At 46.7% G+C, this 253,347-nt stretch overlaps 3 protein-coding genes, 1 long non-coding RNA gene and 2 pseudogenes across 10 annotated transcripts; 4 read left to right on the forward strand and 2 right to left on the reverse strand.

The window, feature by feature from the left end:
• Positions 1-17,806: 17,806 nt before the first annotated feature.
• LOC126520929 (uncharacterized) lies at positions 17,807-69,843 on the reverse strand. 2 transcript variants are annotated; one of them, XM_050169760.3, is made up of 9 exons: positions 69,654-69,843; positions 68,713-68,776; positions 68,618-68,651; positions 68,428-68,517; positions 65,614-65,754; positions 56,393-56,566; positions 37,404-37,577; positions 19,694-19,972; positions 17,807-19,352 (listed from the first exon to the last, which is right to left on the reverse strand). In XM_050169760.3, the coding sequence occupies exons 1-9, from the start codon at positions 69,712-69,714 to the stop codon at positions 19,245-19,247; spliced, it is 1,125 nt and encodes a 374-aa protein (XP_050025717.1). In that variant the 5' UTR covers positions 69,715-69,843; the 3' UTR covers positions 17,807-19,244. The 2 variants fall into 2 exon arrangements, with proteins under 2 accessions (XP_050025717.1, XP_050025718.1); XM_050169761.3 differs by lacking the exon at positions 37,404-37,577 and having other exon boundaries at positions 69,654-69,842.
• On the forward strand, positions 44,458-46,349 carry LOC140216328 (piggyBac transposable element-derived protein 4-like; annotated as a pseudogene).
• Positions 69,844-70,130: 287 nt separating the features above from the next.
• Positions 70,131-109,817, forward strand: eEF5 (eukaryotic translation elongation factor 5). Its single transcript, XM_050169775.3, has 5 exons — positions 70,131-70,229; positions 71,966-72,148; positions 85,644-85,748; positions 105,925-106,062; positions 108,810-109,817. The coding sequence occupies exons 2-5, from the start codon at positions 71,984-71,986 to the stop codon at positions 108,867-108,869; spliced, it is 468 nt and encodes a 155-aa protein (XP_050025732.1). The 5' UTR covers positions 70,131-70,229; positions 71,966-71,983; the 3' UTR covers positions 108,870-109,817.
• On the reverse strand, positions 109,550-191,370 carry homer (protein). Of its 5 annotated transcripts, XM_055065639.2 has the most exons (6): positions 190,793-191,368; positions 180,501-180,564; positions 177,399-177,687; positions 170,687-171,205; positions 169,020-169,085; positions 146,788-148,073 (listed from the first exon to the last, which is right to left on the reverse strand). In XM_055065639.2, the coding sequence occupies exons 2-6, from the start codon at positions 180,518-180,520 to the stop codon at positions 147,849-147,851; spliced, it is 1,119 nt and encodes a 372-aa protein (XP_054921614.1). In that variant the 5' UTR covers positions 180,521-180,564; positions 190,793-191,368; the 3' UTR covers positions 146,788-147,848. The 5 variants fall into 5 exon arrangements, with proteins under 5 accessions (XP_054921616.1, XP_054921614.1, XP_054921613.1 ...); XM_055065641.2 differs by lacking the exons at positions 146,788-148,073; positions 180,501-180,564 and adding an exon at positions 109,550-110,265 and having other exon boundaries at positions 190,793-191,365; XM_055065638.2 differs by lacking the exon at positions 180,501-180,564 and having other exon boundaries at positions 190,793-191,365.
• LOC126520951 (uncharacterized) lies at positions 121,038-127,091 on the forward strand. Of its 2 annotated transcripts, XR_007597154.3 has the most exons (4): positions 121,038-122,387; positions 123,028-123,090; positions 126,735-126,933; positions 127,073-127,091. It is a non-coding gene; the product is annotated as an uncharacterized lncRNA (long non-coding RNA). The 2 variants fall into 2 exon arrangements; XR_008610233.2 differs by lacking the exon at positions 127,073-127,091 and having other exon boundaries at positions 121,039-122,387; positions 126,735-127,066.
• A 37,393-nt stretch (positions 191,371-228,763) lies between the features above and the next one.
• LOC129380270 (uncharacterized) lies at positions 228,764-229,406 on the forward strand (annotated as a pseudogene).
• Positions 229,407-253,347: the final 23,941 nt, after the last annotated feature.

The raw sequence follows: 253,347 nt of genomic DNA on the forward strand, positions 1-253,347 counted from the left end.
AACGCAGCACAACAAAACACGGAGACCAACGCAAACCTGCCCGAACGGCGCCTTTGCCACGGAACGAAACCTACGGAGCAACACGTGTGAGCGCACAGAACAATAACAAAGCTGCCATTGTGGCCCGAAAGGCAGGGCCACTACAACAAAGAAATAAAAAAACAGCAAAAAAGAGGAGAGCCTACTACGTCATTTCCACCACACTTTTCTCCTAGCGCGCGGAGGGGGTAGGGCCTCTCCTCAGTTTCCTTCCTCCATGCTAGGCACCTAGCATGGACACCTAGCATGCACCTAGCGGGCACCTAGCATGGAGGAAGGAAACTGAGGAGAGGCCCTACCCCCTCCGCGCGCTAGGAGAAAAGTGTGGAGGAAATGACGTAGTAGGTTCTCCTTTGTTTTCCTGTTTTTTTATTTCCTTGCTATAGTGGCCCTGCCTTTCGGGCCACAATGGCGGCTTTGTTATTGTTATGTGCGCCCTCACGTGTTGCTCCGTAGGTTTCGTACCGTGGCAAAGGCGCCGTTCGGGCAGGTTTGCGTAGTCTCCGTGTTTTGTTGTGCTGCGTTATCTGGACCGTGCTCTACCGCATGTTGCTGTGGCCAGGTGGGACAGGAGGAACTAAAGTCCGTGAAATGAACGCGCATGCAACGCTGTAGGCAATGTACCGCGCTACGGAAATGGCAACGGACGAAGGAATATCCGCGGGACATTTTGCCCTCTTTGGCGGAATCATGCTAACGTGCTAACGATTGTTTGGTATTGCTTGGTATGTCGTTCCGTCAGCTGTAATGCGCATTTGCAAAACCAATACATGTTTGATAAGACGCAGTGGTAATCATAATTTCAATACACATTTATTAAGCTGGCACATATGGTTCAGATACAGATACCTGTATGCGGACTTGCACGACGTTGATGCGGAGATTAGGATAATTATGACAACCGTAAAGAAGAGGCAGCTGACGGCCGTAAGCTGTTGCGTTCTTTCCGCCAAACTACCCGGCCTGGTAGTGCTGTAAAGATGCTGTATAAAAGTGACACGCGGTGACAGGGAAATTATTATACTTAGCAGCCGACCGTACGTTTTGTAGCTTAGGTCTTCTTTCTTGTGCATTTGTGCTACCCTTATTAATGAGCCATTTCTTGACTTTGTTCTTGACTATGTAACCGCGTTTGTGTGGATGCGTAGACGTGTGCTTTTTGTTGTACTTGTAAAATGCAAATAAAATATTTTCAGGCTTACTCAATCTTTGGTGTTGTGTGCGTTTATTCCAGTCGAGGCCATCGTGCCACCTGGAAACCGCATTCTGTCAGTAGCCCTACACGAAATGCAACAGCTGGAGCGCGGCGGCACAACTCGGGGTAACGGCGGTGTAATAAACGAAAAACCGCTCGGGATGCCCTTAAAAGTCAGATCAGAGTGTGCCTTAACTCGATATGACTCAGCGCTACATATATTTATATATGTAGGCGCTACGTTTGCCACTGTTGTGCCATTACCACAAGCCCAGATTCCGAATCTACAAGATGCCGAATCGATCCTGCGAACGCCCTTTGGACAAACCCGGGGCTGCGCCGAAAGGCACAGCGCCCTAATTCTCCCTTGACAAGTCAAGATGCTGAGCCATCAGGCATCGGTGTGCTGCGGAGAAGTTTCGGCGAGCAACATGTCCAAACGTGCCACCAAGTGCCAGACAGCCCGGCGCCGCACCTCCCTTTTCCTGGAGGTCACCGCGCGCGCGAACTTTGAACCGGGTGGCCAGAGCGGTCGGTGGTTGTACCTCTCGGACGACCGTCGAGTGCTGGCTTTGTATTGGGCCGTTTGAGTGACAATGGTTTCTCGGGGCTTATAAGCCGCGACGCGCCGCCTGGAAAACCGGATCCGCCGACCCACCGGGAGCCAGTGCCGCTCTCGACTGGAGTGAGATGTGTCACGCGTTTTCGCCGGACGTCGCCGTGCGGGAACAGTCGCGTTTGCTGTGAGCTCTCGGCCCCAGTGCCGATCCGATCATGTCCTGTATAATGACCTGTATATAGTGTATAAAGTCCCTTTTGTTATTCTCACCGACGCCTGACTCCCTTCCAAATACCTCTCAGTACCTCATTATCCTCATACCTGTTGTACCCCCACCAGGCACGTACCCAGGGGGGGGCCCGGGGGGGCCCGGGCCCCCCCCCGAAATCAAGTGGCATACCCCCCCCCCCCCCCCCTCCCCACCCACGCCACCACTCCTCACACATTCCTAAAGCGCCGCCAGATCAATGTTGATACTTGGCAGCTGTTCATCGGTCCGCATTATGCTGCCTTTTTCACTCCTTTTAGATGGCGGTAGTTACCGGCATCTCTTGTAATGTGAAGGACAGTTTTCTCAGATTCCGCACCCGTGCGATTAACTCGAGATGCGTTCAGTTGTCACCATCTATTCAACCGTCACGCGCATAGCTGTTGCTTTTGTTAGTTCAACCTTCTCTGTTTAGGCTGATCCTGGGACGAGGAGAGGGATACGGCTGTTACTTAGCTGGTCTGTACTCTCATGGAACGAGTTGCGGCCGGAGAAAACGCCAATAGCGTCTAACTTTTCCATTTGCTTCATTATTTCCTCGAATTACGGCTCGCCGCGACGCTGGCAGATGCCCGGAACCATATAGACGCGATATGGGTTAGATAAGGTGGGAAATAAAATAATGTGCAAGAGCGTCCATCATGAAACCCTGCAATAACCCTTAAACCCATAAGCAAGATGACTGTCGCCCGTTACCTCGTCTGTTTTCCCTAATTGTATAGCACTTTTCGTGCAAAATTGGCAACTGGAAAAAAAAAATCGCAAGGAGTTGAGAAATTAAGCGATCTACTAAGGGAGAGAGCCAAGGCAACAACCAAACTGCAAGCAAAAGCGAATAATAAAAAAAGTTAACCGTTGTTTATGAGAATATTTATCCATCAACATCTTTTTATTTAAAAAGGAAGTAGAGAAAAGGCCGCCAGAAGTGGAAAACAATTACTTGTTTTCAATGACGCTTCCACAGTTATTGGTCGAACCACCTCACGTAGCCACTTCACTGCTGTGCTTATGTGGGTGTTTTTCTAACCTATCGCGGTGAGTGCAGTACGTCTAGAATCGCAGAGTCCTGCGCTCTACGCGGTTCTATGGGACTGGCGGCCGCACAGCGTTACGCAATTCGCGGAACTGTCAAAACTGATCAACAAGGCGAACATAACTGATATTCGAAACTATAACATGAGAAAGACTGAAGAAGCCGTAAAAAATGAACGCAGCCTGAAATCAGTAAAAAAGAAACCTGGCATAGGACAAACCATGATGTATGCACTAAAAGATAAGAAGGATAATATCATCAGCAATCTCGAAGATATAGTAAAAGCAGCGGAAATATTCTAAGCTGACCTGTATACAGTACCCAGAGGAGTCACGATACCTCACTTAGAAACAGTAATGACCAGGATAGAGAAACTCTCCTATAACTAGCCATGAGGTCAGAAGGGCCCTGCAAGACATGAAACGATGAAGAGCAGAAGGAAAAGGTGGAATAACAGTCGATTTAATCAAAGATGGAGGAGACATAATGCTTGGAAAACTGGCGGCTCTTTATACGAAGTGTCTATCGACTGCAAGGGTCCGAGAAAACTGGAAGAATGCAGACATACTAATCCACAAAAAAGGAGAGGTTAAAGAATTGAAAAATTATAGGACCATTAGCTTGCTCCTAGTATTATATAAAATATTTACCAAAATAATATCCAATAAAATAAGGGCAACACTGGATATTATCAACCAAGGGAACAGGGTGGCTTCAGGAAGAGATACTTTACAATGGATCACATCCATGTCATCAATCAGGTTATCGCGAAATCTGCAGAGTACAATCAGCCTCTCTATGTGGCTTATATAGATTACGAAAATGAATTTGATTCAGTAGAAATACCAGCAGTCATAGAGGCACTACGTAATCAAGGAGTACAGAACGCTTACGTAAAAAGCTTGGAAAGTATTGCTACATGCGTGTGGTATTTGTTTGTTTGAACGATGCGCGTGGGCGCCATCACTCCAGAAAAGAGGAGGAAGAACGAACTGGGCTCGCGCTGTGAATCTAACCGGTCAGCGCTGCAACCGTTGTCGTAAATATAATCTGTAAATAGTTTCTCGTCTTACTGACTCGTCCTTCGCGGAAGAATATCTACAGAGGTTCTACAGCTACCCTAATTATATACAAGAAAAGCAGGGGAGATACCTATAGAGAAAGGGGTCGGACAGGGAGACACAATTTCTCCAAAGCTGTTCACTGCGTGCTTAGAAGAATTCAAGCTATTAAACTGGGAAGGCTTAGGAATAAAGATCGACGGCAAATATCTCAGCAACCTTCGGTTTGCCGATGACATTGTTCTATTCAACAACAATGCAGACGAGTTACAACAAATGATTGGAGACCTTAACAGAGAGAGTGTAAGAGTGGGGTTGAATATCAATATGCAGAAGATGAATATAATGATAAATAGCCGGACAAAGGAACAAGAGATCAGGATCGCCAGTTGGCCACTAGAGACTGGGAAGGAGTACGTTTACCTAGGTCAATCAATCACAGGGAACCCTGATCATGAGAAGGAAATTCACAGAAGAATAAAAATAGGTTGGATCGCATACGGCAGACATTGCCAGCTCCTGACTGGAAACTTACCATTATTATTAAAAAGTAAGGTGTAGAATCAGTGCATTTTGCCAGTGCTGACATATGGGGCAGAGACTTGAGAGCAAGTTAAGGACAGCGCAAAGAGCGATCGAACGAAGATTGCTAGGCACAACGTTAAGAGAGAGAAAGATAGCGGTTTGGATCAGAGAGCCAACGGGTATAGACGATATTCAAATTGAAATCAAGAGGAAAAAATGTAGCTGGGCAGGTCATGTAATGCGCCGGTTAGATAACCGTTGGACAATTAGGGTTACAGAATGGGTTCCAAGAGAAGGGAAACGCAATCGAGGACGACAGAACACTAGGTTGAGCGATGAAATTAGGAAATTCGCGGGCGCTAGTTGGAATCAGTTGGCGCAGTACAGGGGTAATTGGAGATCGCAGGGGGAGGCCTTCGTCCTGCAGTGCACATAAAACAGGCTGATGATGACGATGATGATGATGATGATGATGATGATGATGATGATGGAGGTGGTGCGCCCCCCCCCGAAAAAAAATCCTGGGTACGTGCCTGACCCCCACAATGCCTTATGTTTCATTATCCCGGCTTCTCTTCGCCCTTTTGCTATGAGAGACTGTTCGTGCTTTTCCGTGTACATCTGCCCTTTGTTTATCCATACCCCGAGATATTTGTATTCGGCCACTCGAGGTATTTCATGGCCTTGTATTGTAAGCTCCTGATCAGTTGTATCGTTGAAAAACATCCCATCGGACTTAGCTGCACTAAAACTGAAACCTAAACTGTCTCCTTCGTCCCCACAGTAATTAACCAGAGTTTGCAAATCTTCCTGGCTATCTGCTAACAGTACAATATCGTCCGCATACATTAAACCCGGTAGTCGTTGCTCAACAACCTTTTCGCCTAATCTGTACGACAGATTATACCCTAGATTGCTTCGTTGTAACCTTCTTTCCATGCTTATCATATAAAGCATGAACAGCAGCGGTGATAGAGGACAACCTTGCCTTAATCCTTTGTGAACCTCGACAGTTGTCGGACTCTTAATTCCTTCCCATGTTATTTCAACATTATTTTCTCGATATAGTTCCTGTAGAAAATCAATTACCTCATGACCGATACCTTCAGCTTTTAATATGTTCCACAGGAGTTCACTGTTCACGTTGTCGTATGCATCACTTATGTCCAGGAAGGCTAAATACAGAGGTCTATTTTCCGCCTTAGCTATTTCTATGCACTGGGTAAGCACGAACAGGCTATCATCTAAGCGCCTACCACTTCTGAACCCGTTCTGAAGTTCTCCGAGTATTCTGTTACTTTCTACCCATGACTGCATTTTTAATTTCACCGCCTGCATCGCCAGCCTAGCTATATATAACTGATGTTATCGTAATTGGTCGGAAGGATTTTATGTTCTTCTTATCACCTTTCCCTATATAAATCAAATTCATTTTACTCTGTTTCCAGCTGTGCGGAATTTGCTTATTTGTTGTGACTGCCTCCAATGCTTTTATCAGCGTTTCCTTGCTTCTTGGGCCAAGTTCATTAATTAACTTGATTGGAATTTCGTCTATCCCCGCGGACGTGCATTTTGGAACATTTGCTTCCGCCTTTTTCCAGTTAAGATTGGTCAGTTCTAAGCTGTTTTCTATTATGCTATTCTGTGTTGCTCCCTCACTTGGGGCAATTACTCTGTCGTCTTTCCTAAATGACTCTGCTATAACTGAACCAATGTAGTTCACAGCGTCCTCCCCCTCTAAACAATTTCCTTCGGCATCGTGAATCTGTTCCTGTTTGCTGTGATTAGCTTTACCCAGCCAGCTTATATGGTTCCAGAATTTTCTTGACCCCCCTTTAGTTGTATGGCGAACTTCAGCCAGCCAGAGATCAGAGGACTGCTTTATTTCAGCCTGGACGAGGACCTCCCATTTTCCATTTCCCATTTTTGGCCTATTTCCTCTTCAGATAAATGCACCCTCTTTGCTTCTCTGTGTTCCCGAGATGCCCCCCGTCGTTGTTCGATGGCCTCTCTAATTTCCTTATTCCACCAACTTCGTGGCTTCCTCTTTCCTCTCCAGCGGTTTACTCCTTTTACTTCTTTTATTTTTGTACTAATGAGTAGTTCTAACTGATTATAATCCCACCTTTCCATGGGATGTTTCTCTATTGCTTCCTCTATACCAGCCGCTATTTGCGCGTCATTTAATTTTGCGTACTCTTTTTGACTTCCCTGCATTTCTCTTTTGAGTAGGGCTCCCAACTGTAGACTAATACGCTCATGATCACTTCCGAGGCTGTACTTCCCCTCTTCGTCTATTTCCATTATTGCGAGCTTGCTATACAACCCCTGCGACATTAAGCAGTAGTCAGTGGTCGTTTGTCTGTTACGGGACTCCCACGTGATTTGTCCCTCACACTTAGGATGGATGGATGGGTGGATGGATATTATGAGCGTCTCCTTTGGAACGGGGCGGTGGGTTGTGCCACCAAGCTCTTGCTACTATACTGCCTAATATCCTACCTAGGTTAAACAATGAAAAAAGGAAAAAAGAACACTCTGAACTACCACGCCCAAATTTTCTGATCCCCTATTGCGAACTGTGCTTATGTACGTCTCCGTCTTTTGTCGTTTCCCTACTTTTCTTCCACCAATCCTCCAGTCGCCTGTTACTAATGTCTATTGCGGACATGTTTGCTTTACCACTGCTCCCTCTGAACCCACGGGCTTCAAGGAGGCCAGTGGTGCCTAAATCGACCGCTGGGTAGACGTCTTCACATTCTAATAAAACATGCTCCATAGTTTCCCTAGCTTTACCGCAGCAAGCACGTGCTTCTTCTTCCTTCTTATATCTCGCTTTATAGGTGCGTGTTCTAAGGCATCCCGATCTCGCTTCCAAAAGTAATGAGCTTCCCTTTGAGTTATCATAAATTGTTTCTTTCCTGATTTCGTTTTTTCCTCTTAAGTAGTTACTCACTGCAGGTTTCTTTTCCATTGCCGCCACCCATGAGATTAATTCAGCCTCTTTGACTTTCCGCTTGACCGTCTTTGTTGCTGTGTTGTCCACCCTACAGGCCGCATACTTGCTGGTAAGCTTCCTAGTTCTTTTCCTCCACTGTGAATCAATGTTTTTTCTGTACAGATACCTGAACACTCTCCCAGCCCATTTACTTTCTTCCATATTCCTCAGCCGTTCTTCATACTCAATTTTACTGCGAGCTTCCCTCACTTCAAAACTAGTCCAGCCCATATCATCCTGCACAGCTTCATTTGTAGTCTCCCCTCGAGCGCCCAATGCGAGGCGACCCACTGACCTTTGGTTCCCGTCGAGTCCTGCTTGTACCCCTGATTTATAGCAAACAACCGCATTTCCAAAAGTAAGTCCTGGAACCATTACACCTTTCCACATACCTCGGAGGACCTCGGTACCAGTGGCTTAGCCAGAAATTTCGTTCGTGGGGAGCCTCACGTTGCAGCTCGGCCTCCTCCTTAAGAGGAACCTTTAGCTCGGGTGCTCCTATTTAAATACATGTAGAAGGGGAATTCGTTTTTCCCTGCAACTACTGCACCAAATTTGACAAGGTCTGTCGCATTTCAAAGAAATAGTTTCATTCTAGTGACTACTGGTTTCGAATTTTTTATTTAGGAGGTCAATGCTTTATTGAAAATTGGCCAAAATCGCAAATTTTCAGAAAAAGAAACTATCAAGTTTAAGACTCTGTGACTCAACAATGAAAAATGATATCACAATTCTGTGATTTGCATCTAATAGTACATCCACAGCGGAAGAAATTGATATGGTACAGGTGAATCTCAAAAATTTTGTATTATGGAAATACGGCTTTTGCAGTATCCTTGCTCACAACGTAACCAATTCACGTAAGAGACAAATTGACACACCAAATTTGCGCGCATTAACTGTTATAGTAGATGGCGTTTACAGAAGCGCGATATGTGTTCTTGATGCAGAGCTATTAGTTTGTAAACACTGTGGTTCCATTTTTCTCGAACTTTCGAATTTTTCAAAATATTTTAATCAAAATTCAGGCCCTAATTCAAAATTCCGCTTTCAACAGACACTACAATTCAACTTTCTCTCTCAAATGCAACAAATTCTATTAAAAGCGATCCAGAGGCTATCCCAGAAAAGCGTTTCTGCGTTTTACATGTATTTGAATAGGCCGCGTAGGAGTAGGGCCCGAGCTAAAGCTTCCTCTTAAACAATTTGTCGAGGGATCAAATACATTAATACCAACTACATTGCCATTGCTAAAGATTCTGCAAACGAATTCTTGAACGCTACGCACTGTCAAAACAAGTCAGTCAGTCAGTCAAGAACTTTGTTGAAGTCCTGAGGAGTTTCAAGCCGTTGGAGATTCCACGCGGGGAACTCCTCCGGCCGAAACCGTAGGCGACGCCCAAGTCGGGACGGGAACGTGGTGACGCTCCGCCAGTTCTTGGGCCCTCTGGACGACCTTGAGTTGGAGTTGGAGGTCCGGGCTTTTGAGGGCTTCTTCCCATTCGGGCTCACTGGAGAGAGGGCCCTTTGGTAACGCGGTACATTGCCATGGCATGCGCGAGAGTGAGCAGTAAAGTGCTGGGCAGTCTGGGCAATTTGCCGGGATTTCTGAGTTGTAGTCGCTTAGTAGGCCTCGTGACGGATACGAGTCCGTTTGTAGCATTCGAAACGCGGCCGCCTGCGCACGTTCGAGTTTGGCGTGCGGCAGCGGGAATGTGGTTCTGCCTTTTCGATAGTGTGAAGTGACTTCTTGGTATGTTAGCAGCGGGTCATTAAATTGTCAAAACAAGTAAAATATGTATTTTTTCATAAAAGAATATACTCGTATGTGCCAAAAATTGTGCCCAAAATAACTGATATCAATTCTTCCATACTTTTTGTCTATTTATTAAGTAAAGAAAATATCACACGAACTTTAGAACTATATCAGTTCGAAACCAGGAAAGCATTGCATGCCGCTGATATTAAAAATGAAAAGGCAATGAAATGAAGAAGTTGAGGACAAATATATTAATGAAACTTTGTCATTAAAGAACCGTGTTTACATTCTTGTATATATGCAATGGCCAGTGAAAAATCTCAATGACGCTGTCGTTTGATCCAATGTATTACGCAGGAGCAGCCTGTCCCCTGTCGTGTATCGTGAGTAATTGCACCGAAGTTACAGTCGCGACAGAGCGCACGTATAAAAAGCAGGAGTTCTGCAAGATATACGAGGGCAAGTCAAATGAATGTGAGTCAATGCGAATATATGACAAACGGGGTACTTTATTTAAAAGTAGTCGTCATGAGAATTTAGACATTTGTCCCATTGACTAACGGGTCGCGTGTTGCCCGTCTTATAAAACTCCTTGGGTTGCTGCTTCAAAAAGTCTGTAACTGACTCTTTCACGTCATCGTCCGTGACGAATCTGGTTCCCTTGAGCTGTTTTTTTGGTTGCCTCAAAATGTGGAAGTCGCAAGGTGACATGTCTGAGCTGTATGGCGGATGTTGCAGCGTTTCCCACTTGAACTTTGCCAGTTTTGTATTAACTACATCAGCGACGTGGGGACAGGCATTGTCGTGGAACAAGATGACCCCATTCGTCAATTTTCCACGTTGTTCGTTATTGATTGCGACACGCTGCCGTTCCGGCGATTCACAATATCGGAAACAATTGATAGTCTCTCAAGATTTAGCAAATTCTATCAGTAATGGCCCTTGACGACGAAAAAGAAGTCAACAACACTTTTCCGGCGGAAATGACGGCCTTTGCGCTCATTGGGCGTGGTAAATTCGAATGTTTCCACTGTAAGCTTTGCCGTCGTGTTTCAGGCTCGTAGTAGTGGCAACATGGTTCGTCCCCGATCACAATTGCAAACAAGAAGTCGTCATCCTCATCGTGATACCGGATCAGATGAGTCAAGGCAGCGCGAAACTTCTCCGTCTTCTCGCGGTGGATCAAAATCTTGGGGATCAATTGCGCACACAAGAGCTGATAACCGAGGTGCTCATGAATTATGGTGGGAGCAGAACCGTGACTGATGTTCAGACGGTCTGCCAGTTCATCGATGCTTATCCTCCGTTCTTGTCTCATCAGCTCATCGACCTTTGAAATTGTGTGGGGGGTGATTGCACGATGGTTTTGGCCCGGTCTTGGAATGTCTTTGCAACTTTCCCGTCCTTCTTTGAACTGTTAGCTCCAACGCTTCACAGTGGCCAATGAAATGCAACGTTCAACGTACACGGACCATACGGCGATTAATTTCTTTTTTGGAAACACCTTCAGCTGTCAAAAACTTCGCGACACCCAGCTGTTCAACTTTTGAAGTGTCCATTATGTCACGCAACCATATTCAACCCAGTGTATGAGAGCATTAAAGAACGTTTATCCTCACACCTGCGTGTCACTTTTGTAAATGAGGCATGCCGCTCTCCTACGCGCATGCCTCCCAGATAATGAACCGAACCATTATTGCGCAGTTAGGGTAGGCTCACTTTCATTTGACTCGCCCTGGTACATTAGAAATGCAAAGATACAATGTTACATACAAATGCGAAAATACGGCTTGATAAAAGACAAAAAAGTGTCACTGGAAACAAAGTTCACTGCATGTATACAGAAAACCTCACAACAAGATATTTAAGTATACGTATAAGTCTCCAATGAGTCTATGTATGTAAGAAAAAGTAACTGTATATAATGCGTCAAACAAGACAAATAAACATGTTGCGCAATCATAGATTCACAGAATCCTAGATTCCGCCCCCATTCCATCCACTCCCCCCGATGTATCGCGCGCGACGGAAGGCGCGGCGCGCAAGCTCCCCGCTTTTCTCCTTTGCGCACACAAGACTGAGTCACCATCGTCGGCTGACCCATTCCACCTCCCCCCCCCCCCCCCCTACGCTTTCACTCGCACATACAGCATGCAGCGCGCGGTCACGATGTTATCACCCTTGGACTTTATACGGAACATGAGGGCGACGGCAGGAATGCGCCTGGAGTGTCCATATAATTGTTATCGCAATAATATAATAATCGTATCTGGCAATTGAAGCGTCCCACGTCGCCTATTACTTTCCGCAAAAGAAGTAAGAAACTCGAACTTTCATCATGCGACAATTCGCCGCGCCGCAACAATGTATTTTTTTTCTTCTGTGGGGCGGGGGCACCGAAATGAAAAAAAAAACGCATAGGAAAGTATGTTGGCCAGAATCGAATGCCTACTTTGGGCACCTAATGGGGCTACGGAAGGAATACTGAAGAATACATGAGACGCTTGGTCCACTGAGAACCATACGCATACTGCTCAGTATCCTACACTGGCGAAACAAGACTTTCCGAAGAGGTTTCGCTCAAGCGAACGCAGTACAATCCTTCAGTGATGGCGGCGAGCGACCATTGCTTTTTTTTCTCGTCTGCTAGCCAGAAAGCGTCCAACACTCTGCCAGGCGAAAATCCACTCGGCCAGAGCAAACCGAACGCGCACTGAAGTGCGCAGCGTGGTGGTGGGGGCCATACGACAAAAACGTATGCGCTCTGGCTGGCTCTGGCAGCCCGCAGGTAGGGTAGCAAGAACAAAAAAAATTGAAGAGGCTCAATGTGTCCTCGCGAATAAAAGTCAAAGTAGAAAAAATAAATAAGAACGTAGTTACTTTGGCTGGCTTTAGTGTCTCGACATGGATTTTCTGGCGTAGGTTAAAAAAAAATGTCGATATTTTTTTATGTGAGATTTGTGCCGTCATATGACGGCACAAATGAATCACCACAACGCTTCGTCTCATTGGACCTTGCTGCGTGCTTTGTCAACTTGTCTGCTAGTGTGTTGATTTGGCTTGTCTCGTTGTATGTTCCGATGTAAGACTTTAGAAAAGTCAATGGACCTTTGGCGTCAGATGTTTATAACAACATTAAACCCACAAAATTCCGCAATTGAAAATCTGAAGCACAACTTTGGAAATGTCAATGCACCTTTCACATCAAGAGCTTATGAGATTTATACCCATAAAGTTTCTCAATTGATATCCATGCGCTCCATAGATACCGCGGCCTCAGCGAGATGCCACGGCGAGCCCGCTCGCCATCAAAACGCCCTTGAAACTTTGTGCTCGGATGGGACTGCTTGGCGTTATGTGACTCCGGGTGTATGGGCGTTGCCGCGAAATCCAGCCTGAGTTCGCAATCTTCGCGGTTAAATGTCTTTTCGAGCGTCAAAAAGACATTCTAGACAAAATCCAGAATGATTTGCGGCTCCGAGGGTCGCTTTGGTCAGCGGTGCATGGACAGCACGAAAAAATTTCGGGGTGGGGGGGGGCTGAAGCCACATAAGCCCCCCCTGCCTGCTGCTTGGCTACGCCCCTGCCTCGTACCTATTGTATCCCCATAGCGCTCTGTGCTTTATTATGGCTGAATTTCTGTTCCCCTTCACTGTTATTGTTTTTTCCTGTTTCCATATGTCTATTGCCTTCGTTTATCCGTATACGAATTGGTATTTATATTCTGTTACCCGAGGTATTTCCTGGCCCTGTATCTCCACTGTCTGTCCACTGTTTTGATTGAATACAATAACAGCTGATCTTCTAAAACTAAATTTAAAACCTAAATTGTTGCCTTCCTGTCCACAGATATCAGCCAGATGTTGCAAATCACTTTGTTTGTTAGCTAGCAACACAATGTCGTCTGCATAAAATAAACCTGGAAGCTGCTGCTCTACTACTGTACCCGCCTGTTTGTATGAGAGATTAAACCCGATATTACTTCCTTCTAGCGCCCTCTCCATCCTCACCATGTACATCATAAATACCAGCGGTGATAAAGGGCACCCCTGCCTCAGTCCCTTGTTGATATGAACTTTCTCCTCACTCCTCATCCCTTCCCATTCAACGCAAACGGTATTTTCTAGGTAAATCTCTCTCAAAAGCTGTAGACAATCATCACCTAAGCCTTCCCCTTCCAGAATATCCCACAAAATGTTGCGGTCTACGTTGTCATAGGCTCCTGTAATGTCTAAAAAGGGCCCTGTAATGTCTACAAAGGGCACATACAACGGTCTGCTTTCTACTTTTGATATTTCAATACACCGAGTAAGAACAAACAAGTTATCATCCAAACGCCTACCTATTCTGAAGCCATTCTGAAGCTCTCCAAAAATGTCATTATTCTCTGCCCATGCTTGAAGCTTTTAATTTGATTGCCTGCATTGCTAGCCTGTACATTACCGATGTTATGGTCAACAGTCTATACGAGTGAATTCTATGTTCCTCCCCCTTAACTTTATAAATTAAATTCATTCCACTTTGTCAACTGTCTGGTATTCGTCTACCTTTTAAAATATTTTTCACTGCTTTCACCAGAGCTTCCTTACTTTTTGGTCCTAGTTCATTAATCAGCCTAACGGGAACCTCGTCTAGCCACGTGGCTGTGCGCTTAGGAATTTTCTCTTCCGCTTTCTTCCAGTTGAAATTTGTCAGCACCAGCTCCTTTTCCACTTCGGTCTCTTTTATGCTCTTTTTTTCTTCAAATACAACCTCGTCATTGTCTTGGAAATATTCAGCTGTTACTTTTCGAATGTAATTTATTGCCACTTCTTCCAGTCTGTTTTCATCTTCGTCTAGAATATGCACATGTTTGTATTGTTGTCGACTTCCTGCCGAATAATTTTGTGCTTCCAAAATATTCTTGGTGCGGCCTTCTTTTTCTCACGTATTTCTGACAACCAACGTTCACTTTCACCTTTTTATTTTGCTTGCACCAATATTCGAACCATAGACTTTTTCTCCCGGTACATTTCCAATTTACTGGTTACTTCATTCTGCGGCAAATGCGCCTTCTTTGCCTGGCTGTGCTCTCGAGATGCTTTCTGCCGTTCGGCGATCGCTTCTCGTACCTCCCTGTTCCACCAGCTTATTGGTTTCTTTTTTCCTTTCCAATGAACATGTTGTTTCTCTTTCCGTATTTCTGACGTTATTAGGCTTAGAAGCTCACCGTATTCCCACTCATTACTTGGCCATTTGCCAAGTTCTTCCTCGACTCTAGTGATTATATTCGCTATTTGTTCAGCGTTCAAATTTAGACTGGCCATTTTGTGCTCCTTGCTCTCTTTCCCAACTACATATCCCATTTTCAAAATGATGCGTTTATGGTCACTCCCTATGCTGCTAAACCCTTCCTCATCGATGACCATTTCTCTCAATTTATCATTAATTCCTTCTGTCATCAGACAGCAATCAATGGTCGATTGCCGGTTTCCCACTTCCCACGTGATCTGTCCTTCACACTTAGGCCCTGTATTCACAATCACGAGGTTATGTTGCTCGCAAAGGTCTAGCATTGACTTCCCGTTATTGTCGGTATGGGCGTCTTGCGCTGGAGTTTGAGGTATAGTAGCGGCGCCTGGTGGCGGCGCGGGAAACGACATCTGGGTCGTACCAGCTTGGGTCGTATTGAGCCCTGGCTGTGGCGAAGCATGTATCTAGGCTGAGTTTTGCGTCGATTCGCACTTTTTTCTTCCCTGTTGCAAGTGCGAAATGGCTCGTCACTTCTCACAGACCACGCTGCGAGCTCGCCGCAGCCTATACTTTAACGAAAACTGACTCTCCGTGTGCCGTGGGACGTAATGCTGGGAGCAGAAGGAATCGGTGACGCCGATCCGGAGAGACCTAGCGCAGCCTCGAAAAGGCGCGTCACCCTCATTACTTCTGCGTCGTGGGCTGCCATGAACAAGAAGGGCTCATTCACACCGGCGACTGACCGTGGTCGCGCGACCAAGTTGGTCGCAAAGCGACCAGTCGCAAATGGTCGCAAACGGTCGCCTTTCTTGAAAAGCGACCATTTTGGGCCAGTCGCTCTCTGCGCGATTTTTCAGTCGCGCGACCGTGGTCGCAAAACTGATAAACCAATCAGCGGCGCACCGGAAGTGATCTTTCGTGTGTCTACATCCGGCCTCCTCCGGCGTCGCGTTCAAATTCCGCGTAGATTCCGAGAGTTCTCGCTGAGAACGATAATCTCCGGGATTGCGACTTGCGGGTCGCGCTCAGCCGGGCTTGCCGGTGTGAGCATCAGTCGCCTTCGGTCGCTTTTTGATCGTGAGTCGCAAATGGTAGCGCGACCTTCTCAAGTCGCCGGTGTGACTGAGCCAGAAGGCCTGAATCCCAACATCAGATTCTACCGTTTTCCTTCAAGGCCTCACGAAGTGGAGCGTCGGGCGCGCTGCATAGCTGCAGTTCGTCGCGCTGAGTAAGCGAAACTTCGCGCCATGCTGACTGCTTCGCCTGTCTTGAAGCTTGCTTGATTATCTGCGTTCTAAATTTCGGTCTTCTGCACCTACAGTCCCGACAGCAGACCGACATAGCAGCAGGCATGGCTGGTAATGCACGATTCGAGACCCGGCCACAGTGACAATTAACAATTCGACCGATGCGAAGTGGTGAAGTGACAGGTGTGTGCAAATGACCACAAATGGCCGGGCTGATTCGGTGACAATTCACTGCCCCACTACGAGCAGCACAGGTTAGAGAGTTAAATGTGCTCATACTTGACCTCAAGCCAGCATGTTGAGGCAGCGCAACAAGGTAGTATTGATTACAGCAGATCGATGTTCGCGCGCTGTCATTAAAAGCTACATCAAGCGAGCAGCGCACGAGCTCGCGCTGCAGCGCGATTCGCACGTACGTGCGAGCTCATATGCATTGCATCAGTTATTACCAGTTACCAAAAGGGACAGATGGTAGCTGCTACAACGCAGGCATAACTACTTGTTTAGCGGCATGCAGTCAACAAAGATTGCAGGAGGCCCGCCGTTTATAGCGGCATGTCGAAAGACCGCTGCCGTCGCGGCGCGTACGATCGTGCGCTCGAGCAGTTCGTACATCGCGGCGCGTACCGTCGTGTGCTCGAGCAGTTCCGTACACATGATGTCTGCTTATCGCTGCTGTGGATTCATTTATAGCAAGCATTTCCTCGCGTTTGTGCGCCTGAATCTAGCAGCGTGCAAACCTTACCTGAAGTTCCACTTCGTACGCAACTCGCTTCACTTGTGATTGGCACTGCGCTAAAACTTCGCCGCTTAATTCTTGAACGGCGTACACGTATTCGGCACTGCATCATTTCTTGCCTTTACGCAGCGTGCCACCCCTGAAAAAAATCTTCGGCGCCCGATATTCGCTGCAGGCCGTGATACAACACAACCGAAAGTGGCGGGTCCATATTGTAAACGTGCTTTCCGAAGCAGACGACCGAGCTTGGTACGACCCATTTTAGGACAGAGGGCGCTCTTTAGCACCTTTTTCGCAGCGCCCCCTGGGCAATGCAAGAGCCCCATACAAAAGGCTAGGGATGACGCTTCCCACGTCGCACGCTGCCCCGCAACAGGAATATTTACAGGGAAACGTACGAGACTACATGCTTCGCATTATCAGGAACACCTTATCAATGATGTGGTTGAGATGCTTACAAGCTTGTTCTTTATGAAACGTATGCTTTTATGTATGTTGTATGCGCAATTCCAAAGAACGTACGATGCAGTGTTCACTTGCCGAGTGCTTCTAGCCTCCGTATTACGGGGTTAAGAGCCATTACTCTGCCCTTACTGGCGCCGGTATCAGCCCATTATTGTTTTCTGTCGATGTTACGCCACGAATCCCCGGATCCTAGCCATTGACAGCTTCACCGTAGGAACAGCACCCTGTGCGTTGGAGCGTTGCGATATATGCGACGGCTTCAATTTCGCTGTCATTGTGAAGTTTTGTCATCTGATATAGAGTGCGCGTTCGTTGCGCGGACGCAGTTGCAGAAAGTTCGTACAGTAAATTTATGCCTATTTGCTCTCGTACGCCCATGACTCCTGTCGGCCGGTACTAATTGTAATTTTAGTCTGGTAAACTGCTGTCTTCAATAGTTATTTTCCAAGTAATTTTGTCACGGTAGCCACCAATGTGCAGAATGAAGCTATGCAAGAAAATAAAACTGGTATGTTTCACGCTCGCTTTTTTGTTGGTGCAATATTAAAAAAATGACCATATTCAATGACACAATTGCTGTAAGTACAAAACTTCCTGTACAAACTGCTCATAAATTTGAAGGCTGGTAAAATTTGAGTCAGCACTCAGATTTTCGCCAACGAAAAAAAAAAAAAAAAATCCACAAGTGTAGGGAAAATTTTTTATTGCAACTGCACATGTTTTTAGAAACTTTTTTTTTTGTACCTGTACAAAGTTAGTGCCACCTGCCAAAGTACCAACTGAAATCACAGTACAAAAGAAGGCAACCAGCCACAACTGATGCATGCCATCAAAAAGATGTTAACAAATGGTTTGCATGCAAACAGCTCCAATCAATAGATGTCATCAAATGCATGCAGACATGCCAAAAACTGAACATTGATGGTATCTGCCTACACTGCACAAACAATACAGTGGTAGGGGAGGAAAACAAGGCAGCACAAAGCTTTATGTAAAAGTGCCCTAGGTTCTTTTACCACCCTGTGAGAACAAAATGTTAACGAGAGAGCCGGTGAGGTGGCAAATCATGTTTGGCAAGTTTTTTTTTCTTCATCTCCTATGCCCTTGCGCTGCAACTTTGGCCTGACGCGTGGTGCTTCTGCTAGTTTTTCACAGCAGCAGAAAGGCTGCATTTTGGTCTTTTTTTTGCATCATTTTCAAGGAGGGGAGTGCTTTCAGTGTCACACTTCCTGCTGTTGTCTTTTTTCTCTACGAGATGGTTCTCATTGTTGCTTCCTTTTGCTTGTAGATGTTCACAAAACATGTGCATGTCGTCAGATGTTATCGTGACAAAGGACAACTCGTTGCGACGGCAAGAAATAAAATGCCGAAAAGGGGGGTGGAGGAAGTGGTGGTGGTGGTGACTGCCAGAACAGATGAAAAAATCAAGTCCCAGGCAGAAAAAGGGGTGGGGGAGGACAGCCAGCAAGGGGGACCCAGCCGCCTGGGGGCTGCTGCACGGGAAGAAACACGCTTGTCTGCTCCAACATGCACTCTTTCACAGGCATACAAAATACAAAAAAAAAAAAAAAAAAAAAGAAAAAGAAAAAAAAAAAAGCTTGTTATGAAACAAGCCACCGCTCCCTTGTCTTGGCTCCAGACATGCACTTAGTGAGAGCCTGGCGTGTCTTGACATTTTTACACTGATACACTAAGGAGTTTTACAAAAAACGCAGCCAAACAAACTGAAAGTGCTTTGGACAACTTTGTTCCAGCACCTTAAATAACCGATGACAAAAACAAGTGCAGCAAAACCAGAGCCAGCAGCCCTCTTCTCCTCCTGGCAGTTCTTCATGGGTAAAGTACACTTGGGTGTAAAAAGCAGAACCCTCTTCTCGCCAGCCCCCCTTGGCTATGACATCGTTAAAGCTTTGGTAGCCGACTAAGCACACACACGCACACACACTCAAACGTGAAAAGAGGTTTTCTGGTCGAAAGGCGTGTTTTTTTCCTTCTCTCTCCCATCTCCGTGCTGCCGACGCTCCGAGCGGTGGGGCATCCCCTCATCGCAGGTTGGTGGTGGTTAAGGAGGGGAACGTGCACCTCAAGAAAAACGGAGTTGCTGCTGCCCAGGTGTTTCAACCTTCAGGCTGACACCGTGCCTTCGACAACTGCTGAAGAGGATGACGACTCAAGGCTCCCTGAAGGGGCTGCTGCACCGTTGCTGGTGGCTTCACTCCCTCCACTGGCTGCCTGCAGGGTCCATGCCAAAAGAACTGTAAAGCTCACTGCCTGGCTTTCACAGCAAGCTCCAATAGTAATTAGGAGGGCTCAAATTAACACACACCCAGACAAAGGAGACAGGCTGAGCAGCTACCATGTGTGTGTGTGCTTATGTGTACCCTTCTAATAGCTATGCATTACCAATTTGCCGAACAAGTACTGCTCCGATAGTAACAGACCAAGTGGCTCCACCCGACCCAATAGTCACTCCTTTCACCACCACTACTGTCTGTAGTGACCAGCACTACTATAAGCACAACACACAAAACACATGATACACAACAAGGTGCATGAAGAAAAGGCATGCGCACCTTGCTTCCTTGCCGGCCATTTCCAGTCGATTCCCTCCGAGGTGACTTGTCCTTAGCCGGTCGCTCCTCCCGAGACTTGTCCCTTGGGGGCTTGTCTTCACGAGACTGCCCTCCGCCGCCACTGCCGGGAGACCCGGCACCATCATCATCCTGTGTCTGGGACCCTGGACGCTGTCCACGGCGGCGTGGTCGTGGGCGGAAGGGTGGTCTCCGACGTTGGCTTCCCGTTTGGCCACCACGCTCCCTCTCGGGGCCTGGCTGGGTCTCACCTTCACTTTCCTGCAGAAAAACACTGATTGTGCTCCACACACCACTGTACACATCATCACCAGCCTGTTTTATGTCCAGTGCAGGACGAAGGCCTCTCCCTGCAATGCTCAATTACCCGTGTCCTGCGCCAACCGATTCCAACTAGTGCCCGCCAATTTCCTAATTTCATAGCTCCACCTTGTCTTCTGCCGTTCTCAACTGAGTTTCCCTTCTCGCTGTACCCATTCTGTAACCCTAATGGTCCAACAGTAATCTAACCTGCGCGTTATATGACCTGCCCAGCTCCATTTTTTTCTCTTAATGTCAATTAGAATATCGGTTATACCAGTTTGCTCTCTGATCCAAACCACTCTCTTTCTGTTAGTCTTGAGGCTCATTCCCACCGGCGACTGACAGTGGTCGCGCGACCAAGTTGGTCGCAAATGGTCGCTTTTCTCGAAAAGCGACCATTTTGGGCCAGTTGCTAGCTGCTCGATTTTTCAGTTGTGCGACCATGGTCGCAAAACTGATAAACCAATCAGCGGCACACCGGAAGTGATCTTTCATGTGTCTACATCCGGCCTCCTCCCGCGTCGCGGCAAATTCCGCGTATATTCCGAGAGTTCTCGCTGAGAACGATAATCTCCGGGATTGCGACTTGTGGGTCGCGCTCAGCCGGGCTTGCCGGCATGAACATCAGTCGCCTTCGGTCGCTGTTTGGTCGCGCGACCTCCTCAAGCCGCCGGTGTGAATGAGCCATTAATGTCATGCCTGGCAATATACGTTCCATCGCTCTTTGCGAGGTCCTTAAATTGGTCTCAAGCTTTTTTTTGTCAGTCTCCAAGTCTCTGCCCCACATGTCAGTACCGGTAGAATGCAGTGATATAACACCTATCTTTTCAATCATAGTGGTAAGCTCCCAGTCAGGATCTGGCAGTGCCTGCCGTATGCACTCCAGCCAATTTTTATCCTTTTATGAATTTCCTTCTCATGATCAGGGTTCCCTGTGATTAATTGACCTAGGTAAACATACTCCTTCACAGACTAGAGGCTGACTGGCAATCCTGAACTCTTGTTCCCTTGCCCGGCTATTCATCATTATCTTTGTCTTCTGCATATTAATCTTCAACCCCACTCTCACACTCTCTCTGTTAAAGTCCTAAATCATTTGTTGCAACTCATCTGCATTGTTGCTGAACAGAACACTGTCATCGGCAAACCGAAGGTTGCTGAGATATTCGCTGTCGATCTTTACTCCTAAGCCTTCCCAGTTTAATAGCTTGAATACTTCTTCCAAGCATGCAGTGAATAGCACTGGAGAGATTGTCTCCCTGTCTGACCCCTTTCTTTATAGGTATCTTTCTACTTGTGTAGAATTAAGGTAGCTGTGGAAGCTCTGTAGATATTTTCCAAGATATTTACGTAAATCGTCTGTATTCCTTGATTACGTAATGCCTCTACGACTACTGCTATCTCTACTAAATCAAATGCCTTTTTGTAATCTATCAAAGCCATATAGAGAGGCTTACTGCACTCTGCGGATTTCTCAGCAACCCGATTAATGACATGGATGTGATCCACTGTAGAATATCCTTTCCTGAAGCCAGCCTGTTTCTTGGTTGACTAAAGTCCAGTGCTGACCTTATTCTATTGGAGATTATTTTGGCAAATATTTTATATAATACTGGGAGTAAGCTAATGGGCCTATAATCTAGTGCAAATAGCCAAGCACTGCCAATGGCACAAATACTGACTTCTTTTTTTCTATTATGTTCAGCTAAGAAGTGCACAAGGCTGTGAGCACAAATGCATTGCTGAGAACACAGCGACTAAACCTTCTTTGGTTTTCCCTTTCTTGCAAAACATGGAATTAAAGAGGAAGCAGAAAGTACTGCTCACTACACGCCTGAACAGTCTTGAATCATCACAGCTTTGCTTGCCCCCCAAAGTGACAGTGTCAGCGAATGCACAACAGTATGGCGCAATCGATTATTTGGAGTGCATACACAAAACAATTTTGAAAAAATGAGCCACAAAGTTTTGGATTCAGATAACCAATACTAAATTATCTCGGGATTAAAACATTTCGTGTTCTTGTCGGCAAGCAAGCTCTTCTGCCTCTTCATTTGGATTCGGCACAGTTTAGAAAGGAGCTTTTCTCATTCACTGCAGATGCCCTGGAGAGTGCAAGGGCACCAAACTGTATGCCAATGTAAAGCCCTCTGGAAGGGTGTGCCATTTTTGCAGGAGCAGAACTTATCAGGCAGCCTAAATATTTTCGTATTGGAGTGGCAGCTTCAAGCGAACTACGCTGCAGACAATGTTTCTTATCCACTTATGTAGGAGGAACAAGTGCACTGCTCTGCTAATGGTGATATTAAGACATGTAGGCTTAATGCACGAACATGAACCTGTGGCCGGATAAATAGGCAAGAACAAGCGTGGCAGATTATTTAAGTTTTTCAAGTTAAGATGGTAGCCGTGCATTGTAGATGACCTGATGTCCAAGGGCAATGAATTGCATTGCTGTTGCTTCGTTATCGATGCGGTTTGCGAGTGCATGACGCGTTGACGACTTGTTCGGTCTGGAGCAATCTGATCACCGGCTCCTGTGAACCTTGCGATAACTGCCTCCTCTTTGTTGCTGTAGGAAGCAGAGCAGGCTAGCACTGCGCTTTGCCTTCTGTAGGCATGTCCAGTTTCAAGCTTTAATTACCCCCCCCCACCCCCCACCCTAGTGAGTGTTGATTCAGTGCCTACGAACATGGTGTGATCTCGTGCGATAAGCACAGAAATGGCAGGTCAACAATGTTTTGAAGCATACCTAGCAGGCAAGCACTCCATAGGCAGCGTCTGTGCACCAGTTGCTATAGCAACAGCCAATCAGAAGGCGTCATATCTTAAATGCTGCATCAACAGGAGGGCTGCATGCACCACAAACTTCGTAAGGCTGGCTCCAGATTTTTTTTTTTATTATGTCTGCACTTTTCCAAAGCAAGGAACGAAACCACAGACCACCTAAGCAAAACTTTGGACTTTTGAATTATGCCAAGACAGCTTCGTCAACTCAGGTGTTTTTGCAAGATTTTGAGCCACATTCTCATGACATTGTCCACGCTAACAATGATTTTTTTAAAATTTACACATAGAGTGCGTTTTAAGCTAAATTGTTTTGATACAGTGTGGATTACGCATTGCAAATGCTAGAATAAGTAATCTCCCAATATATACATTAGTGATATGATTCCAATGTCCTTGCTTTAGATAAATAAATGATGGCTCTTGAAAATTTGCATGAATGTTGTGAACAGCAAACGTCTACTTCCCTACTTATTTTTGAACTAAGAAAGAGAAGCATGTAAGAGCAGATATCTGCATTTTTATCGAGTCAGCATGACTGTGCTAAACATTTTTCACAAGTCAGCAGCTGTTGAGGCAAGTTAAAGGGGCCCGAACTACCCCTCGGGCTTCGTGAAATAACATAGTTTGCGGGTAGCATACGTCGCTATGAACATCTCAGCCAAGTTTTGCTATCATACACGGTGCGTGGAGCTTGCAAGCAGATCGCGAAGCCACCTTTCTCTAAAAGGACTTCTTGGAGAAGTTGGTGCTTAGATTTCCTTTTCTCAGGCTGTCATTAAACAGTTGGTAGTTTGGCTGCTTCACCGTCTTCCTTTCTTCTGTACCTTTTCAAGAAATGTATTTTGCGCCACAAAGTATACCTAGGTCACCTTTCTCTCAAACGCTTTCTTTTCAACAGAAGGCTCTGTCCGCACTCTTCTATACACACTACAGTAGACTCTCGTTAATTCAAACTCGAAGGGACCCCAGGATTTTGTTTGAATTATCAGGAAGTTTGAATTATCGGAAGTTCTCGCATATATGACTCTGAGCAAGATTACAGCGCACATTACAATTAATTATCCACTTAATCATATTTTAAACATTTCACCCTTTAATTACACAGTAAAAACAGAGCAGAGGTGAAGGATCCAGAAAAAGTTTAATGGAAATCTATGGCTGACTAGACCGTTTGAAGAAATCATGAATTGTTGATTGTTTTTTCTTTACATGTGCATTAAGAACAAAGTTCTCTATTCCATTAAGAGCAGCCAGTTGTTCTTGAGAATTTTCTTCTACAGTCAGAAATTTGCGGATCTCGGCAAGGTAGTGGAAGGCCTGTGCTGCTGTCACAGAGGACTGCTCTTCTGATTCCTCTTCACTTTCGCTGCTGTACTGTGCTGGCAGCACCTCAGCCACCAAGTCGTCCAGGGTGTCTTCCCTGCACACGCAGAGATTATCATCGGCAGCCGCAAATTCACTGAGGTCAGCAGCTATGTTGTGTGCTTGGAGTGCAGAAAGCACTAGCCTTGCTTCATCGCTCTCCATTTGGAGGCAGTCTTCACCTTCATTTCGAGCGCAGTCAGGCAAGGTATCACTGGTGTGGCCTGGTATGCGGAAGGCATGCTGGAAGCAGTTCCGTATCGTTGCCGATGTTACTGCACTCCATGCGTCAGCTAGCATTCCCACAGACGACAGCAGTGTTACGCTGTACGACATGGAATTATCCATGCATATTAGCATCCTCTTAAGGAGTAGCTTTCTGTAGTTTATCTTCAGACATTTGATTACCCCCTGATCCAGAGGCTGGAGGACAGCTGTTGTTTGGAGGGAGGAATTCAAGACGAATTGCCTCCAGCCCCTCCACGTCACCGTGAGCGGGACAATTATCCACTATCATCAGCACTTTTCTTTTATCGCGCTTAAACCGCACGTCAAGTTTCCACAGCCAATCCTCAAACAAAGATTGCGTCATCCATGCACGTGTATTTGCTGCATAAGAAACGGGAAGAGTTCGGACGCCTTTAAAGCATCTCGGACGCTTCGATTTGCCAACAACGAAAAGTTCGGGCTTGTGACTACCATCCATATTGGCACAAACCATGACTGTGAGCCGCTCCTTGCTCAGCTTTCCGCCGGTGCAACGTTCCCCCTTGCGACACAATGTTTGCTGAGGAAGGCACTTGAAGAACAGTCCCATTTCGTCAGCATTATAAATGTCAGCCGGGGAGTATTCAAGCAGTAGGCTCTGAAGACGCGTCTGCTGCCAGTCGGTAGTAACCGCCTCATCGACCGCTGCCGCTTCTCCACTTACTGTTTTGAAAGTGAGGCCATGTCGCTCCTTGAATCGCGACACCCATCCATCGCTACACTTGAAGTCTTCAATTCCAAAGCGCAAAGACAGTTGTTCGGCCTTCTCGCGCAGGATTGGTCCACTTACCGGTACACTGCAGCTCCTAGCGCGCTTCAGCCAAAGAAAAACTGCCTTCTCAAGCTCCGGATGCGCCGCCTCCCTAAGCTTTTTTCTGTCAGGAGCGAAATGGCCTGCGTTGTTTCGCAGCTTGTCTTTCGCTTTCACAATCGTTGTCAGCGTACTTTTTGTGATTCCATACTTCAATGCCACAGAAGTCTTCGCTCCAGCCTCAACTTATTCTATGGCTGCCAATTTTTCTTTCACAGAAAGGGTTCGGTACTTCCCCCGCGGAGACATGATGCTACCAACGCGGGCGACCGACCAGGGAAAGAAAAGCGCGAGCGGTCACGTGATTCGGAATCGGCCGATGCTACTTGCGTCACTTTCGCACCTTTTTTTTTTCCTTTTCTTGTGCTCTTTGTTTATACGTCAGGTTTTACGTCAGTTTTGAACGTTTTGACAAACACAGGTGGACAGTCGTCATTTCCACAAGTTTTGAGGGTTATGTGTTTTAATTTCGAACTTCCTGCTTTGAACTGGCTAGCAAGCCACGAAAAGTTGAGCAACAATGTGCCCTTCGGGAGGCTTTTGTTTCGAACGTTTGTTTGTTAGGCTCTTGTTCGCTTTCTTTTATTTTTTTAGGCCATAGAGCGCTTATTTTAACATTTTCCGCTGTTGTGGTGATATAAGATGTCAGATTTTTCACCAGTGGTGGCAACGATAGCCGATAATTTTCCGGTATGGACAAGCAAAAAGTACTAATTAACCGAATTGCGGTGTTTGAATTAAGCGGCCTTAAAATACATTGAAAACATGGCGAACCAACCAAAAATTTGATTGTTGTTTGAATTAACCGAAAGTACGAATTATCAGAGTTTGAATTATCGCGAGTCTACTGTATTTCCATCTTTGTACACACTTTGTCATTCCTTTAGACGGCTGCTATTGGCCGACAGCCGTCATCAAGCTGCAGTTGGCTACATGGCATAGATACCATGGCTGCCGCGGAGTGCCGCCAGGAGTCCACTGGCTAAGCACACAGCGGCTTGCTGAGGACAACCACATTTGGCTTATGTTTAGCACATCGCATCATAAGCACCAAAGGCGGAAGTTGTGGTATCTACGTTAACATCCAAAATGCAATTTGAACTGCGTACCATGGTGACAATTGGAAGGCGGAGCGTTGTCGGCATGCCACACTGCGACATAGCCTTCATAGGGCATTGAAGAAAAAATGGGAGCACAGTGGAGGCAGTGTTTGATTGCCAATAACTCTGCTTCTGCTGAACGCATTGAAAGGCATTTAACATGCCTTGCGAATCACATTAGAAGTATTTGTTGAGGTAAAGTGTTTCTGAAATAGCCTATATTCACTTTAGATGGTTTTCTCCACTTCGATAAAAACTGGTTCAGTGCCCCTTTAAGGATAGTGTACTATGCAATGCAATCATACAATGTTCACGAGAGTAGGACAAGGTTTTTTTATACCAGGATAGAACTAGCAGCTTTTCTAAACAATGAATGTTAAGCATATTTCCTGTTTACATGTGGTGCTCCTGCAATGGTGAGACACTTTGCAAACTACTACATGATCACACAAAATTGTTCTAAATACTTTAGTATGAAGATATCAAGATGGCATACTCCATGCCTTTTGTTTACAGCTGCAGAACTATGCAACTGCAGTCATTAAATGTGAATAAAGCATATGACACTACATGCAAGCTCATTCTTCATTAACATGCCATGCAAAAGAAGAGACAACTTGGTAAATAATGGCAAGCATTCCATGCAAGTGCACATCCATCATGTATGCAAGTGATACCAATACTGAGAAATAATAGCTTGAAGTTCAAATATCTGGAAAACAATGGCCCCTTCCCAGAGCCCAAGAAGAAATACAAAAATGCACTACAAATGAACATTCAGTGAACAACCTACACACTATTGAAATGGAGCTCTTGTGCAGCTTTCAACAATGAAGTACATGCTCTGCAGTGTATGCCAAGCATGCACGGATAAGTCTGCATGCTCGGCCTATACTACAGGCATGTCTGTGGACATGCAATCAGCTTACACAATGTCAGAAGTTTGCCAACCAGCAAACCAACAATACGTACACTTCTAAAAAGTCAGAGCAAGCCAGACAGCCATCAAATACAAATGCTAACCATATAAAAAAGTAGAGGCACAATGAGTCTGGCGGATTGTTTTGATATTTGCTGCATACAGCAGGTAATGACTTTACCTTCCTACATGCCACAACTTAAAAAATGAAAGAAGCAACTGCAGCACTATGCTACAGTTGCACCAAGCTGTAGCACTATACGTGCTGACGTTTGAAAAGCAAGCTTTTGTTCAGCTACAACTATACTCAATTTTATACATTACATGCAATGTTGTGGAGGTTAGAAAGTCTCTTTGCAGTGGCTGCATTTGCACTAAGAAAAAGTTCAACGTTTTTTGAGCAAATATATGAAACTATTCTTTATTTAGGCTCAGTAACCACTGCAAAAGCTTTAACCCTTTGAGAGTCGTCGCAGGCGAAAACAAATGTCAAATGATCATGGCCATATATGTACAGCAACAACTGAAGGTTTAAAAATAATGCATGCTTTTGGTAATGAAGTGCAGCTGAACGCTGCTCCAGAGGTGCAGCAACCTTTTGAGACTTCTAGAAAAAAGAAAAAAATCAGCATCGCCTCACCGATTACCGCATGCACACACACAGTTGTGTTTGTACATTTAGTGGTGCCAATGAAGAACTGAGGTTTGGAGCAGCAAAGTTAATTTTGAGGCAGTTTGTAGCCCTAAAGTAGATTTCGGAGCACTCTGGAGCAAAGAATTGCTAACCACTGCACACATCTAAGGCACTTTTAAACACTTCAAATTGACAAGCGTCGTTCTAGAACATACTTGTTTGCTGTAAAACAAAGCTGCTCTGCCTCCAAGTACAAAAAGACAAATTGGAATACCACTTTGATGTAAATGGAGACAAAAAAACCTGTTAACACAGCCCACTGCAATTCACACTTCTGTTGAAAATAATTCAACTCAGAATCATTCAATATTATGGTTAATTTGACCTCCACCGGAGGTCCCAGCCAGCACGCATGCATTTCTATGGGCCGAAACTTTCCTTATTGCGATCCTAAAGTTGGCCTTTGACGGATAATTAGGACTTGACCATTCACCACGCACGCACCTGACCCCTATGGTGACCTAAATAGCGAGCCCTTTAGGCATCACTAGAAAATCACGGCCCTAATGTTGCCAGGGGTTGCAAGATTCGATGCATGCATTGACTGTACTTTCATCTACCTGTGGCGACAGCATGACAACAATATAGATGAAGACTGCATGACATGGCAGCTAGCCGAAGGTGCATGTAGCAACGCATCGTCATACATGGACCTTATTTTTGGACGGTCACTTTGTGGCTAGCACCGAACACGTCAATGGACGATACACGCGTTTCTGGTACAGGTAAGAATATCGTCACTCGCATCAAGCTGAGGTGTCCAACTCACTAGTCAGATGAAAGTACCAAGAATACAGCAGACTTGTTTAACCAAACTTGTTGCTGAGCTAGCTGGTCCACGAGTTAAGAAAAAAGGGTATGGCGCTAAGCAGACGAAGAGAGACAAAAACGATACATGTGTCTCACTTCGTCGTCTACTTGGCGCCGTACCCTTTCTTTAACCACTAGTGGAGTAAAGTCATTTGTTTGTGGCAAATCCGATTTGTTTGTCCTTTTTGCTACTGATATTTCACTTTTAGGTGGTCCCCATCGATCCCAAATTATTGTTTACAGACAAATACATAATGAGGAGTTCAATTTTTTAGACCATTTTAGTCATGCATGCTATGAAACTCTCTAGACCAATATGGCTGTACACATTTTGCTCAGTCGCTAGTTTTGGCGCACATAGGCATAAAATCACGATTCTTTTTTATCAGGATGGTGTAGGAAATGTTGTATGGCACAAATTGGTGCAAGAGGAGGAGCAATGCGCGCACACAATCACTATTTTTGCTTCTTTCAATTCCAGTGAACCCTTTGAGGGTACTGTTAGTCACTTGCATCTAACACACACATTTTTTTCAGAAAAATTGTGTCCGAAAACTGCCAGTGCGTTAAAATCTGATACGAAACCAAAACTGTGTCTGCAGTGTTGGCAACAGCCAGAGCCAGAGCTATCAGATGCAGCTTCATTTCCATCACAAAAGGACGACAGAGCATGTTTTTGTGAAGGTTGCTGTTGGTTCATATTGTGCTCGACTACAATCTAGAGCGGTATTTTCGGCTAATTACTTTCAGATATGCTATCACTTTTGCGAGATTTCGTGCGACTCAGCACCAGATGCGTAGCCGCAATCGGCCCCAACGTTGCTGGTACCATGCCAAGCTTGCTCTCTGCGCACAATACCAGGAACACGGTTGGATGCATATTTCGACAAGTTTGATGCAGAGTCTCTCGAAAGTGATAGCAATATTCCTAAAAGTTATCAGTGAAGAATAGCACTCATGTGTGCTTGGCATCTGTGGCCACTGAAGCACAAATAGCAGCAACGATGCACCACTTCATTATCACCTTCGGAGCAAATAACTGCCAACTGCTGGACGCTTTGTGAATTTCAATTCTGTGCATTTTGGTTTTTCTGACAGAGAACATGGAAGGCATGCTATATTTTTCTATTATGAATTAGCAGCATTCTATATTCAGGTGCACTTTATATATTTCCACGAAGTGCTAGAATCAGGTATCAAAATTAACAAGATTTTTATTTTTTGTAAGAAGCGACCTTCAGCACCAATTTTTTAAATTGCAGAATTAAAATCTTCAGAGAGACCTATTAAGAAAACATTTTGCTGTAATTGTTTGAGTGATCATAAAGCGACAAATATTTTTCGTAGTAAACATGCGTTGTTTATCCATGAATACAGCTGGGCTTGCATAAATACTTACAGTAAAAATTAAAAAAGCATACACTACAATAGACATATTCTGATCTAGCACACCACATCATAGGAATTGCCGCTTCACTCATTGAACAAGGGCAACTGGTGCACACGTCTAAAGTGCAATCGAACCGTGCATGCGAGTGCACGCAGGAAAACTATGATTACGCACATGTCAGAAAAACCAAACAAGTCGGCAACTTGCAGTAGTCGTACGTCCCATGGCACCTGAGGAGGCAGTTAGTTTGAAAACAAATGCAAGCATTGCAGCATCGTTCATACACGGTGGCACTGTTTGTAATATCAGCAAGATAAAGTAAACAAATTCTTGTATCCACACAGGATGGCAGCACTTGCTGGGCAATGAAGTTGAAAAATTGGTACACTTTTCAAACATACAGAGGGCATCTTGAACAATTTCAGACTTGATTGCAGCGCTGTAAATTGACGTCGTAGACCTCCAAAAGGTTAAGGACGACAGGAGAACTGATTTCCATCTTGTTCCTTACCAGTAAAGGCACCAGTGCGAGTTGCCTGCCCACATGGCTCACCCAGAGGTGCGCGCTCACAAACTGGCGATACTGCTACACATTTGGCGGTTTTCGCAAAGCACACAAGGGCTGAGAGAACCCAATAATCTGGAGATCTATCATTTTGATTACTGCAGGTTCCTCACTCGTTTCGTTTCTATAATGGGCGCCGCACTCTCGCTGCAGCTGGGCATCCATAGGACCGTATGCTATAACGATACACCTAATTTTCCATTCTTCCAACTCTGTTATCGGTTCAGGTGAGGATTAGAGGCTGCCACATTGCTGTTTTTGCAGGGGTGGCATCCTCAGAGTGACACATGATAAACACAGAACATATTAAAATGCAAGTCCTAGCTGCATTAAATATACCAGGTGTTCAGTGAACACTTTAGAAAATATTTTAACATTGCCTGTGGCCCGATAGCACAATTTTAATCCATGAGCTGGCCTACTCGAAGAGGCCGACATTACCTGCAGAAAAAATTGAAATGCATATTCAATTAATTAAAATTTCACTGATTAAGTTTTCAACTAATTACCTTACGGCACATATTGCAATTTACTAATTCTAGCCAGGGGGTTTCGCAAGGCGGATCCAACTGGAACGAATTCTCAGGATGACGCCAATTTCGAGACATTAATTCCTAAACATTGGGGAGAAATGCAGGGAGAGAGAGAGAGAGAGAGAACAACTTTAGTGAAAATGCCTGCAGAGTCGGTTAGGCTCCCTCCACGCAGGGAGGACAAGCTTTTACCGCGACGCGGCCACTACGTCAGTCTCTTGCATTGTGCTCCTCGAGGTTGGTGATTTAGTTACTTTTGTGCTTCAATGCATAAAGTGACGTTTTGTTAACGTAATGGAACAGTACTTCTTTACTGCAAGTTTGACACATATCTCGTAAACGATGTCATCCACACAGTTTCTTTTCAAGTGGATATGCCTTGCAGTCACACCCGCTAGAATTTGTAAATTGCAATATGTACCATAAAGTAATTAGTTAAAACTTAATTAGTTAATTTTTGTTCATTAGTTTACTATCCATTTTAATTTATTGTGCACGTAATTGTGCACGCCTCTTCGAGCAGGCTTCGAGCTCATGGACTAAAATTGTGCTATCTGCCAGTTTATTTCTAAATTTTTGAAAGCATTTGCTGAAACACCCTATATATATATTTGATGATATATTGAAATATTACCACATTTGTAAAAAAAATAAATATTTTTTATGTATCAATCTAACTTTAAACCAAATATAATATTGAAGAAAAAAATTTCTCAAAATTGGTCACTCTGAAGAATTTAATTCTGCAATAAAGGAAATGCGGCTCTCAATGGGTTAATACTTAAATATGAACTATGCTGTACAGCTAATAGGCTCATTAAGATCATTTTGCTTTAAATGTTTTGATGCAAAAATGTCCAATGGCTCATTGAATGAAAAAGCTGGTGTATGGTGTCTGCAGAAATTCCCACTGGCTATGACGCCACAGTATGAGCACACATCGATGGAGGAGAGTGGGCAAAAAGGAACATCTGCTGCCTCAGTATAGCGCAAGGGCATCACCCACTCACCCACGACGCATCACCCTCACTTTCGGAAGCCCCTGCTATCTGCCTAAGCTCTCGCCCGCATTCTAACTGCGGCTCGGTAATGCCAAATCAAATGTGCCAAGCACCTTAACGCGCTCGCTTGCCCACGAGGAGTTAGCTCAAAGGACCACTCAGCGGCACTCAATTGGACATTAATGCTTTCGCCTACACAACTCATAAGAACTGCTTAGGTGTCATCTGATTTTTTTTTTCCGTACCTCTAAGCGCATGAATAGCATCAATTCCTCGGTGTGTGGTTTAATAAAAATCTCTCTTGGTCTGTTCATGTCTCAAAACTTGCTTCTGAACTAAGCAAAATTGTTGGTCTGCTCTTTAGGATTTCTAAACTCTTACCTGTTTGGTTAAAGGTGTCCATGTATAACGCACTGTTTTTCTCAAAACTGTCATATTGTAATTGCGGCGTACCACATAAATTACGTACACAACCCTTGCTTGCTGAACATAGCATACTACAAGCTGAACAAGTGTATTATCTACGGCTGTTACAATACATTCATAGAAACAGTTTGTACTCTATTGCTGACAGTACTATAAATTACAACCTTCGTGAGGTAAAACTACGTGTACCGCGAACACGCACAAATTATGGTAAACAAAAGCTAAATTTTCAAGTACCCAACGCCCTCAACAAATTTCCCTTTAGAGATGATTTCTTTTTATCTAAAAATGTGTTCAAGAAAAACATGAAACGACGTTTGATTAAAGGCGAAATTCAAATGTAAGAAAATGCATCTACCGTCTCTTTATACATACGTTTCTATTTTTGTTGCGGACAAGCAACAATAGTTTGCTGCAGTTCCATGTTTTCGTGTCTTAATTCACCAGCCATGTACGCATTGTATTTGTACGTGTATAACTTTGTGTGCTTGCATATTACCTTGCACGTTTGTAATTTTGCCGAATTAAGTTTCACTGTGCGCATTGTAGCGTTGTTTTGACATATTTGTCGCGCCTTCTATGTATATACAGTAGAACCCCGCTGTTACGTTCCTCACTGCTGCGTTTTCCCGGCTGCTACGTCGTTTTCATCCGGTCCCGGCATAGCTTCCATAGGATCCAATGTATAAGGAACCCCGCTGTTACGTTGTAGCTGTGAAAACGTTCCCGCATGATACGTCGCAACTTAGCACCCCGAACCCACCTGGGCTAAAGTAGACAACGCGCTCCAACCGCCATTTTGGCTTTTGACGAGTTTTGGCTGGGCTTGGCCGGGCTTGGCTATGGAACTGGCTGCAAGAAGCCGCACGCCAGTTCGAGAGGCCGCATGAGGCCGCCACTAAGTGGCCATTCGTGAAAAATGATCTTACTATCATCACTGTGATTACGGTCACCGCTTGGTTGTTGGACGGGTCGACTCACGGAGGAAGGAAACTCGGGAGAGGCCCTGACGTCACTCTTTGTGAAGCTAAAGTGAAACCGGAAGTTGGCGTTGCTCGTGGCGTTGCTCCGCCTATCGAGCCTGCTCTCCTCTCTTGTTTACGTTTCTCCCACGCCGCGCTGCGCGCAACCGGGCTGCTCGGACGCGCGCGCTCCGCAGCAATACTAAACAATCGTTAGCACGTTAGCATGATTACGCCAAAGAGGGCAAAATTTCCCGCGTATATTCGTTCGTCCGTTGCCATTGCCGTGGCGCGGTGACGACAAGGAGCACGAGCCGCATGATGCCGGGGAGTTGCCAAATCCTAGCTTTGGAGAAGCCGTCGCGGCTCTGGACCTCCTCCGCAGGTACGTCGCACCTCACAGCGACGCTGACAGCAATGCGGCCTTCCAGGGTATTGAGAAACGTGTGGCGATTTATAGCGAGCGAACGAAACGGCAAGCCACCATTCTGGACTTTTTTAAGTCCTAAGCGCACTCTGCGGAAATAAATTGTCTATAGTTGAAGCTGCACTTTTTTCATTCATTTTCGGAGCTTTCCTCACTGTTGCGTTTTCCCGGCTGTTACGTTTTTTTCGCCCGGTCCGGTGAAAAACGTATGAACGGGGTTCCACTGTATATATATTTTTGCATTTATATTGTTACTGCCAACTGTATGGGTGCCGGGGCCTTGTCAGGCCTTACCGCCTTTTGTCCCGGTCCCCTCTTTTTCTTGAAAAGAAGAATAAACTTCACTTCACTAGTTAAAAAAGAGAAAGAAAGAAGAGAGAGAGAGAGAGTACTCATCAAGAATATGGGTAAGAATATGGCTAGGAGCAAGCATGGCCTACGCGCAATTATGAGCAACACACACACACAATTTCTTACTCATTTCAAACTCATAAAGTGCTTAAGTCAAACTTTTTGTGCAGCTTCCACAGTGCCACACTGTAAGTAATTAGCGCAGAATACAGTTGATCCAGGATATAACAAATTACTGTCTATATTGAAAACTTGTAACATCCCCTTCGAAATCCCATGCAAAAGTGTACAGCTCTGACCCCTCATAATGTAACCGCACATTGGTGGCGAGGACTTACGGAGTCGCCATCTGTTGGAAGCGCCTCGCTTGCGTAACATGATGTGCTCCTCATAGGTTTGACTGTTGGCGCTCAATAAAAACACCATGCGGAAGCCCTCCTGGCCATTTCTGTAAGTACTCTCGAAACAATGGAAGTTCTTTACTGTCTAAGCAATAATCTTGGGCAAACAGAAAGCATAGAATGGTACAGTAAAACCTCGTTAAACTGTACCCGCTTAAACAGTAGTTTCATTTTAAAAGTAGTAAAAGTCAAATCCCCGACTCAGCAGCCATTGAATATAATGTGTTTTGTATCCGCATAAACTGTACCAGCTTATCACGCACGCATCGGTTAAAACGTAGCGTTTCAACTTTTCGTTGCGCAAACACGGCGGTGTGCAATCTCCATCGGGCGGCCCGGCAGAACAACAAGCCTCAGAGAACGGAACAACGGCCTCCAAGCGCCTTGTGCGTTTGCGCGTGAAGCCACATCAACATCATTTCGACGCCATGCCAGAGAGCGTTGTAGCGTCGTGTAAGCGAGGACTCGCGTCGTTCTGAAGTTCGGATAAAAAAAGAGACGCCGGGTGCTCAGCATAGAAGAAAAATTAGACATCGTCCATGCTATCGAACGTGACATGAAGAAGTCGGCGTTGGCATGCAACAGGGATCTGCTGTTGACTACAGTGTGTGGCATTTCGAATGTGAAGAAGTTGCTCGGCAGCGCTGCTGCAACCGCGAAGACATGTCGGCTACGAGGTTAGACTTTTCGCCATCGTTGCCTGTGTTGTTGCCGAAGTGTCGACTGCAACATTGATGAGGACGACACGGAAAGCGACAGCATGGGTGATTCAGGCCCAACAGTGGCATAAGCTGCGTGTTACGTCAGCCTCGTGAATGCAATCGTCGCGACGAGAACAGGGGCGCAATAGCGTAACTCTATTCCAAATGAAAAGTATTCCAAACTCCGGCACCCGGCAATGAAAAAGGCGCCCCCGGGACTTCTGCAGCACTACTGCGCACGTGCACGGAGAATACGTAACGGCAATGAGGAATCTGCCATGCGAGTGTTTGCCGAGAAGATGGGGCTGGCTGAAGAGCTGGCACGCAGCTTTAGTAAGTTTGAGGCAGCTGTCGTCGTCGAGCTAGGCCGCCGCGGCATCAAACGAAAATAACATTTTTGCCGAGCGAAGTGAATAAATACTGCAAGTCTTTTCCCCCTTTCATCGCACTCTCTCTGAGTTCCGTTTTTGACAAGTAAGTGGGCGATCTCATGCTATTTCGGTTAAACAGTACTACCGTTTAGTACATACTTTTTCCGAGCTCCGGCGCACTACAGTTTAATGAGGTTTAACTGTTTACAGATGCTATCGCTTTACCAAATACATACAGTGAATGCTCACTGCGCTTGGTCACAGTGATAGATCCAGTCCCCCGAAGTGGTTTATTGCGTGAAAGGCAGGCAATTGCTGAGAGCAAACTACTTATAGCAGGCCGTCTGGATAACCAAATGGAGCATAACAGAATGAAGTCTCAATACAGCGATCGCACGGGTTTGCAGTAACTGACTGCACATCTACATGCATGTCTCCACACAATGTTTCGCTTTCAGTAAGAGTGCGTTTTCGCACCGTTCTGCGTGTTTTAGGCTGCAGCATATGAACTTTTCACAGTACACAAGCAACCATTGTTGTGTGGATGCTATCAGAGTTGCTTAAAAATAATTGTTATATCTAGAGACTTCAACGCCAACGGCGACTTGTGATGTGCTGTTGTGACAATTCAAATTTTTTTTTTTTTCAGTTTCTTCTACACTCTTGGACGTTCCAATATCATTATTTTGCAAGTTGCATCACACTGTATGATTATCGGTCTTCTCAGGGAGCAATTTCCCGCTGCTTCCTTTTCTTAATCCTGCATATTCTTTGCTGCCAACACAAACACGAGCATATGCCATGCCTTTTCTTAACGTGCTTCTTACAGTTCCCTTTCCATTCCAGTGAACTTGCCATTGTCTAGCAGCAACAAGTTCAGAGATCAAGGTTTCGTGACATTAGCCAGGCAGTGCGGGCGAGTGTCTCACTGCGCGCTTTCTGCTACTCACTAAACATCACAGCAGCGCGGCTTCAGCAGAAATTTTCCTCTTGGAGGTGCTTGCCTTGGAGACGAAATTCAGTAAATTCTCCCTTTTCATGATCTTTGAAAACTGTCCCGAGACATGCAGAGGTTTCAGATAAGCTTCGGATAGGCACATTTTGTATTTTGGATTGTTGATATATTCAACTATTACACAACCCCCTTCTAGTTCTATACATCTGGGATTGACTGTAGTATCTTGTGCCACCACAGCCTTCTCATCCTCCAAACACATGGCTGTAGTTACCAAGAATTGCAATCAAAATGGATTTAACATCATTTGTAAAGCTTGCTTTGGGACACAAGGAAACAAGGACACACACACAAAAAGGAAATCTTAGTCTCTAGCCACAAGATTTTTATAAACACAGCTTTGACTTCAAGATTGCATGGTCTCTGGACAAGTCCTGTATAGAACCCCCGGGAGAAAAATTGATAGCACAAGTACTACTCCACGAACAGACTCACAGGTGACAAAAGAAAGGCGAAAGAAAGAGGTTGGGGCGAAAGGTGCCCTCAGCCGCACCTTCGCTTCCCCGTCGAGGCCGCTCTGACTGCCTTCAGTGTCACTGCGTGGTCGCCGCGGCCGGCGCCTGAAGTAGCGGCCATAAAACTTGCGAGGCTGGGGGGGCCTCCGAGAGCCACCATCGGCTCGGCCGCCCGAGTAGTCCCCGTCCTCGTCATCACCGCGATCCAGGTCCTAGGAAGAAGCACCCACACTCGTGTGCCCTACTTCTTTTTCGGCTGTGGGCATTGACTGGCTGAAGTAACGCAAGTGGCCGCACTCTTTCAGAAAGCACATCAGTAGGTGCAGAAAACGTATATCTGAATAAAGAAGTGTTACCAGATAACAAAATGCTATAAGCTCCTCCTCACAAGCACACTATTGGCAAATTAAAGGTTTCACTTTCAGCCATAACTACTACAAATGCGCAGACATTAAATTGCAGTGGGATACCCAGTTGCTGAAGCACACCATTTGGGACCACAACATGGCAACTACATCTGCACCAAGTCCACTTGCATTGCTTCAACACACCCTCACAGGGGTCAATTGAAAACATAGGTCCAAAGCAAAGCATGAAAAGGCAACATGAGCAGCCACTGCACCATCCAATACACGATGCAAGAAGTAAAGTTCTGCACATGTATAATCGACTCAAGCTTGGCCTTTTACTGGAGCTAAAACAAAGTTGCAGTTTCACACAAAATGTAAAACACTGGTACCCCCAAGTGGCACATTAGGACTCCTATGGAACCTGTACGAAATATTTTCAGCAGTGTTGTAGAGAACTACAGCTTTGGTCCTTTTTACATTCCATTCTTCAGTACTTCTAGACAACTTATGCCTGTAGCTTCTACCTCACTGCTGGCTTATCATCCAGGGCACCATAGTACACCTGCTTGATAGTCTCTTATACCTGCTTGATTCTGCTTGATAGTCTCTTATATACCGCACAGACTCGTGTGAGAGCCGAACTGCAACCCGAACTTGGCAGCCCAAGATTTGAAAAGAAAAAAAAAAAAAAAAAACTTTCATTGGAGAAGCATTCTCGTTCGGTGCCCCAATGTGGCACATGCGTATTGGCGAATTTTCGAGTGTAGCTACTACATGGCAAGAGCCGGGGTGTGCACAATTCACCGGTTGTGCCAGCACTATCCTCACGAAAAGGTTCGGCCCCGCACCACACATCAAAATAATGGGGGGGGGGGGGGGGGGGACAGCAGCCCTTACACAAGTTTACAGGAGTTACACAAAACCGGCCTGTGTTTCCCTGGTAACTGGCATTTTTCTAAAATTTTATGAATCTAAGCACCAGTAACCCCTATGCTGAAAAAAAAAGAAAAAGGTCTGCCATGAACAATGTGTTTAGAAGAAACGAACAAGCTTCATTGCAGTTCTTTAACCCTTTATGGAGAGTGTTGCCTACAGGCAACACACCAGAAGAGTTCTCGGTATTGGGTACTAAGTTTCTGGCCAATTGTCTTCGGCCAACAATGAACAAGAAGAGAAACGGGCTCGATCTTCATTAATCTGAACCATATAAAGCCAAAAAGCAATGAAGCAAAGGAAAAGTTTGGGATAATTAGCCGTGATTGAAATTTTAATGTTGAAAATAATGAAGGGGAAATGAAACTGGACGAAAAGATAACTTGTTGCTGGTGGGGTCTTAACCCACAATTTTTGCATTACACATGTAATGCACTACTAGCTGTGCTACAGTGACAGTCATCAATCCGTTCACCAACTTGCATATTTATGTGCACTAGATCTAGCCCTGGAAGTGTTAGCCAGCGCAACTCAAGGCCACGGCCGGCAGATGCGGAACACAATTTTTTGCCCAAAAGGGCATATCTGAAGGTTGCGGGTTCAGTCTCCGATGGTCCACTTTTATTTACCCTTTCTTCATTATGTTCTACATTTCAATTTCTCCCACCGCTAATTATTCCAATGCTTTCCTTGGCTTCATTCCCTGATGACCTTATTTGGCTAACATTGAATGACAGGCAGCAAGCGTCATTTGTTGGTTTAAAACAGGAACGCAGGATGAGAAAGAAGCTTGGCAAGTAATTTGCTTGCTTTTGAAAAGCATGATCAGAGGAGACATACCAGTGCAAGGTCTCCAGATGCAGTGGTGTCACACATGTGATGTAAAACTAATGAAATGCACAACTATGGTTCACATGACAAAAACTGTCTGCACTAATTCCAAACGAAACCGTAAGCAGGGATTGAAATGGTCAAGGTAGTTTTGGAGCAGCAAATTTGGAACTTTGGAGCAGGTTTAGAGCATGAATTGTCCGTTCTGGAGCAGTAAACACACGCTTTGGAGCAGCTTGGTAAAGGTCAATACGAGTGAAATACAGGCATACGAGAAAAGGTGTTTCTTATTTGACTTTGCAGAACACTATCAGGTTATGACAGATCAGTTCTGCGGAAGCTAGCAAGACGAGCAGAATTCATGACAGGGAAAAATTATCATCCACACGACTTGGCAAGAAGTTGCAAAGGAAACCCACACAGGTTTCTCAGAAACCACCATTAAGTTACATACCGGATGTGCAAACTAAATGTGACTTAAAAAAAAAGAAATGTAACCAAGGGCTTTCTGTGAACAGTGCCCACTCTATGTTGATAGGCTTGCATAAATGATAGTCCAGTTTTCATTATTAACAAGAAACTAGCATTTAATTTTAATTAACTAACAATTATTACCTACTTATTAAATAAATAAAGTGCCAACGCAAAAGTTGTGGAATACCCTGAGAAATGACCGACAACTGCGCACACAGCAACCTAGGTCTTATGTGGTCATTTTCTTTTTCGTTAAAAAAAAAGGGGGGGGGAAGGAAAAAAGCACGAGGAGGAAAAGCCTGCGAATGAAAAAAAAAAATCCTGACAACGCGCCCCTGCACCAGAAATATAAATGTTCTCAGATGTAAACATCGCCATCTATAGTGCAATGTGTACATTACAAACGTGCAAATCTGGGGCACGATCTTGCAATGGTTCGGAAACGGTACCTTTACAAGATCGCGCTACTTCACTTTCGATAGTGACTGAAGATGGGCACCAAAAACTGCTAACGTGGTGAGAAAAAGCGCGGCAGCTCGTTCCCAGTGCCCCTTATTTGATGAGGTTTACATAAAGATTGAGGCAATCTTTTGTGCACAGAAGCGTTGCCACGGTCACAGCATTTTTTTCTTTAAAGCAAAGCATTCTTTGCCTCTTCCTTCGACTTTCCTACTGCTGCTGCTGCCTGGCATACTGCGTTGGGGGATGGTTCAGAGCGCGTGTATACATGACAGGAGCGCGGCAGAGAAGTGACAAGACAAACATGTTTAGACCTTTTTGCCGCATCAAATGTGCACAATGCCCTCTGGAGCTCCCTGGGTGTTGCCAAATAAGCTTCTTGACAGCTGTAATTATATGTGACGCCCCCACTATTTGCACAAACTGCAGCACTTACCTTTCTACCAATTTGAAAGTTCGGAGGGAATTCATAATTTTGGGAATTTGCGGCAAGCAAAGCACGAGACTTGAGGAAAGGGACAACATGCAGCCAAAATCATGAACCACAACTGGCCTACATCCACACTCCTTCAAGAAGGAAGCGCCAGTAGAATGGTAGAGAGGAGGGGGAAGAGAAGGCAGAGGATGAGTAGAACCAACGCAGTAGCGAAGCAACTCCACTCTTCACTCTGGCAGTTCCCATAAAAGGGAAGAGAGGGGAGGTGACGTGAAAAGGCAAGGAAATGCTACTTCTATAACATAAGTGGTCGCAGACAAATGGGGTATGGTACCTTTCTGATACTTATTAAAATTAACACCATCCAATTTTGTCAAGCAAAAAACTTACGCAGGGCATGTAGAAGCAGAGCCGCATTAAGGCCCACTGTTGGGTCTAGGCGACACTATGGAGATGGTAACACATCAAATCAGCACTTGTGTGGCCACTGCAGTAGTTTTGCGGCTGCGGCATTGCTCGAGGTCACGGATTTGATCCAGATCACGGGAGCCACATTTCGACGGGGGCGAAATAAAACATGCTCGCGCACTTACATTTAGGGACACGAAGAACATGACGGTGTCAAAATTAATTCGGAGTCCGCTACTACGTACCGCTATGTACAGCCCCAGAATTCAATTGAAGCTTTATACTTCTGCCACAATGTGATATGCCACATGAGGCAATTGCATTTGCTCCACTCTCACAGAGGTTATGAAGTGTGCGGAACAACACGCCTTAAGTCAACACCTCCCCCTGTGTGTTCTGTGTACTACGCAGACAAGCAGCAGTGGTGCACACAAGGCAATGTTTAACATCAACTCACCACTCTCAGGTTAGACTACTAAATGTTGAAGAAATGAAGTATTCACTGCCAACATCACTGCTAATTATCACCGATCAAAGCAAACAGCACAGAAAGCTTCGCTTACATTGATTCCCACTGTGCATGGGATCCGCATATTATTTTTTTTTAATTTCATGGGATTTCTTTCCCTAAAGGAAGTCTGCAAGAATCATAGCTTGTTTTAAGTGCCGTTTTCAGCCATTTGTCGACGTCATCCACAACTTGCTCATGGACATCCATCGATTAAGTAAATTTATAAATTTAGCTAATGAAACGTATTAAAGCAAAAATGAACGAGAGATATTCACTGTGACTACCATGAGCAAAAACCATCCAGGTACAGTGAATGCTGTTCGCATGTTGCCCTCTAGTAATTTTTTATTATTGGTGACCTTCAGTTAAGATAGCAGACTACAGCAGAATAAATGTGAAGTAATGTACTGCTCATTGCATGTTTGCCAGGATTTCTTATTGAGTGTCGAGAAAAAGCTGTAATATATTATTGAAAACAATAAAGGGATAAAATGTTCACTGGCTTTGTGGTCTGCATCGTCGACCAACATTTTGAATAAGCTTGCTTAATCGAACTTATTGGTGGTTCCACCACAGGGGCCATAAAGCCAATGTAAAACGGCAACCAATATTTCCTGCGCTGAATGATGATTTATTAAAATGTTTTGACTCAATCTGCATCAGTCGCGCCGTGAACATCATTGCGTAAACGCAATTTCGGAGGTTTGCGGTTTCACCTAATGTTTAAAAGGAAGTTTTAGCTCAGGCACAACTCAGACGTGGCCTATTCAAATACATGTAAAACAAAAACTTTCTCAGAGATGACCGTTTGACCGAATTTAATGAAATTTGTTGCTTCGGATACAAAGTTAAATTCTAGTGACCGTTCGAAGTGGAATTTCGATTTAGGGCATGAATTTTGGCAAAAGAATTTTCAAAAATACGAAAGTTTGAAAAAAATAGAAGCACAAAGTTTACAAATTGATAGCTCTGAATCAAGAACAAATATAGCGGTTCTGTAAACGGCATCCACTAGATGATTGAAAGCGGACAAATTTGATTTGTCGTTTTACATCTTACGTGAATTTCTTACGTTGTGTACAAGGGTGCTGCAAAAGCTGTATTACCATATTACTATATTTTTTTTATTCATGTCTACATCAATTTCGTCCGCTTTAAATGGAATATTAGATGCAATTCACATAATTGTGATACCATTCTTCATTGCAGAGTGACCAGAGTTGTAAACTTAATAGCTGTTTTCTGAAAATTTTAGATTTTTGCCACTTTTTAATAAAAGACTGACGACCTAAATCGAAAATTCTAAACCAGCAATCACTAGATTCAGGGTGTCTACCAAGTTGACATTTCCAAATTCCCTGAGTTTTCCAAGTTTTCCCTGAGGGGCTTCGTAAAATTCCCTGAGTGACAGAATTTTTATTTCAAGACAGGCTGACATCATGTCACCCGATGCTTTCACTCTCTAATAAGTATATTAAAAACAAAGAAAAACTACTTAATCCAGTTTTAATTTTAAGGAGTAGTGTAAAGAAAACAAAGGAGGGGTTAGTTAAATGCATAGCAAATAAAACCTCCGAAAAAAAAAAAAAAAAAAAAAAAAAAAACCGGTAGCATCCATTGCGACTTGAACATTCTAAAATAAAAAGGAGATGCATGTAGAAGCAAATATTTTCAATATGAGCTATTTCTATCAATTGATAGCAAGCTCATTCGTATGAGGCCAGAACTTTCTCACAAGTAATAACCTCCATCACAACAGATTTTAAGTAAACCTCAGCTGTTCTCACATACTCTCAGCCCGCGCACAATGCCTCAGTGTTGCGTTTCACTGCCTTAAAGAGTTTATTTTGTTTGCACGAGTGGAACCTGTATCTCGGCATCACTTAATTTTTTTTGTGTGAGCTCAAGCTCCTTCAAAGAAGCAGTGGCACGCTTCCTTTCCCGTTCATTCTTCAATGCTTAGGTCTTTTCTGTTCTTGTCTTCCTTCTGTCGCGCGTTCGCCCCACAGACCATTTGAAGCATCCTCTTGGTCAGTTGTACAGTCAACATCCGATTTCTCGAACTCCCTAGGGGCGGCAAAAACGTCCGAAAAATAGGGCAGTTGGAAAAAATGAATGAATGTATTTTACTGCCCTTAAAGGGCCCCTCACCAGGCCCTATAGCAAATTTTTGTTTGATATGCTGGAAGTTGTCACGTGTCCTCTAGGGAGCGTTCTGCCGCAAAAAAATTTTCAAATCGGCTCATTAACTCTTTCAGTACGGCGCCATAGGCCATCGGACACAGAGTTCCGATCACTTTGAATCTCCCGCAAAATTTTAAACCGCCGCGCTACAGAAAACTAGCTCCATCTGGCGGATTCATTTAGAACTCCTCTTTCAGTTCTGTTTTTGTTTTTTTGTTGTCTGCTTGCGGAGGCGCCGCCGCAAGTGAAATTTGAACCGAAGGTGGTTGAAGGTGGTTTCGAGTTCGGTGAGAATGGCATCCTGTTGGCGCGGGGCGCCAAGACAACTGACTCCTGTTCCAAGCACTTTCGCCGCTTCTGCTGCTGATTTTTGTGATCCAAGCAGCAGTGATAGCTCAAGCAACGATGCGGGATCGTCAGATTTCAGCTCTGATGAAGACGCTCCAGCTCAAGTGCCCTGAACGTCAACAGGTGCTCGCAGGTAGGTTTCGTTTTTGACTTCGCGTTGTAATTATAAAAAAAAAAAACACGGTTCAGATTTGACGAATGCAGTTTTATTTTTGTGTTTAGGGTCTCAACAACCTACGGCAGGGATATTTTGCCAAGTACACGGCGCCGTATCCAGTTTTCGCCCACGAGACAGCCCGGTGCCCATGTCGGAGCAGTATGGCGGAGCGATAGGCATACGCGTCCGTCGATTCTCAAGAGCGCTGGATTTTTTTCCTCTTGTTTTTTACTACAGAGGTGATCAAGACTTTGTGTGAGAACACAAATAAATATGCCTGGATGCATATTTTGGACCGACCGACATACTCTCGACGTGGCGGCTCTTGGGAGGAAGTCACTCTATGTAGCGTTTGTGCGCACAGAGCTCATGCCGGCAGCGGGAGACTCCACTGGAGATGCTCAGACTTATTGGGATAATCATCTACATGGGAGTTGTTGAAGTGCCACGCCTGCACTTATACTGGCGATCAACAGGAATATTCAGTAATCTTCTCCCGTGAAATATTATGCCAAGGGACCGTTTTTTCGCGTTGCTGTCATTCCCAAGTGTAGGGGACCCGGAGGACTTGGCAGCTGCAGCATCTGTTGGAAAGACTTGGAGGGTGTCCTGGCTTCTGGATCACATAAATCAAGAATCTGCAAATTTGTTTCAACCACAGCGCAACCTCGCCGTTGACGACCGTATGGTGAAATCGAAGGCTCGATCAGGTATAAGGCAATACATCCAAGACAAGGTGACGAAATTTGGATATAAACTCTGGGTGCTGGCAGATTCAAGAACTGGATACACCCTTCAATTTTCGGTATATACTGGCAAGCGTGAGGCACCAGGACCGCATGGCTTAGCCTTTGACGTCGTGAACAAGCTTTGTACAAAGTACCTTGATCAAGGCTACAGAGTTTATATGGACAACTTCTACACTTCAAAAAAACTTTTTGAACATCTCCTCGAGCACAAAACTCTTGCATGCGGAACAACACGCAAAGATCGTCGCTGTTTTCCAGTTGAATTGAAAGACTCATCATGGGAAAAAAAGCGCAGAGCGTGGAGATGTCAGATGGATTCGTGACGGCAACATCCTTTACATGCAGTGGAAAGACCGGCGTGCTGTAAACTTGATGAGCACGATGCACACAGCAAATGAGCATGTGCCTGCCAAGAGAAGAGAGAAAAGGGGGCGCCAATGGGCTCCGAGAGTCATCCGAAAGCCACTCCTTCTCCACGAATATAATGCCAGGATGTTGGGCGTGGACAAATCAGACCAAATAATTGCCACATACAACGTCCTCAGAAAATGCGTACGTTGGTGGAAGACGCTGTTTTTTCACTGTGTGGACATCGCGTGCGTGAACAGTTTCATACTGTTCCAGCAGCACCGAAAAGACAACCGAACAGTTGGAGAACTTTCTCGAAGCACCTACTTTGACCAGCTTGCATTTAGGGAAGAACTGATTCAGCAAATATTTGGCTATGATGAAGTCGCAGAAGGTCATGCTCCTTTCTCACCCCCCTTCTCGCCCTTGGACCCCATTCGGCACCAACCAAAAAGAATGAAGAGGAGGAGAAATTGCAAAATCTGCTATCAAAAAACAATGACACAGAACAGAACAAACGTCATGTGCGCCACTTGTGAAATATACCTTTGCTTCTTGCCCTCACGGGACTGCTTCGCCGAGTGGCACAGCCGTCAAGGCTGCTAGATTGATGGGCCCCGATAAATGCAATACGTGGTGTACAGGATTGACATATATTGGAAGCATAGCTAAGGGGCCTAGTAACAGTTTGTATATTTCAGAATTCTCAAAATAATTTTCTGGCTAAGCACAGTCACTGATTTCTCTGTTTATACTTTCATGTGCACATTCTTTAGTTTATTTGACAAATAAAATGTGAACAATTCTAAATCTCACAGCACAGTCCTTGTTTATATAAAAAGCCACACCAATAAGCTACGATTTGCTGCATAGCAATGTTAAATGCGTTTCGTTGTTCAAGAGAAATTTTTTTTTTCTGGAAGCACTCTAAATTAGCCACTTTTCTGCCGTAACGAAAGAGTTAATAGCCGAGATAGAAATATTTTATTGCCGCCAACCCATGATTACAGGAGGTGAGCTCCACTGCCAAGCAAGACACTCTCTCCACTCACTCCATCTAACCTTCGTAAGCGGAATTGCTTCCCTGCGTTCTCCCACACCGGACCTCGAGGATCGTGTGACGCATACAACAAGGGCTCCAGCTTCATTCTTTCTTTTTTGTGACGCTGCGCACTTGCGCTGACGGTGTCTGTCGGGCGCGAGCTGTTGCGGTTGCCTCGTTTTGCGCAGTGCACAATTTTGCGCACTGTGTACGAGGACACCTGACTAGCTGCGTAAGTCAGTTCTACACGAATACTGAGGCAGACACAAGCGGATCACAGAGCATGATCCCGCGCTTTCGCTGTCTGTGCGGGTGATTGCATGACGTGGGAACAAGCAGATGAAATGGAAGTGCATCTCTTTTCCTGCGGTGTGAAGCTTGTCAGCTCAATATGGCCAGACCTGGTGAGGGGTCCTTTCGGACTCAAATCTCCACAGGCATACCCGAAAAAGCTCTAAATGCCTGCCAGTATATATATTAAGCATATTGGTGCTCGTACTGTGACAGGAGATGGCGGGTGCACACGTGTATAATTGAGGAATAGTGTGCCCCTTAACAATTGCCCCTTTCCACTCTTGTTATGCTTCACCGCAAGGCACTGCTGTATTAAGGCGAAGCTGACTTTCGGGAACCAGCATTATGCAACGCGTCGTGCTTTAAGAGCTTCGAAGACAATTACGAGGATGACAAAGGTGGGGTCGATGACATTGCTGACAGCAGCCAATTGTTTTAATGAAAAACACGGTGTCGAACTGCAAAAAGCTTGGTAGCGAACGTCGAAGCAGCTAGGCCTAGCGTTGCCGCGGTAGTGGCTACTGCTGCTAGCCGATCTGCGTGCGAGAGCGCCAGTTTGAGGCGGCGAGTTAATCAAAATGGCGGCGGTGGTGGCTTTGATTAATGTGATTTCGAACTTGTAGTTACGGCAAAATGTCCGGAAAATCGGACGGCGAAGAGTTCTTGCATCCGGAATTTCAGATGTTCTTGTATACACAGACTCTATGGCGTAGGTGATGGTGCTGCGAAGCTGTCCGAATTATCGGGCATCCGGAAAGCCGGTCGTTGACTTTACACGGGCAACTCCTCCAGCTGACAACACGGTGTCGAAGTATATTCTTCACGATTCCTCTCTGTTACTCCAGCCAGTAATACCGCGATTCTCGTTCTCTTTCAAAAAATTACACCCCATTTTCCCTGATACAAGGATCAATTCCCCGAGTTTTCCCCGAGTATTTCCAGACTATACAAAATCCCTGAGAATTCCCGGTCGGTAGACACCCTGGAGTTTTTCTTTTAAATGCAACAAACCTCACCAACTTTGGTACATTGGTTGCCGAGAAAGACTAATTCTGCTTTTACATGTATTTAGATAGGAGCATCTGAGCTAAAGCTTCCTTTTAATTACGATCACAATTCGGCTGCTAAGGTTGACTATAAACGAAACTTTACATCCTTGGCTTGTGTTCTGCGGCAGGAAGAGCCGGATTTTGGGTGGTGTGGCTGGGCAGAAAATGGTGTAGCCCGAGTGCAAATTTGAGTGACCATTGCAGTTGCCATGGTATATTTGCGACCAAGAAGTTTAATAAAAAGCTAGCAGGTCATTTGTCGGAGTGCCGCACTATCATCCCGGTAAACAGATGTGGTGCACGTGCAAAATAGATTTAGAACATCACACGCACGGCGTTTGCCCATTAATCAACATAGATGCACTAATACGGTGCAAAATCGAGTGCTAAAATGTATAACGAAACTAATGAGCTACACGCGTAGCAGACTGTACAACCGTTTTTATTCAGTGCACCTTTGCTTCCCAACTGCCCCAATTAAATGAGTGCCAGTTCAAGTCATCTTTAGCCGGTCCACACACATATAAACATGTAACACTTTTTATAGAGCATTAGTAATGCATTTTCTTGTGGTCAAGTTACAATTATGCCATTAAGCACAGCCAGACTCCAAAGATGCCGAAGCTGGAACGGATTGCTTAGGCTTGGATGGCATCTGCCGCAGTAGCCCAGTGGCTATGGTGTTGCGCTGCTAAGCACGGGGTCGAAGAATCGAATCCTGGCCACGGCAGCCGCATTTTTATGGGGGCGAAATGCTAAAAACACCCGTGTCCCATGCATTGCAGGCATGTTAAGGAGGGACACGGCTCTTTCAGGAAAAAAGATCACGAAAGAAATATATTTTTTGAAAATGTCATCTTCCAATACCTACAGCTACTATTCCTTTAATTCAAGTTTCCCACGTCGCGAAAGAGTCTTTTGCCCGCAATCAGTGAATTCAGTGAAAAAACAACCCTTTCTATTGCAACGTGTAGCAGCCACCTTGGTCTCGTTGGAAAGAGGAGCCTTTCTTCAATTGCCCACCGAAAGCGAATCCCCCGGCTCGCTAGGGACGGTGCAATCCAGGAAGAAAATGAAGTCCAAACGCGTGATCCAATTTGTAGACTAGCGCACGTGACCAGACACATGCTGTGGTTGGCTGCGCAAGGTTCTTGCCGTCTGCTCCAATTTGCAGGCAATTTGCAGGTGATGTAGGTTTGTGACAAGTGCGCAACGATGTCCGATCCACCGGGGAAGTTCGCCACGAGGCACAAGTTCGGCAAAAAGAAGAAGCCATCAGCTTATCACTTTCAAAAGTGTTCCATTCTTTCGGAAATCAAAAATAGTCTGCCGTCAACCGCAAGCGGCGCCGAAGCCGCGGATGATGCCGAAGTAGGCCTAGTCACCAACGAGTGCGTGTTCCGGACAGCAGCCGTGTTCGGCGTGACACTGAAATGTTGCAGCGTGCAGATTTGCTGCAGAGGGAAATAAATGCCCCCCAAAAAGTTCTTGCTTTCACAGCAACAAAGCGGAAGTTGGATTTTCTCACTTGCGCCGACGACGTTACGGCCGCACCAGTCGACACCGAAGCAGGCGTCGCTATCGTCAGTTTGGACTCCGTGAACTCACTGATGCTGCTTACCAAGTGCAAGGTGTGCAGCAGTAGCGTCACAGTAAGCAAAAGCAAACGAGAATCTGGCCTCGCCACAAAGACTTATCACGTACACACGCTGTGTGATGTCATGTCGGCATGGAGCTCGCCCCGCGTGAACGGCAACCAGCAGAAGAGCAGCCTGTGCCTGTTCGTTGAACGTTTGTGCCGCGCACGCGATGCAATATGCGAACGGCGCTAAACGATGTTGTTGCCACATTTGGGTGGCCGTAGTCAGAACGACTACATTCCTGGTGGCTTCTAGCCACTTTCACTGCAATATATCGCAAAACTTTTTCTGCACTTTTGATTAAAAGTAAATGTAGCTCCTTTTTCTAATTTTCTCAAAACACCCGATTTTTCACTTCTTGCCGATTTGCGACAGCGATATCTCTGCCTTCAAGGCAAGTAGAGCCATAATTTTTGTTGTGGCTCCTAGCTGAGTGTACAAAGCACACAATGGTAGGAACAGATTTTGAAATTTATGCTTTAAAATTTTCAGTTCTGCTTTAGATCACACAGTTGGGAACCCATATTTGGAACAGTGAAGATTGAATTGCTATATAATTACTAATATTTGTTATATCAAAAAGCTATTCCTACCATTGTGTTCCTTATGTTTTTCAGTACCTAGGTATGTGCCAATATGAATTTTTGTAGTGCAGGTATTTTTCTGTAGTTTCTGCAAATGATGAACAATGAATCTCATTTATCTTCAGAACTGAATGGCCTATTGGAAAAAGAATTGCATATTTGAAATCAGCACAAAAATATTAGAGACTGGGAAGTTTTGTTAATATTGATGAAAAAATGGTGAAAACTTTTTAATAGCAGTGTCTCCACCTAAAGATCCCCTGGTTGTCAACGCAGCGCAGCTCATTGGTTTGGTGCATAAAGTGCAGCACTTCCAACCCTGCCTAAGTGGCTTGGGGTGAAGCTCACTTCGTTTTCTGCCTGGAGACAGACCAATGCAAGGTCTCCAGGTACAGTGGTGTCACACACATTATGTAAAGCAAATGAAATGCCCATCTATGGCTCACATGACAAAAGCTGTCCGTACAAAATTCCAAACAAAGCCATATGTGGCTTGGGGTGAAGCCCACTTCCAGTTTTCTGCCTGGTGAAGGAACCTCCCCAATTAATGAAAGAGCTTAAGCAAAGTATTGTTTTCTTTTCGTTGATTATGCTTAGTCTCGATCTGTTTTGTGCATTTAGATAGAAGATGAACATTTTGTTCAGGTACTTACTCAATTGTAACAGGAGCTTTTTTTCATAATTTTTGTTACACGAACATAACCCTCGTGTTGAATTTGATTATCAGAAAAATTGATGATGTTAAAACAAATATTCCAAAATCTGTGGTGTTTAGTGTTGTGTTGGAAATCTGTACCTTTATGTCTCAACCAATGCATTGGGAGGTCGAGTGAAGTGAAACCTTGTTTTCTTTTTTCAAATTGAAGCCATTTTCGCTGTGCTTGTGACTGGCGTTATGGCTACAGTGCTGTAAATACCCTGCAGACTTTTGCACTTTGACTTCATTTATTCGGACTGTCATGGCAAAGCAGCTTGTTCGGTAGTTGTTCAGCTTGTTCAGCGATTTTATGCTTCTAGCTTTTGTTATCATTTGAATGAGTGATAAGAAATACTTTTCTTCTTTCACAGTCTAAAAAATGTATACCTTCCCAAAGTAACATTCGCCACCCTTTTGCACTTGCTAAACATTTAGCTTTTAAGCAATACAAAAATGATCAAAGTTGAGTGTACCAAAAAGGCATAAAGTTGTCAGAAGATTGTAAGCTTATAAAAAAATGAAAATGAGAAAAAACAAAACTCTGTGGGTTAGAGTCCTTGTGCACAGTTGTGAGCGTCTGCATTTGGTGCTCGCTCACAGAAGTTGACGATAAGCTGTAGATCTCTGCTGTTATGCACGATCGGTGCTTGTCAAGAACGTTCTGTCGATCCTTCGTTCTGTCGATCATTGACATTGTCCGAGGTGGCTGTCGAAACATGTGAAGAGGTTGGCATTTCAACTGATGAATCGCGTTCTGCCACCACGCTGTCCTGCGCTGGGATCACCTGTGATGAACCTGAGCCGTGATCTTGCTTTCCGCTGGTTCTTTTGCTCTTCTTCCCGAATTTATGTATGCTGCAGAATTTTTGATAACGTTTCACTACGAACAAAGTTTTGAAACGGTACCAAGAGCGCAGACCTAATTCTCTCTCGACAGCTGCGATGCCCTTTAGCTAGCTTGGCACCGTGCCAATACGCTGCCGCCGTGCGCAGTGTTTGTTTTAGATGTTTGAAAACTGCTTCAGCTTTTTGCCGGATTTGTGCGGATTGGCGATCTTCCGAGAATAATCCAAAAGAAAAGGCTGAGTCGAAAGACAAACACGATGGCGACATCAACTCGCTGTTAAGTGTGCGTAGCAGACGTGGGAGGCTCGACGAATGGGCTCACGCCTATTCTTTTTTTTAGTGTGGATTTTCTATGTGAATTCTTAGGGGATAGAAATAGGCGAAGCAGGATATTGTAGCAAAAGCGTGGCTATTTTGATTGAGACCAAAATGGCTGCAGTGTCGAACGTAGAACAGCAGCAGCGCTGAGCTTGGAAAGCCCGCTTGTTGCGATACAACATGCTACTACAGCTAAAATACTGATCCAGGAGGAATAAAAATTGGCGCTCTGACGCATCAGCAGCGGCAGAATCCAAAAATAACATCTTTAGGAAATTGATTTTTTTTTTTGCATGATTTTCGGTATTAAAGAAGACCCACTTCCCCCCTTAAATGTAAGGCTGGCCAGAAGGGATCTGCGGACCTTGTAGTGCCCTGGTACTGCCCATGAATGAACTGCTTGTGCAGTCTTTTAAGAAGTGCTTAATCTCAAATGAGTTTGATGGCACGGAAGATTACTTGACTCTCGGGTGATCACTTGTGGAGATAGTTTCACTTTCACGAGACTTTTTCCAGAATGTATGAATGAGGTTCTACTATACATGGAAAACACAGTGGGCCAACCAAAAATGTGAAATTTGCTTGAATTAAGGGGAGACACTCCTCGAAAGAACATTTTTAAAATAATTGTTTTAGAGATTTGAAAATCCATCCACTTCTACATATAGAACATCACAGTCGCCGACCAATAAATTGGACACTGATAATCCAGACCGCTTCGTGGCACCGCCAATGGCCTCATAGACGTAATGTGTAAAGACAACCGATATTTCGGACAGCCGCCAGGTCTACATTTGATTATCCGGACTCATCCCGTGGCTGCAGCACACACAGACTCTGCTGTAATTATCTCCTCTGGCAACCTTAACGAGACATCAAGTATGGCCTCAGAGATTACATGCTAAATGATAATCCCCGAGGCTTTGCCCTGGTCGCAACATTGTGCCTCAAGAGATTTAACTGCAAATTCCTATCTTGGAGGCATTGCCTGAATTATGAGGTCGCATCAACATCGAGATTATCACATCCATTCCGGCACCACCGCTTGTTTGCTGAATTTGCTTTCTGAACAGTGTTCCGCCATTCTGTGCTTGTTTGTTTAGTATGCGTTCCAGACAGCATTCTGCTGGCTTCAAGAAGACTTTCTCGTCAAGTTATGGACCGTTCACGACAAATGGTACCAACAGTGCTCTCGCAGTCCACGACTCCAAATGAGTTGAGTCGTAGTCCAAATCAACCCGGCTCAGCAACTAAGGAGCCCGAACTGCTGCCCACTGCAACGGGCTCAAATGCAGACATCATTGGTAACCTGCTAGGATGCGGTGTTACAATTCTTGCCGCCATTACATTTCAAGACTTTGCAGATGTCGGCAGCGCGGTGTCGTGTGCCAGATGATGATGATGCGCCGTGTGCTCTGGGGCCTTCACATGCGGATCCGACTTGAGCCTTCTCAGTTTTCAGTGTAAGCGGAGGTGCGTCCAGCAATGAATTGACCACTTCTTTGCACAAGGGCCTTAAAACTTAAATAACCTTTTTTTGGATAAATTCGTTTTTTTCGGACATTCGATACTTCGGACTTATTTACGTTCCCCACAAAGTCCATATTATCACTCGTCGACTGTACAAGCAGATTTCAAATATGTCATTACTTTCTGTGCAACTGCTATACTTCTTAAGTTATTTCCTCAGGGTGTCTACCAAGTTGACATTGTCAAATTTCTCGAGTTTTCCAGGTTTTCCCCGAGCACCTTTGCAAAATTCCCTGAATGAGCCAGAACTTTGTTTTATGTCAAGAGAGGCTGACACCATGTTGCTCGATGCTGTCACTCTCTAGTAAGCATGTTGAAACAAAACAATGACTTAATCCAGTTTGAATAGTAAGGAGTAGTATCTATTTTACGTAAAAAGAAAACAGAGGGCACAGCGAAAAAAATAGTAAAACCCATTTCAAATTGAGTCGAACATGTTCAAATACAATTGAAAAGAAGATGCATGCACAAGTAAATATTTTTGAATATGAGCTACTATTTCTATAAACTGACAGCAACCTCATCGGTATGAGGCCTGAACTTTGTCACAATTAAGATTCTCTCTCAGCAGCTGAAAAGTCAACCTCAACTGTCCTGACATACTCTCAGCTCGTACACAACATCTCAGTGTTGGGTTTCACTGCTTTAAAGAGTTTATTTTTATTTGAATGAGGGACCCCTGCATCTCGGCGTCAGCCAACGCTGTTTTTTGAGCTCAAGCTCCTTCAAAGAGGCGGCGGCATGCTTCCTTTGCCGTTAATACCGTGGAACTGCAAAATGTGTGACGAGGACTACGGAGCTGAACAGACATTTTGCGGGAAAAGTGCGGAGGGCATCTACGCTTCACAATATCCAGGAACTGCTTCACTGCGTGGCATGAGCGATAAAATGGTCCTAATTTCTTTTTTGCATCTGAAGAACAGCTGTGTACTAAGCATTTATTTTTTCAGACACTATTCCAGGGTTATCTTGGAAATGCATATTCTGAATTTCCTTTGAGATTTATGTTTTTGTAGATACCATGTTTTTTTTTTTATTATTTTTATCAACAGGCAGCAAAAATGCTGCTTTCTAGAGTTTTTGTTCTACGTCATAATTGTTTTTGTTCGGTGACGTATACTTTTGGAAGGAGCATGTCATTATATAAAATATGCTAAGCTGCAATGTATGCTGGACCATTATTTGTAGTGGTAAATAACGCACGTGCGCGCGCGCGTATAATTTTTTTTCTGAGACCTATAAAGAAACTGCCATTTTCTCAAGGTAATGAAAGAGTTAAGCGAAAGTTTGAATTATCGCGACTCTACTGTTGCAAACTTTGCAGCTGAAGCGAGACAGCCACCTTTGCACCTCAAGTCAGTGCCATCTTCTACTAACTGGGCTGTACGCTGCTACCGCTATGGGACCATACTACTACTGCTTTCTGCTTCTGTGACACATGCTGAGAGAGATAGAGAGGGAGGAAGAGATCCTAACTGGACGGGCACCGCTTTGCTTTACTTTCTTTCCTTTGCTCTCTCTCTCTCTTTGGGCACGTGGAGCATGACCATGGGTGACACGGATACAAAGAAGCAGGTGTTATCTCGTGTCACGCTGTGCCAACTCTCGATGCTCTGTGTGGCTTTCACTACTGGCGTGCATCGTGGTGGAATCCAGGGAAAATAGCAATAGCACGAGCAGAGAGACAACAGTGATGCTTTTGTGCATAGCTCAATTGATGCATTGATGTATGCATTGGTGTATACAATACTGCAGCACACCAAACGGGAAAGGCTAGTCCAGGGGTCTGAAATGAAAAGAAACCAATGCTAGCAGATTTCAATCCTTTGAGAAAGGGGAGTTTCAGACTTCCTGCACAATGCTTGACAATTTCCGACGCGCGATTCCAGCAAAGAGAGTACTGTTTCCAAGCAGGTTCCAAGGAACCAGCTGCAAAAAAATTCAGGTGACGTATGGAGAGGGGTGCTGCCTTTTCAAGTTGCGGTCAAGATGGCTGTGAATGCGCCAAATCACTTTATGCTTTGTAGCAGCAGCATACACGAACATGTAAACAACTTTCTCCCAGTTCGACCTTCAATTAAGTTTCATTATTTTCAACATGCCCCGTTGTTCTTCGTGTTGCTGGAAGAGCCAGTCTAAACCTGCATTTAAATGCAGAAAGCTGTGCTCTTGACATTTCCATAGCAAACAGGCTACATGCATTTCTCAGAGAGGTAAAACACATCAAAACAGCTAACAGCATGTATGGAAATCGTCAGAAACAAGTTACATGAGAGTAACATGGGCATGTGGATAGTGCTGTCATGCCGCTGCGCAGTGGTAACAAAATTGCCTATCGGCTACTTGATGACTTCGCTGCTGCACTACAGACACAGCCATCAGCAGGCTGCAATGGCTGGCAACACTAGAGAGACTGCCATCACTGGCAGTAGGCAAACCAAGAAACCAAGATCAGCAGACAGCAATTTTAGTGTGACTATGCCTTAATCAACATACATAAAAGCATGGGCCATAACATTGTTGCAAACATTTTTTTAGACACAGAAAGGACTGCGGAAGTGGCAAATGCACACTCTGGAGAAGAACTTTTCACCACAAGAGCAGTGTTAAAAGACTCTTAGGTCGAGTACTGAAAGCCACATGTTCAGACCAGTTGCACTGAAGACTAGCAAAGCCACAAAAGAAAACCGGGGTGAGCAATGAAAAATGGTGCGAGTACTAGTGGTTACCATGGTGCTTTGGTGAGTGAACAAACCTCCGAAAGTCGAGAAGAGTGACTGTGCGAAAGAAGGGAGCATGCAAACTGGGAGCACAGACTGTGCCTGGCAAAAGTACTTGCCTCCCCTTGAAGGCTGGCACGGTCTCCTCCCGAGTTGCGGGGAATGCCTCGTGGCCGGCGGAAGTAGCGTCGGTAGAAAGGCCTCCGGGGTGGGGGTCCCCTTCGGGGCTGCCGGTTGGAACCACCATTGTCATCTTCACCCGCAAGCTCTGCCCCCTCGCTGTCCTCCTGGTCCTAAAAGAATGGGAGGCACATTTCATGCCATGGAGTTCTGTTCAAAATCATGCCCCCGTACTTCACATTATGCATGGGACTACTTTACTGTGCAAGCCGGTAAAAATCTATTATACTGTTAAGGGGAGATGTGGGTCTTAAAACCAATTTTGTTAATTTTAGTGTGAACGGGATGATATTTAACAGTATTGTTCAGTTCTTTCTGCTGATTGCAAATATATAATTAGATTTTGTATATCTTCATTAGAACAAATGATGCAAAGTTTTTAATACAGAAATTCAATCAATTTCTTACGGGACTTTTCAAAAACTTAATTTTGTCAAAAGGAAAAACAAAGTATATGGCCAGAACGCCAGAGAGTAGCTCTAGCCGGTGATGCTATTTTTATTGTTCTCAGTGCAATTATAATGAAAAAATAACAGATGTAAACATAATTCAAATATTTCTGCTAATTTTCGTTTGTATTTAGTGGCAATTAAAATTTAGCCGGCAGCTTTAGAAATAAATAAATAGCATCACCGGCTAGATCCATTCGACACAAATATATTGATACCAAACATTTTGCTGGTACTTCGAAAGAACATATGAAGATCCCCCGTAAGGCAGTGTGCGGTGTCCAAAAAAATGAAGCTGAGAAAAATGAGTTTGAACTTTCAGTTCACTGTAACTTTTAATGGGCTAACAATATGGCAATATTAATTGCACCACCATGTAGCCCTGTCTTTCAGCAACAAGTTCATGACATATATATGGCCATTTTGCAAAAATAATATTGAGATATTGGTTGCAAAATCATGCATAGTCATTGAAAGCAATGCCAGAAAGCTAGCACCATGAGCTTCACATTCCTATTTTAGTTCCTTGTTGAACAGAAGGCACACAAATGGCATCCCTATGCAAATAAAGTTGTGCAGAGTTCATGGCCACAACAAAATATGTCCTTTCCACAAAGTTTACGGCTACAACAAAAAATTGGGATCAAATCCCAGTGGTGGTCGCCACATTTCAATGGAGCTGAAATGCAAGAAACTTCATGTGCTTGTGTTGTAGCGCTTTCCAAGTGGTCAAAATTGGTCCACAATCAAATCACGGTTTTGGAACGTAAAATCCCAGAATTTAAATTGTAAAAAAAATTTATATCTCTTGCACACTCTCACAATTGTGCATTCAGCAAAAGGTCACACCTATACCTATAAATGCCCAAGACTGTAGGCAGAGTCTGTTGGTGGCTTGTGCCTCTTTGCAAGCTTGTTTATCAAAGCATTTCTGTTTTTGTGATCCTTGTTGGACATGTGAACCTCCGACGATCCTTTCGCGCATGCCACACGTGGATCACTCCAGCACAAGCTTGGCACAGAGCCCGTACTCCTTGGCGGGGTCCTTCGAAAGCATCAGCGTTTTCTTGGCGCACACGGGACACGGCATAAGTCCAAAAAAGTATTGCACCACGGATAAATCCACGATCGCAAGTTCCGTTCCGCTCTCGCTGACGTCCTCTTTCGTGTCAACACCCAGCAGCTCCAACTTTCGCTCCGTTGCAGACTGCGACGCCGGGCGCGTTTTCGCCTTATCGGCGATCGCTGCGCGCTTGCTTCTTTCTTCGGTCGTGAAGAAAACGGTATCTACACGGTCTGCGCCAACACGCGAGGCGTGGGTGGACGAAGTGTTGATGCTAGACGTACTGGATTGCAGCTCGGAACTCGATCCGGCAGAATCTTCAGGCAGACCAGCAGCCGGCAACTCCGGGTACACGACAAGCTTATCCGTCTTCTATCGCGCATTCCACGGCCGCCATCGCGCCTTGCCGAACGCTTGACGCGTAGTAGTCTTCAGACGCCGATCTCCTCCAGCCATTCAGGCAGCGAAAAAGACACTTCATCGAACGTTGTCGAGAAGCGAGCGTCGCGATGAAACCACAGAGACAAACAAGCAGCGCGCACGAGAGCGACCAGCCTGTCGGGAACGCGGGAATCGGCACTAAAAAGGCGCCGGACCAATAGGAGCGAGGCGCGCGGGGGGCGTGCGTGCTTTGGCCAATCAGCGGCACGGGCGCATCCTTCAGAAATGACGCGATAGCGTCGGTTCCTCCTCACCTACGCCATTTTGAACCGACGCAAAATACGCACAAAGAAAGCAGCTTCCAAACAAGCTCCAAATGGCGCCCGCCGGCCAACGCATTCGCAAATGACGACGGCGCGAAGTTCGAACATTTTTGGCGATTTTTTGCTAATTCCGCGGCCACCGTGGCCCGTATAAGTGTTTTTTTTATTATTTTCCGATTAAATTTAGGTTCTAGATTTCGCGGAGGGATTCTTGAATGTATAAACGTAGCGAAAACGCACTTTTCCGAAAATCGACTTTTTTGCGATTTTTTGTCATTTCAAGACCCGCGTCTCCCCTTAAGCCTCGATATAATATGTAGGTAAAATCACCAATCTGCTTCGTTATATCAAAATTTCGTTGTACTGAAATTCGACCTTGTATGCAAATAAGTAATCGCTGATAGATTTTTCTTACACTGAACGAGGCCGCAGAATTTTCGGAATTATCGGGCAATGAAGGAAAAGCACATTTGAATGAGAAAACAATTCATTTTATAAATTGTGGAGTCAGCAACAAATGATACGGTTTTGTGCCACATTGACGATACCTTTGCATCGGCGGTTTGAATTAGGCATTGGCGTTTGAATGGACACGGTCGTGTCCGTGTTGGTGTTGCGATAAGACGCCGCCGATCCCATAACCACTGGCATCGGTTCGGACCTCTGTAGGTGCGGACGGGTCAAAGTGGGCCAAGGCCAGTGGATTGGTGAGAATCGTGATAAGGCATGAAAATGTGGCAGCCTCAGGGGAACCTCACTTAAAAGGCACGTCTTTCTTCAGAAGTTCAGTGAGTGGTCGAGTGATGGCTGCGAAATCTTTCATGAACCGTCGGAAATAAGAACAGAGCTCCACAAAACTCCGGTTGTCTTTGACAGACTGAGGTACAGGAAAAGCCGTTACTGCTTGAATCTTCTCTGGGTCGGGTTGTACTCTGGAAGCATCGACGAGATGGCCTAGCACTGTAATCTGTCGGTGCCCAAAGTGGCACTTCGATGAGTGTAATTGGAGCCCAGCCTTGCGGAAGACGTCAAGGATAGATGCGACACGCTCAAGGTGCGTTTCAAATGTAGGAGAAAGCACAAGGACGTCGCCGAAGTAACAAAGTTGACCATTTGAAACCTTGAAGCAGAGAGTCCATCATCCGTTCGAATGTGGCGGGGACATTGCATAAACCGAATGGCATAATCTTGAATTGGTAGAGGCCATCTGGAGTGACAAAAGCAGTCTTTTCTTGGTCTTGCTCATCGACGGAAATCTGCCAATAACCGGATCGAAGGTCGATGGACGAAAAGTATTTGGCACTGTGAAGACAATCAAGAGCGTCGTCGATTCATGGCAAAGGGTAAACATCCTTTTTAGTGATTCGGTCTAGGTCGCGGTAATCAATGCACAAACGCCACGTGCCGTCTTTCTTTTCGACGAGCCTGACCGGCGATACCCAAGGACTCTACGAGAGCTCAACAATGCTTCTGGTGAGCATCTTGTTTACTTCCTGCTGAATAACTTGCTGATCTACAGTGGACACGCGATACGGTCGGCGGTGAATAGGAACAGCATCACCAGTGCTGATCCGATGCTTAACAAGGGACGTCTGACCAAGTGATTGATTGGCAGTGTCAAAGAAGTCGCGGTAGGAAAGCAAAAGGCGATATAGGGCGGCTGCTTGGTCAGGTGCGAGGTCTGGAGCGACCATGGGATGTAATGGGCCGTCGAAGTTCAAGGCATCCTGCGGGTGATGAGGAGGATCTAGAGACACGTTGGCTGCAAATGCAGTGACGTGGTCGTCTGTCACTGATCGGAGCGTGGCCACCGCTATGCCTCCAGGTAACACTTGCTTCGTCAAGCCAAAATTGATAATGGGGAGACACCCAATTCGCAGCAAGGGTTATGACAGAGTGTGGCACAGAGATGTCGCGCGCCAGGAAGACATTACGAATAGGTGCGACGACATAGTCGCCATCAGGCACGGTTGCCGTTGAGGCCAATTCGACGAAGGTTAGGGCTTTTGGAGGTAAGCGAACAAACATTGTAGCATAGAGAGTGTTCAGTTGTTCGGGGCGAACGTCTGAAAGAAGAGGAAGCTCGAGGCACAGTGTACCAGTGGAACAGTCGATGAGGGCAGAATGCGTCGTCAGAAAGTCGAGCCCGAAGATTATGTCTTGAGGGCAACTGGTCAGCACAGTGAACATGACTGGAACTTGACGGCCAGCCATTCCTATGCGAGCAGTGCACATACCCCTGACGGTAAGAGTGGCATTGGCGACGCGTACGGCTCGAGTGATGGCAGGCTTAAGAACTTTTTTGAGGCGACGACATAGGTTAGCGCTCATTATGGACACTTGGGCTCCGGTATCAATCAATGCCGTCAACGGAGTATTTGGACAGGACGAACGTGATGCAGCACTACCTCCAAAAGCTGCATGGCCTAGTTTAGGTGGTGGGTCTGTCAGTTTGGCGAGGAAAAGCGGAAAGGTTGGGGTGACGGGGAGCGACGGCGATCGCACGGAGTGGCTGTCAGGGGCATCTGAAGTAGGGTACAAACGGCGAGGTGAATAACGGCAAGCTATCTATTAACAATCTTCCTCCTTGCGTAACATCCCGGGTTCGTCTCTTTGCCGATGATGTTGTAATTTACCGCGCAATTTCCTCTGATATCGATAGCCAATGCTTGCAATCTCACCTTGATGCAGAATTGAGTCTTCCACTTCCTACAAATATCTTGGCCTTCATTTCCAGTCTGACCTAACGTGGCATCACCATATACAGTAGAACCCCGCTGTTACGTTCCTCACTGCTGCGTTTTCCCGGCTGCTACGTCGTTTTCATCCGGTCCCGGCATAGCTTCAATAGGATCCAATGTATAAGGAACCCCGCTGTTACGTAGTAGCTGTGAAAACGTTCCCGCATGATACGTCGCAACTTAGCACCCCGAATCCGCCTGGGCTAAAGTAGACAACGCGCTCCAACCGCCATTTTGGCTTTTGACGAGTTTTGGCTGGGCTTGGCTATGGAACTTGCTGCAAGAAGCCGCACGCCAGTTCGAGAGGCCGCCACTAAGTGGCCATTCGTGAAAAATGATCTTACTATCATCACTGTGATTACGGTCACCGCATGGTTGTTGAACGGGTCGACTCACAGAGGAAGGAAACTCAGGACAGGCCCCGGCGTCACTCTTTGTGAAGCTAAAGTGAAACCGGAAGTTGGCGTTGCTCGTAGCGTTGCTCCGCCTATCGGGCCTGCTCTCCTCTTTTGTTTACGTTTCTCCCACGCCGCGCTGCGCGCAACCGGGCTGCTCGGATGCGCGCGCTCCGCAGCAATACTAAACAATCGTTAGCACGTTAGCATGATTACGCCAAAGAGGGCAAAATTTCCCGCGGATATTCGTTCGTCCGTTGCCATTGCCGTGGCGCGGTGACGACAAGGAGCACGAGCCGCATGATGCCGGGGAGTTGCCAAATCCTAGCTTTGGAGAAGCCGTCGCGGCTCTGGACCTCCTCCGCAGGTACGTCGCACCTCACAACGATGCTGACAGCAATGCGGCCTTCCAGGGTATTGAGAAACGTGTGGAGATTTCTAGCGAGCGAAAGAAACGGCAAGCCACCATTCTAGACTTCTTTAAGTCCTAAGCGCACTTTGTGGAAATAAATTGTCTATAGTTGAAGCTGCACTTTTTTCATTCCTTTTCGGAGCTTTCCTCACTGTTGCGTTTTCCCGGCTGTTACGTTTTTTTTCCCCGGTCCGGTGAAAAACGTATGAACGGGGTTCCACTGTAAATTTAACCCTAGCAGCTGCTAACCGTACTCTTGGAATACTTAAAACGAACCCTCAAGCAAGCGCCACCACTCGTACAAAAACAGGCATATATCACAATCATTTGCCCGAAAATTGAATATGCTCCGGCAATTTGGGGTCCCCATCACGTATATCTAGCCTCTCACCTTGAAGCCCTGCAGAACCGTGCTGCTCGATTTATTTCTTCAGATTATTCAACATTCACCAGCGTTACATCTTTAAAGAAACGTGCCGGTTTGCAATGCTTGAGCCTTCGTTAAAAACATTCTCGCTTATCACTACAGTCGACTCCCGTTAATACGAAGTTCACGGGGACCGCAAAAAACTTCGAATTAAACGAACTTCCAATTAAGCACAAAAACAGCACTTCATTGGTAGCGAAATAGAGTATTTTCCCTAAGAAAAATAATTGGTCATCTTGCCGAATCGCGCAGCTGAAAGCAAATTCTGCAGGCTGTAGATGTGGCGGAATGCTTCTTCCGCGTTACCTTCAGCGGCAAGGAAGCGCTCCGCGAGAGCAAGGCCTGCAGCTGCATCGGCAGCCTTAGGTGGCGGCTCGTCTTCAACGTCATAGTCGCTTTCCTGGGGCCGAATAACCTCCACAATCTTTTTATCCTTTAGTGCACCGCACGTTTCGACCGCCTTGTCTACGGCGACGTAATCTTCAAAATTGACGTCCCCGGGAGCATCACCAAAATCAGTGCTGTCAAGCTCGCTTGTTGACGCTTCCTCCGATGAAATTGCAGAGGCATCCTGAAAAGAAGCTGTCACAAAACCGCAAGCCCTGAAGCAGTTTGCGATTGTTTCTTGCTTCACACGATCCCATGCTCGCGCTAACATGTGAATGGCACTGAGCAGGCTCACCTCATATTTTGCGGAATTATTCATGCACAAAGTCATGCGCTCGAGGAGGTGCCGCCTGTACAGGACCTTAACATTCTTGACGATGCCTTGGTCCATTGGCTGCAAAACAGCTGTTGTGTTTGCAAGCACAAATGCGAGGCGTATTGCACTTAAGGCTGGCACATTCACGTGAGCACTGCAGTGATCCACAAGGGAACAACACCTTGCGGTTCGAAGAAGCAAACTTGCGGTCCAATTTCATTATCCAGCTCTTGAAGATTTCGGCCGCCATCCACGCTTTCTTGTTCGACTCATAGTCCACAGGCAGCGTCTTTATGCCTTTAAAACACCCCGGCTTGGCAACTTTCCCAATCACAAGTAAGCGACATCGTTCTGTGCCAGTCATGTTTGCCGCGATCAGCACCGACACCCTCTCCTTGCTGCGTTTGCCCCCGGCACAGTCGTCGTCCTTGAATGTCAGGGTATTCTCTGGTAGAAGCCGATAGAAAAGTGCAGTCTCATCTGCATTGAAGATGTCTTCCGGTCTGTATTCGCCGAGATATTCACGCAGCTTTTCGTCCTTTCATGTGGCGCATGTTTTCTGGTTAACGGACGCTTTTTCACCACACACGCTCTTAAAGACCAGGTCATGGCGATCTTTAAAGCGCGTCAGCCATCCGACGAAACGAAGTCATCGATCCTCAACATTGTTGCAAGCGTTCGGGCTTTCATCGCAACGATGTCTCCACTGAGAGGAAGTTTGTTGCTCCGGGCCTCCCTAATCCAAACCTGCAGAGCCTTCTCCAACTCTGGGTAAGCGCCGGTGCGCATTTGCTTCCGAAATGTCTTGAACTTGTCGTTCTCAAATGCATCCATTATTGTGCGCTTGTTCTTGATGTAGTTTGAGAGCGTGTTCGGCTTGATCCCGTACTTCAGCGCTATGTCTTGTTTAGCGGCACCTCCCTTCTCAACTTCCTTCAAAACCTCGACTTTCGTTGCCAGGTTGAGCATGCGACAAGAGCCACGGTTTGCCTTGGCTATCAACTGTGCGACTATGTACAGTCAATTCCGAAGCGTAGGATCACCCGCGGAACAACGTAGCCAACGAGCTACACGCACAAAGGCCCTCAACCAACACACATCATAGCACACGCCTCGACATACGCTGCGCGCGCCGCACGCTGCAAGCATAATCTACCACAATCTCGCATCTGCCAGTATGCAGTGCTGCGTGCACCTATGGCATCCGCGATCAGCTCCGGCGACGCGCGGCAGCCGCTTAACCGCCGGAGCTGATCGCAGAGGCTACGGCAGCTGTAGCAATGAATAATCACACTGCTCCAAGAAGGGCGGCGTTGCAGACGGCTGCAGTGGCGAAGACACCAACGCAGAATACGGAGCTGTTGCAGCACTTGAAAAAATTGCACATTCTACCAAAGAATGACGGTCACCTCGAGGATCCTGGCTGAAAATTAACTTCCAATTAAACAATATTACTGGATGAGGACTTCGAATTATCGAGCGATTCCTTCCATAGGATTACATGCAAAACTGACGGGACCAGCACTTCACTTTTAATTAACCGAAAATTGCAATTAAGCGGCTTCGAATTATCGGGAGTCGACTGTATTTGATAAAATTGGTATGTCTTCAAGAGTCATCCGCGTAGCATTCGACAGATGGTAAGTGCGATAATCATTAGCTAGACTTGGCACATGACATTGCTGCAAGTTCACGGTGCGCTCATTACATGGGAAAGAAAACAAAATTGAAATTTGACGTCAAAGTTCAGGTGTGCGATCATTATGCGAATAAATACGGTATGCCAGTATCGTCTGCTGCAGCGCTGCAATGTCTGCTGTCAAAGATAGTTGCCAACCTTGAACACCTTTGCTCCGCCTAATGGTTGCCAGCTGTAAACAGACCGCATTGTCCAATAGGAATGCGCATGCCATCCGCCTGTGCAGATGAACGCTCGCCGTCTATGCGGCAAGCGTCGGCGGTGTAACCAAGTGAAAGAGCACAACAAAGAAAAACGATTAGACACGAGCTGCAAACAGAGGAGACTAATGAGAGCAGCCCCTTCAGTGACATGCGTGTGTGGAACTGGTTTCATTCGGACCCGCCCAACTGCTCGATGCGAACTCGTATTTGGTTTCAGCCAGACCACTCATTTTACACTATCCTCTGCTCGCTTCAGCTCTCGCTCGTGCTTGTTTGGTTTGCGACTGTTTTGTAATCTGATTGTTTATCCAAGTTTTTCTTGGATAAAAATGAGCAGGTACAGCAGCAGCAACAAACAACTCACCCCAGTGGACTGCCTTGGGGGTGGCCTTCTGCGCTGCGCCATCCAGCGACCCCTGAAGCGCCCCCTCCTGCGGTCGGCCGCATAGGGGCTGCCCTTAACAGGCACCCCTTCTGGGCCAGTCACATTGGCAGCCTCGTTGCCCTGCAAGGACACCAGAAATACCCGTCACACACTTCTACTAGAACAGGGGGTGCACTTAGTATCGCACATGCAGTTTGTAAAAGCAAAGTGTTTGCCACTATAAAAACAAGGTACCAGAGACAAAGCATGTTACTCGAAAGCTCTAGCCATGCCCACAGTACAAACAGAAAGGCATTTCACAGCAAGGACATGCTACCACCGACAAGACTTTGTGCCAGACTTGCTGACTTTAGCAAGTGGAGCCTAGACTACCCCGATTACAGAGCCTTGCTGGACTTTTTCTAATCTATGCCTAAGACAGCCCTCCTCGAAATAAAAAGAAAGCCTAATCAGAACCTACATACTCAATGCTAATAAGGCAAGTAGGGCTGCAATTTGGACCACTTGGTTATACATTATACTGGAAAAACGCACTGTTTTGCATGGGACAGAACACACGAAACACAGAGTGCAAATGAACAATTTGAGTTAATACATTTATACACGTGTGAACAAAATGATCAACAGAAAGATGAAGGTACAAGTATTACATTCACTTTGCATTCCCCAAAAGTAGGCAGTAGTATGATCAGCAGTTACCTTTACTATGTTCACTGCATAAGTAATTTCTTCAGACAAAAGAGCTATTGAAGGCATGCTTATGCATTCTCCTGCACATGCAAGTGCCATGGTATGTGCCTAACTTTTAGTTCAATTCAATCATGGTCATGACAGTAGTTTTATTAAACTGTGGTGTACACGTACATCGCGACACATGTGATGGTGCGTTACCTGGATGGCTTATCTGCAGGCAGTTATACGAATGCCCTTTTAGCCATGTGCTAACAGATTGGTCAGACCGAGAAGTTTTGACACTATTTGTAATTACTGGACAGTCCCTCTAGGCTAAGCAGAAGCAACCTTTTTCTGAGAGAACCTCAATGAAAAGTTTTAAATGCCAAAGTAGAACATTTTGCATATTTGCATTCGTCCATATTTGCAAGTGGTAAATACAAGCAACATATTCACAGTATAATATTCACAAGGTAAAAAAAGTTTGCATGATATGGAACCTTGAAAAACCTAGCATATACAAAGGGGACAAAAAACACACTGCCACCTTAACAGTGAATCCTGTGCCAGCACTTAAGATGGAGAGCAGAAGAGGCAGTAAGAAACAATGAACAATCGTTTCAAAGTGTGCATACACGGAACAACTTGACAGCATCATCTATCACAACAGTGCGATGCTTTTAACAAATGGTATTTTGCTGATGAGTGCTGCTTTACTAACAATTTCAGCCTGTTTCTTACACAGCAATACTTGTGGCTGCTGGTTATAACCACATCTATCCACACATGCATGCCTGATAACTCAAAGACTTTTTGTAGTTAGATTTGCACTAACGCTATTAGTTAAAGAATTCCAAAGTGATGAAATCACTGGATACTAAATACACAAGCAACTGTTTCCTTGTTCATCCAGAAAAACCTTAACACAATTCAGAAACAGTTCAACACCAGACATTAATGAAATCCATTTACTTATTCTGGTTTCCATCTACATTATGCAATGAAAGGCCAGGACTGAACAGACGGCAAGACATGAGCCACATATTTCACAACAGCTCAGGGAACACATCGAATGCAAAAAAGCCCTACATTATATGCAGTGCACCTAACGTTGTCCTCTACAGGATTTGCTTCTTGCCTTTCAATCAGTGTGATCGCTTAATTTTCCACAGCCAAGGCTCTAGTTGGCAGCAAGTGACCTGTTATTTTGAGAATAAGCTGGAAGTGACTACAGAAGTTATGTTTTACTACAGGCACAAAAAAAATGCTTGTTTCAAAATAACTGCAGTTCCAAGTTACTTCACTTTGATGACCACTAATGAAATATCTGCCTGTTACAAGATGGTTCACATATCTGTTAAGTGTTTACCATTTCAGACAGCAGCACCTGAGCTGGTGACTATTATTCTTCACCGTGCCTGCTTTGCTTATGAGCTATTACTCTCAAACAGATCCCGCAAAATACACCAACCACGCCTCCCCACATCCACTTACTCTGGACCCCTGGTCATACCTTGCTGCCGGGTAACGAACGCACACATGCGGTTGCCCAAGAAATTTCCCTCCGGGAGACTCGGCGTAGTGAGGCGACTAGTTCAGAGTGGGGGGATCCCTTGCTCCGTTACAAAGACATACTCCGTTATTATACACGCATTCGTCGCACCCACGCGGCACCACCGCCGTCCTTCTCGCGGGAGGAAGCAGTGGCATTACGCCAGTTACAAACCGCAACTTTTCCAAATCTTGTCTCTCTCAATAAATTCTACCCACACTGTTATGCAGATTGTTGCCCTGGCTGTGGCAGCTCGCCCACCATCTTCCACGTCATGATTGAGTGCACTGCAAATCTCTTTCCTCCCTTGCCAACTCCCCTTTAGCCCTTACGCAACAAAGAGCTGTTGGTCGATGCCCTCCGGGCTGTGATACAACGGGCTCGAAACATCGCCGGAATCATCTTAGGGACCCTGGACTGAGGGTTCCTCCCACACTGCTCTCGCCATTCAAATATTATTAATAAAGATCTTTTACTCTCTGCATAACAATAGAGTATGTGTGCATGTACTTCAGAAATTGTTGGTACCCACTACACACACACTAATGACACCCGTACAGAGGACTTGCCTTTTCACCGACGACGACGTCAAACTCAACGGTCTCTCCTTCGCCCACACTTCTGACAACTTTTAGAGGGTTGTTTTTCGTTATTGCAGTCTGCAAACAGAAACACGAGCATGCGTTACGTGCGCAGATTATTTTGATGGTTTTTGTTCACAAATTGCAACCACAAGCTTGAGTGGCTGCAGACGCATACCTGATGAACAAAGATGTCTTCTTTTGTATCATTTCTGCAAGAGAAACAAATTAGGTGCATGAAGTTGACCTCAGAATAACCGTTTTTTGTCTTACCTATTTATAAATCCGTATCCATTTTTCACGTTAAACCATTTCACTGTTCCCAAAACTCTTTCAGCTGAAAAGAAAGGCGAAACGTACGACCGATTAGTATACAACATGCAACGAACGCACAAGCGTCGCATACCACGATTTTTTTTTCTCTCCCTCATTAATCTCAATTGAATCCTGCTTCATTTTGTCCCTCAATTCTTCAGTGAAGCGAAGGCGCTGAGAAGTTTGTGGAAGCTGCCGCCATGTGATAGGGCGAGAAGTAGCCACGCCTTCCATAATATGAATTGAGTGCGCATGAGAAAGTGTTCACAGCTTTAACTATCAACATCGCCGGCACATTTGGAGCGAAGCTTAACATGCTTGCTGTGCAGAACAGCAAGTGCAAAACATACAGGCTGAAGGTATGCCACTAGCTGTTATACATGCTACACTTTTAGTCGGAACTCAAGCTGACATCAAAGAAAAAGCGTACGCACTCAAGAGTTGCAAAGCAATCACAGAAGTGTTCGGTTAATTTTAGTTAGATCTTTATTATGTCTTCGCCAGGTCCACTAACTCAAACCCCTACAACAAATCACCTCTTATAGTTCTGAAAGCACGTAAAAAAAAAATTAATCACATTACGTAGCATGAGGCGGGTTATTTATAAAGATTCTGCTCGTAGCGTGCATCAGCTAGGCCTAAAAACACACACCGCAGCTAGGCTTAAGCATTCCAAGTTTGTACGCGCGCGGACGTTCCCACTGGTGAAAATGCTTAGGTCGGTGCATGCGAGAACCACAAGCCATTCTCGTTACTGGCAATCCGTGCAGTCGCCAACGTGTCCGCAGCGTAGTGGCGCGTGTCAATCAAGAGCGTGCGACCGCTAATCATGCATTTGCGGTGTGCGAGAAGCCTTCTCAGCAAAACGCGCATCGGATTCGTTATGTACTGTACATTACCGAGCACTTCCTTTTTCTTTCTTGAAACTGGTTCCTCTGAACCGATCTCGGTCTCGGCCATGATTTTAAGCGTTCCCGTCCTACGATGTTATTCACACTATACCGGCCTCCTTCCGCCAGCGCCGATGGAACGACTCCCGTCCTTTACTTTGTTCTCCCTCCCCAGTTCTAACCGTGCATGCTGCACATAGAACGCCGGTAAGCTTCTGCATGATTGGCCCAAAGAAGCATGACGTAGGTGAAAAACAGAAGCAGAAAAGTATGCACGTTTTTCATTCGTTCGTCAGTCACTGGCCGCATTCCCGTATCTGACCGAGTAAAAGCAGAAACCGAAACCGACCATTCTGCATATGCCTTACGTTTTAAAATACTTGAAGCGAATAATAAAATTAATGTATACCAAAACTATTACTTAATAAACGCATGTTTTAGGATTTATTGTAAATTTTTAGCCTTTATTATTTTGAGAAGCTTGTGGCACTGCTTCGTGTCACCTTTTACATGGAGCAGTGCTTCCGAAAACGTGGAGCGAAAGCGCAGCTATCCCTTTTCCGCTAGCAGCCGGACGAGTCACATGTAAGTTTTCAATGGGGCGCTGCATATGCAGCTGATATTTCACGTATTGTTTAATAGCAGCCTGCTTTTGTTGTTTCTGGCCAGTTGCATTCGCTTGCTTCACTCGCACGTGCGTGTTGCACGCGGTTTGGGTGCGTTTTGAGGAATATACAGGTTATGTAAAATTAGGCCTAGGGGATGTCTCGCGCCATGACAATTTCTTGCGCCTATTTAGGAGATCCGGGTGTTCATTTAGTGCATGTGCACTTTAAAAAAGCTTGGCTGTTTATACCATATATGTGGTGAACAGCGCAAACGATTGTCGAACTGACGTTTCGGCGGTGGCCTGTTTCGATTCCCGCCGCCTTGCTCTGCGAAAAGTGGCCGTTCATTTCGCCGGCTGGCCGTGTATGTGACTGGCGCCGTCTTTTGTCAACGCTGCACCACAGACTTACCGACGTGTGGAGGACTAAGGTTAGGCCTAATGAGTTATGGTTTTACTGTCGGTTTCGTTTGCTTTCAATGTCGCCCCGGAGTCCGATATGACATCGTTCGGTCAACTTCTTTCATCCCATTGTTGCTAGTAGCCATGCGCGGATGAGCAGGCGCGTGGACGCCGTGTGACGGCCCTCTGTGCTGTCTCGCGCTCGAGCCGGCAGCATCTGGTATCGGCCTCGCGTTCGCTGCGCTGTGTCGCCGTCGTGTTCTAACGTGCTTGCGACTCTGGGAACGCATTGTTTATTGTATTTTTTTTTCCAGCGTGCACGAGGGCAGCTCTTTGTCTCAGCTTCCACCGAGACCTATTTCACCGCTGCCACCCGGCACTAGGGCAGCAGGGGCGCGTCCCGGGCCGCGGTTTGGCTTGGTCTCTGTCTTCCCTGTGCTTGTGTGTTGTGGTTAGCATTTACTTTGTTGCTACAGCCTGACGGTGCTATGCAGTGCTTCTTATGGCTTATGAGCCTTGCAAGCCTATGGCGACGACCCAGTTTGACCTCCATCAGCCCTATCTGCCAGAAGTGTTCGTTGTATTGGGGATGGGAATGAATGGTTTCTTCAAAGCCAGCGCCATGCTTCCGTGGTACAACGCTTATTGCCAGGCGTGTTCATTTGACATGTGCGTAGACCTGCCCGTCGACGCCGCCCTTCTTTTGGCTTGCGCCAAATTCTTGCGTTCATAGTATCGTGAGCATTTGTCTTGAAGTGCGTTTTATAGTTTCTTTTCGGTGTTATCGGCGATTGATAATACCCTCTTCTGCAGAACTAGTCGGCTCTGTGCATGCATACGATCTGAGCCGCGGTAAAGTTTCGTACAGTGCAAGCTGTTACTAGCACGTGGTGTGTTTTGGGCGCAGTCTGCGCATTCACGTTGATATGTACTTGCGTTGTGGTCGGTGCGTTCTACCGCGTTGACCGCGAGCGATCAAGGCTTGCTCGTCGGCCGAACGGTTCTCGCACGTGGCTGCATTATGTGGAAAACGCTGTTAAGTAGTTTTTTGTTCTCCCAATATGTTGCGTGCGTTTTTAACACTGCCAGAAATTTTGCAACCTTTTCACTATTTGGTATGTCATTTCATTATATTGCATGAATGACAGCTGTGTCAGTACCTAATTGGGTGCACAACTTAAATTCATCACTGGAAGTCTTATACATCCGTGTGGAGTTAGTGTGCATGACTGTTTGAACCTTGATGTGCTATTATTGTCATAATAATCTGCATCCTTGTGGCTTTGTTGTTGAAGTGTTGCTCTAACTGCAGTGGCACTGAGGGAGCATCATGGATGACACAGAGCAGTACCAGGCAGCAGGGTCTGGTGCCTCCCAGACGTACCCTGTGCAATGCTCTTCCCTTCGCAAGAACGGATTCGTCATGCTCAAGGGCAGGCCCTGCCGCATTGTAGAGATGACCACATCCAAGACTGGCAAGCATGGCCACGCCAAGGTATTTGACCATCTACTGTGAGCAGTACATTAAAATTACAGCAGTGCAGCTGTGGTTCTTGCCTGCCACAATTGTTACTGGTTAATATTCTTTGCATTTTGCCTTGATTTGCGTAATTGTCTAGTCATTCAGAGCTGAAGACTTCCACATTGTGTGCATGAATAGTAGGCACAAGTCTTGAAATGGCTTGCTTAAGTATATACACCAGTAAACAGACGTGCATGATTTATTCTTTTGCAAAATGGAGTGGAAACCTGGGCAGATTGTGGCTCATTAGGCTTTGAAGGCATTTTCTAAACAGCTTTCATAATACCCCTGACACACGGGCGCTCTGAAGTCCTTTAGGTAAGGGGACATCTACCGGAAAGGCGTCCAAGTGCAGTGACACACGACAAAGGAGTATCTCCTTTACGGCAATGTTCCTTTTCGGGAAAGGAGATCGCGCAACTACTTTTCGAGTGGAAAAGGAGTTACTCTCGCACACAGCGTGCACAACTCGTCAATAGAAGGAAACCTGCCACACAACTATGGTGCCCATGGGTATTTTTTTTACCTTGCGAGAATGTTTTAATTGTTAGCGGTAATATAATTTGTCGAATAGTGAATATTTCCTCTAGCTATACTCTCAAACGCTCGCATAATGTCGCTAGTGCCGCCATGTTGAATTCCGGCAGTGTCGTCGTCGTTTGCTGCGCGCATGTAGTGTGTTCACGTCGCGAGATGCAGACTACACAATCAGCGCCCGCAGGAAATACCCAGAAGAAACCACAGTTGTTGGAATAACATATTGATTAAAAAGCGTTACACCTGCGCGCTCAAAGGAAGGGACGACAAAGACGTGAAAAAGGACGACAGAAACGTGGGCATCACCAGAATAAACAGCACGCACAGCAAAACACCGGCTGCACATAGTTGCTGGACCAAGTTAAATGGCTGCTAACAACGCAAAAACGCGAATAAAATAAACGACTATAAGCATTATTAGCCATCAACAATGAAAAAAATATATTTTTAGGTTCTACAGTAGCTGAGTGTAATAAAATACGCAGCTTTTTAAGCATGTTTTCTCTCTTGTGGCTTTAACAGCCAGCGCTATTTTTCTTGAGGCGTTCATCTGAGGAACTACCTGAAGTTCAGTGCGGTGCCGTGTGTCATCGGCGCAATTCCTTTCTGCAAAGGGTCCTTCAGAGTAGCAAAAGGGGTATAAGAGTATTACATGAACACGGGACAAGACTGGCATTGAGACTTTTGGAGTTCCTCCACACTGGGTGCCTGTGGTATCATGTTTGGACAATGCCTGCTTGTGAATAAAATTTTCTCATTTGGTGGTTATTTTGCATCATACAGGAACCAAGCACTCAATTTACGGCATTGAACTCTGCATATAAATTGCACACTACAGTGCTTTTGGCCTAAGCTTTTTTTCACCTAGCTCGAGCAGTGGTTCAGGACCCCTTTAAGAGTACTGACACAAAAATTCTGTATCTCATTTTATGGTTTGTTCGAGTTGCACCAATTTTGTAATGCCAGTACGATGTCAGAATTCCTTTGTTCTGTAGGGTGCATTGTCAAGAGCACCTTGCGTGATGAAAATCAAAGGTAGTAATTGTATGTTATTGCAAACCATTGACTCGCGTGCCAGCCTGGTTAATGTGTAGTCGCAGAAACTGGCTAGCTTGCCATAAACTGTTGTGCTTTCTCTTACTGAACGAACCACATGCACTACATCTCAAATGGTGAAACTGTCATTGAGGTGCACCAGTGCGAAGCATGTTTTGCATGTGTAATGCTCTGCTGTGCACCATGTAGAATAAGAGCAGTCATGTTTTGCTCAAGTAAGGGTATGATCCTCGTGAAGATGTAGTGCTGTGTAGTCAAACCTTGTTACACTGAAATAATGTATATAACGAGACAAGTGAAATTCCCCTTGAGATCCTTATAATCATAGTGTAGTACATGAAGTAATGAACTTTGTCATAACGAGGTATTACTGATTAGCAAGTAATGTGTGCCTCCTAGCTGCCCCAAAATGTCTGCCGCAGCGGCATCAAATAAACTGTCAGAATTTTTGCAGTAAATCCCTTGGTTGTGGTGGCATACTTTGAAAATTTTGTGAGCTTTAAAGATGGTTAGTTGTTGAAATATTATTTTGGTTGCACTTCAGTATCTGCAGATTCTATGTGTGAAAGTGGTAGCAATATTTTAATATGGTTATCTTCATATTGCATGTGTGAAACTAGACATTGCTGTTTGCTGCCACTGCAGAAACCAAGCTCACAGTGATGAGCCCTTTTCAATCACGATGGTCTTCTGAAAATGGTATGAGGACACAGATTGAATCTGAGTGAGCTTGGGTTAAGTATGAAGGCAGGTCTTGTCATAGCAAACTTGCAATTGTTCTTTTAGTAGCTCAGAAGGCAAGACACCTGGTCTCAAGCTTGTCACTGTAACTGAAGGTACCATGCTGGTAGAGGTTCAACTTGGAGCTGGCAGTTGCTGGAGCAGCGTTAGCATTATTTTGGGTTTTCATTCTTGCCTGTCATTTTGATGGGTAAGTTCCAACTTCCTTGATTGGTTTGGCCCCTGGCACTATTCCGCAGCTGTAAGAAATTGAACACCAGGATACAGAAGATGGCATCACTTCAGCCACAGCTGAAATTCTCATGATACAGTGGCCACTCAGTTGTGCTGTCCTTAACCCCTTCAGGTGCTATGTGCACAATTGTGCTGTGAATATAGTACATCAAAATCAAAAGCACTGGCAAAGGCTATTTAAACCAGTTCAGTAGAGCAAACTGTCCTACCCTGTGCCCACGTGCTGCACGGTGCTATGAACATGCCTGGATGGCGCACGCGTAGACTTTGTCAGAAGGTGGAAGAAATTGGCTCCCTGGCTCATGAGACAGAAATCGGTCGGAGTGCAGGTCCTTAGTACCCGTTTCGCGTAGCCAGGGCCAGCGTGTATCTCTAGCTGCGCAAGCTCCTGGCACCATCTCTTGCGCACAGTGCGAGCCTTGCTCTCTTCGCTTCTCCAATGCCACCCACCCCTGTGTGGCAGCAATTAGAGCGTCAGCTCGGTAGCGGTTGGTGCACCTCTTTGGCGCCCGTTCATGCGTTTCGCGTCACCGTTGTGCCTCGCTGTAACCAGCTCTCTAGCCAAGGCCATTGCGTATCTCTAGCTGGGTGAGAGCCTTGCTTTCTTCGCTTCTCCAATAACCGCCCCTGTGCGGCAGCAATCAAAATGCCGGCTCGGTGGTGGTTGATGTGATGTGCTGCTGCCCAAGCCAAAACTCATAACTGCCACCATTCGTCATTGCGTGTGCCCCTGTCCCCCTCCTCCACGACAGAGAGCACGTGGCATTCTCTGGTTGCTAAAGCGCCGGCTCACTATCAGCAGGTCACGGCACCCGCTTCCCAAGCCGAAACGCAGCGCCACCTTCAGTTCACTTGCTAGCAGCGTCAACGGCGTCAGTCAGTCGCTTCCATCTTTTTGCCGCGCAACTTTCCTATGCACCTACACGCTGCCTCCAACAAACTCCTGATAAGCGAGGCAGTTGCGCCAAACTATGCTCCGTTTGCGGCGGCTGGTGCGAAATGTTCCGCACAAGGCTGATTGTCCCAGTTTCACAAACGGTTGCTACTATAATCCGTCTGCCTATATAGATAGTTTACCGTATTTACTCGCATAATGATCGCACTTTTTTGTCAGAAAAAATTGCACGAATTCAGGGGTGCGATCATTACGCGGGTTAAATTTCCGCGAAAAAAAAAATTTTTTTCGTCCCCCGTTTGCTGCGGGTGCGGGACACCAAAACAAAAATGGCGGCCGGCTGAGCAAGCCGAAAGCGCCGAACGCGATTTTTTTTTTCTTCTTGTGAGTACATTACATGCATTGAAACAGTTTTTTCCGTATCAGTAATGAATAATATCGTTAATATCGGCAAGTTTGCGGCAATAACGTAGCCATGTCCACTTTGAGGGGGCAGAAACAGATGGGCGCGCTTAGCTGCCAGTGACATAGAAACACATGGCAGGCATGCTGCAGAAACTGCGGCATCTGTCTTAACTACTATCCTAATACCGCACGTTTGCGCTAAGGGTGGGTGCATATCTTAGCTGTGTTACAAGCGTTGGCGTATGAATAAGGTACTTTTAACTATAGGGCTTCGGGCTAACGTGCCCAGACCCGGCTAGCTAAGGTCTAAGGAGACACGTAGCTCGTCCCCACTCCGCAGCGCACGCCAAGGGGCGCCGCGGTAGTGATCGAACTTGCGCAGAGCGAACACTATTGCTAGACACTCACGTTCGGTCACGGAATAGTTAAGCTCTGCGGGCGTCAACGACCGGCTGGCAAAGGCCACTGGCCGAAGAACGTCCTCATGTTCTTGGAGCAGCACCGCACCTATACCCAGGTCGCTCGCGTCAGCTTGGACTACGAACTCCATGTTCAGGTCGGGCAGCTTCAGCTCGGCTGTGTCCACAAGAGGTTTAGAGAGAGCCCTGAAGGCATCCTCTTGCTCCGGACCCCAGCTCCAGCTTGTAGACTTCCTCAACAACGAGGTCAAGGGAGCCTGTAGAACGGCGCAGTTGGGCACGAATTGGCGGTAGTAATTCACCATGCCCAAAAAGCGTCTGAGGGCCTGTATGTTAGCTGGCGTTGGGTACTCGAGGATAGCTCGGACCTTGTCCTCGCTCGGCAAAACACGGCCTCGCTCTATTGTAAAGCCCAGCGGTGAGACACGGGTCTCTGCGATCTGAGCTTTCTTCGGGTTCAGAGTAATACCGGCAGCGTGCAGCCTTCCGAGGATGTCCTCCAAGTGGCGGAGGTGTTCCTCAAAGGTGCGAGAGAAGAGGACAATATTGTCTAGGTAGGCTAGGGCGTATTGCCATTTTGCCCTTCCGAGAACTCTGTCCATCAATCTCTGGAAAGTCGTTGCAGCGCCCGAGCAGCCAAAGGGCATGCGAGTGAACTCGTACAAGCTTCTATGGGAGGTGAAAGCGGTTTTCTCCGCGTCCCTTGGCTCCATCTGCACTTGCAGGTAACCGCGGCTAGCATCTAGAGTGGTAAAATAATGTGCACCACCTAGGCTCGCCACGATTGAGTCAATGCTCGGCATAGGGTAAGCATCCTTCCGAGTGGCTTCATTGAGTCGGCGGTAGTCCACGCAAAGACGAGAGAAGCAGTCTTTTTTCGGGACCAGCACTACCAGAGAACCCCACGGACTATTAGATCGGCGGATTACGCCAGTCTCGATCATTTCGTCCATTGCGAGGTGGATAGCTTTCCTTTTGGCCATGCTCACGGGCTTGGGATTGCATTTCCACGGTAGCGCGTCGCCTGTGTCGATCTGGTGTCGCACAAGAGTGGTGCGTCCCGGCCGATCTGTCAACATCGCGTGAAATTGGTTCAGCAGCGATGACAGGTGCGCCTTCTCACGTTCCGACAAACTGCCAGGCAAAGGCGGCAGCGAGCGGTTCGTTTCGCCGCGCACACTTGCGATCGTAGGATTACATGAAATCCGCTTGCGCTCGGCTCGGGAGAATGAGTCTCGCAACGAGCTCTGCCCGCTTCGCTGGCCGACGAGGGGCCGCGTACAGCGGGTTTTGTGACAGCCGGAGTCTGGGGGGTCAATGGGACTCGCCCCTCCTCCTGCCGTGGTGCCGCGCCCGGGGCTCTAGGTGCCACCGAAGCGACAGGGAAATGCGCAAAAGGTTTCAGGGGCGCACCAGGGCCCTCCCTGTATCCTTTGTTCGCAATGTCTATCACGATCCCAGTGCGGGCCAGAAAGTCTCGGCCTACTATCACGGGTACGGACAGACCAGGGAGGTACACGAACCTGTGACGGCGTACACGCTCCTCCCAGTGCACAACCAATCTCGCCGAGCCACACGAGGTAGCCGCACCGCTCGCGAGATGGAAGGCGGTGTTGCAGGCTCGCAGCCGGACTGAGTGCCGGCGTAAGTGAGCCAAAACTTCCTCTTCGAACAGCGAGGCTGTGGCGCCACTGTCCAGTAGTGCTGCAAACGTTCGACCAGCGATCGTGAGCGCAAGGAAGGGGGCTGGCGACGGGTCATCAATTCCGACCCTACACGCCATCGGGGCTAAGGAACCCCTTGTTTCAGGCACCGCCGGCGAAGGCAGAGTCACCGGCAGCACACGCCGTTTCCCGTCGGGCGATTGTGCCCTTTGGTAGCGTGGCGGTTTGTGCACTCCCGGGCAATGTGGCCCGTCTCATTGCACTTGTAGCAGACGACGCTGTGTGCAGGTGGAGCTGCGCGCCGGCGGTGTTCTGTTGCGCCGCGTGGGCATTGGTATCAGTTTCCACCGCCGAGCCGCTTCGGCGGTCCCAGTTTCGTGCTCGGCCGGGCTGGGCGACTGTGTGCGCCCGCCTGGCATACGAGTACGGGTCAAGAGCTCGGTCAGAGAGCTCCCACGCGCCTCGCTCAGTTTCTCCAACGAGGGCTGTCGTTGCGTCGGTTAGCCGGAAAGGGGCGGACTAGGCGGTACCACCGCGCAGCTTGGGCGGTCAGCGAGACAGGCAGTATGGTGCCTATAATCACGCTGTCTTCCAGCCTCATCGCTTTCTGGTATTGGCATAGAGACTCCAGGTATTCCGTAGCGCTCATGCGGTCTGAGTAACCGCTGTACGTCGCAATATGTACCTTGAAGTTGCTCGGCAGGGCAGGCCTAGGGGGACTAGGGTCCACCACGGGAGGCCTGACGCTAGCCTGAGATTGCGCCATTTCCATCAGCGATGATAGCAACTGCGCGGCTGCGTTGTGCAGCGGCAATTGGTCCGGGTGAGGCTCACAGGGTGCCTGCCGGGATGTGCCCGCTCGTGGCCCTAAGGGACCGGCCGACGGTGCTGCGAAAAGGTTGCCCTCCAGGCCAACTGAGGCCGGATAGCGGATCGCAGTAGCCGGCGGAGCGGGATGGCTCCTGCTCGGCAGAACGCCGAAGCAGCTGAGCAGTTAAAGGGCTCACGCTGCTTGGACCGTAGGGTGCCGCTGGGCGGACGGGCTGACCAATGGGTGTCCCTATGGGGTCGCACTTGGCATCTGACAGCATGGGGTTGCCACGAAGAGCATCCCTGTAGCTTACAGCATTGTCCGCTGCCTCAAACGACAGAAGGTCCGCAAGCAAGAACTCGGGCTGCGACGGGGGCCGCAAAGGGGCCTGCTCCGACGCCATGCCGAAACCTAGTTGGGCGCCAGATATGTGGGGCTTCGGGCTAACATGCCCAGACCCAGCTAGCTAAGGTCTAAGGAGACACGTAGCCAGTCCCCACTCCCGGCAAGGCGTTGACTCACCGGCAAGGCGTAGAGACGACTCCAAGCCGTGGCACCAACGAATGGGGGTTTACTTCCTGCTATGTACAAAATGCGAGTACAATACAGGAATACGGCACTGGGGTGGCAGTTGCAGGCTACGGGTGAAAGCTCCCGGGAAGTCTGCTCCGCCACGCTGGCTCTTCCGAGCAGGATCGCCACACAAAAGGGGGCCGCCTTGCTCAGAGGGGCGCGGGACCAAGGGGGTCTGCACGTCCGACAGCCATGAGCACCGAAAGTCAATCTCTCCGGGCGAAAGCGCCCGCTCCTCAGGCACTGTTCTTACGCGCGGCGCACGGCGTAACGTGAGCCGCGCGCGCAAGCAGCAGGCTCCGCGTCGCGCCAGCGGCCGCGGGGACTGTCCGCTATCCAAAATAAGGCTTGGAACTGCGTGTCCCCAGCGATCGCGCGGCCGAATGGCCCAAGTCGCGCGTGAACAGGAGACAGGGGTCCCAAAAGGGGTCCCCGCATAACGTATTAGTGTAAACATGGCTACTATTGTTGCCGCTTGCGATTTGTTGCTTGCCCACGAGTGCAGATGAGAAGAATCGAAGGGCGCCTTTTTTGTTGTTGACCACAACCATTATAAAGCCTGCAAATAATAAAGGAAAGTTTGCTTGTACCTCTTTTTGTCATGGAAGTGCGGAGAGTGATGAAAGTAATGAAATGAGGCATCTACTTAAGAGTGTTTGGTGCGTGCAGACCGCCTGGTTCGTCTTGAATAGTCGTTTGCGTAGCATTCAACAGATGGTAAGCGCAGTCATTATTAGCTAGACTTGCCACACGACATATCGCTGTGGCAAGTTCGGGGTGCGGTCATTACGCGGGAAATAAAAAAAAATCGAATTTTGACGACAAAATTTAGGGGTGCGATCATTATGCGAGTAAATACGGTATTCTCAGCCATTTCTTTCTGAGCCATCAGCAAGCCAACCTGTGGAAGTCCTTCGTCTGCCGCTGCTGCTAAACGAGCTGCCCGAGCAGAGGCCCAGCGCCGTTGCTGCCAGAATCCAGAGGTGCGCTACACCGAACCAGGCATTTATCCAACCATAAAGCTTCCTTCATGACAATCAAGAATTGGTAGTGCAGTGTTTCTTGAAGAAGGAATGTGTGTGAAGAATAAAAAGTTGTCTGTAACTGTGCTGTCTTGCTCGAATCCTTTGCCTCGATATATTGAAAAGCCGAACCAGCTGAAGAGCTGCGCTCACATTTAGCATTGGGAAGTAACGTAGTTGTTCTAAATTATTTTTTAAATATGAATATCAACTTTCATCTACAGCTTGCGGTCTTCTCGCTATGCTCGCGGCGCGCACGCTCCGATATTGCGCGTGTTGGACAACCACTGAGTTTGAGCACTCCGAGCTACCATGGATACAGTAGAACCCCGCTGTTACGTTCCTCACTGCTGCGTTTTCCCGGCTGCTACGTCGTTTTCATCCGGTCCCGGCATAGCTTCCATAGGATCCAATGTATAAGGAACCCCGCTGTTACGTTGTAGCTGTAAAAACGTTCCCGCATGATACGTCGCAACTTAGCACCCCAAACTCGCCTGGGCTAAAGTAGACAACGCGCTCCAACCGCCATTTTGGCTTTTGACGAGTTTTGGCTGGGCTTGGCTATGGAACTGGCTGCAAGAAGCCGCACGCCAGTTCATGAGGCCGCCACTAAGTGGCCATTCGTGGAAAATGATCTTACTATCATCACTGTGATTACGGTCACCGCTTGGTTGTTGGACGGGTCGACTCACGGAGGAAGGAAACTCGGGAGAGGCCCTGACGTCACTCTTTGTGAAGCTAAAGTGAAACCGGAAGTTGGCGTTGCTCCGCCTATCGGGCCTACTCTCCTCTCTTGTTTACGTTTCTCCCACGCCGCGCTGCGCGCAACCGGGCTGCTCGGACGCGCGCGCTCCGCAGCAATACTAAACAATCGTTTGCACGTTAGCATGATTACGCCAAAGAGGGCAAAATTTCCAGCGGAAATTCGTTCGTCCATTGCCGTGGCGCGGTGACGACAAGGAGCACGAGCCGCATGATGCCGGGGAGTTGCCAAATCCTAGCTTTGGAGAAGCCGTCGCGGCTCTGGACCTCCTCCGCAGGTACGTCGCACCTCACAGCGACGCTGACAGCAATGCGGCCTTCCAGGGTATTGAGAAACGTGTGGAGATTTATAGCGAGCGAAAGAAACGGCAAGCCACCATTCTAGACTTTTTAAGTCCTAAGCGCACTCTGTGGAAATAAATTGTCTATAGTTGAAGCTGCACTTTTTTCATTCATTTTCGGAGCTTTCCTCACTGTTGCGTTTTCCCGGCTGTTACGTTTTTTCCCCCCGGTCCGGTGAAAAACGTATGAACGGGGTTCCACTGTATAGGGCGGCGTGCCTGCTCTGGCCCACTCCGTGTGCTGACGCATCGCTGCGCGCCTCGCCAATCCCAGCTAGGGGATGGCTAAACCATGCACGCAGCAAGGGAGACCCTGGGTGAAACTCTCTAGAAGCAACAGAACATTTATTAAGCTCTGGTGTTCGATACAAACAAGTTTGAACAAGACGTCTGAATCTAAATCTATTCGCGATACAGTACATGGCCAAATGGTCGCCGGTGGCCGCTGACGGTGCACTGTGATGGAGAGACCAAATAACCCAGCAGTAAGAGGCTGCCCATCCTTTGGCCAGTGCCTGCCATCATGTACCCACACAGCAGAGGAAGTAAAAACAAACGGAACAGATGGGGGCAAGATAGGAAGGCTGCCCGTTCCCGCCAGCGGCGGACAAAGGGGGCTGCCACCGGCAGAGAGGAACACGTACGCACCTTCAGACGCTCCAATGTGGTCTCCCTGGGCCCAGTCTTGCGCGCACATACCCAGAGCGCAGGCAGGGCCCAACTCCTGCCAAAATGTCGGCCAATGGTTGAAGCCCGTGGGCGGAATGACAGCAGAATGACAGTGTCTCAAAATGAAACGTTACTGTCAAAATTCTGTTAGCCTACTTAGGCACGCTTTGCGAGATATTGTGTAACTCTGCACTGGACGCAGAGCAACAGTGCTCCATGCATGCACCAGCATTTCTCCAGCACACGCTGTCACCTCTAGATGCCAACGCATCCAGTGCCGAGCATGAAAGTGATATTGTCTTGTATACCCAAAGGCAATAGATCGGGTTTCGCAAATCTGCGTCAGGCGCTGGATTTGTACACTGCCTGTTCGGTGACACCAAAACCAGTTTTCTTGACGCAAGAGGTGCGTATCCTCGGACAATCTCAATCGCGGCCCGATACATAGCACTCAATGCTGTGGCCGCCATCTCAAGTTGTTCTTGTAAACAAAAATGGTGGCGCCCACACAAGTGGAATGTGGTGACGTTTTGCACAATTTTAGTGCAAAGCTATAGCATTTGAGAAAATTTGGAGTCTGCTAGCCTTGGGCAACCAAGTACCGTATTTGCCAGGGATGCAAAAATATTTCGTTATCGCAGGCTTCTACTGTAGTCGTATTCAATGTTTCAGATATTCGCAAACACCGAGTAAGAGATGCTAGTTTTCTGTGTACGGATTTATAAACTCAAATTTTCACTGTCTCAACTGAATTATTGTAAGACTTTTCACTTCGTAAATTTCCATTACAATTTAGCGACTTTGCAAACTTTGACAAAAATTTGTTGTGAATATATTGAAGTGGAAAAAATTATCCTGTTTAATATACTAATATAGGGATTATATGTGACAGCCGTGAAGTAACATGATGTAAACAAGTCTGAAACAAAGGCGGATTTGGGTTAATGGGCAGTCAGTGTTCGAATGGGTAGGGCATCGAGCTGCTGTGCTGAGGGAGCAAGGTTCGAAACCAACCATGGGATCATCTTGCGTTAGAGTATGTGGTAATGTGTGCATACATGCCGCTCGTCAGTGAAACTCTTTCACACCGACATGGGTCACAGTAATGCAGGACTCTGTAGATGCTGCTGTTCAAAGCGCTTTCACACAGACTTCGATCACTCGGTGTGTGCCCTCTCCTACGATGGTTGATCCAGAAATAAGGTTCCCATCAATTTTAGAAATAGAAAACATTGTTTATTCTCATTAATATTTACATCATTGGAAAGATGAAACTTTGCTCTAGTTTTCTACATAACCGCCATCTCTTTTTATGCATTTCTGCGGACTGCTCCAATTTCTGTATCCCAATGTCGTGGAATTCCTACGCCAACTTATTGAGCAAGAGTTTCATTTCTTTGACTTCATCATTGCTTCGGAAGCGTTGGCCACTCAGATGTTCCTTTAACTTGGGGAACAAGTGATAATCAGTAGGTGCGAGGTCAGGACTGCATGGTGGGTGGGGCATGACAGTACACCCAAAGTTTGTCAAAAGTTCCTGTGTTTGACGGGAGACGCGAGGGCGGGCGTCTTGAAGCAGTTTCGTTCGACCCAACTGCTTACATTTCAGCTCAAGTCCGCCGGTAGCGGGTGCACGAACTCTGTGGTGCCAGGTTAACCTTCGCTGAACAGGATCGACATTTGCTCAAACTTCATGGGCACAGCTTGAGTGTTAAAGCTTGTGCATTTAAACTTGGTAGGCGTGTGCGACTCATCTTGAGCACGATTAATTACATGTACAAGCGAATACGCTATTGTGTTGTCTATTCGATGGCTGATCGCATGGGTGCGGTCGAACAATGGTCGGCACGTTGATTTTGCCGGCGCCGTCGATAAGCCCGTCCCAGTACAACTCGCGCTCGTCGGTTGCATCGTCGTTGACCTGGTATAATAAAAAGGTTTAAGGGATGCACAATAGTCGGTCACTCGGAGTGAGAATCTTGGTGGTCTCGTATCGACCCAGTGTTGCCGCACCTTACGAGTATGTGCAGTCAGGCATGCGCTACCACCACCAGCAAGTGAGGAACGATGCTGCAAGAAGAATGCGTCAGCAACGCGATGTACATAAGTGTCGCCCAAGTGTAACACACGAGTTTTTCGCTAAATTTGTTAGCCATCAATGAAAGGCAGGAACTGCCTGGTTTCCGGTGCAGTCCGGACAACTCGGACAGTGCCGTGGCCGCTTTCTCTTTTAAAATGAAGTTGCAGTCTTACGCTATGCATGTTTTCGGCACCGCACCGATTTCAAGCTACCAGTAGTTTCAACGCGGTACATGGCACAAATTTTCGCAGCAGCATGCGTCCGAGCGCTTTTTTTTTTTTTTTCTTTCTTTTTCCGGGGGAGACTTATCGGCGTGTGGCCCCTCTAAAACGTTTTGCGACTAATCCGCTAGGGCAGGGCACATGCGCTGTCGTGCCATAAAAGAGGCGGATTATTTCGAAAAATTGCCTATGCATTGAGCACCTGTTTGCATCCTGTATCCTTGAATCATTTCGTGATGAAACCAGTAACCCTCCATTTTCCAGTTCGGCATTGGGCGCTGCCTAAGAATTTTGGCTCAGGTTTAGTTCTAGCTGGAATTACAGTACGGCTTTCTGTTCAGGTCGAAACCCTAATTTGAACTGTCACAAACATTTGAAGTGTAATAAGTGTAAATTGTTCTAGTCAATTGAGTTGGTTGCACTTGGTGTCTTCATGTAGGGAGTTCATATCTTTCATTGTTTTTAGAATGTTTTACATTGGGCATATATTTCAATTGTCTGCATAGGTGGTTTCCGGATATGCTAGGCATGAAATTGTCATTATCTGCAAGTGACATTCCCATGAGCAGTTTTCGCACGTCCACATTCCGTAAACTTGAGAAAGCTTGTTGAAGAGTTCAAAAATGCTGATTCGTTCTCCAGCTGTGCAGTTTTCATAATTACGAATTTACAAGAGGTGTAATGAACGTAATTTTTTAATGGACAGCAGTAATTGGGGCCTCAAGGGGTTGAGCAGGAACTCTCTTGATGCACTGTGGTTGCTTAGTGGCTATGGTGTTGGGCTACTAAGCACGAGGTCACGGGATCGATTCCCAGCCACAGCAGCCGCATTTTGATGGGGGCGAAACGCGAAAACACCCATGTACTTAGATTTAGGTGTACATTAAGAACCTCAGGTGGTCCAAATTTCCAGTCCCCAACTACGACAGGCCTCGTAATTGGATTGTGGTGTTAGCACATAAAAACCCTGTAAGTTAATTTAAACGGGAACTCTCTTGCCAGTTCACGCAGTCATGTTGTGAATGTACAATTCTGCAGGTTCATCTAGTGGGCCTGGACATCTTTACCGCAAAGAAACATGAGGATCTGTGCCCTTCAACCCACAACATTGATGTGCCCAATGTCAACCGCTGCGATTTCCAGGTCAGTGCTGCTTTGTGAACCACTGGTCTCATGACTTACCGTGTTTGCTCACATTTGCTCAGTATAGGAAGTTACTGTTTCATGTCTTCCTAGTTAAGGGGGGACGTGGCAATGAAAATGTTTTTTTTTTTTATTTATGGGAATAAATTGGTGAAATTGGGCATACAGGTGCGATTTCTTATGCTGATATCATAACTGAAATTAGTTTTGTACCCAGCACCTCCACCAGATATGTTACGCAAGAAGACGCAGATGAAAAGCTATATACAAGTATATTTACAACGTAATACGCCGCACTTGGCCAAGAGGCAACAGCCCGCGCTAGCCTCCAATCGTCGTCGTTGTCTTCTTACTGCTCGCCTCTTCGTCATCGGTAATACCGTATTTACACGATTGTAAGTTGACCCCTTTTTTAAATTTGAGTCTGAAGTTGGGGGGTCGGCTTACAATCGAAACCGAAACATGGCCCCGCCAAAAAAAGCGATACCAACGGGAGCTACAACGTAGTTAGAATTTTATGTTTGCTCTATGGCCCTACCCGTATCTTTTCGCTATCCCGCGTGTTTGTTCGCTTTTCGGAAGAGTTTTTCAACATTTTTGAGTCTTATACCCCTGTCACACGGGCACCCGCGAACTCCGTTGAACTCCTTCGTCTTTACGCCAATGGAGTTGCGCTCCGTGTCACACGGTCTCCCTTGCGCCAAGGAAGTTAAATGGAGATTTTGGGCGAAGGGAGTTCGGCAATGACCATTACGGTTGGATGGAGTACTCTCGTTCACAGGCAGCTACAGTTCTGCAGAAAACTACGCTAGTAAAATCGTCGTAACTGGTTCATTTACAAATTTTAGCATTATTATTTTTTTGCTTTGGGATATATGCCACATAATGGAAGTTTTAATTTGTTTTTAAGGGCATCAGCACCTGTACTCTCTACACCAATACTTCGCCACGCTGCATTGGGAAACGTCGTTCCGCCATTTTGTTTGTTTTTATATGCACGGGAGCCGCACGTATCGTTCAAGCCGTACGGGTAAAATTCTCCGGGTGACACGCACCATGAGCGATCCCGGCGCACCGCGAACACACAGACACGCGCGATTACACAGAGGAATCACAACTCGAAGAGCACCAACCCAACAACGTGACCCGCTCTGCCACGCACGAAAGCAAGAGCGCAGTGTGGCCAGCATCGCTTGAAACTTCGCTATGCTTGGAAAACAAGTCTTGCGGTAACGTACCGCAAAGTTTCTCGCTGTGATTTTATATTATTACATACTGCGTTAAAAAAATGCACATAGATTACTTTAACGGCGACCGTATATGTGAACAGTTGCACGCGGAAGTAAGCGCAGCAGCGCCGTTTGTACCCCGTGCGGCGGCCGTCGAAAGCTCGCGCTGTGCCGTGTAGCACGGCCGCAACTCCATTACCGCCAATCTCCATTAGGGAGTTTCATGCTCAACGGAGTTCGCGGGTGCCCGTGTGACAGGGGTATTACAGTGCATGCAACACTGGGGGGGGGGGGGGGGGGGGGGGGGAGGAGTGTTAATAGTTGATAGAAGCGCCGCTGTTCCCATTTGCGGCGGCACCCTCAGAACGGCGGCGCTTGCGAGGAGTATCGGTAGTTCATGGAAGAGCAGACACCGCTCGCGGGGTTCTCTTTCTCTGTTTAAAGGCATTAATATTGGTTCGACGCGTTCCACTTGACTGCCTGCTACGTGCTACTTCTGTGCTTCCCCAGTCGTCATGAGTGCTCCAGGCCCACTAATCGTTCGGCACTCGTTCACAGCAGCGTTCAAGAAGGCTGCCATCCTTTACGCCGAAGAAACAAATCACTGCGCAGTGGGCCGCAATTTCGATGTTTCTAAACTGGTGGTGCGAGAGTGGCGACTGCAGCGAAGCGAAATGTGTGACGGCAAGTGAGAAATTTCCCACGTGCCGAAGTCTGGACGCTTTCCGGAGCTGTAGGCTAAGCTTGCGGTGTACGTCGCTGAAATGTGTGATCGGTCCCTGCCAGTGAAGTGCGACGTGGTCATGAAACAAGCCCAGACCTTCGCCTTAATTTTAAGGTTTTGCTCCGCCGTGAGTACGAGTGGCTGGCGGTTAGAAGACTGAAATTACGCCAACCGGACCTGTGAAAAGAGCCTCCCTGACGGCTGCGTGTGGCTGGGTGCATTTGGCGTGGGCTGCTGTTCTGCAAGATGTCCTGGTGCGGTCATTTGCCAAATTTGAAATTTCGCTGGACCACGACGCGCTGTGGGACCGCAGCAACGATGACGATGGCAGCACTAGTGAAGAAGAGTGAAGACCATGTCAGCTACTAATAAATTTTCATTATCGAATGCGCCCTCGGGTATGCTTTTTTTTTTTTTTTTTTCGGTCAAGCGATATGGGGGGGTCGACTTACATTCGAGTTGACTTAAAATCGTGTAAATACGGTACTATTCCGTAGCACTATTATAGTTTTTGAGTTACAACTGACAGCCTCTAATGGTCATGCCCAAATTAATTACACATAAATTTGCCAAGATTTTCATGTCTGCATGTTCACAAAGGCCCATTCTGTGCAGTAAAGCTATTGGTTTATGTTTTAAATGCCAAAATAAACACATATTTTCAGCTTTCCTTTGCATATTTTCTTACTAATTACCTTTGCAAAAAACCCATTATAAATATTTTGATGAGGTGCAGTTAAAAATGGACAGCTTTATTGCACTCATCAATGTTTCAGGGTCTAAGTGCAGAGGACAGAATGATTTTGTCTTCATTTGTTGTAAAATGGCTCTGGGATGACTGAAAGCAACTGCACAAAACATGCAAGCTGAGAAAACTGAGCTCAGTTTCATTTGTTGTAAACATTTAAATCTTTATTTTGAGCACCTAAAACCCGCCTGGAATTTAGTCCTTTGCCTGTGGGGACACATTTGCTTTACATTTTGATGTTTTTTCCGTTCTTGCAGCAGTTTCGTGCACCTTAGTTGCCTTTTTTGGAAGCCACGCGGAAGAAGCCGTGATAGCAATAGCTATCACAAATACCTCAGCCAAAATACTTTTCTGCGACTCCAAGTCGGCAGTGCGTAATTTTTCCAAAGGCAAAACCCACGAAATGGCGCTACAAATTCTACAGAAAGTACATTTCACGCCCCGCCAGATCAAAATAATCTGGATCCCTGCGCACTCGTCCCATCCCGGGAACGAAGCGGCTCACAATTTCGCCCGTGGACTCTTCAACCGGGCAGTGAGCCAACCAATCCTGCGAGGAGCAAAAGAGCGCATGATAACCTACCACGAAATTACGCAGTACTATAAGAACGTAAGACTCGAATACCCACCCCCTGACAATTCCTTAACCAAAAACCAGCAGGCGACGTGGAGGCAACTCCACACACCTTCCCCAACCCGTACAAACTATCCATAGTCTACCCAGGGATACACTCCCCCGAATGTACGCTATGCGAGGCCGACAAAGCCGATTTAGCACACATCTTGCACGGATGCCCTGAGCTCAAACCTAGAGCCGAATGGCAGCTATCCAACCGAGAGCAGTGGGAGGCTGCGGTGACCAGCTTGGAACCCGTGGTTCAATTGCGGGCAGTGACCTGGGCTTTAGAAGTCGCCGTAAGACACGGTCTGATGGCCACCTCATGAAGCCATCATGACTTCCCACATCTCATGAATAATTTTCTGTTGACGAAATAAAGTTTTTACCATCACCGCGGAATTCCTTTCTCGTCTGCATCGCGCTCATCCGCGCAGTCGGCTGTGCACTATACAGTTGAACCTCGCTACAACGAAACTGACGGGGCGCGCGAAAAATTTCGTTAAAGCGAAATTTCGTTGAGGCGAAAACAGCCCAAAAACACTGTCAGGTTGGACCACATAGTCCCAAAACATCATTTATTTCCAAAGAAGTCGGTCAGCTTCTTCTGCTTCTTTTTTTTTGCCACGAGTGCAGTGGCGCGGCTTTCGCACTCGGTGAACAGTTGCATCGCGACGTCGTCATCGTGAGCACCGAAAAATCTGCGGATCACATCAAAAGCATCCATCACTTTTATTGCAGGTGGTGGCGCTAAGTCCTCCGCGTCGCTGTCATCATCCGATGATGCGTCGTTGTGGCGAACGCCCTCAATTATAGCTTCGTCACTCAGCTCCTCGTGAGCTAGCACTTCACTGTCAACAGCGATGTAGTCGCCGATGTGAACATCGGCCGGCACATCTCCGGAGTCCTGAAGGGCTGCCCATGCCGCATTGGCCTCTGTGGAGGGTGGAGCAATTGTACTGCAGCCTTCCTCGTCCGTCGTGGAGTTCGCTGCCAGTTGAGCATCGGAGTGAAAGCCGGCGTGCACAAAACAGTTGTAGATGATACTGCGACTGGTTGCCGTCCACGCTGCTGAGACCATCTGTACAGCCATGTACAAATCCACTTCGATTGCCCGACCGGTGTCGATGTTTAACACCAGCCGCTGAATCAGTCGCTGTCGATAAGCGCTTTTAACGCTATTGATGATACCTTGATCCAGCGGCTGGATTAAAGCCGTGCAATTCGGCGGGAAGAATCTTACTTCCACGCTTTGAAGCTGAACGTCTTCAACGTTATGCGCTGAGCAATTGTCGATGAGCAAACAAACCTTACGTTTCTTTGCCGTCATGTCACGGTCGAAAGCGGTTAGCCACTCTTTGAAAACGGCCCGTGTCATCCAAGACTTCTTATTGGCAACATATTTGACGGGCAGGCTCTTGCCACCTTTGAAGCACCGCGGCTTCGCACTTTTGCCTATCACCAGTGGGCAGCGCTTGTCAGACCCGTCCATGTTGCAGCACAGGAGCACAGTCACACGCTTTTTGCTATGCTTCCCTCCGCTGCATGGCTGGCCCTTCATGTGAAGCGTCTTGGAGGGGAGGAGCTCGAAGAAAAGTCCCGTTTCATCGGCATTGTATATGTCTGATGTGGCATATTTCTCCATTAATTCCGGCACAGTAGCTGATGCCCAAGCAGATGCAGCGTCGGCGTCTGATGAGGCCGACTCCCCACACAGCACTTTAGCGACGATTTCATGCCTGGCCTTAAAACGGGTCAGCCACCCTGAGCTGGCTTTGAAATCATTGATGCCCAGCATACAGGCATAGCCAAGTGCCTTTTGCTGCAACATGTTTCCGCTGACCGGCATCTTCTTTGCGCGCACGTCGAGGAACCACGTGTACAGAGCCTTCTCAAGGTCCTCATGAGCCGCTTGCGTCAGCTTTTTCCGCTTCGCGGATGTCCCCGAAGAAAGAGCTTGCGCTATCGCGTCTTTCGACTTCAAGATCGTTGACAGCGTGCTCTGTGAGATGCCGAAGTCCGCTGCAACATCTCCCTTTTTCCTGCCACTGGATGCCGCGCTGATAATCCGTGCCTTCTCTTCAAGCGAGAGGAACTTCCGCTTTCTAGATGAAGTCGCCATGCTCGCATTCATTACAGCGCACTAGCAGCACAAGCACGAGTGAAAAAAACTAGGGCAAACGCGCTGCTGTTGCCAGGCTGCTGCGTCCTTTGGCAACGGATTGGTTGCGGCTCTGAATTGGATTGGAAGAAAACGGGAGCTTGCCCCCGCGCCTTGTCGCAAGGCAGCCAGCCCGATAGTCATCAACACCAAGCTATGGCGGTGATCATGTGCGTTTCAGTGAGTGGATTAGTTTGGTCCAGCGAATGTTTAGCGAAACAAAGCAGCGTGGGCCTATGGAAGTACATAGATGGGCGGCGATATGCTTGTTTTATTGTAAGATATATTTTTAAATCGAGCTTCGCATAGCAAAAATTTCGTTGAAGCGGAAACGCGCCCCAAAAATGGTTCGTTGTGATGAGAAATTTGTTCCATTACTTTGTATAGCGAGCTGACGGGGAATTGGAAATATTTCGTTGAAGCGAAAATTTCGTTGAAGCGACGTTCGTTGTAGCGGGGTTCGACTGTATATTCAGTGTCAAGTCAGTGTGACACCGTACTATGCGATGGCCCATCAGAAATTACATACAATAAATAAGTTTGGTGCACAATAGGAGAGATGTGCTCTTATGGACTTCAAGAAGCAAAGCGCGACACATCTGGACATCAAAGTAGTCGCGTCGGCCTTTGTACCCTATTCTGCTGACACTGCCAATGTAGGCCTAGGCCTAACAAGCCAGTTTCCGTGCAAAGGTGCGAAAGGTCGCATATGTCGCAATACGAAGTTCGTGAAGCCCGCAGAATTGGAAGAGAGCAAAAAAAAAATCCAAGAGAAGCTTCAGCGGCTGTCGTCCACTCCCACGAAGGAAAGGAAGCAAGATCTTTATAGTAACACCAATGCCGCAGCTGAACCCATTGAGCCACTTAAGGGGGGAGGAGGGGATCAGAATTAACTTTTTTGTTTCTTGACAGAAAGGGCTGAAATTTGGCACACACACTGCACATTGCAATAAAGAGACAAATCTAAAATTTCATTAGGATATATTAATTAGTTTTTCTTTTATAAGAATTTATAAGTTCCTTGCTTGTGGAAAGCCTTGCACAGTAACGAAACATGATAGGGAGCTGGGAATACTTTGCATGTTTGCCCAGATGTCTAATCTACATCAAGACAGTGTTAGATTTTTTTTTTAGTGCGCTAATAATTTTTTGCTCAACATAACATGCACATGACTGCTTCACTGCATGGAGCCATGTAGTAATTGTGAAATAATTAAATAATGGAAAGATAAAGAAACATTTCAGGACTGTCTTTAAGTGCAGCACAGCTTGTGGATCACAGCAAAACAAACTGGGCCAAAATCGGTCCAGCCATTGTTGTGCTACGCTTTCCACGAGCGAGGTGATTGACAAAAAAATGCAATTGAGAAAACTGGCTGCAAAGTTTTAAAAGCACTGCAAATTTATTAAAAAGCACCAGGGCTGTAATATTTTGAATCATTGCTGTCAGGCATCTTCTTACACCTTTGCCTCATTGTTTGGTGGGCTTTGGATGCCTTCTTCAGGCGTTCTTTATCCTTTTCTTGCGCCGTCTGGAGTAGTGCATGACCACCATTTTCACTGCCAGACCGAGCCTGGTATCGCACTGCACACCCACAGAACGCTGTTGGCATCTTGGGCACAGAGTTTTAGCGATCAAAGAGTTCATCGCGGAAACAGGCATAATAATGATTTCAGTCACAAGGGGCTGAAATTTGTTCTTGGCATTGCTGCTTCCGCTCAGTCGCGGACACTGCATGCCTGCGCTTCTGCAGTCACCGCTGACACAAAACGCGGCTCGAGGCGCGTCTGAATCGTGCGACGATTCGTCTGGTGAGCCTTGAGTCACCATACAGTATGTAGCTCATCGACGGTTGAAGCTTACTCGCAGGCTGCGTGTCCCTGTCGCACGATGCATTGGAAACGCGCACCGTCTCTGCCGCGATGGAGACCTTCGACCCGCGTCGCCTCCAACAACGCGATCTCGGTTGCAGACTCGCGCGGCCGTACGCACAGGTGCGAGAGCCTCCGTTGGCACGTCTTCCGGTGGCTTGGTTATCAGTATCGATGTCACAGGGCGATTGTCGGTATCGCTGCTGGAATCGCACGGTGCAAGATAATGCGGCACGTTATTCGCGTGTTCAGTCGGGTTCTCCGCTTCCCCCGCTGGCCGCCGCCTTTTTCTCGCCATAGGAGGCTTGCGCTTCCGTTTTCCGAAGGCATGCTTCATTTAAAAGTTCTTTTCGAATGAGCGACGATCCATCACTGACCTGGGAGCTTTCATAAATCCGAATTCTGCGAGTGTCAAACGAAGAACGACGCCGGCGTGGTTTTCAAAGCAGACAACTGCGGTCCGCTGTGGTTGCCAGCTTGCCCGCTGCTGCAGCAGCAACCAATGGCGAGACGCCTTTCAGTACAGCAACCAATCGGAGGCCCGCTTTCATCGCAGGGCCCGTGTGACCGCCTCTAGCAGACCCGCGCTTCTTTTGTGTTTGTGTGTTTGTTACAAGATGGCGACGACCGAAGAATTTAGCAATGGAATGGCGAAACTTCGAGCTTTCGAACGATACCAAGATGGCGGCGTTCGGTTGCGGGAAAGACGAGTTAGGGCTCCGTGAACTGCAGTGATTTTACGAGATTTAAAGCTGTTTTCTCGCCCTACGCACTGATAAATTAATTTTTTTCGGGCACTTTTAGCGCGTTTTCAGTCAAACCATTTTGATACAATGTAGATTAGGCATTGCAGATACCGAAACGCGTCGTTGCCAAAAATCGATCTTTTTTGCGATTTTCGTGATCTGATCCCCGCGTCCCCCCTTAAGGGGATTGTGTTTACAGTAGTAAGTTTAGATGCGGTGAACATTCTGCTTGCACGAAAGAAGTGCAAGGTATGCAGTGGTGGGGATATGAAAATCGTCAGAGGTGAGCACGAATACTTGACTCTGTCAAGTTGATTCTTATGTGCGGGAACTGTGATGTGACGTAGACAAGGAGCTCGCCGCGCATCTGCGGTGCACAGAAATAGAACCCATTCGCTGTGAACGTTCTCGCCGCTTGCAGAATGCAAGTAAGGGGAAACCGGTGAACAGCCCTCATTGATGTTTCCCACTATGAACATTAGCTGTCACGGACTTCACATGTAGATGTGGCAACGCTACGTGAAGGAAAAGCTGGCTCCCGCCGCCGATCGTGCTGCCCGAAATGTGAAGAGTGTGCATGTTCAGTTAGTGAACTTTGGCTAATTGTTTCAACGAGCCCGGGCGCATCACAGTGTTGTACGATGGGTTGTGGACGACCTGCGGACTGTTTCACCGACAACCCGTGATTGAACTGTTTACAGGTCTTTGGTTAGATTACGTTGTTTTGAGTAATTTCTGTGCACGATGCGAGATGGGCCCAATGGAAAGTAATCCTTCTTTTGGAAACTGGAAGAGGAATGGAAGTGGAGGCCGCCCTCATTCTGTTCAAGAGGTCCCTCGGACGGCACAAGCTCCGTTACACCACTATGTTGAGTGATGGGGGATAGCCGTACCTATCTTGCACTACACGAGGAAAACGTTTACCGTTATTTGCAAATAGACAAGGATTGCATAAATCACGTCCAGAAATGCATGGATATGGTGTTGCACAAACTTGTTTCAAGAAACAAAGCTTCTGGCCTTCAGAGCCTCGGTGGAGAGGGTCGGCTCACAGCAGACCTTATTACAAGACTATTACGGATGGGCTCAAAAAACGCACAAGGGAGACATGGACGCCATACACAAGGCAGTGATGGCGACTTACTATCACATCACCTCCAATGACTGAATTTAACCACAGATTTTGCCCAACAGGCCCCAACTCATGCCATCAAAATGCTGCAGAGGCTAGGGGCGAATCGGCACCGAAACGTCCTCACAACCTGCCTCCTCATGTTGGCCAGGTGTTGCTGCCCATTTACGAGTGTTTGAGTGACAAGAAGTTGCTTGAAAGGTGCCAGAGGGGAAAGACCCAAAGCAGCAGCGAAAGCCATCTGGTCTCTTGCACCGAAGGATCGCCATGCCTCTGTTCACTGTAGAGGCAGCTGTGGCGGAGGCAGTACTGAAGTATAATGCAAGGAACGTCAAAGCACCTGCATTTATAAGGTGTGGGAGATACGGGGTTCTCCTCCGTACTCTTGGGACAAAGGAACGACAACACAGTAGTGCAAACAGTCACAAGGGCATTTATTGCACCTTTCATAGATCCATGCCTGCTAGCCGAGTGGCTATCCACAAAACATGCCGATGGGCGCGCGACAAATCTAGAAGTCCGACTCACCGCGAGCGAGCGAATATGTTCGCCCCATGCTGGATCCCAACGCCTGGTCGTTCGCGTGTTCGGTCACGCCAACGGAGGCGCGCTCGAAGGCCGCCACGCGAGGCGGTCTCGCAGAAGCATGGGTCGCCGCGCGCGCGTGGGACGTCCACGCCGTGCGCCCGACCCGCCGGGAACAAGCGTCGCTCCACCCGCGGCACGGCACGTCCGTGCTGCTTGCTGTCTCCAACCCAAGAGGCCAAGCGCCTTCCCTTTCGGCGCCCGAGTAACCCCGCCGCGACAGTCGCGCCATCTCTCGCACCGCGCTTGTACCACGCCGCGGGCGCCAGGCCACGCGAGCCGTGCGGGAAAACAGCATATCAGGGGATGCGCTATGCGGGAAAAACATCAGAGGACGCGCGAGAGTCGCGCATCCCCACAAAGGCTAGAGATGAGCCTCAACCCCAGCTCATTATGCAGTGATTGCATAGCTGAAAAGGTCAGTGGCAATTGAAAGCTTCAGCTCGAAAGCGTGCATCAGCTGAAAACATGCATCAACTCCTCAAAAAATGCTACGCGGGCACCAATTCTCAAACTATGTGCCAGGGGGATACTAACCTGTTACAGCTGGTAAATTGTAAACATTTCACAATATTTCTCTATAAATAGAGCTGTTTTCGTTCTAGATTTTCGCAAAAGCGTTTTATTCACTAGGCCCAATCAGAGCAACGATATCTCAATCTGTAGGACAGCTGCAGCTAAATGACTAAAGCTTAAAGGAGTACAAGCACATTCTTCTTTCTCTAAGTTTTAGTAGCTGTGCTGTAAACACTGATCTTTTGATGAGCTGCTAAATCGCTATTCGTTGTTGGATTGGGGAACTGCTTGCAGCACGGCAATCCTTATACATTCTGCTTTCCACTCGTGCAATAAATATAACTCTCTGGTCAGTGTATTTTTATCTGCTTCACCAAATAATAAGGAACATTTAATTACATCAGCCACAAAGAAGTAATCGAATTTTTTTAATCAGCCCAAGAAAATACATCTTTGCATTTAGGTTGAATATGCTCAATAAATTACGAAACCTCCAGATACCTCGTGCAGACAGCCACACACTGCCGCACTAGAAAAGGAGACGCGTGGCAACATGCCCCCCACTTCCTCCCCTCACACGGGCTTCAGCACGGTACCGCCAACTCGCTCCCCTTTCACCTTGTTCACGTGAGATGGCACTCACCTAGCCACCACCTTTCTTGGCTCACACATGCACGCTGTTCCTCTCACCCAAAGCATACAGTGCACTGGATATGATGGCACCCTATTCCACTTAGGCAGTCGCTCTTGGTCACGTAGCGTGCAATTTGAGTGCTGCCCCAGTGGCCTAGCTAGGTCGTCTGGCACCCGGGGCCCATAAGTTTGCTGTCATGAAGCTTGTGCCAGCAAAAGCTTGCGCTACTCTTGGTATGCACTCGCAGTAGAGAGTATGGAGATATTGACGTCACTGGTGCACTATTTCAATTCTTCAGGTACTGCCAAACTGGGCCGCCCGCAGTGCCATAGTACTGCAGGCTCTAGCACCCAAAACAATCTTGTTTAGAGCAGTCTTTTGTTGACCTAATAGTATGAATTGCAGTCCTGAATTCCCGAAATGCAATGTTTCCTCTATAATTGCTAATTAAGCAGTTATTTAAGATATCTCTATTATCTGCCATATTTTGCACAATAGAGTTCCTAGTGGTCACAAGCACGTAATCTGATAGAATATTTGAAAATAACCTAACAAAATTCACCTTTTTATAAAGTTCTGTGCAGCTGAATCAACCCACTGTACTTGATACATGAAGTCGCGCAATGTAATGATAGAGAGGCTGTTAGCTAGGACTAGGAGACACTGTTTTTATTCAACACCGCGAAACTGATAAATGGAACGCCGTGTACATACTGACTACAAAAAACCATTTGGGAAATTATATTTTAGCCTGCACATTCGTTCAATTATTACGTAAGATGTTCATAAAGCTCCAGCTGACAATTCCGCGGCACTACACATCTGGTACATCGGCTACATGAGCTTAGGCTGCTGGTTACCGGAACATTCTTTACCGTTTACGCCCAGTCAAGCCAGCGGAAAGAGGGGGGCCCGCAAGCAGTTGCTTTTGGCCATCATTTCCATTTCCAAATTTCCATTTGTGTCTGTATTCCTTTGCAACGGCCATGAAATTGTGTGTACTTAATTATATAGTTTTAACTGTATATCCCTTGGGTAGTGGTGTCATATTGTGCAAAGCAGTCTTATAAGCTGTACAACACTGTCCTAGTCTCCAAGTTTTCAATTGGCTGCACTTGGCTGTCAGTAGTTTGACAGCTTCATTTGGGCCTCTTACTCACAAAGGGGGAACATCAATTTCTTCTGTGCTTTCACTGATAGCATACTTACCATGACGAACAATTTTCAATCACGATGGTCTTCTGAAAATGATATGAGGACACAGATTGAATCTGAGTGAGCTATGGTTCAGTATGAAGGCAGAAGAAATCGACAATTCTTGAGGTTCGACTCATATGTTTGGCTTTCTGGTCAAGACTGCTTCAATATTATATTAGGATCTTCTGCATCTCATGCAATAGTTTGAAATAGTATAGCTTTGTCTTTTTTGCCAGTTTAGTTTGCAGCCAGACATCGTACATGGATGAAAAGGCACAAGCTCCTGCATAACTGATCTGTGCAGGGTTCATACACCTTTTTAAAATCCTGGAAAACTCTTGACTTTGAAGATTAAGGACTCTTAAAACTCCTGGAAATAAATGTGTTTTTGGAATTTTTGAAAACGAGTTGAGGGCAACTTTTGAACACCCAGAGTGAAAAAACTTCAGGAACGCTGTCTGAAAGCAATCGCAGATACCACATTTATTCGAATCTAGGCCAATAGTTTTTTTTTTCTACAAATAATCATATGCCAAACTCTAGGGTCAGCTTAGATTCAAGGGTTTTAAAAAATGCCAGTTTTTAATTGAAATTTCAATGCCAGAAAACGATTGGCATCACAATGGGAAACTGAACTTATAAGAGAGACTTGGGAGCTTGAACTGTGCGTCCAACTCTGCAGCTGCCCACTCTTGTCTTGAGGTTGGAGCTGCGCAGAGCGGCGGCCCTTGTAGCTGATGCAACCCGACACTCCCACATGTGTGACAGCGTCGCTCTATTTTCCTGACATAATTTGCGAAGAGCAGTCGGGTATTGCGCGGGGAAAATGTGCTGCAATCGCACCGGACTGGGGAATGTGTGTTTGCAATTGTCGCCAGATGACTGCCTAGCTGGTAGTGCTTGGTGATATTGTACCTGACCAGGAGTTCCGAACTCGAAGAGGCGGTCTCCGATTCTGCGCGGCGGGTCAGTTCTCGCGCAGAGCGGTGTGCTACCTCGTTCAAGTTAATGAGGCCCTCATCGGTGGGGGTGGCGATGTGCGCTGGAAACCACATGATCGCGGTGTTATCGAAGTGCTGTCGACCAGCTTTCCTTAGAATCGGGAGAGCTTCAGAGGAAATGCGCCACCCGCGCGTAGTTGCGAACTGCGGATTGTTAGTCGCTAAAAACTACGCAAGGGCTAAAAACTACGCAAGGGCTAAAAACTACGCAAGGGCTAAAAACTACGCAAGGGCTAAAAACTACGCAAGGGCTAAAAACTACGCAAGGGCTAAAAACTACGCAAGGGCTAAAAACTACGCAAGGGCTAAAAACTACGCAAGGGCTAAAAACTACGCAAGGGCTAAAAGCTACGCAAGGGCTAAAAGCTACGCAAGGGCTAAAAGCTACGCAAGGGCTAAAAGCTACGCAAGGGCTAAAAGCTACGCAAGGGCTAAAAGCTACGCAAGGGCTAAAAGCTACGCAAGGGCTAAAAGCTACGCAAGGGCTAAAAACTACGCAAGGGCGCTGCGCGAGGAGCCAAAGGACCTTCAGTCGCATGAAAATCCGGAAAATTGGACGGAGGGGGGTTCGAGCGTCCGAAACTTCAGATGTCCTTATACATTGATTCTATGGGGCTCGTGGCAGTGCCGCGAAGACCTCCGAAATATCAGGCATGTCCGAAAATTTGGGTGTCTGAAAATTCAGTTGTTGACTGTAGCAGAAAGTCCGCAACATCAGTTGCGCAGCTTGTCCGAAGAGTGCGGGTTACGGTGTAGTGAGTCGCGTAGTCTTCCGCGACTGCAACCAACTTGTTTCCTGATGTAAATTCCGGAAATGGGCCGAGAAGGTCCAAGCCAACACGATGAAAGGGCTCGGCAGAGATGTCGAGCGGCTGCAGGTAACCAGCGGGGAGCTGGGCAGGCTTCTTGCGTCGTTGGCAAAGTTCACAAGCAGCGACGTAACGTCATACGGAACGGGCAAGGCCCAGCCAGAAAAAATGGTGACGTACACGGTCATAGGTTCGAGATACGCCGAGGTGTCCTGCCATTGGTGCGTCCTGAAGCTCTTCTAGAAAGGTTGAGTGTAGGTGTTTAGGTATGACAAGTGGACTCAGAACCATCCGGATGAAGGTTACAGCGGTACAGAATACCGTCGCGGAGGACGAAGAGGCCTTCAGTTGCATCGGCCGGAGAGTGTTCAAAACGATCAATGAGTGCGCTGATGTAGGCGTCACGACGTTGCTCGTCGGCGAAATGAAGCAGCTGTGTTACAGAGAATGCGCAAGCAGCATTGGCAATATTGGAGGAGTCAGTCGTCAACAGGGTAACGCAAAAAGCTGTCAGCATCTTGGTGCAGGCGGCCAGACTTGTACACCACGGAATATGAAAATTCTTGTAGCCTCAAAGCCCATCGACAAAAGCCGGCCTGTAGAATCTTGTAGCAATGAGAGCCAGCAGAGAGCATGATGTTCAGTGACTAGGAAAAAGGGTGACTGTAAAGGTAAGGATGCGACTTCGCAACCGCCCATACAACAGCAAGGCATTCTCGTTCCATAATTGAATAGTTGCGCTCCGAAGGTGCGAGGAGGCGGCTCGCGTAAACAATAACGCGATCTTCACCACGCTGGGCTCAGACGGCACTTACGCCATGAGCACTGGCATCTGTATGCGATTCTGTAGTTGCATCAGGGTCGAAGTGGGCAAGAATGGGTGGTGAGGTTATAAGAGTGACAAGGCGACGGCTTCCAAAGTACCCCACGAGAATTTTACACCTTTCTTCAGAAGATTAGCGAGGGGTCTAGAATTGCCACAAAATCTTGAACAAAACTACGAAAGTACGAGCATAGCCCTACAAAACTTCGTACGTCTGCGGCTGTCTTCGGAACCGGAAAGTCGGACAGCGCGAGTTTTGCCGGGATCAGGCTGTACTCCGGAAGCTCAGAAGAGTACTTTGGCTGTGGCCAAAATGACATTTGGACGAGTCAAGTTACAGCTTTGCCTTTCGAAATACATCAAGTATAGTTGTTAGACGCTCAAGGTGAGTGTTGAACGTTGGCAAGAAGACAATGACGTCATAGAGGTAGCAGAGGCGCGTGTACCACTTGAAACCTTGGAGCAAAGAGTCCATCATACGCTTGAAGGTGGCAGGGGCGTTGCATAATCCAAATGGCATTATTTTAAATTGGTATAGGCCATTAGGTGTGATGAACGTGGTTTTTTTCCCTGTCCATATCGTGAACAGCAATCTGCCAGTACAGCTGGAACCGTGCAGGCAGTCAAGGGTGTTGTCCATACGTGGGAGCGGGTAGACGTCTTTCTTCGTAATGTTGTTCAGATGACGGTAGTCTACACAAAAGCGCCACATGCCGTGCTTCTTCTTAACCAACACCATAGGTGACACCCAGGGGCTCGAAAAAGGCTCAATGTTTTTATCTAGCATTTTGTTCACTTCACTTTGAACTACTCGAAGTTCCGATGCAGAAACTCCATACGGTTGTCGGCGAATAGGTGTAGCATCGCCAGTAAGAATCCGGTGCTTGACCGTGAGCGTCTGGCTTAAAGGGCGATCGTCGAAGTCGAAAATATCTCGGTAGGACGATAATACTTTGCAAAGGTCTTCAGTCTGCGAAGAGAACAGGTCTGTCACACCATTTTCTAAATGTTGGGAACGGCGCCCGAGGCTGGTGCGGGGGGAGCTACTGAGCTCGCAAGAACCATCGGTCGATAACGCTGCCACAAGATGGTCGCCGAGACAATCAACATTGGCAAGGCAAATACCTTGCGGTAGAATTTGCTTTGCCAATCCAAAGTTATAGACAGGGATGCGAGTACAATTTGCAGTAGTAAGTATACTGTGAAGCACGGTAACGTCAAACTAGTGGAATGTTGGGCAGAGGAGTGACGAGGTACTTGCTCGCCATCAGGAACTGGTGGGGAAGACAACAGTTCAATATGGGCTATTGGCTTTGGCGGCATGCGAAGAAAGTTGGTGGGGCATAAGCGGCACTGGGGTGCGTCAGAAGGTTCTGTGAGAATCGGTAACTCAAGGCGAAGGGTACTGGCAGCAGAATGGCCGGAGAAAAAAATCGAGGCCGAGGGTTAGGTCGTGGGGGCAATGAGCAATCACGGTGAAGAGTGCAGGAGTGTGGCGGCCGGCAATGCTGACACGTGCCGTACACATTCCGATGATAGGCACAGTGCTGCCATCGGCAATGCGGACGCGTGCCGACGCTGAGGTGAGGAGCTTGTTCAGCTGTCGTCGGAATGCAGCACTGATAATAGAAAGATGTGCTCCTGTATCGATGAGTGCCGTGGCAGGATAACCGTCAATGTCAAGGTTTTGGTTCGTAGGTAACATGAGCAGAGGATTTGAAAGCAGGGTCAACAACGCAGCTTCACCTCCAGAAGCTGCAGTGCCTAGTTTTCCGGGTGGGTCCGGGAGGCGATAGGTGGGAAAGAGAGGCGGCGAGGTTGGGACGAACTCGACTGATGGCGTCGAGGGGAGGCCAAACGGCTGTAGCGAAGGTTCGGAGCAGGAGCATCAGCGGGCTCATGGCAGGTAGTGTAGGGAACAGAAGGTCGAAAGATGCGGGAATAAGCGGCGGCGCATGTTCGAAGGTGGTGGCCATCGGTTGGGCAGTGATGAGCGACGTGGCAGATGCGACAGCAGTGGAAGCAGATCGGCCTGTCATTAGGGGTATGCCATTCGGACGGGTTGCGGCGAGATGTGGCAGAAAGACTGTCTGACAACAGGCCTGAATCATCGCAATCGTGGTTGCTGGTGGATTGGGAGGCGTTGCTGGGAAAGCTGGTGAACAGGCGACCTTGAGTTCACGGCAAACAATACGGGTTACGTCGTCACACGTGGTAGTCTAACGCGGGCAACCCTCATGTGTCGACGTAGCAGCAGTGTTGGGTAGCCGCATGATGTGGTGTGAAATACGGCGGCACTTCGCTTGTTCAAGGCAACGACATTCTTTTGTGATGGCGTCGATAGTCAAGACGTTGCCGAAAACAAGCAAATGTAGATGTGTAGATGATCTGACCAATACTCGATCACTGAATTCTACAGATGGCAGTGGCCTAGTTGGAACACATCGTTTTGACGTCTTTTATGAATCCCAACGTATTACAGAGCTACAGGCTAGCTACTACAGCGCTAAGTGAAACTGTGGCAATCTTTGATAAGTAGGAAAAGCAGATAATCAAAACCCACAATAACAAATACCGGAGAGGGAAATTCTCGCCGCAACAAAATATTGTTGGATCCCCGGCTTATGTGCATACTCAATCTGCTTCATATCTTGCGCCAAACTACAATATTTTCTGAACTTTAGAATAGTGGCTGGCCAGGCTTGTTGGTACGAACGCACACTTCACCAAACGGGACACAGGAAAGGGGCACATGACACATCTACAGCAACAGTCAGTATATTACCTTCTCACGTAACACTAATAGTGTCCAAAAGCTGCTCAAGTGAACTGGTGGTAACTACCTCTGCAGTGTGCTTATGTGGCTGACGCCATTTTGTTTACAAAGCAGCAGCAGTGGAACAGTTGCGCCTGGCAACAGGTGATGATGATTGTGGTTTGTCCTTTGCAATGGGTGAGTACTGCAGTGTCCTGACTGGAAATTTAATATAAATTTTAGAAAGAAAATGAAGCGAAGGCACCCTCGCAATAGGAACATTTATATCCTGTGTTTAAGGGCTTGTGAATTGTGCAACAGTCTTTGAATGTTGCAACGTGTAGCATCGTGTTACTCTGCGAATTTTTCTTTCTCCTTTTATTTCCTTTACTCCTTTCCCCAGCACAGGCTAGCCTGCCAGTACTTACACTGGCTAACCTCCCTGTCTTTCCTTCCCTTTTGTCTCTCTCTACATATATCCTGTGTGCCATCACAGCATGGGCTAAAACGTATGGAAATGCCTGCGTGGCATGCCGATAATGATAATCACTGACTAGCGAAATCCACATTCATACGTGAAGGCTCCAATAATGTTTTGTGTACCCCGCACATGGTCATGTTAGGTGGTGTCAACTGTCTGTGGCAATTGGACTGTCTGCTTTGCCAGGATGCCACCTCCAACCAAAAAGTGGAAATTTTTGTTGCTACAAGATTGTGGCTGCAATTGTTCAGGTGGAAAAGGGCAGGAAGATGGAGATCGTTGACAAAATTGGAGTTGCCTCCAGTTCGCTGTATACAATATTGAAAAACAAGGTTTCCTCTAGGGCCTGCTTGAAAATGGTGCGGTAAAATGTGTTTGGCGGTGATTGCAAATTGCTTTAATCACGGCGACTTCATTGCCACTCAGCAGGCATCATGTGCGGATCCAGTGGCACCGGAGTAGGGTCTGCCGTAATGCTCACACGGATGAGTGCTGCCATGGCTGACCAATGCATGGGGTGTACTTTGTGCCATGAAGGCTGTCGCAGATGGCTTCATTGTCAACAAGTTAGTTTGTGTAGATGAAGACATTGTGCACGAGGAGATGTTAAAGAACCCCAGGTTGTCGAAATTTCCGGAGTCCTCCACTACGGCGTGCCTCATAATCAGAAAGTGGTTTTGGCATGTTAAACCCCATAATTTTTTTTTTTGCACAAGATCACCGAGGCCATCGGAAGAAACGTGCACAGAGCTGGTGATGCCTCTAGCGGCCAGTCGCACAGCAATTTTGCATGTGCTCGCGGGCTTCTATCACGCTCTGAAAAACTCATGTAGCCCGTATTGAGCAACAGAGCTCTATCGGGAGTTTTTCTTGTCTGCAATTTTCTCATTGTCACCTTTCATATAATTATAATGTTTGAGAAGCTTATTAATTTGGACCAATTATGCAATTAGAACGAAAAAATCAAAGTAATCAAAGCGACGCCAAACCTACCTTTGTTCTATCCAGCTAAGTGGCATTTGCATATTTTTAAGCTTGCTAAAGTTACGGGAGACACCCTGTACAGTGAAATCTTGTTAAACCGTAAATGGCTGGAGCAAGGAAAAGGTGCATACTAAACGGCAGTACTGCTTAACCAAAACAGCGTGAGATCACCCACATACTGTCAAAAACGAAACTCGGAGAGCACTATGAAAGGGCAAAAAACATGCCGTATTTGTTTATTTCACGCGACAAGTCTTATTTTCTTTCGATGTCACAGCAGCCTAGCAGCAATAACAGTGGTCTCGAACTCCCCTTAAGCAGCAAGCCTGGTTATCCACCAACCCGGTTTCGCAACAAATACCTGCATGAGGCTGACATAACGTGCAGCTTCTGCCACTGTTGAGCCGGAATCGCCCGTGCTGTCACTTTCTGTAGTAACTGTCATTGGGAAACACTTTGGCAACAGCAGAGGCAACGATGGTGAAAAGTCGAACCTCGGAAGAACTTCGTAGTCATCATTTTGCAGTCCCAGCAGCACTGCCGAGCATCTTCGCGTTCCAAATGCCATGCACAGTAGTCAACGGTAGATCCCTCTCACATGCCAGCACAGACTTTGTGCCGCATTCAGTGGCACGAACGATGTCCATTTTATATTTTCTTTATTATTATTATTATTTTTTTTAATGCTTACCACCCGGTTTCTGCCCTACGTTTTGCACGACGCTACAGCGCTCTCTGGCTCAGCATGAAATGTTGATGTTAATGTGGCTTCAGCTTCCAAGCGCTGTCTGTATTTGCGCTTGGAGGCCATTCTGATCTCTGGCTGACCTACTGCTGTTATTGAGCTATGAAAAGTGCAAACACTAAGTGTGAACCGATACGTACACAATAAGCTGGCACAGTTTATGCGGATACAATATATGTTCATTGGCCGCTGAGTCGGGGATTTGACTTTACTACTTCTAAAACGAAACTACTGTAAGCGCGTACGTTTTAACGACGTTTTACTGTATATCTGGGTTCAACTAGTGCACAGTCAAGTTGTGTCAAACGGAGTGTATTCATATCCATGGTTACTGAGCAGTACTGGCACTACCACCTTGACTTCTGTCAAATATCCTTGTATGAAAGCTCATAAATGATATTTTTTTTTTTCTTTGCAGTTGATTGACATAAGTGATGATGGCTATGTCACACTAATGAACGACAAAGGTGACACTCGTGATGACCTCAAGCTTCCAGATGGGGAACTGGGCCAAAGGATCCGCGAAGAATTCCACAAGGAAGACAACAGTGTCATTGTAAGTTTGTATACTTTCCTATGAGAATGTTTGGTGTCCTAAGTGTCCTATGCAGGCTGGCTGGAACAAAGCAGTGGTCTCCCACTCATAAATAACAGCATGTCACGCCTGCCAACTATCCTGAATTCTTTGTAAACTTTACAAATTTCGGCCTGTTTTATTGTTTTACAAAAAAATAATTCAGTTTGTAAAAGCTTCAAAAGCATCGAAGGATGGATCGGTTTGGGATTGCAAGAAATGTATGCAAAAATACATTGATAGTTCCACCGCCTTCTTGTCAGTGCAAGGTCCATAAATAACTGTGGGTACTTGTTTCCAGCATGTTTCTTCAGTATACCGTAAAATTTCAAGCAAGCATGCCCCCTCAAGCAAGGCGAAATTACTGGCAAAGTGGGGGGGGGGGGGGGGGTCAAAATTGCGCAGAAACACTCGAGTTCATGGAGCTATTGCTCGTCTTTCGCACTGTTGTGCGCCACCATCTTGGTATCGTTCAAGAGTTCTGCCTTTCAGTTCCCCACGTCCTTGCCAGTGATAGCCGTATAGATGAGCGTAAAACCACGACCTACTGACATCCAGACCTGCACAGATATCCCTTCAACTTTTTATTTTGCTGCTAGGGACAACGTACGACAGAGTGGTGCTAGTTGTAAGGAGTCATACGACATGGAAGGGCTGTTCGGTATACATGCAACTTTGGGCTAGTCGCGTTTTAGTCAGGTGCTACTTATCTATGCAAGAGCACATTGGAGTACAGTATAAAATTGTTTGCTGTTTTCTGCAATGCTGTCTTTCTTTGCTTTATCCTATAAATATTGTAAGCATTTGGATAAACCTACTTTGCAGGTTTGTATGAATTTGACACTTCGGAATTAATTGGTCACTTTTGCAGGACCATTTCCACTGAAGCTAAAGCATGATTGTGTTGAAGCTTATACGCCTGTCGAGCAGGCAAGTGCACTTACAGAGTGCCACTCGGATTAAAGGGCAACTCCAGAATTTTTTAAACCATGTTAGGATATTGTCTTTTTCAAATGGATTTGACACTCCTGTCACTGGTAGGGTGGTTCGATTTGCTTTGAAATTCATTAATAATTTTAAATAAGCAATAAACGAGATACTGAAACAGGTAGCTGCTTCGTGTGACGTCGGACCATACATCACCATAATGTAAACACGCAGAATGCGTGCTAAAACGCAGTACATGGGGCGCTAACGCCAAAGAAACAAAGCTGATGTCTCCTGACACAAGGAGCTTTTACAGTTTCTGAACTAAAGAGCAGTGATTTCAGTGGCGGGGTAGTCTGTGACAAATGCAGGGTGGCATTAACAAGTCATGAGTTAGGAACGCAACCAATCTTCAACATTCAATTTCAGGAAAACTAAATGATTTGCCAATAGTTTCGCACTGATAATCAGAGTGCAAAAGAGAACATATATTCAACATTTTATTGATGAGTGGACATAGAAAAATTGCCGGAGTTGCCCTGTAAGTGCACTTTGCCAAATCCAAATGTGGCAGTGGGAGTGCGCATGCAGAGTCCACTCGGGTCGGAGTGCGTTCATGGAACACTTTGCTGGCCGAGTGCGTAGCCTCGCCACCAGCGGTTTAAATAGTACAAGATGTAATGCATAAAAAAGGGGCACTGAAGTTCATTTTAGTCATTCAACAGCTTTTCAAAAAATTGCAACAGAACTCGCTCATCTTATGTTTTAGCAGGATCAAATGCCATTAGCACGCTACCATGTTCCGGTTTGGCTTATGATTATGGTTGTTATTTATAATACAATGTAAAACAATCACTTAGATTTTTCTTTTTAATCTACATCTTCAAAAACCTCTTAGTCTGTCGCCTTTTTTACTGCGAGTGCACTCTGTTTTCCCAAAGTGTACTTAACTTGCCCGCTTGCCGGGGCATTAGGGCTTTGTACCTGTCGGTCACATTGCTGCGCTTAATTTTAAATAGTTGCTGTAAAAGTAGACTTCTTTGTTTTCTGTTGCAAAGTAAGCTTCCATCTCTTACACTGATGTAAATTTGGAATATGGTGTTCCAAAATGCAGGTTTGGTGCACAGTGCTTTTGGCAAATCCAAACTAATGCAAAAATTAGTCCAAGAATTTTGAGGTCTGACTTGTTTTGGCTGCTCGTGGAGCCCTGAAATGCTGTTTGCAGATGTGTCCAGTTCAGTATCCCTTTGGCATCCTCAGTGATAGGTCTATGTGTCTTGTCCACTGTGTAGCAAAGTAAATATAAATTTTGTTGGTCATGCTTTATTTCAGCGGAGTATTCTCAGCTATAACAAAATGAAAAATCAGACCTAGTATTAGTTATAGCAAAGCAAACTTTTTTTTGCTTGTGCCTCAACATTTATATTCTGGTTTCCAACAAATTTTTTGGACCTGCGCATTTCCCTTAGCACTGCCAGAAAATTTCAATGTGCTGTTTCGGGCACAAACACGACAGCTGTGAACGAAGTTGCTGCCCTGTCGACTAGCACAAAACTGCCAATATGTTCATAGGCCTTATTGATCAGAAATGCCAGGCCTAAGCATACAGGCTACACTGGCTGCTTTAGTATAGCGTGAATCTACTAGTGTACACATTTTGTTTGCACTTCTATGTTCGATGAAATGCCTGCAAAAGTTGCACACACTCGTTGCTTAGAATGTTGCTAAATGTGTGCAGTGTGCATGGTTCCAGTGCCTAGCTATTACGCACAGATTTGATTCCTCGCTTCTTATTTTTGCAGGTGACTGTAATGTGTGCAGTTGGCATGGAATGTATCATTGCGTGCAAGAATGCCAACTAAGCAAGACCAGAGGGAAGACACCCAGCCCATGAAATGTAGCCGCTGCCACTCAAAAAGAAAAACAGAACATGGAGGAAAAGAATTCCGGTTGTCACGGCCATACACATGTCCGACACAAAGGGGATGAAGGAAAAGTGGTGCATCAAAACTGTGCAAAGAGGAAGCTCCCCATCCTCCATCCAAAGTCTGGGATGGGTACAGCAAGGAGTGACGGCTGGTGGAAATCTATGATCACACTAGTGTGCTTGTTTTTGCTGACTGTATCTGACTTTTTCTTTTGAATGCTATAGGTATTTTGTTTTTCAAAATTCCTGAGAGGACTGGTATTTTTCTGGATGACATGTTTATGGTGTCGCGTGTAACCACAACCTCATCTTGTCCAAGAGAGGAAATGTGAGAGTGCCTGTTAGCTCCGCAACTTTTTTTTTTTTTTTTTTTCATGAAGGTTTGAGTTTTTTTACATGTGCACATCTCTATAAAGCTTTTTCTTACTGTGAGCTGGTCTAGCAAGGGTCTGGGTTTCATTGAGCTCTGTGACTCTTTGTATATTAAGAGTTTTGGGGCTTTAGGACAACAAATTCAGGATGTACTACAGAGCTGGCGTTTTTTTTTTTTTTTTTTTTTTTTTTTTTTTTTTTTTTTTTTTTTCTGGAGTTCAGGTATTTTCAGTGCAGCAAGCTCTTCTGTGTCATGGTCTTCATTTTGTTTAATAAGTTGGATGTTTTAATTTGGAATTAAATTTTTTTTATCAACATACCTCTCCCCTTATTCATTTGTTATGGTGTTTCTCAGGGACTGGAACACTTAAACTGGGCGTAATTTGCGTTTTTCTCATTGGGAGTTTTGCTTTCCCAAGTTTCCCTCCTTTTTTTCTGACTAAACATGAGTTGTGGTGTCAAGTGGCTCGACGAGTCTCTTGGCTTAATAAATTTGTATTCCACTATTTCATCTGCAGTCTTCCATGCTCCTTGATACGTATACATGGCAGCGAGCTGGTGCTGTATGCAGTAAATACCTGCCAACTCCTGATATTCCAACAAATTCTCACTATTGCGTGGGCATAGGCATAAACCTTGTGAAAAACTTCAACCCCGTTGTGAGAAACAAAAGTTGTGCAGCGCAGCTGCATCGCAATTGCTCTTGTGCACTAGGTAGCCAGGTAACACACTGTTGGCTGATTTCGTGATTGCGAAATCACTCGCTGTACATATTTGCCGATTTTGAGTTCAGGAAAAGAATGCATTCTGAAAGACTGGAAAATCATTTTATCTTCACACAGTGCGTTGCCATCACTACCGTGCATGTCCTCAAAGATGGCAATGGCGTGCTGCGTAGCGTAGTCTATTGCGGTCGCCAGGACACTCAACTGTAGGCTCTGGCTTCACTCTTGGCTTCTCTGCATGGGAAAACATGCAAATATAGATGTTTTTAACGAACACTTCCAAATTGCCTGTGGCAGATAGCAAAATTCTGGTACATCTTGCACAACAAATTCAGATGTATAATTGACTAAAATTTTGCCGATTCTGTGAAGTTACAGCACATAGTACAACTGACGAATTCTAGCGGGTGCGACTGCAATACATCCACTTGAAAAAAAATTGTGTGGACATTATTTGCATCGCATATACACCATTAAACTGGGTTAAGATTTACTGTCACTTCAGTTGGTTGTTTTATGCATAGAAGCACAAAAGCAATGAACGCCAATGCATTTTTCTGCAAAGTTCGGGAATTAAATGGCGCCTGAAACGGTTTGAACAAATTTTGTAGACGCGTAGGGTACAGCTAATCATCGGCACCGCAATTTGTGTGAAGCGTCTCGTATTAAGTAAGCTATGGACGATTACAAGTTGCCCCTTTTCCATAGTCTTGCTTTTCTCGACTCGTTCGCAGAGTGATCGGGGCTAAGCTCCGCCTTCACTGGCTCTGCGTCATGATAGCACGTCGTGTCGTCGACTTCCGGTTCTCTAGCAGCGCATCTCGCCGAACTGCCAGCTGCTTGGCAGTCGACCCCAAGCGAGGGCTATCGAAGCAGCGTGCGTTGCGAGCTTTCTGTTGCAGCGCCGAACATGTCTGGTATTCCGGTAACCACAGGCGAGCTGGGCGTTTCGACGGATGGCTGGAGGCATAAACTCAAGCTGATGAAGTTTAGCGTACTGGTAGTGTCTGTGGTTGAGCTATTGGCGGTGAGGAGTTACGGAGTCGCCATCTATCGGAAGCGCCTCGCCGGCGTAGTATGAGGGATCACGCGGCGCGCTCCTAATAGGTTTTGCTGTCAGCGCTCATTGAAAACACCACGCACGAGCTCTCTCGGACATTTCTGTACGTACTTTCAAAACGAGAGAAGTTTTTTATTGTCGAAATAATAATCTTGTGGCAAACTGAAAGCACAGAATCGTTCAGACGCTATCTCTACCGAATACGTACAGTGAACGCCACTGCGCGCGGTCGCCGCGATGGAGTCTCCCAAACCGGCTTCTTGCGTGAAAGGTAGGTAAACGCTGAGCAAACTATGTGAAATACGTTCTTATAGTATTTGTATAACTAAATGAAGCGTAATAGAATGAAGCCTCAATGCAGCGGTCGCACATATTCGCAGCGACCGACTGCACGTCTGCATGCTTGTCCGCACACTGTTTTGCTTTCGCCGCGTGCGCGTTTTCGCACCGTGTCATAAGCTTTAGGCCGCAGAATATGGGCATTTGACAGTATACAAGCAACCATTGTTGCGTGGGCACTATCAGAGCTGTTCAAGAATAATTTCATTGTAGAGACTTAACGCCTACGGAGACTGTGATGTGCCGTCGTGACGATTCAATCTCTTTTCTTCTTCTAAATTCTTGGACGTTTCAATATTATTTCTCGAGTTGCGTCGCACTGTATGTTTATCGGTGTTCTCAGCGTGCGATTTCCTGCTGCTGCTTCTTTGTAATTCAGTGCATTAGTTCGTAACACAAACATGACCATAAGCCATGCTTTTTTTTTATGTGCTTCTTACCTCTCCCTTTCCACTCCAGTGAACTTGCCAGTATCTCGATGGCATCGACAAGTTCATAGACCAAACTGTCATGACATTAGTCGGGCAGTGGACTCGAGCGAGCGTCTCAATGCGCGTTTTCCGAACATCGCAGACCCGGCGCCGCAGCGGAAATCTTCCTCGCGTCTGTGCTTGCTGCATACCTGAGTTGTAGCCGACGACTGTTTGTCGGTTTTATGTTTCGCGAGCCAAGCTTCACGCAGCTTCTTTTCCTGCGGCTACATGTGAATAAGGCTGACACCGGGCTCCGTTGCGTACGTCCGGTACTGCGGAACTGAGCAGTAGTCTACCATGTTGCGCGCTTCCAAAGGCAGCCACTACCGATTGTAGTGCTTTCAAGCGTTGTAAAGGAGACACTCGAAGTGGGAAAATCTCGCCACTAAATGAGGACCGCAGCGTACGAGAGAATTTAAACTCTTTTTCAGATCGCTCCGGCGCTCCCGAAGCCGCCGACGCGGCCGCTATGACCATGCGATCCACAATAGGACGTCACGCCGATGGTGGCGCCAGCTTTTCCAGTGGTGGAGCTCGAGGCCAATATGCCACGAGGTGGCTGCACCGCGCAGACCATATTTGTGCTTCTGCTCATCCCGTGAAACGGCACGGTCGATTCAAATAGGTCGCGAAGCTTCGGGTGAAAAGCGACTCAGTACATATTGTCACCGGCATCAAAGGGTGGTTATGGGAGCAGCGATTGAAGCAGGACTATGTTTGGAGGGAACAAACATTGGGAAAGAAAAAAGCGTTTTTTTTTTTATTCAGGCAAGAGACTCATTCAACGAAAATAAAATTCCTGGTCAATTTTATTTACTCGTGAAGAGTTAAGAAAATACAAGTTTATTTAATTTCATTATTATTCAATACATTTTTTTTCAGCGCCAATCGTAGGGGGCGTTGATGCCGCTATCACTCGCAATGCAATGCAGCTCTTGAAATGTGCAGAAAGGCACGCTCGTAAAGTTCACCTGTTGAAATACGGCCCCCTCACACGTGCTTTTTTTTGCGTGTCGAAGTTTGCCTGAATTTGGTGACGCGGGTAGCTTCATCGCTTCTTAACCTATTCAATCAAAAGTAGGGAGTTATGACCGCCAGATAATTGTGTAGTTGTTTTCGTGCAACTGCGCTGGCCGACGGGCTTGGCATCCGATGATAGGGTCAGCACTACACCTAAAGCCTTCGTCGGCCTCCAAGAAAAGTATGTTCTGTGCAGGGATGCGATTTCTACAACCGTACAGCTGGTCTTTTTCTGCATCGCTTTTCGCTCCGAAAGCTCGAAACGCCCATCGAGTCAGATGGCGGGGCATTTTAATATATAGCTCTCAAGGCAAGCCAACAAAACGAATTTCGCGCCTTCTAAAACAAAATGACGTTACTTCTGTTTTTAACGGATATGGCGTCACATTTTTTTTTTTTCTTCCGGCGGAAGTGTTCCCTCCACATACAGATAGCGTCATGGAGGAAGGAAACTCAGGAGAAGCCCTGACGTCACTCTTTGTGAAGCTAAAGTGAAGCCGGCAGTTAGCGTTGCTCCGCCTATCGGGCCAGCTCTCCTCTCTTTACATTTCTCGCGATAGATAGAACAACTTTATTGAAGAATAAAACGCTCAATGGGTGGAGCCCCAAGACAAGGACCCCACTGGCTTCCGCACGCAGTCTTGCTTGTCGGATGATGGCCCTTTAGACCTCTTCCTGTGAGCTGGACAGCGCCGCCTCCCATTGTGTATGATCCGTAATTTCTGTTTGTCTTTTGTGTATATGCCGTGCATGCCCATGAGATGTGGTCTAAGGTTGGTGTGACTCCGCACCATGGGCATGGGTCCGCATATCTTTCGGGATGAATTTTATGGAGAATGTGCAGGTTGTTACATGTATATGTTAGCAGCTTTCTCCATATAACCTGTTCTTCCTTTCTGAGGTTCTTATCTGGGGGTGGTAGTTTCATTCTATTTCCTCTGTGGTAGTTTAAGATTGCAGAGTAGTTCTGGTCAATCGGGATCAGGTCTTCAGAGGCGTCCTGTGAGCACCCGTGGTGTGTAGCATGCGCACGAGCTAATCTGTCAGCCTCTTCGTTTCCCCTGATTCCCTCCTGATTGGGTACCCATATAAGGTGAAATCTGGCTCAGGGTTTTATATCTCGTATAATCCTATAGGCTGTGGTGCATACTCGTCCCCTGAGGTAGCTTCTGCATGCCGCTTGAGAGTCTGATAGGATGGTTATTTGTTGTTGGTTTGGTTTATTCTGCTTCCACGATAGTGGTGTTGTGAGTGGAGGCGCTAATGATTTCTCTGCCCAAGTAGTCGGTGACAGCAGCTACCGTTCTTTTCTGCCTGCCTGCCTGGGTATCTTGCCGCGTCCACGAAGCGGGAGTTTGGTTTGTCGCCGTGCGTTTTCTCAAAATGTATGCAGCTCTGGCTTCTCTTCTGCCTGCATGTAGAGTTGGGTCCATATTTCTGGGTATTGGCGCCACTTTGATGCTGTTTCTGATTATTGTGGGGAATGGGTTTAGCTTGGTTGTGTTTTTCTAGGAACTCGTGATACCCGAGTCTGCCAAGGAGTTTCCTACCCGTGGTCGTTTGTGCAAGTTTGTTTCTTTGAGTTATCAGTTGAGCTGCCAGTTCTTCGTATGTATTATGAATTCCGAGAGAAGAGTTTTTCGGTTGAGGCGCATTGCGGAATTTGTAGGGCGATCTTGTATGCTTTCTTTAAGCACGAATTGATCGCATCTCTCTCTGTTTTCGTTAGCTCGTAATACGGCAAGCTGTAAATGAAGTGGCTAACCACCAGACTTCCGATTAGGTGAAGGGTGTCTGATTCCTTCATCCCCGTCTTTTTAGTGGCTCCCCGCTTTATCATTCTTGAGATTTGTTGTGTTACCCTCTTGATGAGGTTAAGCCCGTGTTGGCAGTGTTGATTTGATTGTAGCCACATGCCTAGTACCCGGAGTGTGGTATTCTCAGGTATATTGCATCATTGCCAAGTCTGATTTCCAGTTTAAGGGCAGCGTCCGTCCGGACGTTATGATTCCCTTTCCCTCTCCAGACTCGTATAATCTCAGATTTCTCTGACGTGCATTGCAGCCCTCTGGCTCGCACGTGTCTCGATTTCACAGGCAGCTGCTTGTAATCGTTCTTTTTCACGTAGCGACCCGGTGACATACCAGACTAATGTCATCCGCATATCGGGCGCGCTGGATACTTGGGATGGCTTGTAGTTTCCTTGCAAGGCCTATCATCGCCACGTTAAATAGCGTTGGCAAGATCACTGCGCCCTGGGGAGTGCCCTTGTTGGGTGCCTTGAAGGTCTTGATTTCTACTGCACCAATTTTAATCTCAGCGGTTCGTTGGTTTAAAAAGCTGCGAACAAAGTTGTATATTCGCTCTCCGCAGTTTGTTTCAGCCAGGCCATCGAGTATTCCTTGGTGGCTTACGTTATCAAAAGTGCCCTTTATGTCGATGGCCATGACAACGTGTTCGCTTGATCTTGGTATATTTGTCAGGACTTCTTCCTTCAACTGTAGGATGTCTTGAGTTGAGAGCTTGGGTCTGAATCCAAACATAGTGTCTGGAATGATTTCATTGTCCTCTAAGTAGTTTTGTAATCTAGAGTTCACAATTCTTTCAAGTAGTTTCCCCAGACAGGAAGTTAAGGAGATTGGTCTAAGGTGACTAATTGCTAATTTCTTGCCAGGCTTGGGAATTAAAACTATTTGAGCGTGCTTCCACTGCCCTGGAATAGTACCCTGTTGCCAATGTTCGTTTATAAATGTAGTATATGCCTCTAAAGCCTCATCGCTTAGGTTTCTAATCATGGAGTTAGTTATCCGGTCTTTGCCTGCCGCTGTGTTTCGGGTCATTTTCGCTATGGCAGCTCTAACTTCTTCGATGGAAATGGGTTCATCAAGTTCAGGGTGAGGCGCCCCCCGTATTTCGTCTCACAGGGCGCAAGAGATGGGTCTGTTCCGAAGCACTTGTTATATAATTCTTTGAGTTCTTGTTCCATCCCTGGGTACGTATGGATTAGCCGTTCCACTGCTTTACAGCCCTCGTTCTTGGTTTTGGTTGGTTCCATAATTGCTCTTAGTATGCGCCAAGTTTTTGTGGTACTCATTGTGTCATTAAGGGAGTCACAGAAGCGTTCCCAATTGGACGTAGCTAGTTGCGTTGCGTACTCTTCCGCTTTGCGGGTGATTTCTGCAATGCGTACTTTTAGCTTCCGGTTCTGTGACTGTCGCTTCATTCTTTTTGTTAGTCCTCTGCGTGCCTCCCAGAGATGCAGTAAGTGGGGGTCTATCTCAGGTATCACATGTGCGGGCTAGTTCTTCTGTGACTTTATCCTTTTGTGTTAAACTTTCACACCATTTACTTAAATCATCGATTGTGGTGCTTTGTTGGCTTTGAATCCGGTGGTATTTCACCCAATCGGTAATTTTGGCTATTCCTATGTGTCTGATTTTCCTAGTCCGAAATGTGGTGCTGATGATGTAATGGTCGCTGCCTAAATCGCTTAGGGTGTTTATCCATTGCGCATCTTCACAATTCTGCACTATCGTGAGGTCAGGGCTGGTGTCCATGCTCACACTGTTGCCCTGTCTAGTGGGCACTGCAGGATCCGTTATAATTGTAATGTCGAGTTCCGTTTGTTCTAGAATGTTTCTGCCCTTAGCGTCCTGTTTCGGGTATCCCCAACTAGGATCTTTGGCGTTTAAATCGCCTACTATCACGAGTGGTCTTCCCTTTACCAGGCGGGCAGTTTCCTGCAGGAGGCTGTCAACCTTTGTCTTTCTCTGGCTTGGTGGACTGTAAATGTTTAGTATAAAGGCACTCTTTTTGTTCAGTCCTTTATATATGATTTCTATTAATAAATGCTTAATATCCGTGTCAGTAAAAGGATCGTGTTTGATCGCGGTTATCGATTTCGCTACCAAAGTCTCTATTGCTTTTTCCGAATCCGGGTGTGTGTACACCTCGTATCCCTTGTGGGGATTTGGGGAATTCGACGCGCCATTGCGCGGGCGCATTTCACCCATGTTCTGCAATCCTTAAGCCACATCATCATCGCTCCGAACCAGTTAGCGGTGGCGCTCCACTCGCCGTGGTTCGCGGTGAGGGCGGAACTAGTGACGTCATGAAGCGGCCCCTGGTGGCTACTGCCGTGACGGTAGCGGCTCTTTCTCCTTGGGTCTGCGCCCGGTACGTACATGCTTCCTCTCGTCCGCCGACACCTTTGTGACTAGGACTGACCTTTGCCCGTGCGGGGAGCGCGTACCTCGTGTTGTTCCTATCCCGACGCTAAGCCGAAGAACGGGTGCCTAGTGCTCGCGCGAGGTCGTACCACGCCGAGCCGCACTCATCGGAGGCCCAAGCCGAAGGAGATTGCCCGAGCTCTCGCGAGTTGGCCCATCGGTTATCGCGAGAGCAAGTAGCATAGCCGCCGGGGCTTTTCCTAGCGGCGTGTCCCAGCTTGAGCCTGTGCTCTCGCAGCGACGTGCTACAGGCGCCCCTAACTGTATTTTCGCCCTTGGTGCGGGACCCCTTTTGGTTCCCCGCCGTCCCGGGACCGGGCGTTCGTGCAGTGTTGGGTGCCGTTGGAGACAATAAACGGCGTCAACTCAGGGCAATACTGTGTTCTTGCGTGCGTCGCTCGGTAGCCCCTTGTGGCCTGAGCTCGCGCGCAGCGGCGCTAGAGGCTGACGGCTGACGCGGCCCTGTGGCTCGCTAAGCTCGAACCCGCGGTGGTCGGTACTCCCGTGAGACCCCAAGACCCCACACCCTGAAGGTTTGGAGGGGATCCGACTTCCTAAAGGGCTATGACAGCTGGTTGCTCACTCTGAGCTTACCAGCTGTGTTAAAAGTCCCCTTTTCCGTCGGTATCCACGACAGTTCCATTTCTCGCGAAACCACGCCGCGCTACGCGCGACCGGGCTGCTCGGATGCGCGCGCTCCGCAGCAATATTAACAATCGCGATGTCTCATTACATTACCGTTGCCGAAGTCACGTTAAAAGAAGTTAGTAATGAACTTCGCAAATTGCGCCGTGAGGTTGAATCGGCTGCTTTTACCGGCTTTTATGAAAATAAACATGCCTTATAAGGCCAGCGAACTGAACTGTTCTCATCAACTGCAGGTACCGGCCGCTGCCCAGTTGCGTGTTTTTAAAAAAAGGTCACCTTTATCGCTGCCTTCTACTTGCTTTTCTCTGCTTAGGCTTCCTGGGGCTCTCAGATTGTCTTGCGAGCTAGACGTCTGGCGATACGAAAAAGGTGTACGCATTCTCACTGCACTGGAGACACGTACGATACACCGACCCATTTGGAGTCTATGAGCACAAACACATTCTCCCTTTATTGAACAAGCTTCGGGTGGCAGCGCATCACTACGACAGCGCGCCTGCAAAGAGGCAGAATGTCATTTCTGACTCCGCGTTTTGATTCATTGACTGCGGCCTGAGGTGCCTTCTTAATTACCACGGTAAGTGAAGCATAACGGAACCAAAGTTTTGCGATAGCCGGCGCACAGTGCGGAACAGTACGCGCGTAGAACCGGCCTACATGCGACCACGGAACAGCCGTTTGATGTGTTCGCAGGCGTACGTTCTGTGGAGCCTTGCCGACTCTTGCAGCGCATCCGCTAACCTTCATTTTCCTGCGCTTCTCGCGCGCACAGATAAGATACGCCGGCGGCAGGGAGGACTCGTTCCTTAAGTCAAAGCAGCCGCTTCTTTCCCATCTTCCAGGATGAAGCGTCGGCTGGCAGGCGCATGGTGCCGAGGGCAGCAAAATGCACATATTCTGCGTTACGCTCTATCAGCACGTGTATTGTGGTACACCTGTGCAGGCGTACATGAACCTCGAACGTGCTCTGCTTAAAAGACTTCGTGCTGTCGCGAGTACTGCGAGAAACAAGCAACAGTTAAGCAACACGTGTTTTAATATGCACGAAAGCAAGTTGTTACTGAACACGAACTATGCATTCATAGCATACGTTCTACCCCACGAAACACAGAACCTCTTAAGAACTTCTTGAAATGGCTACAAACGGCTATAGACGTCTTGGTCTGAAAATAGAATTTCTTCTAAACATAACCTCAGCACTTGGAATATGCTAGTATATATTCTATCTGCGGCAAAACCCACTACTAGTGTCACTAGAGTGTTTTGGTAAACACATTCAGAATGTTTAACTCAAAAACTTTTCTAGATCTTTTTGTCTAAAAGTGCATAAAATGCCAAACGACGTGTTAAAGTGCGGTTACCGTCGGCCGTCGGCGTTAGCGAATAAAAAACGCCACAGGCAAATCGAACTCGTTGGAAGCAACATAAGTTAATTGACTTTAATATTACATAATTTCACACCAGAACTTCAACAATCAAGCGCGTGTTATTGTTTTCCATACGGGGCGCGCACACGACGCCTGGAAACCATTCTATGCTCGCGCAGCAGCAGGAGCGAAACGCCGGCGTTGCACAGCGGTGTGACAGAGCCACCGCGCTGCCATCACTTCGGCGGCACAATCCAAATTTGTCGGACATCTCATTGTGCTGGAAACACTGGGAGGCAGGAAGTTTGGTATCCAAACACTGGGAGGCAGGAAGCATGGTATCCAAGCAACCGCAAAGGGCATGGACATACGACGAGTTAATAGGTATTTTTAAACGAGAGCGAGAGAAGGGACAGATTAGGAAACTAGGAAGTAAGCAGGGAAAATATAAACCGAAAAGCTGGTGGGACCGAGAAGTTAAGGAGGCCATAGAGCAACGCAAAGATGCGTGCAGAAAACACAGAGCAGCGAAGAAAAGGGGAGCCACACCAGAAGAGGTGGAGACAAAGTGGGAGGATTATCTTGCAATGAAAAGAGAAGCATTGGCATTAATTCAAGCCAAGATAGCAAAAGTTGGGGTACAGTGGATGTTAGAGATACGAAAAGAAGACAGAAATGCCTCTAAGAAATTTTGGGAACACATAAGGCAACAGAGTAAGAAGACAGAGGTGGTTCAGCACTCACTGACCACACCAGAAGGAACAAAGGTAGAGGGAGAGGAAGCTCAGGAATATATGAGGTTAACAATAGAGGCAGCATTTGCAGAGCCAGTGGGTAGCGAAATGGAGAACAATGACAACAGCAGGACAGAATTAGAGGAGGAGTACAGAAGGATGACAAGTAAGGAATGGGACAGAATTGAACACAAGGTCCCCGTGGGAACAGCGACAGGACCTGATGGCATACCTATGAAATTGATAAGCATATTAGGCCAGAAAAGTAAATTAAAATTACAACTTATTGATCAAATAGTAGTAGGGGGAGATGTTCCACAGGACTGGAAATCAAGCAGAATGATATTAGTTTACAAAGGTAAGGGAAGCAAGGACAACATTAAATCCTACGGGCCAATAACTATCACATCAGTCATATACAGAGTAGCAATGCAGATGGTGAAAAAGAGAATGGAGGAATGGGCAGAACGTGAAGAGATCTTGGGAGAACTGCAGAATGGATTTAGAAGGAACAGAAGGCTAGATGATAACTTATTTGTTATAACACAGTGCATAGAGATAGCGACAGCCAGGCAGAAACCGCTATGGATAGCTTTTTTAGACATTAAGAGGAGCCTATGATAATGTAAACCGAGAAAAGTTATGGAGCCAGTTGAGGGAATATGGTCTAGATAGAAAGATGATTGAGTTCCTACAACAAGTTTATACAGATAATGAGGTAGAGATAACATGGGAGGGGAAACTACAAAGCCAGCTAAAATAAGAAGAGGTCTCAGGCAGGGCTGTCCATTGTCGCCTCTGCTTTTTATGATTTACATGAGCCAAATGGAAAAGAGACTAGAACAGAGCACAATAGGAACTGACATAAGCTATATGCTGGAAGGGCAGAAGGTAGCTCAAGTACTAGCCGGACTGATGTATGCAGATGTACACCCGAGTAGGGCTACAGGAACTAATGAGCATATGTGGAGAGGAGGGAGAAAAATTGGGACTGCAATTCAGTAGAGAGAAGTCTGGGATAATAGTATACAATGAAGAAAGGGGGGAACCATTGGAAATACAAAGCACTAAGGTTGATCAAGTATTTGGGCGTATGGCTAAACGAGGGCAAAAAGTACTTGGAAGAACAGGAAAAAATTGATTGAAAAAGTGAAAAGGAACTCAGCTGTAATGAAACACAAGGCACTTTGGAACTATAATAGGTACGAGGTGGTTAGGGGCGTATGGAAAGGGGTTATGGTACCTGGCCTCACATTCGGAAATTCAGTACTGTGCATGAAATCGGAAGTTCAGGCATGCATGGAAACGAGACAGAGAAGTGTAGGCAGGTTGGCCTTAGGAGCACACGGGAACACCCCTAATGAGGGAGTGCAGGGGGACATGGGATGGTCGTCATTCGAAGGTAGAGAGGCAATAAGTAAACTAAAATTTGAACAGAGACTCCCAGCACTGGAGGAAAAAAGGTGGGCAGGAAAAGTGTACAAATATTTGTACATGAAAAGTTTGAACACAAAGTGGACACTCAGAACGAGGAAGCTGAGGAATAGATACCTACAGCCGAGGGAGGGGGTCCAACGTGGTTCTAGTGTGGGAAAGGAGGTGAAGGAGACGGAAAGAAAAATGTGGCAAGAAAGAATGCTCGGAAAGCCAGCGCTATCAATGTATAGGTCACAAAAACAGGAGGTTAAGAGAGAGCTCTTATTTGATAACTCGCGGGGCAGCTCACGATTATTCGAAGCTAGGACGGGGGTTTTGAGAACGAAAACATACAGGGCTAAATTTGAAGACGTGGACCTTCGGTGCACAGCTTGCGGAGCCGAAATGGAGACCACTGAGCATATAGTGCTGAGATGCACAGACTTTCGCCCGACCCTGGCAGAGGGAATAGTGGCAGATATGGAAGGGGCATTAGGTTTTCCCGGGGAAGAAGGGCAAATAGACGAGAAAGAGTGGCAGTAACGAAGGGGAGACTAGAGGATTGGTGGAGGAAGTCAAGGGATAGATAATACCATAAATCGGGGAGATAATGTTTCCTCTACTGTTTTAGATAGTTATTTTGGGGGGAGGAGGGGAGTGAAAACTAGTTTAAGGAAAAGAGGATATAGAGAAAGGAAAAAAAGGAATAATAATAAAATAGGAGGGGGAGCAAAAGGCTAGGTGGCGCCAGCCGCCGCCCGTTACAAAGGGTATAGCCGCCATCCATCCATCCATCCATAAAAAAAACGGCCACTAATGTCTCGGCCGTGGGTTCGTTATCTAGTTGTGCGTCATTCTAAGCCGTTCTGTACATTTGTACTGAATATTAACTGGAGTCATTTAGCTGTGCTGATGCTGTTTTCCGTGTTTTTTGCATCAGTGCTTCGTGACGTCGGCTGTATTGCGTGTTTTCGCCGACGGCTTACTACCACAATGACGGAATCTGCGTTCGCCGCCTTCGTGTCTCGGTGCGTCTTTGTACGTCGCACGTTCGGATAGCACTTTTTCCGGTAAGTGAAATACATTGCACTTCGTTTTTCGTTAACAATGTAAATATTTTTAGGTGTTACCCGCGACAATTCTTGATATACGGGCTCTTCTGCCCTGCGAGTTTTCGCCATTACCTTTATATGAGGGTTCTGCTTGTGTTCAGCCGTTCAGAACTACCGCGTCCCACGACTTCCGCAACACCAGTCAGAACTTTGCCCTGCTTTGTTAGTCTTTGTGGTTGACGTAGCACGAACCAACCGAAAGGAGTGCATTCGAAGACGACGCGCTGGCTGTAATGCTGAACCAGACTGAACTCGCCCTATTTTGTGCCCTTTTGTTCTTGCGTGTGCGCGCGCGTGTGTCAGTGGCTATGCAGTTTGTAGCGTTCCCACTTTATAGCAAAACAAAAATATAACTGCAATGTTTACTTCATCCATACAATTCCAAATTAAATCGTCTGCTGATGTACAAATTTCACTTGTGTTTTGTTCTAAATAAGCAGCAAAACCTTTAACCTAGTAGGCGCTTCATCTGGGAGTGAAATCACGACAGCTTGGCATTTATTAATGGATGACTGTGACTGGGTCACCTTATTTGTAATTGCAAATCTGCCTTTCAACTGACTTGATGCTATCTTATTTTGTTCTTTTCACTCTATAGACGGCTGGACATCCTTCTTGTACCTTGGCGCTAGCTGGATGACGGGACCTCATCATGATCAGTGTAAGCCAGTGTACTGTACCCTCTCTGGTCGTCCCAGTGATTTTTATATGGGTTAAAGCCAGGGAGCGCTTCGTGGTAAAATAGCTGGTTGGTGTCTCACAAACGGGCATATTTTTGCAGTGGTCCATTATAAGCTGCCACTATATAACCAATTTCTCAGTGCCAGTGTACATACACAGTTCTACTAATGATTAGTTTCCCTAAGCCTTACAAAATGAACTTGTAGGTAGTCATTGCTATGTAAGAACTCAAAAATTAACTCTGCTGTGTCATACAAGTATTCCACACATAAGTAAAAATTTGCTACAACAGTGTACATTACACCTTGCTTCCTTAATGCACAAATGTATTCAAGCCAGTATTTGATTAGTTTCGTATTCTAAATGTTTTCTGTGTGATTTAGTTCTTTACAGGAAGTTACTGTACAACATCAGCAAGCAGTCTAATTTAAGATTTATGTGGGCTGTAAAAGGTGTGCTTTGCCGTTAGAATTGATAAAACATGGGCCGAGGCGTCCATACAAGGACAAACTTCAATTTCGCTCTACCACCATCAGCACTTGGCTGGCGCTTGCAAAATGAATCACATCAGGTAGCTTGTGCCAGACTGTTTTTTAACCTTATTGTGAGGAGATCACAAAGTGATGTGTGGAGGCGCCTGTGTCTGAGATATAGACCGTTTCATCGGGCGAGGAGGATAGGGCGCGCGGAGAGTCTTTCCTCCTCTCTGGCTTGGGCGATCCGGCGCGGCGCTCCTTGAAAGTATTGCTGTCGCGTGCTGCGGAACGATTTTGAGATGTTTTAGATGGTACTTTGTGAAATTTACACCATGTCCGTTCATATAAGTTCGTCAGGGAAGCCTTTCGGTGCATCAGTAACTACAGTAGGCGGGAATATCTTTTGGGGGCGCAAAAATGTGACGCGTTTTATCAGCCGCGGTGTACGCACATTATCAGTCGCGGTGTGTGTATGTGTTGTGAACTATTTTGATTATATCGGTTTTAATTCAACAAAGAAAACCGGTGTCTCTGTATTAGCAGCATGAAATGGTAAATCTGCTCAATATCTGATCGCTTGGCGTAGGGAGTAAAACATAAAGTATAAGAGCGCATGCTCGTGCACGGCCAACTTAAGGATACCACGAAACATCTAAGCGGCAGGCGCAATCAAATATTTGAGATGCACCGGCATCGTTCTCGCGAATTTCAAGTCTAGTAGGCTTCAAATTACCATATGTCTACGGTAGCCTTCCTGCATGAGGCCGATGCCGCTGCTCAACACAGCGATCACTGCAGTTGGTGAACCAGCACGGTACATACGTAAGCTGTGCGCTTCGGCATTGCCTTTTTTGCCTGCATACAGCCATAATATATGAGGTATCGCATAAAAAGAATGCGATGCCTATTTTCGAGGACAAAATTTCCGTAATACGTGTGAGTGCGTCGTGGAGAACGGAACGAACACAACCGAAAAAGAAATTCGGTTATCATCCTCTTTCTCGAAAAAGCAAGAGAAAACGGGCTAACGTCGCAATAGGGCCTCGCATTGTCACGTCGCATAACGTTTATAAATATATAACCGCTGATGCGGTATGCTTGAACCATGCGGTATATATAGAACAAAGATATATATAATCCAGCACCTACCACTGCTTAGGACGCTCGCGCAGTTCGTAAACAGTCCCTTTGCTGGACAAGCGTAATTCAGACTGTAAGGTATGCTGCTATCACTTGCCAAAACTATTTTATTCAGGGGCGGAAACCTCATCCATCGAACCAAGTAGTCACGCAATGTAACCTGCAGCGAACAGTTTGAACGCTTGTCAAAGTGTAACATCACAGTTCCTATCGTAGCAGAACGTTACCCACACTCACGCTGTTACGATCGTCGCGTATGTTTCATGACTCCTAAATCGCAGCTCAGACATAGATGATAATACTGCAATAAGGTCACATTAGTGATTGGAACTTTCAGAAATACACAATTGATCTCCGAGGCTGATTGTAGACTCGAATATGCGCGCACACCATCGCGCTGCGTGTGCCGTCCACCTCAACGCCAGCAGAAATTCCGGCCATGACGCCTTAAACCACTTGAGCACGTCTCACAGAACCGTTTACCACGTAGAAGACGCACGTCATACTAAACAGACCGCACGACCATGAAAACAAACGCCAGAACCTGCCGCCGAGCGTATACCTGCCATGCAAAAGACCGCTTTCACCCAAGCCAGTATGGCGCTGCTCATAGGCGGCGCCACTGCGTTTACAATATGGCGGCGCCTACGAAAAAACGGTCTATAGAATGCGCTGCAACATGTGCGTGTAGAACAGGCATAATTCTGAGGGTTCCAGCAGTTTGCAGAGGTGCTTTTAAAATTTTGTCATAACTGCAATTTTACCTGTGCTGTTTCTTATCACCTATTTCAATAATATCATTGGAGGTGTTATCAGAATTTAGCAATCTATTTGCCCTGGCCCATTAGCCTGCCACATTTGCCTTTTCACTAGGTGGGCATTTATTCAGCATGGACCATTACTTGAATGCACCTTTTTGTGTGCAGTGGCTTCTCAATTGCAAGTCAACATGGATGCTCAGGATTACCTGAGGCTATAGATGCACTGATGAATTAGCCACCTATACAAATCACTTTGCACTTTCTTGCCAAACAGCATGTTAACACTTCCAAGACAGTGGGCAATGTTATCGTTTGATCACATCATGAGATACTTTCAATTTTGTATAACGCATCATCCAAGCTGTTGCATCATTTGTGTGAGGTATTGCCCTAAGCCAATTAGGGTCACATGAAAATATATCAACAAAAGTGATTGATCCAGCTAGGAGTGTTGCTTTGGAACACTACTTTATCACCAGTCCTCCTTTGCATGCTGCCTGCTTACTCTACTGTGTCATGTTTAAGTTTGAAAGAAAGGCAACAGCTAGGCAGCACAAAATGCCAAACTTGCTTTTAGTTCAACAATATAAAACGCTATTTAACTTTTTAATTAAGTTAGTACATCATTTACCTGCAGAATGAATTACTGTTTTAAATTGATTATATCTTGCAGGAAGCTTTTCAGACTTGTTTGACAGGTTGATAAGTGGCTTTTTAGCCACAAAACACCATATAATAATTTAAAGGCTGACTTTGACTCTGCTATGCAACTTAATGACTATATGCCAGGAACAAGATCTCTGAGTTGTGGCGCTGGCTAACACTCCCAGGGTTCTGCTAGGACACACAAATACCCAAGAAAGTGGATGGGAAAACGACGCCACTGTAACTCAATTGGTAGAGCATAGCACGCGAAATGCGAAGGTTGTGGGTTCGGTTCCCACCTGCGGCAAGGTGTTTTTTCATCCACTTTCATTTCCATTAATTTGCCGATTCTTTATTTTATTAAGCACAAGTAATTTCCCCTATGTTGTCAGTGTTTGTTGGCTTCTTATGATAGGGAATATAGTAGTCATTTTAAACATCATCGCATACATACCTTAAGATACCCGTAATTTAAGAGAAAGGAATGCCTAAATTTATTTTTAATGTGAGCCAGACTTCTTACTTAGCACATATTGCTGATTGAAGTTCCAATTTCAACATTCCCATTTCCTCCCTCGCCTTTTTTTCCCTCTTCTGTGCAGGTATTGCTTGCCTATGTCTACAAGAACCGTCACGCGTGGCCTGTGACAGCAAGCTTTTGTGGGCAGCAAGTGCTCTCGTACGAAGGCTGGCCTACTCTGGCAGCAACGGCAATCATCTTCAAGATTTATCCATGATCACCTTTGCTGCTATTTCTCACTCTTGTTAATTACACTTCCTGCATCTTTTCTAATTTATTAGGTAATAAAGTATGGAGTATGTGACATGGTGTGAAGTTGATGTCTTGCTGCATTTTCACTTGCAATCATCTTTTATGCATGAAAAGCTCATCGTACAGTTTATGAAAAGAAATAACAGCATATTATGATTTATCTTTCAGTTCTGGTAACATGCGACGTTGTGGGGTTGCGCGACCCTCGCGCCTCCCCTGATGTTTTTCCCGCATAGCGCATCCCCTGATATGCTGTTTTCCCGCACGGCTCGCGTGGCCTGGCGCCCGCGGCGTGGTACAAGCGCGGTGCGAGAGATGGCGCGACTGTCGCGGCGGGGTTACTCGGGCGCCGAAAGGGAAGGCGCTTGGCCTCTTGGGTTGGAGACAGCAAGCAGCACGGACGTGCCGTGCCGCGGGTGGAGCGACCCTCTTTCCCGGCGGGTCGGGCGCACGGGTGGACGTCCCACGCGCGCGCGGCGACCCATGCTTCTGCGAGACCGCCTCGCGTGGCGGCCTTCGAGCGCGCCTCCGTTGGCGTGACCGAACACGCGAACGACCAGGCGTTGGGATCCAGCATGGGGCGAATATATTCGCTCGCTCGCGGTGAGTCGGACTTCTAGATTTGTCGCGCGCCCATCGGCATGTTTTGGGGATAGCAACTCGGCTAGCAGGCATTGATCTATGAAAGGTGCAATAAATGCCCTTGTGACTGTTTGCACTACTGTGTTGTCGTTCCTTTGTCCCAAGAGTACGGAGGAGAGAACCCCGTATCTCCCACATCTGGCTGCCCAACGTGGACCTCTTGGGGCATCGGACGATAATTTTAAGTGTTGCTTCGTTCAAGACCTTTGTTTGAACCGAAGCGTAGGCCTAGCGTGGATTTTGATCGCTAGCGTCGGCGGCGTGCTTTCTTGAGCGAGGCGACGGTGGCTGTAGTGTGTTTGAACTTATCAGCATGCTAAGCCTTTTCGCAAGTGTTTTTTTTTAAATGACATTCGTCGGTACGAGAGCCACGTGGTCTGCATCCTGGGAGAGCGAGGCTGAGTGCCCGCGGAGCAGTGGCAAGCCTGAAGCGAGTGAGTACGGAAGCCTCGTGGGTGGTCCGAATTTCTTATGTAAATAGTGTGTAAATAGCTTCTTCTATCTCTTTGACTCGGATGAAGTCGCGGCTCTGGGAGCCGGGTGGCCGCGGGCCACGGGTGCCACGACGGGCTGACTGGTATTGCGGCCTGGCACCGGGCGCTCCGACACCGTCTGGGACGGTGGGCGCCGTCAACTCGGATGCTGTGTGCACCGAGCGGAGTAGGACCACCTCACAGAGCTAACGTCTCCTCGCGGCTGCCTGTTTTGCGCCCATTTTGGGTGTTGTTTTTGGATGCCGGTTGTTGTCAGAGTAGCGACGATTTAGGCCTAAGGCTTTACGAAGCTGCCTGTCGCACGTGGAGGGACACAACCTGGTGGACCGTGGCGTTGAGGCGTTGCAATTTGCTTCCCTCATTCTATTTAGCCTCGCACGAATTGAAATTACTCGTTCGACTCAAGAAAGCGAGCTTCGTTCACGTGAACTTAGCATCTGAGTAGCTGCCCGATCTTTTATTAGCCGAGTTGAACATCGTACCACGTGGGCGATGCGCATGCAGAATTCCTCTCCCTTGCACTACTGTAGTGTTTGCCGAGTGTGTTGAGTCTACGCAGCGTCATTGGAGTCACCCCGGGCGATGGTGATGCTGTGGCCAGTTTGGCGCAGCGACTTCGGCGGCCTCCTGCATCCAGCTCACAACCCTCGGCGGCGGACAAAGGAGCCAGCGGTCACCGACAGCTACGGCGGCTCTTGCCAGCAGGGCGCGTCGGCGCGAGCGACGCTTGCTCGTACCGACTGCTGCGTCGTCGTCTCCGGAGTCCTGGCCTGGGATCGTGCCGTCGAGTCGCAAAGCTGCTGCTGTGACCGGCGGACGCCAGCGGTGTACCCAAGGACAGTCGGCTCGCATGTTATGGACAGCGTGTGGACATTTCCCCGGCGCGGCCACTGTTGCATGTACCACCTTGTTCGCGAAGCACGTGTTGATGTTAGACCGTGTCACATGTTTCGCCGGAATAAGAAGTGATTTAAGGTTGGGGGGATGTGGGGTTGCGCGACCCTCGCGCCTCCCCTGATGTTTTTCCCGCATAGCGCATCCCCTGATATGCTGTTTTCCCGCACGGCTCGCGTGGCCTGGCGCCCGCGGCGTGGTACAAGCGCGGTGCGAGAGATGGCGCGACTGTCGCGGCGGGGTTACTCGGGCGCCGAAAGGGAAGGCGCTTGGCCTCTTGGGTTGGAGACAGCAAGCAGCACGGACGTGCCGTGCCGCGGGTGGAGCGACCCTCTTTCCCGGCGGGTCGGGCGCACGGGTGGACGTCCCACGCGCGCGCGGCGACCCATGCTTCTGCGAGACCGCCTCGCGTGGCGGCCTTCGAGCGCGCCTCCGTTGGCGTGACCGAACACGCGAACGACCAGGCGTTGGGATCCAGCATGGGGCGAATATATTCGCTCGCTCGCGGTGAGTCGGACTTCTAGATTTGTCGCGCGCCCATCGGCATGTTTTGGGGATAGCAACTCGGCTAGCAGGCATTGATCTATGAAAGGTGCAATAAATGCCCTTGTGACTGTTTGCACTACTGTGTTGTCGTTCCTTTGTCCCAAGAGTACGGAGGAGAGAACCCCGTATCTCCCACAACGTACAAGGAATTCACTAATGGATGGTATGCCGAAGAACTGGCCATTATTTCTGCGTGATGCTGTGCATGCATGTGGCGTTACCTTACAAGAGGCACACACAAAGTAAGTTACAATTTACTTTTAAATGAAGCATGGACATCAGAAAAAATATATTTATATTGCTAGTCAGACTGGAAGAGCCCCAAAGTTGTCGATATTGTGACATACTTCCGGGAGGCATCCTGGAGCACCAGCTGCTGGTAAGCATCTCTGAGGTTGAGCTTGATGAACTTCTGCCCACCGGACAACGCTGACCAGAGATCTTCAATCCGGGGCAACGGGTACTCCTCGACAGTGGCGACGGGATTGATGGTAACCTTGAAATCCTTACAGATCCTGACACTGCCGTCTTACTTGGACTGGTATGATGGGAGTGGCCCATTCAGACGTCTTGACGGGCACCAGGATGCCCTCTCGCTGTAACCGTTGCAGCTCCTGGGTGACCCCGTCCTTCAGGGCGAACGGCAGTGGGCGAGGCTTGAAAAAACGTGGCCGGGCTCCCTCGGGTACAGATGCCAGCCGTCGTGCCGGTGAATGTGCCCACCCCTGGCTGGAACAGGGACTTGAACTCGGTCAGGAGTCCGGGGACGTCTTTCACGACATGCATACTGGCTTTCTGGTACTCTGGCAGACGAACGCCCAGTGCATGAACCCATGCAGTTTCGGCCCAGCAGCGTCGGCGACGACCCCTTGGTTAAGTAAAGGGGAAGGGTTGCCTCCCTGTCACCAAAGCGAATGCTGACCTGTGCCTGAACCTGGACCTGGGAGAGCTGTCCGGAGTAGCTGCGCAGCATCACGCACGAAGCCTCGACGGACACGCCGGGGAAAGTACGCTTGAGTTTCTCGGCCATGACGACGGTACAAGTTCTGTGTGCCACATGTTGAAAATCGGCGGGTCCTCGGCCACGAGTGGAGCCTGGCCGCGAAAGAACTTGAGCCTGCTGTCGCACGCCGCCGCCGCGTACCCTTGCGACGGCTGCCCTGGCCGCGGGCTTGTGTGGTACCTGGGCTTGAACCAGGCTGTTGCTACTGTTTGTCTTCCCACTTCAGCATACCCGTGCCAGGTGCGCAGTTTTCCCGCACGTGAAGCATTATGCTTGAGAGAACTGGCTCTTTGAGAGGGAGTGGGCACCACCACAGCAACCGCAGGTGACCACTTGTTGACCGCCGCTTCCGCCGACGGTGAGCCAGTCGCACGGAAAATCTCGCCGGCGTCCTTGGCGGCAGCTTCCATTGCTAGCGCTACCATCACGGCGTCGTCCAGCGAGGGGTCGGAAAGCTCCGGGAGTCGCGTCTGCATGGCAGTGTTGTTGATGCCGCAGAAGAAACGGTCCCGGAGCAGCGAGTCCAGCTGGTCCCTGAAAACGCACCCACTCGCTAACCCTAGTAGCGTTAGTAAGATCTTTATGAGGGCTAGTTGGTTCAAACTTAGAACTGAGGTTTAACAGCGCGAAAAAGACGAGGACACAAGGAAACAAATACCACAGACAATTTATTCTACATTGGGCTCCTTCCTCTCATTACCGGCCTTGCAAGTCCCAGCATACGTATGTGTCAACCTCATCGCCATTACTTGCCAATCACGTTCCTTGAGAACATTTTTGGATGAAAGATTACAATGTTGCTGATTTGCAGATGTTTTTGCGACTGATGTGCGCATGCCTATGCTGAAAAAGGTATAAATGTCCGGTAAATTTCAAATAAACTTCCAGTTGGTAGTCAGAACTTGTCTGTGGTATTTGTTTCCTTGTGTCCTCGTCTTTTTCGCGCTGTTAAACCTCAGTTCTAAGTATGAACCAACTAGCCCTCATCAAGATCTTACTAATGCAAATTTCTTCTACATCGGGCTCCTTCCTCTCATCACCGGCCTTGCAAAGACCAAGCATACGTATGTGCAGTGGCGTAGCAACAGGGGGGCCGGGGGGCCGTGGGCCCCGGGTGCAAGGGGCCAGTGAGGGAGGGGGGGGGTGTCATATACGTCTGAAGACACCCCTCTTTCCGCCGGCTACACCCAGCGGGGGGGGGGGGGGGGAGGTGACAGAAGACCTAAGGGCCCCGGGTGCCACGTGACCTAGCTACGCCACTGCATATGTGTCAATCTCATCGCCATAACTACTTGCCAATCACGTTCCTTGAGAACATTTTTGGATGAAATAATATAATGTTGCTGATTTGCAGATTTTTTTGCGACTGGTGTGTGCATGCCTATGCTGAAAAAGGTACAAATGTCCGGTGAATTTCAAATAAACTTCCAGTTGGCAGTCAGCGCTTGTCTGTGGTATTTGTTTCCTTGTGTCCTCGTCTTTTTCGCGCTGTTAAACCTCAGTTCTCAGTCCTAGTAGCGCAGCAACGAACTGCCCGAGGGTCTCTCCTTCCTGGCAGTTCCGGTTGTTGAAGCGGAAGCGTGGACGGTGCTGGGTTGAAATGCGAGCGCAGTATGGCGAGCAGCTCACCCAGCGTCTTAACATGCGGCGTGGCTGGCTTGAGAAGGTCGAGCAGGAGACTGAAAACGCGGGTCCCGAAGCTGGCCAGGAAAATTTCCCACTGTTTGGCCTCGGGTGTGTCGTTTGCCCGGCAGAACACGTGGACTTTTTCCTCGTAAATTGGCCAGGCGGACCCAACTCCCTCGAACGCCTCGAGCCTTCCGTACAGCGGCATGGCGGCAGCAAAGAGGGGGGGGGGGGGGGGGCGGTGTTTCGCCGCTCGCAGCCGCGTGGGACGATCCGTGGGTACTCGTCGCCAGTGTCACGATCCGTCCGGGTTCGTGAACAAGGGAGGGTTCGAGGCACCCTCCGTTAAACGGACGCTCCGCAGCGTGGTGGTGATGAACGATGACATGCGATGACTGACCGCCGAGCAGCTGTGCTCGTCGGTGTTTATTGGGTGCGGTGCCCAATGTTGCCTACCGAGCCTGGCGGGCCAACGAAGATTGAGCCCGAGGGGGCGCCATATGCTTGTTACATGTCATCATCATCATCAGCCTAGTTACGCCCACTGCAGGGCAAAGGCCTCTCCCATACTTCTCCAACTACCATGGTCATGTACTAATTGTGGCCATGTTGTCCCTGCAAACGTCTTAATGTCATCCGCCCACCTAACTTTCTGCCGCCCCCTACTACGCTTCCCTTCCCTTGGAATCCAGTCCGTAACCCTTAATGACCTTCGGTTATCTTCCCTCCTCATTACATGTCCGGCCCATGCCCATTTCTTTTTCTTGATTTCAACTAAGATGTCATTTACCCGCGTTTGTTCCCTCACCCAATCTGCTCTTTTCTTATCCCTTAACGTTACACCTATCATCCTTCTTTCCATAGCTCGTTGCGTCGTCCTCAATTTCAGCAGAACCCTTTTCGTAAGCCTCCAGGTTTCTGCCCCGTAGGTGAGTACTGGTAAGACACAGCTGTTATACACTTTCCTCTTGAGGGATAGTGGCAACCTGCTGTTCATGATTTGAGAATGCCTGCCAAACGCGCCCCAGCCCATTCTTATTCTTCTGGTTATTTCAGTCTCATGATCCGGATCCGTGGTCACTACCTGCCCTAAGTAGATGTATTCCCTTACCACTTCCAGTGCCTCGCTACATATCGTAAACTGCTGTTCTCTTCCGAGACTGTTAAACATTACTTTAGTTTTCTGTAGATTAATTTTCAGGCCAACCCTTCTGCTTTGCCTCTCCAGGTCAGTGAGCATGCATTGCAATTGGTCTCCTGAGTTACTAAGCAAGTCAATATCAGCGAATCGCAAGTTGCTAAGGTATTCTCCATCAACTTTTATCCCCAATTCTTCCCACTCCAGGTCTCTGAATACCTCCTGTAAACATGCTGTGAATAGCATTGGATATATCGTATCTCCCTGTCTGACGCCTTTCTTTATTGGGATTTTGTTGCTTTCTTTTTGGAGGATTACGGTGGCTGTGGAACCGCTATAGATATCTTCCAGTATCTTTACATATGGCTCATCTACACCCTGATTCCGTAGTGCCTTCATGACTGCTGAGGTTTCGACTGAATCAAATGCTTTTTCGTAATCAATGAAGACTATATATAAGGGTTGGTTATATTCCGCACATTTCTCTATCACCTGATTGATAGTGTGAATATGGTCTATTGTTGAGTAGCCTTTACGGAATCCTGCCTGGTCCTTTGGTTGACAGAAATCTAAGGTATTCCTGATTCTATTTGCGATTACCTTAGTAAATACTTTGTAGGCAACGGACAGTAAGCGGATCGGTCTATAATTTTTCAAGTCTTTGGCGTCCCCTTTCTTATGGATTAGGATTATGTTGGCGTTCTTCCAAGATTCCGGTACGTTCGAGGTCATGAGGCATTGTGTATATAGGGCGGCCAATATTTCTAGGACAGTGTTCCCACCATCCTTCAACAAATCTGCTGTTACCTGATCCTCCCCAGCTGCCTTCCCCCTTTGCATAGCTCCCAAGGCGTTCTTTACCTCTTCCGGTGTTACTTGTGGGATTTCAAGTTCCTCTAGCCTATTCTCTCTCACCTTATCGTCGTGGGTGTTCTGGTACTGTATAAATCTCTATAAAACTCTTCAGCCACTTGAACTATCTCATCCATATTAGTAACGATATTGCCGGCTTTGTCTCTTAACGCACACATCTGATTTTTGCCTATTCCTAGTTCCTTCTTCACTGCTTTTAGGCTTCCTCCGTTCCTGAGAGCCTGTTCAATTCTATCCATATTATAGTTCCTTATGTCCGCTGTCTTACGCTTGTTGATTAACTTAGAAAGTTCTGCTAGTTCTATTCTAGCTGTAGGGTTAGAGGCTTTCATACATTGGCGTTTCTTGATCAGATCTTTCGTCTCCTGCGATAGCTTACTGGTTTCCTGTTTAACGGCGTTACCACCGACTTCTATTGCGCACTCCTTAATGATGCCCATAAGATTGTCGTTCATTGCTTCAACACTATGGTCTACTTCCTGGGTTAAAGCCGAATACCTGTTCTGTAGCTTGATCCGGAATTCCTCTAGTTTCCCTCTTACCGCTAACTCATTGATTGGCTTCTTATGTACCAGTTTCTTCCGTTCCCTCCTCAAGTCAAGGCTAATTCGAGTTCTTACCATCCTATGGTCACTGCAGCGCACCTTGCCGAGCACGTCTACATCTTGTATGATGCCAGGGTTCGCGCAGAGTATGAAGTCGATTTCATTTCTAGTCTCACCATTCGGGCTCCTCCACGTCTACTTTCGGCCAACCCGCTTGCGGAAAAAGGTATTCATTATCCGCATATTATTCTGTTCTGCAAACTCTACTAATAACTCTCCTCTGCTATTCCTAGAGCCTATGCCATATTCCCCCACTGACTTGTCTCCGGCCTGCTTCTTGCCTACCCTGGCATTGAAATCGCCCATCAGTATACTGTATTTTGTTTTGACTTTACCCATCGCCGATTCCACGTCTTCATAGAAGCTTTCGACTTCCTGGTCATCATGACTAGATGTAGGGGCGTAGACCTGTACAACCTTCATTTTGTACCTCTTATTAAGTTTCACAACAAGACATGCCACCCTCTCGTTAATGCTATAGAATTCCTGTATGTTACCAGCTATGTTCTATTAATCAGGAATCCCACTCCTAGTTCTTGTCTCTCTGCTAAGCCCCGGTAGCACAGGACGTGCCCGCTTTTTAGCACTGTATATGCTTTTTTTGGCCTCCTAACTTCACTGAGCCCTATTATATCCCATTTACTGCCCTCTAATTCCTCCAATAGCACTGCTAGACTCGACTCACTAGATAACGTTCTAGCGTTAAACGTTGCCAGGTTCATATTCCAATGGCGGCCTGGCCTGTTACATGTATTCTTCATTAAATGAACTATTTTGGTAGAAAAATCGCAACAATTCTTTCTAGGCAATCCGCCTCTTTCATGGCACGACGGCGCATGTACTCTGCTTTAGCGGATTAGTCACGAAACGTTTTGGAAGAGTCGTGCGCCGGAAAGTCCCCCGAAAAAAATCGCTCGGACGCGCGCTGCTGCAAACACTCGCGCCGTGTACCTCGTTGAAACTCTACTGGTAGCTCGACGTCGGTACGGTACCATAAACGTGCGTAGCGTAAGACTTCAACTCCACTTTAATAGAGAAAATAGGGCAACGTCTGAGAGGTCCGGGCTGCACCATGATCCAGGCAGTTGCCGCCGTTTATTGATGGCTAGCAAAGTTAACAAAAAACCCATGCATTACACTTGGGCAACACTTAAATGCATCACGTTGTTAACGAAGTCTTCTTGCAGTGTAGGTCAGGTCTTCACTTGCTGCTGGTGGCAGCGCATGCCTGACTGCACATACTCGTAAGGTGCAGGAACACTGGCTCGATACGACACCGACAAGACGCTCACTCCAACGATTGACCGACTATTGTGCGTCACTGAAACCTTTTTATCATACCAGGTCCACAACGACGCAATCGACAAGCGCGAGTTGTACTGCAATGGGCTTTCTTGTCGATGGCGCTAGCAAAATCAGCGTGCCGACCATCGTTCGACAGAACCCTGCGCGATCGGCCGTCGAACCGACAAGACAATAGCGACAGTGTCTTCGCTTGTATATTGACACGTGTACTTATATTTATCGGGTGACCACGTTTCGCCGCCTAACAAATGTTATCGCACAGCGCAGGAAAGCGCCTGCATGTATCCGAAGTTTCTGGAAAGTTATCGATGCTTCTATCTGCTCTCTGTTGTCGCCGAACTTTATGTTATCTGATTTCATCGCCTGACGCGAATGGTGTAGAACTTTGTGGAAGGCACGCGGGTCCGAACGATTAGTCTGGAACATTCGACGACTGCTCTATAAAAGCCGACGCTCTTGACCCGCTGATCAGATTTTCGACGATCGCCGAGCGTGTTCGCCGCTATCGTTGTGCTATAAGTGTAGCCTGTTTTGTGGGCACAGGTTCGCCCAATAAAAGTTTGTTTTGTCGTTCACAGTATTGCTACTGTGTTATTCAACGTCACCACCACGTGACATATGGTGGAGGTGCTTTTCGTTCATGTACCGGACGCCCCCGACAAGCCGTGATCCAAGCCCGGACCGCAAAGAGAACACCAACGTAGTCCCGGAGCATCGAGCAAGCCGCCGTCTTCAACAGCTGCCCCCGGAGCACGGACTTCTACCTGAGAAGACCAAGAAGATTGTGGACAAGGCAACCCCAATGGCAGCCCCAGCGTCCCCCATCGTGCTGCAGCAGCCCAGGGAACCTCCGACGTTCCGCGGATCAACATTCGAGGACCCGGAAACCTGGCTCGAAACGTATGAGAGGGTCGCTAAGTTTAACAGTTGGGACAGCGACGACAAGCTGCGGCATGTCTATTTCGCATTGGAAGACGCCGCCAGGACGTGGTTCGAGAATCGGGAAGCCACCTTAACGACGTGGGACATTTTCCGAAGCGGCTTCTTGCACACGTTTACAAGCGTCGTGCGAAAAGAGCGAGCCCAAGCTCTACTAGAAACCAGAGTGCAGCTGCCAAACGAGACGATCGCGATCTTCACGGAGGAGATGGCCCGTCTTTTCCGGCACGCCGACCCGGAAATGTCGGAGGAGAAAAAAGTTCGCTTCCCGATGCGCGGCGTCAAGCAAGACCTTTTCGCCGGACTTATTCGTAACCCACCGAAGACTGTGGCTGAGTTTTCTGCAGAGGCATCGACGATCGAGAAAACTCTGGAGATGCGCACCCGGCAATATAACCGCCAGGGGCACACGCCGCAGTATGCCATCCAAGGACTGGGTTCGGACGACCTTCAAGAGACCATCAGGGCCATTGTGCGCGAAGAACTGCGCAAGGTCCTGCCTTCGTCGCAGCCTCAAGTAGCTTCGATCGCTGACATCGTGAAAGATGAGGTTCAGCGATCGCTTGGGGTTCCTGAGGTGCAACCTCAATTACCGCAGCCCCAGCCAGAAGCGATGACCTACGCCGCCATCGCACGCCGTCAAGGTCCCCCTCCGCGACCACGCCAGAGCCCTGCAACGACGCAATTCCGTCGTCCGCCGCCGCCGCCGCCAGCACGCCCACCCGTCGCCCAGCGCACCTACGCGAGGAAGACGGACATTTGGCGAGCCCCCGACCACCGTCCGCTCTGCTATCACTGCGGAGAAGCCGGCCATATGTATCGCCGATGCCCATACCGGGAGATGGGACTGCGAGGTTTCGCCGTCAATGCTCCGCGCCCGCAGCGAGGTGAACGCCCTGGCGATATCGCCGACTACCTCGCCGCTACTCAGTGGAGCTCTCGACGACCGTCGCGTTCGCCATCACCAGGCCGCTACCTGTCGCCGCAGCGCCGACCATACACTGGCCCAGCCCGGGGCCGGTCAGCGAGCCCGTATCCGGAAAACTAAAAGCAGCAACCGATGGAGGTGCGGTTGCTGTTCGTCGAACTGACGAAGATCCTCCGCCGCCGACGAAGACGACGAAAAAACCATCTCGACGACCTAATGACGACACGCCGCCGTCCCGACGAAGTCAGGAAGCCAAGACAACGCCGACGAAAGACGACTTGACGACGCGACGTTCCAGCTTCAGTTCAACACGACGCAGCCGTGATCCGACGCCGAGACCTAACTGTAACGCAAGACAAAGAACCACCGACCTCGACGTGCTTCTCGACGGCCACGCAGTCACCGCCTTGGTAGACACAGGAGCCGATTACTCCGTCATGAGTGGACCCATCGCCGCCCAGTTGAGGAAAGTTAAGACTGCATGGGAAGGCCCTCAAATTCGCACCGCTGGAGGACACCTGATTACGCCGACTGGGATCTGCACGGCAAGAATTACCGTTCATGACCGGACTTACCCTGCCACCTTCGTTGTTCTCCAACAGTGTTCACGAGACGTCATTCTCGGCATGGACTTCCTGAATCAACATGGCGCAGTCATCGACCTGAAGTCGAAATCGATAACGCTGTCACAAGATCAAGCGATACCGCCGGAGAGCTGTCGTAGTCACCACGCCTTGAGTGTGCTCGAAGATCAAGTGAGCATCCCGCCGCGCGCCAGCATTATTATTTCCGTCGGCACTGAAACACCCGCTGACGTAGAAGGCGTCATCGAGGGCGACCAACATCTACTGCTCGACCGTGAAATTTGCGTCGCAAGAGGGATCGCTCGACTCCACGGAGGGCAAGTGGAAGTTATGCTAACCAACTTCAGCCAAGAGTTCAAGCAGCACATCAACAAGGGCACGACAATCGCATACATCGAGGAAATTGTGGAAACCAGCAATGCCTTTGTCCTCTCGGATTCAGCCGCATCTACCCCGATGAGCATTGTCCCCGAACCAGACTTCAACGTGAATCCAAGTCTTCCTATGAGTAAGCAGCAACAGATCAGAAGTCTTCTCCGACGATACAAAGACTGCTTTTCGACGTCATCGAGGATTCGACAAACACCAGTTGCAAAGCATCGCATAATAACCGAAGAGAGCGCTCGACCACTCCGCCAGAGCCCTTACCGAGTTTCGACGCGAGAACGTGAAGCTATTAGGCAACAAGTCGACGAAATGCTGCGCGACGACATCATCCAGCCGTCGAAAAGCCCGTGGGCCTCTCCTGTAGTCCTGGTACAGAAAAAGGACGGAACCCTACGCTTCTGCGTCGATTATCGTCGACTGAACAAGATCACGAAGAAGGATGTGTACCCCCTTCCACGGATAGACGACGCATTGGATCGGCTCTGCAACGCTAAATACTTTTCTTCGATGGACCTCAAGTCTGGCTATTGGCAAATAGAAGTCGACGAAAGAGATCGCGAAAAGACCGCCTTCATCACCCCAGACGGCCTCTACGAGTTCAAGGTCATGCCATTTGGACTGTGCTCGGCGCCTGCAACGTTCCTGCGCGCGATGTACACGGTTTTAGCAGGATTGAAGTGGCAGACCTGTCTCGTTTACTTGGATGACGTCGTTGTATTCGCCGGAAATTTCGACGATCACCTTAGGCGGCTTGCCACAGTACTAGAGGCCATCAAGTCATCAGGGCTCACTCTGAAACCAGAAAAGTGCCGCTTCGCTTACGATGAGCTTTTGTTCCTAGGCCACGTGATCAGCAAATCAGGAGTACGCCCCGACCCACAGAAGACAGCTGCCATCGCAAAGTTCCCGCAGCCAACCGACAAGAAGGCAGTGCACAGATTCCTTGGCATGTGTGCCTACTATAGGCGCTTTGTCAAGGACTTCTCACGCATCGCGGAGCCGCTAACACATCTAACCAAATGTGATGTCGCGTTCAAGTGGGAAACGCCGCAGGCCAAAACATTTCAAGAACTCAAACGACGCATGCAGTCGCCGCCGGTACTTGCACACTTCGACGAGGACGCCGATACCGAAATCCACACTGACGCCAGTAGCCTAGGCCTCGGTGCCGTCCTAGTCCAGAGGAAAGAAGGACTTGAAAGGGTGATATCGTATGCTAGCCGGTCGCTGTCAAAAGCGGAAAGCAAATATTCTACGACTGAAAAGGAATGCCTCGCCATCATTTGGGCTATAGCTAAATTCCGCCCTTACCTCTATGGCAGGCCATTCAAAGTCGTCAGTGACCATCATGCATTGTGTTGGCTAGCTAACTTAAAGGACCCTTCAGGACGGCTGGCGCGGTGGAGCCTCAGACTACAAGAATATGACGTCACGGTAATATACAAGTCCGGAAGAAAACACTCCGACGCCGACTGCTTATCGCGCGCCCCCATCGATCCCCCGCCGCAAGACGACGAGGACGACGACGCCTTCCTTGGGATAATAAGCGCGGAAGACTTCACTAAACAGCAACGAGCAGACCCGGAGCTAAAAGGCCTCGTCGAGTATTTGGAAGGAAACACCGACGTTGTCCCTAGGGCATTTAAGCGCGGGTTGTCGTCGTTCACGCTACAAAACAACCTGCTCGTGAAGAAGAACTTCTCACCAGTCCGCGCCAGCTACCTTCTTGTTGTACCGTCAGCGCTGCGTCCAGAAATACTGCACGCCCTACACGACGATCCAACCGCTGGGCACCTCGGATTCTCCCGGACGCTGTCGAGAATACAGGAAAGGTATTACTGGCCGCGTCTGACCGCCGACGTCGCCCGTTACGTCAAGACATGCCGAGACTGTCAACGACGCAAGACACCACCGACAAGGCCAGCAGGATTACTACAGCCGATCGAACCTCCTCGCCGACCATTCCAGCAGATTGGGATGGATTTGTTGGGGCCGTTTCCGATATCAACATCCGGGAATAAGTGGATCGTCGTGGCGACGGACTATCTCACCCGCTTTGCTGAAACTAAAGCTCTACCAAAAGGCAGCGCAGCCGAAGTGGCGAAATTTTTCGTCGAGAACATCCTGCTGCGACATGGTGCCCCAGAAGTCCTCATCACAGACAGAGGAACGGCTTTTACAGCAGAGCTCACCCAAGCCATTCTGCAGTACAGCCAGACAAGCCACAGGAGGACAACTGCCTACCATCCGCAGACGAATGGTCTCACGGAGCGCCTGAACAAGACCCTCGCCGACATGCTAGCAATGTACGTCGACGTCGAACACAAGACGTGGGACGCGATCCTGCCGTACGTAACCTTTGCGTACAACACGGCGGTGCAAGAAACAACACAGATCACGCCGTTTAAGCTGGTTTACGGCAGGAACCCGACGACGACGCTCGACGCCATGCTGCCGCACGTAACTGACGATGAGAATGTTGACGTCGCTAGCTATCTCCAGCGCGCCGAAGAAGCCCGACAGCTCGCCCGCCTGCGCATCAAGAGCCAGCAGAGGACCGACAGCCGACACTACAACCTCCGACGACGCTTCGTCGAGTACCAGCCTGGCGACCGTGTTTGGGTCTGGACCCCGATACGCCGACGAGGACTCAGTGAGAAACTACTCCGACGCTATTTCGGACCCTACAAGGTCATCCGACGTATTGGCGCTCTGGACTATGAGGTCGTGCCAGACGGCATTTCGCATTCACAGCGGCGTCGCGCACGATCTGAAGTGGTCCACGTGGTGCGCCTTAAACCCTTTTACGGACGCTGACGAACTTCGTTATTTTTGTTCTTTTCTTTGCTACGAGTGCTTTTGTTTATTAACTTCGTTTGTTTGCAGCATCGGGTCGATGCTTTTTAAGAGGGGGGTATTGACACGTGTACTTATATTTATCGGGCGACCACGTTTCGCCGCCTAAGAAATGTTATCGCACAGCGCAGGACGCGCCTGCATGTATCCGAAGTTTCTGGAAAGTTATCGATGCTTCTATCTGCTCTCTGTTGTCGCCGAACTTTATGTTATCTGATTTCATCGCCTGACGCGAATGGTGTATAACTTTGTGGAAGGCACGCGGGTCCGAACGATTAGTCTGGAACATTCGACGACTGCTCTATAAAAGCCGACGCTCTTGACCCGCTGATCAGATTTTCGACGATCGCCGAGCGTGTTCGCCGCTATCGTTGTGCTATAAGTGTAGCCTGTTTTGTGGGCACAGGTTCGCCCAATAAAAGTTTGTTTTGTCGTTCACAGTATTGCTACTGTGTTACTCAACGTCACCACCACGTGACAATATATTAATCGTGCTCAAAATGAGTCAAACACGCCTACTAAGTTGAAATGCACAAGCTTTAACCCTCTCAAGCTGTGCCCATGAAGTTTGAGCCAATGTCGATCCTGTTCAGCGAACGTTAGCCTGGCACCGTCGAGTTCGTGCACCCACTGCAGGCGGACCTGAGCTGAAATGTAAGCAGTTAGGTCGAACGAAACTGCTTCTATAGTTCAGTTCTGGCCTTAGCAATTTGAAATCAACTACGCCTCACTTCGCACGGCACGTACACAATAAGCGGTAAGCGGCGACACAGCGCGGTGCCAACATCTGTACATCACCGTACCTGTAGGCTGTCGGCCGCATTCGCTAAGTATATGGGTGGGCCTGTACATGTTGCTTTGCAGATACATTTCTCAATTTCAGAGATGCACTGTTTGCCTCTGCGTCGAGCGGCAAACAAGAGACATACAGCATACAGCATTCGGCATACAGCAACATAAACAACTGCCTCGCTCATTTATACCTACGCCGTCTGAGCGATGGCATCCGCGCGCTTTCATGAGAGAACATGGCCTACAAATGAGCACTTATGCAAGCAGTTTTCTCTAATGCTCTACGGCACACTAAAACTGTAGGTATGGTGGAGTTAAAAGAAAAGCGAGAATGAATTAACAGCTCATAAATGTTTCTGGATCACAGTTGCCGTTGTTCAAGTGGTTCGGCCGCTCATATTCACTTGTCTCAGAGTGTAACAACACGGCACATATGTGCAGATATGCATGTTTTGCTACGTTTTGACACTATTTCATATGAGCGATGCACCTGTTCCACAATATTTGATGATAACAACGATCCGCGGCTATAGATGTTGATGTAAGCAAGTGCACCGTTTTGATAAATCCGACGCAGAAGGCTGCGCTTGAAGACTTCTTGAATATGCGAAATGTCTAAATAATGTGCGAGAACAATACAAAAAGCGATGTCCAAGTGCAGAAATCAGTGACAAGTTCTGAGGCAGCCCGTCGCCTAATGGAACTTGGCATGTCTTTATCGGATGCATTGTTTGCACAAGAGTGCACTCAGGCCTGCTCACCCAGTAGTCGGTGAGTGCTACATGGCTTCCAGGAATGACATGCTCTCCCGAAGAAGCCATTAATAATGATACGCGATCCACAACACGCACAACCGACGCACACTCAACGTGGGCGCAGGTACACAAATCAGCCAGCGAAAGACCCGGGACCCTTAAAACGTTTTCAGCAGTGTGCGGCAGAGGGCAGCACAGGCAAATGAAAAAGGCGGATTGCACGGAGGAAGGAAACTAAGGAGAGGCCCTGACGTCACTCTTTGTGAAGCAAAAGTGAAGCCGGAAGTTGGCGTTGCTCATGGCGATGCTCCGCCTTTTGTGCCACCCTCCTCTCTTGTTTACATCTTTCGCGAAACCACGCCGCGCTGCGCGTGGTTTCGCACGCGGAGCGCGCGCGCTCGCGCAACATCCGGCAGAGCACGGTGCAGGTAACACAGCGCAACAAGACACGGTGACTAACGCAAACCCGCCCACACAGCGCCTTTGCCACGGCACGAAACCTACCAGAGCAACACGTGTGCGCGCTCAAAAAATCAGAACAACGCCGCCATTGTGGCCCAAAAGGCGTGGCCATGCAGCAAAAAAAATAAAAAAGCAGCAAAAGAAATGAGAACCTATACGTCATTTCCGCCACACTTTTCTCCTAGCGCGCGGAGGGGGTAGGGCCTCTCCTTAGTTTCCTTCCTCCGTGGGCGGATTGCCTACTATCTCCCGCCCCCTCGCCTAATAAGACAACCGCTGGACCGAAATTTGTTGTGTTTGAGAAAGAAAGTTAAAGGGACCGTGAAACGATTTTGACGATTTTCTACAAACGTACTGAATCGTTAGAGTAGGTCCTTCTGATCATTAATTGACACATCTAAGTGCTCCACGTAAAGCGTGTAATTTATTATAAGGTTTTAAAAATGCTCATCGCTGCCGATCGCAGCACACTGATCGGCAGGATTTTAAGCCGCCCCTACCCATATGACCGAAATCACCTATATGACGTCAGTGGGGCGAGCTATCCGATTGGCTGACCAGGGCGTGTGATCGATAATTTTTCCAACTTTACGGTTAACAAATGATGTTCGTAATAGTTGGAATGTTAGTTAATTTGATTTTATAAAAAGAAAGTAACATAAAGTGAATGCACAAGAACAATTTTTCAGCACACTTAAGCACTTCCGGCACACAGCAAGTGTCGTCTGCTTCTGTTACAACGTGCTCCGTCTTTGAGGAGAGCTCCGCCGTCAGTGTCTGTCTTTACGCGAGCTCTATGATTCGGCTTTGTTGCGTTGTGGACTGCAAACGTAGTGACTGGCAATATGTCAGTCTGCGACATCATGTCCCTCTGCAAGCCAGCAGACGAGCGGACTGGCTGCAGTGCATTGGACTGCCGCTATCCGATCGGCGCCAGGATTTGTGCGATTGCGGCCGTCACTTTATACCGGAAGATTACTAACGCAATCGTTTCGCGAGTCCGGTATTAGGGTAAACGCAAGCGCAAGGGGACAGGGCCTGGCCGTGCCCTCTTGCGTGTCGTTTCAGGGAATGAACAGAAGCGCAAATGTGAATGGTCTGCACGGTGCAGCCACCTGGTGGCATAGAGCTCAACCACACACAGTAGCAGTAACAAAATGTATTCTTCTTTGCTGCTGGTGTAAATTTTTCGCAGGAGTGTAATCATTAACACGTTGTTCTTGTAAATGTTTAAAATGTTTTACACTTGGTTAGAGCAATATTAACTCTTTCTTTGGCTGGTTAAGCTCTGCGCCAACGGGTGGCTGGACCGTGGAGACCTATCAGGCAGCTCACGTACGTCTACGCTAAAGTTCCTTCATAAGCTTGAGTTTATGCCTCCACCGTTCCGTCGAAATATTCAGGTAGTGGGTACTTACCGGAATACCAGACATGTTCGGCGCTACGACAGAATGCTCGCAACGCACGCTGCTTCGATAGCTGTCGCTTGGGGTCGACGGCCAAGCGGCTAGCGGAGAGGTTTCTCGCGGGCGGGCTCCAAAACAACCGGAAGTGGACGATGTGACGTCGGATCGTGACGCAGAACCAGTGAAGGCGGAGCTTAGCCTCGATCGCTCGGCGAACGAGTTGAGGGGGAAAAGCGTGGCTAGAGAGGAGGGTAACTTGTAATAGCTTGTAGCTCCATTAATACCTAACGCGTCACTGAAATTGTGGTGTGAATGTTCTACTTAAGCTGTACCCTATGCGTCTAAAAATTTGTCCAAACCGTTTCAGGGGCCCTTTAACTGCTAGCGACTCTATGGAGCAGAATATTGGTTTAGGGCCTAGAATCTTTTCACAGATTTCCCCAATATTGGAAAGAAAAAACATTGAAGCACGACGCTGACAAATCAAACTCTGCACCAAAAATAGATATATTGCAATTCTGTAAGCTGCATCAGTTAGAGCATCTAAAGCAGACAAATCTGATAAATAATTTTACACTTGTGTAAAATTTTTACGATGTTTACAAGTATGTTGCAAAAGTCCTACTTGCAAATTAGTGGTATATTATGAGCAGTGTATATTACATCAATTTCGTCTGCTTTAGATGTACTATTAGGCAGTTTACAGAAGTGTGACATTGTTTTTTATTGCCGAGGTAGCGTTGAAAGCTTGGAACATGAGTTTTCCAATTTTGCAATTTCCAACAATTATTGTAAAAAATATGACCTAAATGAAGAAAAATCTGCTTTCTATTCACTAGATTTAAACTTCTTTTAAATGCAATAAACCTTATCAAAACCGGTGCAGTGGCTTTCGAGAAAATGATTTCTCAATTCCCATGTATTTAGACAGGAGCTCAACATGAAACTTCCTTTTAAGAAAAAAAAAAAAAGAAAGTTCACCCAGTATTACACAGCCAGACTTCTGGATAACTGATCTTATAGTCCAATAGAAAGCGATAGAATCTGCCTTAGTAATTAAAACTTTTTTCACACAAGCTCTGGTTAGTAAAAGATTGAGTAAATCACACGAAATTTGACTGACAAAGAGCACTCAGTAACAAAATTGAGAAATACAGGAGAGTCCCTCCAATATGTTTTTCATGAGAACACAGGAATAGTACGTCGTATAGCTGGGAAAATATATTACATGAAGATGTTTAACATGTTCGCATCACATGGGGTTAAGCTTCAGCAATGCTAAGGATGCGAAATGCATTCTCTGTCCACAATAGCATCCAGTCGAGGAGAAAAAATGTCAGTAACATAGCCGCATTGAATTTTCAGCATGAACCAACTACCTGAGTTTTCCCTACTCATAAACATTGCTAAAATTTCAGAGCAAGCTGTGTGTCAAATTAACCATATTTTGCAAATGCAATGCTTCTTATGATAGCAGATGTTTGATGTTTCGTACAGAGCTGGAAGTGTTTTTGACATTAGAACATGTCTTGTTAAGAAGGGCACAACCAAAAACACAGATGTCCAGCAGTCAAACTCAAATGTCTTTCAGCATAAGATGGTACATGTATACACAGAACATGCATTTACTTTTGCACAACGCACAAAATACAAGTTTGATATCGTCTTTTATTTTTGTATATTACTGTACACACTTGACAGTAGTATCCGAAATGTATGTTACCCGTCAACGCAGGAATGAAGTAGAAGCTGAAATGATTTCAAAATATGTGTACCTCTAAAACTCACATGTCCGCAAATGCATCAGCAAGCCAGTGTGATGCAAACTAAAGAGAGATTCTTCAGGTAATACATGTGACAGTTGATCTTGCGAGTCCTCAGCACCAATGTTGGCTGAGATTCTGCTCATATGAGAATTACATTGGCTCCAAGGGTTGAGATTAAATGGCAATTGTTTTCTTAGCATAGACCGAGGGCAGTGCATTGGGGGCTAAACAAATACATGGTGTGGCACATTGGTGTGACGTAGACACCAGAAAATATATATAATAGTAAAAAGTGGCCCGTAACAGTCCACTTAAGAAGGCTTTTACTTTATCTCAACAAAATATCTAGCTACGTATTTCATGAAGCTTTTAATGTGCAATCCTGGAAGAGCATGTCTCCAAGCTTATTTCGCAAAAGAATTTGTACAGCTTTTCCGTATTGCTGAATTACTCTCATGCCGATAAAATGTCACAAAACAAACCTCGCAATATCACTGCGGAAGCTCGATCAAATCTGCTGCCTAAGTCACGTCACTGAGTTCTCAGGTTTGACACTGACAATTTAATGAGCAATGACTGGTTTACGTGGACAAACAGCACGTGACATCATCCTAGACTGAAACTGCCGTGGCCACACATGCAATGTCCAGGTGTATACAACTTGTTTCTGCCGACAAAACTGCCTGCACAGTGCTGCTGGCCAAGCTTTTGTTGGCCATCAGTTTGGAGTAGATGAGCCCACGACTCGCGCACAAGACCAAGTGAGGAGCCTTCCCTCTTGCTTAGGAAGGGGGCGGCGCTGAGCAGATCTTGCCAGGCCTGGTGCTGGCTAGCATGCTCTTGGCTCGTGAGTGGTAGGAGGAGGTACTTCCCTCGCCGGGACCCTTGTTGCGCCTCCTCCTGACAGGTGGGGCTGCTGGTGTGTCAACGACACCGAATGGGGTCAGGAGGCAGACAGTAATGCAGCCAGCTCATGCTGCAGGTCACGCAAGTCATGCAGGCGGTGGGCGATGCGTTGTGCCAGCTGTTCCCAGGCAGCCTGGCGTCCCTGGGCCACACACAGCTGTTCCTGGAGACGCTGCGCAGCGCTCTTCAGCGCCTCATTTTCGGACAGCAGTGCCTGGGCATGTTGCATGCCACGAAGATTCAGTAGGAGCATTGCAGCAAACTGAATAAGCATACATCATGCCCGTGCTGAGCTTTGCTTAGCTAAAAAGGCTGCTGCTAAAGTTAATAGGTGACACACTGCAATGGTGAAGCACTGTAGCACACATAAAAGAAACACAAAGAACAGAAGAATGGACACCACAGGCAGTAAATCACTCACAAGTGATTTACTGCAGTCCCCTATACTCTGTTTCATACATAGCAGGCAACACTACGAAGGCTAGAAAGACTGCTGTGACTGTTTGACTAAAAAGTAGTGCATCACATATGAAAGAAACATATTAGGTATGCACTATGTAATTCGATGTAAACACCTACACTGCAAAAATGATGTACTTATTGTACGAAATGCATTGGAGATCTACACACAGAGCATACCCCCAAAAGCTATCTAACACCAAACTAGTGGAGTAACATGTTTTCAGTGGTGGAACAGCCATTTGATCTTCTGGCACAGATCTTGGAACAGGCAAAACGCTGACTTGGTGCAGCAATAAGCGTTTTGGCACAGTGTCAGACGTAGATCTTTACACCATATGGCCTTAATAGTAACTGAGATAGTTGACAAATATAGCACATCAATGCAGGCATTCAATATAAAAAGTACCATGCTAAATTAATTTTAATTGAATACCTTTCCTGTGCGCATAGCCGAATATAATGCTGCGTCTATCATTTCAACTTGCAACACGCATTTGCACATTCGCAGTGCTCCAAGAAAGCACAACTACATCGAAGTTACACTAAGGACATCCAAAGATTTCTTTACTGTTACCATGCAAGGTTTCTACGGCACAACTATGCACTGGGTGACGCAAAAGTTGTTTAAGCCTTTAAGTGTCGTGAACGAGCTCAGCACATCAATGCTATCCTGGTTAACTTTGCTTTGGACGAGCTCAGTTTGTCTACGGCAATAATCCTGTTTTCAAACCGATTTGAATGAACTCAGCACGTCCACTTAGTTTTTCTTACATTACACAGACGGCTGCAGTGCTAGCATTTGAAATCCACGGTTATATCACGCTTCTTATTGCACACTCTAGGCAGATTTCTGCCATTCCGTGTAAAATTCAAGGGCAATAACACCGTCACCGCAAGCCGTATGCTGTATGTGCGAATGAAAGCGTGTGAGGGGAGCCAACGATCGCAGCTCAATCTGGCGCGCGCAAGGGAGGAAAGCTGAGAGGAAACGTGTCGTCTTCCATCGCACGAAAACCCGTGAGGTGATGGGACGTAGGTAGGGGGGTGTTGTTCACCAGCAGCAACTGTATTTCACGACCGCGTGTAAGAGGAACCAATGATCGCAGCTCAATCTTGCACGCGCAAGAGACGAAAGCAGGGAGGCAGCGCAAAAGGGAGGGGAGGCAGTGTTCTACTTTGGCAGCAGCTGCATACTTTGCATGGTTGTGTGTGCCCTATATTGAAAGCGATTTGCAGATGGCTCATACTTTGGTATGTGATGTGTTCTCGCTGCTCAGTTTTAATTGAAGTGATAGACAGCACGAACTTCACTCGCTACTGCCGCGCTTCCTCGCACCAACATTTTGACGAGTGTCCGCGGTCATCGAGTGTGATGTGTTCATGTTTGCCTGTGCACACTGACACCATGCTTGTTAGTTTAGTTAGTAAGCGAATGTTTTTAAGTTTATATGGTCGATAAAACTACTATCCTTAGTTATTATAGCTGGGTACTAATTTGCTATTGCAATCGGTGCTTCACCTTCTGGGAGAAAATGCAACTTTTTTGTTTTGCTGCATTTATTTGAGTGCCTCAAAAGCCACATTAATTCAGTCTTCGTTTTCTGCAACACAGGTAGCAGCCATTTCATCAGCAATTGAGGGGCGCATTTATTGCAGTCTATTATCTACTATATATATGGCAGTACTTTGTCAGCGCTCAAAGATGCCTCCCAACCCCATTCGATTTTTGGAATTGAGCGCTTTTAGCTCCTTTTGGCAGATTCGGAATGATGACATCTGTCACTGACAGCTTGCACATGAGTCGCACGTGAAAAAGTAAGCCGCTGCTTGACTCTTGACAGTGAAAGCAATGCAGTAGAGCTTTTTTCTTTGAGCGAAGAGAAAGACTCGACTGGAAAGCAGCACCAGAAAGAAACTTGGATTTCATGGTGCAAGCCCTGAGGCAAAGCTCTCCGGGCCATTCTGTGCTTGAAGGAATTCCACACAATTTGTCACCTGCCTTAGAAGTGCAAGAATTTATTCATTTATTTATTTATTCACAGTACCTCTAAAGGCCCTCAGTTTAGGGTCTTGCATAAGGGGGCAGTACAAACATAAAACTGATTACAATGTAGTAATCGCAAAAAACAAATGGACGAAGTACACAACGAAATTATGCTACCGGAGTTTAGCTAGTAAGAAACAATAAGTAAAAAAATAATTAAAGTTACAAAAAGAAATGTCATGCACAGAGCATAATCAAATGGTGAAAATATGCACATTCACACACACTGTGGTATTAATACAGATACTTAATAGTAACTCACAAACACACACACACACACACACACACACACGATGATGACAAAATGTATTTATTAAGGGATGGCGCGAAGGCCTATAATGGGGAATAGGAAGAGGAGGGGGGAGGCGTATTCAGAGCCGTCCTAGAAGCTGCGCGTCCTTGGCGAAAGCCAAGAGCGAGTCCAGAACGACCCTGTCGGAATCCATCGAGCCAGTTGCCGGTCTAATCCACTCCTCGTAGGACGACACTCGCACCGCCCTCAGGTGGTGGTCCCGCTGCTGAGCGTGTCGCTGGCACTCCCAAAACAGATGGGCTGCGGATGGCCGCGTGGCCACGTCGCAGTCAGGGCACCTGTGTGGCGTATGGAGCGCTTCTTGGTCCGCGGAGGCTGTGGGATGGCCGGGTTCTTGCGATGGAAGGGAGTTGGGAGACGGAGATGGAGGGCGTCTTTCCCGGCATGGCCGGTACTGCCGCCACCGCTCCAGCACATCCGGTGTGAGGACGAAGCCGGAACGGAGCCTATGCAGCAGCACCTGCCCCGACCTGGGAAGACCCGCTGTAAGTGGGTCTGGGTCTGAGGGCACACTCGCACGGAGTTCCCTCTTGCGTCGGTTGGCTGCTGCTCTCGGAGCTCTGTCTGGGCCATACGGGGCTCCATTTGTCGTGTTGCTTGTGCTGGTTGTGAGTGCTTCTGAAGGATCCCGGGAGACGGCGCGGTTGGAAAGAAGGGCGCGCGCCGCCTCATGGGCTCTCTCATTTCCCTCGATGCCCTGGTGACCAGGGATCCAATGAAGTGTTGCAGTGACCCCGTGGGCCTCTGCACGCCTGAAGGCCTGCTTGACGAGGAGTACTTCCGATGATGCTGTGTGGCGCGACTTGCAGGAATGCAGCGCATACTGAGAGTCGGTGTATATATCGATGTGTTTTGCTTGCGTGGTGCTTGAAACTATCTAATGCCCAGACTACTGCGCGGAGTTCAAGGTCCGTTGGGTCATCAGCATCAGCAGTTGTAAAGGTAGAATGTGTCTCACAAGAACCCACTACGTGGTAGGCGACTGCTCCTTCGCTGGTGCGTGGGTCGAAAGCTGCGTCAGTGTACACTTGTACATGGCTTGGCGGTGCGTCTGCCAATGTCTTCACATGGCGCGCAGCGAATGCTGCTCGACGGTGCGCATGTTGGGCGCCCATGTTTCGGGGCGTTGGTGTAGTGTCGACGACAGCAATGTCATCCCACGGTGAGATGTCGGATGACAGTTGTGGCAAAGTTGTTATATCCTTTCCCATGTAGGCCAGTAGAGTCCTGCCTTGTCTGGTGTGCTTCAGACGTTCCTCGTGTCCTGCCTTCGATGCTTCGATGGTTGCACGGAGGGTAGGCAACTTCGCATAGCGATGTAGCTCCTCGACACGTGTGTGTATCGGGAGCCCTGTGATGACACGGAGAGCTGATCTGTGGAGTACCTCTAGCTGTGTCCAGTGCCAAGCAAGCAGGTCATAACAGCGCGCTCCGTATATCGCTCGGGATGTCAGCAAAGCAGTAACAAGCTTTCGGCATACGTCGGTACCAGCACCGCCCATGCGGAAACAGATTCGTTTTATGAGGTGCAGAGTGTTGTGCCATGTCCGACGAAGCTCTGTGAGCCACGCATCCGCTGTGCCTGTGCGGTCAATAGGTATCCCGAGAACGCGCACAGATTTTTCTGTTCGCTGCAGCGCTTTGCCTGCGAGAGTGAGCATGAGGGCTGTTTCGTCCTGCGTTGAACCTCGGATCACCACATAGGTTGTCTTCTCTGGAGATGGCCGCATGCCAGTTTGTGGCAGGTAGTGGTCAATAACGTCAAGTGCCGCCTGCAGGGTCTCCTGCTGCTCATCAATTGGTCGTGATGCAGTCCATAACGTGATGTCATCTGCGTAAATTGTGAAGCCCAGTTCGGAAATAGCTTCCAGTCGCTCAGCCAGGCCTATCATAGTCAAATTAAAGAGGAGGGGTGATAGTGTGGAACCTTGTGGGACTCCCACTATGTTTGGGTACAATAAAAATGCAACTAATTAACAGTGCAAAGCATGTCGTGAAAGTTTACAGGGTCAGGTCCAGTGACAACATCAGAAGGCAAGCTATTCCATTCAATGATGGTACGGGGTATAAAAGAGTGTGCATATTGTAACGTGCGACATGGTTTGTGCTTGATTTTGAAATGGTGGTTCCGGCGTGAAAAGACGATAGGCAGTTACTGAAAGAAATAGTCATGAAGAGAAGTTTCAGAAAATATTCAGTGAAGAACTTTGCTTTGTAGAATAGCCGACTTTCAAACAGGGTAAAATAAAGCATTTTCCTCATTTCTAACTATCCTGTTGTAGCAATGACAAGTACATATACATTGCATAGTGAAGAGGTAAAAATGAGTTTTTCACGTTTAATACATGAAACAAATTGGTTGAAAAAGCTTTAGAAGAGTTTCTGATGGAGTGAAGTTTGAAAATACTGTATATTTCCTCCTATAACCCGCACCCCCAATTACTACAGTCCGGAAAGAAAAAAGTATATGCGCGTATCATCCACGGAAATATCAGCATACCTTAAATCTTTGGAGAAACGTCTCCATTCGCGGATATGCAACTCATCTATGTCGTATCTTCGGCCAGCGGCTCTGGTCATCCGTTCTTCGGTGAGCTGACAAAGCTGGATTCACACGCCGGACGTTATTGCGGATGAACCAGTCACATGATAAGTTATGTGAATCGGATCACTTCACGGCTAGCACTCACATGGCAGTGGATGACAGTGCGGACGGAGCAGCCCTTGCATGGGCAACGGCGATGGAGCATATGCGACCAAGCCAAAAACCCCAACGGTGATCTGGCTCACCATCGTATTGCGAAGCACTTCTCGCGGACTGAGGGAGCGCCGCGGGAAAGCGTGACCTAAAGGCTAAACCCACGAGAGCGATTTTGTGCGTGACTGTGACGAGCGATGGCTTCGAGCAACGGCTTCGAGCAACGAAACTGGCTGGCACTCGAACAGATCGCTCGGCCTTGTCACTCAATTGCTCAGAAATTTGTCGCTCATCGCCCAGAACTGCTATGAGCGACTAGCCAATAGCACGAAGCCGAAACTGTATGTACGTACATCACTCAAATACTACAGACTGTCGCACGGAACGAGCAAACAATTTAATTTTTATACGTGCAAAAATAAGAACCTACTGCAAGAGCTTCAGAAATATTTTATGCTGCTTTTTAGAGTAAAGTACATAAACTTAAATTAATACAGCATGCGTCATGCTAGTTTCGGCATGTATTTGCTGCTCTCATACCGGCAACACCGGGGAGATGTCGCTCAAAATTATTGCTCGCATAGGGTACGACATGTAGGCGACGAGGAAATGCGCCAGCCATCTTCATTGCGTCGCTGTCGTGCGAGATCGCTTGCATGGAAGAGCCTGGGCGATTCCCTATCTACTAAACCCAAAATGGCCACCTCTAAAGGGAAAGAGAATGGGCGACCATCATGAAGGAGGGGAGGAGCGAACTTCAACACGCAGGAGTGGGGAGAGGGTGTTTCCTAGGAGATAACGAAACTCCGACTGCAAGAACCTTGCCTTGAGGTGTGGCCTCACGGCAGCGCAAACCAGACTTCAAGGTGAAATTCACGTATACAGTCGCCGACTGATTTTTCGGACTCCAAAAATTCGGATATGCTCGATTATTTGGCCTGCTTCGCGGCACCGCCATTCTCCTTATAGACTCAATGTAACACCTGCCGAAAGTTCGGACACCTTGCAACCTCTCATCTGATTTTTCGGACGCTCCTTGAGCCAACTCGATCGAGAGCACCATGCACCGACTCTAACCGGTGCATGGTTCGACTTGCTGAACGCCATTCTTGTTTTGAACGAAGCCTCCTTGCTGCCCCACGAAGTGGCACTACTGCAAATCCCCGCTTATCATCATCGTTTCTGCCTGATTCGTGGCTACAGCTGTTCCGGTCTCAGCTTAGTAAGCCATGTCAAGACAATCCAGCAGCTGATTTGTTTCTTCGTGCACAATGCTGCGAGTAGGCCATGTTTTTCGTTTGTGCGACTGGTGTCGGCATGACAACGTGATGATGTTTGCTTTGTGTGCTGTGTCGAGGTTGCGGTGATCCATCGTGGCATAGGGAAACATCCCGTCAAATGTCTAATGGCGCCGACAGTGCCTGCGCAGACTGTGCTGGGGAATGCCGGCAAGCGGGTGCCGGGAGGCCTAGGTGTTGTCGCCTTTCGATGTGCTCCCTACTAATGCCGAAAATGTTCTGCCGAGACCTGCGCAATGGTTGCATTGTGATTCCAGACACCGTCTCATTTGACAGTTTCACAGTTTGTACTGACATGCGCAGAACTCGATGACGGCAAGATCATTCGTCAGGTTTCTGCTGCACCGCCGGACGATGATGCCGAGTCGGAAGATGACGCACCATGTGCTATGCTGCCGTCACATGCGGAGCGTGTACAAGCAGTGACTGAGCTTTCAGTCACCTATAGTGACCGTACGACCCTCGCCGAGATACAGGCTCATCTGATTGCGCATAAATGGAACAGCGTGCAACGGCACATTCGTGATTTCTTCAAGCCTACTGCCGAGCCCGAATAAGTGCGTGGAAATAAAGGATTTCTTCTTTTTCTTTTTTTAAATCTGCTTTTTCAGACACCTGTTCATTCGGACATTTCCGCAGTCCCCGTGAGGTACAAATAAACGGTTGGTGACTGTAATCCACACCCCGACATTAAAAAAAATTAAATTATGGGGTTTTCCGTGCCAAAACCACTTTCTGATTATGAGGCACGCCGTAGTGGAGGACTCCGAAAATTTCGACCACCTGGGGTTCTTTAACGTGAACCTAAATCTAAGTACACGGGTGTTTTCGCATTTCGCCCCCATCGAAATGCGGCCGCCGTGGCCGGGATTCGATCCCGCAACCTCGTGCTCAGCAGCCCAACACCATAGCCACCGAGCAACCACGGCGGGTGCACCCCGACATTACTGCTAAATTTTCAGCAATCTTAGTACGGTTTATTTGGGCAAAAATATGGTAAGCCATAAAAAGGAAAAGCTGACAAATTCTCGCAGAAACTCCTCTAGGAGTTGTCTAAGTATGCATAAGCATTGTACCACTTGATCATCTCCACGCAGCCCAGTGTCATTATCAATGTCATGAAGCTTGATCCAGCCAGTACAATCGACAGCTCTGCAGTGACACAAACTGCTGTGAACAGCAGAGCAAGGTGAATTGATGGCACATGCAAACTACTGCAGGTGGCGGCGCCAAGTGCGCTGATGGCGTTCTGATCATTATAAGCCATTATTGCTCTTTAGTGCCTTATCCATCCACGTCGAACCATTATGAACCGTAATCAAACGTACCCCGGTGGCGTATGGTACGGCCGCGCAACCCCTATCTTGCAAGCAATCTGCAATGGGGGCATATTGCGCCGCGTGCTGATAGCTTCGCGTGTACTGTGTTCTCGCCGCTTAGTTCACGTTGAAGCGAGATGCGCAGGCCCTGTCTTGAAAGCGATCTGCAATGGGGACACAGTGCGCCGAGCGCTGTTCTTGCCACTTAGTTCGCGTTGAAACGAGAGGCAGCACGAAGGTCAATTTGCTTGCTGCTGCGGGCCCTATCTTGAAAGCGATCGTTTTACGTGATGGAGGAACAGGTTTCCTCCTTAGGTGGGCACAGAAATGCTTACACATATAATAAGGTCATTTTGGACAAAATAAATAAAACACTGAAGGGGTTAATGGAAGAACGATAGCATCAGCTATATCGATCACTAGGACAACTCAGTTGATCTCCGTGATGATGCTGATTATGTCGCGCCTTTGGATTTTGTTTTAGTTTTACCAGTGAGGCAGCTCTTATGCCAAAATTGCTTGCGCAGTGCAATTTGATACGAAAGCAAAACTGCCTTTTATTTATTTTTTATTTATTGATTTAGTACCCACAGCGCCCATTCAGGCATTACAGCAGGGGGGGGGGGGGGTTAAAGATGGAAGAAAGCAGCATAAAAATTGCAGGTTTGCATAAATTTGTGTAAGCCAACAACACATTATTATACACCGACAAAAAAAAAAAAAAAAAAAAAAAAGAAGCACACAGCCAAGTTGCACAGCCACGACGGACACAGGCACATTGCAGATGTCACATGTCCCATGTGAAAAAAAAAAGTACATAAAGCACAATGACTACAGACTCATAATGAAAAAGCAAAAAAAAAAAAAAAAAAAAAACGCGAATAATAAGTTGCAAAAAAAAAAAAAACAATGCGGTGATTAAGATACAGTGTGACAAGGTGAAAAAAGAGGCACTAAAAGAAAATGTCATTTGCAACTGGGATTCTTTACAGGTCATGATGATTGCTAGACGTACACGCGATTTTTATCAAGCCTTAGGGATCAAATAATTCCATTGCTTTTGATGCAGAAAAGAACTTGTTAGGACAAGAAATTCCTACAACTGAGGAAGGAAGTCGGTTCCACTGACTGATGATTCTTGGGAAAAAAAGAGATGCTAAAGGCCGATGTATTACATTTGTATTCTCTAATCTTCTGTTCATGACCTTTGCATGCTGATGTATAGTGAGGCTGGTTTATGTACATGTCACGCGGAATTCGAGTATGAGAGTGATATATGCTGTGTAAAGGTTTCAGTCGAAACAACGCTCTTCGGTGCTGGAGAGATTGCCAGTTTAGCATTGCCTTAGATTTAGTTGCACTAAACTGCCTGTCATACATTTCTATATCTAGTACATATCTTGCCGCCATGGACTGAACTTTTTCTAGTCTTTCTTTGTTAGTTATTGATGAAGGGTCACACACAGAGCATGCGTATTCGAGCGCAGATCTTACATATGATTTTTATAGTAACTCCCGGGTTTGCTGTGGAAACGCACATATATTTCGTCGTAAAAATCCCAAGCTCCGACAAGCTTTGCCTACGGTATAATCCACGTGCCGATTCCATGATAAAGAGGGGCAAAAGGAAATGCCTAGGTATTTATATTCACACACCATTTTTACTGGAGAGCAGTTTATCGTGTATTCAAATTTTCCAGGATGTTTTTTTTCTGGAGAACCTCATACATACCATTTTCTCGAGATTCAGTTTCATTTCCCATTGCTCACATCACTCGTGTATGGCATATAAGTCGTTTTGAATTACGAAGCAGTCACTTTCAGATGTAACTTTACAGTATAATATACAGTAATCTGCAAATAACCTAATATGGGACTGTACATTTTCGTTAATGTCACTGATATAAAGTAGGAAGAGATGGAGCTCCAGAACTGATCCCCGAGGTACCCCTGACGTAACATTAGTTATTGCAGATTGTTCGCCGTTTATGACTACATATTGTTGCCTCTCGCATAAATATTTGGCGATCCACGCAATAACTTGGGGATTAGTATTAAAACTGGTTAGTTTTTGCAGTAGCAGGTAATGTGAAACGGTGTCAAACGCTTTTTGAAAGTCGAGAAAAATACAGTCGACCGATGATTTGTCATCCAGGGCAGCCGCTAAGACATGTGTGAACTCTACTAGTTGTGCGACGCATGATAATCCTCGCCTAAATCCATGCTGATTTGAGTTAAATAAAGAATTACTATCTATATGTTTGACTACTGCAGTATATAAAACATGCTCTGAACTTTACTGCACACAGAAGTCAGTGAAATGGGACGGTAGTTATTAATAACGTTGCGCAGGCCGGTTTTATGTATAGGAGCAACCGATGCCATTTTCCAATCAGCCGGAAGTGAACTGTGTTCCAAGGACTTCTCAAAAATAATTTTCAAGTACATTGACAATATATGAGAGCAAGACTTCAACATAAAATTGGGTAAACAGTCAGGGCCCACAGCTTTTACACAATTTAAATCACGAAGCAGTAATTCAATGCCCCAAGCTTCGATCACTATCTTAGGCATGGGTGTGGATTCGTGTTTCAACAATTTCAGATCTTTCCGAGAATCTGCTGGGGCAGAGAACACTGATGTAAAATAAAGACCGAACAACTTGGCCTTTTCTGTGGCGTCGCAAATTGTAACATCGCCATCGGTCAAAGCGGGGATAGAAATGTTGTCTTTTTTATTTCGTTTTATATGTTTCCAAAGTTCCTTGGGACTTTGCTTTATCTTGCTTTCTATTGTTTTAAAATAGGCTGATTGTGTTTGGATTGTTGTTGTAGTGAGACATTTGTATGCTTTAGCGCATAACACTAATTTATATTGCAGCACAGCTCACTTTAGGAAACTGGCCATCATTGTGCAGCACATAATAGACCACCGCCTATTTCTCTTTGCTAAATAATGGTGTGCGCGTAAGATTTCTACATTAAGAGCTTTAATGTCAGTTATACGTTAGTTTTCTACTTTGAACACACAGAAAGCATTTGATTCAGATGCATGTTAAAATCAGGCAAGTGTTGTCGAACAAATAAGTGGGGTGTGTTCTGGCATTTTCTCTGTACCTTGCTTAATTCAACCCGTCGGATAATTCTATCAGTTTTGTTGGTCCCGTCATGGTCAAATTAAAAGATGACTGTGCAAGCTATTAAATTTAATTTGTTTTCGTTGTATTATTGTACTAACAGGGCTAATATATTTTTTTGTAAATGATCTGCACACTAAGCCTTCAGCTACGAGTCATAACATACAGATTGTGCGTACCTACTGAATCAGACATGTAATAATAAAAAACTTGGAACTATGACCAGAGCAATATATGCTGCTTCAAAAAGTCAATAATTTGTCAAATATTTAACATGCAAAGGATCGTTAATGAATCCCGGATAGCTTAGCAATGTCTTTTGAAAAGAGAATGACTGCTAGTGTGACTGTTTGCTAGTAATAAATTTAGTTTTTTTTTATTGGCAATGCAAAGGGGGAGCTTCAGAACCTATTTGTTCAAGCAAATATTTGTTTTAAATTGAGAGAGTAATCTATGCACTCAGAAGTACGGTGATTTGATGTGATAGAAGGTGAGAACAAATGATAAATTGGTATTTTCTGTGCACTGAAAGCGACTACAAAGGCCCATCTCCCAATGCAGACAAACTGATAACACAAGTAACATGACCTGATTAATTTTGCTGCATTGTTTTGTACTGATTCAATCATGTGGGTTCGATTACCATGGTGAGGATATCAAATGATGGATACATATTCTAGCAACAGCCTTTTAAAAAGATATATGCTTAAAGTCTGGCTTTTCTATTTTCACTATTTGCAAGGTATAGGCGCTGTCTGAGGAGACCAAGCAGTGGCGGAACAGCTGCACCAATTGCACCAAACTGCGCCGAGATCAAGTCTGCGCCATCCTGTGCCAAAACATTTTAGCAGAAAATTTCGCTGAGACTGCACCAAAGCATGAATAGAAGCTAAATCCTTCTCCCATCGATGCTTCGCAGCTAACAAAACAGAAATCAAATCCAATAGTGCTATCATCACCATCATAGAAGGAAGCAGAAGCCCGTCCAAAGAGTATGTTACTGTATAATAAGAAACTCTGTGGGCCCGTTGGAGTTATCCGGTTTGTAATTTGTGCATTTTTCTCTGACAGACATGCAATGTAGTGCTGCTGTACCGTTTGGCTGGTGCTTTATTTTGGTGTTCATCTAAGCCCACCTGGTTCCACGGAGTTTGGCGAAGGAGGATGTCACATTCTAGGACTAAAACTAAACTTTTTCTACGTTTATGGGTGACAGCGGGGCTTTGCAAAAGAGTCGCTGTGATCAGAATCGCATGTGGTGCATAGTTAAAGGGCCCCTCACCAGGTCTGGCCATTTTGAGCTGACAAGCGCAGAGCATACACTGCACGATAACAATCATGTCTGCAAAGTATTACATTGCTATGCACCGCGGAAAGGTCTGTAATTTCAAACCGAATGCCGTTTTCCCTTCTCCTCATAGCCGCCATGCTCCAAGCCGGAGGATGACGTACACATGCTAGTGCTCCTATGTACATGTGTTTGCACAGTGACGTCGCTCGAGGCGACATGCGACTTTGAGAATTATTTAAGACAACATCTGTTATTTGTGTAATATGTTGCTTGAATAGACGAACTAAAGCTTAGAGAAATAATAAAACACACAAACTGAATGTCTGCATGTTTTTTTTTCTTTTTTTTTACTTTGCACCACAGCAAGAGAGTTGTACTCCCGTTTTGTCTGCTTGTTCCCACTTCATGCACTCGCACGCGCAGACATCGAAACCATGTCATTTTCTAACGTGTTCCAGAGCGGGATCATGCTCTGTGATCCGCTTCTGTCTGCCTGAGTATTCATGTAGCACTGACTTATAGTGCTAGTCAGGTGTCCTCGTGCACACGTGCAAAATCATGCGCTGGACAAAACAAGACAATCACAACACCTTACGCGCAATGCCGTCAGCGGAAATGCGCCGCACTGCAAAAAAGCGAGGAAAAAAAAAAAATGAAGGCAGGGCCGTGACGTATGCCACGTGATCCTCGATGTCTAGTATGGGAGAACAGAGGGAAGGAATTCGGCTTGCAGAGGCTAGAAGGGGCAAGTGGAGAGAGTGTCTCGCTTGGCAGAGGAGCTCACCTCCTGAAATCATGAGTTTGCGACACGGAAATATTTCTATCTTAGCTATTAATGAGCAGATTTGAAAAATTTTTGTGGCAGAACGCTCCCTAGAGGACACGTAACAACTTCCAGTGTATAACCAAAATTTGCAATGGGGCCTGGTGACAGGCCCTTTAGGAATGGTATTAGCGAATGTGGCACAAGGCAAGAACAGCCACTATGATGGGTGCTGCCATGTTAGTTTGAAAATTTATTTAACATAAATAACGTATACAATACAATTACGTTGATGCAAAACTTTTGCATCGAGTTTGTGTCGATGCGCTATGTCGGCAAAATAGCGCCGGCGACACAAACGCAAAACAGTATTCGTGTCTTGAGCATGCGCTGCGACACTGACACTTTTCTTTTTTCTGGCCGACCCCTATTCGAAAATTCCCTAATGTGCATGGCATGACATGAGTATTTTCAATGACGTCATGTTGAGTGCAGGTGCGCGTACTCGATCGGTGTTGCAGTGAGCCTTTCCCACATGCCTTGACTGTTGCACTTTGTTGCATCCTGGGTGAATAAACGCGCGTTTGTTGACAATTTGTCTGTGGTGCCTTTTCTGCGCTGTATTGACGAACACGGCCATAGCGCCCTTTGTGCGTCGCGGTGTGGAGGAGCTTTGCGTCCTTTCCTGACTTCGCTTGCAGGGTAAGCCTTGCGCAAACCCGTCTCCACAACATATGGACTATATCAGTTAATATCTGTATGGTATATGGTAAGCACACGTGCGTTGGACCCTGCGCCAAAAGTGCTTGCTGCTGCACCAAATCTGCTTTTTGGTTGTCTAGTTGTCTCTACTCTGTACAGAGCGGCGGTTGAGGAGGACATCAAGGCACCCTAGCAGTCACCAGAAAGGAACGCCCCTCCTTTTTTGCCTGACCCTTCTGCCTCGCGCGCCACAGGAGAGGGCACGCATCTGGGCCGTGTTCCTCGCTAGCGCACGTGAGGTTGAGCCGCGTTCACCGGCTCACCCTCCCACGCTTTCACTCATACAGAACCTCATGGCGATGGCAGAAATGTGCCTGGAGTATCCATATAATTGCTATCGCAATAAAAGAAGCGACTTTATTATGCTGCAAATAACATAAAACCAAATTATGCTTTGTGGTGAGCAAACTTCTCTAGTACAACATTTCTGCCTTATAGTTTCATAACTGCAGTTATTTAATGTTGACATGAAGGAAGGAGAGCTGCTTGACATGCTCAGGGAGCAACGACATTTTCCTGCATGTAACAGTTCCTTCACACATCGAAAAAAGTGTCTGGTATCAACAGGTATCTCTTCGCAAATCAAGCCAACAGTTGCCACTATGCTTACACCGCCACTCCCATGAATCTTTTTGGCCCAAAATTGCATCATGCACATATCTTTCAACCTGTGCTTGTGGCAGTGAAAATTTCTGCCACAAGCAAATGAAAAATTGCTGCTGGTTGATGAAATTATCAAAATCTTTCCACAGTGCTCATGTGAAAGTAACCTCATCAGAAGCTTTCATAGTTGCAAACATATCTGTGTTCCTTGGCACTGACATTTTTCTTGCTCCTCGTAAAGCCAGGTGTTTAATCCAGTTTGCCATTGAAGTATCCTGGTGGTACTGAACTATTTTACAACAAGGGTCTAAATACATTGCCAAGCTTCCTACTTGGTCAAAATTGTAGGTTGGAAGCAGTTTTTAGACATATAGCCAGATTAGTAGTAGACACAGAGGTTTCCACTTGGTGGCTGGTGTTGTCAAGATGCATGAAGAGGTGGCACAGTGTGGGTACTTGAGCTGATAGGTAGATAAATATCCCATCTATGCAGTTAGACATATGAAGCGCATGGGGGATATCCTTGACAAGTCCGAAACAGCTAGGTCTAGCATGATCGGTGATATTGAAAGCCAGATTGATCTTCAATACGTAAGTTATTCTCCTTCATACAAATCATTTTGTGCATAGTCAATCACTACTTGACCTTCTCGACAACAAAATCATAATCAAATGCTGAATGCTTGATAGCTATCCTGTTAGAACTAGCATCCCCTCCCCCACTTCCATGCATGCCCAGAATAAACACTCGGATTACACCAGTTGACGGCTATGCTGTCTATCTACATTGTGCTATTAGCAACACTGCTTCAATTAACAGAGAACAAAGGCATTTGAGCACGCAGTTAGTTCTTTTTATGCCTTACTGCACTTTTCTGTCAAATTTTTAAAACAAATAAGGAGCTCAAGCGTGCTTTTAATCCTTTCCTCAGTAGACATATGACTACATATGACCGGCCCTCACTGAAAGTACTCAACGTAAATTCTAGAAGTATAGTGAATAAGGTGACCGACTTCGAGGCTCTGTTGTTTTCTTATAATCCAGTTATTTCTATCTTGACAGAAACCTGGTTGAACCTCGCAATTTAAGACAGTGAATTTGTCCCGAATAAATACAGTGCATACAGAAAATATCGTGAAGGCAAAGGCGGTGGAGTATGCATGATTGTCAAGGACTCTACCCACATAATCACCATGCTGGAAGCACCTAACATTGAATGTGTGTTTTGAAAGGCCTATTATGCCAAGGTCAGGTATGTTATTGGAGCCATGTATAGACCCCCTGTTTCTTCTCTTAATGTACTAGAAGGCCTTACTAACTACCTGAGCCCATATGTGAAGCCTGGTGATCTTGTTGTCCTGGCAAGCGATTTTAATCTGCCAAATGTAGACTGGTCTACTCTTTCGCTTAAAGATCCTAATGACAAATCTGGAGAAGCTATGTTGGATATCGCATTTACATTTGATTCGCTACAAGTTGTAGACAACTTTACAAGAATACAATATACCTCTAAGTCGGTTCTTGATTTATTCTTTCTTAGTGGAGCTATTAATGCTAACTACAAATGCAAAATTATTTCTGGTATATCCAACCATCATGCAGTGTTACTTACCCTATCTAACATTTCTCTAACTGAAAGATGCCAAATGTCTATTTTCCCTGACTTTTCTCGAGCCAATTGTGTCTCTATTACAGATCTCCTGTCACAATTATTTAGATTTCTTGAACAGCGATGATGATGTGAAAATTGCTGCCACAAGCAAATGAAAAATTGCTGCTGGTTGAACTTTGGGATTGGGATTGAATTGGGATTGTTTTAAAAGCCTCATAAGTGAATGTATAGATCGTTTCGTCCCACGCAGAACTAAAAAGGGGCAAAAAAAAAAAACCCCCTGGATTTCTCCGGAGACGCTACAACTAGAACGGAGATTAAAAAGATTACAGAGGAAAAAACAGTCATTTTCAGACCAAGTATCACAGAAGGAAATGATTTCTGCTATTTCTTCTCAAATAAAGAACCATAGTGACCAAGACAAACAGCGTTATTACAGAACATCACTGCCCAACTTTATTTCGGCATCACCTGAGAAATTTCGGAGGCCAATCTCCCCCATATCTAAACATGGTGAAGTGTTTGATATAGCCGGCGCACTAGTAGATGATGACAATAAGATAGATAGTGCATTTAATGAGCATCTTAAATAGGTATTTAAGCATGATAATAGTGTTGTGCCTAGTTTTGATCTCTCTACCACCTATTGAAGATGTAGTCATAGGTGAACAGGGTATTTTCAATACGCTGCTCAATCTTGACATTAACAAATCGTATGAACCAGACAACATTCCAAATTCGTTTTTTTGAAAATGTAGTACCCCCACGTTTTATTTTCAAAGCAATTGCTAGAAGGACAAGTGCCGAGTGATTGGAGAATTGCCAGGTTAGAATTCCTTCATAGAAGTGGAAATAAATGCATTGCTCATTATAAACCAACCTCAATAACAGCTACAGTTTGCAAACTACTTGAATGTATCATTCATAACCACATACCCGAGTTTCTTGAAAAACATAAAATACTAACTGAATACCAGCATGGATTCAGAAGGTTTTCAACTTGCATGCAGCTTGTGGAAACTGTGCATAATTTTGCAAACTCAATAAATAAAGGATACCAAATTGATGCATTTTTTATGGACATTGAAAAGGCTTTCGACAAGGTGTCGCATAAAAAATTGCTCTTTAAGCTTGAAAAAACACTACAGAACAGACAACTTGTAACTTGGCTGAACGCTTATCTTAGCAATAGGCAGTGATATGTAGTTTACAAAGATCACCCGGAAAGCCAACAACCAGTTGACTCTGGAGTCCCACAAGGCTCAGTGCATGGGCCGTTACTATTTTTAATATTTACCGTATTTACTCGAATCTAGGCCGACCCTGATTCTAAGCCGACCCCCTAAAGTCCGAAGCCAACAAAAAAATATATATATATTACCTCAAATGTAGACCGAACAAAGAAAGCGAGGACAGCGTTCACAAAATGCCAACAGCATTTACTGAATCTGAACGTGCAGAGCTCATTCAACGTCATCGTCGCTGCTAGACTCATCGCTGTGTTCCTTGTCACTGTCACCTTCAAACAGTGCATTATCTTCGGTACCGTCAAGTGCATTAGATATGCTGCACTTTTTAAAGGTGCGCACAATCAAAGTACCTGGGATGTCGTCCCATGCTGCAGCTACCAAACAAAGTTGGCCAAAACTGTCTCCACTTCGTGGTGACGGCCTTTCTTTGGTCCGCTAAATGCCATCCTTGTTGCGGCGCATGCAAGAAGCTGCTGTCGTTGTCCCCTCCAACGACAGACGTTTTTCTCATCGACTCCGAAGTCCCGCCCGGCTTGAAGGTTCGACGATGCCTCTGCGTCTATCAACTTTTCGCTTGAAAGCGGCACTGTAGTGGCATCTCCTGCTTGGTGCCATCGCAATAACACCACGCCGCATACCGATACTGCTGACACGACACAGGTCAAAATGGCGACCTCGCTTGTGTATGGTTGGCTACTGGCACGTATAGTAGCGGCTGCTATATTGACTTTTCTAGATGGCGCTAGCTATGCACCATATTTAGCAGTTTCAATGAAAAACTGGCGCGTTTTTTTTAATCCTCGAATCTAAGCCGACCCTAGAGTTTGGAATATGATTATATGAAAAAAACTATCGGCCTAGATTCGAATAAATACGGTATTCACGACATTGTACGCGATATCCCTGCTAATATAAAACTGTTTGCTGATGACTGTGTACTGTGCTCCACTATAAAAAATTCTGCCAATCCACTAATACTAAATGACGCCTTTCAGAAAGTTTGTGATTGGTGTGAAGCCTGGCAAACGTCCATTAAAGGGACACTAAAGGTTAATACAGTAGAACCCCGCTGTTACGTTCCTCACTGCTGCGTTTTCCTGGCTGCTACATCGTTTTCATCCGGTCCCGGCATAGCTTCCATAGGATCCAATGTATAAGGAACCCTGCTGTTACGTTGTAGCTGTGAAAACGTTCCCGCATGATACGTCGCAACTTAGCACCCCGAACCCGCCTGGGCTAAAGTAGACAATGCGCTCCAACCGCCATTTTGGCTTTTGACGAGTTTTGGCTGGGCTTGGCCGGGCTTGGCTATGGAACTGGCTGTAAGAAGTCGCACGCCAGTTCGAGAGGCCGCCACTAAGTGGCCATTCGTGAAAAATGATCTCACTATCATCACTGTGATTACGGTCACCGCATGGTTGTTGGACGGGTCGACTCACGGAGGAAGGAAACTCAGGAGAGGCCCTGAAGTCACTCTTTGTGAAGCTAAAGTGAAAGCGGAAGTTGGCGTTGCTCGTGGCGTTGCTCCGCCTATTGGGCCTGCTCTCCTCTCTTGTTTACGTTTCTACCACGCCGCGCTGCGCGCAACCGGGCTGCTCGGACGCGCGCGCTCCGCAGCAATACTAAACAATCGTTAGCACGTTAGCATGATTACGCCAAAGAGGGCAAAACTTCCCGCGGATATTCGTTTGTCCGTTGCCATTGCCGTGGTGCGGTGACGACAAGGAGCACGAGCCGCATGATGGCGGGGAGTTGCCAAATCCTAGCTTTGGAGAAGCCGTCGCGGCTCTGGACCTCCTCCGCAGGTACGTCGCACCTCACAGCGACGCTGACAGCAATGCGGCATTCCAGGGTATTGAGAAACGTGTGGCGATTTCTAGCGAGCGAAAGAAACGGCAAGCCACCATTCTAGACTTTTTTAAGTCCTAAGCGCACTCTGAGGAAATAAATTGTCTATTGTTGAAGCTGCACTTTTTTCATTCATTTTCGGAGCTTTCCTCACTGTTGCGTTTTCCCGGCTGTTACAATTTTTTTCCCCGGTCCGGTGAAAAACGTATGAACGGGGTTCCACTGTATTAAGTCAACATGGACTGTTGAAATACCATCCCAGAAACCTCGAAACGCTTGTTCCATGCGAAGAAGAGACTTATTTTAAGAGAAAATGCGTTCTGAAGCATCCACGTACCTCTAGCGCAGTTCAAATTGCCGCCCTCCGATCGAGGAGTTATGACGTCATGGTCTCATAGTGACGTTGCGCCGTCGGAGAGTAAAACGGCGCCCGCAGACGACGCTACGGCTTTTTTGCGCAAAATGCAATAGCGCGGCCAGAAACAGAGCCAAGACAGAGCTAACACCAGTGCGAAAGCGGAACTGTGGTGGCTAGCGGAAGGCAAAGCGCGCGACGATAAGCTGGTTCTTTATTTTATGACGCCAACTTTGACGCTCATTGCAATGGACGACCCTGACCACACATTGGCTCGCGATGCTGGGCTCGACTTCAGCGATTTAAGCACTGATGAACGTGACCTGCTGTTGAGGGCTCGCGCTGCCGGCGTCGTTGCATACTACTACGACGGCAACTGTAGGTCATGGCTGTACATATTCGCACATTTGTAGCTTTTCCTTCGTGAAAATCAAATGCCGCACTCACCGCCCCGTCTTTGACATGCAGTTGTTCTTGCGCTTCGGAGAATGCAGGCAAGACCGACGGAACAGTGCTACGGGAAAGCATTGCTTTGAAAGGCACTCCACACGACTTAAGTAAGTCGGCGTTGAACTCGTAATCCTCTGGCGGAAGTGCAGCGAGCACACTACGCAATTTTTCGGCTCTTTGCCAACTCGCTGTGGCAGAGGTACGACACTTAACCACTTCGAACGGAGAGGTTCACTCGTTGGCACACAGTGATAAGTAACGTTGGATTCGCTGCTGCAACTGCCCTTGGCCAAGTTCCGCAGACCATTAACACATCCCACGACATCACATGGACGTGGCATTCTCCCTGCTTGTTCCAAATGCAAGTTTCGCGAGCCACCGGAACCAGCGCAGCCCAACGCGATAACGAAACAACTGAAACTCCAAAGCGCACACGGCGCAGAGTCGAGCGTGAAGAGTCGAGCGAAAACGAAACTTTTCGACCACCCATACTACTGAAGGGTAACGTCAAAATTTTATTTTTCTTAGAATCAAACAGAAGTAGACAAGTAGCATTTTCTTCTGCCTTACAACCTAATGAAATTATATTTTTAATACGAGTAGTTGAGTACTAGTGACATAAATTATGATTAGGAGTGCCTTCGTCATCGGCCTAGTACCGAAATGTCGCTGGGAAGTCTCAAATCGTGTCATGCATTTACCTTAATTTCTCGGTTACTAGAGCTCTTTTCGCGATTATATTGACGCCTTAGACGTTCTAGAGCATTGCTTTATCACTTTAACTTGACTTCATAGTAACCTTTAGTGTCCCCTTAACTTTAACAAAACAGTCTTCATGACCATTACAAAAAAAGAAAAGCCCTGTTCACTGTTGAATTTTGTAAATAATTCTGCTAAAATCATCAGAAAAGGGATTGCGGTATCAATAAATAAATAAATAAATAAATAAATAAATAAATAAATAAATAAATAAGAGGATGAGTTGAGGGAAACAGGCACTGACCTTCAGCCTCTCATCTGCTTTGCCTGGCGTTTGGTCCTCCAACTTTCGCTTCAGTGCCTCCAACTCCTGCAAATGGACACAGATATATGAGATTCAGATCACTCTTCACCACTGCTGTTGCTGCCTGGACCAGCAGAAGCTCTGAGAACATTAGAACAATAATATTCCTTTTTCAGAGGAATTGGTCATAACACGAAAGTGAAATGCGTGTTCCAAGAAGCAGTGCCAGCTTTATTGCACAATCATGGATGCAAATCACATTCATGAATACAATTCATGAGTCCATAAATGTGCAGTCATTTATGAATTACAGTTTCACTCAAAGGATGAAGCAACGACAGTGATGGCAAGCACACAAGGCCTGTTCTGCTGCACAGCATGAATAGCCCTGGAGGCTATTCATGACACCTGGAGGCTACCAGGTGTCACACTCAAGTACATCTGACGCAACGGTGAGTACATATGTGGCAAAACTGCATTGTTTGAGCTCCGGCAGCATCGATCACCAGCCCCCATACATGTTCAAGGGTGAGCAAACGCATAAAAATAGTATCAGCTGCGGCAGCGCTACCAAGCGGTTACGGATGTCGACAATCACCTTCAAAACCACACCACGAACATGCAAGAAATGCCGTTGCCCGTAAACGCCGACTAGATTAGACCTCAAGACACTTCTAAGCGCTACCATCTTTACCACCCTTATAGAAAACAAATGATACCTAAATATCCTCATCTCAACAAATATACATCATCCAGAGTTGGTGCATGTCGACTGGTTTGGCCTGTTGATAGTCAACGGTGTTCTTGTTCCTTTCTTTTATGTCATCCTCATACAAAGTTATGCTGGCCCAACCAACCGGTACCTAGTAGTGGTGTGCTTATGGATAACCTAAGTTCAATTATGCCTTTGACCCTTTGATTCAATCTAGATGTGAACTTTATTGTTCAGCTGTGGCCAGTAGTACCAGTAGTAAGCATCAAAGCTCTACACACATTGGACACCCATAGCACAAACAAGAAAAAACTCCTTGCGATTACTGCTCAGCATGCAATGCATCCCTTCTACAACTAGCGATTGCAAACTAGTGCACTAGCATAAACAAGTGGTAGGTAAGTCATAAAAAGACAAGTAGCTAATATTGTGCTTTCCTAGGCACAATATTTGCCCACGTTACACAAAATCACTTTGTCCAGCTACAATGAGCCTGCAGTACTGGTTGTGCACTATGATCCTAGCACTCCCCTAGCACAAGTTTTCTGTAAGGCAAGATGGACACCTAATTGCAAGCTTTCAAATTTTTTTCCTAGAATTATCATGCAAAGTAGCAAATAAAAAAGGAGTAGAGGATCAGCATATACTGTATATCCATAGTATTTGACTACACCATAAGTATTATCTTGTATCGAAGCACCTACATTGATGGAGATTTACATCCCAAAGCAACACAAGGGCTATTATAGTTACCATAGTGCACGGCATGGGATACCAGAGATTCTTAACACGCACTCAAAGTGCAACAAACAAGCATTTCTTGCATTCTGCAACCATTGAAACATAATTACACTTACTGGAAATCAAGCCCGCCACTTCATGCTCAGCAGCAGATTGTCACAGCAGCCACCACGGCGGGTGATGCAGCTGCTAGAAAAACAGAGAACATGCTCACTTTGTCCTTCTGCTTGTGCTCTCGATCTAGAAGCTCAGCACGGCTGCGCAATGTGGCTAGCTCCCGGCGAAGCTCCTGGGCATCGGGGGCACTGCCAGCCTCCAGATCCAGCATACGGCCACGAATGGTGGCATTCTCCTCCTTGAGCGCTTGCAGTTGCCGCTTCCACTCCTCTACATTGGCCGTGCTCTCCTGCAAGGCGCATGTGAGCCGGCCGTTGTTGTTCTTGAGCGTCTGAAGCTCCACCTCCCACTTCTTGGCGTTTGCCGAGCTCTGTGCCAGCGCAAGTTTGAGCCTATCGTTTTCATAGCGCAGCTGCGCTTCGGCCGTTGTCTGGGGCAGCGACGCCTTGGCTGCTGCCTGCTGGTGCTTGGGGCTGCCACCACCGTGAAGCGCCGTGGGGTCCCCCCCGCCAGCCTCCCCTCCCTCGGGGGGCCGCACGGCCGCCACACCGTTGTTGCCAGCCTTCTGGGCAGCCAGCCGGGTCGCCTCTTTCACCTCCTGGAACTTCTCGATGAACTGCACATACACATACAGGAATCTCATAACTACTGCTGTGACAGTTTTGCAAGTCAGAGCCACCATTTCACTTGTAGAGAAAGAGCAAGGTTGTTTCAATAGGATCTGGAGAAGTTAGCCTAGCCGACTGCTTGGCCCATTACATTAGATCACAAGCATAAAGGACGACAAGAAAAAAATAAAAATATTGTGACATACAAATGCACAAGCTAGAGGCAGTTTGACGGGGTTGTCAAAACCTTTTTGTACCAATGACAACTGCAAATGTCAAGGAAGCAGTAAAAAAATAGTTGACAACAACACTTGTCATAAGCAAAACTACCTCACAATAAAGTGCCGATAAGTATATCTATGTATAAGAATAAGGCAAGGAGACAATCTCTCCAATGTTTTTCACTATGCTTAAATAAGTACTCAAGCTATTAGAATGGGAAGGCTTAGGAGTGAGGATGTACGTCAATTATCTCAGCAACCTTCAGTTTGCAGATGACATTGTCCTGTTCAGCAACACTGGGGACAAATTACAATTGATTGAGAACCTTAACTGAGAAAGTAAGAGTGGGGCTGAAGGTTAATGTGCAGAGACACACATAATGTTCAATAGCCTGGCAAGAGAACAAGAATTCAGGATCACCAAACAGCCTCTAGAGTCTGTAGAGGAGTACATTTATCTAGGTCAATTACTCACAGGGGACCCTGATCATGAGAAGGAAATCTACATAAGAATAAAAATGGGTTGGAGTGCATATTGCAGGCATTACCAAATCCTGACTGGGAGCATACCATTGCCATTGAAAATAAAAGTCTACAATCATTATATTCTACCGATGCTAAGATATGGGGCAGAAACTTTGAGGTTAACAAAGAAGCTCGAGAATAAGTTAAGGACCGCACAAAGAGCGATGGAACGAAAAATGTTAGGTGTAACAATAAAGGGGCCCTGAACCACCTCTCAGGCTTGGTGAAATAACATAGTCCATGGGTAGCATATGCTGCTGTGAACATCTCAGCCAAGTTTCGTAGTCGTACATGGTGTGTGGAGCTCGCAAGCAGATCGCGAAGTCACCTTTCTCTCAAATGCTCTTTTTTCAACCGAAGGCCCTGTCCTGACTCTCTTCTAGACACACTATTTTGTCCTCGGATGCACTATTTTGCCATTCCCTTAGACGACTGCTATTGGCCGACAGCTGACATCATGCTGCAGTCGGCTACACAGCGTAGATACCACGGCCGCTGCGGGGTGGCGCCACAAGTCCACTGGTAAGTGCACAGCGACTGGCTGAGGACAACCGCGTTTGGCTTATGTTTAGCAAGTCGTAGGCACCAAAGGGGTCTACGTTAACATTCAAAATGAAATTTTAACCGCACGCCACGATGACATTTAGAAGGTGGAGCGTTGTGGCCACGCACCACTGCACCGTAACCTTCGCAGTGCAAGGCATTGAACAAGGAATGGGAGAATGGCGGAGGCCGTGTTTGATTGCCAATAATCCCGCTTCTTTTGAACGCATTGAAGTACTTTTTGCAGCAAAGTATTTCTGAAATAGCCTATTTTCCCTTCAAATGCCTTTCTCCACTTCGATAAAAAGTGATTCTGGGGCCCTTTAACAGACAGGAAGAGAGCGGTGTGGATCAGAGAGCAAACAGGGATAGCCAATATTCTAGTTGACATTAGGAGAAAAAAACGAAGCTGAGCAGGCCATGTAATGCATCTGTTGGATAATCGGTGGACTATTAGAATTACAGAATAGGTGCCAAGAAAAGGGAAGCACACTTGAGGACGGCAGAAAATTAGATGGGGTGATGAAATCAGGAAATTTGCAGGTGCAAGTTGGAATGAGCTAGCGCAAGCCAGGGTAATTGGAGATCACAGGGAGAGGCCTTTGTCCTACATTGAACATAAAAATAGGCTGATGATGATGAAGTGCTTCCACTTTGAGTCACTTACATGACGTGGTGACAATAGTCTATGTTACTGTTGTCACTGTGTCACTTTTGTTTATTTAGCAGTAGCCCTTGTGCCCAAGTGAGAAATACGTCCGCTCTGCACATGGGAATGTGTTTTAAGATGACTGGTCAGGTCAAGAGAGCTGCACAGAGTTTTGCTCCAAGAACGAAAGTGATAAGTTTTCCACTGAGCTCAGACAATGATGACTCTGCAGATGAACCAGAACTTCAATGCCTCGCACAAGATTATGGCACCACACAGGAAAGTCCATGAATTTAACAAAGTCGATAGGACCCAAGAATAATTTTGTTAACTTGATGTCTTTATTAAATCAAAACCACTTCAAACATTCACGTAAATAACATAACATTATATATATATATATATATGCGAGTGAAAAAACATTTTCGCATGTGTGCACAATCAGAAATTACGGGCTAAGTTTGCACTGAGAAGATACAGCTTCAACTCGGCTGTTGGCACAAGTCAAACTCGACTATATCAAACCCATTTACATCGAATTATTCTATATATCGAACAATTTCTGGACACGGTATAGTTACAATGAGTATATATAGCACAAATTACGCTTACATTGAACAAAAATAGCAGCGACTCCCGACATATCGAACATCAAGCAACGGAAAAGTGCCCTCAGAAGTTGGCTTTACTTTGCGGTGGTGAAGAAACCCGGCGGCGCGGCTCGATCCAACCGCTCTCCCTACCGTGACCGCGCTGCCTCGTACAAGCCGTCGACATCCCCCTGCAAAAAGTGATCCTGGCTCGCCCGCAGCGCTTGCTCAGACAGCCAATCAGAGGCTCTTGTGCCCTCGTCGTGCAAGATGGTGAAAGTGCGAGTTGTCTTGCTGCTTTTCTGGTTCACTGCGTGTGCTCCTTGTGGCCTTTCTCCCGCAGTGTTTCCGTAATTAAGCGACAAAATTCACCTTTCGTCATGAAGCTCCAAATCATAAATTGGGTCGTACACGATGAGAAGTCGGATGTCCTCGCAGCGTGCAAGATTTCGAGGAGCACTCTCAGCACGATCTTGAAGAATAAGGGGGATATTAGGGCTACTAGGCCAAACTCGCGACCCGGTGCCCGTGGCGCCCGACGCGCATGCATGGCCATGTAAGAGTGGTTCATCTGAAATTGATTCAGCCGTGCCAGCTTCCGCGTGCTTGGTGGTGACTAAATTCTGATGAATACGACGAAGTCGTTGCGGGTGTTGCCGAAGTTTGGAACGAGCCGTCAGAATTTCCAGAAGCTGTTGACGAATCAACAGTGGACAAGTTTGCGAGTGCAAATGATGGGGTCGCGACCATGGGAGAACCGGAAAACAAAGACTACATTGCCGACATTGTACCGAGCACAAGTGAAAGTGGACACAATGAGGAAAGCAACGACGGTCCTTTGCCCACATCCTCCGAAGTGATTGGTGCACTCGCACTAGTCCGGTGCTTCTGTGCGAATGCGGAAGGTTGCGCCCTCAGCTGCTCCAACTCCTTAGACAATGTGGAGGAGTGCGTGCGTTGCAGGCAGCGAAATTGTCCAAGCAGAAGAAAATGCAGGACTATTCCATGCGAAACTAAGCTAGTTTCATCAATAAAGTGATTTTACAAATGGTATGTGCTTTTATGACATCCAATTATTCGCAGGCTTATATCTGATTATGCTCTATATTGAACTGATAGGCATTTTTGCGAGTTCGATACAGCCGGTTTCGACTGTACTTGCAGTTGCCACCACTTGCAGCAGTTGGCACCATTTGGTAGAACCAATGCTGACCTTGTTAAAGGGCCCCTCACCATGCCCCATAGCAAATTTTGGTTATATGCTGAAAGTTGCTACGTGTCCACTAGGGTGTGTTCTGTCGCAAAAATTTTTCAAATCGGCTCATTAATAGCCGATAGAAATACTTCAATGCCGCGAACCCTATTTCAGGAGGCGAGCTCCACTGTATAGCGAGACACTCTCTCCACTCGCCTCGTCTAGCCTCCGCAAGTGAAATTCCTTCCCTGCGTTCTCCCATACCGGACCTCGAGGATCGTGTGACGCATACGTCATGGGCCCCGCCTTCATTTTTCTTTTCTCTTCATGTTTTTTTTTTTAGGCGCAGCGCACGAGTTGTTATTGTCTGGTTTCACGCAGCGCACGATTTTGCACGCTGTGCACAAGGACACGACTAGCGGTATAATTCAGTGCTAAATGAACACTGAGGCAGAACAAGTGGATCGCAGAGCGTAATCACGCACTGTAACACGGTAGAAAATGGCATAGTTTCGGTACCTGCACACGTGATTGCATGACCGTGCGAACAAGCAGATGAAGTGGAAGTACACCTCTCTTGCTGTGGTGCGAAGTCAAATAAAAAACACGCAGACATTCCATTTGTGTGTTTTATTATTTCTCTAAACTTCAATTCGTTAATTCAAGCAACAGATCACACAAATAACAGATGGTGCTTTGAATAATTCTCGAAGTCACGTGTCAACACAAGCGACGTCACACTGTGGACCTGAGTACGTAGGCGCAGGGACGCGAGTACGTCACCGTCCATCGTGGAGCGCAGCGGCCGCAAGGAGAAGGGAAAACGGTGTTCGGATTGAAATACCAGATCTTTCCGCTGCGCGTAGCGATGCAATTCTTTGCAAACACGATCGTTAGCGTGCATTGTATGCTTTGCACTTGTCAGCTCAATATGGCCCGACCTTGTGAGGGGCCCTTTAAGCTAAGACCCTGCAACAGAGGCAATTTAGTGAAAGGAAATTCTGTCTCAAACAGGCATGGTAATGCAATTAGTGTAGCAATACTTGAATAAATTTTGAAGCATTCTGAACACAACAGGTTTCCTGTGACCTGTTTTTTAACCATATTTTTCCTCACCACTTTGTTAAACGGTCCCTAAACAACTCTCATATATTTTTTACACATTTCAAATAAATGCGCATCGAGTACAGAATGCAGTGACAATCCTCTCGCTATGATGCGACATCAAATTTAAAAAATAATCCCGTGCTCTTCTCCTGGCTTTTCAGGTGCCGCTGCGCACATGGCAATGTCAACAGGGTGCACCAGGTCACATCAACAGGATAAACACTGTCGATTGGTAAACCAACGAGAACCTATGACTTCCGGTTCATCTGCTAGCACACCTTGCAGTTGATGGAGTTGCACCCCTGCTCTTCATCTTCGTGTTGCTTGTTTGTCCGTACACATGTTGCATTTCCTGGTTTGCTATTCGCAGAGCCACCTCTCGTTTTTCAAGTATGCATTTACAAGCTTGAGAAAAGAAAAAGAAAAAATGAACACACAATGCAAGTACTTTACAGAACGCAAGTACTTTTTTGCATTGATGCAAGCTTCAGCTTTCATTTTTCTCTGAGGCATCGGTGATGTACAACCTGCATACAACAATGGCATGTTTATATGAAACATGGTGGTACAGTATCATGTTGCAGGACTTGCAAAGCACCGGTGGGTAGCAGGCCTCCTTTGTCTTTTTGCTTGCACTTTCTCTTTCCTCTTTGTGCAGTCGGTTGTCGGGCCTCTAACAATGTATTGCAAAGAAAACAAGCAGTAATCACACATTGTCCACAACACAGGATCCATCACGGCACTGCTTTGTAGGAGCACAGGCGGCACAGGAGCAACAGTGGGTAGCCAAAAAACACGGAGTCGTGGTAACTGGAAGTTGACGGTGTCTTGAAATAAGAAAAAAATAAGTGTGAATGTGACAGTGGTAATGATGTAGTATCTACGTTTCACTTGAGGAGTAGAGGGAGAAATGAGCGATGGCTACATTCTGGTCATCAAACACCTGTAACTGCTATTATGGGACCAATTTCAAAAATTCTAGTGGCTGCATGTTCATTGTAGACTTGTACACAACTGCCACTATATAACAAATTTTAAGACCTCGGGGTTGCTTAGGGGCCCTTTAAATAAGGCAAGGCATTTAATAAGGCAAGGCATTTCTGGGAGATGCCCTTGCACTGCAATTAAGGGGCATGATGATGATGGCTCAGGTAAACGGCTTTTTGGGGTTCAACAGAACCTCAAGTTTTATTGTATAGGGCTAGCCAAGTTTACAGCAATGTTCATAGCACTGTGTACAAACATTTTGCTTAGAAATGAGTAAATGCAGCACTTGCATAACAAAAAGGCTGCCACATTTACAAGCAGCCTGTACCACACACATCTGACATTTATAAGGCAACAGTCTGAAATGGACCTGGTCCTGCTCACCTTATTCAGGTCAGGCTCCGAGCCAAAGCCAAGGCCATAAACAGTGTTGGCTCGGATGTCAGACCACTGGCCGAATTTCTGGGAGGTCTTGGTGAAGGTCATGTTGGGCGTTATGGTGGAGTTGATTACCGCCTTGGTGCCCTCAACACTGATGATGCGATACAGGTTGCGACTTGAGTCATAGAAGAAGCTGACGCTCACCGCCTGGCTGCTGGCTGGTATCCAGGACCGCTTCGTCTTGGGGTCGATGTGGAACACGTGCGCTTTCGTGGAAAAGATGGGCTGCTCCCTGCAAGTGAGCCATCAGCCTGTCATGTTTCACCAGCTCGCCCTTCATTAACACACGCTTGGTATGATGTTTCCCATACATGGTCATAACATTGGATGAATAAAGTCGAATGCCTCTACAACAATCACCTCTACTATTAAATTACCTGTATAACAATGGATTGATTATGCCCTGGCTGAATTCCTATCTCTTATGTGAATTAATTCTGGGGTTCTACAAGCCAAAGTCACTATTTGATTACATGGCATGCCGTAGTGGGGATTAGTTTTGACTGCTGCGGTTCATTAATGCTCACCCAATGCACAGTATGTGGGCGTTGTTGCATTTCGACCCAATCAAAATGCAGCTGCCGTGGCCAACATTTGATTCCGAACCCTGAGGCTTAGTAGAGCAACACCATAGCCACTATGCCACAACGGCAGGTTTCATGTGTATTGTTAGTACTTCTACAATGGCAACCACTAAAAAGAATTAGCCTGTACAAGAAAGAAATTTAGGCATCCCCGACAGCCGATTTGTTACTTTACAATGAACACCATGCGGCTGGTGCCACTACTGCCTGCCACAGATGTCACTGAGTTGTGCTCTGCACCAGCACTAACGACGGGGTGCTAGCGATATGCTTGACATGCATGCCGCCGTCGGCGAGTGTTAAGTCACACACAGCAAGCACTTCAGCCAGCGTCGGCGGAGGTTGGGGGACACCAGGTTCTTAAAGTTATGGTGGCACAAAAGCCGACCCCTCTATAGCGCAACGTGTGCGCCGCACCGCTAGACGCATGCGCATTTTATATGAAGCGAGGAGTTTCAGCATGATAAGAAACTGCAAGCTTGCTGCAATGTGCAGGGGAATGCACCGCCACCAGTGGCGAGACACGGATGCAGGGCAGCCTGGGTAACCAGGCTGGTGCAAAATGCAGTGTCATAATGTACTGGAATAGCACCATGTCGCAACTCGCGCCAGCTGGGGAATGCTAATGGACACTGGATATGTCAGCCGTGCCTCGCGTTGGACTACAGAGTGCTGCACTTTCGCTGGCATGGCATCGCCGTGCCGAGCGGGCACGCGCGTCAACGCTACGTTCGACTATAAGCTGGCCTTTACAGTCCAGCTGCAGTGCACTAGGAATCGCTCAACTCGTACCCTGCATGTTGTAACAGAGCAGCCAGTGCAACACCTGATGAGTATGTTGCAGTTGATGACAATGTTGTTATGTAATTGTAAATGACGACTGACAACATCTTCAAAACCACCTAAGATGGAAAGGGCACCAAAGTCAACAATGGTGAAGAGGCTGTAAATGAACCAAGAATTTTCACAGCACGGAAGGCAACAGCAACCTTCAACGACCTGCAGCTTTACCTTGCTTCACTCCATCGTTTTGCCACTGTGCATGTTGTTTACCTCAGTGCAATAAGTTTGGCTGTATAGTCACCAATATCATGAGATGAGAAGTGTCAACAAAAAGAAAAAAAGAAAAAAAGAAGAATTTCAACTTATTTCACTAAGTATCTTTCGAATTTATGTCAAATCACGGTTATCTCTTCTTGACAATGCTTAGCCTGCGCTCTATTGTGAGCGGTATGGTGCACAATCTTTACAACGAAGTTACCTGTATAACGAAGAATCTTTAAAGTCCCGAGCACTTCATTGTAAGGACATTTGACTGTATATTGAAGAACAAGAAGTTGAGCTAGCTAGTAGGGGTTCATGTTCGAAAAAAGTTAGGCATGCAGACAGACACAAAAAAGGAAAACAGAGCGTGTTTTATCAGAACATTTTTTGTGTCAGTGTCTGCACACCTAGTTTTTTTTTCTAAAATGAATAGTCTAGAACACAGCACTTGCTTACCAGAGCTGTAGCTTCCGACCAGTTTCCTCTGTTATATGCCAGTTCCCTCTGTTTATTATCAGTTCACTCTGCAATTTTGCCAAGGCCTTCAATCGCATCACTGACTGCCATCTCCTAGCTAAAATTTCATGCTTAAACAATGATTCCCTAACAGTATCCTGAATAATAAACTTATTGTCATTGTGTAACTAATTAACTGTTGTCGACAACTACACCTCTAGTATTGGCAGTGTAATATCTGTCATACCACTGTGAAGTGTCCTCAGACCATTAATTTTTCCAATTTATATAATTGATTGCCATCTGAAATAACATCATACATACACTTGTTCACAGACGGCTATGCAGTTTATGGCCTAATCTGCTCACTCTTTGTTCGTATTGCTCTTCAATGTGACCTTGACTGTATTACTAACTGGCGCTCTTCTGGGCAAATGACCCTAAACACTGATAAAACTAATAACATCCACATGCAAAAAGACGTTTTCCGCATTTGATTACTCGCTAGATATTAGCCCTGTTACACGCACCAGCTCTTACAATACCTTGGCTTTTTCCTTGCACCTAATGTGTCATGGTCCGCACAGGTTGAAAATATAACTGCTAAAGCCTCATGTATGCTTGGGTATCTTAAACATAATCTTCATGGTGTTTCTGCCATCACCAGACAGCTCACCTATCAGAGATTTGTTAGGTCTCAACTCGAATTTGCAGCCTCTATCTGGTCACCTCATCAAGCTTACCTAATAGCGAGTCCCGAGTCAGTTAAAAACCGCAGCGCCCGCTTCATTGCCCAAGATGATCACCGTGACTCTAGCGAGACTAGCATTAAGTTATCCTTGCCCCTCTCACCACTTGAATCACAGCATTGCTTTGCCTATTTCACAAAGTAATCCACAGCATGCACTCATCCACCTCGTACACCTCGAGTCTGCATACTCCATCTTAGTTTCCAACGTACCTTTGGCTGAACCATTTCATTCAATTCATCCGCTTTGCCATGTGCCATTCAGCATTGGAATTACCTACGAGACGACATAGTTGACATTTACAAACCTGCATCCTTCAAAGCACGCTTAAGTATATTATTTGGTTCATGCGTCACCATTAACCACACTGCATCTAAGTTATCCCTGGCGTGGCTATATATACTACAGCGAAGCTGTTAGCCTCTCGGTAGTCCGCATTTTATTTTTCGTGTCCGTCCGTGAACAAAAATTATCATCAGCAATGGCTCATACCTCCCCCCTAAGCAAGCAAAAATGGAAAGGCTCATCCCTGCCATAATGCAGAGGCTACAAGCACTCAGCAAAGTGAAGCTAAGAGTGCATACATTAATTGGAATCACAAATACAATGTACAGAACAGCATACATTTTAGTAAAGAACAAGCTCAAAACAAACGTCTGTCATGATCAGCTATGGCTCATACCCTCATACTAAGCAAGCAAAAATGCAAGAGCTCATACCCTTGTAAGCAAGAAAAAAAAAGCAATGGCTCATACGCCGCCGTAGTCATAGACGCAGAGTCAAAAATCAGAACAACATGCAGTGTATACACCAAACACTCGGAAATAGCGGAGGAAGTAGCGATTGCGCTGGCCCTCACAGAACAGGAATGCGAAGTCATACTAAGTGACTCGCAAACGGCAGTAAAGAATTATGCCAAAGGTCGAATTTCCAAGGAAGCCCTGTCCATTCTGGCCAAAGCGGGCAGATCCAAAACCGCGAGCTCGAGGATCATATGGTTCCCCGCGCACATCACCACGGAAGGCGACGCGTTCCCGAACCTAAACGAGACGGCGCACCGGACGGCGCGAGACATGACCCGCCGCGCCGAACAGGGCAACACCTCTCGCACGATAGCGAACGCTTCTCGAGCAGAACGGGACAGGCTCACCAAATACAACGACATCACCAGTGCATATTTGAACGCCAGAAGGATATACCCACCGCCGAGTCCCAAATTGAACAGGAGGCAGGCCGTCGCCTGGCGACAACTCCAGACAAACACGTTCCCTAATCCATTCCGTCTCAAACGTATCTTCCCAGGTAAGCATCAGGACGACACGTGCAAATTGTGCCAGGAAGGACCAGCAACACTCAAACACATGCTGTGGGAGTGCAATGTAGTTATAGGAGGGATGGCAGTTACTCCGGAGACCCTGTCGTCGAGGTGGGCCGCCGCTCTGCGCAGCTCAGACCTCGGAATCCAGATGTGGGCAGTCCAGCAAGCCCGTGAGGCGGCGTTGAGGCAGGGCCTTGACGTTCCTCCGTGGGAGACCCGAGCCCGGGTCGCGTTAAACCTTGCCGGACGTACAAGAAAGTTGTATCCATCCATCCATCCATACGCCCTTAAGGCAGAAGCTGCACGTGCTCAGCAAAGTGAAGCGAACAGCACATACATTCATTGAAATCACCCATACAACACACAGAACAGCATATGTTTTAATAACGTACAAGCGCAAAACAAGCATCCGAACTATTAAATAAAGCACTGCATACCCCCCTAAGCAGTTGTAGTGATAGTTTTGCAGGAGCTTCGTTGGACATCCACTTTCACAGGGCTGGAATGGCGAGTCACTTTTCTTTTTTGTTTTGTTTTTATACTTACGTTAGTTACGTGTTCTTTTGTCTTTACCCACTAGCACTGCAAAATTTCTTTTTATTCCATTTTTGTTGCTCCTAGTATTTCTCTCTTCCTGCAATACTTCAAGAGCTCGTGAGGTAACTGAATAAATAAAAGCAATGTATGTGGAATTGAAGGAGTCATATAATGGTTGTCCAGGTACGAGTAAGCTCATGCACTCATTAGACGACATCCTGGAAAAATGAGCAAAGCTTTGCCTCTCTACATAGAGTGAGGCATCTACAGTTGTACTGTTTAGAAAAATAATCAACACGGAGGGTAAAGAAAGCAGTTACAATAAAAGTCATGGCCAGTAGAGTGGCCCTGAAGCATTTAACTAATCATAGAATGGTCTCACTATTAAAGGGGGTTGTCTGACAAATCTCATGCTGCAAAGTTTTTCGAATCCTTTAACTATAAGTGGAGTTATGACACTGATGCCCAGCTTTCTCTCTCTTTTCGTCTGCGTAGAGTGCTGGAAGATACATAGTGGAGAAGTCAAGAAATCAAAGCCCCAGTTAAAAGTTGAGTGTTGAGGCGGTGAAAGGGGTCGTTGCATCATTCGGTGGTGCCTGCGGTATATTAGCTATGTAGCACCAAGAAGGTTAAAGAAAAACTGCTGGAGGGGAAGTCGCCTATACCGGCCTATGGGCTCCGGTGAAGCTGGTGGCGCCCATCTTAAGGGGGGCAAGAAGCGGCCTGTATAGAGCTTCGCAGCACTGTTCGCTGACTTTTTTAACGGTTTTTAATTGCTTAAACCGATTTTCAGGTTCTAATGCTACACTGTCTATGAGGCAAGCCATATTGCAAGCCTCCGGATCAGAGATATCCGAGTACTGGGGCATTTTTCCATTATCAGCATCAATATGCTGCTGCCGAAAAGTAAAAAAAAAAAAAGAAAAAAATCGTGCAATAATTAACGTTTATTCACCTTTTTTAATGCAGCGTAGAAATTGACCAATCATGAAAGCTGTCGGAACAAAACTTAATTAAGAACGGAAAATGTAGCATGAGAAATAGCAGTACATGCAACAAACACAAGTATTCATTATTCTCTTCATTATCATCAGGTGCTGCTTTAGCATCTTCATTGCATGCACGGTCCCAGAAATTTGGTGGCGGCTGTTTCCTTTTAGCCTATATATATAAAATTTTCGTTTATTCTAGAGCAAGGCAATGCTAACCTGCAACTTTATTTAAACGAGAAGGATAACGCTAACATGTCCACTGCTTGTACGTCAACTATTCTAAAAACACTCGAGCACGCTAGCACATTTTGGGATCCACACAGCACCGCGCATGGCGACATACGACGACCCGAAACCCATTAAGCTGCAGTGAGCTTTTGCCTCCAGCAAGATTATTCAGCAGCTCAACTTGACGGGAGCTCCCTCCACTCTAGCAGTTTTTCTTTAACCTCCTTGTGTAGCATGCTGCTGCCATCTCGGACGCCATGCACACCAGACGCAGCTATGCACAGTGCAAAGATGACATGACTTTCCCGTCTTGTTGAGATCGCACAGATATATATTTGACTTAATTAACTCAAAAGTTGCAATGTTGTATTACTGAGAATGCTCTCACGATCACGAAATCAGCCAATAGTGTTCGTGGGTCCAGCTGCTTTCGATGACGCTGCATGATGACAGTGCAGAAGCGAGAGCAAGTGAATTTTACGTGTTTGACGGGAGACTGTAATTTCCTTTGTGCATGCAGAACAGTAATATTTGGCTTGCATGTTCACAGCAACCTCTACGAAAGATTGGCAACAGTTCCTTACTACTAAAGGGAAAATGAGACGTCCACCTATTCGTAGCAATTGCTACAAAGGAAGCCCATACAGGTTCCTCGAAAGAAAAGCCTCACAGTTGGAAAAAAATTCGTCCTGGTCAGGGACCCGAACCTGGGACCACCGCCTTTCCGGGGTAGCCGTTCTACCATCCGAGCTAACCAGGTGGCTAGCAGGTGGCACGGCGAAGTCGAACTTGTCAACAACTCGAAGCAAAAGCAAGAGTTTGACGTAACAGTTCTGCGGAAACCCGCAAGGGGGAGAGAGGTAATTAATAAAGAGAAAATGAGACATCCACCAAATCGTAGCAATTGCTACAAAGGAAACCCATGTGGGTTCCTCGAAAGAAACGCCTCGCAGATAAATTAAAATTTGTCCTGGTCCGGACTCAAACCCAAGACCACCGCCTTTCCGGGGCAGCTGCTCTGCCATCTGAGCTAACCAGGCAGCTAGCATATGGCAGGGCAAAGTTGAAATTGTCAACAACTCGAAGCAAAGGCACAAAGGCAAAGGCTACAAAGTAAACCAATTTTCCCTTTATTAATTACTCTCTCCACCTTGCAGGTTTCTGCAGAACGATTACGTCAAGTTCCTTACTATGTTCGAAAAGTGTTTCAGGGTCCATAGCCAGAGTAGACATGTTATAGAAGAGCCAGAATGAGAGACTTTTCACTGTGTGCAGTATCACCGTCAAAAAGCCACGTCTTCCAGAGTGATAGGAATTATAAAAAAACAAGGGAAAACTAGAAAAAGCAAATGCCTTAAGTTAAATTTGGATCTATTCATGAACAATTTGCCCCTTCTTTTGGCTCAATACACCAAACTTTTCTCTGCAATATTTGACAGTAATCTCAACTGGAATTTACACATGCAGCAAGTAAGTGAGAAAATGTGCCAATTTTACACAAGCTGAGAAACACCTTTGGGAGTTTACCAATCCTTGTGTCCGCAGCTACATCAGTTATGTCATCACTATTTCCTCTTGGGAGATGGAATAAAGATTAATTTGATTTGATATTTATTCTGAAGCTTACTGCACAACATTAAAACTGATTTGAGTTATGCACAATAAGGCTCTGCCATATCAACCACTTTTTATACAGGTGAGATGCTGTATGATCAGTATATTTGCTCTGAAACGTACAACTTATCAGAGTACTGAACAGTGCATGCAAGCAGTGATATTTTAAAATGCTAAAAATCATGGTGTGCTATCAGACCACAATCTTTTAATACTGCAATGCCTGCCACATTATAGCATTACCAACCCTTCATCCACAAGGCTCACACATCTTAATCGGGTGTATTTTTGTTTACCTAGAGTGCCACAAAGCCGTCAAATTTGCTCTTGCAAAACATTACCAACTCGGCTAGGAACATTTGATTCATCAAATGTTACATCAACATGTACTTCCATCACAACCTTTTCTTTATTTTACTTTAAATTGTTAATTCCCTTCACTTTGCTTTGATATTGTGCATTTCATGGATAACATTTACTGATTTTGTACGCAGAGTATTCAAGTTACCTACAATTATAAGACCATATGTTTTAATAATGTTCCCATTCTTTAACTGTGCAGCTGTGATCCTCCCACACAAAATTTATAAGACTACTATAGACATGCTTTAAAATTTCGAACACATAGCAATTCTGTGGAGGGTAATAAGTATTTATATTATTTCTAGCAAACCCAGTCTCTTCATCGAGACCATAGCAGGTGGGCATATCACACAATGTGGATATCCAAGTTGATGCAGCACATATCTCTAACGGTAACATAGTATTGAATAACCCTTTTAGTGTCTTTTTTTTTTTTTTTCGGAGGTGACACATATCTCCAGCGTCGTCCTTTTCCCCCTCTGATATCATAAAATTAACCCAACAGTTTATTTTTGGTTATGCAGAGGAGCAAAAATGACATGGATAATAGCAAATGTTCTCCTGGTATGGTCCTCACATTCGTATCTGACATCACTGACACAGCGAGACAGAAACACAAAAATGTACCGGTACGTCAGTGACAATGAAATGGTTAACCATACTTTTCATACTGATAATTAGTGCACTAAAGGGGAGTGGTGCTTTGTTTTCAATAACAGTCAGGAGAGCAAGGGGATCAAGCAGTATTGTATGAACCAGTAACTGCATGCAGTAAAACATAGCAAGAGAAAAACTAGACACTTGTTTGCTACATAGTACCATGCAGTCACATACCGAGTTTCTTACAAAAGAGAAGAAGTGGTCTTGTGGACTGTTGATATGCACCAATGCCTGATACCTTCAAGGACACAAACAGGCGTAAACACTGAGGTAGTGTACCTGTATATTGTTGAGCTTATTAGAACTGTATTAAAGCTGCCTGCAAATGTAAATCTTATTTTGGCCTATTCTCCATTATTTCTGCAGGAATGTGAATATTGACAAAGTTATGAAGGAAAAAAAATACAGCAACAAGTTTGTCAACTATGCTATAACTTCTTATGAAAAGTGGCAATTAATTGCATAAACAACTTTATGGAGCCATGCGGTAAGTGCACCATTAAAATGAAACCAAAATGCAGCCCAGGCAAAGTGGGGTTTCAACTGTGCTAGTGGCAGCCACTTACTGCGGCACAAGAGGCACTGATGAGGATGTCATAATATAGAAGCAGCTCCCACCCAAGGCCCCAATTCAACAAGAGTGATCATGTGGCAGGGCTTGCCCTGCCCTTATTCCTCCAAAGAGCAGTCTCCTATCGATGCCCACATGGTGACCTACACCTAGCCACTGAGCATTACAGACAACAAACTTATACTTGTCAGAACCTCATGAGGCTCATTAACATAACATAGGCTTTAACACAGTTCTGTTGCCAACTGGTCACTAACATGACAACCACTGAGAACCACTCAGTGTAACCATAAGACACTATTTAAGGAAACCAGGCTCCACTACAACATATACACAACTAGTCAAACAAGGAAGTTGTACCATGGTTGTGCCATGTAAATGAAAACATAATTCAACATGCTATACTCAAAATTAATTCATAGTGCTACATAAAATCATAATTCTACTACTGTCCACTACCTTTTCAGCCACTAATAAACTATTATGTTGTACTTTGTACACATGCTTGCTCTAAATTCCAATGACAAGCACACACTGGTGAATACCTGAGGCAGTGAGCTAGCTAATGATGGTAACTTTCACTGCGAATTTCACTTATACATCCCTGTTCCCAACATAACTCTTGCAGGAGTCAAATTACACACACACGCAATAAAATAAGCTACCTACTGCAACACTGCCACAATGTTTGTTCCTCTTGTACACTAGACAGTGTTGAAATGGAAATATTGGCCTCGACCTGACTTTAGCACGAAGCTGCAAAGGAAACCCATACAGGTTTTTCAGAAAGAAAGCTTTGCAGTAAAAAATTTCGTACTGGTCCATTATTTTTCTTCAACTCCAAAGCTTTCTGAGAAAACCGTATGAGTTTGCTTTGTAACTTTGTACTACAGTCGGGTGGATGTGAATTTTTCCCTTTCATGAACTTTCCTGCACCTTGTGGGCTTTTGCAGAACTGATTTGCCATATAGTGAGTGTTATGCAAAGATTTGAGTCTTAAAGTGGTTCTCAAAAAAGGTGATAAAGATGATTTTCTTGGCAACATGCTATCGCATGTTGTTGCAAATAATCTTTATCACTTTTTAGCAACATGCTATTTGCAGCAGTGAGTGCAAGAAATTGTGTTGCAAGCCAACAGACTGTTCAATCAACTAACACTTCCTAATTTGCTCATTGGTATATGACAGCACAACAGACAAAACACAGAGGAAAGAAAACAACAGGACGAGCACTGACTTCCAACTGGAACATTAATGCCAAATTCATGCAATATGCATACATCCTGGAGTGCGCGCAGAAAGACCGGTATAAAAAAAAATTGACTAGCGATCCTGGCCCAACAAAAGTGGATGTCCTTCAAAGCTGTTCAAAACTACCACAACTGCTGCGGAGAGTAAGCAATGCTTTATTGCTTTAGGGTAAATGTAGTAATGGTAATTTAGAGTAATGGTAGTAATGGGAGTAATGCCACTTTTGACAGCACGCCACTGCTGGTGGTATTGCCATTTCTTTTTCCCATTGCTGCTCCTCATATTCACACTGCTCTTTGGGAGTCCTAACTATGCGTTGTCTACCCATAGCGGTGCAGCAACAACAATAAAATCAGTTGCTAGACTGTTTATATTATATACGAAAAGCTAGTGACGTCATTGCCTACATCACAAGCTGCCGTCACCACGGCAGCTTGTGCAACAGTAATCTTCACTGGGAAATGCATGCGGGGAATGCTACGTGCTCCGCACTGTATCAGGAGCACCTTATTAATTACATGGTTCGGATGCTTGTTTTGGGCTTGCTCTTTATTGAAACAAATGCTGCTCTGTATTATGTTGTGTGCGTGATTTTAAAGAATGTATGCACTTTTCACTTCTTTGCCAAGTGCTTGAAGCCTGCTTCACCTCCGTTGTGGGTCGGCCCGATAATGCACTACCTCAGGGATCGGCCCACATTTTTTCACACAGATGTGGACACGAAAAATGCTGACCAACGAGAGGATAACAGCTTCACTATAAAAGAAGCATATCAACACGTTTTTAGTACTAAAGTTCTTTAGAATACAAGGCGAGACTGCGCAACGCATGCTACCAACTGTTTGCGCATCCAAGCTGCTTCTACAATTGTGATCCCATTGCCTATGCCCCCTTTGACTATACAATATGGTGGTGTTGACAAACCCAGAAACACATCCACAATCATGACAGTTGTGTGAGAAGTGCGAGCTAGCTTGGCCTACACCACTGAAGTGCAGCATGACGCAACTGTTTACGTGCCTCACCCGATAGCCACCCTTCTGAACCTTCGACTTGCTCGAGATTCACCGGGTGTCTTCTGCACAAAGCATACCCATGTTGTTGGGGGCAGAAATTAAGACCTGAACATCACATGGAGAGGCCACCTTTTGTAGGCAGTGGGTCAATCCATGGACGTAAGGAAGAACAGCTATTTTCCTACACTCTTCTGGGTGAGCAGGTTGGTCTGCGCTCCTGTTGCCCTTCTTAACGTCCCATCTGAGCTTTTCCTCAGCGGAAGAAAGCCTTTCTTTGGAAAAACCAGCCTCCCTCAGTTTCTTAGCCTGTGCATTGAGGCTGTCATCCAGCACATGAGGACACAATTTTTTCATCACAGAGTGGAAACACTACAACGCTATGGCGTCTTTTACTAGCTTGGTGTGACCAGAGGTAAAATTTAACAGTGACTTCACTGACTTTGCCGCATGCTTCCAACACACATGACTGGGGGAGAACATCAACGACAAGTCTAACTGGATGCAGCTTTCATTCATGCGCTTAGACGTGGACTTCAAGCTGAGGCCCTCCTTTTCAACCAATAGTGAATCTTGGCTATTACTATCTATAAAAAATATTCATCAACATAGAGAAATATTGATTGCTAGCTCTTGCATGCTATCTTTCAGTGCACGGTCAACATTACTAAGGCAGGTATCACTTAAAATAGGGGCAACACGAGAGCCAATGCAGATTCTTGCCCTTTGTATATAGCAGGGAACCTAGATAGAAGGAAACAAATTCAAGGAAAGCCTCAACAGAGGTACCGTTTCCAAATCTGAAGAAAAGTCCATAATTAGCATTTGTGATGCAATCATTTAGAGTTGACGTCAGGTGGTTGTGTGGAATAGAGTAGAATTTGCTCATTAATTACTCAGTTTAATGCACACGACACTGTGCAATTAATGCAGGCAGATAGATGCTCAAGGTGTGTCCATTAGGAGTGCTCAGGCTAGTTTTGCTGAAATACCTGGTGACTCAACCCCAAATTAACTCTGCATATGCCCTAGCTTATACAGGCCTTTGCTGTGCCATATCTGCAAACACAATAACACAAGGTTAGGTTGAAAAAACGAGTTCTGACTCACCAACCATATCACAAACAGTGAAATTACCAACACATAAGCTGCAGTTGTGAAACGATGTTGTGCAATCCAAACAGTTACATTGCTGAACCTAGCGGATTCACGTCACCAACCAGGTATGTATAGCTTAAGTTAAACTAAGAGAATTTGTATCAACTCTTCTTTTAGAAAGATTGAAGTTTAGAACCAACTTTCTGATGGTGCAAAACGCTATGTATATACAAATGCTCTGAAGCATCATTTTCTAATCCTATGATCATGCAGCAATCGCAAGCTATAAATATGGTCAGATCCCTTAATTATCTTGTACATTATTTGCACAAATCAATAACATTTCGCCATCGCATAAACGCTGATAGCATTGTTACTCGGCTTACTTAGAGGTCTATTACAAGTTATGATGTTATACTTTTCAAGATTTATGCAAACATAATGTATGCATAAAGCCATCATTTTGGAAGGTCTGGATGACCGCTGTCTGGCTATACAGCTTGTCATAAATACGGAGAATGTTCAACGTACCTGCTGTAGCGATCAAATGATAAAAGAAATTTGATAAAAAAACACGCAAACATGCCTGAGGCAATTTCACAATATTGGTACTTGAAGCGAATACGTAAGCAGATGTTGCGAAGTAGACTCATTGCGGCTTCATCTAATTTGATGTGTTCCAATAACAGTAGCTGATAGTTTTGCCATAACACGCGGGACTTGGCTGATGTTTCACGCTTTCGTAGAATATCGTCACGCTTCCCATTAAACTTTTTCGTTTGGCTCGGCCGGCAAGTGGAGGTGTTAAGGGGTTCTACTTTAGGTGGGGAGGCGGGGGGACCACGGTGCGGCTCACTCACCCCATACTGGCACTGCTTGCAGTCATCGGAGAAGGCGTCAGAGGTGGCCGCCTAGCCGGCCCAGCGTGGCGTCAGCCAACCCTCTACGAGGGGCTGCGTGCGGCGCTGCAGCCCGAGCCGCCGCCATTGACAAGCGCATGCGCCCGCCGCCGCGGCGCGGCTCCTAGCTGCGGGTGCTGGCCGACCAGGCTCCAGCGCCAGTGGGCCGTTCACACGGAGCACCTTCCGACGTCGTGGCCAGGGCTCCCCGAGGCACGACGCACAGGCCCTAACGATAAGCAGCCCAAACCAACACACGGATATCGGGGGCGGACACACACTGCTACACGGCCGCGGATAGCCACGCTGGTGGCGCTGCGCTGCTGCGGCCCTGCTGCGTTGCGGTCGCTGGGCGTGAGGGGAAGGCGGCGCCTGCGCGTAGGCACGCAAGGTCTCATCAAGTCCAGGAACACTTTCGTGAATGCGGCTGTGCGAGTGGCTTGACAAATGTAGGCGGTTTGCCGTGCGCTATCACTGCACGAACACAAATAGTGCCTCAAAGATGCGGCGCTCGCTCGCTAAAAAGTATTTATATGCTCGGTTAAATTCACAAGCCGAAACGTCTGCCGGAGGGCTACATGCTTAGTCTTTCGGTTTTTCTCCGATTGCAGAGCTGGAATTGCGCTGGCGCAATGATCGACTTTGACGCTATTTCACGCGTTGTTTATCCGTGTGCTCCGCTATGGTGCTTTAGCATGTAATGTGTATTTATGTTTATTCGATCGTTATTCTACGTAACGTGGCCAGAGATGTACACGAAATTTTTGTCGCGATATATATGGTACATGTTTCTCATATTGGGACACCACTAATATAATCATTCGTCGAAATAAATGCCGACCTAAATCGATAGTTAGAATATTCGTCTAGAAGTCCATTATCGTTTTCTTTGAGGCAATATATGAGTTTGTTGCGTAGAACATTTCCGCCGAAGGTGCCGCTGCTGCGCACAATTTGAACCGCCCGCGCCAACGATTGAGTTGACGACATCTCCACGTGACCACCCTTTATGTAATTTTATTTAGTTGCACAAAAGCCAGTCCTCACTCGGTGACGTGCTAGGCATTGCAGAGAGGTAATAACTGTTTATTTGGCTCTATAGGAGAAGCGTATGTACTGCTTGGCGGCTGGACATGTTCTATTTGGTCGCAGATTTGTGACTGTCCTTGGTTTTAGGATGCCGAATACGATCACAGCGTCTGCAATCGGATTGTGCGAAGGGATTGTCGTAGTCTAGCTGGTCTAGCTTTCCTTCCTCAATGGATTGTCGCTTCGGTGCATGGTGTCTTTGGCATGGTTGTAAACACAGAAAACGATGCCGCTCGCAATGGCTGGACGCAGTAGCTACTCTCTGTGAATCACGAAGGCTGACGTCACATATGAAAGGTGCCATAGTCCACAACAGGTGGCGTCACACCAATTTTCTCTTTTTGCCTGTGGCCTGAGTACGTTGGCATACTATTGGCGGCGAGCTCGACCACTGGAAAAACTAGCGCCACCGTCGGCGTGACGTGGCATGAGGGATCACGTGGCCACAGCGGCCGCGTCGGCTGCTGTGGAAGCGCCGAAGCGAGCTGAAAACGAAAGTTTCAAGTCCTACCTGCGCCGCGGTTCTGATTAAGTGGTGAGGCTTTACCACCTTGGGTGTCTGCTTGAAAACATTTGAAAGTACTATAATAGGTTGGTGGCTGCCTTTGGAGGCATGAGGTATGGTAGGCTACTGCTCAGTGCCGGACGCACGCAATGGAGCCCGGTGTCAGCCTTATTCACACGTAGCCACCGGGCAAGGAGTTGCGTGAAGCTTGGCTGGCGAAACTTAGAACCGGCAGACAGCCATCGGCTACAACTCGGGTATGCAGCAAGCACAGACGCGAGGAACATTTCTACTACGGCGCCGGGACTGCGCGATGTTCGCTGAGTAGCAGAAAACGCGCACTGAGACGCTCACCCGCGCCCGCTGCCCGGCTAATGTCATGACGGTTTGGTCTATGAACTTGTTGATGCTAGAAACTGGCAAGTTCACTGGAACGGAAAGGGAGCGGTAAGACGCACATTAAAAAAAAGTCATGGCATATGGTCATGTTTGTGTTATGAATTAATGCACTGGATTACAAAAATCAAGCGGAGGGAAATCGCACGCTGAGAAGACGGATAAACATACAGTGCGACGCAACTTGAGAAATAATATTGAAATGTCCAAGAATTTAGAAGACAAAAAAAGATTGAGTCGTCGCGACGGCACATCACAGTCGCCGTAGCTAGGCATCGAAGTCTATAACGGAATTATTTTTGAACAGTTCTGATAGCGTCCACGCAACAATGGTTGCCAGTGTACTGTCAAATGCTCATATGCTGCGGCCAAAAGCTCTGGGCATTGTGCGAGAACGCGCTCACAGCGAAAGCAAAACATTGTGCGCGGACATGCATGCAGACGCGCAATCGGTCGCTGCGAACCCGTGCGATCGCTGGATTGAGGCTCCATTCTGTTATGTCCCGTTTGGTTATACAGACAGCCCACTATAAAAACATATTTCACATAGTTTACTCTCGCGTTTGCCTACCTTTCACGCACGAAGCCGGTTCGGAAGATATCGCGGCGACCGCGTGCAGTGGCGTTCACGTACGGTACGTATTCGGTAAAGAGATAGCGTCTGTAAACGATTCTGTGCTTTCAGTTTGCCCAAGGTTATTATATTGACAGTCAAAAACTTCCCTCGTTTTGAAAGTACCTGCATAAATGTCCAGGAGGGCTGCGGCGTGGCGTTTTTATTGAGCGCCGTAAGCGAAACCTATGAGGAGCGCGCCGCGTGATCCCTCATACTACGCAAGTGAGGCGCTTCCGACAGATGGCGACTCCGTAACTCCTCGCCGCCAATACTCACTCGCTACAAAAGGTACAGCCGCAAATTCAGTCATTTTTATGTCCTTGCTTGCATGAGCTGTTTCAATGCGTTCGCATCAGGAGTGTCAAGGTGTAAAAAAGTGTGTGTGTGTGTGTGTGTGTGTGTGTGTGTGTGTGTGTGTGTGTGTGTGTGTGTGTGTGTGTGTGTGTGTGTGTGTGTGTGTGTGTGTGTGTGTGTGTGTGTGTATATATATATATAACAATGCAATTGACGGTCAAGTGATGGTGGTCTGCTCCAGACCCCCGTCCGTTGCACTTGACTCCTCAAAGAAGCGTGTGTCGAGTGAGCTCCTGAACAACTCTGCAATGCAGTGAAGTGTGCTTTAAATCATGAATCCAGGACCTCTAAGAGGTGCGACGTGATGCTAACACATTTCTCTCGCATTTACTGCTAAGTCACCACTGAATTATTTGTTACAAATGACAAATTCATTAATATGTTACAGAAGCCCAATCTTTCAATCTAGCCCATCTTAATATTTTCCTCTAGTATCTCTTTAGAAGTATGGAGTTTCAGTGGTCTGTGGTAGTTTTCAGTATAGACTGTACAAAAAATTCTCGGCCACTGAAGAAGCCAAACCATATATGACAGAAGCACAGACACATACAAATTAAGCTGCAGATTTTTGTAATCAAAGGAATACTTTGAAGCCTATGGGCTGTCCAGGTGGTGGTGCGGAAACGCCGGTCTATAGGGCCCCATGCTGGCATCACTATACTGGCACAGCGATGGTAATTTGTACATGTCTTGAAAGCCTTGTAGCATGCCTTCCACTGAGAAGGAAGCTAAGTGCTGTGCAGAATGAATACAGTGCACACTAGAAGTTTTAGGTACCCGTCGTGGTGTAGCACTGCTAAGCCCGAAGGCATCAGATCAAATCCCGGCCACGGCGGCCGCATTTCGATGGGGGTGAAATGCAAGGATGCACCTGTACCATGCATTGGGTGCTCAATTTCTAAGTTGCAGATGCAGTTTCACAAAGCTGACACTTTCGAGTATGTACAACTTAAGTCATACAATGTCAAGCTGCAATGGCAGGCTGTTGCAATGTGTGTGTATTCCCTTAACATGCATCAAATCAGAACCATGGCCTGTGATCAGCGATGTAATCAACTAATCATAGTAATCAAAGAATAAATAAGCTGCTATTGCAATACCATGCAGTGTGATTCAGTCGGACCAGTGTCTGACAAACATGCTTATGCAGCATTGGAGTAACCAGGGCGGGTTGAACCCCCTTTCCACCGAAATTTTCTGACGGGACCCCCCCCCTCGCCCCTTTTTCACAAAACAATGCTTCAGGAGGCGGGCTCCGAAAAAGTGACATGGATGAAAGGGAAGCTTGAATTTGAAAGCAAGGCGAGGGCTAGTGGCGGAAACTGAGGAGAGGCCCTCACCCCTCCGCGCGCAGGAGAAAAGTGTAGAGGAAATGACGTAATAGGTTCTCCTTTCTTTTTGCTGTTTTTTTTTATTTCTTTGCTGTAGCCGCCACACCTTTCGGGGCACAATGGCGGCTTTGTTATGGTACTGTGCGCTCACACGTGTAGCTCCGTAGGTTTCGTACCGTGGCAAAGGCGCCGTGCGGGCAGGCTTGCGTTGGTCTCCGTGTGTTGTTGCGCTGCGTTATCTGGACCGTGCTCTCCCGGATGTTGCTGTGGCCAGGTGGGACAGGAGGAACTAAAGTTCGTGAAATGAACGCGCATGCAACGCTGTACGCAATGTACCGCGCCACGGCAATGGCGACGGACGAAGGAATATCCGCGGGAAATTTTGCCCTCTTTGGCGGAATCATGCTAACGTGTCATCGTAGGCCGAAACCGATGCGTTTCAGAATATGTACAATGAACGCCTTGCAGGTCAGTAATTCCTGCTTTTGACAGCGCATATGGTGCATTTGCGGCACGTACGTACGTTATGAATGCATGGTTCGTGTTCAGTTACAACTTGCTTTTGTGCATATTAAAACACATGTTGCTTATCTGTCGCTTGTTCCTCGCAGTATTCGCAACAGTACGAAGTCTTTTAAGCAGAACGCATTTGACGTTCATGCATGCACACCTGCACAGGTGTACCTCAATACACGTGCTGATAGAGCGTTACGCAGAATATGTGCATTTTGCTGCCCTCGGCACCGTGCGCCTGCCAGCCGACGCTTCATCCTGAAAGATGGGAAAGAAGCGGCTGCTTTGACTTAAAGAACGAATCCCCCCTACTGCAAACGTGTCTTATCTGTGCGCGCGAGAAGCGCAGGGAAGTGAAGGTTAGTGGATGCGCTGCAAGAGTCGGCAAGGCTCCACAGAACGTACGCCTGCGAATAAATCTAACGGCTGTTATGGTCGCGTGTAGGTCGGTTCTACGCGCGTACTGTTTTGCACCGTGCGCCGGCTATCGCAAAACTTTGGTTCCGTGATGCTTCACTTACCGTGGTAAGAAGGCATCTCAGGCCGCAGTCAGTGAATCTAAACGCGGAGTCAGAAATGACATTCTGCCTCCTCGCCGGCACGCTGTCGTAGTGATGCGCGGCCACCCGAATTTTGTTCAATAATGCACGACGATTCCTCAAGCGAGAATGTGTTTGTACTCATAAACTCCAAATGGATCGCAAATGGGTTGGTGTGTCGTACGTGTCTCCAGTGCCCAAGTAGAGAAAAGCAAGTAGAAGGCCGCGATAGGTGACCTTTGTTTAAAAACACGCAAGAACTGGGAAGCGGCCGGTAGCTGCGGTTGATGAGGACAGTTCAGTTGGCTCGCCTTGTAAGGCATGCTTATTTTCATAAACGCCGGCAAAAGCAGCCGATTCGACCTCACGGCCCAATTTGCGAAGTTCATTATGAACTTTTTTGAAGATGACTTCGGCAACGGCAATGCAATGAGACATCGCGATTGCTTAGTATTGCTGGGGAGCGCGCGCGTCCGAGCAGCCCGTTTGCGCGCAGCGCGGCCTGGTTTAGCGAGAAAATCGAGAAATGTAAACAAGAGGGGAGACCTGGCCCGATAGGCGGAGCAACGCCATGAGCAACGCCAGCTTCCGGTTTCACTTTAGCTTCACAAAGAGTGACGTCAGGGCTTCTGAGTTTCCTTCCTCCATGGGCGGTCCGAAGGGGGAGGGGGTTTTCATGTCACTACCTTGAACTTAAGTTTATCCAGTTTCCCCGCAACCACTGTCATGTCTATAGTAGTAGTGTTTCCTTGCCTTCTCACGCCACCTTTTCCCTATCCCCTCCCCCCTCCTTGTGTATGGGGACTGCGAGCGAAGAGTTGTGGCCAGGCTGTTATTCACTCGTTTCACGACTGTGTTGATTCTACCCATTATCTGGCTCCCCCCCCCCCCCCCCCCCCGTTTTCTCTACCATTCTATCTAGCTTCCCTCTGGACTTGGGTATAGTAGAAAGATAAGCAATGCAATTTCTGCAGTGCTTTTGCCGGGGAGGAGCGGGGTCACGGATAATTACAGCTGTCAAGAGACTAATGTGGTGATCGACGCCCAGGGAGCTCCAGAGGGCATTGTGCACATTTGACACGGTGCAAAAGTCCAAACGAGTTTCTCGTGTCTCCTTCCCTCTCAGCCACGCTCCTTCCGTGTATATGCATGCTCTGAACCACCCCTGATGTGGTGCACAAGACAGCCACAACAGCAACAGCAGCGGAAAAGTCAAAGGAAAAGGCAGAAAAAGCTTTGCATTAAGAAGATTCGCTTTAAATCAGAACAAGAAAGAAAGACCTACAAAATGCTGGTTTGCCCACGGCAAAATATACCAACCAGGACGGGGTAGGGACCAAGGAAGCTAAGAAACTGCCCCAACAAACAGGTGGGAAGGCAGGTAGGTGAACGGCTTCAATGCCCACGCAGAAACAGAAATATAGGAATGTTAGCGGCCGCCGCACAGTTCAACAAACCGGTGAATGTTGAAAAGTGTGACAGTGACTAATGGAAAAGAATGCTAAGAAAGGGAGTGGAGTGATGAATACGAGGAGGGAGGATGCACATAAAAGGCATCAAAAGCGAAGTTGGCAGATAATTATCGACAGGGAGAGCATCTCGTCACTGCCCGAATGCTCAACACCAGACAGCCAGTAGTCGCTTAGCTGAGGCTCACCTATACCCCGTCGTAACCCGTGCTGCTTGCTGCGGAAAGCCCATCCTAACTAAATGTCTCCGTATTTTCAGAATAGATGGGTTTCAGGAGACACGATGCTTTCAAATCTCTGAGCTACTGGCCCTTATTTTACTGTGAACAACAGATGCCATAATTTTCACAAAGGCTTCTAAACAGGAAGCAGCCGTGCTTCGAACTGTCTGCCTCATCAGTTGCCGAGTGTGATCACATAACAATATGGGTCGTGTGATGACTACAATACCATGATTGCAAGTTATTTCCAAACAAGTCGGACAGCAAGTCACCAAAGTAAGTGAAACTTGAATCATATGATATTACTGAAGTTCTGGCGCAGAGCTCGTTCCTGTATTCTTAAATATAGAGTGATATAGCATGTCCACAATGCCGAAAGCCCGACTGAGTGATAGGCAACTTGCAAAATAGTGCCCGCTCTCTCCCATAGATAGCCGTGGCTGTACCACTGACTAGAAAATTTGACTGGAAAACAACAGTGGTCTCCACTGCTACCTGGGCTGCAACAAGTCTGGCCTGCAAACGATAAGACACACAATATAGTGCACTGTCTTGTTATTGTATGGCCCTGTTTTTAGCGCTGTTTGTTTTTCAAAGTCATGTACCAGCTAGGTTACTGACATACATCAATTCGTAAACAAAATTTTAGTTTTTTTAATATCATTTTTAAAAATAGCATATGGATGATAGCATATTTTGATGCAAAGTGGCTGCAAAGCGTGCATTCTCATTGTTAAAACATTCCTGTCCAGGGAGTGCTAGGTGTTTGTCTTCGCATGGTGTGCAACGTCCACACACACACGCGCGCGCGCGCACGCACGCACACACACACACACACACACACACACACACACACACACACACACACACACACACACACACACACACACACACACACACACACACACACACACACACACACACACACACACACACACACACACACACACACACACACACACACACACACACACACACACACACACACACACACACACACACACACACACACACACACACACACACACACACACACACACACACACACACACACACACGCACGCGCGCACACACACACACACACACACACACACACACACACACATATATATATATAGAGAGAGGTGAAGGAGCATGAGGAGTGGTAGTTGTCGGCAGAGAACGCCCCCCCCCTACCCCCGAAATAAACTTCTGACTACGCCACTGTTATGCGACAAATGCTGATATCCGTCCAGTGGTCATCAGTAAATTGCGCGATTGTGTCCCACTAGCTCGTACGTTCATGCGCAGGAATTTTGCTCATAAGTGAGAATCATGCGGCCACAATAGTTTCATTTCAATCAACATTTATCCAGACTTTACAAAAGCTGACTACTCAAGCATAGTTCATTACTTAATTTTGTAGTATCAGTCATTTGAAGAACTCGCTAATTCTTCAGACACTGATATAGACGCATTATGGGAAACGTTTAAAGCTATTGTATCCCACTGCATCAATAACTATATACCAACAAAAAACCAAACAAATAAATAGAAATAACCCATGGATTACGCGTGATGTCATTCATGCGAAGTGCAAAGTGAAGCGACTAAGAAAATTGCTCAAAACAAAAAAAGGTCCTCAACATAAACGTAAGCTCACGTGCGCTGCCAATGAAATGAAAGCAAAGATTAGTACAGCGAAAGCACATTACTTTTCAGTTACGCTTCCTAACTTTTTAAAACATTCCCCTGAAAAGCTTTGGAAGTATCTTAGCCCCGAAAAACAAAGCAACACTCTCAATTCTCAGGAACAAAAGTTAAATTTTGCGAATTCCTTAAATACATACTTCCAGTCTGTGTTCACTGCTGACGATGGTCGCATTCCGGAGGTGAATCACTACAACCAGAGACCGCTAGACATGCCAACGATAACTGAGACAGGAGTGCTCAACTTATTACTATCAATAGACACAAAAAAAAGGAAACGGCCTGGACAATATTCCCAACACTTTTTTCAAAGATATGCCGAAGTCAACGCGAAATATCTACATCTAATATTTAACAAATCCTTATCAACATGTAGCCTTGCAAAGGAATGGAAAATAGCGAAAGTAATCCCCATTCATAAAGCAGGAAATAAAAGGGATGTCGGTAATTACAGACCAATATCGCTAACGTCCACAGTAGGAAAATTATTAGAGCATATCATACTAAAGCATATCACGAGCTATCTAGAGCAAGCACAAATATTATCGCCTATCCAGCATGGTTTCCGGCGGGGACTTTCAACCATAACTCAATTACTTGAATTAACGCATGACTTATCCCAAAGCATTGATAATCAAAAACAAGTCGACTTAATAGCATTAGATTTTTCGAAGGCGTTTGATAGAGTAACCCATCAAAAACTAATCAGTAAACTGAAAACAACTTTAGGCAACGGTTCTATTGTCAATTGTATTGAACATTACTTAACCAACCGGTTTCAGTATGTTGTTGTTAACAATTAAATTTCTTCCATTGCAACAGTTACATCGGGGGTGCCTCAAGGGTGCGTCCTTGCTCCTACTTTATTCCTTATTTTTATTCATGATTTGCCCTCTAACATACGAGTTAAAATGAAGTTTTTTGCCGACGACTGCATTCTTTATAATTAAATTAACTCTATGAATGATCACGTTGATTTAAACAGCGCCCTTCATGATGCAGTGAAGTGGTGTAAAAAGTGGCAGATGGAATTTAACATAAAAAAAAACTGCCTTTTTATCTATCACCCGCAAAAAACATAGGTCGGACTTCGAATACACTATCAATAACATACCACTTACCCGAGTTCATGAGCATTAATATCTTGGCTTGATCATTTCACATGACCTAAGATGGGAATCACATATTAACAGTATCATACCATCTGCTTTAAAACGGCTGTTCTTCCTCAGAAGAAGACTTCGAGCTGTGCCACCGGAAATTAAACTGCTATCATACAACGCATTTATTCGCCCAGTTCTCGAATCATCATCATCATCATCATCATCATCATCATCATCATCATCATCATCAGCCTAGTTACGCCCACTGCAGGGCAAAGGCCTCTCCCATACTTCTCCAACTACCCCGGTCATCTACTAATTGTGGCCATGTTGTCCCTGCAAACGTCTTAATGTCATCCGCCCACCTAACTTTCAGCCGCCCCCTACTACGCTTTCCTTCCCTTGGAATCCAGTCCGTAACCCTTAATGACCATCGGTTATCTTCCCTCCTCATTACATGTCCGGCCCATGCCCATTTCTTTTTCTTGATTTCAACTAAGATGTCATTTACCCGCGTTTGTTCCCTCACCCAATCTGCTCTTTTCTTATCCCTTAACGTTACACCTATCATTCTTCTTTCCATGGCTCGTTGCGTCGTCCTCAATTTCAGCAGAACCCTTTTCGTAAGCCTCCAGGTTTCTGCCCCGTAGGTGAGTACTGGTAAGACACAGCTGTTATACACTTTCCTCTTGAGGGATAGTGGCAACCTGCTGTTCATGATTTGAGAATGCCTGCCAAACGCACCCCAGCCCATTCTTATTCTTCTGGTTATTTCAGTCTCATGATCCGGATCCGTGGTCACTACCTGCCCTAAGTAGATGTATTCCCTTACAACTTCCAGTGCCTCGCTACCTATCGTAAACTGCTGTTCTCTTCCGAGACTGTTAAACATTACTTTAGTTTTCTGTAGATTAATTTTCAGACCAACCCTTCTGCTTTGCCTCTCCAGGTCAGTGAGCATGCATTGCAATTGGTCTCCTGAGTTACTAAGCAAGGCAATATCATCAGCGAATCGCAAGTTGCTAAGGTATTCTCCATCAACTTTTATCCCCAATTCTTCCCACTCCAGGTCTCTGAATACCTCCTGTAAACACGCTGTGAATAGCATTGGAGATATCGTATCTCCCTGTCTGACGCCTTTCTTTATTGGGATTTTGTTGCTTTCTTTGTGGAGGATTACGGTGGCTGTGGAACCGCTATAGATAGCTTCCAGTATCTTTACATATGGCTCATCTACACCCTGATTCCGTAGTGCCTCCATGACTGCTGAGGTTTCGACTGAATCAAATGCTTTTTTCGTAATCAATGAAGGCTATATATAAGGGTTGGTTATATTCCGCACATTTCTCTATCACCTGATTGATAGTGTGAATATGGTCTATTGTTGAGTAGCCTTTACGGAATCCTGCCTGGTCCTTTGGTTGACAGAAGTCTAATGTATTCCTGATTCTATTTGCGATTACCTTAGTAAATACTTTGTAGGCAACGGACAGTAAGCTGATCGGTCTATAATGTTTCAAGTCTTTGGCGTCCCCTTTCTTATGGATTAGGATTATGTTAGCGTTCTTCCAAGATTCCGGTACGTTCGAGGTCATGAGGCATTGTGTATATAGGGCGGCCAACCTTTCTAGGACAGTGTTCCCACCATCCTTCAACAAATCTGCTGTTACCTGATCCTCCCCAGCTGCCTTCCCCCTTTGCATAGCTCCCAAGGCGTTCTTTACCTCTTCCGGTGTTACTTGTGGGATTTCAAGTTCCTCTAGACTATTCTCTCTCACCTTATCGTCGTGGGTGTTACTGGTACTGTATAAATCTCTATAAATCTCTTCAGCCACTAGAACTATCTCATCCATATTAGTAACGATATTGCCGGCTTTGTCTCTTAACGCACACATCTGATTCTTGCCTATTCCTAGTTTCTTCTTTACTGCATTTAGGCTTCCTCCGTTCCTGAGAGCCTGTTCAATTCTATCCATATTATAGTTCCTTATGTCCGCTGTCTTACGCTTGTTGATTAACTTAGAAAGTTCTGCCAGTTCTATTCTAGCTGTAGGGTTAGAGGCTTTCATACATTGGCGTTTCTTGATCAGATCTTTCGTCTCCTGCGATAGCTTACTGGTTTCCTGTTTAACGGCGTTACCACCGACTTCTATTGCGCACTCCTTAATGATGCCCATAAGATTGTCGTTCATTGCTTCAACACTATGGTCCTCTTCCTGGGTTAAAGCCGAATACCTGTTCTGTAGCTTGATCCGGAATTCCTCTAGTTTCCCTCTTACCGCTAACTCATTGATTGGTTGCCTCCTCAAGTCAAGGCTAATTCGAGTTCTTACCATCCTATGGTCACTGCAGCGCACCTTGCCGAGCACGTCTACATCTTGTATGATGCCAGGGTTCGCGCAGAGTATAAAGTCGATTTCATTTCTAGTCTCACCATTCGGGCTCCTCCACGTCCACTTTCGGCTAACCCGCTTGCGGAAAAAGGTATTCATTATCCGCATATTATTCCGTTCTGCAAACTCTACTAATAACTCTCCTCTGCTATTCCTAGAGCCTATGCCATATTCCCCCACTGACTTGTCTCCGGCCTGCTTCTTGCCTACCCTGGCATTGAAATCGCCCATCAGTATACTGTATTTTGTTTTGACTTTACCCATCGCCGATTCCACGTCTTCATAGAAGCTTTCGACTTCCTGGTCATCATGACTAGATGTAGGGGCGTAGACCTGTATAACCTTCATTTTGTACCTCTTATTAAGTTTCACAACAAGACATGCCACCCTCTCGTTAATGCTATAGAATTCCTGTATGTTACCAGCTATGTTCTTATTAATCAGGAATCCGACTCCTAGTTCTCGTCTCTCTGCTAAGCCCCGGTAGCACAAGACGTGCCCGCTTTTTAGCACTGTATATGCTTCTTTTGGCCTCCTAGCTTCACTGAGCCCTATTATATCCCATTTACTGCCCTCTAATTCCTCCAATAGCACTGCTAGACTCGCCTCACTAGATAACGTTCTAGCGTTAAACGTTGCCAGGTTCATATTCCAATGGCGGCCTGTCCGGAGCCAGGCATTCTTAGCACCCTCTGCAGCGTCGCAGGTCTGACCGCCGCCGTGGTCAGTTGCTTCGCAGCTGCTGGGGACTGAGGGCCGAGGTTTGATTGTTGTGTTCATATAGGAGGTTGTGGCCAAGTACTGCACCAGGGTGGCCAATCCTGCTCTGGTGAGAGAGTGCGTTACCGGTTCTGGTCACCGGGGTCAGGCCGCGCTCCAGGCCTGTTGTTCTCGAATAGTTCTCGAATATGGTATCACAATTTGGTTTCCTTATACACAACAGCTTATTAACAAACTAGAAGGAGTGCAGCGAAAGGTAATTAGATTCATCTTTAACAAATACAAGAATAGTGATTCACCTACCCAACTGCTAAAAGAAGCTTGCATTCCTACTCTGCGAAACCGCGCCTAACTAGCAAGACTAAAATTATTGTTCCAATTAATACACAATGCATTACGAATAAATACTTCGTTGTATATATCCCTAGCTGCACACCAGACCTTCCCGTCATAAGCATTCACTAACACTTAAAGAATATGCATTTCGCACTGCTTTAGATTGTCGTTCTTTCCTCTTGCAATAAGAGAATGGAATAGCCTGGACCCCTGCATAACCACTAACACATCGTTGCCGAAATTTGTAGCCCTTGTAGAAGAACTGTTGCGCAATAATTAGATTATGCTAGCCGGAAATAACACACCACTCACGTCGTTGTATAAAATAAAATCTGTACAAGCATTGTATTTGCCTATGCAATTTCACCCCTTTGTGCGAAATGCACTGTATCATTCATGTTTTATTTCCTGCCATATGTGTATATCTGCTTCGTGTGAATTGCAAATATCATTTTTGAAATTATGTAAACCCGTTTTTGTCGCTATTTGTGAGTATATATGCCCAACCTGTAAAAATCCCACTGGGATTGACAGCATCTGAAATAAATAAATAAATAAATAAATAAATAAATAAATAAATAAATAAATAAATAAATAAAACATTTCTGCTCTGAACACCCGACGCAAATATTTGCGTTTAACATTCTTTCATGCTTTATATTACGGCGAGTCAATATTTGCAACCAATCACATTAAGCCGGCACATCGCATTTCGTCCAGGCCGGATCATGAACACAAAGTGCAACCCATATTTGCTCGTACACTGAAGTACCAATGCTCACCTTTAGTGCAATCCACAAACAAATGGAACACGTTACCAGAAAACACTGTCACTTGCACTGATGCAGCTAGTTTTCCAAGGGTTATTCTGGAGCATCTCCATGAATAACGGCTATTTTTTGTCTATGCATCTCTTCGCGAAATACGAAGGTTGTGGGTTCGGTCCCCACCTGCGGCAAGTTGTTTTTTCATGCACTTTCATTTCCATTAATTTACGTTTCTTTATTTCATTTATTAAGCACTAGTAATTTACCTATGTTGTCCTTGGTGTCAGTGTTTGTTGGCTTCTTATGATATGACTAAAAAAAAAAAAACGGGCCCCTCAGTGAATTTCCTTCCTTCTCGTTTATGCATCTCTTAGAAATATATATAACGTCTTTTTTTGTTGCTGTTTACTCGTGCATATTTACATGTATCCCTCAACCTTTATATTATACTACAGTGCTTACCAATTCTGAGATTCATTTCAGTGTTCCTGTTATATATGCGCATTTGCAATTGTGTAATATTTCTCTTGTTGCGCCTAATTTAAGTATGAATAGCATCCTGAATGTTTCATTGAGCTTCCTTTATACCACGGTGTTTTCCTTTTACCCAACTCACATCTTTCTTTTTCTTCTTGTCTGTTCAGGTGTTTCTATATTTGACGCCATGATGTTGTATTGCACTCCCCTCCCCTTATGTAATGCCCTTCAGGGCCTTTAGGGTACCTAAACAAATAAAAATAAATAAATAAGTTTGTTTATCATTCATTCGTTCAACAGCAACATATAATGTGATAATTAAGAGATCTTTAAATACCACTTTTTATTTATATTGTCTTAACTTCATGCTGTAACTGGCTGTCTGTACCACATGCAGTCGATGTTGTTTTGCTTGTGCTCTCAGCAACGTGTTCTGTAACGACTTCTACTGCTCTATGAGCTTAACTCTCCTTTAATTACTCAGCTATGCTGCTACACTATTGAAAATTTCCTTAATTTCGGTAAATTTCCATGCGCGGCAGTTTCTATATAAACATAAATCATCATCCTCCGTGGTTTTAGAAACTCGACTACATTTTTGTTCCAGTTTTTTGCATGGTAAATTGAAGCACCAGGCACACTCTCGATGAGATTAGTTACAGCGTACTGTCAGCGAACAAAGGTGCCTTTTCCAGTAGTAAACATCCACATAAAGTATGAAATGTAGCCTGAACACACAAACCTAGCTAGCGAGACTGGCTGAATAGCCTGATGACAGCGTAACTCAATGCGGATAGCTGCGACTTACGCCACTCATCCAATTTTGTCATTTGTCACCATGCCACAGCATGGTGTGTTCAAAACTTTTGTTCATCAGGCCCATGCTGTGAGCGGATGGACGGCCTAAAATATCTTTCAGATTCTTTGCCCCCATAAAAATATTGTACGATATAGAATGCATGTTATCTTTTTTTTCCCTGTGATGTATTTTATTATTTGCTTTCGCTACTGCTGTTTTTGCTTTCCTGTGCTTTCTTTTTTGCTTGGCCTGCGATGTATTTTATTTTTTGTGTTCACTACTGCTGTGTGCTGCTTTAATTAATTTTTCTATATTCACTCCCATAGGATGTCCCAATTCAGTCTCTGTCTATGGGACCTCCTTCTGTATACACAAATCTTGTAATGCATTTAATGCCTAAAGAAAACCACATCTGACTCTGATTCTGAGCTTGTGGAATACATATGAAATTAGGAAGGGTATCCTTGCATTTGCATAAGAAGCTTCTACAAAACACTAAGTTTTTTATGAGAATGAAATACCAACTAGCCTGCATATCCGTCCTATTGTATTTTTGTATACTTAAGCCATTTATGTGCGTACAAGGAAAGTTACTGAAAATTGCCACGGGCCTTCTTGCTTCATGTAAAACAGAATGTAATCCATATATTTTGGTAAACTATACCTTGCAAACACTGTCAAAATCCATGTAAAGTCACAAGTTGGTGTAGGTAAAGCAAGGTGGTGTCGCTTGCCCTGTCATGTTTGTGTCCTTTTAGCCTTACTATCCCGTGAAACAAAGTATTTTCCGCAAGTGTTTCAAAACAGCTGAAAACAACTAAAGCGATCTTGGTCTCGGTCAAACGTTTAGTAAACATATATTCTCAAGATGTTTTGTATTTTAATTAAGTGAGCAATTAAAAACAAGCAATACATTTTTTTTGAAATTGGTGTGATATTATGGTTCCTAGAATACTAATGCATGTATGCACATGCTGCGAGACAGCTAGAAAGATTTGTAGAGCCATGGTAAGCCAGACGGACACACGTCTTTTCAGTAACAGGGTCTAGTTTATTGCTATTCAAAAGGGAGAGAACTGAGCGGGTGCGCGCTGGATGTGGCGAGAGCTTTAGAGAGAGAGAAGAGGGAAAAGGAGCAGAGAGCAGTGCGGTGTGCAGACCAAGTGCGAAAGGAAAGCCGTAAATAAAGTAATCAGAAAAGGGAGCTTATGCCCAACGTTCGGCACAGTGAGTCGGATATCATGTGTCCGTGAGCCCGGTGTGCAGCACTCGCGAAGATCTGCTCAATGAACGCCTTTCACACCAATTAATGCTTTAGCGAGCTGCACCATGAACGCACTGGATATGTGCCATTCTCAATGAACCTTTTACCAACTTGGGTCACTGAGTATGTGCCACTTAGTGTGCGGCAAGCAGGGGAACAATTCTGAGTTTTCGCAAGCACCGGCACACCACACTTCCGGTCATGCAGGCCACGCACAGACTTCTCGGCAGTGCTACTAGATGGTGCTGCATGACCAGAAAGAAGTGCGAGAGAGGAGCCCAGTTCCCACATGAGGCGTTTCTTAGCATTCGCGTGCACAGGCGTGGCATGCATTTCAGAGGCCACGCGCAGACATCGCGGAGGCAGAGCTAGATGGCACCGAGTGTCTTTAAGGAAGTGCAAAAGAGCCCTGCTGCAGTACATGCCTCATACATAACTTGTTTCAACAGTGGCAATACATTGTGCCGCTATAGTGATTCAATGCTAATGCATTACCATCGGCAGCCATCGCGAGGTGGGTTCTGCCGTAATATTCTGATATAGCAGACGTATATATATATATATATATATATATATATCATTTATTTAACTCAAATGAACAATAAATGCATTACTGAGAATGTTCTTGCGATAACCAGCATGCCTACCAACCAGGAAAACCGGGAATACTGAGGAATTTTGAATAGTCTAGAAAAACTCAAGGAAAACTATACATTTGGAATTTGGGCTTCAATCAGGGAAAATTAGCGGCCATTTTATTGAAAGGGAACGGAAGTCGCCCTACTGCTGGCTCGAGTAAAAGATAGGAGTCATAACGAATTGTCTTTGACGCCGTGTCGTCGGCTGGAGGAGTTGCCAGTGTACAGTCAACGACCAATTTTCCGGACGACCTATTTTTGTTAAATGCCCGATAATGCGGACGATCTCGCGGCACCACCACGTGCCCCATAGAGTCAATGTATTAGAACGACTGTAATTACAGAATAATGAACAGTGTACGGAAACTCCTGCTATAACTAGAGATGAGGTCAGAAGGGCCTTGCAAGGCATGAAACGGGGAAAAGCGGCAGGAAAGGATGGAATAACAGCCGATATAATCAAAGATGGAGGAGACATAATGCTAGGAAAACTGGCGGCCCTCTACATGAAGTGCCTATGGACTGTAAGGGTCTCATAAAACTGGAAGAATGCAAACATTATACTAATCCACACATAGGGAGACGTTAAAGAACTGAAAAATTATAGGCCCATTAGCTTACTCCCAGTATTATATAAAATATTTACCAAAATAATCTCCTATAGAATAAGGGCAACACTGGACTTTAGTCAACCAAGGGAACAGGCTGGCTTTAGGAAGGGATATTCTACAATGGATCACATCCATCTCATTAATCAGGTTATCGATAAATCCGCAGAGTACAATAAGCCTCTCTATATGGCTTTCATAGATTATGAAAAAGCATTTGATTCAGTAGAGATACCAGCAGTCATAAAGGCATTGCGTAATCAAGGAGTACAGAGCGCTTACGTAAATACCCTGGAAAATATCTACAGAAATCCCACAGCCACCCTAATTCTACATAAGAAAAGTAGGAAGATACCTATAGTGAAAGGGGTCAGACAAGGAGACACTATCTCTCCAATGCTACTCACTGTGTGCTTGGAAGAAGTATTCAAGCTATTAAACTGGGAAGGCTTACGAGTAAGGATCAACGGCGAATACTTCAGCAACCTTCGGTTTGCCAATGACATTGTTCTATTCAGCAACACTGCAGACGAGTTACAACAAATGCTTGAGCACCTTAACAGGGAGAGTGTAAGAGTGGGGTTGAAGATTAATATGCAGAAGACAAATAAATAACCGTACAAGGGAACAACAGTTCAAGATTGCAAGTTAGCCTCTAGAGTCTGTGAAGGAGTACGTTTACCTAGGTCAAATAATCACAGGGAACCCTGACCATGAGAGGGAAATTCACAGAAGAATAAAAATGGGTTGGATCGCCTACGGCAGACATCGTGAGCTCCTAACTGGGAGCTTACCATGTGGGGATGCGCGACTCTCACGCGTCCCCTGATAAGTTGTTTTCCCGCATAGCTCCCGTCTCCTGTAATTCGGCTTCGCCGCGTGACTTCACGGAGGCAGTCGGTATGCTTGCATGTAGTACGAGAGATGGCGCAAGTGTTGCTTTGCTAACGCCACCTAACGGCGCGTGCGTCTATATGTCGTACAAAAATCCCTCACGTGACCTGATCATATATAGGTGCCTAGGATCAGGTCAGCAGATGCTTAGGGACTTTTGAGAAGGCACGATGGTGGCGCCAAATGATGCCGTGGCGCCATGTGGCGCATTGAAAATCAGGCCCACGCCGAACGCTGGTCGTATGATCCGTACGAAGTCTCCGCAGTGCGTTCAGTATTTGTTGGCGAAAAGTCGTGCAGTAGTAGTGGTGTGGCATGTCGGCTTTTGGTCTTGGTGAACTCTGGTAGTGTGAGACCCGTATTTCTGAATAATTCAGTGGTGCTGACGATCGAAATATTCAAGTGGCATAGCGCCTACATAACAAACTTCCGCAGCATACAAACTTCCGCAACATACATAACAAACTAGACGCACTCAAAGCTATAGCACATACCTGCTCAGCTGATATCATCGTAGGTACGGAAACGTGGCTAACCGAAGACGTTGCATGTCACGACATCGCGCTTCCATCATCGTTCGTTTTATTTAGGAAAGATAGGGCTGATTCTCTACGAGGAGGAGGAGTGCTCATTGCGATTAACAAAGACTTTCATGCATCTCTTACTCCTATCGACTCTCCCTTAGAAATAGTCTGGGTTTCTGCTCAACTTGGTCATAAGTTTTGCATTATTGGCGCCTGTTATAGGCCACCAAGTAGCCAACCTGAATTCATTGATCTGTTAAATGACGCTATCGAGCAGATCCTTGTTAGGCACCCGAATTGCCTCTTATATTTAGCTAGCGACTTTAATTTTCCCGCGATTAACTGGACGACGCTAACTGTTGGCTCCGATAATAACAGACAGGAGAACATTAACTTTCTTCATTTACTTCAATATCACCAGCTCACCCAAATTGTTCACGAGCCCACTCGCGGTAAACACATCCTGGACCTCATCCTGACAACCCATCCTGAGCTCTCAGACATCCACGTCTTCGAAGAAATAAGTGACCACAAAGTTGTGCACTGTTCTCTTCTACTTCCACGGACCGACAAAACAAAAACGAGGAAGCTTATCTACAACTACGCACGTGCGGATGTTGAAAAAATGAACCTGTTGCTGGAAACTTTCACAAATAGCTTTCAGGCCAATTTTCATAACCGTACGACTAATGAAAATTGGAAGTTGTTTCGTGACAAACTCAAAGAAATTGAAGATTCCTGCGTGCCAAAACTAATGATAAGTACGCGTACCAACGATCCTTGGTTCACTACAGATGTCAACAGGGCACTAAATAGGAAAAAAAGAGCATTTATTAAAGCGGTTCGATCAAAGGAAACTACAGACTGAGAAAACTATAAAAGCATTTCCAAAATAGCTGAAAAACTAATTTCTGAAGCCAAAGACAAATATTTTAATTTTACACTTCCTAGTTTGATAAAAACCAACCCTAAGAAATTCTGGAACACTGTTAATCCTAAAACCGCTACTAAGGTTCCTGTTCTTTTGGACGCCCACGGCCGCACTCTACCTATCGAACAGTGTGCAGAACAATTCAATAGCCACTTCTCACAAGTTTTTACGAAAGAATTGCCCATTTACAATCCACTGCTGCTTCCTGAGGCCGATATACAGATTCCATTTTCACCCATTCACATATCTGCGCTTGGCGTGGCTCGTGCAATTGAACGCCTACCTCACCACACTAGCCCAGGACCCGATGGTATCAACGCGAAACTCTTAAAAATTACCTGCCAACACACAGCTTTCCTGCTATCTCTCATTTTCCAACAGTCACTCGATACGACATGTGTGCCAGAAGATTGGAGATCCGCTCATGTAATGCCGGTATTTAAATCTGGTGACAGATCCGTTCCTAATAATTACAGGCCAATTTCACTAACATCGATATGTTGCAAGGTACTCGAACATATATTATACACTAACATCATGAACCATATTAACCAGAACAACTTGCTTCATAACAACCAACATGGCTTCCGCAAACATTCATCGTGTCAGACACAGTTATTTGAGTTAATAACGGACCTTCATCAAGCAATCGACTCTTCCTTCTACATTGACTCTATTTTTATTGATTTCTCTAAAGCCTTTGATCGCGTGCCTCATAACCGCCTGATGATAAAGATACGCAACCTGCAGCTGGACCAACGTACTACGCAGTGGATCAACGCATTTCTAACAAACCGCTTTCAGTCAGTTAAGTTAGGGAGCTTCTTATCAAGGCGTACAGGTGTTGCTTCAGGAGTTCCCCAGGGTTCGGTGCTGGGTCCACTACTTTTCTTAATATATATTAATGACATCACGTCGAACATAACATCAACAATACGGCTATTTGCAGACGACTGCGTAATTTACCGAGCAATATCGAGCCCTTGCGACATCATTGCTCTCCAGACTGACCTTGATGAACTAACTCATTGGTGCGCCAGGTGGCAAATGGTTATTAACGCAGACAAAACTAAGCATCTCAAGTTTACTTCCGCTGCTAACACAAGTCCTAATGCCTACACAGTTAATAATACTATCATTGAAACTGCAGTGTCGGTAAAATACCTCGGTGTAAATTTTACTTCTAATTTATCCTGGAGCACTCATATTGAACTGATTACTACCAAAGCCTTAAAAAAACTTGGCCTTCTTAAACACCGACTACACCAAGCCAACCAGGATACAAAACTTCACGCATTCAACATGCTAATCAGGCCTGTGATAGAATACGCGTCAGTGATCTGGAACCCTCATTATACTTATCTTATTAACATGTTGGAATCTATACAAAACAAGGCTGCACGATTCATCCTTTCCCGTTACTCTCGGCATCAAAGTGTAACATCACTGAAAATAACGCTCCATCTCCCGCCTCTGGCCATGCGCAGAAAATTCAGCCGTTTATCTTTTTTCCACACTCTCTACCACAATAACACACCATTCGCAAGTTCACATCTTCTTCCGGCGCCGCACACATCGGCTCGTGTAGATCATATGAAGAAGACTAAACCCATTTTCGCTAGAACAGGACGATTCAAATACTCACCTTTGGTCCTGGCTATCGAAGAGTGGAATTCGCTTCCTTCTAGCATTGCGGCCATCGCTGAAACATCATCATTTCAAACAGCTCTTTGGTCATACTTAGAAAATTCCAACGTAAAATGATGTACGTCTTTATTTTTTCTTTTCACTATATATATTTTTTTCTTTTTCTCTTTTTTTTTTGTGCGTGCTGGGCGTATCGTTCCGTGAAATGTTAGATGCCATGCCATGTCGTGTGGAATTTGCTACATGTGCATTTTTCCAGATCCTGTTCTAGCCATTTTTCTCTTAAAAACTTGTACCTGGCTTGTTAACTTGTTTATTTCTGTCTTCAGCCGTTTATAACCTGTGTTGTATATTTATAAGTTTTCTTTGATGAATCCCCCCCTATGTAATGCCCTCATGGGCCCTTAGGGTATTGAAATAAAAAAAATAAATAAATTCAGTGGTGCTGACGATTGAAATATTCAAGTGGCATAGCGCCTCGGCAATGCAATTTGCGAACCGGTGCTTTTCAGCAGCGTCGCCGTGTTCGCCCTTTTAGGCAGCGTGATCACATCGCACATGCACCTTTACTTGACGGGCGTCGTAGGCAGAGGTATTGTACGTGTTCCTCGCAACGATTTACGTTACGTTACTAATATAATGCTTAAGGTCGTGTTTGCTCACAACTGTTCACGTGTCCTTGAAATGGGGCAGCGCATGTTTTAATCGTGTTCAGCGCTAGTGCGCTATCCGTGACTTCATGTGATTTATTTTTACTGTGGGCTTTACGACAATTAACGCGTAGTGCTGTGAAGATAACGGAGCTTTAGTGACATCACGTGGTCTACCAGAATTCCACGAACTAAAATGCAGAGTAGATATTTAATGTTATTGGTACTAAGGGCGCGACAAACACTGTGAGGTGGAGCTTGATACTGTGCCCTGTGATGTTCAGCTGCATCTCTGCCTGTTTTTCGCGCTCGTAGATTTAGCAATGGGATGCAGGGTTCTCTGCAAAGTTAGGACGAATGAATGTGTATATACGTCTGCAATAACGTCACCGCAACACATTTGTGTAATGCGATGAAGCAAACAGTGTATTGCAGTGACGGGATGTATGGCAGCCCTAGTTGCAGCTTTGATGTCTCCGTTACCCTGAACACACTGCCCCGCCCGCTTTACTATAATCTCAGGTGCTCTCGAACTCTCTATTTGCCGGTATTTTTATTTTCACATGCTGAATGGTCCCACTGCAATACATATATGTAGTGAGGTGAAGCTTATTAAAGTTTCCAAATGCTTTGACAGTGTCAGACCTAACACCCAGGTAGCACAAAAGAGATACGTAACGTTTTCGTAGCGTTTATCCAAGTCGATAAAAACGGGTTAAAGAAGACACGATTGAGAGAACTTCGGCGGGAAAACGTCGTATATCTCTGCTAATGTCCGGCTTAATTACTTTCTTGAGACGATCTAGAACAGGTCTGCAAGACGTATTCGAAAAGCTGGTCTAGAAATAGGATTGGGAAAGACACAAGTAATCCCTTTGGCAAAACTATTCGTAACCAATTTCTAAACGTTTTTAGGACGTTATCAAAAAGCTGGTCTAGAAGCGGTCTTGAAAGGTTTACGATCATCTGAAGCTAATTTTCGCGGGTGACGGGCGCGATCAGACATCGTTGTTCAAAACACGCGTTTAGTTTCGCCTCACGCGACTGGCCTATGCCGCGCAGACGTCGTCAGCCGCACCCGTTGGCACGGCCTAGGCCAATCGCGTGAGGTGAAACTGATCGGGCGTTTCGAACAACGATCTCCAATCGCGCCCCAGATGAGTAGAAGCGTCGGTGTTGACTGTAAGAGCCACGGCGCAGTGCCAAGCACTGTTCCCCGCATGGTCGGCGCATCCTCCACCAAGTCGCACGAAAATGAGCCTGTTAGGAATAATAAATCCTTAATACCGCCTTTAGTAAGCTACGATGCTTACAACCACAATGGGAATGACTTCCTGCAAAGAACAAATGGCCACGTCTTGGCAGGTGGCCAGACCAAGCCCTTCATGCCAAGAGTGCATGAAATGAGAACATTGTGACAAAGCAAAAACACTTTATTAAAATGTAATGCTTATGCAAGGTTCGAACAAACTGTGTGAGAAATGCAAATAGAAGTAAAGGTACATCAACAATGACAAAAGTCGCAGAAAGGATTCGTAATGAACTCGAAAGTGAACATTCACTAGCACATAAACAAAATTCCAAGTACACATACAAAAATGAACAGAAAAACCTGGAGTGTACTAAAGTGTCTAATTTATCATAGTAAAGTGCACGTGCTATTAGATGGACTAGAGTTATGCAGAAGTGACATCGGAGCGAATGGAAGAAGTAGACTGAAAAATGCAAGAGTATGAATCGGATGGTAACTGCCTCCAAGCAATGTTACCTATCAGCTAGAAGCTTGAAAAGAGCACAAAAAGAAATACCACCGCATACCATTCCTGTGACAGAAATTAAAAAAAATGGGAACAATGCAAAATTGGAAATATTGCCTTTAGGATATATCAAAGAAGGTAATGGCGAGAAAAAATAACCATACAACAAAAAAGCAAAAAGTGAAATTAGTACAGAATACTTAAACGGGGGATTCAGTGTAACAACTGAACACTACTGTAGTACAGCGAACGATGAGATAGTAATGCTGCATCTTGCCACTCCAGAACGTGAGAAATGAATATGCAAGCCTCATATTAGCAACTTACATAAACATGGAAATAAACTGGAATGCACTGGAAGCTGCATTTGTGTAACAAAGGAAGCAATGGTCATAATAAATAGTATGTGTTTTATCTAAAAAGCCCTTTACAAGAGGCAAAGTTGTACCTCTCTGGCAAAAACAAAGTTGCAACGAATAATTTGCAAACCAGCAAATACATTAATTAGCACACTGACATGTCACACTTTGCGCACATCTCCAGTCTCCTAAAGTAAAAAAAAGCACTCTGAATGAGAAAAACGTTTAACACATGTAGCCCAGAGCAAGTTCTTTGCCAGTTCACTCACACTTTCACGTCCAAAAACATTTGCCACAAAGTCCAGGCACAGTTCCACTGATGTTTACCAATTCACCCCCACTTTCACGTCCAAAAATATTTGGCACACAGTCCAGGCAGAGCTTCATAGATAAACAGCTTGAGAGCACCCTACTGATTATTGTGCAGTCCCGCTGCTGGAAATAGAACTGCCGCACATGCTGGTAGTGGTTTCAATGTAGACACACTTGCTGCCCTGGACAGGTATGCTCAGATATCTGCACTGGTGCTCCATTTTGTCGAAGTAGACACATTGATGCACTACGCTGGTAATTGAAATGTATTGAATGCACAAGTATTGGCTTCACCAGAGAGACTTGCCCACATACCACCACTTGGTATATATATGCACTTGCTCTTCACTCAGTAGCATTGAACTTAGTGTTCCCTGTGTGGGAGCCATGTGTAAAACCGGTGTCACACGACCACTCTCGATCGCGATCACGCCCGATCCGGATCGAAATTATCGGTGCGACTGGCTCACTCTCGTAGCTTGCGCAGAGGAGCCAATCACGACCGAGAAATTCGATTTGTAACGGACTGGATAGCGGCTAAAAGAGCCCCGTGTGAAACCGGTATCAAATAATGCACAGACGTACGCTAGGAAAATGTGTTGCACAAGGACAAAGAACTGCGACATGCCCTGTTGTGCGAAGCGCGCGAACAGAACACATGTATATATATATAAAAAAAACTGCGAGAGCGCTTCGCGAACTCCATGCGCACACATGGCACCCGCACGAACTCGGCAGGCCGCCGTAAAGCGCGAAGGGCGCACAGCGTACATTCCGACACATGTCCCAAACTGCAAACAATCGTACTACCTAAAGCATACAAGTTATTTTATACCAAGGGCATACTCGACTCACGTATGCAGTATCCACAAGCGAGTTATGCAGCGTACATGCTGTATCCATTCGCCAAATAGTAAAATTGATAACAAGCACAAAGCTACAAGGGACTCAATACATTACTACCATTTGAGGCGTCAAATAAAATAGAATTTGGCCGTTTCATATATTGGACACAATATATGGACACATGTGGTACCCGGTAATACCATGAAATACCCATCACGTGGGTAAAGGGGGCGAAAACACAATCGAGAACCTGAAGCGCAAACGATAAAAGCACGGTATGGTGCACGCAAAATTCTGTCAGTGCGCTGTAGCGCGAGGGAAGAAAATAGGGCGAGCACTTGACCTCACCTTTTGGGATACCGCACTAGTACTGAATCATTAAAAAAAAAAAGCCTGTTTGAACCTGTTCCCTTGTCTGCAACACTCTTGATAAACGGGAGACTAAAATACCACGATGACGGCTCTATATTGCGGAGATCGGCAAGGTGCGCACAGACAGAAATTTTGCCGCCTTTCTTTGCATTCTGCGAAATGCTTTCTTGTTAGGATCACGCATAGCGGCCGATCCCGACGCTAGGGACACACAGGCACGATTTCGTCCCTCTAACTTTCGTCCTTATACTGCCCTTAACGCCGTAATTACAGCGTCAGTGAAAAGGCGCCTCACATAACATGACAATGAACTTGAAGAGCTGATTAGTGCCCTCCACTCCGCGCCCTCCAATTGAAAACACTACTGATTTCCAAATTAAACTACACAAACAGATCGCACAACCCAAACTTATCACAGAACGTCGTTTTCTTGACGGCAAAACCCTGCAACACTTACATGACAAAGGGCAGCGGCAGCACATTCAGAACAGCCGCTATCATACCACAGCGCAATGCAAGTGCGATAACGCTATTATGCCCGGCTCAAATAGATCGCACAACCCAAACTAATCACAGAATGTTGTTTTCTTGACAGCAAAGCAGTGCAACACTTACATGACAAAGGGCAGCGGCAGCACATTCAGAACAGTCGCAAACAGACCATAGTGCCATGCGAGTGCGATAACGCAACTATGCCCGGCTTCACGAATAACATGGCCGCCTTGGTCACATAACAATTGAAAACACTACTGATTTCCAAATTAAAACCACACAAACATATCGCACAACCCAAACTGATCACAGAATATCGTTTTCTTGACAGCAAAACACTGCAACACTTACATAGCAAAGGGCAGCGGCAGCACATTCAGAACAGCCGCAAACACACCACAGCGCAATACGAGTGCGGTGACGCGGCGACGCCATGACGATGAGACTATGCCCGGCTCGCCCGGCATCACGAATCACGTGGCCACCTTGGTCACATGATTTGACGACGGTATCGCCACCTTGCGCAAGGTTGGATCGCGTTGATGGGTTGTTGAATATTGTAGAAGCCGCTAAAGAGGCTGACGCGCCGTGGCGTGGCGGTGGCGCCTTGAGTCGTTTTCAAAACGTATTCACCCCTCGTTTTTAAGCTGCCTGGCTTCCAACGTTATCAAAACGTATTCACCCCTCGTTTTTAAGCTATCTTGTTTGGAACGTCTTTGATGCGTCGATTTTGGTCAAAAATCCGTTTCAGACGTTGAATCCCTTAATACGACGTTTTCAAGACTTTGTGTGCTACCTGGGCAGTCTTAAAATGACATGGCCAATACAACAGCCCACACCTTCACTTTAACAATTTTATTAGGACTGTGAAACTAATCTTACAGCACAGAAAAACAACCTAAACACCTCAGGAGTTGATTAGCAAATAATACTGGAAAGTACAAGTCTAGTGGCCAAGGGTGTGGTGAACTACTTTAAACACTCAACCGACACACCTTAAGTGCTTAAAAATTTCTAGCATATTGGTGCAGGTTGATCAGACATGCTGCTATATTGGTTGCTTTACAATGAAAATAACAGTATTGGATAAGAGGACGCAAGCGACTCATGTAATGCTTGGTTATGAAAACCACATGGGTGCCAGAAATACCCAAACAGGGTGCTTGTTTATGCATGCTGCTTGTGTCTACTAATCTAAAGCTCTCTAATGTCAGCAGTATAAAGAGCGGCTGTAAAAATAGGGCTTTGGAACTTCACAACTCCAATTTTGTTTCTTCTGTACTATACAACCTAAACACTACGCTGTCGTGACAGCATCTGCCTAGCTCATTGCCACATTTTGCGATAAAAGCAGTGATGACTCAGTTAGAGTTGCCTGTCATAATATTACTCCAAGAAATATTTAAACAGTTCATTTTGAAGCACGAAGCATGTCATGCCCAACTAAAAAATTAACCAAGCAATAAGCTACTAGAAGTGGCTAAAAATCAGCAGTCTTCTGAAGTCAGCTTGGTTAGCAGCTGCTAAAATTGGCGATTATTGAATTAAGGCAAGGAAGGAACAGCTTGAATAAACATATGTCTCATCAGAAAGTTGCGGTGGTGTGCTGCAGGCTAAGGCAGTGATAGGAAGCTGTTTTGGCATTGGTCTACTTCTGTCCCAAAACCAGGCACCACAGCCGAGGCGACTTCACTTGGCTTGGACATCTTCAAATTCGTTTTCCCAAGCACAGAATACTCAGTCGAGCTGGGCTGAATGCACATCACCCACATTGGGGATGCAAAAACGTACGGCCAAGAGGATGCCACCTTGACGAAGCAGACACCACAGACCTCAAATTAACAAATGACACCAACTATCCCAACTGCAACACCAACCATTAAAACCAGAAGGGCAGTACACTTACCTAGCATGGGCAACTGGGGCCTTCATCTAGAGTGTCAGTGCGACTCTGCCCCAAGAGGCAGCGACTATTATCTGATATAATACTTCATGTAGGGGTGCAAATTTGCCACATTCACAAAATCAGGCTTTCAGGCTGGGACCGTTTCCGGGATGCAATTGAGTCTGCAGAATGTGAAGGTGTTGAAGAATCGCTAGCAACACGCTTCCTTTACGCACTGCAAAGAGAGACATGCAATTAGAGCTTACTGGGGCAACATCCAGCTCTGAAAAGCTCCTCCTGCAACTTTGGGGTGAGCAAGCCAAGCTGCATACTACATACTTAAATTGTGGCTGCAAGCAACAAACCCTGATCAATGTTCTGCACAAGACTGAGCAGGCAAGATGTCATGCTAAGAAACTTGCCAGAGACTAGTGGATAAACCACTGCGCGTCATTTAACGTATAGGTCTCAATAAGATGCGACACATTCTCGGCTATAACAGCATGAACCAAATACTGTAATACTATTGAAAACACGCTGCTCGATCTCCAGTGCACATCTGAATAATTTTAGAAACAAGCTGTAGATGCTTTCCCCGACCACCTCACAGTGACTGACCTTCACCAGTGTTGTAAGCACCTTAATGACCACTTGCCAAGGAAGGAATGGAAAGCCTCTTTACGATGGCAGAACCTGTTGTTGCTCTCGAACATATCAACACTTAAAGCGTACGTGGCAAAAATGGAGTCATTTTGCAGATGTTGAGGAATCTTGCCAAAAACGAGGAAAAGCACTATATTGCTTGTAATCAATGAAATCTGGAATATTGGAATTCCCCACAGAGTGGAAACACTTGGTCATGATGCCACTACCAAAACCAGGCAGGAAACCTGACACCATAGCCGACCTTTGATCAGTCTCACTCACATTGACAGTGTGCAAATTGACTGAAGGAATGTGCCTCGCGAGGCTGAACCACCATATGGGAAAGACAACACTACTTCCACCTGTGCCAGATTGGTTTCTGGCCTAAGGTTGACACGTGTGACAATAACCTCTTTCTGCATCAAAGCATCGCCAATACCAGCCGCTTCGGAGGAAAGATATATGGGTTCTTAGTCACAGTCGAACCAAGAAGAATGTTGAGCAGTCTGCAACGAGGAGATACTGGTGGCCTTTCGTGAAGCCTGACCAGGCATTAGGGTTGCCAGTGTTGCCAAAGCTTCTTATGCAACCAAATGTTTGAAATATGAAGTTACAGTAAACAGCCAAAGAACTTTTACCAACTACACAGGTGGAAATGTAGGTAAAACTCGGATCAGCATGCTTGGTTGCAGGAGTGATTCGTTGATGAGGTAAGAAGGCGACTTAACAGTTGGTGACAAGGTATACCGAATGCAAGTATGTGTACCGTTAGGCCGAAACAGATCAATTTTCTCCAAAGCAATATCAAAAGCTCACTTTTTGTTCAGGATACCACTCATGTGCTTTAGGCAAGTGTGGACAGGGGTATATAAAGCTGCATAGGCAAAATGATCAACTAGATACAGCTGTTAAGCGTAATATGTTGTCTGGGCTGAATTCTTGCTCCTTGAACTCATTCGAGATCATTAACTGTAGCACCAAAGTAGTGGACCACTACCAGAACAAAGGCATGTAGTGTGCCCATCTCAATTCTTGTGCCTATGCCAGTCCTTTTTTTTACAGCAATAGCTGCTATGGGCTAACTCCCCTGGTTGTTCTAATGACTACTGGTGTTTTCACTGGAATTCTCAAATTTCTTGCTAGAATATTGCAAATAAAGTTCTCATTGTGCTGCGAGGATTCAAACATACGATAAAAAGATTGGCAGTCCGCAATTCTACATTTCAGCCACTCTGCTGAAAGTACAGCCGTGGTAAATACTGATCCTGGAGAGTGCAATCAAGCCAACAGGTGCCATGATTGGCTAACAGCTGCTCAATGTCTGCATACTGTATATAGAGCTGGCGTCCACGCCTTTAGGTTCTGACACATCACCTTCCCATTTGTGAAAGCAGTCCTATGTTAATTTTTCTTCATATATGTAATGACTGCAGTGATTGGGTGCATCTGCTTCATTAATCTTCTTCTAGCGCTTGGCTTCTCAGATTTACTGGATGGAGCTGTTTCTCTTGTTTTCCTCAAGCACAGCGAGAGACCTAGCAATGGGTAGCCCAAATATAGATTTGAGAAAAACCAAAACAAATTCAGCAGTAAGAAGCTGAAGGGTTGTTTTGGTGGGCACCAGTGGCCAAGTCCGGATATGGAAGAGGAAGAAGAAAACTCGAGTCTTTCCACTTAACCACTGGGAGGCACAACTCTTAAAAATAAATACGGCTTGTACTTATTTTACTTCTCTAAAGGAGATTACTGACTTGCATTGGCAAGTGTTCACTTCAACAAACACCGCATGAAGCAACCTTCCTGCGCATATTTCACCGTCTACTGCATCATTGTTTTGCGTTAAGAGTGAAACTGCAATTTTCTTTATGCCACAACTTACCCAATTTTGTGTTTTGCAGTAGGATGTTAGCAGTGCTATGAAGGCACTTAAATGCTCGTGAATAGTAGTAGAGAAAAAAATAAGAAAGCAGTGGCTTTTTGTGCGGAGACTATGCATACACCTGGTGCTCTCATAGTCATTTCTTCCCTACGTGCTAAACTATTCGAAACAAGAAAAGCTTATACACAATTATTGTGCAAAGTCAGACCATAACTAAACCAGAGGTATCCTCGGAACATTTCTGCGGCCCTGCTATTGTGCTTTCTTTCCTTCCTTTTCAGCTGTGCAGGTTCATTAAGAAGTGACGAGACAGCTTGACAATTTAAATCATTGAAAGACAGCAAAATCTTTTTGGGTTGTTCTTTCTTGGTTTCAGACTCTGCACATTGCATTTTAAGGCATTTTTTATGTGTAGAGCATGTTAACCTTTTTTACACCATGTCAAGTATGTGGTGCCATGGAGTCCTTGTATGGAGTCTTGCCCTTTCATTCTGTGCAATATGGTGTCGGTTTATTGTGCCCAAGGCTGTTTTACATTTCAGTGTGATTGCAGCATTTTGCTAAGTTTTGCCTCTGTCACCCAAGCTTGAAAGTTTGCTACCCACTGCCAGTGGCATGACACATGTGACATTTGCAATATATGGCCACCATAAATATAATAAATAGAAGTTAATTCAAGAATAGTGCCTTTGCATGGTAGTGCAGCCATGAATTGTGGCTATTAGGTACCAGCGGTGAAGGTAGCACTGGTTGTGCAGAATATACTGCAACTCTACTACTTTCAAACATCATTGTTCTTCTCTTCATTTGTATAGCTCCAGTTCTTGTAAACAACACACACCTGGTGGAAGAATAGCTTGCACCTGCAGTTGGGGCCAATGAATAGCCAAATTTCTGCCTGTTGTCATGTTATTAGCATGTTAGTAAAGGCAGTCGTTTTTATAGTGACCTGCTTGCCCACTGTAGAAGCTGATGCAGGATGTCAGGATCTTGCATACATCTTCAGCTTTGCAGGGGACACAGCATCTGCCACATAGTTTGTCACAGGCCATGTCTTTGGGGCAAGTTGAGTTGACCCACTTGCAAAGGGAGAACCAAGCTTGTTGGATATGAAGTAAACCGCCTGTACACTCAGTGGCCTTATTTCATTTTGTGTGACATATGTGGTTATAGCGACCCTTGTTTTATGCACTTCTTGTCCGGCAGGAGTCTTTTGCTTTTGAAACACCCGGGATAGCTTTCAGCAAACTGGACAGGAATAACACTGGAAAACCAGCAGATGTTAATCATTGTACTTATCATGCGAAGCTTCGTACAGTATGATGAGGGCATAAATAATTGAGGGTGTTCCTCAAGGCCTTGTAGCACATGTCATGAGTTTGGAGCAACGTGATGTATAGCACTTCTTTGATCGCATGCTATAGTTTCAGCAGGTGTGACTATGGTTGAAGTGCAGCACAAGGTCAAGAAAACAGATATCTACGAGCAGCACGCTGGTAAAGGAGAGGCTGGGAAAACTAGTGGGAAGCCTGTTGAACATCTGGTTGACCCTGTTGCTGGCTTCATCAGGTAAAGTGTGAAACACGAGAAGGAAGTCGTCAACACATCAATGTTTTTACATATATATACACTGTGCTAAGGTTCTCAGGCAGGTCTCTGTCATAACACGCCAAGTCAGTCCGCAGGCTATGCGTGACCAACTACATATGCCTTCTGTTCAGACAAAGAACTGCTCATTGTAACTGATGAGGATGGAGTGGGCAAAAAAAAGAAACAGCAGCTCTATTAATCTGGTTTCACTGGTATCAGCAATGTTTTGTAACTGTGCATCGCCATACTCCCCAACGCCTTCTTGGGTGACATCAGCAAGGACCAGCTTGAGGCAAGGGTAATAGACGTCTTTGCAAGCTGAAAATGCATGCATGCGTGGTGAGCACATTGCGTCCAAAAAGTAGGGACTTCAGAGGGGCACTGGAGAAGGAACAGATTATTGACAGTGGGCAAAGACAAGCTTCTCTGCTACTAAACAACCAGCACTGTCGCCATGTAACAACCTCTGAAACAAACCCTCTCGAAGAGGAAATCATCTTTGTGCATCCATAAAGAGGGCAGACAGGCAAAGCCCCTTCAGCAATGCTGCCAGCTTCAAAAGGCCCACTTCGCCCATCCTGCTTCCTTCTTAGACTTTGCTGGGTGGAAGTATTCTACTGTCCAAAAGTTGTCATTGAGAGCACTGTTGATATAGTGGCAATACAGTTCAGAAGCGATTGCAACAAAGCTCTCTTTCTAGATGGTCTGGAGGCTCACGGAGCTCATGGAGCGACACCATGAGACAAGCAAGGTGACTGGATGCCTCCGAGCCCTTGCTCGCTTATTGCATTGTTCTGTTAGTAGCAACCATGAGACCTCAAAACCAACAAGCTCAAGTTCGGCACTCACGTGGTTACTGTGGAGGATCCATAATGAAAACCACAAAAACAGAAAACTCATGGGAAAGGATAAAGCATCATTTAACACTTAGTATTGCTGCAGCCCACCCCTTTCTTTTATTTTGTCTGGTCGTGCTATATATTTTTTAACTACAGATAGGCATGAACTTCTGTGCACAGCTTACTGCAGAGACAGAGAGCATAGGTGATGTTCCCAAGCTCAATCTGTGTCTGATCTTTATACACACTATGTTCTGGCTCAAAGAGGCTTGAAACACTTTAATGGAAGCTTCTAGTAGAAAAGGTGCCTGGAAGAAAAAAAAAGATGCTGTGCTGCAACTGTCTTGGCAATATATTGTCCCCTTAATAAAAATTGTGCTTCCATATCAACTTAAGTCCTCCAGTTTAGACTAAGTACCAGTGCACTTACGAACGAATCAATTCTCAAAGAGCATGTGTAGTCCAACCACAAGCATGGGTATGAATCTGTATTGTGCTGCTGCACTGAGGGTGAAAAACACATTCCATCATGGCAAATGTGCATTAGTAAGCTTCCCTGCAATACGAATTTGTAATGTGGTGAAACATATTACTACATAGAATAGTCAATGAAGCTTACCACGAGTGCACATGCACTTGCAAATTATATATCACAATTGAAAATAAGCAGTGTAAGCCTATGTGCCCTTTCCACTCTTAGTATGCCGACTTCTGCAGGAGTTCTCCCGCCTGGGGTTCCCATGTTCACGACAGGAAGACATCCTCTTCCCCAGTAGTAATCAGCTACCAACCTTCCTAAGTGTCATCGAGTACCTCGACTCGTCGGGGCTCTCGGCGAGATTCTAGGAAATTTCTTCAAAGACGAATAGCCTAACGGCTATTCACCACCTCGGGTCTCCTGATCCGCCTCAACTTCGCTTTTGCTGGGCCACCTCCTATGGTTTATCACCAGTCCACTCCTCCGGTCGAAGCCACTGGGCCTTCCCGGCCGGGCTGCTCCGCTGCTGCCATGGCGACTCTCTGTACCTTTAGCCCTCCTCCTATCTCCTTCACTCCCATATCCAACCCCCTGCTGGCGCTGAGCCGTGCTCCCGCAAGGGTTGCAGAAGATAGTACCAGCCTTTCCTCCTTTCCCTACAAGAATCACTTCTCTCTCTTTCCACCCCCAAAACACTATGAATATTGTGGTGTAGCAAGCTACGAAAAAAACGTTGCATAATAGGCCTTTCTAAAATTACGTTTCTCGCAATACACCAATGTTTCGCGATGAAGCCTAAGCAATGTACTGCAATGAAGCGTGCTAAAAGTGGAAAAGGGTCACTGTCACTGGACATAAGTGTTAATTATACACTCGCGCACCCGCCGCCTTCTGTAACATTGCGCACACCAGGCCGCCTAATAGGTGAACATACTATGCTGGGTGATAGCGGCCTCTTCCCACTTTTAATATGCTTCACCGCGTAACTAAAATGTAGTGTGGTGAAGAAGCAGTACATTTGTATTGAATGAATAAACAAATGGTTTTTACAACAGTGCACAAATCATTTGGTATGGAAGAGCGTTGCAACAAAAGGCAGCTGAATCACACAGGCCATGTGCCCACTTATCAGTCGTAAGGGGTGTATTATGGGTAATTCAAAATTTAAGACATACACAGAAATGTGTTTATATATATTTACGTTCGTACTCCCTTCGTAATAATACTGCCAGAACTTCCACAATACAAAGTAATTTACAACACACAAACGCAAAGAACAGACGTATGCCTCGTTTTCAACTCGGTCGTCATGCAAATGACATTTAGCACGGACATCTAGCACAAGCTGTGTGTTAGCATCGTGAACGTCATACTAGGCGAGAAGCACACCACAATCCCGCGACAGCCAAACGGGAGCACATGTCTGTGAACGCGCAAATGGAGCCCCTAAGCCACTCTGCTCCACCACCACCTCCACTGCACGGCTGCACCACTCGTTTCAAGCACAGCACACCAACTGTGCACACATTCAGCACTGAACAGTGGGCGGTCGACGCAGTCGCATTTACGTGACTTGTAGCTAGCAGCACATCCCTTGATGTCCGTTAAGCAAAGGTCGACACGGCGACGCCACATCGCGGATCGCCGAACTTTGATATTTGAGGCCACTTTGAGGCCACTTTGATATTTCAATTGTCACCACCGCCGGGTTCTTAAGGGAGCACAGGAAGCATAACGCAGATTCTGTACTGTCAGTGCTCACCGAGGCCAAAGCCGCACTGCCGCACCACCACTACTCACGGCTTTCCGCCAAGTAACATGGAACCTACAACCAACACACAAGCAGCGCAAGCACACTCACATGAGCAATGTTGAACAACGCGCGGTTGATCACGCCGAGAACGAACACGCCACGGCGTCGCTCGGCGCCACCATCGCGCCTTCTCAAAAATCCCTAAACGAACCTGTCCCTAGGCACCTAGGATCAGGTCACGTGATGGATTTTTGTACGACATTTAGACGCACTCCCTAACGGCGGCGTTACTTGGGCGCAAAATAGAGAAGGCTGTTTCCCCTTGGCACGCAATCGGAAAGCAGCGCGGACATTCTGCGCGTGCGCCGATCCATGCATTTGCGAAACCGTCTCGTGAGGCCTACTCCGGAATGGACAAACACGATCGTTCGAACGCGCCACCGTTCGCGTGACCGTGCTCGCGATCGACCAAGCGTTGGTGTCCAGCATGGGGCGAACATATTCGCTCGTTATCCGGTCGCGGTGAGTCGGACTTCCGCGATTTGTCGCGCGCCCATCGGCATGTTTTGTGGATAGCAGCTCGGCTAGCAGACATTTTTGTTCTATGAAAGGTGCAATAAATGCCCTTGTGATTGTTTGCACTACTGTACTGTCGTTCCTTTGTCCCAAGAGCACGGGAGGAGAACCCCACAACCATTATCATTGAAAAGGAAAGTATACCATCAGTGCACTTTCCCGGTGCTGACATACGGGGCAGAGACTTGGAGACTGACAAAGAAGCTTGAGAACAAGTTAAGGACCGCGCAAAGAGCGATAGAACGAAAAATGCTAGGCATAAGTTTACAGAAAGAGAGTGGTTTGGATGAGAGAGCAAACGCGTGTACAGATGATATTCGAATAGACATTGACTGACTGAATAAACTTTATTGAAACCAGCAAGAGGTGGTGGCTGTGCCTAGGCCTCCCACGTGGGGACGTCGAGGTGTTGCGTCTTCGCCGCCTCGCAGGCCTGCTGGGTCGCCCAGGGTTGGTCGTCAAGGTTGGAGCTACGCAGGACAGCGTGCCATCTCGACGATAGGGTCGTGGGGTTAGTGTCGGGGTTTTTGCTGTGTACAGTCCCAAAGCATGTGTGGTAGTGTGGCTGGCGGTGTCTTGCAGATATGGCACGTGGGATTGGGGTAAATGCCTGGGTAGATATTGTTGTAAAGTTGTAACGAGGGGTAGGTATTGGTTTGTAGCAGGCGGAAAGTTGTTGCTTGCGCTCGGAATAGTTTGTTGTGTGGGCCGGGGAAGGTTCTACGCTCTAAGTAGAAGGACTTCACAAAATCATTGTAGCGTGTCTGGCAATCCCTACTAGTGGGGGCAGCCTCCCCTTATCCCGTGCGGTTAACTATAGGCCTCGCGCTATAGCGCGAGTAGGTTGGGGAGGTGCCGGTGGACGCTGCTTACATGAGCCGGGAACCAGACGAATGCAGCCTAGCTGATGGTCGGTTGAGCAGGGTGCTTGTTGCAAGATGCGCAAGGCTTGGTGTGAAATACGGCCGTTGATATAGTTGATAACGGCGGAGCGGGAGTCAGAGACGATGGTATGGCATGTTGGGTCTAGTGTGGCTAGCACGGTGGCCACTTTTTCAGCTTCCTCAGCGTGTTGGGTAACTAGGCTGACAGCGTGGTGGAGAGCCTTCACGCGTGGTGACGGCTGCAAAGCGGGTACCGTGGGGATATATATATTCGGCGGCGTCAACGAAACTCACACTGTCGCGGCGATCGAGTAAGGGATTTGGTGAGAGCCGTGGCACCTGGTGCGCGGCGTGTGCGGTTGCATTCGGGGTGCATGTTTCTGGGGATAGGGTGGGAGTGAATCCTAGCTCGTATGGTGGAGGGGATCTGGCGTTTATGGCCGTGTTGATGGTGGTAGGTGATACCGAGCGAGGTGAGGATATGGCGGCCCGTCGCTGTGAGAGTGAGTCTCTCCAGCTGAGAGCGACGTTGGGCCTCAATGAGCTCGTCTAGTGTGTCATGGACGCTTAATTGAAGGAGGAGGTCATTGCTGGTGCAACCGGCGAGGCCGAGGGCTTGTTTATAGACACCGCAGTATAGTCTTCTTATCTTGAACAGAGATAACTCCCGCGCCGGGAGCAGACATTACAAACTGGCGACGAGGATCATCCAATTTTAAAAAGCCCACACGGCACCAGAAGAGGCCAAGGAACAAATCAGCGGATGCCAATCAAGAAAAAAAGCCACGCAAGATGGAAGCCATGCTGCCCGCCTTCCCGCCATTCGACCCGTACTCGGACCCGACGTCGCTCGCCCAGCGGTGGACGAAATGGCAAGTCCGTTTTAACAACTTTCTACTAGCAGCAAACATATAGAATGCAGCCCGGAAACGCGCTATACTGCTACACTACGCAGGAGATGCGGTGCACGACATTTTTCTGACGCTTCCGGATCGAGGCACGGACTATGAAACGGCAGTCGCGAAGCTGAACCCACATTTCGCAACAAGAAAGAATGCGGTCTACGGGAGGCATGTTTTTCGTCAAGCAAAGCAAAGCTCCGAAGAAACAGTGGACCAATTTCAAGTCAGACTCAGAAAGTTGGCTGCGACATGCGAGTTTGGGAACGAAGAAAGAAATCGTATCGCAAATGATAGAAGGCACCAATTCGGCTAAGCTGCGCCGCAGTGCACTACGAGAGCGCGATGTCACGCTGGAGAAACTCATGGAAATAGGCCGCAGCCTCGAGACAGCAGAATTTCAAGCAACCAGCATGGAAGGCCTGAAAACTTGTGCAGAAAGTCACAAAGAAGAAGCAGTGGCGTCGCAATGCGTCTTCGAGCAACCAGTCAAAACACAAGCTGTCGAGCAATCGTCCAGAGAACAAGCAAACTGAGAAGTGCAGCTATTGTGGAGGAGCGTGGCCTCACAAAGGAGGGAAATTGAGCTGTCCAGCATGGGGAGCTACTTGCCACAAGTGTCAAAAGAAAAACCACTTCGCCAAGTTCTGCAGACAAAGGCCTACTGTACACTTCACTGACGTCACGGGCACCCCCGCAAGCACACAACAGGACACAAGCGTGGAGGATTACGTTTTTCACGTGCAGAGTCACAGGCAAGAATTACCAGTGGTAACAGTCAAAATCAACTACACACCACTTGAGTTTTGTGTAGACTCTAGAGCAGGTGTCAACGTCATCGGAGAGACGACGTGACAAAAGCACCTACAGACGATGCAGCTAGCGCACACAACCACAAAGCTGGTACCATATGGAGTCGGCCAAGCAATCCCAGTCATGGGAAAGTTCTCTGCAACGTTCTGTGCTCTAGACCAAGTCATCGAAGCGACAGTATACGTCGTAAGAGGGACACATCGACCGCTTCTGAGCTACAACACAGCTTCTGATCTAAAGCTCATCACAATACTTCAGCTGGTCACAGAACACAGTAGTATCGACGCAAAGAGTTTCCAAAGCTGTTTGGCAAGGTTGGTCGGCTCAAGAACTTTCAAGTCAAGCTGAACATCTCACAAGACGTCCAACCAGTCGTGCGACAACACCGTCGCATTCCTTCCCACATTAGAAAAGCGCTGGAGACCGAGCTCACACGCCTGGAGGAGCTAGACATAGAGAAAGTAACCGGACCAACACCTTGGGTGTCACCGATCGTCATTGTTCCCAAACGCCATGATCCCAACGCAGTCAGAATGTGTGTCGACATGCGAGAAGCCAACGTGGCCATTGCTAGAGAAAGACACGTCATGCCCACAGTATAAGATGTTATCAGCATTCTGAACGGAGCTGCCTACTTTTCAAAGTTGGACCTGAAAGAGGGCTACCGTCAGCTCGAGCTTGCTGAAGAATCCAGGGTGATAACGTGTTCTCTACCCACTGTGGTCTGAGGAGATACAAAGGACTATTGTTTGGTGTCAATGCCGCCGCAGAGATATTTCAAGACGCCATAAGGCAAGTACTTCCGGATGAGGACGGAATCATAAATGTCAGTGACGACATCCTCATCTCTGGACGCACCATAACAGAGCACCACCGGAGACCGCGTCTGGTGTTGAAGCACCTGGAAGATGCCGGGCTGACTATGAATGAAAACAAGTGCGTCCTAGGCACTAACAAGAAGAAATCCTTTTTTTAATGCGTGGGTAAATGCCTCAGGGCATACAGGGGTATGGGATGGGGGTGAATAAGGATGATTAAATGAATGAAAAAAGATTTGCTGATCTAATGAAGTCCAAGAGGTATCGATTCTTTGGACACGTGTTTTCATCTGCCGGAGTCAGTGTGGACCCAGAAAAGGTTAAAGCAGTAGCCAGAATGACAGCACCAATAAGCCCAACCGAGGTTAGAAGCCTCCTCGGCATGGTAAACTATTGCTCTTGATTCATTCCTCGCTTAGCCCAGATGGTGGATCCATTGAGGAAGCTCACACATGCCGGTACAGAATTCTGCTGGAACGAAGAGCACCAGAAAGCTCTAGATGACGTGAAGAAAGAAATATCTCGAATGCGCACCCTAGAATACTTCGACGACACAAAAGAGACCCACGTCATCACTGATGCTGGACCAGAAGGTATAGCGGGAGTGCTGGCTCAACAAGATCCAAGCGACAAAAGCCGCAGCATTCTGGCGTACTTCAGCAGAGCATTGACACCAACGGAGAGAAGATATCCCCACATCGACCGTGAAATGTTGGCCATAGTGGCAGCTATTGAACATTTTCACATCTACCTCGCAGGGGGAAAGTTCATGGTGAAGACAGACCTTTGATGTCTGTCATTCGGAAGCCCAGCACAAAGCTCTCAGCAAGGCTTGAACGCCTGAGCCTGAGGTTACAGCACTACACCTTCGAGATTGAACACATTGCAGGGAAGAACAACCCTGCAGACTACCTGTCAAGGCATGCACCACCTACCGACAGTGTCGTCCCTAGTGAATAAGCAAGTGCGATAGAAGAGTATGTCTCCTTCATCGTGGAATCAGCTGTTCCAAAAGCACTGACTCTTCAAGAAATCGAGAAAACGTACGCAAAAGATGCTCAGATGCAGCTTTTGATCAAGGCTCTGCGAACGAACAACCCAAAGACTTGTGACGACATGTGGAAAAGCGACAGGCTGAAACCATTTGCCGAAAATGACATTGTGCTAAGAGGGACGAGACTAATAATTCCTGAAGGAGCACAAGCCCAAGTCATTCGTCTAGCACACAGAGGTCACCAAGGAATGAAGACCAAACAATTGTTTAGAGAAAAAGTGTGGTTTCCGGGGATTGATAAGAAAGTAGAAGCGGCAATAAAAGACTGAAAAGCGTGCCAGAGAACCGTGGTTGAAAATAAGACATCACCGCTAATCATGACACCACTTCCATATGGATCATGGCAGTCTGTGGCGGCAGACTTTGCTGGCCCCCCACCTGGCAATAAGTACGTTCTAGTGGTTGTCGACGAGTACTCGCGTTTTCCTCTGACAGCAGCACTCTATTCGCTAAGTCCAAGATCTGTGACGGAGAAACTAAGCGAAATGTTCACAGTGCACGGAATGCCACAGACACTAAAGACAGACAATGGACCTCCCTTCTTCGGGAAGGAGTTTGCAGAGTTCATGAAATCTTGTGGAATTCACCATCATCTCGTCACTCCTCTGTGGCCTCAAGCCAATGGAGAGGTCGAAAGATTCATGAGAAACGTTAAAAAGCTGGTGAAGAGTGCTGGTGCAGAGCAGAGAGACTGGCAAGCGGGGCTAAACGATTTCCTTCTTAACTACAGGGCGACACCTCACTCAACAATAGGTTTCCCGCCTGCTGAACTGCTGTTTGGACGAAAGATCAAAACGAAGCTTCCTGAAGTTCCTGAGAAGCGCATGCATGCAAAGCTGACAGAAACAGACCTAAAGAGAAAGCAACAAATGAAGGACTACGCTGATGACAGAAAACACGCTGTGCCACACACAATTCAAATGGGAGATGCAGTACTCCTTAAGCGACCCTCGCCTCTCTCCCATGAGACGGCCTACGAGCCTGTCCACTACAGGGTGGCGATAATTCAAGGGACTGCTGTAACTGCCCAGCGAGATGGCAGGAGGGTTTTAAGAAATGCGTCATTCTTCAAACGTATCAAAGTAGGTCAGAAGCATAGTCCAGCACTCGAAGACTGGAACGACTCCGACAGGTATAACCCAGGGTGACAACACAGGTATAGATCCTCTTCACTTGGAAACAACGAACCATCTCAACCGAATGCCCGGCGAAACCCGGACCGTCAAGCCCGCAAGACCCAGCCGAAGGTTTTTTTCAGATTTCATCGTCGGCCAAGTGCAGACTGAATAAAAGTCTGGGAGGATGTAGCATCGCCAAGAAAAGCCAACCTACAAGCAGCGCCCCCTACGCGCATTACGGAAGAATCCTGGTAGGACAACTGGGCTGGGAAGAGGAGGGCCACGGGAAGCGCGGCCCTGACACGGAGTGGAATAAACGTTCCTTTGAGTTTTATCCGAGTCCGGTCTTCTTATCTTGAACAGAGATAACTCCCGCGCCGGAAGCAAACATTTCAACCGCGTAGAAGGATGTTGAGCTTGGTTTGTTCAGCCTTGTACCAGTTTAGATACGCAGCAACGTAGGTGATGTGGCAAATTAGGAATGACTGGATTAATCGGAGGAGATTCTCCTCTCATACCCCCACGGCGGTTAGAGACTCGCTTCAAAAGTCTCATGGTGTTGACTGTATCCATCTTGATTTTGGCGAGGGCCATGCCATTCACTCCGTTCGCCTTTATGAGCAAGCTGAGCACACGGATATTGGTAACGAGGGGTATGGGGCTGCCATCCGTGAGATGAAGCGCAATGTCTTCGTAATGGCGTTTAACGGTGGAGTATTGCGGACGGCGGTCACGGAGAGTAGGCCTGTAGAAGAGGAGTTCGGACTTCGCAGGGGAGCAGCGAAGCCCCGTGCCTTGGAGATAGGTCTCGACTGTTTCAATGGCACGCGGATTGTGGTGGCGTTTCTATGTGGCCGTCACTGCCTTGGTGGGCCCAGATGGTTATATTGTCAGTGTATATGGTGTGGTGTTGCGTACTCCAGGGTAGCGTAGCGTACTGCTGCCGAGTTGTAGCAACGCCTGCCTATCGAAGCTCGACCGACGTTACTAATGGGGTAGCGTGGCGTTGTCGGCGGGCTGCAGGCATCGGGTAGACCATGGCGACCGGGCAAGGACGAGACCATTACTAGTGTGAAACTTGCACGGTTTATTCAAAGGTTGATGAAAGATGAAGAGAAGAGAATGAAGTGATCTCAAAGAAGTACATTTCGGAGCCCCTTAAATAGGCTCTCTACAATCGTGGGAGGGATCTTGCTTCCGTCGACATCACGTGACCGGCACAGTCTGATTCGCGGAAAAAGGGCCCCTCCTCCTCCGGTTATACCGAGCCTCTGATTATACCGAGCCTGCTGCAAGGAGGAGGGCGTCCCGCCTCCGGTTATACCAAGGCTCAGGTCCGGGAATTGCAGACGCTTGTCCTTCTCTTTTGGGCATTGCTGGTTCGCGGAAGTTCCCCTATAGAGCTTGACAGTTCGAGGAAAGGGTCCCTCTAAAGTCGCACACACACAAAAGAGGCCTGAAAACACTGCGGGGCTTCCGCCAGACACTCGAGATGACCATGGCGAATTTAGGAAGTCACGCTTCATTTCGACGAGGCATGGTGGGTGAAAGTCCTTTCTGCACGAGGTGCCAACCGTAACAGAAGTCACGCTTCATATTGACGAGGCATGGTGGGTGAGTCTTTTCTGCACGAGGTGCCAACCGTAACAGAAGTCACGCTTCATTTCGTCGAAGCATGGTGGGTGAAAGTCCTTTCTGCACGAGGTGACAGACGCCAGCCGTAACAGTGGGTGACACCGTCCACTTGCTGCAACTCCTTGGCAAGATCGATCACGACGAGATTAAAACGTATTGGGGAGATAACGGAGCCCTGGGAAGTTCCCGCGCTGCCCAGTGTCTGGGCGTCGGAGCGGGGATTCCTCACCGAAAGGAAGGCCGTGCGATTAGAGAGAAAGTCTCTGTCGTAATTATAAGTGCGCGCACCGATATTAAGGCGTGAGATGCGGTCAAGAATGGTGGAATGGGCTATGCTGTCAAAGGCTTTTCGGAGGTCGAAGCCGAGTATAGCTTTAGTAGCGCATGTTCTACCTTCTAGTATATGGTGCTTAAGTTGTAGCGTGACGTCTTGGGTCGACAGGTGGGCCCGGAAGCCAATGACCGAGTGAGGATACGCTGCAGTGTCTTCCAGATGCATGTCAATTCGCGTGAGGAAGGCATGCTCCATAACCTTTCCCACACATGAGGTTAGTGAAATGGGGCGAAGATGATAGAGGCTAGAAGGTTTGCCAGGTTTGGCAATAAGGATGACCTTTGCTGTTTTCCAGGCCGGCGGAATGGCACCATTACACCAGTCATTGATATAATCTGTGAGGTGGGTGACGGAGGCATCATCGAGGTTACGGATGGCTTTGTTAGTGACCCCATCGGGGCCAGGGGTAGCGCGGCTGTTTAATTTATGCAGGGTGGCTTGGATCTCAGCGACACTAAAGTCTTCGTCCAGCCCCGCGGTGTAGGAGCCGTGCGGTTGCACTGGGCCCCCGGGGAGATACTTGTTAGTGAGGTAGTCTAAGACAGGCGCGGCCCTGTTTCTTCGTTTCTGAGAAGTTTAGTGAGGCGACCTTTTTGGGAAGAGCGGGTGGCGTGACTATCGAGGTGTTTGAGAAGCTTCCAAGAAGAGGGATAGTGGGTCTGTCCTTCGGCAATATTGCACAGTTCAGTCCGCTGCTGACGGCTCAGAGTGAGGCAATAGGCTTCGATTTCCGTGTTGAGGAGGGCTATTTTAGCGCGGAGGCGCCTGTTGAGATGTTGGCCTTTCCAGCGGGATAGGATGGATGTTTTAGCCGCTAAGACATGGACGAGTCTACTGTCCATGCGCTCGACGGGACATCGGTGGTAATGGTGTGCGTGGCTGCCTTGGTTTACGGAGTGGAGATTTCGGGTCCATGCATCAATGTCCGCTATGCGCTCCGCGTACTGATCAGCGGATCGATGCTTGCGAAATGCATCCTAGTCAATGCAAGTGAACTCACGGGGTTTGGCGGTAACTGCAGCTATCTGAGGTTATGTGTTGCCCCATTGGGCGTTGGTGACGTTCTTGGTAAATGTCAGGTCGGGGGTCGTGTCGCGGGAAGTGGAGCTACCGAAGCGTGTGGGGAACGTGGTGTCTGTAATGAAAGTGAGGCCGAGGTCTCCGGAGTCTTTTCAGAGATTTTGGCCCGCCGTCGTCGAATAGCCATATCCCCATATACCGTGTGGGGGAGATTGAAGTTTCCACCGATAACGAGGGGGTTGGTACCAGCAACGTTAAGGGCCTTCTTGAAGAGGGTGAGAAAATGGCTTCGAACTTTGGCAGAGGCATGGCTGTACACGTTAAGGAGAAAAATACTTTCCTTACGTTTCCTGGTGGGTATAAGTTCAACGAGAATAAGGTGTTCGGTGTTTCGGTCGTGGAGATTGTGTTCGATGGCGGTGATTCTCTTGCGGACCAAAGTGCAGAGGCGGCAAGAAGCATGTGACGGGATGAAAGGTTGGTAACCTGGAAGGGTGACCGAATCGATATGAGTTTCATGAATCATGATGACGTCCTGTTGCCGGGTGAGGGTACGAAGGTGTTGACAGACGACTGGCTGCTTGCGGAGATAGCTTCGGCAGTTCCACTGCCAGATAAGTGTATCGCTGTTAGTGTGGGCCATGATGGGGATTGGGGGATGCCATCATGGGCAGTACCAGGGTTTCGTGGGCAGGAGGAGCGGGCATGGGGAGAGTTTGTAGATGGGTTTCAATGTTTGTGACGCGCTGTGCCAGGGCGAGAACGGCGTGTTGCATGGATTCGACTGCGTTCTGGAGTGTGTTCATCGTGCTTCGAAGTGAGACTAGAATGTCCTTAACCTCTGAGCGCACTTAGCCCGCGGCTCCCTCTTAGAGGGTCCGCTTTTTGGAGGCTGGTGTCAGTGGAGCGTCGTGGCTAGAGGAGTGGGACGCTTCGGCGGGTGGTGTAGGAGCGGGTGTCTTGGATTGTTTAAGATCGCGAACCTCTTGCGAGAGCTTGTGAATTAGGTCGCGCATAATGACATTTTCTTTTTTGAGGTGAGCTATTTCTGCGTTATCATTGGTGTTCGTGGACTGTGGAGAAGGTGTGTTGCGACCCTCTTGCGAGGCGCCCGTAAGGGCTTCTGCGAAGCTCACCTTGTTAGTAGGAGACTTGGCGGGTGGGGTAGAGGTAGATTGGGAACGGCGCTGTCTCAAACGTGATGGGGTCCGGGAACAATGTTGCCTCGAGCGTGATGGAGACTGGGATCTGGAGCGGGGCTTGGAGTTCAAGGGCGGGCAGTCGCTTTCTTGAAGGGTGGCTTGCATTGCAGCTCGGCGTTCCTCAATGCGCTCGCAAATAACGTACGGTGTCTTGTAGAGAGCCGCACACGATTTTTCCGCCGTAAGATGAGGGCCGCCGCACAATGAGCATTTGGGGTTGCACGTGTGATCGGGAGGTGGTTTGCGTACTCCGCAACCTCGGCAGATCTTGTTATTGGGAAAAGGGCAGACAACCATGCGGCGTCCGAGGCGGCCGCATTGGTAGCAAATTTCTATTTGCTTGCGGAATAATGAGCATGAGATTAAGGTGGCTCCGTAACGGACCAGATATGGAACGTCGGGGCCACTGAAGGCGACAACAATGGTGGTTGTCGTTCCAATACGTTTTGCGGCTAGTGCGAGGGGATTGCGGGTATTGACAATATTGGCGTTGATTTGCTGTGGGGTATCGGAGAGGGGGATTCCGCGCATGACTCTCTTCGTGGTGGCCTCGGCGGCCTTCTCATACGCGTTAACATCGTGCGTGACCCCATTGACTTGAATGGATTTTATGCAGACATACCGGTCGGCGTTCTGCAGACTTGGCGTACTGACAACGACAATGTTTTGTTGAGTGTTGGGGCACACAGTGTCTTGTTGAATATCTGCTGGGCTGAGCTGTGCGGCTTGGAGTACGGCTGTAGTCACAGTAGGACTACCAATTTTGGCAATGTTGAGGGCTCCCTTGGGGCGAATGATAATCTTGTTTTGGTTGGAAGGTAGCGGAGGCATGCGTCCAGCCTTGAGAACTTGTGCTTTGACTGGTGGCCTGGTCTTGGAGCGAGAACGAGTGCTTGAGGTTTGGGTGGAGTGCCTTTGGGGTGAAGAGTAGTCGTCCCTCAGCTTCGCCGGTTGGCGAAGGCGAGTTGTTCGCCAGCCCATCTCGGCGGCCACTTCAATATCCATGCTCGTTGCTGGGGCAGAGAAACTTGATCGATGATACGGAGCTCGCTCGAGTGCGCGCCACGCATCCGGTGCGCCTGGCGTGCACGCGCGGCGGCGGCGTGGGCGATTCACAAAGATGTTCGCCGCACAGGAAAATGTCGGTAGTACAGGGAAATGGAGTGTCCCACCTGAAAATGAGGCGTCTACGGAGTCCTGCGCGGATCGACTGGTGCAAAAATTAGGCCACAATTCGCAAGAAAATGCTGTAAAATCATTTCACGAACACGGAGCCGACGCAAGCACGTCTACACTCCTCGGCGATCGTAGCGCCTCTCCCGAATAGACATTAAGAGAAAAAAAATGGCGCTGGGCAGGTCATGCAATGCGCAGATTAGATAATCGTTCGACCATTAGGGTGACTGAATGGCTACCAAGAGAAGGGAAGCGCAGTAGAGGACGGCAGAAGACTAGGTGGTGCGACGTAATTAGGAAATGTGCAGGTGCTAGTTGGAATCGGGTGACGCAGGGCAGGGGGTAATTGGAGATCGCAGGGAGAGGCCTTCGTCCTGCTATCTTCAAGTACACTGTAGTCCTACAGTGGACATAATATTAGGATGATGATGATAAATTTCAGACGCAGGAACCCTTCGCTATCCGATTTTCCGGACTTTTTGCCCCGACCGCAGGTCCGAACCACCATTAATCAAAGCCAACACCGCCGTTTTCATTATCACGCCGCCCCAGCGCTCTCCCGCGCAGATCCGCTGGCCGCCACCGCGGTAACGCTAGGCTTAGCTGCTTCGAAGTGTTTCGGTGAAGTGTTTTTCCTTGAAAGAATTCGCCGCTGTCAGTAATGGCACCGACTCCACCTCTGTAATCCTCGCGATTGACTTCGAAGCTTCCTCGAAAGAAAAGCCTCAGAGTTGAAGAAAAATTCGTCCTGGTCCGGGATTCGAACCCGGGACCACCGCCTTACCGGAGCAGCCGCTCTACCATCTGAGCTAACCAAATGGCTAGCAGATGGCAGGGCGAAGTCGAATTTGTCGACAACACGGATCAAAGGCAAGTGTTTGACGTAGTTCTGCGGAAACTCGCAAGGTGTAGAGAAGCAATTAATAAAGGGAAAATCAGACATCCACCCGTTCGTAGCAATTGCTACAAAGGAAACCCATACGGGTTTCTTGAAAGAAAAGCCTCAGAGTTGAAGAAAAATTCGTCCTGGTTCGTGACTCGAACCCGGGACCACCGCCTTTCCGGGGCAGCCGCTCTACCATCCGAGTCCCGGACCAGGACGACCAGGACAATTTTTCTTCAACTCTGAGGCTTTTCTTTCAAGAAACCCGTATGGGTTTCCTTTGTAGTAATTGCTACGAATGGGTGGATGTCTGACTTTCCCTTTATTAATGGCCTATTCAAATACATCTAAAACGCAAAAACGTTTTTCTGAGATAACCCCTGGACCAATTTTAATGAAATTTATTGCATTTGAGAGGGGAACTTAAATTCTAGTGACTGTAGGAAGCGGAATTTCGATTAGGTCCTGAATTTTGTTACAATAATTTTCAATAATTCGGAAGTTTGAAAGAAATAGAAGCACGAAGTTTACAAATTCATAGCTCTGCATCAAGACCAGATATCGCGGTTCTGTAAACTGCATCCATTATATCATTGAAAGCGGACAAATTCGATATGTCATTTTATATCTTACGTGAACTTGGTACTTTGTGTACAAGGGTTCTGCAAAAGCTGTATTTCCATATTACTAAATTTGTTTAGATCCATGTGTTACGTATCAATTTTGTCCGCTTTAGATGTGCTATTAGGTGCAATTCACTGCATTGTATTATGATTTTTCGTTGCTGAGTTACCAGAGTTGTAAACCTGATAATTTCGTCTTTTGAAAATTTTCGATTTTCTGCCAATTTTTAATAAAAAAATTATGACCTAAATAAAGAATTCCAAACGAACAGTCACTAGATTTTAAGTTTTTCTTTTAAATGCAATAAACTTCGTCAAACTTGGTGCAGTGGTTGCGGAGAAAAACCCGAGCTAAAGCTTCCTCTTAACAAGCGTGGGAAAGGGCAATTGTCACGGGACACAACGTATTACACACGCTTTCATCCGCCGTCTCCTGTCACAGTACGAGCACCGATATGCCTAATAAGGGTACAGGCAGGCCTCCAGAGCTTTTTCGGACGTGCCTCGTAGCGGTTCTGAGGCATCATCTTGATGTCTCTCTTGCGGTGCGGGCACACCAACACCATGTGTTGGAGGGTGTCTGGTACATCACAATATCGGCATAGATATGAGAATTTGGTGGGGTGCATCCGGTGCATGATAATTCCATGGACATACGTGTTCTTTTGTAGTCTGCAGAGGGCGGTGGCTTCTTCCTTGCTTAATTTTGGATGTGGTAGAGAATATTGTCTTCGTTCCAGTGGGTAATGTTGCAATATTACAGCATAGTCGATGGGAATGTCCTCCACCCTCGTCGCTTTCCAGAGACCGTGCGGCAGGAAATCCCGGCTGGTATGATCTCGGGCGACAGCATGTGCTGCTTCGTTTCCTGCCAGGTATTCGTGGCCTGGGGTCCATGCGACGTAGGTTTTCGGTAGTTCTTGGCATCTTGTTATTTCTTTTAGAATCTTCACTGCTGTGGCAGAAATTCGGCCTTTTCGTAGGTTTCTACATGCCGTTTGTGAGTCGCTCAAGATGATTGCTGTGTCTTTGCATGTGGCGATGCCGAGGACGATGGCCACTTCCTCCGCCGTTTCTGGATTTCTGGCCGGTATGGTGGCAGCAACTAGCTCATTCCCTTGGTTGTTGACTATGGTAATTGCGTATGCTCTTCTACTTGGGTATTTTGCCGCATCTGTACATCTTGTGTTGGGGTTCTTTGAGTATTTCTTGTTGAGCACTCTAACTCTTGCTTGTCTTCTGTCTTTGGGGTATGATGCATGCATGTTGCAAGGTATTGGAGCGACTGAGATAGAGTCACGAAGAAGTGGCGGCAATCGGGCTTTCGCGTCTGAGCCTGCTATGAAGTTTTCGCTGTATGCGAGTTTGCGAACTACTGCTCTGCCTGTTTGAGTCAGCTTAAGGCGTTCCAGCTGGCTGACCCTGTACGCTTCACCGATTTCTTCCCAGGTGTTATGGAGGCCAAGTTTGAGGAGTGTCGTGTTTGAGGTTGTGCTGGGAAGTCCTAGTGCGCTCTTGATTGATTTTCTGATGACGATATTGAGTTTTTCAATTTCAGCTTTCTTGAGGAGTAGATATGGGGTGCCATATGTGATCCGGCTTATAAGGAGTACTTGGATTAATTGGACGGTTTCTTGCTCTTTAAGTCCTCTTCTTTGGGTGGTTATACGCCCAATGAGATGAGTTACTTGTGTTAGGGTCTTCTGAAGCTTTGAAAGTGTAGCTGTGCCAGAACAGTCTTTATGGATTGTGAGGCCAAGGACGCGGAGGGAGCCAACTTGAGGGATATTGTCGCGCGCTAACACAAGAGTAAGTGACAGTACGAGCAGCCAGAGACGAAAAATGCCAAGCACTAAGCGACGGTTCTCCAGCTGGCGCGGGATCCTTGACCTCGTCGTCTTCTTCGCCGTTTTGCTGGGCACGCAATGCTGAATGGTCGCTGGCTCATAACACCAGGTGGCATTATTCCCCCTCCCTATGAAGCATCGACTCGATGCTCAAACGCAAGACGTACACGGAAAGTACGCACATTAGGTAAGACATTAAAAAAAGGGGGGAAACGCGCTAGCACACATACGGGCATGCACACGAGGCAAAAAAATGGGTTCTGTCGTCGGGAACAGTTTGTTTCACCGGTAGACTTAACATCACCGTGCAAAATACGGCTTGAGGCGGACGACATGTACAGTCTCTGCGCGTGGTAAACGGCGCTTGGGCGATGGTAGGTCTCCGTCTGGAACTACTTCATAATTCACGTCGCTTACACGCCTTAGTACTGTGTATGGACAAGAACGGCACCGAGAGCGGCGCTGCTGCGCCGGCGTTGAGAGCGCCGCATGCGAAGCAAAATTCTATTAGCGGGTGGTACCCCTCTCCCATCTCTCGTTCGCACCGCATTGATTGCCTCCTGCACTGCGCGTGTTTGGGCACGTTTCGTGCCGCGCGCGATGTGTGCCTATGTGCGTGCGCGTGGACATTTCATTCGAAGGGCGATGTACAGTCTCTTTCACATTTAGGGGAAAAGTCGGCGCGCATTGCATCGCGATGCGGCGAGCGCTTGAGTTAGGCGGCGTCAGCAGCTCGCGCAGGTACTCGAGGGGCGGGGTCTTGAACGGCGTCGTCTGCTACGGCGGCGCGCGCTGGCCGAATTGTCGGGAAACGTTCTACTGTCAGTTGCAGGGCGCCGATCTCATCGTTACTGCGTGAAATGAGCCGGTATTCTTTACTAAGCGTTGTGCGACGCCCACTGATACGCCTCGAAGGTAAGTTCATCGCTGCAGGGCAGTCACAGACGACGTACTGATTCCATACATTCTTGACGACCCGTTTCTGGAAGGCGACTATATCTTCTAACGCGATAGGTCGCCGATCCACACTGCTCGTGTTGTGCAAGAACTGCTGGAAGAGCGCGCCGTCACTCTCTTGGAGTGGCCGCCTCAATCCCCGGGCGCCAACATCATTTAAAATGTCTGGGGCTCGTTGAAAGTATAGCTGGCGCACCATCCCCTCTATAAGACGCCCGAGGATAGGCTTCGATCCACCATTGTCAGCGACTGAGACGTGCAGCGAATGAACACGTCCCTGATCAAGGCACTCTACACTTCACTGCTGCCTTCCAGGATGAGCGCTGTCATCGCTGCCGCTGGGGACATGACGAGATACTAAAAAGTGAAGTTCCGAGCGTGACGTGTCCAATTCCCCGCCGGCGGGCAGGGTCTGTCTGGTGTAGTGAATGATTGTCGAGAAAAATCACTTCTTAGCCTAAAACATTCCTTTAATCGTATCTGTTTGTTTCATATCGTGTTCGACCCCCATAGTTATTGTTGAGTGCTTCGTTTTCCTTTCGAGTCAAACAAAGACTGAGCACGTTGCGCGCACATCTTGGAGCGTCTTGTCGCTGCTTATTACGGTAGCACACACAGTGAATAAATATACGTGCACGCGCTCAGTACCCCGGCCTTTCGAAAGAACAAACGAAGCTTGCTGTCAAAAGAAGTTTGTGGAACTCCATTATCGCCAATGAAGGCTCAGAGTTTGGCGTCGCACAACGTTTAGTAAACAACATCAGCACAGTTCCCGCAGTACCGATGAAATCGGTGCACCGCCCCTGACAGTAGCACGCTTCCCGACAATGCAGCCAGCGCGCGCCGCCGTAGCAGACGACGCAGATCACGACTCCGCCCCTCGAGCGCCTGCGCCTGCTCGAGCTCCTGCCGCCGCACGACTACATTGCTTGCCGCATCGCGATGCAATAAGTTCCGAGCTTTCCCCTACGTGTGAAACAGACTGTACACGCTTCTATTTCCCTTTAAGAAGATCGGTACTCTTGACAATTATTTTTATGGCTGCAATGCGGCGAAAGGGCAGCGTCTGCTTAATTATGTAAGTGACGCTGAGCAGGTAATTGGAAACGACATCGTATGTGCCGCCGGCAATATCGTCAGCACATACGATGCGGCACATACATACGGCACATACGAGCTAAAGTCATTTTTGCAGTTTCTCACAATATGTTTGCTACAAATCCGTGTTGTCTCTGATGGCGACAACGGACTTCCACCGACACTGTGCGGAAATAAACAAAATATATCGCTGCATCGCACAAGTACAACATGGGCACACAACTTTAACTAGTGCGTCCCCTACAATATGGAATAGAGGCAGCAATGTAGACAGCTTGGCCATTTTTTAACAGTGCTCAAGAGACGGAAGTTGAAAGTATTAGTAATCATTCCTGCTTCAGCAATGCCGGCGCGACCAAGACGCGGGCGTGTATCGTCCAGTAACTCGATCGATCGGTGCAGTGGTGAAGCGGGAATGAACTCCGGTCATGTTCAATGCATCGTGCACATATTCAATTGCTCGGCACGCGTGAACTTCGGCCACTGCTAGCGCATACAACTAAAGCGGTTTCCATTCTTGGGAAGCGCACACACAAACGAAACACGAGAAAGAAGACAGGTCAAGCGCTCGTTGAACAACTTAGTTTTTATATGAATAAAAGGATTATGTACCGAGTGGATTACATACATGTGGGTTACATACAAAAACCGTCCTACACTCAGGAGTGATCAATGAACGAGCTCGCTTCGTTTGCCAGTTGTTTACTTCGCTCGGCGCACCGCAGTAATCCATGTCTATCGTCTGCTTTTTTCGCACCATTTTCTTGTGATTCGGTAGAATTTCACTGGTGGCATCAACCCTTTCGTGTTTACATTGCTGTCGTGACAGTTAACAACGCAATAATTTCCGGTCATCCGAAAAGGCGCCGTCGCAAACTAGAGACGTTTCGCGCGCAGCGCGAACTGAACGCGGGCGCGACCGCTAAGGGAAGCGGCGGCGGAAACCTACAACCAATGTAGTGAGAAACTCTATGCCTACACCCGTTGGAGATGAAATCGTTCCGCCAGGGGAGAAACGAGCGCTGGCGTCTAGGATGCAACTTTGCGTGCAGTCGTCTATGGTCCGAAGTACTTGGTCAGGAGTTTCTCGCTGAGGCCTCGCCGTCTAATGGGGGTCCAAACCCAAACTTGGTCACCAGGCTCATAGGTAACTTGTCGATGGTGAAGATTGTACCTTATGGCATCGGTACACTGCTGCTGTCGTATGTGGACACGGGCCAGTTGACGGGCTTCCTCGGCACGCTGAATGTACTCCTCGACGTCAGGAGCTAACTGGTCGAGCTGATCGATGTCTTCATATGGAATCATGGCGTCGAGCATATAGTTTGAACATCTCGACCATAAACGAGGCGAAACGGCGTAAATCGTGTAGTTTCCTGTGTGGCAGTGTTGTACGCAAACGTTACGTACGGCAGGATTTCGTCCCACGTTTTGTGCTGCACATCGACGTACACAGAGAGCATGTCTGCCAGTGTTTTGTTTAGTCTTTCTGTCAAATCGTTAGTCTGAGGGTGGTATGCAGTGGTCTTTCGATGACTCGTGTAACTCAACTTGAAGATGTCGTCCAGAAGCTTCGCCGTAAATGCCGTCACTCGGTCAGTGATGATGAATGATGGTGCGCCATGCCGAAGCACAATGTGATGCATAAAAAACTGGGCAACTTCAGATGCTGTCCCGCGTGGTAGTGCCTTCGTCTCAGCGTAACGCATCAAGTAGTCAGTTGCGACAATGATCCACTTATTGCCGGAGGAAGACAAGGGAAATGGTCCAAGAAGGTCCATTCCAACTTGATCAAACGGCGTACGCGGAGGGTCGATGGGTCGTAGAAGGCTGCAGGCTTGAAGGGTGGTGACTTTCGGCGCTGGCATTCACGGCATCCTTTCACGTAGCGTTTGACGCAAGCAGTCAGTCTAGGCCAGTAGTACAGTTGCCGTACCCTGTCCAGAGTCCTTGAGTAACCGAAGTGACCAGATGTCGGCTCGTCGTGGCAGGCTAATAGAATGTCGTCGCGAAGGGCTTGAGGCACTACTAGAAGATGTGGTTTGTCGCCGGCACCTGTGTTTCTTTTGTATAAGATGCCCTCTCGAAGGCAAAATGATGACAACCGTCGCGAAAGTGGGCGAGGAATGGACGCGACGCCGCCTTCTAAGTGATCAATGATGGACCTTAACTCAGCGTCCGATCGTTGTTTAGCGAGCAGGTCCGGTGTGCTGAGGGCTCCCAGGAAGGCGCTGTCGTCTTCCTCGTCAGGATTCTGATTCAACAGGTGCTCTTGATAGCGTGTCAGCATCTTCATGTTTCCTACCTGACTTGTATACGATGGTGATGTTAAATTCCTGGAGTCGCAGACTCCAACGTGCCAATCGTCCAGAAGGGTCTCGGAGGTTGGTCAACCAGCACAAAGCTTGATGATCGGTCACAACTTTAAATGGCCGCCCGTAGAGATACGGCCTAAACTTTGTAGTAGCCCAAATAACCGCGAGGCACTCCTTCTCTGTGGTGGAATAATTGGACTCTGCCCGTGACAGAGTGCGGCTCGCGTAGGCGATAACTCGTTCAGTTCCGTCTTGCCGTTGCACCAGGATAGCTCCAAGACCGATATTGCTGGCGTCAGTGCGTACTTCTGTGTCAGCATCCTCATCAATATGACCGAGCACAGGAGGAGAAGACAATCGATGTTGTAGCTCCGCAAAGGCAGTCTGTTGTTCATCAGTCCAGAGGAATGGCACGTTGTCACGTGTAAGGCGAAATAGCGGCTCTGCAATCTTCGAAAAATTTTCAATGAAGCGTCGATAATAGGCACACAAGCCCAAAAACCGTCGGACACTTTTCTTGTCGGTTGGAGTGGGAAAAGCAGCTACGGCATCAGTCTTCTCTGGGTCGGGCTGAACACCGGCCGCGCTCACGACGTGACCAAGGAACTTCAGTTCCTCGTAACCGAAATGGCATTTCTCTGGCTTGAGTGTAAGGTCAGCCAATCGAATGGCTTCGAGTACATTCCGAAGGCGTCGAAGGTGCTCGTCAAAAGTCTCCGAAAAGATAATGACATCATCGAGATAGACGAGGCAGCTTTTCCATTTGAGGTCAGCGAGAATTGTATCCATCATTCGCTGGAACGTGGCTGGCGCGGAACAGAGGCCGAAAGGGAGTACTCTAAATTCGTAAAGGCCGTCCGGAGTCAAACGCAGTTTTCTCGCGGTCCCGCTCATCTACTTCAATTTGCCAGTAGCCACTTTTCAGATCGATAGAGGAGAAATACTTCGCGCGCCTCAATCTATCCAGAGAATCGTCGACACGAGGCAACGGGTACACGTCTTTCTTTGTGACGTTGTTTAGCTTCCGGTAGTCAACACAAAACCGAAGCGTGCCATCTTTCTTTTTAACGAGAACGGCTGGCGATGACCAGGGACTGCATGAAGGCTGTATTACGCCGTCTTGAAGCATTTCCTTCACCTGCGTTTGAATCGCATGTCGTTCTGTCGGGGAAACACGATAAGGCTGTTGCCGTATGGGGGGCACGTCGTCATAGGTGATGATACGGTGTTTCGTAATCGACGTTTGACGTATCTTCGACGACCGTGCAAAGCAAGAGTGGAACTCAAGCAACAGCTCGCGTAGGGGTTGTTTGTTCTCTTCAGGAAGCGTTGGACTAATGTCGACGTTGCGTATAGGTGGTTCAGGATTGTCGATTGCCTCGGAAACAAAACACTCAGTGACATCGGCGATCGGGTCGGCGTAGGCGATGACAGTACCGGGGAAAAGGTGCCGGTGTTCGTAGCTGAAGTTCGTGACAAAAACCTCACAGTGGCCATCATGGAGATCAATAAGGCTTCTTGCTACGCAAACACCTTGAGAAAGCAGGAGAGAGCGATTGCTTTCTGCGACCGCTTCACCGTATAAGAGTCTGTCACATGCCACCTGAACCACGACACTTGCACGTGGTGGTAACGTGACAGCGTCGTCGATGACACGAAGAGGTGCTCGAGGGTGGATGGTGTTGGTCGTCGCTGCGGCGCTCTTTGTCGAGAAAGTGACGAGGCGTTCTCGAATGTCGATGATAGCTCCATGCTCCCTGAGAAAGTCCGTACCGATGATTAGGTCTCGAGAACACTGAGGGAGAATGCTCAAACTGGCAACAAACGTGGAGCCGCGAATCTGTATTCTTGCCGTGCACATGCCGAGTGGGGTGATGATGTGCCCGCCAGCTGTACGAACTGGCGTTTGATTCCAAGGCGTCGTCACTTTCTTCAGAAGGGTGGCCAGTTTTTCGCTGATTATAGAATAATCCGCTCCAGTGTCCACTAAAGCAGTCAATTCACGACCGTCGAGCAGTACAGGAATGTCCAAGGAAATTCTTTTTCTGTAATCAGCAGGTACTGTCGTCGTCGGTGTATCGTCGGTGCGTGTACGCGTCAGTAGGGGTCCTTGAGCACGTCCAGACTGAGCGGCCTCGCCCCCGAAGGCCGCTGTGGTTAGTTTTCCCGGCGCGGGCTGGGCGACCGACCCCGCACCACGCTCGAATACGCACGGCGAGTCGGAGAAAACCGCCGCGGCGAAGGGGAGCGTGACTGGTGTCGAGTTGATGGGGATCCGCACTGCTGGGCAACGTATTGTTCAATTTCAGGAGGAAGCTGGCCGAACCTAGGTCGCGGTGAGTTTGCTAAAAATCCGCGTAGTCCGAGCTCTCGATAGGAGCACTGTCGGTAGACGTGCCCAGCTTCGCCACAGTGAAAGCAAAGGGGACGGCGATCAGGTGCCCGCCACAAGTCTGATTTCCTTGGGGCCTGTCGGTGGTCCTGGTAATACGAGGCCGCTTGGACGGGCTGTAGCATGGCCGGGCACGCGGTGCGAAGCGGGGAGGGAGGTGGGGCAGGTTGCCTCAAAGCTTGCGCGTACGACATTCGGGAGCTGTCAGTTCTTAGCGGTCGAGCTTGTGTTGAAGGGTGGTTCTCTTAGCGCTTGCTGGACTTCGTCACGGAGAACGCTGGACAAGGAGTCCAGCGTCGGCTGTGAGGGTACCGACAGCTTCTGGAGTTCTTCGCGGATTACGGAACGAATGAGCTCTCGAAAGAAATCGACGTGGCCCCCGAGAGCTCCGAAGAAGTCCGTAGGTGAGGCAGCGTTCACTTGGCGTTCGTATGATGGTGCCCGCTGCCGAAGCGTCTGTTCCATGGTGACGGCCTCGGAAAGAAATTCTGACACAGTCTTGGGAGGACTGCGCACGAGACCGCCGAACAGCTGCTCTTTCACTCCGCGCATCAGGTACCGCACCTTCTTTTCTTCCGACATGCTGGGGTCGGCTCGTCGAAAGAGACGCGTCATGTCCTCGACATACATTGCGACACCTTCGTTCGGCATTTGTATACGGGACTGGAGATCACGCTCAGCTCGCTCCCGGCGATCAGGGCTCGCATACGTCTCAAGAATCCGGCGTTTGAATTCTGCCCATGAATTTAGGGCATCTGCACGGTTCTCGTACCAAACACGTGCACCATCGTTCAGGCTGAAATATACGTTTTTCAATTTCTCTGCGTCATCCCACTTGTTGAACGCGGCAACACGTTCATAGTGGACCAGCCAATCTTCAACATCCTCATGTATGGCGCCGTGGAAGGGATTTGGCGTTCGCGGATTCAGTAGCGTACACTGAATCGGCGTTGGGCCTTCCATACCTGTTGTGGTCAGAGCTGCCATTTTCTCTGCGAGGAGTGCAAACTCAGGGGCTTGTCCACGGATCCTTCTGCTGGCGCGGTGTACAGGCGTAACCACCGGTACGGGGCTGGAGCTCCTGCTGCTCGGAGGGGTGTTGTGCATAGATTGGATTACCCAGCACCTCCACCAGTTTGTCACGCGCTAACACAAGAGTAAGGACAGTACGAGCAGCCAGAGACGAAAAATGCCAAGCACTAAGCGACGGTTCTCCAGCTGGCGCGGGATCCTTGACCTCGTCGTCTTCTTCGCCGTTTTGCTGGGCACGCAATGCTCAATGGTCGCTGGCTCATAACACCAGGTGGCAATATCGATTCCATTGAGTCCGACTTTGGGACCTGGGGCAATGTAGGCTGGTGGTCTTCCCAGGGTCCTTGCCTTGAGTATAAGTAGCTCCGATTTTTCGGGGGCGCACTGGAGGCCACATATTGAGAGGTACCGTTCTATCTGATCGATTGCCTCTTGGAGGGTAGTTTGCTGTTGGCCGCTTGTGGACGCTTTTGTCCATAACGTTATATCGTCGGCGTATATTACATGGCTTAAACCTTTGATGCCATCGAGTTGTTGTGGGAGCTTAATCATGGCGAGATTGAACAGCAAAGGTGAAATGAGTGACCCTTGTGGAGTTCCTTTGTTGGGCATTTCAAACTTGTCGCTTCGGATGTTGCCGATGCCCACCGCAGCCAGGCGATTTTTGAGAAAGTCTTCTATGTATTGGTAGGTCCACATTCCACAGTTTGTGTCTTGGAGATTCTGGAGGATTGCTTCATGCTTCACATTATCGAAGGCTCCTTTTACATCTGTTGCTAAAATATAGAACTTTTTGTGGCGTTCTAGGTAGTCCAAGAGGTCTTCTTTGAGCTGTAGTAGTATATCTTGTGCCGAGAGGAGCTGTTGGAAGCCAAACAATGTGTCAGGCATGAGTCCAGTCTTCGAGGTATGTGGTGAGGCGGTCATGAACCACGTGTTCGAGAAGCTTTCCAGCGCAGGAAGTAAGGGAGATGGGCCATAGGTTGCAGATTTGTAGTGGCTTGTTGTGTTTTGGGATCATAATGACTTCTGCGTGCTTCCATTCTGCTGGGAGCTCACCTTTTTCCCAGCAGTTATTCAAGTAGTTGAGGAGTCCATTTAGGGCATTGTCTGGGAGGTTTCGTAGGATCTTGTTGGTCACCTTGTCGTTTCCTGGTGATGTGTTTCGGGTCAATTTGGCAAGGGCGGCTTGAAGTTCAGGAGGCGTGAAAGGGCTGTCGAGGGTGAGGTTTGGTTCGCCTTTGTACGGTCGGGGATCGGTAACCTTGGGGGCAGTCTCCGGCAAGTTTACGCTTGATTTCTTCCAGAATTTGTTTCTCAGTTCCTGGATAGGTGTAAATGATTTTTTTGAGGTTATGTCTTTGTTGGGTCTTGGTTTTGATGGTAGCAAGAAGGGCTTGCAGCATCTGCCAGGTCTTCGTGCCGAGTGTGCCTTGAAGTTGGTCGCACAGCTTATACCAGTTCTGACTGCCGAGTTGATCTCCATATTTTTCTGCTTGCTTTGTTATGTGAGCAATCCGTTTCTGCAGTTTGCGGTTAAGTTTCATCTTTTTACACCACCTCAGTACTCCTCTTCTGGCATCCCCAAGATGTTTGGTGAGCCACTCTTCAATATTTTCGATATTTTCTTCTATGTCATGTTCTCGGAAGCCCTTCCAGTCCTGGAAAACTCAGGGAATTTGAAAATGTAAACTTGGTAGACGCCCTGATAACGAAACCTGCCAATAGCGGTTGCGGGCCCAGCCAGCTGCTTGCGATGACGCTGACATTTCAGAGGTGAGAACAAGATATTTCACTGCTTTTGACACAAGGTTGTAAGTTTCCTGCTGCAAGCAGTGAAATAATATTCAGCTTGCATGTTCACAGGAGCCTCATTAACAGACCGGCAACATCTTTTTTACTATATTTAAGAAGTGTTTTGGGGCCCTTATAGAGCTTCTAAATAAAGTAGAAATCTAACACACATCCGATTTTTTAGCAAGACAATGTCGGCCAGTTTTCGAAAGTTAGCTTCGCCGCACGGTTTTCTAAAGTGAATTGAATTTGAATTGAATTCTGGGGTGCCAAAACCACGATTTGATTATGAGGTGCACCGTAGTGGGAGTTTCAGGATTAATTTTGACCACCAGTGGACCTTTAACATGCCCCCAAGGCACGGGACACGTTTTTCATAAAGCGGCTTCGCTGTAGTAGATTTTTGTTAAATGGTGAAGCATACGAACGCCGCAAAGGCAGTTTTGGTTTTGTATCGGATGGCACGGCAAAGGCAATTTTCGACCCAATTTTCTTTAAGGCACATTTTACAATTGGGTAAATACCGTAATCAGACATTGGTCAGCTACGGCTATTGCTTGAAGATTTTCCTAGCTAAATGATTGCAGCACGCTACTGCAAAATGAGACGCAAACGAAGGACAAAAATGACACTGAACTATAGCATCTCGCTTCACAGTAGTGCACTGAAATCATTCAACCTGTACAAATAACTAGCCCCAACTTTAGCAATTTACTAGGGCAGGCAGAAAATAGCCTTTTCGAAAGGAGATGACACATATTGGATGCATTCACTTTCCACTAAGCTTTGCCGAAACAGATTTTAAATATGTACATCACTGCTGCTTGCAGCACATTGCTCGGCGGAATTTTCAGCCGCCCCTACCCATAGGACGTAAATCACCCAATTGACATCAGTAGGGCAAGCTATCAGATTGGCTGCCCAGGGTGCGTCATCGATAATCTTTCCACCTTTATCGTGAACAATTGGTGTTCGTAACAGTTGGAATGTTAGTTAACTTGTTTCTATAAAAAGAAAGTAACAGAAAGAGAATGCACAAGAACAATTTCTCACTACACTTCAGCATTGACCACGAAGGAGGGCAACTTCCAATTGTCCATAGCTCTTTTAATATGAGACATTTCACACAAACTGAGGCGCGAATGATTAACTTTAGCTGCACCCTACGCGTCTACAAAATTTGTCCGAACCGTTTCAGGGGCTCGTTAAAGGGACAGGCAACCGCTCATAACATGAATCGAGATAACCCTGCTGATGGAAAGATTACCCGTTGTAGTGGCTAAAATGAGCCATGTTTTTCTCATTGAACGTGGATTTACATTTTTAATTCTTCACTAGTCGTGAAGAATGACCTTTGGCACCCCACGCGACAAAAACATGAAGGTGCATAAAAGGCCTATAATGTGACCTTCCATTAGCGTACGCAGTTCCTGGTCTTTTTATTGGTATTGAAATGCAGCACTCTTCTCTTATAAGTTTTTTTTGTAACTTGCAACATGCAGACAGGCCTTCGTTTGTACTGAGTAGAAAAGCTTCCGTTTTTGATGAGTTGACTTGGCTCATCTATTGACAGAACGATGACGACAGGGACCAGCCAGTCATGACGTAGGCGTGTACTTGGGGGAAAAACGTGGTACAAATATGAAAGGTCTGTACAACAACACAAACTTATTGTACCAGCTTTTTATATTCAAAAGTGGTTGAAAAGGTCAAAATGTCGGTGGTTAACCACACTTACACTCACTCCTCTGAAAGCAGATCGATGGGGGGCTTTCACAATTTGCGAGCCAGGCTATCGACATCGCTCTCACTTCTCAGCGTTGTTGCTCAGCGTTGTTATTTTTTTAGACTGCTCAGATGGAAAAATTCTGCTTACTGAATATCCACGTGCTTTTGGAAGTAACCGCTGCAGGTGTAAACACTACCGAGGGTGGGCATTGTGTTGTGCCATAAAAAACTAGGCCCTTAAAAATCGGTTGTCAGTCCTTTAACAGATCTGACAATCATCCCAATGCCACAGCTTATGTATGAATTGATTGCACAGGGTAATGCATAATTATAAGCTGAATGGCAGCAGGCATGGAACAGCATAAGCGTCATAAGCTGGCAACCTGTGAAACATTAGAGCCCTCGTTCTTTCTTTAATAATACATTACATACACTTATAACGATACCGGTTTTAACAATATATTGGTTATAACAATGAGAAGCTGCTGCACAGTTGACTTTTGTACGTTTTCCGTGGTCAAATAACCTGCTTATTACAATGCCTTGATGTCACATTATCGGTTATAACGAAGTCTGGCTGCTGGGTGTCTGAGCCGAAAGGTAGTGAAGTGCGAAATCCTTGAAAAGAAGAAAATGAG

The sequence above is a fragment of the Dermacentor andersoni genome, chromosome 3 (genome assembly GCF_023375885.2).
Source record: "Dermacentor andersoni chromosome 3, qqDerAnde1_hic_scaffold, whole genome shotgun sequence".
NCBI lineage: Eukaryota > Metazoa > Arthropoda > Arachnida > Ixodida > Ixodidae > Dermacentor > Dermacentor andersoni.

Excerpts from the sequence above, each read along its gene's own strand:
- eEF5 (XM_050169775.3), top strand. The coding sequence starts at position 71,984 with ATGGATGACACAGAGCAGTACCAGGCAGCAGGGTCTGGTGCCTCCCAG. Across the intron at positions 85,749-105,924 it reads TCAACCGCTGCGATTTCCAG|TTGATTGACATAAGTGATGA; the intron begins GTCAGTGCTGCT and ends TTTTCTTTGCAG. Across the intron at positions 106,063-108,809 it reads AGGAAGACAACAGTGTCATT|GTGACTGTAATGTGTGCAGT; the intron begins GTAAGTTTGTAT and ends TTATTTTTGCAG.
- homer (XM_055065638.2), bottom strand. The coding sequence starts at position 190,818 with ATGACTGCAAGCAGTGCCAGTATGGG. Across the intron at positions 177,688-190,792 it reads GCAAGCAGTGCCAGTATGGG|GGAGCAGCCCATCTTTTCCA; the intron begins GTGAGTGAGCCG and ends GCTCACTTGCAG. Across the intron at positions 171,206-177,398 it reads CGGAGCCTGACCTGAATAAG|TTCATCGAGAAGTTCCAGGA; the intron begins GTGAGCAGGACC and ends GTGTATGTGCAG.
- LOC126520929 (XM_050169760.3), bottom strand. The coding sequence starts at position 69,714 with ATGGCCGAGACCGAGATCGGTTCAGAGGAACCAGTTTCAAGAAAGAAA. Across the intron at positions 56,567-65,613 it reads CCCCAAGGCAGTCCACTGGG|GACCAGGAGGACAGCGAGGG; the intron begins GTGAGTTGTTTG and ends CCATTCTTTTAG. Across the intron at positions 19,973-37,403 it reads GCCTCGACGGGGAAGCGAAG|GAAAGTGAAGGTGAGACCCA; the intron begins GTGCGGCTGAGG and ends GTTTTTCTGCAG.